General features: G+C 47.3%; 5 protein-coding genes and 1 pseudogene across 8 annotated transcripts; 2 read left to right on the top strand and 4 right to left on the bottom strand.

Annotated features, from left to right (window-relative positions):
- Nucleotides 1-14,253: 14,253 nt before the first annotated feature.
- TPX2 (TPX2 microtubule nucleation factor) lies at nt 14,254-70,019 on the bottom strand. The gene is made up of 18 exons (XM_054724424.1): nt 69,981-70,019; nt 68,204-68,297; nt 52,817-52,916; nt 48,264-48,356; nt 43,604-43,730; nt 39,660-39,788; nt 38,677-38,805; nt 36,442-36,563; nt 35,136-35,287; nt 33,920-34,091; nt 31,639-31,780; nt 30,791-31,007; nt 22,635-22,727; nt 20,581-20,757; nt 19,868-20,014; nt 17,715-17,826; nt 16,867-17,048; nt 14,254-14,688 (listed from the first exon to the last, which is right to left on the bottom strand). The coding sequence occupies exons 3-18, from the start codon at nt 52,905-52,907 to the stop codon at nt 14,578-14,580; spliced, it is 2,196 nt and encodes a 731-aa protein (XP_054580399.1). The 5' UTR covers nt 52,908-52,916; nt 68,204-68,297; nt 69,981-70,019; the 3' UTR covers nt 14,254-14,577.
- An 11,666-nt stretch (nt 70,020-81,685) lies between these two features.
- Nucleotides 81,686-132,086, top strand: BCL2L1 (BCL2 like 1). Of its 2 annotated transcripts, none has more exons than XM_028144635.2 (3): nt 81,686-81,866; nt 83,229-83,922; nt 130,413-132,086. In XM_028144635.2, the coding sequence occupies exons 2-3, from the start codon at nt 83,359-83,361 to the stop codon at nt 130,548-130,550; spliced, it is 702 nt and encodes a 233-aa protein (XP_028000436.1). In that variant the 5' UTR covers nt 81,686-81,866; nt 83,229-83,358; the 3' UTR covers nt 130,551-132,086. The 2 variants fall into 2 exon arrangements, with proteins under 2 accessions (XP_028000436.1, XP_008139190.1); XM_008140968.3 differs by lacking the exon at nt 81,686-81,866 and adding an exon at nt 82,110-82,971.
- Nucleotides 132,087-146,493: 14,407 nt separating this feature from the next.
- LOC103285584 (cytochrome c oxidase subunit 4 isoform 2, mitochondrial) lies at nt 146,494-153,273 on the bottom strand. The gene is made up of 6 exons (XM_008140971.3): nt 153,236-153,273; nt 153,054-153,084; nt 151,980-152,061; nt 150,099-150,263; nt 149,153-149,284; nt 146,494-146,748 (listed from the first exon to the last, which is right to left on the bottom strand). Exons 3-6 carry the CDS (start codon nt 152,059-152,061, stop codon nt 146,612-146,614), a joined length of 516 nt encoding a protein of 171 aa, XP_008139193.2. The 5' UTR covers nt 153,054-153,084; nt 153,236-153,273; the 3' UTR covers nt 146,494-146,611.
- An 18,204-nt stretch (nt 153,274-171,477) lies between these two features.
- ID1 (inhibitor of DNA binding 1) lies at nt 171,478-172,686 on the bottom strand. Its single transcript, XM_028144642.2, has 2 exons — nt 172,187-172,686; nt 171,478-171,933 (listed from the first exon to the last, which is right to left on the bottom strand). Exons 1-2 carry the CDS (start codon nt 172,598-172,600, stop codon nt 171,892-171,894), a joined length of 456 nt encoding a protein of 151 aa, XP_028000443.1. The 5' UTR covers nt 172,601-172,686; the 3' UTR covers nt 171,478-171,891.
- A 26,032-nt stretch (nt 172,687-198,718) lies between these two features.
- On the bottom strand, nt 198,719-237,683 carry HM13 (histocompatibility minor 13). Of its 3 annotated transcripts, none has more exons than XM_008140973.3 (13): nt 237,393-237,683; nt 227,514-227,612; nt 222,319-222,401; nt 216,642-216,730; nt 214,532-214,617; nt 214,330-214,455; nt 213,562-213,619; nt 210,598-210,681; nt 208,386-208,422; nt 206,378-206,480; nt 201,826-201,911; nt 200,021-200,167; nt 198,719-199,146 (listed from the first exon to the last, which is right to left on the bottom strand). In XM_008140973.3, the coding sequence occupies exons 1-13, from the start codon at nt 237,618-237,620 to the stop codon at nt 199,047-199,049; spliced, it is 1,326 nt and encodes a 441-aa protein (XP_008139195.1). In that variant the 5' UTR covers nt 237,621-237,683; the 3' UTR covers nt 198,719-199,046. The 3 variants fall into 3 exon arrangements, 2 of the variants coding, with proteins under 2 accessions (XP_008139195.1, XP_008139196.1); XR_003617303.2 differs by having other exon boundaries at nt 199,083-199,146; nt 199,965-200,167; XM_008140974.3 differs by lacking the exon at nt 200,021-200,167 and having other exon boundaries at nt 237,393-237,682.
- Nucleotides 232,771-235,385, top strand: LOC103285783 (28S ribosomal protein S15, mitochondrial-like; annotated as a pseudogene).
- Nucleotides 237,684-238,485: the final 802 nt, after the last annotated feature.

Raw genomic sequence — 238,485 nt, 5'->3', positions numbered from 1 at the left:
AATCGAGCCCACAACCCTGGGCATGTGCCCTGACTGGTCATGTGCCATGACCTCCTGGTTCATAGATCAACACTTAACCACTGAGCCACGCCGGCCGAACTGAGTGAATATTTTTTTAAGTGAGAAAATGCTGAGGAGGTTGGTACTGGCTAGAAAAAAAAAAAACAGAGTTGGAGCTCCTTCCTCATTCTTGACAACTTCTGCTCTTCCTGGCCCTCCCCTCCTCCATTTCTCTCCTCAAGGTCTGGTTGACAGACAGCCTGCCTCTTCTAGAAAGAAAAAATAATAACTGATCCTGTCTAGTACTTGCCACATGTGTCAGGCCTTGTTCTTGGTGCTCTTGTGTTGATTCACTCATGTGATCTTCAGAACAATCCAATGAGGTAGGTACAACTCCAGATGGGTAAACTGAGGCACGGAGAAGTTAAATAATTTACTCAAAGTCATCCAGTTTGTAAGGGACTGAGCTGGGACTTGAACCCAGGCTCTCTAAAGGGAAGGGAGCTCCCTTTTTTTTTTTTTTTTTGAGTGCATACTATTATTAACTTTATCCATATTGTCTTAAAACATCATCTTTTTAAAAAATATATGTTTTTATTGATTCCAGAGAGAGGAAGGGAGAGGGAGAGAGAGATAGAAACATCAAAGATTAGAGAGAATCATTGATCAGCTGCCTCCTGCATGCTCCCTACTGGGGATTGAACCCACAACCTAGGCATGTGTCCTGACAGGGAATCAAACCATGACCTCCTGGTTCATGGGTTGATGCTCAACCATTGAGCCACACCGATCGGGCTTTTTTTTTTTTCCCCCTCACCTGAGGAGTGAGGATATTTTTCCAATGATTTTTAGAGAGAGAGGAGAGACATCGATGTGAAAAACACATCAATTGGTTGCCTCCCGAATGTACCCCAACCGGAGGCGGGAATCAAACCTGCAACCCAGTCATGTGCCCTTGACCGGGAATTGAACCTGTGACCCTCCAGTGTGCAGGCCAACACTCTAACCACTGAACCATGCTGGCCAGGGCTTAAAACATCATCTGACAACTCTGTGGGAAGCTTTCATCTTATTTTCTAGGTGAAGACAGGGAGGATCAAAAGATTGAGTGACTTGCCATGGCCAGTGTGGTTCAGTTGGTTGGGCGTCATCCAGTGCACCACAGGGTTGCCTGTCTGATTCCTGGTCAGGGCACATGCCTGGGTCGCAGGCTCGATCTCCAGTAGGGTGTGAACAGGAGGCAGCTGACTGACATTATGCTCTCACCTCTCTCATGTAGATGTTTCTCTCTCTCTCCTGCTCCCTCTCTAAAAATCAATAAAAATATAATACATATATTTTTTAATTGAGTAACTTGCACAAAGTCACTCCACAAGTACGGGGAGTCCAGACAGAAATGTCCTTCTTCACAACCCAAAGTTCTCTTTCTTCCATAAAATTTCCCTGCCTGTGCTCACCCCACTGTCCCCGCTGGGGTCTCAGCATTCTGGAGGTTGAAATGCTTCCTGTCTGCACCTACTATTGGGAGCCCCTGGCCCCCCATTTGGTTGTCCCTGTAGCAGATTCTGGTTTAGCTTGAAATGCTGGACCTCCCTCCTCTGGCCTCCTTCAACTCCAGGTTGATCCCACTATGAACACTGGGAGCCCTAGAGGGCAGGGGCTGTGTGATGCTCACATGTGTCCTCAGCACAAGGCGTACTTGCCCATCAGTGTTTGAGGAGACTAGCAAGGGTCTGGACTGGGTATGGGAATTGCTCTACCATGATGGCCCTTGCTGACATCCTCTTGTTATTAGTGTGGTTGTCAATACGGCTCACTTATTGAGTGCCCACCAAGGGCCAGGCCTGACTCTGCCGAAGGCTTCCCTCCAGCTCATTGGATCCTCACAAGGGACTCCAGGGGCCAAATGTTAGACCATTTCAATGGTGCAGAAACTGATGCTAAGAAAGGGTAAGAGGCTTGTCTCTATTGAGTAGCTTCAAATTTCTCAGATTCAAATCCAGAGCCGCCTCCTGATGAAACCAAAATCCAGGCTTAGACAACATAAGGGGCTTAACTTGCTACCTTTGTCACGGTTGTGATTCCCAAATAATAAATAGCACTTACTGAACCCTTATGTAAACAGGCCAGACCTTGGATAAGTAACTTCATGAGTGTCCTCAATTCAGCTTACAATCTCCGTAGTTAGGAGCTCTGTCAGCCAAGCTGAGACTAACAGGCGTGGGCAAAGGCTTTTGCTTGTCTCCTCATCTGTAGGAGGAACATCTTCCTCACGGGGGGAGGGATATAGGAACAGGGCCTGGGTACATAGTACATGCATCATAAATGTTATTTCAACCCATTTCAAAGATGTGAAGGAAAACTGAGTCACTGGGTCTGAACCACCTAATCCAAGGCTCAGCTCATTACCACTCTGCCTGTGGCCTCTCTCCCGGGGTGGCTGGGACCGTTTAGCGAGCACAGATATTGAAATGCTAGGCACTGTCGGCCTAGAGAAGGTCAATGGGGGACGGAGGGAACATATGTCCCCGCCCCCCAACCCAGGCCTATTGTCTGTGTCCATGGGTCATGCATATATGCATACAAGTTCTTTGGTTGATCTCTTCCCACCCATCCACCTCCCCCGCCTTCCCTCTGAGGTTCCACAGTCTGTTCCATGCTTCTGTGTCTCTGGATCTACTTTGTTCATCAGTGTATTTTGTGGGGTCTCCATAATGATGTGGACATCCCAGGTGGAGGGCTCAGCTGTCCCTGCAGGCTCCTCCGTGGTCCCTTCCAGCTGGGATGAAACTGGCCTGGTTCCGGATCCACAGGATTGCAGCTTGCTGGCCGCCCAGGCTGAGCTCAGCTTGGCCAGCTGCTCCTGGGAGTCCCTGAGCTTCTTCTCAGCTCTCCCTTGGAGGCACGGGGGTGGGGCATGGGGAAACCCCCTCCACCAGCTGGGGGCTGCCAGAGCCCCTGCCCACCCTTAAGAAGGGGCTCTCCCACCCTGCGCCAGCTGTACAGCCACCCTCTTTGCTTCTACAGGGGCAGGGCAGGAAGTGGGGCAATGCCAGAACCAATTAAACCTGCCAGGGGAATTAAGGTCAGCAGGATGCAATTATGCCTGTTGGATTTACCCAGGCCAGAGGGAAGTTATCTCCAGCCAGAGTTCACGGCTCCTTAGGCCTCTTGCCCTGGATGGCTCTGCACTCCAGAAGCCTGGGCTCCCAGTCTCGCCCATTTCTGGGAGATTTCCTTGGGAGTGGAGGGGTTAACTCCAGCCGGGCACTGCTTCCCTGGCTCTTAGGATGAAATTAATCCAGCCAAGATGCTTTTAAAAGGACCTGCTCAGAGGAGACATTTCCCAGCCTCACCCTCTCCCGGCTCGGCTGTGATGGAAAATCTAGGGAGTTGAGCAATGACCTTCTGACTCTAAAGGGAGCAGCCAAGTCCCCTCACAACTTTCCTCTGGTCCTGGAATGGGAGCCGCTGAGGGATGTTTTCTCCTGCCCTCACCCACCTCGGGCCCCAGGCCCGGGGCTGTGGCACAGCTCTCAGGCCTCTGGGAAAGCCCTGGGGCAGACTGCTGTCCTTAGAGCAGTATACGCGAGATCGATGGGCACTCGGTATGGCCAACTGGACACAGATTTATCTGGAAGCTCAAATGATGTGCTGTTCCACCCTGGAACTGTAGAGTTTTATTGCAAAGATAACTTACTGGCAAGGACTAAACTGGTTATTCTGGGGACAGAGAGATGGAGTTGGGGAAAAGAAGAATAGCCACTCAGGGCCTTTTAGGTGAAAACAGATTGTAAAATCATTCATGAATTTTGGATCCTTTTTGTTAAAAATATTTATAGAGAAAATGTCTGGAGGAATAGAAATATACATATGAACAGGTGTGGAGTATGGACAATTTTTACTCTTGGTCTGAATTTTGCAAATTTTTTTGAAGTGACCATTTGTAATTGAGATTAATAAATAATTCAAAACATATCAATATGGACTCAGATTCCTACAATTCAAGGCAGAAAATGGTAGGAGCTACACATGAAATATAAAACACTGTGGGGTTTCAGAGGAGTCTTTAGGACGATGGTCAGGGATGCTCTCAGCCCAAGGCATGGCTAGTGCAGGCTTTCGCAGTGCCCGGGCCCCCAGCATTCCGGGTGGTTTCATAAACACCCAGTGTGAGAAGCCCCGCGCAGAGGGCCAGCTCTGAGGGCACGCCTGATAGCGCCCCACTGTGCAGCCCGTGGGGACTCCAGAGCACATCTCCCTCTCGAGCCCTCTGGGCTGTGCTTCTCAAGCTGGACGCTGAAAAACACATTTGTGCGCGAGTGAAGATGACTATGTCACCCATTTGGAAGTCCCAGGGCCTGACATTCAATAGGTGCTCCGAAAATGCTGACAAATAAATGCTCCTGCTTTGGTAGGGCCCTGGGACCACGGCACCAAGACCAGCCCTCCTCCATTCTTTCTCCCTCTCCCCTATCTCAGCCCAACTCTGCAGCATAAACAGCAAAGCCAAAAATAGCCATCTAATGACGTCAGAAAAACAAGGTCATCTGAAAACTGCCCGTGGCCACTGGACACCTCCCTATAGGATCAAGTAGCAGGAGGGTACCCCAGACTGGCGCAGCTGTTCCAAGAACAGGAAACGTCCCAGGACCAGACTTGGAAGCACCACCTCAGGAAGGCAGGCCTGGTGGGGGCGGGGGACAAACATGTGAGAGTAGAAGCAGGATCCAAGAGCAGAGGAGAGACCTGGGAGTTGAGTGTAATTCAACTTTATCTGCACCAGAAGTCCCCCCGGTCACACAATCCCAGGAAATGTCTCAAAAAGCAGGGAATGCGCGTTCTGCCCTGCTGCACAGGCCGGCTTCCCCGCCCACCACGGTGCTATTTATAAAACTTCAGGTCCGTTTGCTAAACTAAGTTGCCCTAAGAACCAGGGGGTTTGTGGCAAGCTCTGAGTGACAGCTGGGAGGGAGGGCCCCGTGTGGGATGTTGGGGGCGTCCACGTGAGGGATGAGGATGAGGAGTGGGCTGGGCGAAACGCCTCCCGCCTGCAGACACTTGGCACTTTGACCACCTTGGCTGTCACCTAGGCCCCCTGAGGCTTGTGACTTAGTTGACTGACAGCTACCACATCCCCGACAGGAATGGTCTGAGATGCCCGCTGTGTGAAAGTGCGGAGAGGACCTGCCTCCCAGCCCCTGGGAAGCTTAGCTGGAGGTTCCCGAAGCAAGGTCGAGAGTTCAGTGCAGGCCCCAGACCAATCTGCAACCTTCACAAGACAACTGCTCCCAAGTCCAGAGTCGCCAGTCCAGGAGGGTGGCAAAAACAATCTCTTCTTCACCCAGGGGTCTTGGATCAAGAGTCACTCAATTCTAAAAACAGCCAGGAGGCCCTAGCTGGTTTGGTTCAGTGGATAGAGCATCAGCCTGAGGACTGAAGGGTCCTGGGTTTGTAACCGGTCAAGAGCACATGCCTGGGTTGCGGGTTCCATCTCCAGTGGGGGGCCTGCAGGAGGCAGCTAATCAATGATTCTCTCTCATCATTGATGTTTCTCTCTCTCTCCCCCTCTCCCTTCCTCTCTGAAACCAATAAAATTATATTTTTAAAAGATAAAGTGAATAAAAAGAGCCAGGAGAATGCCAGCTCCCTGCTCCCTTTGCTGGCTGTTAAGGAGCAGCTGCTGGCCCGGTTCTGTTAGGTTGTTACCTTCTGGCAAACCCTGGTGAGAATGACCACTCCCTACAGGTGGCTCTGCTTGAGGGAGGCAATGGATGTGGTGGAAAGGACACTTGTGGACAGAGAGACCTGGATCCGAATTCTGACTCTGCCACTTACTAGCACGGTGAACTTTCGGAAAGTAACTTAAACTCTGAGCCTCCATTTATTTGTCATATAACTTATTGGGAGGACATATGAAAAAGCATTTTTCACTCCATCTTCATTCTGGTCATAAAATACTGGTTAAGGAGATAAATACCTGTCCAACGAACTCAGCAGCTCTCCTGTTAAGGTGGCAGACGGCACAAAGCCGACTCCCAGGGAGCTCTGGGCAGGAGGGGTGTTCCTGCCTCCAGATTGGCTCGTTTGGTCTGGACACGGAGGGTCACGGGAGAGAATGGCCGCTGGCTCCCTGCCCAGAGACCTCTGAGCTGGGAGACCTGCAGGTCCCTCTCCCGACACAGTGGTCCTCAAACTTGGGCATGCATCCGTCCCCTGGATGGCTTGCTAAAACACATTGCTGCCACAGTGTCTGACTGAGGGGTCTGGAGCGGGGCTAGAGAATTTGCACTTCTAGTCCCGGTTATGTTATCTGCTGGTCCCCAGACCACACTCTGAGGACCACTGTCCCAGACCAACTTGCTGAGCTTCCAGCCTGGCAATCCCTACCCATTTTCATGAGGCCTCTGGGTAGGGAGGAGGGTTTGGGTACTTGTGTGAGGAAAACACAAACCCTCAGACCCCACTATTAGTACAGCTGATGTTCAAAGAGAGGGAGATGCACAAAAACAAAAAACTGTTAGTGAACGGGGGTGGGTAGTGGCAGCTACTCCCAAATTCTAACTAATTGCTCTGTGCTGCTTCCTCTATTCAATTTCTATTCTGCAGTAACAAATTGCGAGAGAAAAAGGCTAATGAGCAAATAAGACCAGCGAGCTTACAGTGTAGACACCAACCTCCAGCCATTAAGAATGAGATTTCTACAAACTCAGTTCAAATCCCTTGCCTTTCTGAATGCTTGCATAAACTCCCAGTAGACTCCTCCCTGAGAAATCTCCCAGCTCCTTTCACTGGCTGTTAACTAGCAGCTGCTGGCCCTGTCCTGGTAGGTTGCTAGTTTTAGTCAACAGCAGGGGCTTCTGGCAACCCCTAGTGACACATACCCACTAACAATTAGTACTGAAAATATGACTGAGTCACACTGGCCAACAGGGATGAATATGTGCCCAGTGTGACAGTCATCATTGCTGCCCAGAGTACATTTGAGTCACGTTAATGCTGGGAGAGCCTTTGTCACGTTCACAGCTGGAGAAAAGGTCCTTTCTAGACACATCACTATAACTTCTCAGAAGAGGAAATTGAGGCCTAGAGAATTCAAACGACATGTTCAAGGTCACAAAGCCAGAAACCACTCCCAATCCCCAATAGGGCTCATCTGTGTTCCTCCTGATCCCTGTGACATTTGTCCCAAAACAACCTAAGTCCCTCTGACCAAGGGCAGTGTTAAAACTGAACTGTGGTGGAGACAGAAGAGCAGCCAGGCAAGGCATCAGTTTGAGGGATGTCCTTAAACCACCTACCACAACAGAACCACTTCGGGATAACTTCACATCTTGAAATGCCAAGGATGGGAGGGACTTCATGCAGTAGTCTGCAAGAATTCAATGAGCATTCATTCTGTGCAGTCTTTAACCAGTTCCCAGGTCAAGAGAAACATCAGAAAATGTGTGTATGTCAGGGGACATTATTCAGGGATTAGTCCCCTGGAGTGATCTGGGATAGATTTCCGTTTCCAGAACAACCCTTGGAAAGTCCTCAACAAGATAACAAACAGGTCTCCAACATACTTCACTGAAGTTCAAATGAAAATCCAGGGGCAGGAGAGTTTGCTAGAGGTGCCCTCTCACAGTGACTGAGCAACTGGTTATAGAAAAATATAAACATGAAAGTAGGGCTGGTGTAGTGAAAACAAATTGCCTAGAAAAAAAATTCTGAAGATATTCAAGCTGAAAAGAGCCCTATTAATCTTTCTAGTTCCATCTCCTCATTTGACAGATGTGGAAACTGGTCCAGAAAAGGGAAGTGGCCTGTTAAACGTCACCTAGCATGTCAGGGACAGCAGTGAGAGGACATCCTTGCTCCTATTCTTCCCCAATAGAGTTAAGACAAGGGCGTCCTTTCAAATCCGACCTGAAGGCTTAGAGACAACAATCCACTGTGTCTGAAGATGTAGCGCTCCAAGACTTTAAAATAACATAACTAGCTAGAGTCCTCTCCAGAAAGGCTTTGCTAAATGCCAATAAACTTTTTCACTGGGCGTGAGTGCCAGTAACACAGATCACACCAGCTGAAAGGAGCTTCCCATTTTGCAAACGGGTATGCCAGAATAACGTCACTAACTATGCTTTTGGGAGGGGCTTAATATGTCCTTTTAATATTTTAATTACAAAGATTGACTAATGGTTTGAAACAGTCACTTCAAGTTGAAACAGACATGATACATTAGAGGGAAGCAAATCAAGACAAATCTGTCCTATAAATCAAGTCTAGAAAAATCCTTTGCAAAACAAGCATTTTCAACAAAGAAAAGCAAAGACAAAACAATGGAGCAGTGTGCTGTGGTTAACATTGGTATTTACAAAGTGTGTGTTAATATAGGAAAAATATTTGAGTCATTACTATGCTAAATAAAAAAAGTAGAATACAAAATATATATACAGAAAAACCCTATAATGTAGAAAAACAGACAAAAGTTTTACACAAGAGAAAAAGAGATTATACAAAGTAATACCAGTGTTCAAGGTGGGTGATGGGACCATGGATTTTTCTTCTTTCCTCTTATTACCAGGTATATTCCAAATTGTATATAACTAACAATAAAAAGTGTACATAACAATGCTGTGAGATTTTTGCATAGAGCAAATTTAAAGTCACCTTCTAGCGACGTCGTGGGTTTTCTGAGAGACTGTGTACACAAATGCCCACCAGTGAAAGTCTGTCAGTGCTGTCCAGACTGCTTTTCATATTACAATTTACGACCACTCACTATTTAGTATCTTGACCAACTGCAAACTATGTCTCCCACCCTTGACCTGAGAAAATACCACCGGTGCCAAAACAAGCTGGGCAACGGCACTTGGCTGCGGTTCTTAGCACATTCACATACCTGCCTGGGCGGTTCTGGGATACCAATCCCATAACTACATGGGTCTCAGCAGATCAGACAGGCCCAGTTTTTATTTCCTTTTTAATAAAAGTTTAAGGAGCCGAAACCGGTTTGGCTCAGTGGATAGAGCGTCGGCCTGCAGAATGAAGGGTCCCGGGTTCAATTCCGGTCAAGCGCATGTACCTTGGTTGCGGGCACATCCCCAGTAGGGGTGTGCAGGAGGCAGCTGGTCAATGTTTCTCTCTCATCGATGTTTCTAGATCTCTATCCCTCTCCCTTCCTCTCTGTAAAAAATCAATAAAATATATTTTTAAAAAATAGTTTAAGGAAAAGGGAGAGGGCAATTGATACCTTCATGTTAGACTTAGTCTGGTAAAATAGTTCCTAAATAAAACCTAGTATTTGCCTAAGCTTTTTACCCCTGCTACCCCTGCCCCTCCAACGATGATTTCTGGGAATGAAATGCCTGCATTTGTCAAGCCTTTTCAGGAAGCTGACACCTTCCACACATAAAAGCCATGCTTGGGCCTGAGCCCAGCCTCCTATTCTCTTGCATGAGAACAGCAAATATCATCAGACAGTTCCATGTCGGTAAACTTCACTACAGCACTGGAAGAGTGGGTATGCAAGAAAGCAGATGCAATAAGGAAAGTGTAGGGTTTTATCCCCAGGCTTCTTTTTTGCAGCAACTACACTGGCTTGAGTTGGATAACAAATTGTCCTGGAATTCTTGGCGACAGAGCAAACATGTCAGCTCCCTGGTTACGCCTTCGTCACTGCTCAAAGTACCACACACTTTAACCTCCCTGCTCTTTCCATAGGCCTGGGCTTGTCCCGTATCCAGGAAACTTTATATGTTGTCTAAACTGAGCATCCCAGCAGGCTGCAGGGCAGATGGCAGCTCAGGATTCCGAATGTTGACCAATTCCTACCTGGATCCACACCACCAAGCTGCCTGTGCAGAAATAGGAGCCCAGCCTCGTGGCCAATGGCTTTTTTAACTGCTACTGTCAGCAATGAGGAACCTTCTCCAGCAGACAAGATTCGGAAGGGAACTGAGAGGAAAGCAAAGTCAAGATTTACCTAAAGGGATACACAGGTTTGACCAAATACGCAAGCCAATAAGCCCCCAAGGCTCAGCTAAGCCAGAAGCTAAAAAAGACCAGGTGTTGCTGACCTGCCCCCCAGTCCATGGGACCTCAGGTCACTAGCCAAGGACATCATGTAGAGGAACTAGACCCCACTCCAGATCTGTTTCCATGTCACTAGATTCTCATTAGAGGCTTCTTACTTCAGTCAGGGAGCAAGCCAGCACTTGCCCAAAGTAGCAGCTGAACCGCACCATTCAATGTAGAGCATATGAAAAGAGTGAGGTCAGAGTGTAGAGTATGACACTTTGTCTAAAAATAAAAGTTAGAGACAGGAATCCGCACATGCAGAAGCCATCTCCGCGAGGGAACACACCTGGCGGCGCTAATCCGGGGAGGGAGCAGCTGGAGGAGAAAGTGGGAAACTACCTGGGTAGCTTTTGAATTTTGAACCATGTGAATGCATAACCTTTCAAAGAACAAACTAAAATAAAAATGTAGGATGCTATAATCATATTGTTATAAAAAGAAAAATGCCCTACAAATCTGTGTGAGCATAAAGAGCTTTCTGGAAGATACACAATTGTCAAATATGTGTTACCTCCGAGGAATGGGAATAGGGGGAGGAGATGTTCATGTCTTAATATAATCATTATTGTTTTATTTCCAAAGGCAGTATTACTTTTGTAATTTTTACTTTAAAAATAAAAAAGAGCCCGCCTGGCATGGCTCAATGACTGAGCAGTCAACCCAGGAACCAGGAGGTCATGGGTCAATTCCTAGTCAGGGCACATTCCCGGGTTGTGCGTGTAGGAGCAGCCAACCAATGGTTCTCTCTCATCATTAATGTTTCAATCTCTCTCCCTCAGTTCCTCTCTAAAATCAATAAAAATATGTTTTTTTAAAAAAAGAACTGCAACCTCACCCTGGCCAGGGAGCTCTATTGGATAGAGCATCATCCCAATTCGCCAAGTCAGGGTTCGATCCCTAGTCAGGGCATATATAAGAATCAACCAAGGGAAGAGTGGAATAACAAATCAATGTCTCTCTCTCTCTCTCTCTCTCAAATCAATAAAAAAAACAATTTTAAAAAACCCTGCAACCTCACCCCCAATAAGAATCTCCCTCAGCATTTATTTCTTCTGTCTCTCATGGCTCAATCACATCTTATCTGGTGTTACAATTCCTCGTGTACAGGTCTCATCTCTGTTAAATGATGGAGCAACTGAGACTGCAGCCTGCCTACCACTCAAACTCCACTTTCCAGGGACAAACTCTGTGGAAATTAACCAGTAAGAACTAAAATAGCAGTCAAGATGGCAACTAAGCAATTACACAAGAGCAAACGATAAACCAAAGAGGGAACAATAATCTCCTGAGTGTGTGAAACTTAGCACAGGACCATTAGCAATGGGAAACTATGACCAAGTCAAACAACATGGAAAACAGAGTTCGTCCCAGAAATTGTGGGAATTCCAACAATGCATAGGTGCTAGTAACTTCGCAAAATTGTCAAGTGAAGTGTGACACCAGATTTCTCAGAAATCAGTAAATTCCTATCAGAGGACATGATCTTGGTTTAGAAATATTGCAGTGACTTCGGAGTGTTGAGAGGCTCCTTCTAAGACATGGCCTGAAGGGATGAAGAACCTGAATTTTTCTGTAAAATAAAAGTGGAGACTTTGTATCCATATGAGAGAAATGAGCATTACCTTCTGTTTGAGCTATTTTTGGACGGAATCTAGGAAGAACTTCAGGCTGTGACTAAACTTCCAATGGACTCACCAACAAAGAGTAACACCCCCTCGACCCAGGAGTTTTCTCAGATGCCTGGCGAAGGATACTCAGCTGGTACTCAAGCTGTCTCAGAGGAATTAACACAGAACCTTAGTAACTTGACTCTCAACCCTAGTACCGAATTCCCTTCCCTTCCACCAAAACATTCACCCCAACAGCAGGACATAGGAAACAACTCGAAGGCGTCAGGACTGGGGCTGAATCAGGCATGCTTTACACGAGACGTGGAGCGAGGACAGTGGCAAGTGTTCAGAAAGAAATGAAGGAGATGAGAAAAGGCTTCGATTAAAGATGATAAGAAGGATGGATGCTATTAAATATCGCACCTTGTATCTGAATAAACCAGGATTTAAATGTGGCTGTAGTCATTGCCTATTACATCCAGGTCCTCTTGATTGTATTATTGACAATTATGGCATGGAGCCATTTTAGATATACACCTTATTATTGTACTTATTGGAGTTGTAACATATTTTGATGTCTTATATCAATTTTTAGTAGCAAATGTGTATATAGGGCATCTTTAGTAAACTTGAGGCATATCTGAGAAGAAAAAAAAAGTGGAAAGTTTCAGGGAAAATGGAAGACTGTACTAGAAAAATGAATGTCATGTGAGGTAGTTCAGAGAGGACTCAATACTAGACAGGCAGTGCTAAGGAGAAAAGAGAGTCACTGGAAAATTGAGAAACTCTGGGAAACAAGAGGCAATGGATATCTGTGTCTCAATTTCAAGCTATTTGTTTGCTTCTAAAACACATTCCACTCTGACACAGGTGTTTCTGGAGGAGGTAATCCAGAATGAGGTAAATGGGATAAAAGGATCCCACAGGCCCATAATTCTCAATAATGCTCTTCCCCAAACCCTCAACTTGAGGGCCAGATTTATTCTCCATGAAACAACCAAAAACAAGAAATGGACAACAACAAAAATGATACCAGATGGGAATATATGAAGGATAGTGAACTGTTAGAAAGGAAAGGCTGGTATAGGTAGGTAGAAAAGCTCCATAGGACAGAGAGGGGATCAAGAGATGAACAGAAGTTAAAAACCAAAGCAAGAGGTGACTAGAAAAAATAATAATAATAAAGCCCCCAGAAAATCCACGAGATACAAGGACTGGGTAGAATTGGATTTCTCAGGGCACAAGGGACAGAGAACTCTGTTTGGGGCTGATACTTGCGTGTCCTCCTTAACTCCCCTTTCTCTTACTCTCCAGGTCCAATCTGTTAGCAAGTCTTATCAGTTACAGCTTCAAAATCCACTCAGAATCCAACCATTTCTCACCACCTCCTCTGCTACCATGCAAGGCCGGGGGCCACTATCAGCTCTCGCCTAGACTATATCAAGAACCTCAACTTTCCTGTTTCCTTCTCACATGCCCCCACTCCCCGCCCTAATCTATCCTCCACACAGCAGTCAGTCAGGGAAACATTTCTCACCTGACAGAACAGTTACTTGCTTATTATCCGTCTCCCCTCGAAAAAAGGTAAGCTCCATGAAGGCAAGGTCTTCTATTTTTGGTCACTGCTATATTTCTAGAGACTAGCACAATGCCAAGTTATATATAGTTGGTACCAAATTAATATTGTTAAATGAACTACATAAGTAGTTATGGAACTGTATACCATATACGTCTAAGTGAATAAAGGAACCATATTTTGCATCAGTTTGTGGGCCTGCAAATCATATCTTGCTGAATCTACAATGGTTTGTACACAATGCTCACTGAATGAATAAACGAAAGGAATATAGGTTTAATATGGTACTTAGGACTGGCCTAGACAGATATGATTCGTATAGAGCAGAGTTCATAAATAATGTCAAGACTAAAAGAAAATGTACTATTTAACATGGACCTAGCAAATACTGTGCCAGCTACAAGAAATACAGAGATGACTACGGTATTTTAGATGCCGGTGTCTCTACTAGTTTATAAACAAGTACAAGTAACTCAGTGGTGCAATTGCTGCACTAGAGACACACACAAGAAACATTTGGGAGGCACTAAAACAAAGATCATCCTTATCTAAGGAGGTCAGATGATCAAGGAAGGATTTATTTAAAAAACTTTACTTGAGCTGACACTTATAAGGAACCAGGGAGGGAAAGGGAAAGACAAACGTATTTCTTCCAGTCCAGGTTACTGAAGAACTTAAAACAGGGCTGCACGGCATCGCCATTCTCATCAGCACCAATAAGGGAAGAATGTGCCTTAGCAGCAGCTCTGCCCAAAGCTTGCTGATGCTGCTGTGAGGCTCCCAGCAGTGCACACCGTCTGCTTCCTTGTCGTGCAGTTAATAAGGCTTTCCCCTCGTAGCAAAGCGCTCAACTTGGAATTCATTTTGTGCAGAGAAGAGGAATCTGATATACTGACTGTTCCTCACTGAAGCCATGACTCAAATCCTATCTCAGTAATTAACTATCTTTATTTTCTGACATAAAATAGAAAAGGAAAAAAAGGGGGGGGGAGGAGAAATGGGCAATGGAAATTACATAGTGCTGATATAAAGACTTTAAATTCTAGTCCAAGTTAAAACCCATTTTAAAGGTCAACTGATGGTCCAAAGGAAATAACTACATGGAGTCTGATCGAGATATATGAGTTGAGTCTCATTATTAGCCTCAATAATGCACAATAACAATTCTCAACAAAATTAGAGTCCACACTTGTTAGGTATGCTCTGTTGGCACGGGTAGGTAAAAGTCTGAAGAAATGCGTCCTCTCCATACCACTGTGACAAAGAAAGCTTTGACGGAAAAAGCAGCTCCTGTTCCCAGGTGGTGTCTGCAGCCCACAGTTGAGTTCAGCAATGGAATCTAGTGGAGAACTTGGGAGATACAGGCACAGTCAGAGGCTGGTCACTTGACTTTATCTCCACACCCTGGTATTTGCGTATTGGGTTTGCCTTGTGCACCTGCAAAGTAAGGAAAATAAAGTCATCACTGATACTGTTGTTAGAAAACTACACTGTAGTTGTTTGTTTTGTTTTTCTTAAGAAAATGTTTGTACAGTCTTACAGATCCCAGTCACTAATCCAAGGCAGGGGAGGCAGGGAGGCAAACACAGTACAATGGAAAAGCACATGAGCTTTGGAGCCCAGGTAGGTTTCTATTCATGTCTTGCTACATCCCTCAGCTTACACTAAAGAATGGCAAACCTATCTCCAGTTTGAGTGTTTATTACTAGGATGTGATGGGCAGTACGCAATTGTAGCAGAGAAGAGATACATGTTAAGAATTGGCTAAAGTACAGCCTTAAGCTTACTGAGTCCTAATATTCACTAAAAGCATAGACAAAAACAGACAAAAAACAGTAACTAGGAAGGGCTGCTGAAAGAATGCCTGGTCCCGTTATCCTTTGGGCAGTCTACAACAATCATGTCAAACTCAAAGGCTAACACAGGCCAAATAAACAAGGTTTAAGTTTATGTGGGCCGCAAAAAACAAAAGCTTCAATTTTCAGAGAAACGTAGGTTTATTTCGATAGAGACATGCTGAATACAAAGGGCTGAAATAAATGAGTAATTGTTAACATAAAGTAATAGAATGTTTTAATAAAAATTAATACTTTTCCTTGAACATTAACTTACCAGACACTGAATAACTGCACAAATTAATAAGCGTAACGCAAATAAACCTATTTTTCTTCTTCTCCGAAAGAGAAATATTTCCTGTTGCACACACCAAACAAGTCACTACAGGACTAATGACGTGGCCATTGGCTGCTAAAATATTCGCTGCTAGTATTAGTGGAGAGAAATGGTGCGCCTGCGCGTAAGGCGCGTAAGGGAAATTAATGCAACACAGTTATAGTAATCAGTCATTAGCAAACACTGTAGTTCGTTATTAATAATTATGTATAACAGGATATTGTAAAAATTAAGTCATGAAGTTTTTATTAAAATGTTTCTTATATACCGTTATATTGGCTGGGCCACAAAAATATTCGTTGTGGGCCGAGAGTTTGACATGCTTCGTCTACAATCAATCCTACATCAAGCCAGATTAATAGAGAGTTAACTAGCACTGACAGAACTGTGCTATCAGCCTACACTGAGATTCGCTGTAAGAAACAGTTCCATGATGGGGACAAACATAAGCGGAAGGTAACAAGTGTTGAAGAGAAAAATCAGAGCCTGAGGATGAAAAAAAGGTTGGTTTTGTGAGTATATCTGGAGTGGGGAATGTATTGTTTTCTTCATTCAATCAGAAAATGGTAGCTTGAATTTTGCCGAGAAGCTAGTCCCCTTAATAGTTTGTGCTTAGACCCTTTCTGCAGCCACAGTCACCTCTGCCAACCACTGTACCAGCTGTTGGCTTAGCACTTTTAGACAAAACCTCAACAACTTATGTATGTCCATAGTCATTTTTATTAACTGTATGAAGCTTCATCTAAAACTGTCTTCTTCCTCACTGATGCAGTTAATGTGGCTTGCTGCCCTCCTAGTGAAAGGGTTCTTAATGTGAATTAAGCTTTCTTTTTGGATAACTAATATTTAAATTATTATGTTAGTGTTAGCACAGAAGTTCATGTGAACTGATATGCACTATAACTCCAAGGAATTTGAGTCAAGTGTTAAAAGGAAAAGGAAAATACAGTTACTGCCCAATTCTCATGTCCTTCCCTAATTATGTATTTTTGTCTAATTGTAAAATACATTGGTTCTCTTAAGGCTTAAAAAATAATAAAAATAAGTTAATGATCACTGTGAACAGTTATGCCATGACTTCCTCCTTATGAAGACCCCTGGAAGAAACTGTCTGAGTGCAATACTAAGGATAAATGTATTATTTTAACAACTATCTTGCTTTTATCGCATGAACATTGTGAGTTATGTAACTGACAGGTTGGTTCCTAAAAAGGACCAAAATTATGACTCAAACTTAGCAGATACATGGATCACAATGTACAGATCTTAAGCCTCATTCACATCTCCACTTTGTCACCACCCTTGATTTGTGTGGTTTCCTGCTTCCCCTGTCTTTGATGTGTCCTTGTTGCCACCTTAGGTCCTTTCTGAAACAAGACAAGATACAGAGAAAACAAAACAGAGACAATCATGGGTTAGTCAACACTCCTGCTGCCCAGTTACCAGTTCTTTCCGTAGCCTGGCCAGCTCCTCCTTCTGCTGCTCTTCCTCCTGCTGCCTGACTTCCTCCAACTTCTGGACTTTCTGGGCTTCTACCTCAGCCATTTTCTTCTCCATCTCTTGCCGCTCTTTGGCTCTCTTCTCAGTGGCCAGCTGAAAAGGTTCTTGAACTAGTGAAAGGCTCTCTGAGTACAGAAACAGAGAGAATATTGGTACTCAAGCAGGACTTGCATAAACCTGAACCCCATAGAGCCAGCAAGAGGCACAGACATGCATGTCAATAGAACGGCTGAGAGCTAAGGAAGCCTTACTGAAAATTGGAGTCTTAGAAGTTTTAAGACATGGAAGGGCCCCTGAAAATCAACTAATTAGGAGAAAAGCAAGACCCAAATAGGTGAAGTAGCTTGCTTAAAACCACATTGTGATTTTAAGACAGATAGATGTAGAAGAACCCCAATTTTCTGACAACCTACCCAGTGCTTAAGGAAGCAAATGTTTTATATCTAAGGCTTGCTTCAGGGTGAACTCCAGAAAGAGGTCCTGGCTATCCCTCCCTCACTTACTGGTATTTTTAAGGTGGACAAAGCCTATAACTATTACTGAAATGCCAGCTGCCTCTGCCCAGGATCTCGCTCTATGAATCTGGCCCCAACATATTCTGAAACTCAACATAGCTGCTGGGTTCAAAAAAGGCAAAAGACTGGGTCAAGGAGAGAAAAAACTAGATCCTCTACAGGCAAATGCTTCTGGTTGCCACAGCATTATACGGACACAACTGAGTCCCAGGCATTCCCCCTGGGAAGTCTGACAATGTTGTCCCAATCCCCCAGGAGTACATATAACAACACTACCAGTCATGGATTTTTTCTCTTTCTTGGGAACAAAGGGCTCCTGGAAGATGACGGTGTTTGGACGAGCCTTGAAGCAAGTTGCTTCTTTCTGTTGTTTCAGTTCTTCTTCCAGCTGTTAGAAAGAAAGCCTGTCAGACAACTTGCCATGACTACCACCTCCATGACCCAAGTACTAGTGTTTCTAACTGTCTCATCAATAAAGACAGCAGATGATTTCATCTATAATGAGTAGATCAGACTGACAACACCTAAATCCACTGAGAATTAGAAAGTATCTTTATGATACAAGTGACCCTCGAAAAACATGGAGATTAGGGCACCAACACTCCACACAGTTGAAAATCCTCATGTAACTTTTGACTCCACTTACTATAATAGCCTACTCTTGACTGGAAACCTTACTAATAACACAAATAGTCAATTAAAACATATTTTGTATGTTATATGTACTAAATACTGTATTCTTACAATAAATTAAGCTAGAGAAAAAGTTATTAAGAAAATAAGGAAGAGAAAATACATTCACAGTACTTATTGACAAAATCCACGCATAAGTGGACCTGTGCAGTTCAAATTAATGTTGTTCAAGGATCAATTATAATTTTAAGACCTTATCTTAACACCTACCCCCAAAATAGACACTATATACCCCCAGATGTGATCATCTGTATTCTCCCTCCCAAGCCCCCTGAAAAACAAAACAAAAACCTAACCAGAGTTTAATCAAGCCTCTTAATATATCTACTCATCAGCAGGAAATACAGGAGACAGAGGAACATATTAAGCAACACCATAGAATGCAATGACCAAAATCCAGATTATGGAAAACCTATAGGACACATAATCCAGTTTACTCAACAAATAAAATGCAAGTAGACAAGCCTATAGATTAAAAGAGATTTGGATTTATTAAACAAATGTAATATGTGGACCTTATTTGGATCTTGATTTGAGCGATTCAACTGTTTAAAAAAAATTATGAGAGATATGGTGATATATAAATGCTGACTACCTTTCACTATTAAGGAATTATTGTTAATGTTTTACTACAATAATAATATTGTGATTATATTTTTTTAATCCTTATATTTTAAAGATACACACTGAAGTATTTTGGACGAAATGAGATGAGGATTTGCTTCAAAGTAACCCTGTGTAGGTAGCAGTATCCAGTGTAGAGATAAGTAGATAGAAGCATAGATAAAGTAAGATTTTCTATGTTTTGATCACTATAGAACCAGGTTACAGGTTAATGAAAGTTCATTATACTATTCTATTTTGTATATGACTGAAAAACTTGAAAAAAATTTTATTATGGAAAATAACCCCACAGACATTCTGTGTCACAGCCCTTGAAAGAGGGATTCACTAGTACTTTCAAAGCAACAGTCTCAATTTTTCCTAGAAAACAACAAGAGGCCTACGCTTGCTCAGTCAGGTTAGCAGTCACATTTCTCGGGTTTCAAGAAGGGTGACTTCCTATAAAAAGTTAGCCCAGAGCTCCTTTTGGACAGAGTGTAAGATAAGTGACAATATAAAAATACCAACAGGGGTTCAGGAAAAATTTTTTCCCAGATAGGGCAGAATTAGATTCCAATTAAACCAGCCCACAACCAATTAATTGTTTTTAACTACCTGTCATCTATAAAGAGCAAAGAGCACACTATGCTGACAAAAGAGCATACCATACTGAGAAGCTATTCTCACTATTCTATTTCTTATCAAAGCACCAACAGAAACGAGTGAACATGTAAACAAGTCTAATATATAAAGAAACTCCAGATGCAAAGAAAGCCTATCAGTTCTCACATTCCCCAGATGAGCACTTAGAGCCAGGATCAGCAAACTTCAGCCAGCTTACAACCTCTTTGAGCTAAGAATGGTTTTTACAATTTTAAAAAGTTAACACACACACACAACACACACACACACACACACACACACACTATATGACAGATCATATACAGCCTACAAAACCTAAAATATGTATTTATAATTTTTTTTTAATAGAACAAGTTTGCTGACCCGATTTAGAGCAGAGACTCTGAAATAATCCAGTGTGCTAGTTCTGAGATGAATTTCAATGTCATGGGCCTACCCATTCTAACAAACCAACAATCATTTACATACCAGCTGCTCTCCCAATCCCTCACCTGGTGCTTCCAAGTCTGTGCCTTTAAAGCACCTCTTTTGTCAGTCTCCAAGCAGAAAGGCTCAGTCTGGGTTACACTCTTCACCTTCTTCTCTGGCAGGTTAACAGTGTCAAAATCAGGCAAAAGATGTGCCTTGAACTTGGGCACCTGATATAAAAGAAAACATAAGATTTAAGATAAGGCCTTTCTAGCCAGAAAGCAATAGCTACACCAGAATATTTGGATGAATCTAAATCTAAAAAAGAGGAAAGGGCCCTAGCCGGTTTGGCTCAGTGGACAGAGCATCAGCCTGCGGGATGAAGGGTCCCGGGTTCGATTCTGGTCAAGGGCACATGCCCAGGTTGTGGGCTCGATCCCCAGGGGGTGTGCAGGAGGCAGCTAATCAATGATTCTCTCTCATAATTGATGTTTCCATCTCTCTCTCCTTCTTCCTGAAATCAATTAAAACATTTTTTTTAAAAAAAAGAGTAATGGAACCCAGGTTTTCCTCCCAATACTGGTATTGCCTGCAATGGCAACATAATCATGGACAAGTCACTTAACACCCTTGATCCAGAAAGGTCATTAAAATTACTTGCCCTTTTTATGTTTCATAAGGTTGTCATAAAGAGATCAAAGGAAGTAAGTGATTTTTATAAAAGTGCAACATAAAAGGTTATCTTTGAGGGATCAAAGAATTGTGTTAAGCTACTTACAGAAATGAAAACACCTACCTCCATTTTCTGCAGTTCTTTTATTTTCCTCTCCTTCTGTAACTGACGTTCTTTGTCTCGAGAATCAAATGAGAAAGGGCATATTTCCACAGTCTTTGCCTCTGGGATTTGGGGCTTAAAAGGTACCCCCAAATGTGCCCGAGGTTGAGTTCTTCTTATCACTACCGGCTCCTCTTCCTACAAGAAAAAACGCAGTTTAGAAACAAGACTGCTCACTCTTCCCTCCTCAGAATGGAGAGTCAGAAGACATTATATGACAGAAGTCATTACTTAAGGCAAATCACTCAATCTCTTAGGTGTCTTAGTTTCCTGGGTGGCAAAAGTTACCTACCAACTCACTGGGGTGAGACCAATGTAAAAGTATTATAAAGGTCTAACATAATTACTCTTAAAGATCTAAAGTCTTCCAGAGGAAGGTTGTAACAGATAAATGAGATCAATCAGTGGGAATAAAATGAAGAACAGAAGAAAGGTACACACACCTTGGCCTCCTCTTTGACCCAACCTCCATCTAGACTCCACTAAAACATGTGACTGGGAGTTAATGGGTCGTCAAACCCGGAATAGGACCAAGTTGTTTGGGTTCAAGCTGGTAACGTGAGATTACTGTGTATTTTAGTTTCAAATGAACCCACATAAAATTGCTTATGCTTAAGATCTGCTATAAAATTACCCCAACTCTGGATATTTATGGATAAAACTAGAGGCCCGGTGCATGAGATTCATGCACGGGTGTGAGTGTGTGTGTGTGTGTGTGTGTGTGTGTGTGTGTGTCCGTCCCTCAGCCCAGCCTGCGCCCTCTTGCAGTCCGGGACCCCTCGGGGGATGTCCGCTTGCCAGCTTAAGCCAGCAGTCAGACATCCTTCTCACAGTCTGGGGCTCACGCCTGAGACCCCTCGCTCCTTACTGCCTGCCTGCAGCAGAGGCGGAAGAGGCTCCCACCACTGCCACTGCATTCACCAGGCGTGAGCCCGGCTTCTGGCTGAGGGGTACGTCCCCTGTGGGAGTGCACTGACCACCAGGGGGCAGCTCCTGCATTGAGCATCTGTCCCCTGGTGGTCAGTGCGTGTCATAGCAACTGGTCGTTCCACCGTTCAGTCAATTTGCATAGTAGGCTTTTATTATATAGGAGGATGGAGATGTAACAAGGCACTAGCTTGGTCAATGACAGTTTATGTATTCCAGTTTCATGATCCATCATCACAGAGTCACGTTTGCAACCCTTGGATTAATGGAGATAGGACAGGGTGAATGTTAACAGCCTGGTGTTTCTCTTCCTTTCTATACCCCAATCCCTAGGCCTGGTGTGAATTTTAAAGTCCCTCAATGCCCTGACAGGGTAACTCAGTAGGTTAGAGCATCGGTCCCAATACACCAAGGTTGCAGGTTCACTCTCCAGTCAGGGCACATACAAAAAGCAACCAATGAATGCATAAATAAGTGGAACAATCAATGTCTCTCTCTTAAAATAAATAAGTAACATTTTAAAAAGTCCCTCAGTTGCCGAAACAGGTTTGGCTCAGTGGATAGAGCATTGGTCTGTGGACTGAAAGGTCCCAGGTTCGATTCCAGTCAAGGGCATGTACATTGGTTGCGGGCACATCCCCGGTGGGGGGTGTGCAGGAGGCAGCTGGTCGATGTATCTCTCTCATCGATGTTTCTAGCTCTCTATCCCTCTCCCTTTCTCTCTGTGAAAAATCAATAAAATATATTAAAAAAAAAAAAGTCCCTCAGTGAATGGTGACAACTCAGGCAAAATAGAGGACAAGGATCAGCAACTTTTAATCCACGTTACAATGGTAGGCTAATTTTCAATGTTATACAAACAGACAGGCCTCCAATAAGTTGCAAAGAATTACCACTGCAAGCCAGAAGATTAATGCCAATTACTTTGCTCTAGGAGGAGCAAAAGAGATGATCAAATGTTTATGCCCACTGCTGAAGATAACTCCGGACAAGAGTGACTGCCTTTGAGTTCCAGTAAGCTTTAAGAAAGAGTAATGCTTAGATCGATTATGCAGAAGGAAGAAGAAATCCCCATCCCAGGGAATCACCTCATCGTTGATGGGCATTCGGATTCTGTTCTTTAATGCAAACGCCGGTGATTTGGGGACAGTGATTGGAAGTAGTTTCTTTTCTGGAACACCCTGGAAGGAGTAAACAACTCAATTAGACATCCTAGGACAATCTCCACTAGTTAAGATTAAATCCTTATCTTAAAGGGAAGTTCACAAAACCAGGAATCAAAAAAAAGCTAGTGTTTCAGTATGTCGTTATTTACCCATCTAAGACAAAGGCATACCAGATCTGCAGTAGCACTCCAAAGGTGGAATATCACAATAGAAGAGAGGCAAATACTAAGGACTTAGTTTGAGTTGTATATTCAGTAAAAACAGAATTCATCAAAATCTTATATTTGAATTTATGAAAAATACTACTGATAACAGAAAACAAACTAATGCCAATGTTCTGATGTTTCTCTTCTTTTCTATACCCCAATCCCTCAAAAACAATTTTTTTTAAATGTTCATTTCATAAGCACTTAAACTCTATCACAAATCTGGCAATTAATACTAACTACAAAATGTTAGCTCTTGGGCTGCTGTTTTGAATGAAGTGTATAACCAGATCAATTTTTAAAAATCCTCTCTCACATGCTAATGTTGCCCATCAGCTCTCTACTCTGCCTCCTCTCTAAACTCTTCACCACCTTACCACAGGCCACATCATCAATTGCCTATAACATTCACCAGCTTTCTAAAAGGCTTTTCAGCTCTCATCTCATTCCTCCAATCCATCCTCTGTATATAGTCAGAATTATTTTTCAAAACACATCTGATATATTACTTCCTGACTTAAAATTCTTTAATGGCTCCCTCTTACTGTTTACCTACAACAGTATAACAAATGCCTTGGCATGAAGTACAAGGTGCTTCATAATCTGATACCCTGCCTGACTCTCCAGTCTTCTCTCTCGACCCTCCTTGCATGAATGAACTACTGGCAACTGCCAAAATTAACACTGGTTTTCAACTCAATGCCTTTTCTCGTGCACTCTCTCTCAGCTGCTTTGAAGTACTTAACCCTTCTTTTCAAGCCTCCACAGAAGCATCTCTTCTTTATAAAGCCTTTCAATAGATCCTCAAACTCCCAGAACCTACAGAAATGCTGCCTCTCTCCCTGTGTCCAGTTCTATCACAGTACATACAGAACTTCATTGCACTTGTTTATTTAGATGTTCATCTGCTTGTGTGAGCCTATGAGTGCCCCATGAGTGGGGACTTGCATTTCATCAATCCCTAACCTTGGCAAGTATAAAGCCAAACATTCAGCAAATGTTTGTTGGATGAATATAGTAAGAATAACAGGATTTATACCTTGGACTCAAATTTCTATCTTGAGAGACTTCTCCTTACTCCCAACAATGCTGCAACTGCTCAAAACATCTTTGGAATATCTTTCTTGAGTGGCTTTCAAAGCCAATTTTGGGACCAAGCAAGGCAGTAACTCAATCTGTACTTTTAATTAAACAAAACTGTTTCCAGGCCTATTAATGTGGACTACTCTGAAGTTCTAGTTCCAAATGACTTTAGACCAGCTTCTAAAAGCAAATTAATCTTTGAAATATGAAGATTTGCCATCCCTGAAGAGATCCAAAAGACTGTGCCACAGGATTTAAGACAAGTGGCTTTTCCAAAATGTTTTGCACAATATCAATCATTGGAAAAAATGTATACCCTCCTATGGTGACCACTATAAAGGGAATACTCATTCTGGTGTGAAAGTTCTTATGTTTCCTAAATAAAGCCAAGATCTCAAGCATAGTGAAATCCAATATAGCAGAATTTGTCATCTGAGTGACAAAAGTCCATGAAATGGGATTTTCAAATAATGCTTACCTTAAAACAACAAAATCTGTTGTTGTACAACATCCTAGACAAGTGGACACCAGCCTCTTGCCTAAACACACCCATGGCATGTGGAAATAAGAACACTGAACAAGGAGCCAGAAATCTGTATTCACCCAACTCTGATTCCAATTGCTATAACCTTAGGTGCATCACATAGCCTTCAGACCTCAGATTATTTGTTTTCTTTTCATTAAACAAAGTATTGGAAATAAATATCTGAGGACTCATTTCGTTCTAAAATAATGCCTCTTTTCCTATTTTTTTCCCTCTCTCTAAATCCACCCAACAGAGACATATGCATTTTAAAAGAAAAGCAATGGAGACCCTCGCTGGGTAGCTCAATTGGTTAGAGCGTCATCCCTGTGTGTCAAGGTTGCTGGTCAGCACACATACAAGAATCAACAAATGAATGCATAAGTAAGTGGAACAATAAATCAATGTCTCTCTCTCTTTACCCCCCTTTTTCCCTCCCTCCCTTCCTTTCTCTCTAAAATAAATTTTTAAAAAAATTTTTTAAGAAAAGCAATGGAAACCTCTAACAAGTCAGCCATGAAAAAGATGTTTACCAATGGGATCAATCCTCATAATTAGTTTGGAGAGAGGGAAAGGTGATTTATGAAAATCAACTTTGCAGCAACCATCCACCCACACCCCATTCTTCACTGCAATCAAAGCCAACTGGGGGCTCAGTCAGAAACTAAGAAAAGAAAACTGGGTTTTTAGAAACAAAAAAGGCTTCTTGTTTTGCCATTTTACGTTTTTTTAGTTATAAATTCCTTAAGGGCAGGGATATTGCCAATTGCATTCTCCAAGGAACCTACAAGAAGTAATTGTCCAATGAACACAAGGTTGATTAATTTGTTTATATGTCAATCTGCTCTACCAGCCAGACTGAAAGCTTTCAGGACCAGGGCTGTTTCACATTCCATCTCTGAATTCCCAGTGTCTACCACAGGCTAGAAACACAGGCGAGAGCATTTCAGCTTGTACTGTCCCTCACTCAGTTATCCAATATTGGAGTGCCTATGCTGTGATGCTAGGTTCTAGGGATACAGAAGTGAACAGTGCAGATATTCATGGCCCCTGCTCTCAGGGAACTCACATTCTAGTGGGAGAAAGAGAATGAAAAAGTAATAAATCAATTATTTCCAGGTTTTCACAAGTGCTATAAAGAAATATAGCAGAAATACAGCTAAAGTATAATGGGGGTAAGCATGTCTCTGTAAGGCAGGATATGCCCCCAAGTCCCCTGGGACAAGATCTCAGGCCTGTCCCAGAGCAGTTAGGAAATTACTGTGAAGCAATGTTATTTCAGGGATAAGAGGGGGTAGGGGTGAAATCGTGCTGGTCTCCCCAAGTCATCCCTAAAATATCACTGCTAAAATTACTCACTGGTCTCACTGACACCATATCCACCTCTGTGGTGCCCCAGCTCTCCCACTAGATGTCGGCAACAAGTTCCCATTTCACACCCTGGAGCTCAAGGCTTTCATCACTCCACCTCTCTCCCAAGAGCCGTTATTTCATCTCTGCCTCATGGCCCACTGCTGCCCAAGCCCGCTGTCTCCTTGCCACCTATCAACCACAGGTGGGAGAGCCTGAGAAACACCAGAAGGAGACAGAGAAAGCAGCTTAAGCACCCAGAGGACATGAATGGGGAACAATGGTGGCAGACAGACAAGATGCATTTGGGCTCTGGAAGGCAGGCTCTTCCGTGCTATTATAAAAGTCCAAGACTAGAATTAAGAGACCTAATCTCAGTTCTGCCAACAACTTTCAAAAATGGGCAAGCCACATTCCTCTTCCAGAGCTTCCCTTTCTAAAAAAACAAAGAAGAGTGAAAGAGAATACATCTAACGTCTCCTATGCTTTGCTTCTCTAAAAACCATCAGTTGAAGTGAAATCACTGGAAATTTGGGAGAGCTGAAAATAGCTAGCATCAAACTCAAAAACTGTGTTTGCCAAAATTCACAATGATAACAGCATTGTGGGATAGGATGATAGTGCTTACCAAGCCCAGCCGGAGTGGTTCAGTGGTTGAGCAGTTGACCTATGAACCAGGAGGTCACAGTTCAATTCCTGGTAAAGGTACATGCCCAGGTTGTGGGCTCGATCCCCAATAGGGGGCGTGCAGGAGGCAGCCAATCAATGATTCTCTCTCTCATCATTGATGTTTCTATCTCTCCCTCTCCCTTCCTCTCTGAAATCAATAAAAAAACATATTTTTTAAAAAGATGACAGTTCAAATTCTGATTCTGCATACGAGACACCTCTGAGTGTCTCTTTCCTCATCCGAAAAATAGGTATAAAAATGGAACCTACCTCTTAAGAGTTATAATAAGATAATCTACATAAAACACTCAGAAAAAAAAAATCACCACTCGGTACAATGTATGCATGCAATAAAACAGTTATTACTATTAACAATGTGACTGCTTTAGTGTGTCAGACACTAAATTCTTCACTGGGCTCTCTCTAATCTTTACTGCACCTAACAAATAAAAAGCTCCAGGGGTGGGGCCCAGGAATCTGTTTACGTAATAAGATCCCCAGAGGATTCTGAGAACCAGCTGGATTTGGCAAACACTTCCCTGCAGCATAGCACTTCAATTCAGTTGCATACTTGTTTAACCTAGTGCTTTGCTGATTTGTTTATCCAGAATTCTCAACAAGGCATACCTGGTACAACACTACTCTAAGATCTCAACTAACTCCTAATGAACTCTAGTCACCCTTCTCCAATTAACACTTCTCCCGAGTTATTTCCAAAGCACAACAAACTGCCAAGCCAATATCTTAAATCAATGTTTCTGAAAGTGGAGTTCAGGTATGACTGGTGATATGGAAGAGGATGTTAGATGGGATAGTCTTTTTAATAATTACATATTTTCTTAAGAACCTTCTATTTTATTCAAGAACTAGAGGCCCGGTTCACGGATCTGTGTACCAGTGGGGTCCCTCAGCCTGGCCTGCGCCCTCTCCCAATCCAGGACCCCTCGGGGGATGTCAGACTGCCGAAACCAGCAGTCCTACATCACCCCCCCCCTGCCCCCAGGGATGTAGTAAGGCGCAAAGCGGCAGGCAGCGGGGGAGGAGCCTGAGCCCAGGCCAGCTGCTCCAGCTCATCCTGCCCCCCCCCCCCCCCCGGCCTCCTCCCTCCCCCACTCTCCCCACCCCCCACCAACCTTCCCCTGCTAGGTAGCACTGCTGCAAAGGAGGCTCGCACCCGCCACCGCTGCACTCGCCCGCCACAGCTGCACTCGCCATCCATGAGCCCGGCTTCTGGCACCCATCAGTCAGCTGAGCAGTGCTCCCACTGTGGGAACACACTGACCACCAGGGGGCCGCTCCTGCATTGAGCATCTGCCCCCTGGTGGTCAGTGTGCGTTACAATGACCAGCGGTCCTCCGTTCGCTTAGGGTTTTATATATATAGATGCTCCAAGCGTATGGACCTTGGAACCATACTACCTAGATTCATATCCTAGCTCTAGCAATAACTAGTTTGTTATCTAGGGCAAGTTATTTAACCTCTATATTTCCTAACCATAAAATGGATGGATAATACTACCAATAACGTATACCACCTACAGTTATTATAAGAATTAAGTTTATAAAGAGTCTAGAATAAAACATGGCACATAATAAGCTGTATATAAGTAGTAGCAACTATTGCTATTTATGGCAAAAAGTACTGGTTTTCCATTTACATGATGATTTAAATGTTTCCTTTAAAATCACTTTAAAAATGAGTTGATTTTAAGAATATATCAAGTCAACACTGGTGTATGAGATACAAGGATATAGCAAAAATTGAAAGGGTGGTATGTGAATTAAATTTTAAAAAAAATAAAAAACTTGTAGCAGGGGGGAAAGCCAGGTGCTTGGGAGATGTTATTAAAAGCAAAGTGCCAAATGAATGTTATAGAAGCCTTGAGAAAGTCATTTTCTTCTCTGGGCTTCAGTTTTCTAGTGTGTGAATGAAAACACTGAGCGAGCCCATCTGGCGCTAAGATTCTGAAGTCTGCATAGAAGTCTGCATTTCCCCTGCTCTATTCAGAACACTGTTTGCTCAGCAGTTAATGACCACGGTGGCACAGCTCTTACAGACTAGTCCTTGAGTTGGAAGATTTTCTTTAAAGTTTGTGAAACACTGCTGGTGGGAATGCAGACTGGTGTAGCCATTATGGAAAACAGTATGGAGTTTCCTCAAAAAGTTAAATATGGAACTTCCATTTGACCCAGTGATCCCACTTCTAGGAATATATCCTAAGAAACCCGAAACACTAATCAGAAAAAATGTGTGCACCCCTATGTTCATAGCAGCACAATTTACAATAGCTAAGATCTGGAAACAGTCCAAGTGCCCATCAGTAGATGGGTGGATAAAAAAACTGTGGTAGATTTATACCATGGAATACTATGCAGCAGAAAAAAGAAAGGAAGGAAGGAAGGAAGGAAGGAAGGAAGGAAGGGAGGGAGGGAGGGAGGGAGGGAGGGAGGGAGGGAGGGAGGGAGGAAGGGAGGAAGGAAGGAAGGAAGGAAGGAAGGAAGGAAGGAAGGAAGGAAGGAAGGAAGGAAGGAAGGAAGGAAAATCTCTTACTCTTTGAGACAGCATGGAGGGACCTGGAGAGTATCATGCTAAGTGAAATAAGCCAGTCGGAGAAAGACAAGTATCACATGATTTCACTCATATGTGGAATCTAAGTAACAAAATAAACTGATGAATGGAGTGGATCCAGAGACATGGTAGCATGGAACAGAGTGTGGAATCTCAGAGGGAAGGCGGGGGGAGGGTGGGAGGTAATCAACCAAAGACCTTGCATACATATATGCATAACTCATGAACACAGACAATAGGGTGGTGAAGGCTGGGGGCCAGGGTGGGGCAGGCTGGAGAGGGTCAATGAGGGGAAAAAGGGACATATGTAATACTTTCAACAATAAAGAATTATTTTAAAGTAAAATAAAATAAAGTTTGTGTAACAGAGTTTGACATTATAATAAATGTGAATCATACCAAAAAAAAAAAAGGAAAAAGAAAATAAATAACAACCACTATGAATAGAAAAGAGGTCTCATACAGAAAGTTCTCAACTGAAAGACATCGCATAAGAAGAGGGGAAGAACCATTTCTAAGCATTATCATGCTTTTTAAAGCCTGGAAAATATAACTTCAAATTGCTTCTGACTTAGTACTAAGGAAACAGAATAAACAAAAGTTGAAGGTAATATACACTGGTGAACAGTTTCATTTGAAACCATGGTGATGCTAAAGGGTAAACAAGAAAGAGGACCGGGGAACAATGTTCTTAGTATCTGAACATAAGTAGATCCAAACCAAGGGAAGAGGGTGCTTCCTCATCTGCATGGAAATTCATCTAAAACCATCTTTGCACTTAAGCCGGTGCTGAACTCCATTACTTATTCTTGGACTGTGGCATCTCTTCCCCACCATCAAAATAAAAGTAACCCACTTTTCACATCTAGTTTCTAGTTGCTCCTCTTAATATACAGACTTCCTTTTTCCAGCTTAACTGACCCACTGTTTCCAGTAGCTGTCCCGTTTTCCACCTTCAGGCTTTTTTTGTCACTCCCACTGCCTGGAATGCCTCGTGAGTTGATTTGCATTTCTACAAGTACAAATTCTACCTTGTAATGGAGAAGCAATATAATGACAGTTTAGGATCATGGACTCTGGAGCCAAAGTGCCTGAATTATTATCCTTGCTCCACCATTTATTAACTAAGTGTCCTAGGAATGCTACTTAACCTCTCTGCGCCTCAACTGCCTTAACTAAAACTGGAGATAATTAGACTAAACCACCTGGAGGGGCCATGGTCAACATGAATGGCTTAATATATGAAAAGGGCTTAGGGCAGTGCCTGGCACATACTGAGAGTGTCAGCTATTACAACAGTGACATGACAACATGATGAGGATGACTATTACTCCATATTGTCAAGGATGAAGTCAAATGCTTCCTCCTCCCAAAATCATTCCCTGTACCTTTTACCTGGGAGAAATCATTATCTCCTTTGAATTCCTATAATTCTTCTAACTGCCATCTCTCTTTGAACACTTCTATCTCGTTTTATATTACTTAAACATATGTTGTCTCCCTTATTGGACTTGAAGTTTCCTGAGAACAAAATCCACCTCTGATATGTCTCTTTATCACCTACAACTCCTAACATGATGCCCTGATCATAGTATATATTCAAATATGTATAAGTGGGTGGATATGTGGTCCATAAGCAGGACAATTTTGTCAGCATGCAGGGCCTCAACCATTCTTACCACAACATCTTCCAAGATCTTAGTCGGGCAAGGTCTGGAATGAAATTCAAAGTGTTCATCCTCTGATTTCTTCTTTGACTCGCGCTCCTGGATTCTTTTCTCAATTTCTAAATCAAAGCCAATAGGCTGAGTGGGTGGCTTCACAGGTGGTTTCTTGGGCAAGATGGGCCCACCTTCAAGAATTCTGGGATCAAGTTCCCTTGCTTTGAATTTATATCTGTAAGGTGAGAATTTAAATGCCATCCCCCCAAAAATTTTAATAATTAAAAAAAATACATAAACAACCAAGTAGGCCAAACAGAAAAACAATAATCATTAAGCTTAGCCATCATGCAGAGCAAAATTTCTCTCCATAGCCATTATTTCTACCTCTAGAGCAAAGAATAAGAAAATCCTAACATTCCCACCACTTTAATGATTGGGGTTTCTCTTCACAGGGGAAGCTCCCCCTTCTCAAAAGAAGTACAAAAAGAAATGGGAAGAGGATATAGGAGACAAACTCCAGTGCTAACCACATTAAGTTCCAGTTTCCTCCCTTGAACAATCCCTTGGGCAGCCATGAAAGAGTAGGATCTACCTAAACTAACCCCAGAGGACACTCCCTAATTGGAATCTTAAGTTCTCCCACCCCAACCTCTGCATTAGCTTTTTACCAGTTTACACTCCAGGACATCTCCATATTCCCACTTTCAAGACTGTCATAGAGGCAGGGACACAGCCTACAGAGCTGATAACTCAAGTGCCGTAAATTCCCATGGCATGAAAAATAGCAACTGTCCCCTTATAGAACTGAAAAGAGAGTAGGCAGTTTCTTAAACTCTTCCTCAAACACTGCCAGTGGTACTTACTGTTGCAGTTTCTCGAGCTCCTCGGCCTCCAGATCCGCTGCACTTTTGCAGGTCACAGGCCTTGTGCGCTGTTTGGTTTGCAACACAGGAGTCTGTGGTTCTGTGACAATCTTGGCCACAGTAGATTTGGTGGGTAACAGAGCTGTAAACCGAGATCAGAGACATTCATCTGGCTCCCCAAGACCCCATTTACCTGTAGGTGCTAACTCATCTTGGCAGCCCAGATTCAGCTCAGTTCACATCAGTCAACCTGACAAATATGCAGTCCCTTCTTCCCTATCACTCTTTACTGAGGGGTATGATGACGGTAGCCTTTTGTTAAACTCTACTATTATCTTCTGAATTTAAAAACCACCCATGTCTGCCGAAACCGGTTTGGCTCAGTGGAGAGAGCGTCGGCCTGCGGACTGGAAGGTCCCAGGTTCGATTCTGGTCAAGGGCATATACCTTGGTTGCAGGCACATCCCCAGTAGGGGGTGTGCAGGAGGCAGCTGGTCGATGTTTCTCTCTCATCGATGTTTCTAGCTCTCTATCCCTCTCCCTTCCTCCCTGTAAAAATCAATAAAATATATTAAAAAAAACAACAACAACAAAAAAAACACCCATGTCTGATGAATTCCTTATCACTGCACAGGCCTATACTGCCTTTCTATCGGCAATGCCAACTATTTTGTTTATTAATGACAAGTAAGATTTTTACTTATTCCAGCTTTTAAAATAAGGCCTTTCTAAAGACCAAGTAATAATTCCCAATTTTATAAGCTCCCTATAAGCATCTATATCAAAGTATCAAGACTACCTGGGACAGAAAGTTAAATGAACAAAGTAAAAAAAACTATGTCAAAGCATCAATATTAAGACCATCGCCCAATGTTCCCCCAATAAATTCAATAAAAATAAAAAGACAAAAACAAAAAACAAAAAAAAGACCATTACTACTCATAGAAAATACTGATTTGCTGAGTCAGGGGCAACCATGTCAGTTTTATTATGTAAAATGAGTTCTCTAATTTATATCTTATCACATAAGATAAGAAGGTAGAAACCAAATCTATTTCTTTTATAAAGAAGCCAGCCTTCAAGTATATAAATAACAATTATATAGCTATCACTGTAAAAAGTTTTAAATAAAAATTACTTTCTGTAATTTGTCTGAGTTTATAAGAGCAGGAGATATCTGAGTCTGAGATTATAAGAGCAGGAGATATCAGAGTCTAAAAGTCATATATTATTTGAAAAGTCATGTTTAATATTTAAATTTCCATTAGGATAAAAAAAGATATTTTATTATTTTCATTAATATAAAATTTGACAAATAAACAGTATTAAGCTTGTCTGGCTACCTGACATAGCACTAAACAATGCCTACATAAGGGCAGAAAAAACTGAGACCTTCAAAGGCAAAATGACCAGATTCTGCTTTATCCATAATGTTAGCCTTATACGCTGGACAACTATTTTATACCACTATTTTTCAAACATTTTTACCTTCCTTCTTATAGTAATTATTTTCATAAAAAATAGAAACTATTAGAATTCTATCAAATGAGAATTCACCACCAAATCTACTAGTATACACCCACCAGCATTTGCACTCATTCTTCTCACTCTTCCATCCTCCTTTCAAAGAATGAGAGCTATGATAAGTATTCCTCCTCTACCTGCCTGTGCAGGGATTTAACTATTGATTATCTTCTTTTTCTCCTCTATTTTCAACTTCTTTCTCTGCCAGGAACTTCTTAGCATGCTGGCACACTCTACCTATCTCCCACATCTTTTAACTCTGACATCTCCTTTCACTTTCATAGCACTTACAATAATTTGTGATGAACTATTTGTTCATCTCTCTCACCGAATTAGAACTTGATGTTGAGTAGCACCAAGTCCATTTTGTTCACTTCTATACCCTCAACACACAACAAAGTACTTGGTTTGTAGTAGTAAAAGAAACTTGTTGAATCACTGAAGAAAAAGCACACAACAACCTTGAATGAATAAATAAATGCACCATGACACTTAGATATATAGCAAAAATATCTTTGCTTCCCCTTGGCCCATTACTGACCAGAAGGATCAAGGTGATTGATAGGTATAAATGAAGAGACAGCTCTGGGTAGTTAGAGGAAATGCTCAACAATAAATTAGTTGTCTGCATATAGGTACATACCATACTTTAGTTCAAACATTAGGATATCAACTAAAGGCAAATTTGTGTCTAAGATTCAGCAAAAGGAATTCTAGGGGAGACTCCAGCCAGCTATGATATCGGTAAGAAACTTACTAATATCATCCTTCTTGCTCCTCAAGTGATATCTGTTAGGGGTTCCTTTATAGAAGGCTTGGACCTGCTGTGCAATAGGTACATATGTAGAAGCTGTTTCATCAAATTTTCTTTTCTTTCCTTGGGACAGGTTGAAAGGCTTTATAATGGTGCACCCCTTAGTCACTCGGGCCTGTAAAGAAAGAAGTTGTTCCCCAAATGAAACGTTGGAGAAGCTCAGATGTACCACAAGTCACACATTCAGCAGAGAATCAAAAGGAAAAGAGCTTATGTAAAACCAGGATTATTACTCTTAAGTCTGTCAGTCTTTGAGCACGGATTATAACTTAATTACTCTTAAGTCTATTCCCATCTTTGGAAAAAAAAAAAAAGGAAGAAATAATCTAGCACTTAGCAAATTGTTTTACAATAGTATATAAAGTGATTTTTTACAAGTATATTAATGTTTTAAAGCAATCAAGAGCAAATCTTCTTAGGATAAGAATGAACCAAAAAAGCTTAAAAGGTTCTCTATCCCTAATCCATTTTTTAAAAAATTGATTAGGACTCTGGGAGTGATCAGGTCAGGTGTGTAAAAGTCTGAATCAGACTCTTATACACCCTTCCCAAAAACTGAGTGAAGAAGCCTACTCCTTGGAACACTGATTTTGATTAAATTGGTCTCTGACTGAAAACAACACTTTTCCAGAACCTACATCTCAAAGAAAGAACACACCCAGGGTTTAAGACTGAAAGACTGACTTTAACAAATGATAATGATGATTGAAATTGCAAGTAGAGATTCTTAGTACTAGAATTTTTATTTAGGATTGTTACTGTTTTTGTTAGTGCTCCAGTAACAAAACTGCATAGGATTTGAGTGGTCACCGCAAAGCCATTTTCCCCATAAATGATAATCATATTTTGTACACAGCTTTGCAAACAAGACTTTTTCAAGAATTTTGTAACAGCACAAGCTGTATCAAGCCTGTGCTTATGATTTGCCACCCATAATCCTATGTGTTTTGTGTATATTCTCAATTCAGTTTGCACAGCAACTTAGCAAGATGGTTCCCAGAGAGAGAGTAATTTATCCAAGATCACAGAGCTAACAGGAGGCAAAGTGAGAATTTAGATCTTAATTCAATTATATTATTGTAAGTGGTGACCACAAATATTACAGCTGAAATCCTCACTAAATTAGTAAGAGGAATATTCACTTAGTCCATCAACTTACAGGAGATGGAGGATGCTTTCGCAGTTCTGATGTAAAGTTCACTTCCTTATACTCCTCCTGGTTCTTAGGATGTTGTTTGATTCGCTCATCTGTGCGAAAGTGGAAGTTGACTGATTTGGTTACCTGGCTCACTGTTTTTTTCACAGGTTGTCCTGAATGAGGAGCAGAGCAAAACACTCAGGTTACACTAAGAACAGAGAACATGAGTAAATCTCCCTTTATCCAGTCTTTTTGGTCTTTCTATTGCCATGGATCTAACTTTGTTCATTGTTTACATATAACCCAATATTTGAAACAGTCCTAAGGACACTAATATATGTGCCTTATTCATTGAGTTGAGTACTGTTGGAGCTGAGGCCCTTTGGTCAGAGGCCAACAGTTAAAGAGGTAGGACAGGGAGAAAAATCCCATCTCCCAGGTGTGGCCATAGGTCTGAAGACAATGAGTAGCTGGAATATTATTGATAGGCAAAGCTCCCAATTGACTTTAAAATCACACTTAACTAGCCCTGCCGGTGTGGTCCAGTGGTTGAGCAGCTACCTATGCACCACAAAGTCACTGGTTGATTCCTGGTCAGGGCACATGCCCAGGCTACAAGCTTGATCTGAGGTGGGGGCCATGCAGAAGGCAGCCAATCAATGTTTCTCTCTCATCAATGTTCCCCTCTCTCTCTAAAAATCAATAAAAATATATTTTTTTAAAAAGGCACACTTAACTAAACATCTCTAAGAAGGAAACACTATAAACTCCAGGAGTGCTTCCTTCAACCAGTAAGCAGGGCTTTATAGTTTCAACTCCACCAATAACCATGCAAGAGCAAAGCAGAGCTCTGATCCTTCAGTTCCCTCAGTCATACTTTTCCTCCATAGCCACAACTGAATTCATTCCGCTTCCTCTTCCTCTACCAAGGATAAAATGGGAAAACAACTGGCCTGCCCAATTGCTTTATCTCCTGTCTTAATCCTAGTCCTTCTTTTTCTACTTATAAATAAAAAGAATTAGGAGGAAAAAGGAGGGAGAAATCAATTCTACTTGAAGAAATTAAGGAAGTCCTCATGGGAAAAGGTCTCAAAAGATGGGTGTGACTTCTAGTTAGAGAAGAAACATTTCGCTCTAAGAAAGGGTCAATGTATGTAAAATGTTCTAGGGAATGATCATTGGAATGGACCAGCCTTCTAAATAAACATTATTTTATGCCAACTACTGACTAAGAAAGACTCTTTTGCTATAGAGACTTAAAAAAAACCCTACCAAGAATATGAGAAGCACCCCCTCGTAAATCAGACTTAACCAAAGCCAAGCTGACCTGCTCCAGCAAGAGCAAATTTCTTGAATTCTTCATTCTTTTTCCGCATCTCCATCACCTCCTGCTGCATTTTCAAGCTCTTCTCCAACTCTTGCTCCTCAGTACTTTTTAGAAGTTTCTGTCTAAAGGGCAAATCAATAAAGGAGATAAGAGAGGAGAAAGAGGCTCAATGGTTCAAAATAATCTAAAGGCATTATATAGATTAGATTTTAAACCTGTGATACAATAGATTTTAAACCTGTGATACAATCACCCAAACAAAAAACTTGATTAGATCACCTATGGAAAAAATAATCCAGATGCACAATTTATACCTAAATACTGAACAAATTTTCAAAAAATAGCTAAAACAGACAAGATGTTCCAAAAGATCCACAAATTGGACTATGTCCTGATTAGCTTTCTACCACCAGAAAGGCTAAAATTAAAATGCCACTAGAATGGGAAAAATCTTTGCAACAAATATGGCCAAAGGTTAATAATATATACAGAACATATACTGTGTGAGAGAACAGACTTAGGAGTAAAGCCAAAGAGTTCAAATCTCAGCCCTGTCATTTCATTTTCTGCCTATGTGATCCTGAGAAAATGACTTTAACCTGAGTCTGAGGTGTCTCCACCGTAAAATGAGGAATATACTCATCTTCACAGAATGTTTGTGACTATTAAATAAGATAATGTTTCTGAGTACCTGACACATAGTAAACATTCCAGTTAGAGTAGCCATTCTTAGTAACAAACAGAAAAGGAAACAGAAAATTCACCCAAGAGGAAATATGGAAAAGATGTTACAATAATAGTAATATAATGTTGTCAGCAATCAGGTAAATACAAATTAAAATAATTAAATGCCACCAACAATATAGCAATTAAATGTGGAACATTTTTTATTGATATTTTAGAGAGAGCAGGGAGGGAAAGAAAGAGAAAGAGAGCACGAGAGAAATATCAATGTGTGAGAGAAGCATCGATCTGTTGCCTCCCACCCTCACCCTGATGACGGGGTTCACCTTAACCGGAATCGAACAGGCACCTTTTGGTACACGGGACAACACTCAACCAACTGAGCTGCACAGGGCAGGGCAGGAACTTTTTTTTTTTTAATATATTTTTTATTGATTAAATAAAAAAGAGAGGAAGGGAGAGGGAGAGAGAGATAGAAATATCAATGATGAGAGAAAATCATTGATCGGCTGCCTCCTGCACACTTCCTCCTACTGAGGATTGAGCCCGCAACCCGGACATGTGCCCTTGACCGGAATCGAACCTGGGAGCTCTCACTCCGCAGGCCAATGGTCTATCCATTAAGCCAAACTGGCTAGGGTGGCAGGAACATTTTTTAAAGTAAAAACATTCAATGCAGCCGAAACCGGTTTGGCTCAGTGGATAGAGCGTCGGCCTGCGGACTCAAGGGTCCCAGGTTCGATTCCGGTCAAGGGCATGTACTTTGGTTGCGGGCACATCCCCAGTAGGGGGTGTGCAAGAGGCAGCTGATCAATGTTTCTCTCTCATCGATGTTTCTAACTCTCTATCCCTCTCTCTTCCTCTCTGTAAAAAATCAATAAAATATATAAAAAAAAACTAAAAAAAAACATTCAATGCAGATGAGACAAGGAAATAATAATATTTAAAACTGATGGCACTGTAAATTTATATCTTCTTTTCTAAAATAAAATTGGCAATATATATTAATACCCATAAAACTAGTAATTGAGATTACGCTAAAGAAAAAGCTCTGCCTATAAAGATGTTCACTACTTATAATAAAAAATTAGAAACTGCATTTTCAACAGAAAATGTTTAAATATAATGAGAATATTAACAATCTACCAAAAGAGGATAAATGTAAAGATTTTATAGTAGTACAGAAAAGTAAATAAATAAAAGTCTCATGGTGAGTGAATAAAGCAAAGCCAAAGGTTGTTTATATACTGATTGGGAAAATATGTATTTTACTTGAATAAAACCAGGAGGGAGCTTGGCGAAATAAAAACATTCAAGTTGGATAGTAAGAACCTTTACTTTTTCCTTTTATATTTCTTTTAATTTGCTTTAATAATATATTTTTCCCAATGTTTAAGACTTGAGTGCTCACCCGGTTATAAAACAATTCACCTCACCATGGTTATAGCCTCAGGAGTTTCCCAAGCTCTACGTACAACAAATAGACTGGAGATGTACCCATTTGCAGTTTTCCTCTATTGACTCAGTTTTAAATTTAGGAAAGAAGCATACCTTACAGGTGGTATACAAGGCATAGTACGTCTGTCCTTGGCTTTCTCTGGGGAAGACTCATTCTTTCCAGAAGTATCTTGACGAGGAGCAATGCCATCTTCCTCTTCTTCTGACTTCTTTTGATTAGAACTTGAGTTCAAAAGAACAAAAAATATCCTCTTAATTCCCTAAATTATACCCTGCTCTAGCCTCCTCCCCAAATCTATCGCATGACTTTAATTTTCACTCTGAGACAACAAGCATACTTCAACCACAAGATTCTTCTACTAGTAGGTAACTAGTGGTTATCAGATCATCTCTAACAGGTAAACTTTAGGAATACTAATAGAAGTCAAGGTAAGAGTTGTCTAGTGAAGCTTCAAGAGGATAAGAGGGATTCCAACTGTTCATCATCAAATGCACAAATGCCAGACAGCTGGTGGCCTTCCCAATATCTATTCCATTTTCTTTTTTATTAACAGAACTCCAAGTTTGTTTGGGGCAACAATGGGAAAAGGCAAAAGTATTATACTTGCATCAATAGTCTCTACTGCAACTAGGAGGGATCCATGACACAATTGGGCAACTAAGATAATAACAAGAGTTTCTGGAAAATATTTTACTTTTGTGATACGGTGGTGCTGCCCCTCCTCCTTTGCCTCCTTCTTCTCTTGACACCTGGAGACATAGCAGCTATCTTGTGGGAACGAGGCAACAAACACAAGGAAGAAGCTAAGAAACAGAGCAGCCATCTTGAGGAGCAGCAAGAAAGAAAAGCTGACTCACAGAGATGATGCCCTAGCATCGTTCAACCACTGAACCAAAGCCAACAGCAAACTTCTGAGAAACAAATAAGTAACTAGTCTGTAAACCACTCTAGCTGAACAGGTAAAATGCATTCCTAACTGATAAAAATAAGAACACCATATATTCTGCTTACTATTAACCTCAGGAGCAAACAGAGGTAAAACCTATGCCAACTGTCAAAAGCTGTGGCTACTTACACTTTCATTCTTTTGGAGGGTGGAGTTTCACTGACGATTACAGGAGTAGCACATCTCTTGGCTTTCGTTTTCACATGGTGTTTTTCTTTCTGTGCCAAAGCTTTCTGAGCAGAGAGTCTAACAGATCTTCTATGGTAGAGGAATTGACAAAAATTTATCTGAAATTAATATATCTCCTACAGATATGTAAATGTTCTTCAGAAATGTGAAAGTATGTCAAACTACAAAGGGCTATAAAAAGTTTAGTGGTATTATTTCAACTCTAAACGTCTAATCTCTTGTTTTACTGATAGTTTTCAAAATTTCATCATAAATATTAGTATTTAAATGCATTGGTACTTGTAAATTAGACCTCAATAAAGCTGATATTTTTTTAAGGCACTGGCAATCACCTAGCAGAATTCCTTCTTTCATAAGTGAGAAAAGTAAAAAAAAAAAAAAAAAAAAAAAAATGCCAGGCTTATTATGCATTTTCATAACGCAGTATCATTTACAAAGTACATATTATCTCATTTGGATCTTTCTTACAATTAGCTTCCTTATTCTCAATAAACTAAGGTTTTGAATAGCTGAGGGTACATGCCCCTAAGAAAAAAAAAATTTCAGGCAGATCTTCTGACAGAAGATATCTTCTATCATACCATCATTTCCAAAAAGCATTCTAGAATTCAGTCAGGATGAGGAACCATTTTTGTAATCATATACACATACAAAACAGAAAAGCCAAGCCACTAACAGCTTCTTGGATTCTGAAGGAATCTATAGGACACTGGGTCTCTTTTCCATAGACCTACTTCACAATCTAAACATGGAACAGAAACCACTGAATCAACCAATAGCAATCTCTTCAGCCTGTGATATATACATATCTGGTTGAGATTTCATAGAATTCTTTGATTAAAATGGGCTTCTTTACCAGAGAAGATTAGTATAAGCTCGTGATATCCTCAAAAGTGATATCCTTATGCCAGCATAAGGCTTTGCAAAAGGTAATTTCATTATTTCTGAGCAATAATATTATAAATACTCTACCATTCTTCTTGAGATATTCTAGGTGACACCAAAGTATAAAGCAATTAATAGTCCTGCAATTTAAACTCTGCAGGGGTGGTTAATTATTAGATGGTGAAAGCTCTGAGATTGCTAGTAAAGATTGCAGATTAATCTACCCACCCATCCATTCATTCATTCATCAAGTATTTATTGACCTTCTGCTCCAGCCAGACACTGTTAAGGACTAGAGATAAATTATAGTTGCCCTTAAAAAGTTTATTTACAATGGGGTGTAAAAAAAAAAAAAAATTCTGTCAAATAGCCATAAAAATAAATCTAAAATTGCAACTCGTGTTCGTGGTGCAAACAGCAACGGCTTTGGAAACCAAACTGATCAGTTTGAATCCTGGCTCTGAAATAAAGTTACCATAGTCAAATAACTTAGTAACCTCTGAACCATTATCACAAATGAAACATATTACCTACATCTCATAAATGTTACAAAGATTAAATGAAGTAACATAAAGAGTCTAATAAAGTATAGCACACCTAGTAGATGCTCTGTCCAGGAAACTATTCTTTGAACATCATTAATATAACCACCACTTTTGGAGAGAAACCAAGATGGCGGCATAGGTAAAACTTCAAAACTACAACTAAAAGACAAAACGGACATCATCCAGAACCACAGGAAGGCTGGCTGAGTGGAAATTCTACAACTAGAAGGGAAGAGAAAAGCACACTGAGACTCAGAGGAGGTACGGAAGTAAAATGCGGAGGTATGGAGGCGCGCATGAGGACAAGGGCTGGCAACTGAGGAAGCAGTTGTCTTTTTCAATCGGGAGGGAGACACAAGCTCCCGACTGCTCTGAACTCCAGTTCCAGGCAAGACTCTGGGGACCCAGACTCATACAGGGGACACTGGACTGTCTGGCATCGGGCCGGAACTCAAGGGCGACTTTCTCTCAGAGGTGCTTGCAGCGATTACTGTGGGACACTGAGATCCGGGGGCCTCTTAGGGCTGTTTGCTCCGCCCTGTTGACTCCCTGAGACCCCGCCCCACCCAATTTAGAACTCCACCCCAGCTGTGCGAAGAGGCTTTTACATATGAATGGCCTGGCCCTTTGCAATCTAAAATTACCTAACAAACTGCAGCTGTGTCAGAGAGCCCCAGAACTTCCAAGGCTCCACAGCAGCTTGCATTGCTTCACAGCTGGGCCTCATCTGGGCACCTCCAAACCCCAGACAAAGAAGAGGAATCTGCAGATCTCTCCATAGTTCCTTCTGGGTGGCCTCAGGAAGAACTAAATTTGCACCTCCTTGGAGATCCAAGAGCCAGTGTACCCAGTGGTCAGAGTGGGACCATTCAGATTACAACTCCTCAGATCCATAAGGGACACATTCAGGGGGCAGACTCAGTGAGCACCAAAGCCCCACTGAAGCAAGTCCTGCCCCATAAGGGTGTCTCCAGCACAGAAGTTCTCCCATCATAGACACAACTGATCTTCACAGTCAACTGGCCTGGAGGTCAATTCCTCCCAGTGATACCAACAACAATCTAGGCTTAACTACAACAAGACTGTGCACACAGCCCACAAAGGGGTGCACCAAGAGTGTCCACCACAGGTAATTGGGGAGGCTGAGCCACTGGGCCCTATAAGACACCTAGCAAACAAAGCCACTCTATCAACACAGGAAGCAGCCAAAATGCGGAGACAAAGAAACACATCACAAATGAAAGAAATGGAGGAAAGCAAACGGCTGGATATAGAGTTCAAAACAACTGTTATAAGGTTTTTCAAGAATTTTCTAGAAATCGCTGATAAATTAAGTGAGTCCCTCGAGGATATGAAAAAGGACCAACTAGAAATTAAGCATACACTGACTGAAATAAAGAATAATATATAGAGATCCAACAGCAGACCAGAGGATCGCAAGAACCAAGTCAAAGATTTGAAATATGAAGAAACAAAAAACACCCAACCAGAAAAGCAAAAAGAAAAAAAGAATCCAAAAATATGAAGATAGTGTAAGAAGCCTCTGGGACAACTTCAAGCATACCAACATTCAAATTATGGGGGTGCCAGAAGAAGAGAGAGAGCAAGATACTGAAAACCTATTTGAAGAAATAATGACAGAAAACTTCCCCTATCTGGTGAAAAAATAGACTTACAAGTCCACGAAGCGCACAGAACCCCAAACAAAAGGAATCCAAAGAGGACCACACCAAGACACATCATAATTAAAATGCCAAGAGCAAAAGACAAAGAGAGAATATTAAAAGCAGCAAGAGAAAAACAGTTAGTTATCTACAAGGGAGCACCCATACAATTGTCAGCTGATTTCTCAGCAGAAACGAAGCAGGCCGGAAGGGAGTGGCAAGAAATATTCAAAGTGATGAATAGCAAGAACCTACAACCAAGATTACTTTACCCAGCAAAGCTATCATTCAGAATTGAAGGTCAGATAAAGAGCTTCATAGATAAGAAAAAGCTAAAGGAGTTCATCACCGCCAAACCAGTATTATATGAAATGCTAAAGGGTATTCTGTAAGAAGAGGAAGGAGAAAAAAAAGGTAAAGATAAAAATTATGAACAACAAATACATATCTATCAACAAGTGAATCTAAAAATCAAGTGAATAAAAAATCTGATGAACAGAATAAACTGGTGAATATAATAGAATCAGGGGCATAGAAAGGGAGTGGACTGACAATTCTCAGGGGGAAATGGGTGTGGGGGGTGCAGGAAGAGACTGGACAAAAATTGTACACCTATGGATGAGGATAGTCGGGGGGGGGGGGGCGGGGGCGGTAAGGGCAGAGGGTGGGGTGGGAACTGGGTAGAGGGGAGCTATGGGGGGGGGGGAAAGAGGAACAACTGTAATAATCTGAACAATAAAGATTTTTAAAAAATATATAACCACCACTTTTGACCCTGAAACAATCTTACCTCTGAGGCAGAGATGGAGTATTTCTTGAGGTGGTTCCCTTGACTTCCAGGGCAGAACGAGCATTTGAGGGAATGGACTGTTGCACCAGATTTTCTTTTTCTGACTCTTTGTAGTAAGTGTTGTCAACTGCAAGAGAGTAAAAACTAGTCAGCACTCAGCCCTGGTCAGCGTGGCTCAGCTGGTTGGAGCATCCTCCTGTACGCCAAAAGGTGGCAGGTTTGATTTCCCGTCAAGGCACATACCCAGGTTGTGGGTTCAATCCCCAGTCTGGTTGGGGCACATGCGAGAAACAACCAAGCGATATTTCTCTCTGACATGGATGTTTATGTTTCTCTCTATCTATCTCTCTCTCTCTCTCTCTCTCTCTCTCTCTCCCTTCCTGTTTCTAAAAAAATAAGTTAAGCCCTAACCGGTTTGGTTCAGTGGACAGAGCATCGGCCTGCAGACTGAAAGGTCCCAGGTTCGATTCTGGTCAAGGGCATGTACCTTGGTTGCGGGCACATCCCCAGTAGGAGATGTGCAGGAGGCAGCTGATCGATGTTTCTCTCTCATCGATGTTTCTAACTCTCTATCCCTCTTCCTTCCTCTGTAAAAAATCAATAAAATATATTTTTTTTAAAATAAGTTAAAACAAAACTAGTCAGTACTCAAATCTCAAGAAAATAAGTTAAAAATAAGATATACACAGTGGGGCAAAAGTAGGTTTACAGTTGTTCATATGGAAAACAATACAATAATTAATAATACAAGAATAAACTGTGTTTTGGGTACTCACAACTATAAACCCACTTTTCGCCCCAACATGTATATATATGATTTAAAACAGAATTCTGGATTAAAAATTTTGTGTGTGACCCTAGCCAGTTTGGCTTAGTGGATGGAGCATCGGCCTGTGGACTGAAGGGTCCGGGTTCAATTCCGGTCAAGGGCACATGCCCAGGTTGCAGGCTCAATCCCCAGTAGGGGGCGTGCAGGAGGCAGCCAATCAATGATTCTCTCTCATCATTGATGTTTCTATCTCTCTCTCTCCCTTCCTCTCTGAAATCAATAAAACTATATATTTTTTTTAATTTTGTGTGTGGATACATATAGCCCTCCTAAGCAATGGAACTTTTAGTTCTAGTGAAATGTTCCAAAGAAGACCAATTTATAAAGCTACTTTGGTTGAAGCAAAAATAAAGTATCCAGGGTCCTGCCTATTTGCTAACCTTAGGCACCATCTCAGAAAAAAATCCCAAACACATCCTCATGACATCTTATTTATTTTTATTTTTTGTTAATTCCACCCAAAGATATTTTTCCCATTAATTTTTTTAGAGTGGAAGGAAGGATGAAGGGACCCCCTGCCAGCCTGGTCGCCCCACGCAACCTGCTATTCAGTCATTTGGTCGACCCTCACTAACCCCCCTGCAAGCCTGGTCACCCCCACGCAGCCTGCAGTTCAGTCGTTTGGTTGTCCCTCACTAAGCCCCCTGCCGGCCTGGTCGTAGGCAACCATTTTGTGAGGGTGTGATGGTCAATTTGCATATTACCTCTTTATTGTATAGGAGGATACTAGAGGCCTGGTGCACGAATTCGTGCACCAGTGGGGTCCCTTGGCCTGGCCTGCGGAAATCAGACCACAACTGGCTCTCCAACATCCCCCAAGGGATCCTGAACTGCAAGAAGGCACAGGCCAGACAAAGGGACCCCACCAGTGCACTAATACATGCACCAAGCCTCTAGCATGCATATAAGATCTTTGGTTAATCTCTTCCAGCCCCCCTCCTGCCCCCTTCCCTCTGAGATTCAGTCTGTTCTATGTTTCCATGCCTGTGCATTGAGCATCTGCCCCCTGGTGGTCATTGCGCGTCACAGCTACCGGCTGGTCAGCTGGTCAGCCAGTCGCTGTCGCCTAGACTTTTATATATATATAGACTAGAGGCCCGGTGCACGAAATTCGTGCACGGGGGCAGGGGTGTGTGTCACTCAGCCCAACCTACACCCTCTCCAATCTGGGACCCCTCAACGGATGTCCGACTGCCCATTTAGGCCCGATCCCACTGGGATTGGGCCTAAACAGGCAGTCGGATATCCCTCTCACAATACAGGACTGCTGGCTCCCAACTGCTCACCTGCCTGCCTTCCTGATTGCCCCTAACCGCTTCAGCCTGCCAGCCTGATCACCCCCTAACCACTCCAATGCCAGCCTGATTGATGTCTAACTGCTCCCCTGCCAGCCTGTTTGCCCCCAACTTCCCTCCTCTGCCGGCCTGGTCACCCCTAACTGCCCTCCCCTGCAGGCTTGATCGCCTCCAACTGCCCTCCCTTGCAGGCCTGGTGCCTCCCAACTGCCCTCCCCTGCTAGCCATCTTGTGGTGGCCATCTTGTATCCACATGGGGGCAGGATCTTTGACCAAATGGGGGCATCCATATTGTGTGTTGGAATGATGGTCAATCTGCATATTACTCTTTTATTAGATAAGATAGAGGCCTGGCGCATGGGTGGGGGCCAGCTGGTTTGCCCTGAAGGGTGTCCCGGATCAGGGTGGGAGTTCCCTTGGGGCGTGGGGCGGCCTGAGCGAGGGGCCTGTGGTGGTTTGCAGGCCAGCCACGCCCCCTGGCATCCCAAGTGGAGGCCCTGGTATCTGGAATTTATTTACCTTCTACAACTGAAACTTTGTAGCCTGGAGTGGAGCCAAGCCTCCTGTTCGCTCCGTGGCCGGCAGCAGTTTCTGTTGGGGTTTGTGTATATCTTCTATAATTGAAACTTTGTAGCCTTACGTGGAGGCTTGAGCCGGCCAGGGTGTGCGGAAAGCAGGGGGCAACCCTAGCTTCCTGCTCTTTCCAGCTCCGTGGCTGCCGCCATTTCTGTTTGGATTTGTTTACCTTCTATAATTGAAACTTTGTAGCCTTGAGTGGAGGCTTAGGCCTGCAACAGCACGTGGAAAGCTTGGCTTCCTTTGTTACCAGGGAAACCCAAGCCTCCCTCCTGTGGCTGTATCCATCTTGGTTGGGTTTATTTGCATACTCGCTCTGATTGGCTGGTGGGCGCGGCTTGTGCATGTAGCAGAGTGATGGTTATTTTGCATATTACTCTTTTATTAGGTAGGAGAGGCACCTAATAAAAAGTGCCTATCCTACCTAATAAGTGCCTGATTTCTTAAAAAGTCACTTTGGAGCAAAAATGGTAGATACTTTTTTTGTAAAACAATGAAAATTCTACCCTTTTTTGTCTGTCAGATTGGCAAAAAATATACTTTTTAGTGTGTTGCAGAATTTTAGTAATTAGTTTATGTGTGCCATGAGATAAAAAAGGTGGAAAATTGCTGCACTAAAGCAGTACTTAGGGGGAAATTTATAGCAGTAAACACAGTAAAAAAGAAAAAAGATCTCAAATCAATGACTTCAGTTGCCACCTTAAGAAACTTAAAAAAAAAAAGCCCACCCCATGTGGCTCAGTGGATGAGCATCAATCTATAAACCAGGTGGTCACGGTTTGATTCTGGGTCAGGGCTGCATCCCCAGTAGGAGGCATGCAGGAGGTAGCCGATCAATGATAATCTCTCATCACTTATGTTTTTATCCCTTTACTTTCCTCTCTGAAATCAGTTTGTGGTTTTTTTTAATAAAACAAAAAGCATAGTGAGTCCAAAGTAAGTAGAAGAAAAATATTAAAGATCAGAATGGAAATCTATAAATTAGAAAACAGAAAAATAGAAAAAAAAATCAATGACAAATTGACTGTAGTGATGGTTGCACACTACTCTATGAACATACTATAAAAAAATGACACAGCCCAGCTCAGTGTTTGAGTGTCAACCTAAGAACCTAGAGGTCACTGTTCGATTCCAGGTCAGGGCACATGGCTGCATTGCGGGCTTGATCGCCAGTGTGAGGCGTGCAGGAGGCAGTCAATCAATGATCCTCTCTCATCATTGATGTTTCTATCTCTCTCCCTCTTCCTTCCTCTCTGAAATCAATAAAATATTTTTTTAAAAAAAAAAACAGGAAATGTACACTTTAAGTAGGTGAATTCTGTGTTTGAATTATATCTAATATAGCTATAACTTCAAAAAGAGGTCATTTTCAAGGATTTGACTTTTTTTTTTTTTTTTAAGTTTAAACGTGAGCACAAGACTTTATTGTGAATTGAGGGGAATTAATACAGCCTCCAGGATGTAAAGGGTGGGCAGGCTCTAAAGCACTGTCCACGGATTTGTGACCTCTTAAAGGATGCCTCTTTTGTTCTGATCAAATAGACTATATTCTACAGATTTAGTAACCACCAGTTTAAATGTCAATCATCTTTTAAAATCAGACAACTCAAAGAATTCTTGTATAATATAGAGCAGTACATTTTTCTCTCCTACTGGTTTATTTACCAGCCAGATCCATATGTTACATTAAATACTATCATAAAAAGAAGATAGTTATACCTGGCAATCAAATTCTAGTTGGACAAAAAAAATTCTATGTTAGCTTAAGTTCCAAGACATTATTTTTTTAAAAGTGTAGCACATCATTAATTTCACATTCACCATGAAATAAATTATCCCATTTCACCAAAAATAAACCAAGGGATATACAGCATTTAGGTAATTCCTCCAGAACCCTCAGGCTCCTAATACAATGTACCACCATTCTGCAAAGGAGCTTTTTTCTAATATTTTCTCTTACCTGGTCTCAAAGGTGTCACAATAGCTTGTGGAGGATTTGCTTTTCTCATAGGAGTCATGTCAGGAAACCTATTCTCCAAATTGGCCTTCTCTTCTGTGAAATGATAAGAATGTCATTATCTACACAAGCAAAATAAGTCAGTGCCATGCACTTAAAATGGGGCCTAAAGCCTCCAACCAGTACACTTCTAACTCATTTGACAAGTACAAGCAAAATTCTAGTGAGTAAAAAAAAAAATGAGTACACATTATACGTCAGAGATAGAGACTGGGAAAACTATCACTAAAACACTGGCAACAGTGAACAATGTATTTTAGAAAAGAAGTACAGACTACACTGTGAACAGCTCCTTGTCTTTGCTTGATTCACAGTTAGGACCATACAAGCATGAACTGGGCTTATCTACCACCTAAATACATCATGTTCCTTCTAAAGAAAACTGTAGCCACCAAGCTCTGCAGGGTTTACAAGGGACTTCTCATAGTCTGAGTTGAGGTTATTCCTCACTAGGGTCGTGAGAGGGGAGTATGAGGTATGTGAGAAAGGAAGAGCACTAGGCTTTATGCAGTAATTTTGTCTTATGTTCTGCTGTGCCTAAAGTCAGCACAAAGCAATGAAACGCCTGTTCTACCCCAGCCTACTGACAGAAGTATCAAGGTTGTGGTGAGAATGCCCTAGCCAGTTTGGCTGAGTGGAGAGAGCGCCGGCCTGCAGACTGAAGGGTCCCAGGTTCGATTCCAGTCAAGGGCACATGCCCAGGTTGTGGACTTGATCCCCAGGAGGGGGTGTGCAGGAAGCAGCCAATCAATGATTCTCTCTTATTATTGATGTTTCTATTTCTCTCTCCCTTTCCCTTTCTCTCTGAACTCAATAAAAGTATATTTTAAAAATAATTTTTAAAAAAGATTGTGGTGAGCCCCAGCAAAAAACATGGTGCATGTAAACTGATTGCAACTGTGTAAGAAGATGTGATTACTTGGAGGAAACTAGAAAGCAATATATTAGAACTAAGGTTTTGAAAAAAACAGTGGGATTAATAATTTTCTTTCCAACTAACCTATATAATAAAAGGCTAATATGCAAATCGACCAAACAGCAGAATGACCGGTCGCTATGATGCGCACTGACCACCAGGGGGCAGATGCTCAACACAGGAGCTGCCCCTGGTGGTCAATGCGCTCCCACAGGGGGAGCACAGCAGAGGTGGCGGGAGCCTTTCCCACCTCCATGGCAGCGCTAAGAATGTCCAACTGACGGCTTAGGACATCCCCCGAGGGCTCCCGGACTGCAAGAGGGTGCAGGCCAGGCTGAGGGACCCCCCCACCCCCCGCGAGTGCACAAATTTCGTGCACTGAGCCTCTAGTATGTAATAGTATTGTTATACTAGTATTTCCTTTTTCTGATTTAAAGAGAAACTGTGAAAAAGAGATAACAGACAACCCAACCATTTCCTCAGAATTTCCATAGAGCAAGGGCATGGAAAGACCCCTGTTGGTCAGTTGGCGCTCTTGTCTATCTTTCTTCCCATACCACTTCCAAGAAACCTCTCCTCTTGGGATCTGGATTAGACACCATTAAAGTCCTTTCCCAGGAGAATGGCTTATGCCCTTACATTTGGACTCTGCATTATCAGTGCTAAGTACAGCTTCAATGGACTCATTTTCCTATCAATATTGATTTCTCTTAACAAGGAGTAAAAAGGACATGCGAAAGAATAAAATGAAGGGGCCCCAGCAACTACTACCCTGACATAGTCTCATATATTACTCCAAAGTAATATAAAAATATAATCATCCTTGCCCTAACCCCGTGGTCAGCAAACTGCGGCTCACAAGCCACATGCGGCTCTTTGGCCCCTTGAGTGTGGCTCTTCCACAAAATACCACGGACTGGGCGAGTCTATTTTGAAGAAGTGGCGTTAGAAGTTTAAGTTTAAAAAATTTGGCTCTCAAAAGAAATTTCAATCATTGTACTGTTGATATTTGACTCTGTTGACTAATGAGTTTGCCAACCACTGCCCTAACCGGTTTGGCTCAGTGGATAGAGCATCGGCCTGCGGACTCAAGGGTCCCAGGTTTTTTTTTGTTTTTGTTTTTTTTTAATTTCTTTATTGATTAAGGTGTCACATATTTGTCCTCATCCCCCCATTCCCATCCCACACCCCTCCCCACGGATGCCCCAACCCCCTGTTGAACGTAACCGTTGGATAGGCTCATATGCATGCACACAAGTCCTTTGGTTGATCTCTCCCCCCTCCTCCCAACCTCCCCTATCCTCCCTCTGAGGCCCGATAGTCCGATCGATGCCTCCTTGTTTCTGGTTCTGTTCTTGTTCCTCAGTCTATGTTGTTCATCATTTCCCCTAGATGAGCAAGATCATATGTCACTAGATATATACTTATAAGAACTGAATGTGAGACGAGCAATAATAGTTATGCTGACAGGCAAATTAATCAGTCTGTAGTGAGTTTCTTTCTGGACCAACAGTTCCTTTGAGACCCAATTTCAATGTCCACCAGTTCCTTATGTGTACATGTCAGCACTGACCCCTCAGCTCTGGATGGTGGACAAATGGTGGTAACGAAGGTCCGACTCCCTCTGGTTTGGTCTCAGCCGGACCCAGGGGCACGGCTTCACCTGGACTAAGGGGAACGTGGCCTCACCCCGACCCAAGGGGCGCGTGGCCTAACCCGGGCACGGGACCCAGCCTCACCCGGATGGATCCAGGGGCACACGGCCTCACCCGGACCCAGGATCCGGCTTCACCCGTACCCAGGGGCGCAAGGCCTCACCTGGACCCAGGGGCACATGGCCTCACCCGGGCCCAGGGACCCAGCCTCATCCGGGTCCAGTGGCGCGTGGTCTCACCCGGACCCAGGGGCGCGTGGCCTCACCCAGGCCCAGGGGCGCAAGGCCTCACCAGGGCCCAGGGACCCAGCCACACCCGGGTCCAGGGGCGTGTGGCCTCTCCCAGACCCAGGGGCGCGTGGCCTCACCAGGACCTAGGTGCGCGAGGCCTCACCCGGATCCAGGGACACATGGCCTCACCCGGACCCAGGGGCGCGTGGCCTCTCCCAGACCCAGGGGCGCGTGGCCTCACCCGGACCTGGGACCCAGCCTCACCCGGATCCAGGGACACATGGCCTCACCTGGACCCGGGGGCGCGCGGCCTCTCCCAGACCCACGGGCGCGTGACCTCACCCGGACCTAGGTGCGCGAGGCCTCACCTGGATCCAGGGAAGGGTCCCAGGTTTGATTCCGGTCAAGGGCATGTACCTTGGTTGCGGGCACATCCCCAGTGGGGAGTGTGCAGGAGGCAGCTGATCAATGTTTCTCTTTCATCAATGTTTCTACCTCTCTATCCCTCTCCCTTCATCTCTGTAGAAATCAATAAAGTATGTTTTAAAAAAAATATATATATATATATATATATAAAACCATCCTTATTTATTATTGGCCTGGTTCAGGGTTTGTGCCACATCACATGACCCAACATCAGGCAATCTTATCTCTGTTTAGGGACTGGGTTCTGAGTAGCATAATCCTTCCCATTTAAAAACAAATTGGGGAGGGTTAGCAAGAGGGAGACGAATCTATACTAATAAAATGGTAATATGCTAATTAGGCTGGGAGACCTCCTGGGAGACCTTCCAGACGTCATTCCGGACAAAGCCATGGTGGCAGGGCCGAGACAGAGGCAGTTAGGGTGATCAGGCCAGGAGGGGAGGGCGTTTGGAGGTGATCAGGCCAGCAGTGGTGGGCTGGCGGGGGTGGGGGGGTAGTTGGGGGCGAGCAGGCTGGCGGGGGATGGGGCAGTTAGGAGCAAGCAGGCCGGCAGGCAGAGTGGTTAGGGGTGATCAGGCAGGCGGGCAGGCAGGTGAGCGGTTAGGAGCCAGTGGTCCCAGATTGAGAGTGGGATGTCTGACTGCTGGTTTAGGCCGGATCCCAGGGATCGAGCCTAAACCAGCAGTCGGACATCCCCCGAGGGGTCCCAGATTGGCGAGGGTGCAGGCCGGGCTGAGGAACACTCCCCGACACACCGTGCACGGCTAGTATAGTTATAAAAAGGCTCCTTGTGATGTTACAAATGTTCAGTATGTTGACTGTGGTGGCAGATCCACGAACCTACACAAGTGATAAAATTGCATAAAACTTAATACACATAAACAAAAGTGAGTATAAGTGAAATGGGAAATCTGAGCAAGATTGTGGATTGTATCAATGTCAATATCCTAGTTGTAATATTATACTCTATGCCCAGTGACAAGTAGAGCAAATTTTCACGTGGCTGCCATCACTATAGACATGGTTTTGAGTCCTAGAGTTTCACTCAACTTAGCTTCATCATATTTTAAGAAAATATGGATTTCTGGATTTTCCCATATATCCCTAAGTTTAAATTATTTGTCATTCTTAACCGCAAAATAACGTTGTCTTATACTGATAGTTCATTCCCAAAATACTGGGCACTTCAATTATCCCCTTCTTTTTTTAAGATCCTCGGAACAAAGCAAGCCACTAACCCTTAAAATGGCAGAGAAAGCAGACACTTACCAAACCAAGAATCTATGTTTTGGGGTTCTTCCTCCTCAGTCAAAGATGTAAAATTGATGAAGTCCGTGGGAGCATCATAGGAATAAGACATTGTCCCCACCTTGGCACAGAAGAGCAGGTTTTTCCAATATTAGTGTCACTTTTCTCAACAGGTCAACTTTTAAGTAAAGAAAATTTCAAAAACTTGACTGCATATGTCTTATTTTTCAAATCAAATCAAGTTATTTTTGGTAACTTGAAAATACTCCTTAAGGTAAATATAGTAGAATTAGAAAATGGCCAAGTTTGAGTACCTACAACATGCCATCCACTGGGCTAGTTGTTTTACATTCATTATTTTATTTTCCCCTCAATCTACCGTCTTCTCACCCAATTTACTCTCTCTGCCCTGAATAACCCAATCCAATTTTCTCTCTCTCTCTGTCCCACACAACCCAATTTCTGAAATGCACACATTAAATTTCATACCTACTAACCAAAATCTTCATCATTCAAAGTCCAATTCAATTCTCTACAAATTATTTCTCAATTTCTACCCATTGTACATAATTGTTGCTTCTCCAACGCTATAGTGCTTTGTTTACCATCCAATTTTATATTAATAACCTACACAAATGTCTCTCCAAGTAGACTATAAGTTCCTGACGACAAGGATGGATTTTACTCATTTGTGTATGCCTCATCCATCAAGGTGCTTAGAACAGTATCTTATACATCAGGGGTCCTCAAACTTTTTAAACAGGGGGCCAGTTCACTGTCCCTCAGACCGTTGGAGGGCCAGACTATAGTTTAAAAAAAACTATGAACAAATTCCTATGCACACTGCACATATCTTATTTTGAAGTAAAAAAACAAAACGGCAAAAACACCCGCATGTGGCCCGCAGGCAATAGTTTGAGGACGCCTGTTATATATAGTAAGAGCTCAATACAGTTTTGCCACGTTTAGGTTTTCTTTCCTTATTTTCATAAAAATATTGTTCCTGGGCATGAAGAAAAAGACTTAAAAATATATAAGCCTTAGCCAGGTGGTTTCAGGTGGTTGAAGCGTCATCCAATAAAAGGTTGCAGGTTCAATTCCTGGTCAGGGCATATACCTAGGTTGCCGGTTCGATCCCCAGTCAGGGCCTGTACAAGAGGCAACAGATTGATGTTTGTTTCCCTCTCCCAGTGATGTTTCTCTGTCTCTCTCCCTTCCTCCCTAAAATCAATAAACAAATCCTCGAGTGGGGATTTAAAAACATATAGGAGATTAAAAATGGTGGTGGAGTAAGTAACACTGACACACTCCCAGGACCAAACTGAAATTACAACTAAAATAGCATCTGGGATCTAAACACCAAGCTGGGCCCCCAGCAGAGAGCACCAAAACTGAGAAAGGTGCTGGCATAACATCTGGCTGTGAAAAGCAGCAGGGCTGTTGTCTGCCAGGGACAGATGGCTGGAAATGTAGGCACTCTCTTAAAAGGCCAACGCAACAATTCACCTTGGGCTCTGGCTGAGGGAAGGCAGAGTAGACTGGAGCTGTGTGAGCAGAAGCCAGGGTTCACCCTGGGTTCCTGTGCTGAGTCATTCCCTCACACTGTGAAGGACATCTTTTCTGGGCAGACCTTTGCTATCCAGGCGGTTTTTGCCTGGAGGGGTGGCAGTTGCCCCATCCTATTGGAAAACCCCCTACCCCACCCTATGGAGTTTCTGAGGTCATTAAGAGACTGAGATCAGCAATTAGCCTCCAGGCAGAATCAATTGCCCCACTATGTTGGAAAACCTCTCACCCCACCTGTGGATGATTTCCTGAGGCTACCGAAGACTGAGGACTGAATCCAATCAGTCTGCAGGCAGAGGAAGGTTTCTGGAGGCTTTGAGTCTTTGCCTGATCTAATTAATCAGAAATATTATTTAACACTGTCCTGCACTAGAGACTGGGAGGGCTAGCAGATCTACCTAATACACAGTCACAAACCCAAACCAGCAGCCAAAATGGGGAGACAAAAAAAAAAAACAACAAGCCTGAAATGAAAGAACAATAAAATTCTCCAAAAGAAGAGCTAAATGAAATGGAGATAATAAATTTATCAGACATAGAGTTCAGAATAATGATGGCAAAGATGCTCAACAGCATGAGAAAAGATAACTCTGAAGAATGACACAGCACAGTGGTCGGCAAACTGCGGCTCGCCGTTTGCCGACCACTGACATAGCACTAATAAACAACACAGATGTATTAGGGAAAGTTGAGGATTGGATTACTGAATTAGAAGACAGGGTAGAAAAAAAAAATCACTCAATCAGAGAACCAAAAAGAAAAAAAAATTTAAAAACAGGAGGACACAGCTTAAGGGAGCTATGGGACAACATGAAATGTAATAAGTGTGCCCAAGAAGAAAGTGAGCAAGGGATAGAGGACATGTTTGAAGAAATAATGGCAGACTTCCCTAACCTCATGAAGAAAAAAGTCACTCAAGTACAGGAGACACAGAGAGTCCCAAGCAAAAAGTACCCAAAAGGGCTCACGCCCAGACACATCATAATTAAAATGCCAAAAATTAATAACAAAGAGAGAATCTTAAAGGCAGCAAGAGAAAAACAATTTGTTACCTACAAAGGAGCTCCCATAAGGCTGTCAACTAATTTCTCATCAGAAACTCTACAGGCCAGAAGGGAATGGCATGAAATATTCAAGGTTATGAAAAGGATAGATGGTAAAATAGTTTCCCAGACAAAAAAAGGCTAAAGGAGTTTTCACAACCAAACCAGCACTGCAAGAAATGCTAAAGAGACTACAGTAATGAGAAGAATACAGAGAGAAACATAGGCATACAGAATGAAAATAGCAATAAATAAGTACCTATAATAATCTTAAAAGTAAATAGATTAAATGCTCCAATCAAAAAACAGGGTAGCTGAATGAAAACAAAAACATGACCCAATTATATGCTGTCTACAAGAGACTCACCTTAGAACAAAAGATTCACATAGGATGAGAGTAAAGGGATGAAAAAAAAGATTTTCCATGCAAATGAAAATGGAAAAAAAAAAAGCTGGGGTAGCAATACTCATATCTGACAAAGTAGACTTCAAAATGACAGCCATCATGCTGAAGGGAGAGCGGGCTGGAGGGGGTCAATGGGAGAAAAAGGAGGACATATGTAATACTTTCTACAATAAAGAATTATTTTTAAAAAAGAAGGCCATCATAAGAGACAACAAAGATCACTACATAATACTAAAGGGATCACTCCAACAAGAGGATATAACCCTGGTAAACATATGTACACCCAATATAGGAGCACCTAAATATATAAAAAATCATCTAGAGGACTTTAAGGAAAAGATCAACAACAATATAGTCATAGTAGGGGAATTAAACACCCCACTGACTTCACTGGATAGATCTTCCAGACAAAAAAATTAACAAGAAAACGGGGACTCTAAATGACACACTGGATCAGAGGAGTTTAATTAACATTTATAGAACATTTCACCCCAAAGCTGCAGAATATACATTCTTCTCAAGTGCAATGGGTCATTCACAAAGATAGACCACATGTTAAGACATAAAACAAGTCTCTACAAGTTCAAGAAGATTGAAATCATATCAAGCATCTTCTCAGATCACAATGGAAATTAGAAATCAACCAATCAGAAAGAATGTATGCACCCCTATGTTCATAGCTGCACAATTTTCAATAGCTAAGATCTGAAAACAGCCCAAGTGCCCATCAGTAAACAAGTAGAAAAAAAAAGCTGTGGTACATTTATGCCATGGAATACTACGCAGCAGTAAAAAAAAGAAGAATCTCTTACCCTTTGAGACAGCATGGAAGGACCTAGAGAGTATTGTGCTAAGCAAAATAAGCCAGAGAAAGACAAGTATCACATGCTCTCACTCATATGTGGAATCTAACAAAATAAACTGATGAACAGAGTAGATCCAGGAACATGGAAGCATGGAACAGAGTACAGAATCTCAGAGGAAAGGCGGGGCAGAGTGGGTGGGTAGAGATCAACCAAAGAACTTGCATGAATATACGCATAACCCATGGACCCAGACAATGGGGTAGTGAAGGGCTGAGGTGGAAGGTAGGAAGGGCTGGAGGGGGTCAATGGGGGGAAAAAGGAGACGTATGTAATATATGTATGTAAAGATTTTTTTTTGGGGGGTGGGGGTTGTTAATCCTTACCCAAGGATATTTTTCCATTGATTTTTAGGGAGAGTGGAAGAGAGAGGGGAAGACAGAGAGAAACATCAATGTAAGAAAAACACATCGATTGGTTGCCTCCTGTACCTGCCCTGACCAGGGTCTGGGCAGGGAAGGAGCCTGCAACCAATCAAACCCCGGACCCTTTGGTCTGCAGGCCGATGCTTTATTCACTGAACCTAACTGGATAGGGCTCAACAATAAAGATTTTTTTTTTTAATAAAAATTAGAACACAAAAAAAGCTTTTTTTTAAAAAAATCTAAAATGCAGAACTATTCCAGCTTCTCTCTGCTCTCACATACATATATATTTACTTTTAAAAATGAGATCAGCTCGGCCGGCTGGCATGACTCAGTGGTTGAGCATCAACCTATGAACCAGGAGGTCACAATTGGATCCCCGGTCAGGGCACATACCCAGGTTGCAGGCTCAATCCCAGGTGTGGGGGATGCAGGAGGCAACCAACCGGTCAATGATTCTCATCATTGATGCTTCTAGCTCTCTCTCCCACTCCTTTCCTCTCTGAAATCAATAAAAATATATTTTAAAAAATAAATAAAAGTAAAAATGGGATCATTGACATTTTGCATGTTCACAGACATATTTTCCATGTCAATAAATATTGATATATAATCAAATGATGGCTATACCATAACTTACTTATTCCTTATTTTTAGGCTTTTCCCAGTATTTTCACTTTAAAGATAGTACTATATCCTTGGAACTAAATTTCTGTACACATCCATAATTGCTCCCTTAAGATAAATGCTTAAAAATGGAATTGCTGCCTTTTGCTACATACTGTGAAATGTTCCTCAGAAGTAATACCCACTTACATTATCAGAGAGGTGTGCTGGTTCCCCAAACTGTCACCTTTCTCTATATTATACCACTATAGGTATACTCTGAGAGAAATCATAAGATTAGTTACACCCAATTTCACTGCTGCTCAGTGGTTTGGTCAGCATTTCATTAGTTTCTCTCAGTGGCCTGGGATAATTCAGAAGGTACTTCAGTGCCTCAGAAACATTTGTTCTGACACATTTGGTTTATATGTTGACATCAATCCATACAGTAGAAAACTTCATCTTCCCATGGTCTCGTATGAACTCAGATCTCCACAGATAACCTTTATAATAATTGCCTCAGTTGAAGGACTTAGTTTAGAAACATGATATTTTTTAATTGGGAGGCATCTTAGACAACAATAACTAAGATCTGGAACCAGCCCAAGTGCCCATCAGTAGACAAGTGGATAAAAAAGCTGTTAATAAAACTTTTGCAGTTTATAGATAAGAATTAACTGATGCAAAAAGGGGTTCTTCCAAATCACCCAACAATTAATACTAATGATCATGTTAAAAATAGTTACCAAAGGTGCATATACATGCCAGGTGCCATTAAGTACTAAATATGTACTATTCCTAATATTCTCAACAATCTGTAAAGTAGCAATTATTATCCCCGTCCCAGAAGAGGAAGCTGAAGGTAAAAGAGATTAAATGACTTGCCCAATAGCGCAGTTATGTAAAGCAGATTTAGATCTACAACTGAGGTCCCTGACTTCACTAAAATGTTCTTTCCATATCATTCTTCCCTCTCACCCTGTGAATTAGAGAAGCATGTTAATGTAATTAAGGTTTATATTTTTATAGAAAGTAGTACTATATTTATTTCTAAGTAGATCCATTCTCCATAGTTTTTTTTTTTTTTTGCCCTAAATAGATTCTTCATTACCCCCATTCTAACTTTTTCACTCTCACTTATTTCTACTTTCAGTATTCAATTTAACTCAATAAGCTATTTCTTAGTAAGTAGTTCTTAAGATGTGGGTTTTGGTGATATCGAAGCTCCTTTCTCAAAAATATACAACAAAAAAAAATAGATCTAGTCTCAAACACAAAGGAATTTAAAAATCTAGACAGTAGCTGAAGTCCCATACTCTCAATAAATAAGGCAGTACACAATATTTAAATTATATAGCATGAACTATAAATATAAAGAGAATTAGAGATTAACATAACCTAAGCCATTGTTAAGTATTTTTAACTGAACATCATCAAAACAGTAGGGAGCACAATATAATGGAAGTCACCTAGACCAGCGGTCACCAACCGGTTGTCCGTGGACCACTGGTGGTCTGTGAGGTCCAAAAGGTTGGCGACCGCTGGTTTAAGGAAACCTTTGGAGCAGCGGTCGCCAACCGAAGGTCCACGGACCACTGGTAGTCCGGAAGGTCCGAAAGGTTGGCGACCGCTGACCTAGACTGCCACCTTCCGAGCTTGGAGTAGCCATGGGACAGTTCTGGCCAATGAGAAAAAAGTCAGAATCTGCTGACAGATTCATAAGAAAACTCTTATTTTTTCTGATACAGCTACAGCCCCTGGTCCTGCCCTTTTCTTTCACCCTCCTCCTTGCCTTCAAAGCAGATATAAATGGTTAGAGCTATAACACTCATCTTGTACACATGAGTGGATGGCTAAGAGTATAACTGACATTGGCTCTGATATCACTGAGCTACTGATCTTTGATGATTAAATATCAGCAACTGCCCAACCAGTGTGGCTCAGTGGTTGAGCAATGACCTATGAGCCAGGAGGTCACAGTTCGATTCCTGGTCAGGGCACATGCCCAGGTTGGGGCTCGATCCCCAGCGGGGCGTGTGCAGGAGGTGGCCAGTAAATGATTCTTTCATCATTGGATGTTTGTGTTGTTTTTTTTCTTTCTTCTTAAATATATTTTATTGATTTTTTACAGAGAGGAAGGGAGAGGGATAGAGAGTTAGAAACATCAATGAGAGAGAAATAGCGATCAGCTGCCTCCTGCACACCCCCTACTGGGGATGTGCCCGCAACCAAGGTACATGCCCTTGACTGGAATCGAACCTGGGACCCTTGAGTCCGCAGGCTGACGCTCTATCCACTGAGCCAAACCAGTCAGGGCCATTGGATGTTTCTATCTCTTTCTCCCACTCCCTTCCTCTCAGACAGTAATATGTTTTTATATAAGCCATTAGAATTACACTTTATGTCACAGACAGACAAAAGTAATACCAAGTAACATACAAGTCCAGAAATTTAGCCATCTTTGGCATTTACTAGATGTATATGGCCAATGGGCAACTCATCTACCTTTCTGCCTACCTACTTCCCATAAACAAATGAAAAGATATTTCCAGTGCTATGAAATATATTACCATAACATTATCATTGCCTTTGACCTACTGATAACTTTCTTCTCTTTGATTTCTATTCAAAGGACCCTTATTGAAAGATTCCCCAGTGACTGACAGTGGTTAAAATTCCCCTTCTACAAGGAGAAAGTTTTCCTGTTCTTGTGAACAAACATGCTGAAGACATGGGAAAATGTTGGATTCCCATGATCTTAATGCCTAACCCAGGTCACTGGGAACACTTCCCAGGCAGGAATGTAATGAAGACAACTCAAGTTGGGGGAGGGAAGAGGCAGGAATGTAATTTTGCAGCAACCCCACTTACCCTCCTAAAAACCATGATTCCACTAAAGCATGCTGCTGAAAACCACCTGGAAAGTATTTAAGTTTAACCCCTAACACCCCTTTTTCTTTTTTTACTTATGGAGCTACACTGCTAACCTCTTTGGAGGGCAATTTGCATTTTTCTTTTTGAAAGATCTTGCCAAACATAAAAATTTATCTTACAGGTATGTATTTATGCATATATGTAAGTATAAGAATATTCAGTATAGAATTGTGCATAAAAGCCAAAAAACTGAAAACTCAAAAGTCCACCAATAAGAGATTTGTTGTATAGCCGAAACCGGTTTGGCTCAGTGGATAGAGCGTCGGCCTGCGGACTCAAGGGTCCCGGGTTCGATTCCGGTCAAGGGCATGTACCTTGGTTGCGGGCACATCCCCAGTAGGAGGTGTGCAGGAGGCAGCTGATCGATGTTTCTCTCTCATCGATGTTTCTAACTCTATCCCTCTCTCTTCCTCTCTGTAAAAAATCAATAAAATATATTTTTTTAAAAAAAGAGATTTGTTGTACAAACTATGGCACAAACGTATATATTAGGTAACTTTATATGTGATTATATGTGCAGAATAAGCTCCAAGAGCTATTGAATGAGAAAAGCAAAATGCAGAAATGCATGCCCCCGTTCATGTCAAAAAGAGAGAAAAGGGTAATATATACTCATTTATACCTTTGTACATTCACAGATTGTTGTGGAAGGAGACTCAAAAATGTTAACAGTACTATTTGGGTCTGGGAAGAGAGCTGGGAGTTCGGGGTCAGGAGAAGACTTTCTATTATATGAACTTTTATACTCTCTGAATAGGTTTTATTATATAAATGCATACCTTTTCAATTTAAAAAACTAGTTAAGCAGTATTTATCTCCCCCTAAATCTATGTTTCTAGGGTTTTCAGGAATTTTTATTAAGCATTCTTAAATCCAGCAGTAACTGTTAAAACTCTTGATTTTTTGAAATAATGCTTCCCATTTACGTGGTCTTTAAATTGGCTACTAACTTTCACATATACAAATGTTACATATTCTCTTTCTTTAGCAATGTTTCTGTAAAAAGTTAAATTGGTCCTGGACATTTACTTAATAAAAAGATATGCAAACTTGAAAACAGCTAAAAATAACAATAGCTATTAATTACTGAGTACTTATGACATGCCAGGCACTGCTGGCAGTGTTTTACATTAAGTCACCAAATCCTCACAATTACCCTATGAAGTAGGTACTGCTATTACCTTCATTTTACGGAAGTGGAAACTGAGGCAAAGATATTTACTACTTATTCATGGTCACAGAACAACTAAGAAGTAGTAGAACCATAATTTGAATCCAGACAAGCTCTAAAGGGTATGTCTTTATCTACTGCACCACCCACTACCTTTCATATTTATTTTAAAATAGATATTTGTATAGATCAATATCAAATGTCAAGGAGCAAGAGACAAAACCATTTATAAGTAATAATATATTTCAAATACTGCTGTCTACTACAGGCCAAGCACCTTATCAGGCACTTCATATAAGTCATCTCATTTAAATGAATTAACAATATAGAAAGTACATATCATCATCATCATCATCATCATCTTACAAATAAGGAAACTGGCTCAGAGAAGTTAAGCTACTACAATTACCAACCAGTGTAGCAGTGTTGAGTTTTAAGACCAGGTCCACAGGATTCCAAAATCTGGAATTATTATAACATGCAAGGTTTTCCTATAAATAATTCTTCAAAAATAAGGTAGTCTTTAACAAAATATTAGCAAACCAAATCCAGCAGTACATTAAAAAGATCAGATATCATAATCAAGTGGGATTTATTCCAGGGATGCAAGGTTGGTACACTATCCACAAATCGATTAATATGATAGACCACATAAACAAAATGAAGAATTAAAACCAAATGATCCTATCAATAGATGCAAAATTGATAAAATCCAACATCCATTTATGATAAAAAATCTCAGCAAAGTGAGAATAGAGGAAACATACCTCAAAGTAAAAAAGGCCATATATGATAAACCCACAGCCAACATCTCTTTCCCTTCCTCCCTTCCTCTCTGAAATCAATAAAATATTTTTACTCAATCAGCAAAAACTACAAGAGTTTCCCTCAAAATTGGAACCAAGACAGGAATGTCTGCTTTCACTATTCTTATTCAACACAGTACCAAAGTCCTAGCCACAGCAATCATACAAGAAGAGATAAAAGTCATCCAAACTGGAAAGGAAGAAGTAAAACTGTCATTATTTACAGATGACATGATACTGTGTACAGAGAGCCCTAAAGATTCCACACAAAAACTACTAGAACTGATAAATGAATTCAGTAAAGTAGCAGAATACAAAATAAATATCTAGAAACCAGTTGCTTTTTTTTTTTTTAATCTTCACCCAAGGATATATTTTTCCATTGATTTTCAGCGAGAGTGGAAGGGAGGGGGGAGAGGAAGAGGAAGAGAGAGAGAGAGAGAAAGAGATGACAGAGACATATCGATTGGTTGCCTCCTGCACTCACCCCAACCAGGGCCGGAGAATCGAACATGCAACCCAGGTACATGCTCTTGACCATGAATGGAACTCAACACCCTTCAATGCATAGGCTGATACTCTAATCACTGGGCAATGCCAGCCAGGGCAATCAGTTGCATTTTTATATACCAATAATGAAATATCAGAAAGGAAAACTAAGAAAACAATCCTATTCATAATTGCTTCAAAACAAAATAAAATACCATACCTAGGAATAAATTTAACAGAGGAGGTAAAAGATCTATACTCAGAAAATTATAAGACACTGAAGAATTAACATAATTAAAATGTCCATACTAAGCAATCTACAGGATCAACACAATTCCTATCAAGATACCAACAGCATATTTTACAAAACCAGAATATTCCAAAATTTCATATGGAACCACAAAAGAACAATTTTTAGAAAGAAGAAAAAAGATGGAGGTATCATGCTACCAAATATCAAACTATACAAGAACTTAGTAATTAAAACAGCATGATACTGGCATAAAAACACACATATAGATCAATGGAACAGAATAGGGTGCCCAAAAATAAACCCACATCTTTATAGTCAATTAATATTTGACAAAGGAGGCAAAAGCATACAATGGGCTAAAGAGAGTCTATTCAATAAATGGTGCTGGGAAAACTGGACAGATAGATGCAAAAAAATGAAACTAGACCACCTTCTTATACTATACACAAGAATAAACTCAAAATAGATTAAAGACTCAAATGTTAGACTCAAAACCATAAAAATCCTAGAAGACAACACAGGCAGTAAAATTTCAGACATTTCGTGTAACAATATTTTTTCTGATATATCTCCTTGGGCAACTGAAACAAAAGAAAAAATAAACAAATGGGACTACATCAAACTAAAAAGGTTTTGCACAGCAAAGGAAACCATCAACAAAATGAAAAGACAATCCACTGAATGAGAGAACATATTCTGTTCTGATAAGGACTTAATATACCAAATTTACAAAGAACTTATAAACCTCAACACCAAAAAACAAACCAACCACAATCCAATTTAAACAGGGGCAAAGGGCCCAGCTGATGTGGTTCAGTGGTTGAGCGTCAACCCATGAACCAGGAGGTCACAGTTCCATTCCCTGTCAGGACACATGCTAGGGTTGTGGGCTTGATCCCCAGTAGGGGGTGTGCAGGAAGCAGCCAAACTTTATTTGGGTGAAATTTTAAAAGAAAATGCACATTCATTGAGAAGTCTGACTCTCCTCAATAAAGGGTAATACACTACTCCAGCCATGAAGACAGAAGAGAAGCAGTCCAGAGATGGAAGACGCTGACGTCGCCTTGCCATACTAGCAGTTAGCAGCTGTGCATCACTGCAGGTTGCCCAGGACCAAACCAGAGAGAGTCGGACCTGCATTACCACCATTTGTCCACCACCCAGAACTGTAATGTCAGTGCTGACATGTACACATAAGGAACTGTTGGACACTGAAATTGGGTCTCAAAAGAACTGTTGGCCCAGAAAGAAACTCACTACAGACTGATTCATTTGCCTGTCACCATAACCATTATTGCTTGTCTCATTTTTGGTTTTTATAAGTGTATTTCTAATAGCACATGATCTCACTCATCTAGGGGAAATAATGAACAACATAGACTGATGAACAAGAACAGACCCAGAAACAAGGAGGCATCGATCGGACTGTCGGGCCTCAAAGGGAGGGTAGGGGAAGGTGGGGGTAGGGGGGAGAGATCAACCAAAGGACTTGTGTGCATGCATATGAGCATAACCAGTGGTTAAGGACAACAGGGGGGTGGGGGCATGTGTGGGGAGGGGTGTGGGATGGGAATGGGGGATGAGGACAAATATGTGATACCTTAATCAATAAAGAAATTAAATAAATAAATAAATAAATAAATAAATAAATAAATAAATAAATAAAGGGTGATAGCACAAGTACATGAACAAAGCCAAAAGTAACTAAGGGTTATGCCAGTTTCACCGCACTGCGCCTCCTATAAATAATAAATATTAGAATGTAAAACCTTCAAAAATTGAAGAGCACAAAGCCTAGAGGGAAATGGAACAGGCCAGGGCTAAAGCCAACTGTTTAAATGAGAGAGCCTCAGACATGGTGGGAACTGGATGCCTTCCTGTGCCCCTTAATCAAGATTGAATTTCTGTCAACACTTCTCACTGGGGGGAAGGGCACATGCGTCAACCGCATTCCCCCAAACAAATTAAGCTGCCAAGCAAAAGAATCAGCATCACATTTCAAAATTATCTAAATCCACCATAGCTTCAGACTCCTGCAAACTTAGGAACATTATAAGTGAAAAAAATAGCTCTTTCTTACCAATAACTCATACAATCGAGAAAAAAGCCTCTCCGGTATGTTATGAACTAGTTTCCTTTTAAAAACTGCCTACTGCCCTAGCTGGTTTGGCTCAGTGGATAGAGCATCAGCCTGTGGACTGAAGGGTTCCAAGTTCGATTCCGGTCAAGGGCACATGCCCGGGTTGCGGGCTCAATTGCCAGTGGGGGGCATGCAGGGGGCAGCCGATCAATGATTCTCTCATCACTGATGTTTCTATCTTTCTCTTTCTCTCTCCCTCTCCCTTTCTCTCTGAAATCAATAAAAATATTTTTAAAAATAAATAAATAAAGCCGAAACCGGTTTGGCTCGGTGGATAGAGCGTCGGCCTTCGGACTGAAGGGTCCCGGGTTCGATTCCGGTCAAGGTCATGTACCTTGGTTGCGGGCACATCCCCAGTAGGAGGTGTGCAGGAGGCAGCTGATCGATGTTTCTCTCTCATCGATGTTTCTAACTCTCTATCCCTCTCCCTTCCTCTCTGTAGAAAACCAATAAAATATATTTAAAAAAATAAATTAATTAAAACTGCCTACTAAGTGCCATCCATCATATCATATACATTATTTTTGTTTCCAAAAAACAAAGACTAAAAGGATATACATAATTCCCTCCCTTAAGAAACTCACAGTTGAGTGGAGAATACAATTATAACACAGTGTGATCCTTGCTATAATAGGGGATAAAGCAAGGGCAACTAAGGATAAACTACAGAAGTGCAGAGAAGCATTAACAGAGTAAAGAAGAACCAGAGCCCAGCCGGTATGGCTCAATGGTTGAGCGTCGACCTATGAATCAGGAGGTCACGGCTCGATCCCCAGTGTGGAGCATGCAGAAGGCAACGGATCAATTATTCTGTCTCATCAATGATGTTTCTCTCCTTCCCTCTCCCTTCCTCTCTGAAATCAATAAAAATATATATTTTTTTAAAAAAAGAAGAAGGGTCAGAGCTAGCTTCCTGGTGGAAGTAATACCTAAAAAATACAGTTCTACCAGGTAAAGATGAATGTCGAGTTTTTCTAGTGGAAGAGATAAATGGAAAGAGGAAACAAATGGGGGGGGGGGGGGGAGCGGGACATACAATTGAGGAAAACTGCAAAAGAAGCAATGCTACCTTTTTCCAGTCATCTGATATTAACCTCTATTACCTCCCGTCTACCTTTCTTCACTCTAAACCAAAAATAACTAGTCTTGACAAGCTCTATAAATCAAAAGGTGCAGGTTCAGAAGTGAGAGGAAGGAAGTGTCAAAAGGGTGCATTCTAAGCAAGGCTGAAATAGTGAGCTGGCAGCTCCTAAGTAAAACAAACACTTCGGTGTGATAGATGTTCTCAATTGAGAACCTCAATATCCAGCTTTCCAGCTGTGTCTTGCCTATTTCTATTGCAGAAAAAATCATGAGTTAAACAAAAGGAAATATCAAAGAGTAAACAGAGTAACTCAAGACTTCATTTGAGTGTAGTTAGTCAAGATGGTCCCATCCCAGGCAGTGCCATTTCCCCAGGGACACCCTCTCCTTCTTTCACAAGGGATAATATATCCTATTACATACCACAAGTTAAATAGAGTTCAGTTATTTTCATCTTACCCAGGGAGAAAACACCTACATTTTTTTTGTACATAAGAGATCAGCAGGTGTCAGTAAATGGCAACATAATCCAGCGTGCAATTTTAATTGTTAATATAAGTCACAAACTAAGTCGGAAGGAAGTTAATGGACTTTGTGTTTCCACATTTATGTTTGCTAATTTCTGTGTTGAAATTGGATCTGTTTACAGAAACAGATCTATGAAGCTTCCAAAATTGGGTCAATTTAAAATCCAATGGCAATCCCTCACTGTCCAAGCACTCTGAAGTCAGCACAGGACACAGGGACACTTGTTCTAATTCATCACTGCCCAGAAACCTCAAACAAATGTTTTTCTATCATTTGTCTCCCAAACTTGTGTTTCAGATCACTCTCTTTGAAGAATTACACTCAGGACTGCTTTATTTATCCATAGATTCTATAAACCATAATCCACTCTTATATGGATAGAATTCAATGCCATTTACCTCTAGGCCAAATAATGACACAAATCTTTGTAAAATGTTAGTGTTCTGATATTCCAAGAGTAAGAAGCTGAAAGAGTTTGTAAGGATTGACAGTGGGACTGCAGGTTGTAATCCTCATAAATTCTCAATCACTCCATCTTGTAGAGAGTTATAACCTTCAAAAGGTTTGGGAAGCAGAACCTAAAAAAGTGATCATCTATGAGGTGACAGGGAGTGAGGTCGACAGTGATAGGGTCAGAAGATTTTTAAATACTATAAATCTTTTTACATTATTTGGATTTTTGCACAATGCAAATGTATTACATATTTTTAAAATATAAATTTGTGCCTTTATGAATATATACTGTCACTGGGTATGTGAATTAGCATAATTTTCCTATGAGGCAATTTGGTGTTATGTGCCAAAGGAATAACACATAACCATTAAATATGTTCTACAAAATTTTAATGGCATGAAAAAATGTTCATAACCTATTGGGGGGTGGGGGAATAAAGGTTTTCAGTGAATAATTTTTTAAAACCAAATATAGGCACAAAAAACACTGGAAAGAAATCTATCAAAATGTTAGCCACAGTTTATGAGATGGGACAATGGGTTATATTGTTTTCTTTTGCTTTCCCAATATTAAATAAATTTTCTTCCAAAACATGTTATTTTATAAAGATACATTAAATTTACTTAAATACTTTTGAAGCTAATATATTAATGCTCCCCTTATTTTTTTTTTAATGTAATTCACTGTGGACACAACCGTACCTGTGGTTTAATCTGTAAGTCCAATCAAAGTTGCAATATACTTTCACCTCTCTTCTGATATCTTGAAGTCTAGCAAGTACTTCTTATCAAGAACCTGAGAGAGAAATAATTATAATAAAGAAAAAGAAACAAGAACCTGGGAGAAGCAGAAAGATGAAGAAACAGGTTCAAGTTCTCTGTAGTAAAAAAAAGATTAACAGAACAGGAAGGAGCTCTAAGATCAAGGATATCCACACAGATCTATTCATAAATTTGCTCCCTGTCATCAATTCTGCTTCCTACCTTTACCCATGACAAAGAAAATTAAGTCTGTCAAGGGGCACTTGAATCTCTCCTCCTTTATTCCCCAGCAATTCAAAAAGAATTAGGGAAGAGACCCAGAAAAGGCTGGAGAAAACAATATATGGAGGATATAGAACAACTCTGGACTTCTCTGGGTTCCTACACAAGAAATGAAGGGCCTTCCCACGTAATCCCCTTTCCTGCAGAAGCTTAATTGCAACTGTAGAGTAAATTAACTTTCAGGTTAGAATAAAGACTTACGCATAAGGCTGGCCAAAGTGACTCTACTTTATTTATATAATTTGAAAGTTTAAACAAATTTACCAACCTAATCGATTAAGTCCACTTTTTCATACCTGCAATTTTATAGTCAATTTAGACAATGCCCATCTGCCTATTCAGTTCAATAGATATTAAGTGGGTGATTTCTATGCACCAAGACTGTTCTAGTTCCTGTCTCACAAACTTTGCTTATCAAGAGCCAGTTTATGTCCCACCTGCTTCACAAAGCCACCCTTGTCCATTTTTAAGCTTCATTGATCTCCCTCACCTCTAAATTGCCAGGGCACTTACAATACAAAACAGTACAGCACTCAGATGCTGTCCTGTCCTAAGCAGGACTGATTTGGGGGGAAATCCTTGGTACTTAATTACGAAAACGGAATGTGATAAAAAGAAACCGTATTATCAAGAAAAAGGGGGCAAACCAATCCTATGATATTATAGCCTGGTTCACACTTCTTTCCTCTCCTACCTATAAATGTCCTAGGTTAGGACAAGAAATTAGAAAGGCAATAATACCTAGTTTTTAGATCCAAAGGGGAGGGCTGGGCAAATATAGATAGAACAGAAGTGATTTAAAATCCCAAATAGAAACACAACTCCAAGTGGAATTAAACTCTCCCTCAAGTATGTTCTCACACCACCTCAATTATCTGGTTTTGAAATGTAGTTGTCTGTGACCACAACTATTTTCCTCCACCAAAAGCCACCCTTCTTGAGAGCGGGGCTACTGTTTCACCCATTTCTCTAAGTTTGTCTGGATTGTGGGCCTCAGTTTCCTCCTCTACAAGGTGGAGCAAAGAATAGCACTTACTTCTATGGCTTGATGTGGAAATTAAATGAGAAAGCGCAGTGCTTAGCTCAGTAAACGCTTATTTCACATATGTAATAACAATAGTTACCAGTACTACTAGCAAATCCTTCTTCCCCTATTTCTCACGGTCAGTCTCCATCTCTACTTCCAGATACAGCCCACTAGACTCAGCCCAGACAGACTTACCGGAAAAATTCTGTAAGGAAGAGAAGGGTGGCCGGAAGACCGGCTCCCCACTCCCGCCCCTGCCTGGACGGCGCCCCACAACAAAAGCCTCCAGAAGCCCGGGCCTAGCAACGCAGACCGAACTGGGGGCTTGGAGGCAACCTCCAGCCGTTCGAAAGTCAGGAAAAGGCACCCCCGTGCCCCAGCTGCTTCCCTTTTCTCCCTAAGGCTCACCTCTTCTCAGCTGTAACGGCGAAGCGCCCGCAAGAACCGCCGCGGGATTTATTCAATGCCGTTGAAAATTTGAACCCAGGCTCTCCAGCCGAATGCACCAATCAGACTGCCGGAACTTGGCAATCCCAGCCTCCCGATTGGTCCTACCAATCGCTTGATGCCGGAAGTCAGGATAAAGGAAGAGCAACCACCTGCCCGGAAGGCTCCTGGGAAATGTAGTCTCAGGAGATTTCGTGAGCCCATTGGAACAGCTCTAATAAGGATTTACTACGAAGCCCAGAATGCTCGGCTCCAAACTCTTTGGGGAAGGTGGTACCAACTGAAAAGACGGGGAGTCGATTTAGGTAACAAAACAGCACCCATCCTGGACCTCCCCAAAACTTTTACGGAAGGAAATGATAATTTTATTATTCTCCTTGTAATTGTGCATTGTGCCTGATATTCGTAGGAATTCACTTCATTTTAATATAGAATCCCCTGCCTGCAACATAGACTCGCCCTCAGCTTCTCTGCCAATGAAGGAGACCCTCAAATTCTTAATACAGTCCACGCCCTGATATTACTGGTTTAGACAGCGGTTTGTGGGGTTCCTCGTTTTTCAGTTTTAATTCCAACTACATCTCGAGTGTTGTTATCCTTGTATTGTAGGAAAAAACACAAAAACTCAAAGAACTTGAGTACACTTGTCTAATCACGTAATAAGTGGAGGAGATAGGATTTGAATTAAAAACGTCTGGCCCTACTGGTGTGGCTCACTTGGTTACACGTCTCTGTTTCTCTCTCCCTCTCCCTTCCTCTCTCTAAAAAATCTATTTAAAGAGAGAACCCAGCGCTGCCAGCGTGTATCAGTTGTTGAGTGTCCACTTATGAACCAGTAGGTGAGGGTTCGATTCTGGATTCCGGTCAGGGACCTGCCGGGGTTGCCTGCTCCATCCCCAGTGTGGGGCGCAGGAGGCAGCCGATCAATGATTCTCTCTCATCATTGATGTTTCTATCTCTCTCTTCCTCTCCCTTCCTCTCTGGAATATATATTGCAGATTCCATCCCCATCCAGCTGGTGCTGGAGGCCACCAATGGATTTATCTCTCTCACACCAATGTTTCTCTCTCTCCCCCCCCCCCTCCTCCCTCCCTCCCTTACACTCTCTAAAAAATCAATGGAAAAAATATCCTCGGGTGAGGATAAACAAAAATAAACAAGAACAACAAATCCAGATGAGTATAAAAGATCTAGTTTCTCCAAAAAAATAAACTGCAAGGTTTTTTGTTTGTTTCAATTTGGTTTGTTTTTGTTTTTTTAGTACTTATTATATTTAGAGATACATATAGAAATGGAAAGGATAAAATGACTCTTGAATTTACTTCAAAATAATTGGGAGTGCCCTAGCCGGATTGGCTTAGTGGATAGTGTTGACCCGACAACTGAAGGGCCTCAGGTTCAATTCTGGTCAAGGGCACATACCTCAGTGGCAGGCTCAACCCCCAACCCCAGTTGGAGGCAACCAATGGAAGTATGTCTTTCTCTCAAACTCCTCCTCCTCCTCCTCTTCTCTCTCTCTCTCTCTCTCTCTCTCTCTCAAAAATTAATGGAAAAATATCCTCAGGTGAGGATTAATAATAGCTGAAAGTATGTAGGGGAGGAAAGTAGGTGGGAATATAAATGAAACAAGATTAGCCACAAATTGATAATTGTTGAACCTGAGTGACATATACACATACTCATATACAGATATGTGTTTGAAATTTTCCACAAAAATCTTTTATATATATATATATATATATATATATATATATATAATACTATATTTAATTGATTTCAGAGAGGAAGGAAGAGAGAGATAGAAACATCAATGATGATAGAAAATCATGGATCAGCTGCCTCCTGCACGCCCCCTACTGGGGATAAAGCCCACAACCTGGGCATATGCCCTGACCGGGAATCGAACTGTGACCTCTTGGTTCATAGGTTGACACTCAACCACTGAGCCACACTGGTCCAGCTTGCAAAAGTTTTTTTTCTTTTTTTTTTTTTTTTATATACAAAAGTTGTTGTTTTTTTAAGTAGGGGATTGCCATTAGAGAAATTTGTTAATCAGTAGAAGAATTTAAGAGTATAGAAAAGACCCATAGCCGAAACCGGTTTGGCTCAGTGGATAGAGCCTCGGCCTGCGGACTGAAAGGTCCCAGGTTCGATTCCGGTTAAGGGTATGTACCTTGGTTGCGGGCACATCCCCAGTGGGGGTTGTGCAAGAGGCAGCTGATCGATGTTTCTCTATCATCGATGTTTCTAACTCTCTATCCCTCTCTCTTCCTCTCTGTAAAAAATCAATAAAATATATTAAAAAAAAAAAAAAGAAAAGACCCATATATATCAGAATTTATTAAATGCTGCGTAGAATTGAAATCAGAGACAAACAAATAATGGAGCTGGGACATTTGCTTTTCATTTGGGGAAAATATTATGTTAGATTTTTATTCTGTACCAGTTACAAAAACAAATTTCAAATGAATTAGAACCCTAAGGATATTTAAAAATTAAAATTTTTACAGTTTAAAAGAATATTTTGATGGCATTAGGGTAGGAAAATCTTAAGTAAGGCATAGGGAAAAAATTAAGACAAAAGAAAAGACCAACCAAACCAAAATTTTAAAATTCTGTTTGACAAAAGAAAAACAAACAAACAAGACTAGGGGAGGAACACTTCCAACACATGTAACAAAGGATTAGAACCCAGAGTGCGAACAAACAAAAAGTCTCCTTTGAATCTCCTGAGACAAGAATCAAAACAAAATTGAATAGGAAAAATTTTGGAAAAATAGCCAATTCTTAGAAGAAGGAACAAAACTGGCCATTAAAGACAGGAAAAGGTGCTTGGCCTCACGAGTATGGGAAGTTTAAACAAAGAGGTACCATTTTTCACCCATCAGATTGACCAGAGTTTAAAGTGGGAAGGTATCAAGGATTTGAAAGGTAACTCAGCAGGTGGGAGAATGGATGGGTTCCCCTTCTCTGGAGGGAAACTTGACAACATCTATTAAAAAGACAAAACATGTATGCCCTGTGACCTAGGATTTCTATTTCTAGGTTTAGTTCCAAGAGACATACTTATCCACTTTCACACAGAGGCACAGTCACTCCAGCAATTGAGGGCCTACCCTGGGTCAGTCCCTGTGCTAAGTGTGGGGATGCAGCAGTGAAAAGACAGAAAAATCAATCACTGACCTGAGGGAACTCAGGTGAAGAAGACAGATCCTAAATAAGGTAAATAAATAAATGATATAGTCTTGGGAGGTGATAAATGCAAAGTCATTTGCTCCCAGGCCCTGAAGGGTGGATAACAATAAGAGAAGGAAGGAGGGACTGATCAGGCAAAGGGAGGACAGGGTCTGCTTGGGCTGTAACTGCCACTTTTAGCAAATATCACCGGACCTCTAGAACCACAGAGAAGCCAGGCCTGGGATGAGGGTGGAGGCAGAGATAGCTTGCTCTGTATTAGGTGAGAGGTCATCAGACCTGTGTTGTCTCCAGGGCCTACTAGGCAGAAGGTGCTCAGTGATGCAATGAGTGAGTGAATGAGGCAATGCCAGGAGGCCAGGATGTGAGCAAGAACTTCCAAGTCCTTCCAAATTAACAAGAGGTAAGCCTGGAGAAAGGGATTCCTCTTTTGTCATTGCTTCTGCATCAATTACATTCTAGGCTGAGTCTCAAGTTCCCATTCTTCGTGAATGGGAGACTTCAAGGTCTGAAATCACCAAAGCAGAATTTTAGAGCTGAAGGAACCATAGACACATCTGGTCCACCCTATCCACAATTTCAGCCATGACTGTGTTGGCATTATCTCTGTAAAAGAGTTTTGTAATTTTCATAGGGCAGGGCAGGGACATTTGGGCAAAAACCTGAAGAAGATGAATGAGTGAGTCATGCAGATAACTGAAGGGAGAGTGTTCCAGGCACAGGACACAGCAAGTGCAAAGGCAGGAGCATAGCAGGCATGTTTTAGAAGTGAACAGGGAGAAGACGATCAGGAGATGAAACCAGAGATATTCTGGAGCAGGATGCAGACCATCTAGGGCCTAGATTCTAGGCCATTATAAGGACTTAATTTTTACTCTGAATGAAGTGGGAGTCCTGGGAGGGTTTCGAGCATTGATTTACTCTCTGTCTGCTTTTAATGAAATAACTCTAGTTGCTGTAGTGAAAACAGAAGGAAGGGGAACAAGATTGGAAATAGGGAAATCAATTAGTAGCCTGTTGCATTGTAGTTGTGAGAAATTGGAAACCACCTAAATGTCCATACACAGGGGGTTATTTCAATAACCTGACTATAGAATGGAATACTTAGCTAAGCATCTGTTCAAAAAGAGTTCCATAGATCTGGACTAACAAGGAGTTTTCTTTAAGATACATTTTTGAGTTAAAAAACAAATTACTGCCCTAACTGGTTTGGCTCAGAGCATCAGCTTGCGGACTGAAGGGTCCCGGGTTCGATTTCAGTCAAGGGCACATGCCCAGGTTGCGGGCTCAATCCGCAGTATGGGGTGTGCAGGAGGCAGCCGATCAATGATTCTCTCTCATCATTGATGTTTCTATCTCTCTCCCTCTCCCTTCCTCTCTGAAATCAATAAAAAAATTAAAATAAAAAACAAGTTAATGATTGATATAAATCAGCAATTTTCAACCTTCTTCATCTCATGGCATGCAGAAACTAATTACTAAAATTCTGTGGCACACCAAAAAAATATATTTTTTGCCAAAAAAAAAAATAGGTACAATTTTGATTTATTCACACACTGGATGACTATTGTTGTGTTGGCTGTTGTCATTTTTTTTAATTTAATAAATCTTTATTGTTCAGATTATTACAATAGTTTCTCCTCCCCCCCCCCCCAATAGCTCCACTCCAACCGGTTCCCACCCCACCCTCTGCCCTTACCTCCCCGCCACTGTCCTCATCCATAGGTGTACAATTTTTGTCCAGTCTCTTCCTGCACCCCCCATACCCCTTTCCCCCTGAGAATTATCAGTCCACTCCCTTTCTATGCCCCTGATTCTATTATATTCACCAGTTTATTCTGTCCCTCAGATTTTTAATTCACTTGATTTTTGGGTTCACTTGTTGATAGGTATGTATTTGTTGTTCATAATTTTTATCTTTACTTTATATATAATACTGGTTTGGCGGTGATGAACTCCTTTAGCTTTTTCTTATCTGTGAAGCTCTTTACCTGACCTTCCATTCTGAATGATAACTTTGCTGGGTAGAGTAATCTTGGTTGTAGATTCTTTCTATTCATCACTTTGAATATTTCTTGCCACTCCCATCTGGCCTGCATAGTTTCTGTTGAGAAATCAGCTGACAATTGTATGGGTGCTCCCTTGTAGGTAATTAACTGTTTTTCTCTTGCTGCTTTTAATATTCTCTTTTTGTCTTTTGCTCTTGGCATTTTAATTATGATGTGTCTTGGTGTGGTCCTCTTTGGATTCCTTTTGTTTGGGGTTCTGTGCGCTTCCTGGACTTGTAAGTCTATTTCTTTCACCAAGTGGGGGAAGTTTTCTGTCATTATTTCTTCAAATAGGTTTTCAGTATCTTGCTCTCTGTCTTCTTCTGGCACCCCAATAATTCTGATATTGGTATGCTTGAAGTTGTCCCAGAGGCTCCTTACACTATCTTCATATTTTTGGATTCTTTTTGCTTTTTGCTTTTCTGGTTGAGTGTTTTTTGCTTCTTTGAATTTCAAATCTTTGACTTGATTCTTGCATTCCTCTAGTCTGCTGTTGGGTCTCTGTATAATATTTTTTATTTGAGTCAGTGTATGTTTAATTTCTAGTTGGTCCTTTTTCATATCCTCGAGGGTCTCACTAAATTTATTGGCCTTTTCTAGGAAATTCTTGAAAAACCTTATAACTATGGTTTTGAACTCTATATCCAGACGTTTGTTTTCCTCCATTTCCTTCGTTTCTGATCTGTTACTTTGTCTCCCCATTTTCACTGCTTCCCTGAGTTGGTAGGGTAGCTTTGTGTGGTAGGTGTCCTATATGGCCCAGTGGGTCAGCCTCCCCAGTCACCTGAGGTGGACACTCTTGGTGCACCCCTTTGTGGTCTGTGTGTACAGCCTTGTTGTAGTTAAGTCTTGATTGTTGTTGGTATCACTGGGAGGAATTGACCTCCAGGCCAATTGGCTATGTGTATCAGCTGTGTCTACGCCGGGAGACCTGTGCTGGAGACAGCCTTATAGGACCAGACTTGCAAAATTGCAAAAGCCTCTGTGCTCAGCTTGGATGGGGCGGAGTCTCAGAACTGAGCAGACAGTCTTGGCTTCCCATCAGCCCTGCCCTTGTGTGCGCGCGCCTCCAGACCTCTGCCTTCCGCAGCTCCCCTGAGTTTCCGCCTGACAGTCCAGATTCCCCCAGGCTTGCCCGGAAATGGGGTTCAGTGCAGTCGGAACTGGGGTTCAGTGCAGTCAGGAGCTTCCGACTCCCTTTCGATAGCGAGAGCTAGCAGCAACCTCAGCAGTCAGTCCTCTCTGTGTGTTCTCATGTGCGTGTGTGCATGCGCGCATGCACTCGCTTGAGCCTCCAGACCCCTACCTGCCATGGCTTCCCCAAGTCTCCAAGTCTCCGTGTGCCTTTCTCTCTACCTGACAGTCCAGACTCCCCCCATGTGAGCCTGGGTTCACGGGGTTTCGCCCGGAACTGGGGTTCAGTGCAGTCAGAACTGGGGTTCAGTGCAGTTGGGGGCTTCCTTCCCTCTCCTGCCAGAGAAAGCCAGCCAGGCACTCAGCCGCCCTTCCTCTCTGCGCATGTGTCTCCATACCTCAGTCCTTTGCACCTCCTCTGAGTCTCAGTGTGCTTTTCTCTTCCCTTCTAGTTGTAGAATTTCCATTCAGCCAGCTTTCCTGTGGTTCTGGGTGATGTCCGTTCTGTCTTTTAGTTGTAGTTTTGAAATTGTTGTGCGAGGCAGCAGTTTAGGTGTTTACCTATGCCGCCATCTTGGTTTCTCCTCTGTTGTCATTTTTTTATTTGACAATCTTAGGGAAAAGAGGTCAGTGTCCCTGACTAAATAGTTAAGTATTGTCTTAAAAATTCTTGTGACACACCAGTTGAAAATTGCTGATATAAATGCAGTGTGAAACCATTATGTTTTTTAAAAATATGCAAAACAATGCTCCACTTTTCCCATTGGTCCATGTAAGTAATAACATCTGGCACTTATTATATGCCAGGCACTGTTTGAAGTACTTTACTCATATTAATTCATTCCATATTCACAATAACCCTAGGGTAGAAAATGTTATTCCCATTTTATAGTTGGAGTAAATTGAAGCCCAGAAAGGGCAGACAACATCTCCATAGTCACACACTGTATGTGACACAGCCAGGATCTGAACCCAAGAAAGCCAGCTGTAGAGACCAAACCCCAGTTTTGCTCAGTGGATAGAGCATCAGCCTGTGTACTGAAGGGTCCTGGGTTCAATTCTGGTCAAGGTCACATGCCCGGGTTGCAGGCTTGATCCCCAGTAGAGGGTGTGCAGGAGGCAGCAGATCAGTTATTCTCTCTTCATCACTGATGTTTCTATCTCTCCCTCTCCCTTCCTCTCTGAAATAAATAAAAATATATTAAAAAATAAAAAAAGCAGAGCTCTGGCCAGTATGGCTAAATGGTTTTGATTTGCAGTCAAGGGCTCATACCTGGATTGCAAGATTGCAAGTTTGATCCTCAGCCCTGGTAGGGGCTTGTGCAGGAGGCAACCAATCAACGTATCTCTCTCACATCAATGTTTTCCTATCTCTCCCCAACCCCCACCCCTTTCAAAAAAAAGCAGATTATGTCCTACCCCAGTTTAAAGCCTTCCCATGGAACATAATAGAAAGTTCTGAAATTGATCCAAATAAACTTTGGAATGTATTATAAGGCAGACATTTCAAATGATTGGGAAAATATGGTAATATTAGTATAACAGGGTAGCTATTTGCAAAAAAAATTTGGATGCTGGCCTCACACCATACACCAAAGTGAATTTATGGTGGAACAAGGATTTAAATGTAAAATATAAAAACTAGAAGAAAACAGAATTATTTTTATAATATCGAACTAGAGAAGGTCTTTCTAAGAATGATACAGAGCCTGAAAGCCACAAAGGAAAAAACCAATAAATTAAAATACACATAAAATAAAAAATTTCTCCTTGGTAATCTATATATAAAACCCTAATATGCAAATAGACTGAACGGTGGAACAACCAAACAACCAGTCACTATGACCTGCACTGACCACCAGGGGGCACACGCATAACATGGCAGGCATCGGCAGCAGGCGGCAGAGCGTGGAACATTGCTGAATGGTGAAGCAGGTGAGTGGGGGTGCCAGACCAAGGTGGGGCACCAGCTGTCATTGGGATGAGCCTCTGGTAGTTACTGAAAATTCTTTGCTCCCGTGGGCTGTGGTCCTGCTGGGCACTCACACCTGCTACAGGTGCCAGCCCTGCTTGCACCCACTGCTGGTGCCATCAGCGGGGGCGAGTGGCAGCTGCCAGCCCCAATCGCCCCTGAGGGCTTCTCCACCTCCCCCTGCTCCTGGGGGGTTATGGAGGCAGCAGCCACCACTCACCCACGCTGCTGGCGCCAGCCCCAATTGCTCCACGCTGTCAGCAGGTGTGAGCAGGGCAGGCGCCATCAGTGCGTGGGAATGGCGGTGGCAGGAGCAGGGCTGCCAGCAGATAGGGGACCGGGGCCAGGGCCATGGTAGGAGGGGCCGGGCGGGGGCATGGAGGATGGGCCAAGACACGCCCCTGTGCCCACCGCAGCCTCACAGCCCACAGTTCCTTTCAAGGTGCACGAATTCATGCACTGGGCCCCTAGTAAATAATAAATTAGAAAAATATTTACAACTTATATGTAGAAAGGATAAAAATTTCTATAAATCAACAAGAAAAAAAGTTCAACAGAAAGACCAACTGAAGAAAGGGCAAATGGAATGAACAAAGAATTCACCAGAACAAGACCCCCTAAAAAAAGACTCATAAATATGAGTCAATTTCACTCTTACTAAAAAGAAATAAAAAATAAAAGCGTGTCTAGGTTTTTATCTTTTTTAAAATATATTTTTATTGATTTCAGAGAAGAAGGAAGAGGGAGAGAGAGATAGAAACATCAATGATGAGAGAGAATCATTGATCGGCTGCCTCCTGCACACCCTCTACTGGAGATCAAGCCTGCAACCTGGGCATGTGCCCTTGACTGGAATTGAACCAGGGACCTTTCAGTCTGCAGGCCGACGCTCTATCCACTGAACCAAACCGGCTAGGGCAGTTTTTAATCTATCTTATTGGCAAGGATAAAAAGGTTTCATAACACATTGTGAGGAAATCGGCACATTCATTGATGGTAGGACAAACTGGTACCACTGCTGTGGAGACCGTCTTGCCAATATCGATTAAAACAAAGCAAAAACAAATCCATATACTCATTTGCTGATAATTCCATTTCCAGGAATTTACCTAACAGATAAACTCCCACATATGCAAAATAACAAATGGACAAGTTATAACATTATTTGGGAAGAAAGAGATTGGAAACTACCTAAGTGTTCCCAAATAGGGGATTGAGTAAGTAAATTATGATATCTTTATAAAGTTGTTAACTTTAAAAAATTGAGGCAGATCCAAAATGTAGAACTCAGTGAAAAAAGCAAGATGTGGAAGTATTTTTGTAAAACATTTATACATATAAACTAGAGGCCCAGTGCATGAAATTTGTGCACGGGGGGGAGGGGGGGGGGGTTCCCTCAGCCCAGCCTGCACCCTCTCACAATCCTGGACCGCTGGCTCCTAATTGCTCACCTGCCTGCCTGCCTGGTCGCCCCTAACTGCCCGCCCCCCTGCCAGCCTGATCACCCCTAACTGCCCCTCCCCCGCTGGCCTGGTTGCCCCCAACTGCCCCCCTCTGCCAGCCTGGTTGCCCCTAACTACCCCCCGCCCCCGCCAACCTGGTCACCCCCAACTGCCCCCCTTGCTGGCCTAGTCACCTCTCACTGCCTTCCCCTGCCAGCCTAATCGCCCCCAACTGACCCACCCGTCGGCCTAGTCGCCTCTTACTGCCCCCCCCCCGTTGGCCTGGTCGCCCCCAACTGCCCCCCTCTGCTGGCCTTGTCGCCCCTAAGTGCCCCCCCCGGCTGGCCTGGTCACCTGCAACTGCCCCCCTCTGCCAGCCTGGTTGCCCCATGCAGCCTGCTTGTTTAGTCATTTGGTCATCCCTCACTAACCCCCCTGCTGGCCTGGTCATGGGCAGCCATCTTGTGAGGGTCTTAGGGTCAATTTGCATATTACCTCTTTATTATATAGGATTTGCTTGTGAATTTTGCTTGCTGAAAGACTACAGAGATAAGAGTGAACCTCTATAAGGGGAACTGGGGATTGGAAAGTAGGGTGAGAAGAGGACTTACTTTTTAATCTATGCTTTTTTTTTTTTTATTTTATTGATTTTTTACAGAGAGGAAGAGAGAGGGATAGAGAGTTAGAAACATTGATGAGAGAGAAACATCGATCAGCTGCCTCTTGCACACCCCCTACTGGGGATGTGCCCGCAACCAAGGTACATGCCCTTGACCGGAATCGAACCTGGGACCCTTGAGTCCGCAGGCCGACGCTCTATCCACTGAGCCAAACCGGTTTCGGCTAATCTATGCTTTTTGGTATATTTTTAACATTCCATTTTCCTGTATACCTAATTTTTAATCAATTAAATTTACACTAGAGGACATCCCTAGTCACCCTACATAAACAGTTGTTGAATAAATGCTTCTCTCCCTCACTGGGCAGTGCTTACATTCTTGAACACCCAGTCTAAGGTAGCAACTCTCCCTTCACCCTCTTTATTACAATACCCTGATTTACTTTCTTCCTAGCCCTAGTCACTATTTGAAATTACCTTGTTTGTACATTTTCTTAGTTGTTTACTGTCTCTATCTAAAGGGTTTAAAAGGTCAGGGACGTGTCTTGTCTTGTTCCCAATTTTGTCTTTAGCAACCCAAACAATACTACATTTGATGAATGAATTCATGCAGCATATACTCTGGACCATACACTGTTCTACGGACTTTACAAATAATAACTCTTATTTGCTATTTTTATTTATTAATTAGAGAGACAGAGAGAGAGAGAGAGAACACATCGATTTATCGTTCCACTAACTTATGCATTCATTGATTGATCCTTGAATGTGCTCTGACCTTTCAGCCAACTCCCAACCTTGGTGCATCAGGACGACGATCTAACCAACTAAACTACCGGTGTGTGTGTGTGTGGGGGGGGGGGGGACGGAGACAGGGCAAATATCAATTATTTTAATCCTCACAGTAACTCAGTGATGGAGGTTGATTTTCACCCATTTTACAGTTAAGAAAATTGAGGCACAGGGTTGTTGAGTAACTTGACTAACTGGAGTTGGAATCCTAAACACAATGTTCTTAGCCACACGAAATGCTTTTTCGATATATAAGCTGACAGATGAAAATGACTGTCTAAATGAATGAACGAATGGAAATATGAATGTAAACGTTGGTTTTTTTTCCCCCGTCCTTGGTTCCCGAGATCTACGGCAAGGGGGCGCTCTCTTCCAGACGCCAGTCCTCAAGGCGTGCACTCCCTTTGCATCTCGGGCTCGCGCACGCGCTGCCGCGGCACCGGAAGTGACTGAGCTTGCAAGTTCTCCCGGTCTCTTCAGGGGAAACTGAGGCCGGCTCGTTCGGAAGAGACAGAGGGAGCCATCAGCCAGGTAGGCCGGCCCGGGTCAGCGGCGCGGAACTCGGCCGCCAGGAGCCCTCGCATCTGGAAACGACCTGGCCGACGAAGGGGGAATGTGGCCCCCCACGGCTCGCGGGGCTCACAGGTGAGAGCACCGCCTCCCCTGTGTGTGGCAGGCGCTGCGCCCAATGGGAGCCCTCGCCGTCCCGCTTCCGTGCCGACTGGGCTCTCTGATTGGTTATAGGGGCGGGCCGCCGGGGACGAGACCCCTTCTCCCAGAAAGGTCTAGGGGGCGCCCCTGAGGGAGAGCGGTTGCCTAGCAACTGGGCGGTGGCCCCGCGGGTACCCGGCCCCGGGCGCGGGAGGAGCCGCGAGGCCGCAGCCCACCCACCTCGGCTCCGGAGAGGTGCAGCCCCCAGCCCCCAAGCCCTCCCGGGGGCGCCAGGAAGCCGCCGGGAGCCGGGCTCCGGGAAAACGTGGTCTCCGCTGTAGGGTCTTCGAGCAGGCCTCGGCCCTTCTCCCTGACCGGAGAGGCCCGGCGCCTCACCCTCACCCTCACCCGGTCTTTGTGCGGGGCGCCGGCGGCCATTGTGTCCGTGCGGGAAATGGAGGACCCGGCAATCCCCTACCGCCACCGCCGCCGCCGCGTCCAGGGCCTTTGGGGAATTCAGAGAATACCAGCGGCGTTTCTGGGGGGTCCCCGGCCTTCAGCCTCCCGGAAAGGCCCGGGGATGGCGTTTCCGAAGTCAGACCTCAGATGCGAGGCAGTTTTCCCTTTCCTCTGCCCCTCATCGAAACCTTGAGCCCCATTGAGAAGTCCTCTCGGGGTTTCGGAAGCCTCACCCGGGGTCGGTACTTAAATAGAAACAACAACAACAAAAACCCCTGCAGCCTACACCGGCCACCTTTGGGAGAATTCTCCTGGCTCCCGGTAGGAGGCAGAGAGCGAAGGAGCGTGCTCGAGCGAGGGGGCTGGACTGCCGGTGGCAGGAGGCCGCCCTCATTCTGGGCGATGGAGGAGGAAGCAAGCGAGGCGGCCGGTTCCTGAGCTTCGTAATTCCTGTGTCGCCCTCTGGACACGCAGCCGGCAGGGTCGCAGGATCCCTCCGGCCGCAGCTGGGTTTTTGCCAGCCGCCCGTGAGGCCGGTTGCGTTACCGGCATCCGGGCAGCCACCTCCTCTCCGGACCTATGGTACAAAAGATCGTCCGGGGACTGCACCTGCCTGCCTTTGCCTGAGACGTATTTGAATGTAGGTGGAGCGGGGGGTGGGGATGGGGGGCCGACAGCTTCGGGGAAAAGGAGGTGGCCGGGGTGGGGGGGAAAAAAAAAGGCCGGTGTGATGGTTCAGAGACTACTGGTGCTTTCAATTTGACTTGAAGTCTTCGAGAAGCTAGTCTCAGACCTTCCCAAGAACCACAAAGAAACCAGTTCTGGTATCTGGAGGTGGAATGCGATGTTGTAGGTTAAATGGCTTGCATATTAATTTATTTTTTTTTTCCCCTGAAGCTCTTTCTCTCCCTTCAGAACCTTATCTTGGCTTTGGATCTCAGAAGGCAACCACTAACTAGAGACCAGACTCAGTGAGTGAGCAGGTGTTTTGGACAATGGACTGGTGGAGCCCATCCCTGTTATAAAAATGTCTCAGAGCAACCGGGAACTGGTGGTTGACTTTCTCTCCTACAAGCTGTCCCAGAAAGGATACAGCTGGAGTCAGTTCAGTGATGTGGAAGAGAACAGAACTGAGGCCCCAGAAGGGACTGAAGCAGAGGTGGAGACCCCCAGTGCCATCAATGGCAACCCATCCTGGCACCTGGTGGACAGCCCTGCGGTGAATGGAGCCACTGGCCACAGCAGTAGCTTGGATGCCCGGGAGGTGATTCCCATGGCAGCGGTGAAGCAAGCGCTGAGGGAGGCGGGCGATGAGTTTGAACTGAGGTACCGGCGGGCGTTCAGTGACCTGACATCCCAGCTCCACATCACCCCAGGGACAGCATATCAGAGCTTTGAGCAAGTAGTGAATGAACTCTTCCGGGATGGGGTGAACTGGGGTCGCATTGTGGCCTTTTTCTCGTTCGGTGGGGCACTGTGCGTGGAAAGTGTGGACAAGGAGATGCAGGTATTGGTGAGTCGGATTGCAACTTGGATGGCCACTTACCTGAATGACCACCTAGAGCCTTGGATCCAGGAGAACGGAGGCTGGGTAAGGACCACGCCCCTTGTATGTCCCTTTTCCTTGGCCTCTGCTCAGAGAGATCTCATCAGCCTTTCCCCATATCTCTTCCTGTTGTGCTGGATGGTTACTGGACATGTTGTTAAGGAGACATGAACTGGCCTCTGTACTGCAAAAGGTTATCAGTTCTAAAAAACAGATGACCTAGTTCTTGAAGGACCAGGCATTTTTCATCCTGGTCACCCTCATGACCCCACTCTTTCATACCTGTGTTCCAGTTTCTCGGTGGAGGAAATCATAGCCTATTCATTTGAGAGTGGGAAGTTAGTCCAGTGTTCCCCTCACCCTGACATAATGGCTCACCACCCAAAGGGGTGATGAGTTTAAGGCCTAGAGAAGATAGTGAGTATCAGTGACCCGTAAGCCCCTCCATTCTTACCTCCCTCAGGGATGTCAGTCTGTTCTGGGCTTCCCTCCCCCACATCAAATTTCTTTTATTTTAAAGTTTGCATACCTGATATTCTCTCAGAAAAAGGCAAGGCCAGGCAGAGTTCCCATTGGCTTGGATGGCTGAGGATTGCCTGATTTTAGGGCAGTGGCCAGTTGTGTTTGTGCTGCACCCCTGTGTTCCTTTGCTCTAAAGTGTGCAACTTTCTACATGGTTGGCCTGTTTCCTGAGCTCTTGCTGTGTCACACATTAAGCCTGAACTTTGTACTTCACTACCTAGGTCGGTTGGGGAGCTCCAGCTGTTCTGCCTATTGCTTTCCGGCCAGGGCCCTGGGGCCTCTTCACCGAGCACTGTTTGCTGGCAAAGCAAGAACTGAGTCTGTGGGGCTTATGGGACTTCAAGATTCAGTGACTGACTTCAGAATCAAACTGACATGGGTGTGAGCCCCAGCACTGTCACTTAACTAGCTATGAGACAATGGACAGATCAGTTTACCTTGAGCTTCAGTTTCTCCCACTAAAAAAATGTGGCAAGCCCGCCTTGCCTTGCAGGGTATTGTAATCTTGGAGCTAACATGAGCACAGTGACTGACGCCAACATGTTTGCTGTAGTAGTTGGGACCAGGAGGCATGCCTCATTGCTTTCCCAGGAGAGAGAATTCTTTTGCTTGTCACCAAGTCAGGATGAGACAGTGGTGAGAGATTCTGTATCAGTGGTCATTGTAGGCAATTTTTGCTATTCTACAGTGACCTCAGTCATATTTTCTTGCTATCTCCCTGCCTAGGGGAGGTGAAGGCTTATGAGAGGTATTCTGACCCTTCAGAATACCCCTAAAATTGAGCAGGCTGTGCAAAATAAGTCATCTATTGAAGAGACTAAGATGGAAGGGGCCATGCACCATGGACTCAGGAATGTCAAGAATGCAATTATCCATAGGCTGGGCCTAGGGCGTGGCAGGCACTTCAGTTTACGAATGAGCAGAGACCTCTGAGTTTGCTCTGGAACCCCACCCCCTCTTATTTCCCATTTCTTAGCAACTTCATCAGCTCTTCCCACTGGACACTTGTACAAGGCAAAGGGATAAGTCAGTGAGGTCAGGTGATTGGGTGGACTTGGGGGAGGTAAAGGAGGGCTCTCTTGAGCTAAGGCTGACCAGACTTGAAAGCCATTCTGTAAATGAACTGCCTGGGGGGATAAATGATTAAATAGTTCCTGTTGGTTTGTTCAATGACCTCTCATTCCCTCCTGCTTTGATTCTCTTTGGGGGCAAATATTTGTTCAGCTGATTACAGGAGGGACAGGATTCCAAAGCTTCATTCAGACACACCCTCTAAGGCATCTCTAGGTAGACTTGGGCCATTTGGCCTACTTTGCATGACTGTTGTCTTTGGCCAGTGGTCCTAATAACAGGTAGGTTGTTGCCAGCTATTAACAAAAGGCAATCTGGGAGAGTTGCCTGGTCTACCAGCCAGCCTCTGCAGAGGGCTATCTGGGCCAGAGATGCCAGTCCTCAGTGTTGCATGTGAAAAGAGGTTTTAGACACAGCAGCACTGGGCAAGTTCATTAGACAGCCACTGGATTGAAATTCCATTTTCTCTCACTGCTCAAGAATTATCAGAGCCCGTTGGACAACATACCATATACTTCTTCCTCTTGGTGAACAGAGGGGATGTGTGCAGACGAGCCAGTTATGTCAGAACTATTTCTGGGCATGCATTTTCCCTGAGGCCATAAGGTATTGACTCGGGATCTTTTTTTTTTTTTTAATTTTATTGATTTTAGAGAGGAAGGGAGAGGGAAAGAGAGATAGAAACCTCAATGATGATAAAGAATCATTGATCAGCTGCCTCCTGGGAATTGAGCCCACAACTCAGGCATGTGCCCTTGACCGGAATCGAACCCAGGACCCTTCAGTTCGTAGGTTGATGCTCTATCCACTGAGCCAAACTGGCTAGAGTGACTCAGGATGTTTTGGGTAGAAGGTACCTGCCCACTTTCCTCTCAGGTACCATTTGGTTTGAGCTGCACCGACTGGCTGCTACAGTGGCATCTCGTAACCTTCCAGGAGGATGTGGCTGGGGGGGATCCATGAGAATAGGAGTTATGGGTTGTTTTATCCTTGGGTATTCTCTAAATTTAACATCCCTACAGAAAAAGGAAAGGAAATGAGCCTTTATGGAGTATATCTTATGTTCAAGGCATTGTCTTAGGTCTTTTACTTATGCAGCTATAATTTATTGAGCATCTACTATGAAACATACACTGTTTTAGATGCTGGCCATAAGCCAGACATGGTACCTTTCCTCATGGAAATGACATGCTATTTTATATATTCCACACAATAACCTTTAAGGTAGGTAGGTTTATTCCCAGTTTACCTGTGAAGCTAAGTGACTGGCCCCAGGTGTCCCACAGCCAGTTAAGTGACTGAATGAGAAGTTACACATAGGTTGGCCTGATTCCAAAGTCTAAAACTCTTTCCATCCATATCAGGTTCTCCAAGGAATAATAAAGTGACTAGCACAGAAAGCCAGATGCTGTTGGGCTGAGTAAAACATGCCTGTGGAGGTGCTCACTCTGCTCTGTGATCTTGGCATTGTTTAGGGAGCTGCGGGAAGAACAGTGCCTTTATTGGCAGTAGCAGGTTCCCAAAGGCAAGTATGTAGACTCAGATTCTTGCACTGGTAAACTCAAGTGGGTATCAGGAGTTTGCCCAGTCAGAGTGGGCTTCCTGTTAATTTGTTCATTGTTAAGACCCTCTCAGGCCCTACAAATAGATAAGAATTGTGCATGTGGGAAGAAGGGCCTGCTCCGGGAATGTCTACTTAATTGTGGGGGATGCTCCAAGGACTGGAATTCCAGACTCATAGCCACACCACTGCTTGCTTGCTTAGGGTCACCTTGCAAGATGCGGAACCTGTTTGTCTCTTGTTCACCCATCTCTCCCTGTAAAATGGAATAATGATAGCCACCGACCATAGCTTGACTCTAGTAAAGGATCTAGAACAAAGGGCCTTCCTGGGCCTTAATTGTAGGGTGGGAGCACCCCTTTGGAATAGACTACCTGCCTCAGAAGACTGAATACTCTACCTGCCTCAGAAGACTGAACTTTGCCCCCAGAATTTCTGAGGAAACAAAGTCAGCCTCTGAGATGTTCACCCAAAATGGTATATGTAATGTGACCTTCCCTAGAGGGACAGAGTGTTTCTGGGGCTTTCCAGTGGGAATGTGGACAGTTATGGTGTGAGGACCCTGGTGGGCTAAGACATTTTGGGATTGTTGTCCCTGGGAAACCCCATAGCTAGATGGAAACACTATTGTTGAGAGCAGTGAAGTGTGTGGGGGAGAATACATAATTTGGTCTTTTCCCGTCTGCATGGCTCTGTGGTCGTCTACTTTCTGTATGTTTCTTCTTGCCTGGTCTGGCTTCTTCTGTATAGATGTCTGCTCAGACACCTCAGCGACCTTTGCAGATCTCAGCAGCTGTTGCAGCTCTGTGGTTTTGGGGAAACCCCATTAGAAACCCCAAACGTGGAAATTTTTAGTAATCTCATTCAGGTCCCAAAGTGAGATAGAAGTGTTTCAGGGGCTCCCCCTCAAAGCACCCAGTTCTTCTGGATGTACATTTGAGGTTGCTGTTAAAACTCTGTCACCATCACAGGGTTTTCTAGACTTCCTAGCACAAATTTCCCCACTAGCCCTATGGAAATTAAAAAGGTATAACCTCTGGTATAAAAATACCCAGGTATTTTTTCAGGGAGCCCCAACGGAACCCAGAGGGTTTTCTCGACTTTTGTGGGGGCCGTCACCCCGTCGCCTGATTTGTTTGGGCTACAGGAAGAAGCAGTTGTTAGCTGTCTCTTCCCAAACAGGTCCTGTCCTGAGGCCAGTGGGCTTGAGTGTCCTCTTCTGTGCCCAGCAGCCTTGGCTTTCCCAGCCCCTCAGCCTTTCTTTATGGCTTTCTTTCAGTAACTGTGGTTTGGGGGTTTTTTGGGTTTAGCATGGTTAGTTTAGGAGTAATTCCCGGTGAGCTGCTCTTCTACAGCAACATAATCTCCTACTACATTAATTAGCAGGGTCTTGTCCCTAGCCCCAACCTCCAACCTAATTCCATGGGGTCTTCCCTAAGGACTCCATCTCTTTCCTTTGAAGAAGTCACTCTGCTCCTGGATCTGCTTTTTTTCTGTTCCTCCAGCCGCAGTCTGCCTTCCCCATTCTCAGTTGGCAGACTTGAGTCGCACAATCCCACTGGGTCTTTTTGTTTAGCCTGGGGAAGAGAAGACCCAGGAGAATATGATCACCAGTTTCAAATATCTGAAGGAAGAGGGGCTAAGCCTTTTTTTAAATCAGTGTAGTACCCAGCAGAACTTGCATTAATGAGAGGAAAATAACAGTGGTAGAATTTAAATTAGTGTAAAGAAGACATTTCTAAAACGTACCATATCTCTATTAGGTTTAGAAGCTTCTTGAGTGTCCTAGTCAATACTTGGTTTTCCATACTTATTTCCTCAGCATTGCACAGAGGTCTTAGGCTGAAAGAGATGCCCACTAAATTTCTGAAGAAACAGATATATATTAAACCAGAATAATAGTAATGGAAACTGCCCTTTACCTGATCATTTATTCATCGATTCAAACAGTATTTATCAAACTCCTACTGTATGCCAGGCTGTCCTAGGTACCAGAGGTACAGCATTAAATAAAACAAATTTTCTGTCCTTGTGGAGCTCATATTCAAGTGGGGAGAGACAGATAATAAACATGTAATTACATATATGTGTGTGTGTGTGTGTGTGTGTGTGTGTGTGTGTGTATCATATATTAGGTGTTAGTAAGTGCTAGGAAGAAAATAAAACAGGTTGAGGCATAGGGCATACCTAGCAAGGGAGGTGGGGCTGCAATTTTAAGAGTGGTCAGGGAAGGCATCACCAAAAGTTAGTATTTGAGCCAAGACCTGAAGAAGATGAAGTAGTGGACGATGTGGGTACCTGCATAAAGAGTGTTCTAAGGAGAGAAAATGGGCTCAGGAGTGTGTATGTTTGGCACGTTCAAGGTTAAGCAAGAAGGTCAATGCAGCTAGAGAAGAAACAGAGGGACGGTGGTAAGAGGTAACAGTGGAGAGTGGTTGAGATTGAGGGGGGAGAGGTAGTCAGAGGTCAGATCACATGGGACATTACAGGCTTTGATGAGGACTTAGTTTTGGTTAAATGAGAGAGGCCAGGAGGTTTGGAGCAGCGGTGAAATGATCTGAATTCTTCAAGGGTGGCCACTGGGAGCCCAGTGAAGAGGCTGGTGCACCTGTCAGGTGAAAAAAAATAGTGGCTTGGATCAGGAGGTAGAGGTGGAAGTGGTGAAAAGGGACTAAAATATAAGACCAGGCTTACACATAGCGTATTGATGGGTCCACATTTTTCAACCACTTAGAGATCACAGAATGAGGACTAAAGGAGTTAGATGTTCTTCAGGGATCATTCTCTCCAATTGTGGTATCCTGAATCATCCTCCTCCATTGCTACAATATTTCTGTCTGAATAACTGTCACATGTCTGGATGCACCCACACCTAGCTGTGTGACCTTGTGCTAGCTCCTTGAATTTCTTGATCCTTGGGACAAATAATACCTGCCTCAAAAGACCTAATGAGGTGTGCCTAAGATGCATAGATCCTAGCACATGTTGCGTGTCCTAGTCAATACTTGGTTCTTTGCCACAGAACTCATGTCAGAATCTTCAGTATCCAGCCTCCTTTTTTTGGATGCAATAGTGACCCTCAGGGCAGACATGCCTTACCAGTGTTCCTGTCAGAACAGGAGCACCATAGGGTTCCTGTGCCATGTAGTACAAGCCCTGGTCTAGAGTCAGGATCCCAATTGTGCTCTCAATCTGCTCCAACTCCCTATCTCACCTTGGCCAAGTCACTTCAGCCCCAAGTGTAGGGGCTTTGTCTCATTTTTATCCTCATCTGTAAGATGGAGGGTTGAAGTAGATAGTCTAGGAATCCTGGTTCTCACTGGCCTTAGGCCTGTGGCAGATTCCTCCGGTATTATATTTCACGTTAGTTATGTTTTAGGATGGCTCTTTTCTGTTAGAAGCTGCAGTGCTTTAACTGCAAAAATTAACTAATCTCAGTATCAATGTAGGGAAATTTATCACTGACCCCACACTAATAATACTCCAGATTTATGTAGCACTTTACTGCTTAGCACTTTCATATCCACCTTGTCTTTTTGATGTTCATGGCCACCCAGGGTGGTGAGCCAGAGGGAAATCTGGCTGAGAAAGATGATGCAGCTTGCCCGGAAGTTACATCAGGAGGAAGATGCAGGGTTGGGCCTTTCAAATCAGGACTTGACCACTTACTTGCTACGTGACCTTGAGCAAGTCTTTTAACTTGTAAATGGCTATAATAGTGCCTTTTTCTGAAGATGCAGTGAGTTAGTTCAAGTCTTAAGGCTGTCAGAGTAGTGACTGTTAGGATCAGCCAGCGGCAAACAGCAGCTGCATCCTAGGGCTTCCTCAGTCACATCATCTGGCTTCCCATTTACTACATATTGATTTTTGCAAATAATTTTTTTTGTGGAAAGAAACTACCTTTGGAACCGTTGCTACTTGGTTTCATCCCTGATGAGACTCTCAGGGCAAGCTGGAGCCTTACAGCTAGCTCTAAGCTACACGGCTTTTTGGGCAGACTCCAGAGCTCCCCTCGGAACTAGAGGTTTTTCTCTTGCTCTTCAGGAAATGCCATTGCCATGACTTCCATGGACTGCTTCCTGTCCCAACCCAGCAGCCAGATTCCTGCTGGCGAGAGTATGGAAACTGGAAAGTAATGTCCCTAAAGGCTCCCCCCCTCCACAAACTACTTTTTTTGGATGTGTCCCTCCCTTTCCTCTTGTCAGTTACTTTCTTTGCTTCCTCCCCTTCACCCTTCACCCAGCTTCTCTCTCCAGCCTCTGATCATTCTTTAAAGATTTAGAAAATGCATTTCTACTTAGTACTATCAGACCTTTCTCCCAGCCCCACACTGGGGGATTGGTCAGAACTCCTGGGTTCTCTCCTTGGCTCCTTCACTCAGTAGCAGTTCCAATCTTGGACTTCCCCTAGAGGGACATTTAGCCTGTCACTTGCAGTGGCTCATGTCATCCATTAACCCTGAGTTCCCCCAGGTGCCCCCCTCCCCCCCAACCCCCGCACATGATGGAGACTCCTAAGAGAGATCTTAGAGGTTTGTCACATATAAATCTTGCCTCTTGGAGATTGATGACAGAGGGTAGAGTGAAGTGGAGCCTGCCCCCCTCCCCTGCCCCACTCCACCCCGCTCCCCAGCACCTTTCAGGAAGCTAGGTTGAAAACCTTGTTGGACAATCATCTGAGGCTGGGGGATATAGCTTGGGAGGGGATTGGAACACACTCAACTATGCCTCAGATCCTTTGTTCTGCTCTTGAAAGGGAAACATTGCCCTCCCTCCTCCCTGGCCACACACACGTGCCTTTGTTCCCCTGAGTCAGGCGGCTGGGAACACAGTGTCCCTTCCAAGGAGCCTGACTTGCCTCCCCAGAGGCTGGCCTCCTGGTCAGTGGGACAGGGATTTTTTGCTCAGGAGCCTCCAGCCTCAGGTCCTTTCCATAGAAGCTTTTCTCTCAGAGGTTAAGAACTTGCCCAGAAACGCTTCCTGGGAACTTCTCAAAGTATTCCATGGGATGTCTATGCCCAAGTCTCTCCTCCTTATTCTGCTTGGTGATTAATATTATTGTTAACATCACTATTAATAGCACCTAACATTTATCAAGTGCTTACTCTATGCCAAGCATTGTTCAAGTGCTTTACATGTATTAATTTATTCCATTCGAAAGACAACACCCTGCAGTTGGTGCTATTATTATCCCCATTTACAAATGAGGAAACTGAGGTACAGACAGGTTAAGCAGCTTATGCAAGGTAGCACAGTTAGTAAGTGGCAAAGCCTGGGAGGATAGCCTCCAAGCTCCCACTTTTAAACACTGTACTGTGCCCCCTACCCGCACTGTACCAGTGTCAAGATGATCATTGACATTTATCCGGGGCTCACTGTGTGGCAGGCCTTTACCAACAACATCTCTGTGTTATTATCTCAAAATCTTATCATAGGACAGATTTGGAAGGACTCAGTTAGCAGGAGGCAGAGTCTGTCTTTGAAACCAATTCTGTCTTACTCCAAAGCCTATATTATCTCTAATTCTTAAAAAGCCAACAAGGTAGGTGGCGTTATCTTCATTTTATGGTTGTGAAAACTGAGGCTTAGTGAACAGTGACATGTTCAGGGCCTCATAGGCTAGTACCAGGAGGACCTGGGATTCAAACTCCAGGTGTTTGACTTCATACTTTACTGCCTTATTGTTTGGTGATAATTGCTTTTTATGTGCATGATAATACCTTATAAGTTACCAGACTTCTTTGTATACACCATTTTACAGTGAGGTAGGTTAGGTGGTCAGTCCCAGTTCAGGGAGGAAACTAAGGCACGGGTTTGTTCCACAGTAAATGGCAGAGCCAGATTTAGAATCCGAGTTCTCATTTGTAAGGCAGGTAGGTATTATCGATGTTGCCTGCTTCCCCTAAGGCTAGTTAATTGCTCAGAAATGTCTTCAGAGTTTTTCATTTGTTAAATCAGCCAATACTGATGAATGCTTTACATGTGCTGAATGCTAGGGACACTGTGGATTCTGCAGTGAGCAGCATGCCTCAATGGTATGTTTTTATGCCCCACACCTTGGGCCTGGCTGGTGTTCTTCTGTCATCACACTGTATACATTACCGATTTTAGTTCCCGGACATGTCAGGCAAGGTTTATTCTAGTTAGTGTGTATTGATCACCTTCATCACACCCATAGATAAAACTCAACTCCGATTTGAAACTTAGCTTGATTTCTTGCTGGTGGCGTAACACCAGGCAAATCAGCTTCAAGTTTTCATTCATAAATCTTAGTAATACCAACCTACCAGAGTAAGCGAGGCTTAAGCCAGAAAGTGAAACACAAAAGTGTTTTTTAGTAATAATAACAGTCTATGTTGACTGCTGGCTCTGTGCCAGGTGCTATGTTTATGCCCTTGACATAATCATCTTGTTTGATCCTCACAACTGTTCTAATGTGAAGATGGAGAATCCAGAGCTTCAAGAGGCTCTGTAATGTGTCCACAGTAACACACCTTGTACATCTTGTACTGAGATATATCTGGTGCTAAAGCCACTGCGTCAAAGCTTTTTTGCAGGCCCAGACTGGCTTATTTCATTTTGAATATTTGGCACAGAGCCTGGGGTTGGGCAAGGACTCAGCCAGGTCTCAATGAACATGAAGGGTTGTTGTTATTAGATGCAGGTTAGGCTACAAAAAATGTCTCTGTCTCTGTCTCTAAGGAAGCAAACTCATTTGGAGCAGTAGTAGTAGACCCAAAACACTCGATGAATGGTTCCAGGCAAACTGTGCCAAATCTGTGGTGTGGACTCCAAAGCAGAAGAGGACAGACCCACTGGCTGCGTCCTACAGGTGCCCTGGACCCCTGCCAAACCAACCCGTTTCCACCATAAGCTACTCAGCTGATGACTCGGCCTAGAGGCCTCCACCCTCAGTCTGCATCATCAGTGTGCACCCTCTCCCTCGCCAACTGCATCACCAACCCAGACCCTCTTCTGTGCCAGTTGTGGAATGTCAGAAAGGGGAAAGGTCACTAGGGACTTGAATACTAGTTTTCTCAGCAGTGTGGCTTTGTGTAATTCACACTGAGTCCTCAGTTTCCTCATCTATAAGATGAAGATAATAGCAATAATCTCTTTCTCATAGGCTGCTGTGTTCTTCTGCCTAGATTGCTCCTCCCCTAGCTCTAATTAAGGCTGTGTTCTTATCATTTAGGACTCAACTCAAACATCACCTCTTCAGAGGCTACCCATGTTTACATGTCTGCTGTCTATTGCCTCCAGTAAAACCTGAACTCCCTGAGTGTAGGGGCTTTGTCTCATTTTTACCCTCATCCCCAGCAATTAGCAGAGTGCTTGACATATAGGAGACACTCAACACGTATTTGTTGAATGAGTGAGTGAGTGACTCTGTAGCCCACCTAGCACAGTGCCTGACATATAGTATAGTAAACTCAGCAATGTAAGGCATCATTATTATCTGTTAAGAAGATGGGCTATGAAGACTTTCATTAGGTGAAAAGAATGTGGCGCCGAAACCGGTTTGGCTCAGTGGATAGAGCGTCGGCCTGTGAACTGAAAGGTCCCAGGTTCGATTCCGGTCAAGGGCATGTACCTTGGTTGCGGGCACATCCCCAGTAGGAGGTGTGCAGGAGGCAGCTGATCGATGTTTCTAACTCTCTATCCCTCTCCCTTCCTCTCTGTAAAAAATCAATAAAATACATTTTAAAAAAGAAATGTGGCAAGGGTGGGCTCAATAGGTAAGAACCACCCAGACAGATCTGGAATGTGGATTGTGTATGAAGCATTTGGGAGACCGTGAGGAGACAGACTGGCTGAAAAGGGTGTAGATTGTCAGTACACCTGGTCATGAAAAAGGGAGCAGTGACTGATGGAGGCCTCTGGGAAGAGGGATGGGGATGGTTGATGGTAGAGGTGTGTCCAGTGGGGAGAGGCCCATCACCAGAGGGATGCAACTAGGTCTCCAGTAACCCCTGGGAAAGAGAATCCCTTGCCAGCCGGGGCTCAGCAGACAGAAGCACCTGCGACCTGCAGATCAGGTAGGCTGCCCTGGTTGTTATTTTGGGGCTCTGGGCCAGGTGCAGATTCAAAAGCTTGATTGAAGCCTTTTGGCAATTCTGGTCTCAGCCGGGTAAACATCACCTGTCTCTTGCCACCTGTGGCAACAATGCCAGGAAGGTACCCTGGGCGGCCCAAAGGGGGCCAGCTTTCTTGTTGTCCTAATAGAGCAAGAAATAGCCCCCAAGAGAGGCCACTCCTTCCCATGGCTCCCTTCTGAAGAGTTCAGGTGGCAATAAGATGCCTCCTGCCCAACAGCAACCTCCCCCCTTCTGGGGTTTTGGCCTGTGGAAGTCTGGGGCGGGGCATTGGGAGCCGTTGACAGCTGGGCCCAGCTGGGGGGAGGGGTCCACTTGGGAGCAGGTGCAGATTTCGGGGAGGGTGGGGCCTGAAGGGAAGTAGGGATCTTGGTAGGCCGAAAAATTTCCCTCCCCAACCCCCAGCCACAGCTGGCTTCTTCAGGAACCTGATGACCTAGTTACAATGCTTAGAAATTGTTAGCTTAGCTTGCAGTTCAGGGTTGTGCCAGTCTCTCCTTTCTGAGGCTACTTGAGTCCAAAAGGTGCCCTGACATTCCCCCAAAGGGGTTCCATGTGAAGGACATGCACCATATCACATGTATAGGCTTCTTGCCCAAGAGAGTAAAGAACCAATCAGGCTTCTTCCCTAGTATGCTCCCCCACCCCATCCCAGGGAGGAAAGACTATTCTGCAACAGCCTCCCTTCTGTCTCCCTCAGAGCTTGGTAGATGGCAACTAGAGGTCACAAACTTCTTCCCTGGGCGTTCAGCAGAATGGGTGACACTCCTATTGCCCTAGGGATAGCTTGAGCATACCTAACAATTTCCACCTTACCTTCTCGTCTCAGTGGAGTGAGGAAGAATCGGTTGGGGGATCTGGAGGCACCAGCCCTCCAGGCAGCAGCTGCTCCTGGTATTCCTGATGCCTACCTCTCCATTGTCTCCCTGGGAGAAAGCCATCACTGTTAAGATGTAGGCTGGCATATAATAATTACTACTCAGTATGGCCCTACTATTACTGTTTTTTATCATATTGCCTTCACAGTTGATCAAGTTGCTGTCATTGCTATTAGAGCTACTTTTTAAGAGCAAACTGGCCAGGTAGGCTCAGCTGATTAGAGTATCAACCAGATACCATAAGGTTGTGGGTTAAATCCCCAGTCAGGGCAAATGCAAAAATCAACCAATGAGTGCATAAATATGTGGAACAACAAACCAATTTCCCCCCCTCTCTCTCTGATTCAAATAAGTAAATAATTTTTTTAAAAAAGCAAACTTTTAGGCTGATAAAGTATGTGGATTATCTTTTGAACTAAGAGCTTGGAGATCTTAAGATTCCTGAAGCTCAGGACAGACTCAACCTTCTCCACAAGGTCCCCAAGTCATGTTTTGTACACTGTAGCGTTTGGCCAATGTTGCAGAGTAGCCATTTGGCAATGGGGCAGCATATTTCCTTTTATCTTTGCCAAGTACCTTCAATAAACAGGGAACTCTTCCTCTGCTTTATCCACTGCTATATCTCTAGATCCTGCCACAGAACCTGGAATATAGCAAGTGCTCAATCATATTTGTTGACTGAGTGGATTGAGTATTTAAAGTGTGTAGGAGCATGCTTAGCACACAGTAGGTGCTTGGCATGTGTTTGATTAAACAAGGTGTTTTGGGGACTCTGGAGTTTTTCCAGGATGGCCCCAGTCCTTGTTTACTGTGTGGCCCTAAGGCTCTTGCCCCAGCTCTGCCTGTTGCCTCATCTGTTGAAGAAAGATAACACCCGACTTGCCTCCCTTATGAGTGAGCTGTGAAGCCCAAGGAGATGATAGATGAAAAAGCACTTTGAGAACTATAAATGTTTGGTCTTACTGCTGCTCCTTGACTGAGATCATAGCCATAGCTCTGTCATTCATTCATTCATTCATTCAACCAACAAGCCTTTTTTTTTTTTTAACCCTCACCCAAGGATATTTTTCCATTGATTTTTTGAGAGAGTGGAAGAGAGAGGGAAAGACAGAGAGAAATATTGATATGAGAGAAACAATCAATTGGTTGCTTCCTGTACATACCCTGACCAGGGCCCGGGCTGGGAGGAGCCTGCAACTGAGGTACATGCCCTTGACTGGAATCAAACCCAGGACCCTTTGGTCTGCAGGCCAATGCTCTATCCACGGAGCCAAACCGGCGAGGGCCAACAAGCATTTTTTGAGTGGAAGTAATATCCTAGCTCTCTCACTTATCTGGCTTCATGAGTTTGGACAAGTAACTTTACTTCTCTAAGCCTGGACATCTATGAATGGGAAATAATATTTATTTCACAGGATTGTTGGAAGAAAGACTAAGCAAGGTGCTCTGAGCTTACTGAGGATGGAAACTCTCACTTACTGTTATCAGCTATCAGTAAGCCTAGCACTTGGTGGCTAAGTGTTTAGTGACTGAGTGAACCAACATTCATAGCGATGAATGGTGTGTGCACAGTGCCTGATGTAGAGTAAAAGCTTACAAATGTTGGGTCTTTCCTCTCCTCCCACTATGAAGTTTGGTCATTCATTGATTCAGCCATCAGTTGCCTTCTGTGGGCAGATTACCAGGCAAGGCCAGGCTTCTGAGTGTGACTCAAATGGTAAGTAGAAATGAGCATTGATTTCTAACCCCTGGATGTTCTTATCCATCTAGGGCATACCGCTGAGTGAGAGGCTGACCTGGCCAGGATCAGTGCTGCTTGAACATAAACCGGAGGCACAGCGGGCCTCACCCTGCGCTTACCTCTGATTCAGAACAGGAACACCCACCCCTTGTTCTACCTGCTCTCAGTTTGCTACTCAGGGAGAAGATTTTCTCTTTGCTCAAAGTACCCACATTCATATGGAACCCTATGGGTTACTATATCAAGGAAGTCCCCAGGGAATCACTCAGAAAAGGCTCTTTGGGGTAGGGTCCAGGGAGGGGGCCCAAGTCTAAGACTTGGGGTCTCCTGGGACTAGGTCAAGCAGCAGGTGCAGGTATGAGGCTGGTGGCTAAGTAATGAAACTGAGAGATATGTAGGGCCAGACAAGAAGTCAGCCCTGAGGAAACAACCTGCCTATCCATGCAGCTGTCTGGCACCTGGGGGCAGTTTCTAGTCTGATTTACTTGGTTGTGGTTCCAAATTAGTACTCCAAATCTCAGTGACGGGCAGCCATGGAACTCCCGGCAAAGCCTGTGGTTGGCACCCAGGTCAGTATGCTTACTACGTTTGAACTCTTCTCAGACTGTCAGGGTAAAAGAGGCCTTTCCTCTGGGCTTCACAGCACCTACTATTGGAAGATCTTCAGGAGTAATGGAGTAATAACCACATCTCCCTTTATGGGGGCCCCTGTACCATGCTGGAGACTTTTTTAAGAGAATGGGATCATTTCATTATTGGAATTATGGGCTCTGAAGTCAGAGCTGAGTTTGAATCTAGGCTCCATCATGTAGCAGCTGTTTGATTATGGCACATCCCTGTCCCTTTCTGAGCCTCAGTTCCCCTATCTGAAAAAATGGAGGTAATAATACCTGTCTCATAGGGTTTTTGTAAGGATGAAGTAAGATCATATATGTCAAGCTTAGCGCAGATGTTATAGTAATTTTAATAATAGCTAGTGTTTATTGAGCACTTACACGTAAGTGTTTCATATGTGTTAATTCATTGAATTCTCAAAATAGTACCATTGAGGTAGGTACTCCTATTATTATCATTTTACAGAGGAGAATAGTGAGGGGTAAGGAAGTTATCCAAAGATGCACAGCTAGTAAATGGTGAAGTTGTGATTTGGGAGAAAAAGATAACCAACCTAAAATAGAAAAGAGGGAGGTAAATAAACAACAAATTTATAATTTAAAAAAAAAGTTGTGATTTGAACCCAGGCAGTCTGGGCTCCAACGCCCACATATTCTACCTCAGGATAAGGAGGGCCTTGTAGATGTTGTTGCTGTTACTCTGGTATCCAGCATTGTCACTGCCTGTGGTTTTTGGTCTGTCTGCTGAATTCTGAGCTCAGTGAAGTCAATAAACCCATCTTAATCAGCTTGCATCCCCAGAGACTAACATAGTACGCATAGTACTCATTAATATTTGCTTAATGGCTGAGAATGTTCCCTCTCTTCATTAATCAATCAGTAGCTCTTTATCGACCATTTCCTATAGGCTAGATTTGAGCTAAATCCTGGGAGGAATGCAAAGTACAACTCTGTCTCTGTAACCGGAAGATTGGGTGTGTTTGTGGAGGGGAAGGGAGGGCATTCCAGAGCACTGTGTCATTGGCAGAAACTTCCACACTGGAGGCAGAGACAATACAGGTGGCTTAGGGATGTTTTCCAAACTGGGATTCCCACCCCTCCCTGATTGGGCCACTCCCTCCATCACTTGCAGAACGAGGTGACTCACATTCCCTAATCCTGCCCAGAGCAGAAACTACTCCTTGGCTCCCTCTCGTGAAGAGGCTGCATCATCTTTCTTGCTCTGGCACCCAGTTCCAGGGAGTGTAGATTGACAGAGAAAAAGAAGTTTGGAGTGGGGAAAGAATCTTTAAAAATCACTTCTACTCCAATACTGCAGCCAAAGTGATCTTTTAAAAACCAAGTTCAGAACTTATCACAACTTGCTTACTATCCTCCACCCACTTGGAATAAAACCCAGAGTTCTTACCAAAGCCTCTCAGGCCTGCATGATCTGATACTGGCAGCCTCTTCATCCTCTAGCCCTCTACCCTGCCATTTCTGCCCTCAAGCCTCGGGGATCTCCTGCAGTTTCTGGTTCCTGGCACACTTGTCCCTGCCTGAGGGACTTTGTAGTTGCTGTTCCTCTGCCAGGAATGCTCTGCCCTTGGTGTTTGCCTTGTTGGTTCTTTTAGTTGACTTAGCTCACAGGTCACTTCCTCTAAGAGGTTCTCTTTGGCCTTTGGTCTGAAGTAGCTGCACTTCTAAATCACTCTCTAGTCTTTAACCTTCTTGTATTTTTGTCATAGCACTAACTATGTCTAAAATTTTCTTTTTGTTTAATTGGTTTTTGTTTGTCTCTTCTAATAGGATATACACTCCATGATATTAACGACTTTAGTTTGTTCATCATTTCATCTTTAATGCCTAGAACTGTTCCTTGCAGATAGTAAACATTCAGTGAATGATTTTGAAATGAATGAATGAACAAATGAACAAACCTAAGACATTGTTTTCATTTACACATGAGAAAATTGAGGCCCAGAGAAGAGATGCTAATAAGAATTGACAGTGTTTTTTTTACCTTATATTTGAATGCCAAGCACTATACTGAATGCTTTACATGTATTATTTTTGTCATTTGTCTTTAATTGTTATAGAGTCATTTGGAAAATAATTTTTTGTACACCATTGTAACATTTTAAAGAAAACTGGACCAACTGTTATTTTTTATTGGAACCTCACTCTGTTTACAAAGAGTTGGAGGCAACTTAGAAAAGTTCCAGAATGATAGAATAAACCAAAGTATAGAACCGAAAGGATAAAATATCTAGGGAGAGTCAAGTGAAAGGAGAGTATGGTAAGGGGACAGGAACCAGAACTAAGATTAGTTTACAAAAATGGATACCACACAAATCCCTTTGAACTGAGCAAAGTCTTTCTACTATTCTTTATGATTGATAACTAAATTATGCCCAGATTCTTGAAAATGATGGTTTCTCAAAAACCCAGTCACACACATGACCTGGGGATTGTCCCAGGCTGCATGTGATAGTGCCAGATTTGTTGGCTCCCTTACTGCCTCATCAGCTGGGCTCCTGGACTGAGACAGTATGATCTCCTCTTCCTCCTTGTCTACCAAAGGGAGGGGCCAGTCCAGCAGGGAGGCGCCTGGCCCTCTCTCCAAACCTCTCTGAACCCAGCCAACTTTTTTCAAGAGGGCCTTTTCCCCTGAAGATTTATTAACGGAGAGATCACTATTGAAGATCCAGTTCTGCGCTCAAGACACTTCCAATTGAATTAGAAAAGATAATACACATAAAAAGAGATTTTGTGAAAGGTAACAATAAATGCTAAATGCCAAATAAGAGAAGTATTTAATAGAAGAGGTGAGATTTGTGCTGGGACTTAATCACAGAGACAGGGTTAAGAGGGGCCGGTGCTCCCCGCAAGCTGGGGGAGGGGAGGTCTGCAAGAGCTAAGATGTGCAGGCTGGGATGGACTCTCAAAAAGAAACCCATAAGCAGTGGCAGGTCAATATGAGGCATGGGTGGAAGGGTCTCTCTTATTAGATAATAAAACCAGAAAAGTCAGCTGGAGCAGATTTGTGGGAGCCTCGAATGCCAGGGAAAGATTCCAAGGCCTTCCTTGGGAGTCCTGGTATCCCAATAGATGAGTCATTGCCAGGTATGGATGCCCATCCTGGCCACCTGTCGGTCCACTGGTTCCCAGATAGCAGTGCCAGCACCTGAAATGGGAGCCAGGACCTTGAACTGACAGTGAGCAGAGGAGTAAGTATGGGGGCCATTGTCAGTTTAGCCTTTGGCCATCCCATGTGCATTCATTTGGTGATTTAGCAGATGTTTATTGAGCACCAGCTACAGTTGATCCTTGAACAATGCAGGGGATTAGGGCTCTGACCTCCTTGCAGTAGAAAATCCATGTATAGCTTAAGTTGGCCCTCCATGTACATGGATTCCCAACTGCTGATTGAATATACTACATGCCAGGTCCTGTGCTAAGTGTCAGGGTTGTTGTAAAGAATAAGACAGTTAAGGACACTACTTTCATAGAACTCTTATATTACTGGGGGAGACAGCTAGCCTGAGAAACAAACAAATAAGACGGTTTCAGATAGAAGGTTAAATGATGTAAAGAAAATGAAACAGTGATGGAGTGTCTAGGGAAGCAACTTTATACAGGGAGGTCAAGGAACGCCTCTCTGAGGAGATGACATTTGACCTGAGAGTAGATTAATGAGAAAGAGCCAGCCTGGGAAGATTTGAAGCAAAGATTTTACAAACAGAAAAGCAAGGCAAGACTGAACTTGGCTCATCTGAGCTTTGGACCCACACAGATACTCAACTGATGCTCGTGGGCCCGGTCTGGGCCTTTGTGTCCCTTTGTGTTACGGATGAAGATGATCTTGCACACCTCCCTCACAGAGATCCAAAGGGAATAATGGTGACTATCATTTCATCTAGAGTACCTGACATATCCCATGTCAGGCACTCTATATGAATTTTCTCATTTAATTCTCCCACATGGTCTATATGGTAAGATGTTTGTTGGCCCCAGTTTCTTTTCCAATGAGGAAACAGGTTCAGAGAGATGAAGTTCCATGCCCAGGGTCCATGGTGGAATTTGGATTCAGACCCCAATTGGTCTGGCTCCAAACCTAGGCTTTTTCCACAGCTCCGCCCTCGGAATAAATGAAGCATTGTTAGCTCAGGACGGGCAGAAAGCTACTTAGCAAAAGGAGAGTTGGGAACACATTTTGGAATGTGAGTCTTAAAGGACACCTACAGTCCTCCCAACTGAGGGCTTTTTGCTTGTCTGCAGGAGGATACTCCAGAGCCTGGGATTACTGTTGGCCTTTGCCAGAGGCATGTTTGGACTTAGCCAGCTGAGTATCCCCGTTTCCTGCTTTTACCATCTCAGCTGCTGGTCAGGAGGTTTGGGAAGGTGACATCATCTAGCTGAATCAGCTGCTGCTTCTAGACACATTAACGGGAACTGAAAGTCATTGCCCCTTCCTTCCCACTCTGCACATCGCTTTGGAACAAGGCTGGGGTGCGGGTATTTCACCTCTCCACAGGGTCTTGGTTGGAACAGTGCTTCTGCTCTTAAAGAGCTAGAAGGTGCATTTTCCTGGAGAAAGCTGTCCTTAAGACTTGAGGAATTGGTGGGTTCACAGGAGGGCCCCCATCCCTCTCCTCCACCTCAGCGAGAACTCCTGATCCTTCTGATCTCATTTGCCTTAAGTTCAAGGCTCAGGGCCAACACTGTAGAATGGGCAAACAAAATGTTATTTGTGGACTTTGCTGTTAAGGCATTTAAAGTCTGGTCAGGAGGACAAAAAGATTTCAGAGCAGAGCAGCCACCACACTATGATCTAGTGAATATCCCCGTTGACCCAATGACTAAAAAGAAAAGAAGAAAAAAAAAAGTGAAATACGCCCTAGTTGGTTTGGCTCTGTGGATAGAGCGTCGGACTGCGGACTGAAGGGTCCCAGGTTCGATTTTGGTCAAGGGCACATGCTCAGATTGTGGGCTCAATCCCCAGTTGGGGGCGTGCAGGAGGCAGCTGGTCAATGATTCTTATCATTGATGTTTCTATCTCTCTCTCCCTCTCCCTTCCTCTCTGAAATCAATAAAAATAGGTTTTTTTAAGAAGTGAAATACATTAAAAAAGAAAATCAAAAGAAAGTAATAAAAAGATGGCTCAGTGCCAGGTGAGTAGGACAGCAGACAGCTTATTTTCTCTGTGATTTTGCTTCTCTCAGCTCCACTGTTCATGTGAAGAATGGATATTATCAGGGTATGTGGCTCCTTAGGTTATTGGAATATTACACATTATATAAAGCATTCAGCAGTGTGCCCAGCACCCACGGGACACAGTGAATGGTGGCCCTGTAGATAGGTTCTCAAAAGAGGGGACAGCCCATTGGGGAAGGTTGGGGAAGGCTTCCTGGAAAAGGTGAACTTGGACCTGGGTTTTGGAGCCTAGATGGGCCATGGATGGATGCTGGCTGGAGTGTGAAGAGGACAGACTTTGGATGCTGACATTCTGCTGTGTAATCTTTGATAAATGACTTTACTGCTCAGAGCCTCACAGGTTTTCTTCTCTGTAAAGTGTGGCTATTGCTAGAACCCACCTCACAGGACTGTTGAGGGAGTTATTGAGGTGCAATATTGACAATGGAAACTGCTGAGTAAAGTCCTCAGTATGTACCATTGCTGTTTCTTATTTGTCAGGGAACTGGCCCAGTCCTTGCCCCCTTCAAATTCACATAGCAACCAGTGATCCTTCTAAAATAGAAGTCAGAGCCTGTCATTCTTCAGTTCAGAACCCTCCAGTGACTCTTTATTCATGAGAATAAAACCAAAGTGAATACAATGCAGGGACAGGCGGAGGACAGTTCCCTAAAAATTAGTGCCCTGGGCTCATTTCTTCTCAGAAGCAGCCCTGTTCCAGCTCCATGTCCGTGTGTGTGCGCGCGTGTGTGCGTGTGTGTGCGTGCGCGCATGTATGCAAGCACAAGTGGATGACTCAGTGGTGATGGCATATGTATACACCCAGGACAGTTCATAATAGTAAAGGACATTGACTACACTGCCTTGCAGCTACCGAAGGTCATGAGGGCTGTGAAAGCCAAGACAGATCTTCTTCCCCTTTGAATCTGAGTCATTTCCTGAGAGAGATGTTGGTCATTCATTCATTTGTTCATTAACAAATATTTATTGAATGCCTGCCATGTGTTAGGCACTGAGCTATAGGTTGGGCATACAGTGTGAACAAACCAAAGTCCCTGTTTTCACTATGCAAGCAAGGGCGGAGCCAAGAGACAAGAAGCTGGGCCTGTGATGGTTTGTATGAGGGTGGAGGTGTGGTAGAAGTAGTGAGCAGTGATCAGAACTTCGATATAATTTGAAGGTCAGGCCAACTGGATTTGCTGATGATTGCATAAGGGGTGTGAGATAGAAAAAAAGAGAGGAGTCCAGATTTTTGGCTTGAACAACTGGAAGGAACTTGCTGCCATTTAATGAGAAGGGGAAGATGTTATGGCCAGTCATGGTTTCCTGAGAGGGCTGTGAAGTCGACTGTCTGCATTCAGGTCTGTTTGACTTTGTGTAAGATTTTAACTTTATCAAGCCTCAGTTTACTCAAATGTAAATCTACTGTCTAGACTATAGGAGTTGGGTGCTGAAAACTAAATGGGGATAATTTGTGTGAAGGACTTAGGATGTAGTGCCAAGCATATAGTAAAAAAGAGTTAGCTCTGATCATTATTGTGGAAAACAGGGAATCCCATGACCAAGCAGGCAGCAAGTCCCACCCCCACCTCAACCACTCCCTCAAGGATCCCACCCTCCAAGATGCAGCTCAGACACCATCTGTCCAGCAGAGAAAAGCCACAGGGAGACAGCTTTTGGGGGACATTAAATAGATGAGCTCTTCCCAGGAAACCTAATCTCATTCTCAGCAGGTGCTAATCCCAGCAGCCTCCCTTGGTATCTGAGCCCAGCCCACCCAGTTCCTTCCCCACCCCCACCCGGAGTCCCAGACCCTCTTCCCCTTCTCACCAGCTCCAAGCTGCCACTAGGACACTTCCTTACCAGATGGAGGGGTTCCGACAGGAGGAGGCCATCATCCATCTGACTGGGCCCAGTCCCTCATATGTATCAGGTCACCGAGGGCTTCAGGTGCCACCTGTCTATAGCCTCCTTCCCTCCCCCCCTCCCCCAGGTGCCAGTTCCTGGGCGTGGTGCTTGATCCTGGCGGATCCTGGCTGAAGCCAGCTGGAGCCAGGGACTCCCACTGTGCCCCAGCTGCCGCCTGCCCTCCCACCCACAGGCAGAGGAACAAGCTTAACCCTTTGGACACCATACAGGTAGCCAGAGTTTGTGGTTGCATTTCTAGCTCCTGAGTATTGCACTGTTCTAGCACACTTAAAAAAAATTTATCATATATACCATAGGGAATATCTAATGCATATGTAAAGTTTCAAAAATAGGAAAAGGATCACCTGTAAATTCAATACCCAGTTTAAAAAACATCAAACATTTATGAATACCTTAGAGCCCCCTGTGTGTCCCTCTCCAAACACAGCCACCCCTACCTATTCTCCTGAGATTCGTGTTTATCATTTCTTTGCCTTTTTCAAAAAATAGTTTTGCGCTTTAGCTGGTTTGGCTCAGTGGATAGAGCTAGGCCTGCAGACTGCACGGTCCTCCATTCGATTCCAGTTAAGGACACATGCCCGGGTTGTGGGCTCAATCCCCAGTAGGGGCTTTCAGGAGGCAGCCGATCAGTGATTCTCTCTCATCATTGATGTTTCTATCTCTATCTCTCCCTTCCTCTCTGAAATAAATTTAAAAAATAAATTTAAAAAAATAGTTTTGCTACATCCATATATTCATTCTGCATGCTTTTAAACTTCATTAAGTATTATACTTCGTGTATACATTTCAGTTTGCTTTTTTCATTCAACATTGTGAGATCCATTGATGCTTTGTGTACACCTGTAGTTCGTTCATTTTCATATCCCTTTGTATGATGTGTCTCAAGTTGTGTATCCATTCTACTGTCAGTGGTTATTTGGGTCCTTCCCCTGTTTTCGCTACTTCAAACAATGTGGTTTTGAACATTTTGCTGGTGTCTCCTGCACATGCACATGTTTAAGAGTTTCTCCAGGGCAGTGGTTTCAAAGACTTTAGCTACCCATTAGAATTACCCAGAGGGCATGTTAAACCACACTTTGCTGGGCTCCACCCCCCATGGTGTTAGATTCTGTATGTCTGGGATGAGGCCCTGAGAGTTTGCATTTATAGAGAGTTCCCAGGTGATGCTGTTGCAGGTCCTGTGACCACACTTTGAGAGTCATTGCTGTAAGGTATATACCCAGGAGTCACACATTGCGTGATGGAAGGTAATGCTTGATTGTTTTTCTTTTTTTCTTTTTATTGTTTTTCTATGTGTTTTTAAGAATATATGCTGCCACCAGCAGCACATGAGTTTTCATTGCTTTATATCTTTAATACTTGATATGGTCACACTTTAAATTTTTTATAGAGCTGGTGGATGTGAGATGGTATCTTGTTGTTTTGGTTTTGCATTTCTCAAGAGTACAAGTGGGATTGAGAATCTTTTCTTACACCTATTGACCATTCATGTTTCCTCTTTCGTAAAATACCTGTTCAAGTCATTACTCTGTTTTCTTTTGATTTTGATTTTCTTAAGGATTTGTAGGAATTCTTTATGTATTCTGAATACTAATCTTTTGTCTACACATGTTACAAATATAGGCTCTCAGTTTGTAGTTTGTCTTTGAAAGATGAAACAGAGGGCCGGAGCCATGGGATACCAGGACACAGGCTTTATTGGCGATCACCCTGCCGGCCGCCTTCCAGAGGGAGAGAGAGAGAGAGAGAGAGCGTGCCGGGGTGAGAGTGCCTTTTAAGGGGAGGAAAAGAGGGGACGGGGCTTAGGGCACTCAGCACATGCTGATTGGTGGTTTCATGTAAGGTACATGGTTAGGGGCCTAGGGAATTAGGAATCGGGGGCTTAGGGTATATGGCAGGTGCTGATTGGTGGTTCAATGTACAGTCCATATAAGGTGTTCAGGAATGTCCGGCTGCAGGTGGAGTTTACGTCATACTCTGTCCATCAGTTGGGGGAAGGGAGGATCTATCATTCCAGGCTTTTGCTAATATTAAAAAATATTGAGAGACCGGGCAGGGTCAGGGGATGAAGGTCCGTCTTCCATAGCTACTTCCTGCTGAGAGGGGGCGTCGTTAGGGGCGTCTACCCGGGGTCTCAAGGATTCTGGTGTCAGGTTCTGAATTCAGTGCCAGATGGATCTCTCCCACCTTCTGGTTGGCGAACGCTTGCATTCTGTTCTGCAAAAGACTAGAAAACAGTGCATGAGAAAGGGGGCTAAAGAGCAAAATTAAAGGAATAGACACCATTTGGCCTAATGATGGGAGGCTGGACGAGGAGTGCAGCAGCATAATTTCCCCAAGAGACTGGTTGGTGAAGTCTTGAGAGCGAAGTCTTGTTAAGTCACTTGGGAGGTAAAAGCTTGTCCTGAGGCTGCCACAGCGTCACTTGTCTGGTTTTGCCGCTTTTCTGGGCCTGGAGCTGAAATACAACTGAGACCTAGATGTTATTTTTAGGGGGGAAAAGAGTAGGGGTCTCAGTTACCTCACTATGAAAGGGGAGAATAGGTTACCCTGGGGGTGAGGTTCTTGCTTTCCCAGTTTTGCCCCTTGCTGGGCATTCACATGTTTCTTGTAGGTCCTGAGACAGGGTTTCAAAGTAGGTAGAGTAGTGGTTAAGCTCCCTGTGGCAGTTCCAACTCCTTCTGTGATGCTGAGGGTTATGAGGAGAGGGATGATCTGGACTGCCCTTTTGTGTCAGATATGATGGGTTATGGGACAGGTAAAGACTGATTATTGGGGCTGCATCTACATTGGGTGAGAGATAGATGAAAGTACAGGTTCCTGTCCAGCTGATGGGGAGACAGATATATGTGTTTTCCTCACAGAGGAAGAAAAATCCCTATCATGGAGACAAGCTGAAAGGTGTAGTGAGAAGAGGTGGACTAAAGGGTATGAGATTCCTTTTTCTAGTTCCACACTCCAAGCTGAGAGAGTAGTCACCATGGCGCTACCAATAAGGGGTGACAGATGAGTGGTTGAGATTGTGTTGCAGTGAAAGTGGGAGGGAAAGGGACGGAAAGGAGTAGTGGAAGCCAGGGACCTGGATGGTTGGATAAGAGGTTAGACACTGAATATTCTGGTTTAGCTTAAGAAGTATCCAGCAACCTTGTCCTGCCAGGCTTGGAGACTGAAGCCTCACTTTCTTGCTCAGAGTAACTTCTTTCTTTCTTTTTATCTTTCTTTCTCTTCTCCATCTCATCACATGCACAACCTTCACAAAAACCTTCACAATTTCAAATTAGCCTTCAAACCTTCCTTCTATGTCCTTCAAAAATGCATAACCATGCCTCAGACCTTCTATTAAGTATTTCTAAACATGTCTAGCAATCAATGTTTCAGTATTGTATGCTATTTTAAAATATTTAGAAAAGGCAGGGGGAGGAGGGAGCAGGCCCTGCAGCCCGTTTTCAGGCTAGCCAGGCCTCTAGCCGCTTGAGTCCCAAATGGCCACATTCTTCCTACAGATAATGATCATAGAGGAGATAAGGAGATAAGGCGTTTACAGTCCCAGGAATGGCTTGGCCTTTTGGGGTAAGAGAGTGAAACTGAGGTAGGTGACTGTGGTTTGGGACAACTGGGTTTTATGAGGGGATGCATGGTAGCCCTGGCTGGGCACCAAGGTAGAATGAGAAAAGAGTGAATGGGGGAATTTAGTAAGATGCAATGTAGACATGAGGTGGCTAATGGCTGTGAGACTGATCTGTCAACCCCCATAATAGAGACTGAGGAGTGGACGAGGGTCCCAGTGAATTCGGAGAGGGCAGAATAAGTGGCCCCAGTGTCAATTAAGAAGGAGATCGGCTTACCTGCCACCACAGTCGTTACCCGAGGCTCTGTCCTGGTGATGGAAGTCGGTGGGGCCCTGTCAGGGCCTGGGCAGCTTCTTTGGTGGCCAGTCCCAGGAGGTCTGGGAGCTCCAAACCGGATCCAGAGGGTGGCCATGCTGGACTGGCTGAGGCCAGACCCGGAGGAGCCAGACTACAGTCTGATTTCCAGTGGCCTTCCTTCCGCACCTTGGGCAGGGCCCAGGCGGGGGTCTCGGGTTTGAGCAGGACTTGGCTCAGTGTCCTTCCTTGCTGCATTAGAAGCATGGGCCCGGAGGAGGCTTAGCCCTTGACTTACCCGCAGTTGGAGGACCGGCACTTGGTTTGGGGTTCGTGAGAGTGGTGGGTAGGAGCTGGAAGGCCTCCTAATGGGCCTCCGCCTTGGCCTGATCTCGCCTTTGATTTTGGATTTGGGTCTCCTTGTCTCTATTATTCAAGACCTTAAAGGTTAGGTTAATGAGGTCTTTTTGAGGGGTTTGTGGACCTGCAGTTGCGGCATATGTCGGGGAGTAAAGGTGGTCAGGTCAGTGGAAAAAGAAACCTGAGATGCCTCTCAATCTGTGAGGCTGGACATAGAGAATGGGACGTGGACTCAAAGAGTGTGCCCTCAGTTCCTGCTGCCTTCCTCAGGGGTAGAGTGGATGCGAGAGTAGAAGAAGCTGTTGAGGAAGGAGGTCTTTGGGCCTGAGAATGAGTGTTAGATGGAAAGGCTGTTTTGGAGCTCAGGTTCTCAGGATTTGGGCTCAGGGACTGGGGAGAAGGCGGCTGCTGGTTCAGAGGGTCTGAAGAGAAAGAGTCTAGACGTTTTTCAATTTGAGAAAGGTCAGAGAGTGAGAAAGGAAATGGCCAGCCACCTGTGAATTTGTTTGCTGGAGGCCACGGGAGCAGAGATAAGGCGGAGAGCACAGGGAAAGAAGGCGGGGGGGGGGGGGGGGGGGGGGGGGTAGAATTCTCAGAGGTAGAAATGCCCCATCCTGCCTCCCAAAATGAGGGCGGGACCAGGAGGGGCTTTGCATGGAGACTCAGGAAGCGAACACCCTGAGGGAGAGGAAAGGCCTGTAAATGCAGCCGCTGCCGCTGGTCAGTGGGCAGGACCAGTGAGTGTAAAGGGAAAAAAAAAGTTAAACGTACTCCGGAGTCCTCCAAGGACTCCTGCACTCCACTCCAGCAGCGTTGACCTGGGAAAAAGAGTGCTTAGTCAGAGAGGGACAGGTTTAGGATTGTAAGGAGGTGGCGAGATTGAGACACGTGGAGAGAAACGATCCTCTGGGTTGAAAGAGTCAGAAGACAGAGAAAGGGGTTTGAGAGGACAAAGAGGACTTCCAGAGGAGGGTCTGATGGGTGGAACCTGAATAAAGCAAGTGGGGAGAGCGGGAGGGTGGGTGGGGAGGGGAAAGCCTGTTCGTAGGAATCTCAAATGCTTCCCAATCCAGCGGCAAAAATTATCTAGATCTCGGAGGATATTGGAATTTTCAGGCCACTGAGAGACATTGTCGAGTTTATATTGTGGCCAGGTAGAGCTTCTTTGAAGTTACGAGAGGGTTTGGATTGAGGGGTTCCCTTGACCGGAGGGAAAGGCCACCGAGAAGTTGGGGAAGGAATAAGAAGCGTCCTTCTTTTCCCTCTGCCAACCTGTAGAAAAAAGGACAGGAGAAGGTTGCAAGGTCGTCACCCTGAACCTTTCCCGTGGAGTAGAGCAGAGTTTTCCCGGCCAGGTACCTGGGCTTTCGTAGAAAGTAGAACGTAGAACGTAAAACGTAGAACGTAGAACGTAGAACGTAGAACGTAGAACGTAGAACGTAGAATGTAGAGCCGGGTACGGGAAACTCTGAGGCCTTTCCAGGTCAAGGGAACCGGGAGTGTGGGGTGTTGGGAAAATCCCTGAAGCCTACCGGTTAGAAGGAAGCGACGAGATTCCCACGTGTCCTGGTACGGCAGGGTTTGAGGAGTGTTCTGAGCAGGCCAGTCGACTCAGAACCATGCCGCCGAGCAGAGCCAGAGCAGGAATCAGAAGCTCGGGGCTAGGTTCGAGGATAGTCCATGCTCACCCAGGTTCAGCACCATGATGAAAGATGAAACAGAGGGCCGGAGACCATGGGATACCAGGACACAGGCTTTATTGGCGATCACCCTGCCGGCCGCCTTCCAGAGGGGAAAGGGAAGAGAGAGAGAGAGAGAGCGTGCCGGGGTGAGAGTGCCTTTTAAGGGGAGGAAAAGAGGGGACGGGGCTTAGGGCACTCAGCACATGCTGATTGGTGGTTTCATGTAAGGTACATGGTTAGGGGCCTAGGGAATTAGGAATCGGGGGCTTAGGGTATATGGCAGGTGCTGATTGGTGGTTCAATGTACAGTCCATATAAGGTGTTCAGGAATGTCCGGCTGCAGGTGGAGTTTACGTCATACTCTGTCCATCAGTTGGGGGAAGGGAGGATCTATCAGTCTTTTCCTTTTTTATATAGTAGTGTCTTTTGATGACTAGAATTTCTTAATTTTAATGTAGTTGAGTCTTATCTTCTATGATTCACACCTTTTATATTTTGTTGAAGAAATCCTTTCTTAACCTGTGATCCTAAATACATTTGTTTATATTTTCTTCTAAAAGTTTTAGAGTTTTGTCTTTAACATTTAAGTTTTTAATAGATCTGGAATTGACTCTCATGTTACCTTAGTATTTTTCTTGGTGGAATAAAAGTTATTTCAGTAGGTTTTAAATGTCTACACATCTGAATTATTTATAAGTTGAGTTGTACCTAGAGCTTATTATATACACCACATTAATATTTCATATTGAACAAAGGTGCCCTCTTTGGGAAAGTGTTATGATCACATTTAAAACCCTTCCAAGATTTCTGTTGGATTTTTCAAATTTTAGGATAATGATATAATAGTTATGTGTATTTTTTTCCTCTTTAAGATTCCATATATATATTATTGACTTCAGAGAGGAAGAAAGAGGGAGAGAGAAACACATCAATGATGAGAGAGAACATTTATTGGCTGCCTCCTGCATGCCCCCCACTAGGGATCAAGCCCACAACCCAGACATGTGCCCTTGACTGGAATCGAACCTGGGTCCCTTAGATCTGCAGGCCGACATCCTATCCACTGAGCCAAATTGGCTAGGTGGCATAGATGGGATTTAAACCCAGGTTTGAAGCCTCTAGCACCTATGCTCTTAAAGAGCAGTCTTGAGACTGCTTCTCAAGAGAAATAACATATGGACTTAGAGTCTAACACAGATGAGAAATCAGGCTCTCTGAGAATAACTGGCCAAAAGAACACACATCCAGAAAGCTATGGAGTGTAGTCTTCAGGGGGGGAAACCTACATGTGTCTGATCTGAGGCCTATGATCTATACGAAGTTACCTCTTTTCCTTCCATGGAGTTTCCAAATCTAATTAGGATTCCATCAAGAGAACTTTCTCCATCCAGAACTCCAGTTGCTATAGAGAGCCATAAGTCACTGGTTCTTGGTATTCATCTATTGGCATCAGAGGGCCCATAGACATAACCCATCTATGATTAATATACTAATGACAATATAGTTGCTGCTATTGTTTGAGTCCTACCATGTGGAAGATGCTGTAAGGTGCACTGTGCTATATTTTTTAACCCTCACAATAATCCTGCTTGGGAAACATTATTGTCCTGATTAGAAAACTGAGAGTATAACAAGTTAAATAATAGTTCCAAGGTCAAATTCTAATAAGGATAGAATCCAAATCTGTTAGACTCAGAAGCCCTTATTCACTCACTCTGGTTCCATGGGTTTTCCTGGGCTTTCTCTCTCTCTTCTACTTTTTTTAAAAATATGTTTTTATTGATTTCACTGAGAGGAAGGGAGAGGGCGAGAGAGATAGAAACATCAGTAATGAGGGAGAATCATCCATCAGCTGCCTCTTGCACACCCCTTATTGGGGATTGAGCCTGCAACCCCAGCATTGCCCTGATCCAGAATAGAACTATGACCTGCTGGTTCATGGGTCAGTGCTCAACCACTGAGCCACACTGGCCAGGCTTCTATTTTTTTCTTTTGTGAGTCTAGCTTCTCCAGAGTGTGAATCTGGCTTCTCTACCTCACATTGACTACTTTAAAGGAGAGGACCTGTAGCTTCCATTTGCTCCATATCCTCCACCCCAGTAATTTGCACAGAGGAGCCAGAGTGGGCTGCTACATGACGCCTGAGGCTTGGCGGGTGATCATTGGTGGTGACCCTCACTGATACTGCCTCAGAAAGGCCCCATCTCCCAATCAGATAACAGGTTCTCTTTGAACACTTGTCAGGTGTTTACACTCCAGTGGGAGAGAAGTATAAAGTACAGGCTTAGCACAGCAACTTAGATCATGAGACTGCAAGTATTAAAGTAAATGAAAAGACTACAGGGGTTGGAAGCGTTCAGAGAAGAGAGGAAGCATGACAATTATAATAGCAAACATTTTTTGAGAACTATAGGATCGGTCAGTCTTATGCCCTTTTTATAAATGTGGACCCTGAGATTCAGAGTTTACATGATCAGCCCAGGGTTGCACAGCAGATAAGTGTCAGAGTTAGGACTCTGAACCCCCCTCCATAACTTCTCAAGGGAGAGCACTCTGGGCTCTGTGTTGGGTGGCTGGAAGCTCTACGTAAAGAGTCTAGAAGGATAGATCAGATATGGTCAAGAAGGGAGAGGCTGAGATGTTGTAGGACAGTGGTCGGCAAACTCATTAGTCAACAGAGCCAAATATCAACAGTACAACGATTGAAATTTCTTTTGAGAGCCAAATTTTTAAAACTTAAACTTCTTCTAACGCCACTTCTTCAAAATAGACTCACCCAGGCCGTGGTATTTTGTGGAAGAGCCACACTCAAGGGGCCAAAGAGCTGCATGTGGCTCGCGTGCCGCAGTTTGCTGACCACGGTTGTAAGACAAAAGTCTAAGAAGTGGAGCCATAATATCCCTAAGGTATTACAACTTGTGCTTTCTGTTCTCCTTTCAGATGAGGGGAAAAACAGGCTTAGGCCACTAAGTCATAGCACATGATTGTTAACTAAGGTTTGTCCCGTGCTTCTTTGTGTCCATACATTATTTCATTTAGCCTCCGACTATGCTAGGAGGTAGAGGAGGTCATCCCCTTACCATGGACGGAACTGAGGTCTTTTGATTTTAAGTCTCATCCATGCTCTCTTCACATTTCTATAGTGGGAGAGCACTGGTTTTGCAATCAGACACACCTGGGTTTGAACCCCACCTCCTCCATCTCTGTAAGATCTTAAGGTGTGCAAGTTGGGTGATTCCAGGTAAAGAACAGGACTTTTGAGAGGCAAGTATATGCTAAGGAGAGGACAGCATAAGGGAGGCATAATAATGTCAAATTTCTAGGTTTGAAGAAAGTGAGGTGCCCCCAGGGTGAAGTGACTTGCCCAACCGGCAGCACTGGGATTAGAACTTGGGTCTCTGGTCTCCCAAGAGAGCTTACTAGTTTTTCTTACACAGCATTGCTCCCTGAGAGGGCATGGGGTAAAAGCCTAGGGATCGATCAGTGCACTTTCTAGCTAGAGAGAGGGCCTTAGAGATCCATCATCTAGTCCATCCTCCATTCTTGACATATGAGAAAAGTGAGGCCCAGGATGCTTAATTTACATGTCCACTACCAGATGGAGCTACCACAGAGTACGAGTCTTTTTACACTACCAGGCAAAACTTCCAAATTACCTTTTTTCTATGCAAATCTAAATCCTCACTCCAAATGCCAGTAATAGAATAGAACAACTAGTTTGGGGAAATTTTCCCCCCAAATCTAATCTCATTCATTCTCTCTTTCCTCTCTCTCTCTCTCTCTCTCTCTCTCTCTCTCTCTCTCTCTCATTTCTTAGTAAGGATGATATACTAGAAGTGAGTGGGGCTTCAGTGGAAGGTCTTGGTAGAAAAAAGATAAAAATTTGATAGTCTCTAAAATCTAGGGAGGTCCTCAAAGACAGGAAAGTATAGGCCAGCCCCTCGCCTATTCCAGCTAGCTCAGCACTTGTCCTCCCCTCTCACAATAGGCCTTCAGAAGGCCCAGCTTTCCCTTGGCAGCTGTATCTGGTGAACAACAACGGAAATCCCTGGTATTTTTCTTTGCATGCAACCAACCATGGAGATTTAGGTTAGACATTATTGGCCTGGCAGTTACAACAGCTCTAGCTTTACCTCCTGCACCTGCAGCCATGTTTGCTGAGCCTCATGGGGATGGGAAAAGGATGTTCCCCTCCAAACGGATAGAATTTTCAAGAGTCCATGTAGGCAGGGCTAGCTGGGACTTAGGAGTGTGCTAGAAGAGGTCATCTATAGTGTGGGGACTAAGAGGGTGGCTCTGTCTCTTTCCCTCTTAATGTCTGATTCAGCTCAGCTTAGAGTCATCATCACCGTTGGAGCTGATTGGAAAGGTCCCATCCTCCCCCTTGGCTCAGCTGTGCCCCCAGACCTGCACCTGAACCCCAACGCCTGTCTGGTGTTTACGGGATTGATGCTACCACCCTTTTGGACCCTTTGGGACCTAATCTGTTTTCATTTCTGATCTCAGCTGTCTGGTCTCCATGGGCCTCACCTACAGGTTTCTGTGTGCCTGTCCCCTACGATGCAGCCCCATGAGGCTCTTCCAGCCTAGCACACTCCTCTTTGGCCTTTGTTCTTTTCAGCAGAGCTGCCAGTTCTGTGCCTGGCCCAGGCGAGAGCTTTCCTGGCCCTTCAGACAAGCTCTGTTGGTTCAGCCTAGCTGCATTCGTCCCTCTGTCTGCACCCCCCAGTGGGCAGGGCTGTGGTTCTAAGGCACAAAAGGGGGGGTGCCTGTGTGGCTGCTCTAGACTGACCTCCAATTGGCTGGCTATTCTGTTCTGAGCTTTCCCCTGCCCCAGGGCTCACTGACCTCCTTTGTAAAGGACCAATAAATATATGGGACCAAGATTGGTTTGTGAACCACTGGTCTTCAAGATAATGTATAGTTGATATGCAAATGGACATATTTTTATTTTATTAGTCAATGTTTTTATTTATGTTGATTTTCATCAGTGGCAAATGATACTGGTTTTCTACTTATGGTAGTAATATAAGTTTCCTTTTCATTTTATGTATTTATTTAACAAATACTCAGTGTCTACTCTATGCCAAGCACTATTCTAGCCACTAGGGATATCTGTCTTCATGGAGATTACATTCTAAAAAGACTGAGAATGATGGTGGGGGTGGAGGGTGACTAGGCAGCTCTTGGTATTTGTTTTTTCTTTTCCTTTAAAAATTTTTTGTTACTTATTGATTTTAGAGAAAGGGAGGAAGGAAGAGAGAGAGAAAAAACACACATTGATTTATTGTTCCACTTAATTATGCATTCATTGGTTGATTCTTTAAAAAAAAATTTTAATCCTCACTAGAGGATAGATATGTTTTTTATTGATTTTTTTTATTTTTTTTTAAAGAGAGAGAGGAAGGGAGAGAAAGAGAAACATCATTGTGAGAGATAAACATTGATTGGTTGCTTCTTGTACATGCCCCATAACCTAGGTATGTGCCCTGATCGGGAATGGAACCCACAACCTTTTTTGTGTACAGGACAATGCTCCGACTAACTGAGCCATCCAGGCAGGGCCATTGGTTGATTCTTGTATGTGCCCTGTCCTGGGATCAAACCCGAAACCTTGGTGTATCGGGACGATACTCTAATCCACTGAGCTACCGGGCCAGGGCAAGTATTTTTTTTTTAAATAAAGAGTGAAAGGGAGAGTCTTCTCTGAGGAGGAGTCATGGGTGGAGAGATCTGCATAACCTGAGGGAGTAAACCATGTAACAGTCTGTGGTAAGAACATTCCAGACCCTTCGGAACAGGTACAGAGACCCCCAAGGTGAGAAAGGTGTACTTGGCATGTTTGAGGAAGAGCAGAGGAGATGTGTGGCTAGAACAGAGTGAGCAGAGGAGAAAGTGGTAGAAGGTGAAGATTTGTGTGAGCCAAGGAGAGATACTCTGAGTGAGATGGGAAGGCAGTGGAGTGTTTTGACCAGACAGGATCTGATTGCTTTTAGAAGGACCCTTTTTGGCTGCTATTTGGTGAAGAACCATAGCAGGAGGTAAAAAGCTGGGAGATCAATAAGGAAGCTATTACAATTTAGGCAGAAAATGATGTTGACTTGGACCAAATGATGGTGATAAAGATGATTAGAAGTGGTAGATTCTGGATCAGTTTTTAATAGAGATCCAATGGAATTTGCTGACATTTCAAAGCTAGAGCAGTTTTAAGGATGACTTCAAGGTGTTCCAGGCTTTAGCACCTAGAATGATGAAACTGCTACCATTTACTAAAAAGGGTAAAGATACAGAAAGAAAAGTTTGGGGGGAGGGGGAGTTAAGAATTTTCAGTACATTTATTTACATTTTTTAAAGGTGGGTCAATTGAGCCCTGGTCAGTGTGGCTCATTTGGTTGAGCATCGTCCCACGCACCGCAAGATAGCTGCCCGGATTGGGGATCGGTCCCCAGTCGGGGTGCGTATAGCAGGGAACCAATCGATATTTCTCTCTTGGATCAATGTTTCTCTCTCTCTCCCCTCCCCCTCTCTCTCGTGAGTCAATTTTTTAAAAAAACATTTTAAAAAAGTGGGTTAATTGGTAGAAAAAATGTTAATAATAATAGTGATACATGAATAAGGCCATCACAGTGATGGCTGAAATTGTGGGTAGGATGGACTAGATGAGTCTGTTCTCCCTTCCAGCTTTAAAATCGGCTTTGGTTATTTCAGACCTTGTAGTCTCCTATTCATGAAGAATGGGAACTTGAGACTCAGCCTAGAATGTAATAGATGGAAAAGGAATGACAGGAAAGGAATCCCTTGCTCCAGGCTTACCTCTTGTTAATTTGGAAGGACTTGGAAGTTCTTGCTCACATCCTGGCCTCCTGGCATTGCCTCATTCACTCACTCACTGCGTCACTGAGCACCTTCTGCCTAGTAGGCCCTGGAGACAACACTGTTCTGATGTCCCCTCATTCCTAATAGAGAGCAAGCTATCTCTGCCTCCACCCTCATCCCAGGCCTGGCTTCTTCATGGTCCTGCACGTACCTGGAGCTCCAGTGATGTTTGCTAAAAGTGGGCAGTCATAGCCCAGGCAGACCCTGCCCTCCCTTTGTCTCTATCCAGCCCCTCCCTTCTTTTCCTATTGTCATTTACCCTTTGGGCCTGGGAGCAATTGGCTTTGCCTCAATGAGAGTGGAAATGGTTTTGTCTTACTTCATTCCATAGGGTTCTCATAGTTATCAAGCTGGGGGAAAATGCTCAAAGGCTCTTCCTCAGCTTTTTGTAAATGAGAAACAGAAGGCCAGCGAGACAAGCAGCTCCCACAGTCCACATCCCATCAGCACAGTTCTACTTTTTTTTTTTTTTTAATATATATTTTATTGATTTTTTACAGAGAGGAAGGGAGAGGGATAGAGAGTTAGAAACATCCATCAGCTGCCTCCTGCACACTTCCTACTTGGTATGTGCCCGCAACCAAGGTACATGCCCTTGACCAGAATCGAATCTGGGACCCTTGAGTCCGCAGGCCGACGCTCTATCCATTGAGCCAAACCCGTTAGGGCAGCACAGTTCTACTTTTAAAAATAAATTCTGAGTCTGCCTGCTTCTCACCAGCTTCCCTGTCACTATCCTGGCTAAGCCACCATCATATTTCTCCTGGATGACTGATCAGCTCTTCACCAGACCTTTTACTTCCACCTTTGCCCCTGGAGGTCTCCACCCAGCAGCCAGAGAGATCCTGTTAAAGTCAGGACCAGCTGATGTGTCTCAGTGGTTGAGCGAGCATTGGCCTATGAACCAGGAGATCATGATTCAATTCCCAGTCAGGGCACATGACCAAGTTGCCGGGCTCGATCACCGGTAGGGGGCATGTAGGAGGCAGCCAATCAATGATTCTTCTCTCTCATCATTGATGTTTCTGTCTCTCTCTCTCCTCCCTGCCTTTTTGAAATCAATAAAGATGTATTTTTTTTTTTTTTTAAAAGTCAGATTATGACCCTCCACTGCTCAAAACCCTGCAGTGTTCCCTTGTCACTCAAAGGACAAGCCCAAGGCCTTAAATGGCCTTCAGGCCCTGCACAATCTGGCCTTCAACTATTGCCAGACCCCATTACCCCTGATTCACTCGGCCTCAGCTACCGTACACTGGTGTCTTTTCCGTTCCTAGAACACCTCAAGTATATACCTACCTCAGGACCTTTGCACTTGCTATTCCCTCTGCCTTTCCTCAGATCCTTACAGTGCCTTTTTCCTTACTTCATTCAGGGCTCTGATTAAATGTTACCTCCTCAAGAAGCTTTCCCTGACCATGGGTTCTAATCCTGCCCTCTTCCATATTTCTCTCTAACCTCTTTTCTCGTTTATTTTTCCTTTATTGCCATCTGACACATTTATTGCCTGTCTTTTCCATTAAATTGTAAACTCATGCAGGTAAGAATTTTCATCTGACTTAGTCACTGCTTTATCCGTAGCACTTAGCATAGTGCCTGGCATTTAGTGGGCACTTAATAATAAAGATTTATGGAGTGAATGAGAGTTCAGAGCTTAAGCAGGGCAGCTTGTGTGGTCCTTCCTGCAACCCCACAAGTCAACCCACAAAGGGGTTATGGTCTGCCTTAGAAAACAAAGCTAACAGCTCTACCAAAGCTACTTGGCATCACTTTTATTTCCAAGATAATGACCAGGTAGTGAGAGGGACCTTCTCTGCAAGGACTGGTGGCCTTGCAAGGGCTGGATTGGGGGTTGGGAGCAGCATAGAGCAGCCATCAGCACATCTCTCCCGTTCCCAACCCTCAGGGATCCAGGGGGCATATCTCTTCCCTGTCCTCAAAGTAATTTGACTTCCAGGGCTCAAGAGTAGCCGAACCTCAGTAATTAGTGGGCGGTGGGTGGGTGAAATGGGGAAGCCAAGAGGAGTTTAGTAACATCCTCCTGTGTCTATCCTATTGCACTGGCTAAATTTAATGTGCTTTGGAGTCACACACCCTTACTCAGTAACCAGTGATCTCGGGCAAAGTTTTATCACCTCTCTAATCTTAGTTTTCTCATTGGTAAAATGGGGACAACTTTTCTCATGAGATTTTGAGAATCAAGCAGGGGCTTAGTAAATATTAGCTGTTACTTTTTTATTTGTAGCTACAAATAATGAGATACACCAGTGGTGCCAACTCATTTTTAGCTATTAAAAAAAACACCAGCTAACATTTATTGAGTACTTTCCATGAACCATTTAATTCTTGCTGCCAAGCCTGTGGAGTACAGTATTCCTGCTTATAGACAGGACACCGGGCTTAAAGAGGTAGAGTTTTGCCTCAAGTCCCACAAGTAGGCAGTCACAGTGCTGAGGTCCGAACCAACACTGTCAGACTCCAGGGGTCAGGAGGCCTTTTCGGGGAGTCTCATCAGCTTTTCTGGATCTCAGTTCACCTCTCTGTGAACCACAGATTATGACACATGATTTCTGGGTCTCCTGGTGGTCATGATGGTGGTGGTCATCTGAAGTTTCTTGGTGCTCTGGGTGTTGACTGTGAATAACAAACCTCCAGGTGGCCCCTGGCTCCACATCACCCGCTGCAGAAGAGTACTTCAGCTCTCCTGGCACCATCTCAGGCATCTTGCTGTTCTAAACCTTAAGGGGGCTGGTGGACCGGGGTGGAGATGAATTGAGGAAAAGGATAGAAGGGACGGAAATGTAGGAAATGAAGCCCCATAGGAACCTTCAGCTGAGCTCTTGGTTCCCCGGATGTGTGTGAGCTCTCACTTGTACAGGGGGAGGGAAGGGTGGTGCACGGATTTGCTCCCACTCCCTTCTGTTTGGAATTCCAAACATTTCCAATCAGATAAAGGTGGCTGAAAATACCATGGACTTGTCTGGACTAGTTGGAGGCGGTGCTGGGGTGAGGAGGTTGAGGCCACAGGGACAGAGACCGGCAAGGTCTGGCCCATCTGAGAAACTTGTCCAGGGTCACATGTACCCATTGCTCTTTTCCCTTAGAATCCTGCACGTTTCAGGGCAAGGCTCAGCGGAGGTGGAGGAGGATCAGACTCTTTTGTGGCAACAAGTCCTACTACTCCAAAATGTCACCTCTCACCTTCCACACTAATTACTTCATCTTTTAGATACCCCTGAGAGAGAACCCAGGTGTCACTCATTCATCTGTGTGTGTGTGTGTGTGTGTTACTTTTATCCGCCTCACATTGGAGCACTAGTAGGAGCCCTTTGAGATGATCCCCTTCACTTTACAGATAGCAAAAGTCTTGGGCTTTCCGAGCATCCCAAGCAAGTCAGTGGTAGAACTGGGACCTGAAACCTGCATCTGCTGACTCTCAGCCCGGTGCTGTTTTCTTTATAGCATGCAACATTGGGCAGGAAGGAGGGAGTGGCTGCTTTAGACTATGGAATATAGTACTTGGAAGCATAAATCCCAGAATGAAGCAGTTTTAGGGAAGGGGTTGGCCCCAGAAACCAAGTCTCTGTTCTTTGTAGGTTGCTACCACAGTCCCTCCTGTCTTTTGCCTCAACACAATGCAAAAGATGCCTTTTCCACAACCTTCCAATAGTGTTCTGTCCCTCTTCCTGAGCCTGGGAGAACTTGGTGTCTGGGGAGTCCTGGGCACCCTATCCAATCAATCACCTGGTGTCTCAGCACCTCCTTCTACTTTTGCCAGACAATGATGGGGATGGAGAGAAAGAGAAGATTGGCCTTTCTTCCCTTCCCTCCTCACTGTCTGCCAGTCAGCCGCACTCATTCGTACCTTCTCTGGGCCCAGCACCGACTGGGCTAGGCTGGGGGAACAGAGCTCATGGTAAAAAATGAGCAACTCAACAAACGGGTGAGAGAGCTCAAGAAGACTGGGAGACAGAGAGCAGGAGGCCTCCTTGAAGAAGTGACCTGTAGGTTAAGACCTAAGAGATGAGTATGAGAGAGCTAGGCAGAGGGACCAGCATGGACAAAGGTCCTGAGGCTGAACAGAACATGGCATGTGAGCAATGAAGCAGCCTGGCCTAGACAAAGCTGAGGAAACCTGGCAGGGTCTTGCAGACCATGGAGAAGGCTCTAAGACTCAAATTGAGCCGCAGTGACATAGCTACCATTTACTCAAAATCTACCATGTGCTGTGCGGTTCTAAGAGCTTTACATGTTTTGAATCCTCACAGTGTTTTTGTGAAATAAGTACAATGGGGATTTTTAATCCCCATTTTACAAATGAGAACCACAACTAAACACCTTCGTCTATTTTGGGTACCTGCCCACTCTTTGCTCTGGCAATCCAGCTTGGTAGAGAAATAGAACTTAATTTGTCACCTGTCTTGGTTTCACCCAATAGTGCTGCCATTTTACAAATGAGGAAACTGATACTCAGAGAGGAGCAGAACCTGGTCTAGGGCCCAGAACAAGGCCACCAAAGTTTCCTCTGTCAGCTTGTGTTGCCTTCTTGGGCAGCCCCTGGGACAGAGTTGGACAAGAGCAACAGAGGAGAGAGGAGCCGAACTAAGGCCCAGACAATGGAGGCGGGGAGTGGGGAGGAATAGAGGGAAAGAAGCAAGGATTTCCAGTAGAGCTGACAAAAGGAAAAGTTTTCCAATAGATCTGTCCAAAAATTAAATGTTCTATAGGGAGGGAAGGAGCCCCTTATGACAAGTGTGTAAGCAGAGAATGCACTAGAGAGGATTGTGAACTCCCACAGATATGGGCCATCTGGAGTGAAGTAGACCCCCACCATGTGACCTGGGTGCTCCACCTTTCTGAGCCCCATCTGGGCAGTGACGACGTTAGGGGTGAGCTTGCGCATCCCATGGAAAGTGGATGGGTATGTTGTTAGGTCACTTTGGAGTCTCTGTGTGTCAAGGGTGTGCCTTGGTCCTTCTCACCCTAGATACTGGGAGAAGAGTGAAAGGCTGTGGTCATCCATCTGCTCATGGAGGAACAGGGAGTCACCAGGGTGAGAGGAAAGAGAGTTGAGATGAGGCAGGCCTTGGAATTCCAGGGAATTGATGCATATGAGCATGCAGCAGCCAGTCAGGAGCCACTAAGTGCTTAGGCTCTGGATCCAGACTCCCTGGATTCAAATCCCAACTCTGCCATTCGTGAACTATATGACCATGGGAGGATCACTTGAACTCTGAGCCTGATTCCTCATCTGTAACATGGAGAGTATTTTTTAAAATAAATTTTTATTGATTTCAGAGAGAGGAAGGGAGAGGTAGATAGAAACATCAATGATGAGACAAAACCATGGATCGGCTGCCTCCTGTACGCCCCCTACTGGGGATCAAGCTCACAACCCAGGCATGTGCCCTTGACTGGAATCGAACCTGGGACCCTTCAGTCTGCAGGCCGACGCTCTATCCACTGAGCCAAACCGGCTCGGGCAACATGGAGAGTATTAGTAGCACTTTCTTCAGGGGGTTATTGTGAGGATTAAGTGCATTTGTATACACAATGAAGCTCTTAGTACCAGGGTAAGTGCTCAGTAAATATCAGCCATCACTCCCAGGAAAGGATATTGTGAGCCCCTAAATGAGCATCTGTGCCCCCAGTAAATGCTTTTCTGAATTATCTCTGCCTCCAAGGCTAGCACCCTGTTTCTGAGCTGAGGAAGGAGGTGGAGAGCCCACGCTCACACTGCTGGGCCAGATAGCTTTCTCAATTCCCCAGCTGAGGTGTTATCTCCTCCCGGCACAACCACTTCCTTTTCTGAGAAATGAGCACATCTGTCAGGCTTAGCTTCTTAGAACTAATGGGGAGGAGGAGGAGGGAGAGAAGAGGCTGGCAGCTGACAGGGCAGAGTTGGAGAAAGATTAAAACAAAGTTTGCCGTGTGGATGCCTTCAAATATCCCCTAAAGCCCAGATGGCTTGGGCCCTGTATGACACCCTCTTCAGCCAGTAATACCAAGGTCACCTTGTTTTACCAAGTGCCTTCATCCCCTGATCTTACCACTGCTGCCTGTGGGTGGGGTCAAAGCAGGAGAAACTGAGGCTCAGAAGTAGAGAGACTTGCTATGTCACCCACAGCTGGGCTGGCTAGAGTGAAGTGTCAGGCCAGCAGTTTGGCCACCCATCTCTTTGCCCCTGCCCCACTAAGCCGCCCCTCTGAGTTGCCCACATCCAGGCCCATGTCCCCTGGGAAAGTCAGGGGAAGTGGATTTCAACCACAAACCTCACTTCTTTCCACTCTCCGCCTGCAACACCCTGCCAAGAGAGTGATAAAGCCTCTCCATTTGCCCCACCCACCCTTCCTGCCATCTCCTAGGGACCTCCTAACAAGGCCTCCTTGGTCTACTCAGCAGGCATTTATCAACCTCTCTCCCAGGGACACTGAGGCTGGGAGCAGAGAGTGACTGCGAGTGACTCAGCCTGCCCATGCAGGGCTTTGCGAGGCCAGGGCAAGATACAGTGCTGGTGTCCCTGGCACTTTCTCTGGGCTCTGAGGAGCCCGCTCCTCTCCTCCACCTACTTCTTTCCTGAAATAACCACACAGGAAGGAAGCAGGGGGCCTGGGTCACCCTAGAGGAAGGAAGGGCTCGTCTGGCACAGGCACTTGTTCCCCACTGAAGCCAGGACGGAAGGGTTTCACTTTCCCTCCTGGTCTTCGTCACATCCTTTTCCTGTGGTACCCAGTTCCCCCTCAGCTGGCAGGGGCCAGAGCTCATTCATTCAGCTAGTGGCCTCAGGCCACCTTCCCCTTCCTAGAGGGCCTCAGGACTATAGCCCTGGCCCAGAAAGGGGGGTTTGCTGCTGCACGTGCTGGGCTTGAAACTGGCTTTCCCATTTACTCACTTTGCGCAGGTCTCAGTGTCTCTGAGCCTCAGTTTGCCTGGGTTTAGAAAGAGGACCTCCTTCAGTCACAGAAATATATGCACCTGGCCCACAATGCGCCCTCAAGAATTATTGTCCTTTTGAAAGTGGACAGAGAGATGTACAAGGTTAGAAGCAAAGACACTGGAGCCAGACTATTGGTGTAGGCAACCCAGCCAGGTCACCAGATTCATTTAGAATGGCACCTGCTGTGTTCTAGGCACAGTACCAGGTTCTAGAGACTCCAGTGACAAAACCACACACTGTCTGGTGGGGGAAACGGGACAAAAAAATAATCAAGTGGCCATGATTGTACATGTAATCAGGGATATGGCCCAGTCAGGGTAAATTGCTTTAGCTCAGTGACTGGCACAGGTAAAGCATTTAAATGTGTAGTAAAGGGTAGCCACCATAACAGCAGTTATTGTTTTATTGTTATTTGACAAGTGAGGACACTAGGAGCTAGGGAGGTGAAGTAACCTGCTTAGTCATACTGCTAGGAAGAAGCGTGGAAACATGGGAGGTGAGAGAGGAGAAGAATGGGATTGGAGAGCTGATCAGCTTCAAGCAGGGACTGTATTGTTGCCCTGATAGGGTAGGTACATCCTTGTGCCAGCCTTTTTCCTGGCTTCTCCAGGGTTGCAGGTGGATTGCATTATTCAGTTGGCTGCTTCTGGGCAGAGATCTAGCTGACGTTAGTCATGACGGTTTGGATAGGCCCCTGGCTTCAGACATGGATCAGACTTGATTCCTGCTATACTGAGGCACCGTGACTGATGGGAGAGACTGACACACAGATAGAGGGCCTAGGGATGCCCTGCCTTTCCTTCCTGCCTCAGGGCCTTTGCACTTGCTTCTCTGGAACATGCTCTTTTTACCTGAGATTATTGATCCTTGGCCACCTCCACCTCATCATTCAGATCTCAGCTCAAACCTCACTTCTCCAGAAAGATCTCTGAGCATTCCACCACCTATATCAGTCCCCCAGGCATTGTCACCTCCCCATAACTTACTGTGTTCAAAACCCAATCACCTCTAAAATTGTCTTGTTTCTTATCTTCTCTGCTTCCTACTATGACGGTGTTTCTCAACTTTTTTTTTTTTTTTTCGTTATTACCACCCCCAAGGAGTCTTTTTAGACATTTTTGTCCTAATTGCCCTCCCATTACATTTGAATGCCACAGCTGTCCTGTGTATCTCTATAGGTATGCGCCGTTGTACTGCAGAGAGCCACAAACCACTGTAATACCCAGGAATTTTTCATTTTGTTCCATTGGAGTTGATATCACCCCAGTTGAGCATGCAGAGACTACAACACAAGCTCCGGGAAAGCAGGATCCTTGTTTGTATTGCTCACTCTGTGTCTCCAGAGCCGAGCTTGGTGCATGGAAGGTGTTTGGTAAATATTTATGGTGTGAATGAAGGTCCATAAACCCTGGAAGCACAAAAAAGACATTTGTCCCAGAGTTGGAGAAGGGACTGGTAGGGAAGGATTCTAGGAAGACAGGACTCCAACGTGGGGTTGGTAACTGAGGAAGAGAGGTGCAAGAAGGGTGGCCAGTTAGAGGGACGCCGTGTGGGCAGAGGCACAGGGGTAGGAAGCGCTCTGGAGCGTGTGGGGTAGGCCCAGTCCTCGTGTGTGGCCAGGACTGTGGGAGTCAGGGCCTTGAAAGTGAGCCCAGCCTTGACTTCTGTGGACCCCGGTTCTTGTCTCACCATTCTGAAGGGCCCCAATGCCAAGTTGGGAGACCCCAATTTCTATCCAAGTTCTACCACAAACTGGCTGTGTGACACTAGAATGGGCAGGTGTGTTGGCCTTACTGACTTGTGGGGTCTGCCTGGCTAGTCGCCCATGATTCTCCCATGGGGGTCATTAGCCACTGCCTCTCCCCCGTGGCCCTGAAAACTCCCACGTGGATTCCTGTGGTAGCAGTCACAGCTGCAAAGAGACACTTCCTCCATTTGCTGTAACCCACGCTGAGGATGCAGACAGTCTCTCAGGCCTGGGTCTCCTAAAGCCTCTGTGACATCAGAGACGTCCCTGCAACTCACCCTTACCTCTCACCTCTCTGCCCACCATGCCAGCTCTGGCTAAAACCAGTGGGAGCCATTGAGGAGCAGTGGGGGCTTATCTCTGCTTTTCCAGACTGGGCTGCTTTGCAATCCTGTTTATTTATCCAGAGCAGCCGCCCGCTGAGAAAATGGCTGTGTTTGTTTCCAAGTGTGTCGTGTGAACCATGGGCTAAATATACCCACGCCACTGCCTCCCGGCACCCGCCCTGGAACAGCACGCCCCATTCTGCCGGTGCTCTGTCTACAAAAGCAATTCGCAGAATCCACAGCCTTGGAAATCCTGCTCCCCCCTCCCCAAGAGAAGGCGCTCCTTGAAGTGGAGATGAAGTGTTGTTCTGGCCAGGAATGCGCTCCTGGGGGCTGGGCAGGTCAGAGCCTTGTTCTTGACGGCACCAAATGAGAATGTTCCCTCCACCCTGGAATGGCTGTTCCTGGACAGTGAGTGCTTTGTGCCTTTGCAGGGACAGAGCCTGTTTACTCCAGCCCAGCCCCAGAGCCGAAAACGTCCTGTGGCTGCCAGCCCTCTACTTCAGGAAAGTTCCCACTGAGGGAGCCAGGCCTCTCCCACTTTGGCTACAACCCCAATCCCTGGCTGCTTATGGGACATTTGGCCCCTTGGGATAACCATGGCCTTCTGGCCATGGCCTCACTTCTCCCATGCCTCCCCCACAGCCCAGGACTCCCCCCATCATAGGTCTATCCTTTTTGTGAATTCACCTGGGCCTACTTTGCTTCAGATCAGAAAAATTAGAACTCCTATAAGAAATTTTCTTGCCAGCAAAAATGGAGGCTAGCCAGGATGAAGATGCATATCCACATCAGCCATGCCTGGCAGCAACAAGGCCAAGAGTTAAGAGGCTGGCTGCTGCCGCTGCTATACCTTCTCCCCAGGCCCAAGACACCTCCACCCCACCCCACCCCACATCCTTTTAAACGGAACCCATTCAGCACAGGACAGGGCCTCCCCAAATGCCCCGCACGGGAAGGTAGCAGCGCTCCCTGCAGTCCTGAGCTCTGATCCTGGCTTTGCCACCTAGCAAGGCCTTCCCTATTGTAAACCTCAGTTGTCTCATCTGTGAAATAAGTTTCAAATCGCTAGTCTGGGAATTACGATGAAGGTGCAATGAGATAATAGTGCCTGGCACTTAGTAGACATGCAGTATTTTTGCTCTACTCATGTATTTATCGACTACCAACTATGTGCTAGATAGTGTTCTGGGTGTATAGAAACAAGACAAAATCTCTGCCTCATCAAGCCACATCTAGTGCAGGAGATAAACAAAAACAAAGTGTAGAATCTGGTTATGAAAAGTGCTGAGAAGAAAAATAAAGCAAGGTAAGGCGCTAGATAGGAGAGATGGGGTGAATACCATGTTAGACACGGTGGCCAGGGAAGGCCTCTGAGGAGGTGACATTTGAGCAGAGTCAGGAGTGCCGTGAGGAAGTGAGGCAGGTGATGCTCTCGGGTCAAGTGCTCCAGGCAGCAAGAGCCGCGAGCTCCTGAGCTCAGCTGCTACTCCGGAACCGCAAGGAGGCTGTGCTACGTGTGGAGTGTGCGGTGGGGAGGGGCCCTGCTAAACCCTGCTGATTGTGATAAGGACTTAATTCCAGGTACGATTTGAAGTCTTGGGAAGGTTAACAGCTTGTAGAGATGTGGTCTGAATGGGGCTTTTCCCAGCAGAAGGGTAAGCTTTCTGGTAAGGGCTGTGGCTTATGTGTCATTGCTACCTTCCTAATGACTGAATAAATGTTGAGGATTCTTTGAGTCCAGTTGGCAGCTCAGTGTACATGGCACTTGCTAGGATACCAGGGATAGGAACAGACATGACAATGGCTTTCTGAGTGCAGAGAGAAGCTGTTAGAGGACTTTAAGCACAGGCGTACTATGATCTATGTTGTTAAAAATCTTTGCGTGGAACATGGACTGATCGGAGTTACCAAGACCAGCGGTGGGGCCAGTCAGCATCAGAGAGAGCAGACCGGCTGGGTGGGACGTGGGCCCGTTGGAGGTGGCAGCCCTGTCTGAGGAGCAGACACCACTCAGTTCGTTGGGACCAGGTGGGAATGTGGCCCAAGGGGTGAGCTCTTGGTGGAGGCAGGAACACTGGCTCTGGAACCAGCCGGTAATTCATTTCATTCCCTCCCTAGACCCACACAGTGCATTGATTTCTAGGTGCCAAACACTAGGCTTGGGTTTTGGTTCCACCACTGACAAAGCTGGGTGACCTGATCAAGTCTCTCCGCCCTCAAAGGCCAATTTCCTGGTCTGTAAATGGGGAGGGACGGCCTGCCTTTTTGTTCTACTCATGTATTTATCAGCCACCAACTATGCGCTGGATGCATTGTTGGGAGGATTAAAGGACAAATGGGGTGGGAAGCTTCTCGTTAAAGGGTACTCTTAAGATTCCCTTTCCCTGCCCCACAGGCCGGCTCCACCCTAGGCTGGGTAATTTAACCCGAAGCCCCTCCCTCCCATATCATGTGCTTCCCTCCTGACTGGCTTCAGGGCCCAGAGTTGTTGCTCACCTCCTCCTGGAGGCAGAGTCATACCCCCTCTGGGGTGGGGAACAGGGCTGGAGCTCATAGACCATCCCAGGCGTGTGTGGTTGTCTCTGTGCTGCCCTGCTCAGCCTTCCTGGGCAGAGGAAGAGGGAGCCTCTGGTAAAGCCCAGACATCCTCTGCCAGGAATCCCTCTGGGAATTCACCTTCCCTTTTCTCTCCCTCCCTCTCTCCATCACAGCAGTGGGAAGCATATGGCTCCACCCTGCCCTCAGACTCTACTCCAGCTTCTCTGGGGCTTGCAGATCACACGTGGTCCAGCACCCTGCACCCTCATCTCTCCTATCCCTTCCTTCTGCACTCTGCTCCAGCAATTGGCCTCCAGTCATTTCCTGCCCATCTCTTTCCCACCTCAGGTTCTAGAGTACCATTTCCTGGCTGTCTGACCTGGAACAAAGCTCTTTTCCTACTTCACACCCACTTTCTCAGCAATAAAATGGGTCGGTCATTTCCAACGGGAGGTCAAGAAGGAGGGCAGTTCTTAACCCTTTATCAGGCCCAGAGCGGGCAAGGATGACAGCAGTTTTTCATATTAAGGCCATCGCATGAAGATGGCCTCCTTCTACCCACCCACATTACTGTTTAAGGAGTCCAATAGCACCTTTCCTTCTCTTCTCTCTCCCTGCAGGACACTTTTGTGGAACTCTACGGGAACAATGCAGCAGCTGAGAGCCGGAAGGGCCAGGAACGCTTCAATCGCTGGTTCCTGACGGGCATGACTGTGGCTGGCGTGGTTCTGCTGGGCTCACTCTTCAGTCGGAAATGACCAGACACTGACCACCCACTCACCCCCCACACCTGTCCTTCCCCCACCACATCCCTCCTTTCAGCCACCATTGCCACCAGGAGAACCACTACATACAGCCCATGGCCACCCTACACATCACAGGGTTGGGCCTAGATCTGGTCCCCCACAATTAGTTTTCTAGAATTTACTATGCTTCTGTGAGAGCTGCCTTCCCCCACACCTCAGTTCTCCTGGCCTCAAAACCCACAAAGTTTCCCCAGCATCTGCCCCATGGAAGCTGGCAGGCACGTGGGAGTTCATGGCTGACGGCTGGAAGGGCCCTACCTGATCGGTGGAACCTCCTTATCCCTTAGCCTCCCCTAGAATGCTTTCCTGCCAGGGAGCTAGAAAGTTTTCTGACCCTTTTTCCTAGAAAGACTAGATTGCCTTCGTTTTCATGTTTGTGGCCTCAGAATTGATCATTTCTTATCCCCACCCCACCCTCTAGGACCTGGGCTCCCCTTTCGTTCATTCCTACCCTCCAGTGGCCACTTAGGGGCCAATTCTGACTAATTAGGGATTCAGGCTGCTTGGGATAAAGAAACAAGGACCAGGACCCCCTCCCCAACTCTGGCCTGACCAAAGTCTCCCCCTCCCACCCCAGCCCCAATGTCCTCTAGAGGTGTCTGGCTAGAGGCCAGCCTAACCCAGGAGGAGGGGGCTGTAGCTGCAGGAAGCACCCCATACCAAAGCCTGGGTGTCCCTCGCAGTTTAGCACTACCCCAGCTCCCCTTCCCTTGCCCTCCCCTGGCTCCCATGACCATGACTGCGGGACCAACTGCGCCCAAGACAGGTGCCCCAGAGCTGTTTATGGCCTCAGCTGCCTCACTTCCTGCAAGGAGATCAGCCTTGTGGCATCTTTGCTTTGGATTGCTGCCCATGGGGTTCAGGGGCCTCGGCCCAGAGCTGAAGGGGAGCTACAGGCAGTAGCTATGGGAGCCCTAGGGTCTTCCCTACCTCAGGCAGGAAGGGCAGGAAGGAGAGCCTGGTGTGCAGGGTGGAAGTAGGGCTGCCTGGAGGGGCCAGTCCTGCCTGGCCAAACAGATTTGTGCTCCACCCGCATTCAGCCTAGGCAGCCGGGCTGCCAGGTCAGAATGGCCTGGCCAGGAGCCCTTCAGGCCTCCCTCTCTCCCCTGCTCGACCCATAGTCTGTCTCATCCCTGGGGGTCCTGGCCTAGCAGCCCTGCCCCCACCCCCAGGCTCTCTGCTGTACATATTCGAGACTAGTTTTTATTCCTTGTGCAGATGATATACTATTTTTGTTAAGCGTGTCTGTATTTATGTGTGAGGAGCTGCTGGCTTGCTGTGCGTGTGCACGTGGAGAGCTGGTGCCCAGAGATTGAACAGCCTGATGCTCCCTCCCTGCCCTGGTCCGAGGAAGCCAACCGGGGGTCCTGGCTCCTGAGGGGCACCTATCCCTCCCCCAACCCCCACCCCACACTTGTTCCAGCTCTTTGAAATAGTGTGTGAAGGTGAAAGTGGAGTAATAAATCGTGTTGATCATTGAACAAAAGGGCCTGGGCTCTTGTGTTTTCTGGGATGGGAAAGAAGGGACTGCTTGCCTGACAGGCCGGAGGAGAGCTGGGTACTGGTGCTGGTGTGCTGCCCTCAGGGGAGGACCCCATTGGACAAGCCGCTTTCTCCCCCGGGCCTGAGTTTCTCCACCTGTATATTGATGCTTGCTGTGTGCTGGGCACTGGGTTGTATGTGAACAGGACGGGCAGTTCCTGCCCCCAGGAGTTGACATTATAGTGGGAGCAACAGTCAGGTCGCCACAGGCAGTCTTAGACACTGGGGACTCTGTAGTGAACAAAGTCCTTGCCTTTATGGGGCTTTCCTTCTAGTCAGGGAGACAGACACAAATATAAAGACAGCTGTTGCAGAGGTGGAAATGACCATGAGGAAGCATGGCCAGGCGGACCTAGTGGGGAAGGAGATAAGAAGGGGTCAGACTTGAGGTAACATATTAAAGGTAGATATCACAAGATCAGCTGTTTTAGAGATAGCTCTAGAGCGTGAGGAATCAAGGGTGATTTTGAGTTTTTGAAATAATGGTGCCATGACAGTTACATGTTTGAGGCCAGTACTACCCAAGAGGCTCATAATGACTGGTTAAACAGCATTTCATAGGGGCCTGAGCATATCTGGGAGTCAGGAAGTCAGGCTCCCTAGGGGTGACCTAGAGGCCGAGGCCTGAAGACCATACAGGTTAACTAAGAGGGGGAGGGGAGCAGGGGCGAGTGGCCCTGATGAAGCAGCAAATGCCCAGATTGAACCGTTTCTTCGAGCTGAAGGAAAGTTGGTGTGTCGAGTTGAGAAGTGGGGAGAGGGGACTGAACTTGATCCTGAGTGCAGCCAGAGACAGTTGTTAGGGAATGACATGCCCCGTAGGGCCCCCAAAGCGCTCTCTGGCTGCTGTGGGAAGAAAGTTCTGGAGGAGGAGCAGAGTCGAAAAGAAGACGTGGTTTGGTTAACGCTCCAGTTCTGAGGATAGGCCAGGTGTGTATCTTGGGTCACCATTCCTGGTCTTTGGGCAAGTTACCAACCGCTATACCCCAACTTTCCCCTCTATGAAATGGTATGATTGATGGCAGTACTCCTCTTAGGCGATGGTGGTCAAGATTGAATGGGATAACCCCAACAGGGGACTGGATGTTGAAGGGGGCTGCAGTGATGACCCCGCTAATAGGCGGACTCCCCAGGAGGAGGGAGGAGGTGCACCTTATGAAATTCCACGTGGCTGAGACCCGAGATCGGGTCGGGGAGAGGTCTGGGAAAGCAGGCCGGCGCTCCAGCCTCAGGCGCTCCGACCCACCCGCTTACAGGAGCGGGCTTGATTGCCCCCTGGTGGCCGGGGAATGCGACCTGAAAGCCACTCCTTCCCCAAGAGGAGGCCTCCCTGCAGGCCTGTCTCCTGCCTGGCCAGCTTTCTCTGGTGTCAGTCCTTCCTGCTCACAAGAAGGACGTCTGCACTTCCAACCCATGGATTCTGAATTCAGAGCTTCTCCCGGAGCTCAGGATCACCATTCTTAGTTCAAGCCTCCAGCTTCCCACCCACCTCTACGTATAGGAAGTGTCCCTGGCCCTTAACCTAGCCACTCAAGCCCCCTCCCCAGATTCTTGATATCCTTCCAGAAAATCTTTTCTCACACAGGCAAATACATACAGTAGATATCAATACAGTTTGGTTTTTTTTTAACACAAGAGGTAACAGACTGTGCCTTGCTTTTTTTTTTTTTAATCCTCACCTGAGAATATTTTTCCATTGATTTTTAGAGAGAGTGGGAAAGGGAAAGACAGAGAAATATTGATGTGAGAGAAACAAATAGATTGGCCGCCTCCTGCACGAGTCCTGACCGAGGTACATGCCCTTGACCGGAATTGAACCAGGGACTCTTCAGTCCACAGGCCGATGCTCTATCAACTGAGCCAAACCAGCTAGGGCTATAAATGTGTTTTTTTTTTTTTAATTTACATTTTATTGATTTTTTATAGAGAGGAAGGGAGAGGGATAGAGACTTAGAAACATCCATCAGCTGCCTCCTGCACACACCCCACTGGGGATGTGCCCGCAACCAAGGTACATGCCCTTGACCTGAATCGAACCTGGGACCCTTCAGTCCGCAGGCCAACACTATCCACTGAGCCAGACCGGTCAAGGCTATAAATGGTTTTTTAAAATATCTTTTAGCAAGGCAAGGGTTGAAAGTTAACTTTGACTTATCTGCATGCTTCAGAATTCTATAAAAGTTTAAAATAATGATTGTATGCATTTCTGTGCAATTTTAAAAAATTAACAAATCATGCAGAAAAATCAGGTCTTATATCATGATCAAATTCATTACATAATGTCCTGCTCTGCATTTTTCTCTCTCCACCACCACAGCCTTTGTCACAAGGCACAAATAAAAAGAACTTTATCTTAATATAAAGAAGATAGAAATTAACTCATATGATCTCTATAAATTTGTCTTCTTTGATTTTTAATAACTATCCATGCACTAATGTTAGAATTTTGGGCATATGGAGTATCAATTCCCTCCTTAATTATTTAAACCATTCCATTTCAGTAGGTTCACACATGAATACGTAGCTTGAATAATTCCATGAGAAAGAGCCTTATGAATTCTTATGAAATTTAAATGGTCTTACTATAAAGTCAATCTTAAATTTTGGGGAAGCCATTATTAAAACACTAAAGTACTGAAGGCAGGGGTGGGAGGGAAGAAATCAACCAAAGAACTTGTATGCATATATGCATAACCCATGGACACAGACAATAGGGTAGTGAAGACCTGGGGCAGGGACAGGGTCGGGCTAGAAGGGGTCAATGGGGGAAAAAGAGGGACATTTGTAATACTTTCAATAATAAAGATTTAATTAAAAAAAAAAACCAAACCACTAAGGTATTGAGAAAATGGACATAAAGTAAGAAAAAAGTCTTCTGAAAATAAAATAAAGAAAGAATATAAATATAATGTAGTGGTCTAGGAAAAAACTGTGCGCTGACCTATTATATTGTAAAAATAATAACAATAAATAAAAATAATGTCAAGGCCCTTATTGGCAAACCATGTATTGCTGGGAACCAATTCCAGCATGTCATAATTACAAGAGTTTCATCAAAAGGTTGATGAGACTTGGGGGGCTCAACAAGGGCTGAGCCACATATGTAATTACCTGTTGGAACGGCTGGAAAGGCACTTCCCCCAAACCTGAATAGGATTGCTTGCTGCCAGACAGTTCAGGGCATCTTAATCTACATGTTATTGCCTCCTGTTGGCCAAACACCTGAATAGCTGTAGGCTATTCCCCAATCTGACAATGCTTCTGTAAGCCCTACCCTTTGAAGTGTATTATCTCCACCTTGCCTTAGGACAATTTGTGTTAATAAAAAGCACTGGGTCCTGAGTCAAGGGGGAGTCTTTAGCTCCTTTAGCTGAAGCTCCTCTGACCCCCAATGCCTTTCAAAACTATCTTTCGTCTTTGGACTCCTTATTGAGTCTACGCGCAGCTTCTTTCTCCAGATTGCTGGAACCCTTTGTAATGCTGGGACAAGAACCCCGGCAATGTATGTGGTGGAAGATCCCACTGCAGCTGCTTGGCCAACCCTTTTAGGCACATCAATCTCGCCTAGGCTTTGTGCTAAGCCCCCTAGGCCCCTGGAAAACAAACTCCTCCAGTGGCTCCATGGACTTTGTGGAGGGTGTGTGGCCTTCCCAGGGGAGTGGCCATGTGCTCTGCGGCTGACCACTGCAGTAGATGTCCAGGAGGGAAGAGCCCAACCTTGGTGGCGCTCAGCTCCTCTTGGTAGAGCAGCTGGGGACAGAGGAGCAACAGGCAAGTATAGGGGTTAGAACAAGACTCTGCAACTAGACTGCCTGGGGTAGCTGAGTACCCTTGGACAAGTGGGGTTTTTTCCTGCCTCAGAGATCCCAGACTTGGAGCTGAAGAAACTGGAGCTGGCTGTCCAAAAAGCAAATGGGCACAGAAAAGAAAAAACAGCCCCAACAAAAGCCCATTCTCTGTAGGCAAAGGATTAGGAAAGGAACAACCTAGCAAGACAGAAATGTTTAGACAATAACAGCTCTACTTCAGCCAAGTACCACGGAAAAAACTATGGCCCCATCCACATCAGCAAAGGCCAAGTGGGGAGCCTAGATTTCCAGCCTCATGGGTCAAAGTATTCAACTGTCCCATCAATGTAGGGTGTTGTGAGAGAAGGCCAAAGCTTTCATCTCTGCTGGCCATTAATGAGTCCTACCCTGCCACAACCCCTCCCCACAATGTCAGTAGAAACCACATTGGGAGCCTGGAATTCCACCCCTACCTGGCAATACAAAAGTGGATAAAGAAACATAAAGGAAGACAAGATTTCTACGTTTCACTCAAATTAGGAAACTGATGACACCAGTAGACTGTGATAAGTTATATATATATATGTAATATAACAGCTACAGCAACCACTACAAAAGCTATACAGAGACACTAGGAAAAAAACACTATTGCCTGGGTCGGTGTGGCTCAGTTGGTTGGACATAGTTCCATGCACCAAAGGGTTGTTGGTTCTATTCCTAGTCAGGGCATTTGACTGGGTTGCCAGCTCGATCCCTGGTGGGGTGCATGCAGGAAGCAGCCGATCGATGTTTCATTCTCACATTGATGTTTCTCTCTCTCCCTCTCTTCTTCTCTCTCTACAAATCCATTTTTAAATCTTTATTTTAAAAAAATCACACTATAGATCATTTGAATTCTAAAAAATAAATATCAAATAATCCTCAGGAAGGCAGAAAAAAAGAAAGACAGTGAAATGAATAACAGAGAGAACACACAGAAAACAAACCAAAAAAATCGGGAGCCCAGCCAGTGTGGCTCAGTGGTTGAACCAGGAGGTCAAGGTTCAATTCCCAGTCAGGACACATGCCCGGGTTGCAGGCTCAGTCTCCAGTGTGGGGTGTGCAGGAGGCAGCTGATCAATGATTCTCTCTCATCATTGATGTTTATATTTCTCTCTCCCTCTTCCTTCCTCTCTGAAATCAATAAAAATATATATTTTTTTGAAAATTGGGAGATATGTCTTAACTTATCAATAATTATATTAAATATAGTGGTATAAATATGTGTATTAAAAGACAAATATTGGTAGAGTGATTTTTTAAAACTAACTATATGCCATCTATAAGAAACTTAATTTAAATATATAGGCAGATTGAAAGAAAAAAGATAAGAAAAGATATATCATGCAATCACCAATCAAAGGAAAGCAGCAAAAACTGATGAAACTAAAAAGAGAAACAGGCAAATCTACAATTAACACTCCTTTCTCAACACTTAATAGGAAAGTTAGACAGAAAAATCACCAACAATATAGAACTCAAAACACCATCAACAAACAGGATCCAATTAACATTTATCAAACACTCAACACATTCTTTCCAAATGCCCACTAAGTGTATATCAAGATGGATCATATTCTGGGCTGTAAAAGAAAACTCAATAAATTTAAAAAGGATTTAAATCATACAAAGTATGTTCTCTGATCACAATGGAATCAAACTAGAAATTAATAACAGAAAGATAACGGAAAAATCTCCAAACACTAGGAAACTAAACAACACATTTCTAAATAATTCATGGGTCAAAAGGAAGTCCTAAGGGAAATTTTTAAAAATGCATTGAATTGAATAAAATTAGAATACAACATATCAAATATTGTGGGACATGGTTAAAGCGTGCTGAGAGGGAAATTTATGCAAGAAATGTGTACATCACAAAAGAATAAAAGCCTTAAAACAATAGCATAAGCTTCCACCTCAAGACCTATGGAGGGGCGGGGAGGGGGTGGGCGGGGGGAAAGCAAAGCAAAGTAAACTCAAAGCAAGCAGAAGGAAGACATTTGTAAAGATAAGAACAGGCCAAAACCGGTTTGGCTCAGTGGATAGAGCCTCGGCCTGTGGACTGAAAGGTCCCAGGTTCGATTCCGGTCAAGGGCATGTACCTTGGTTGCGGGCACATCCCCGGTAGGGGGTGTGCAGGAGGCAGCTGGTCGATGTTTCTCTCATCGATGTTTCTAGCTCTCTGTATCTCTCATCGATGTTTCTAGCTCTCTGTATCTCTCCCTTCCTCTCTGTAAAAAATCAATAAAATATATTTTAAAAAAAAAAGAAAAAGAAAAAGATAAGAACAGAAATCAGTGAAATTTGGAGACATATGAAGTAATAAAGAACTCTGATTAAGGTAACTGCATAGGTAACTATAAAAGGAGTATTACTGTATTTTCAGCTTGTAACTCTTTATTCCCTACATGATTTAAAATACAAATGCTTAAAAAATGTTACAAACCTGCCAGGCTGGCATGGTTCAATGGTCGAGCATTGACCTATGAACCAGGAGGTCACAGTTCAATTCCCAGTCAGGGCATATGACCAGGTTGTGGCCTCAATCCCTAGTGTGGAGTGTGCAGGAGGCAGCTGATCAATGTTTCTTTCTCATCATTGATGTTTCTATCTCTCTGTCCCTCTTTTTCATCTCTAAAATCAATAAAAGATATTTTTTAAAATATATTGTATTGAATTTTTTACAGAGAGGAAGAGAAGGATAGAGAGCTAGAAACATCGATGATAGAGAAACATCGATCAGCTGCCTCTTGCACACCCCCCACTGGGATGTGCCCGCAACCAAGGTACATGCCCTTGACCGGAATCGAACCTAGGACCTTTCAGTCCGCAGGCTGACGCTCTATCCACTGAGCCAAACCGGTTTCGGCAATAAAAGATATTTTTTAAAAAATTTTAAATCTATGTTAATGGGCACACAATGTATGAAGATATAATTTGTGACAAAGATAATACAAAGAGGGAGGTATGAAGCTGTATAGCAGTTTTTGTATATTACTGAAGCTAAATTGGCATAAATTCAAACTAGATCGTTATAAATTTCAGGTGTTAACTGTAATCCCCATGGTGACTATTAAGAAAATATCTTTAAAGTATGCACAAAAGAAGTGAGAAGAAATAGCAGACTTAAGCAATAGAAACCAATTAGACCTGACAGACAGATATAGACTGTCTACCACCAGCAGCAGAATACACATTGTCTAGTGCATATGAAATTTTCTCCAGCATAGACTGTATGGTAGACTACAAAACAAGTCTCGATAAATTTAAAAGATTGAAATCATGTAATGTATCTTCTTTATCACCATGGAATAAAGCTAGAAATCAATGACAAAGGGAAACTGGGAAATTCACAAATATGTAGAAATTGAACAACACACTGTTAAATAACCAATTAGTCAATGAAGAAATCACAAAGGAAATTAGAAAATTCTTAGAGACAAATGAAAACACAGCATACCAAAACTTATGGGATTCAGTAAAAGCAGTGCTCAGAGGGAAATTTTTAGCAGTAAATACAACGTAGATGGATCAATTACTTGAAAGACACAAGCTACCATATTCACCCAATGTGAAATAAATAGATAATTTAAATAGCCTTTCAACAATTAAGGAAATTGAATTTGTAATTTAAAAACTCTCACCCAGCCCTGGCCAGTTTGGCTCAGTGGATAGAGCGTCGGCCTGCGGACTCGGGGGTCCCAGGTTCGGTTCCGGTCAAGGGCATGTACGGGCACATCCCCAGTAGGGGGTGTGCAAGAGGCAGCTGATCGATGTTTCTCTCTCATCGATATTTCTAACTCTCTATCCCTCTCCCTTCCTCTCTGTAAAAAATCAATTAAAAGCAAAAAACAAAAAAAACTCTCACCCAAAACACTCTCCAGCCCCAGATTATTTCACTGGGGAATTTAACACTATTTCTACCCAATCTCTCCCAGAAAATAGAAGAGGAAGAAAGGGAATTACCCTAATATCAAAACTAGACAAAGCTTCAGACAAGCCAACTGCAATCTTTAGATCCTCATTCCAAGCAAATTCAAATAAATGAAACTTTTATGAGGCAATTAGGGAAATTTGTAAACTGACTGGATATTTGATATTAAGGAAAGATTAAGACTTTTTGTGTATATTAATAATATTTTGTTTATATGTATTTAAATAGTCCTTATTATTTAGAGACAATATTTATAGATGAAATTATTGACACCTGGGATTTATTTAAATAATTCAGGGGTGGGGGTAGAAAAATGAGTGGGCCATGAGCAGATAATTGTGGACACTGGGGAGAAACATAGAGGTTTGTTAAACAATTCTTTTCTGTATATTTGAACTGTTTATTTAAAAAATTTAGGTCATTTGGTTTTTGTTTGTTTGTTAGTGTTTTTTCTGTAATTTCCCTGATCATGACTTTTGCTCATTTTCTACTGCATTCCTGGTATATTATATATATATATATATATATATATATATATATATATATATATATACACACACACACACACACACACACACACACACATATACATTTCAGAGAGCAAGGGAGAGGGGAAGAGAGAGAAACATCAATGATTAGAGAGAATCATTGATTGGCTGCCTCCTGCACCCCCCACAATGGGGATTGAGCCCGAAACCAGGGCATGAGTCCTGACCAGGAATCAAACCATGACCTCCTGGTTCAAAGGTCAACGCTCAACCATTGAGCCATGCCCACCGGGCTGCATTCCTGTGTTGTTGTTTTTTCTTACTGATTTGTCAGATGGGGTTTGTTGTTTTTTATAAACATATTAGAGAAATCAACCCTTTATCTCTCATACATATAAATACCTTTGAGTTCCTCATTTGTCTTTGGAATTTCTTCCTCTTGTTTTTACAGAAAATTCTAATATTCAAGATATTTTGACCCAAATGTTTTGACCTCATAGATGTGTTTACCAAAAGACTATTTTGACTGGGTTTTGAACCCAGTAATTTTTATCAGAATTACACTGTTCTAATACATCAAGACAGATTTTTCTCGAGCAAGCTGCATGAAGACAATTTCTTTGATCAGTTATTTTATGGCAAAGTTAAAATCTTTCTAAGGTTTCCTATTTTAAATTTAATCTTACCAAGTAACTTTTTCATGACAATCACATGGTTTCATGGAGTAAGTGCCACCAGGACTATCTCATTCTTTCCTCAGTCATTTTAGTTCACAGCTGGTTTCACCAGTTTCCTGCCATTGTGCGTTGTCTACGCTGTTCATTATCTTCAATTGGTCCAATTGTTTTCAGGCCACATTTGATTATCTAAATGTCAAATTTTTATTCTGTTTGAATTTTAGTCCATTTCCAATTTAACATGGTCAGTTTTAGTTTCTGCCAACTTGATTTTGGGTTGGTTATTTCTGTTCCTCTGTGGTAGGTTGTAGTCTTTGCTCATCATTCTGCCTTCCTCCCCACACTCTCCATTTGCACTTGGATGGAGGACATTTTTTTGCCCATCGATGTTGGGCTTGCCTGTGGGTGGCAGCCTATGTTTTCCAAAGATGACTGCAATGCTTCCATGTCACAAGCATCTCGCATCTTATATTGTGACCTGGATGTTTTCCCATCCAGTGGGGAGGTCTCTGTGCTCTCCCGCTTGCACCTGAGTGGAACTCTGTGAGTGCCTTGACCAACAGAGTTTAGCAGAAGTGACGCTACTGTGTCTTCTAAGGCTAGGTCATAAAAAATGCAATACACTGCCCTCTTGCTCTCTTGGAACCAACCCACCCCGCTTTGAGGGAGCCCAACTAGCCCGCTCAGAAAGACCACCTGAGGATGCTACAAAGGTGTTCTGGTTGACAGCCCCAAATGAGGTCCCAGCTGACAGCCAGCATCAACCTCCAGAAGATTGTGGCCACAGCCTTTGAGCGTTTCCAGCTGAGGCTCCAGACATTTTAGAGCAGAAGCAAGCAGTTCCCATCATGCTTTGCCTGAATTCCTGACTTACAGAATTGGTAGGCATAATGTAATGGTTGTTTTATGCCTGTCGTTTTGGGGTGGTTTGTATCAACAGTCACGGAACACCATGACACTTGCTTTGGCCAGTAGAATGTGGTGCTGGTTCTGTGTGCTAGTTCTGAGGCTGAGCTTTAAGAGATTCAGTCACCCTAGCCGGTTTGGCTCAGTGGATAGAGTGTCGGCCTGTGGACTGAAAGGTCCCGGGTTCGATTCCGGTTAAGGGCACATGCCCAGGTTGCAGGCTCAACCCCCAATAGGGGGAATGCAGAAGGAAGCCAATCAATGATTCTCTCTCATCATTGATGATTCTATCTCTCTCTTTCTCTCCTTTCCTTTCTGAAATCATTAAAAAATTTTTTAAAAAGAGCATCATGTGTCCCCACTGTCTCTCTGCCCCCTCAGGAGTCTCTGACTCCTACCATGAGAAGAACATGCCCTGGATGGCTGCCGGTCCCAGAACAAAGAAACGAATGGAATAATCCTCAACCCAACTGTTACGGGCTGAAATGTGGCTCCTACAAATTCATGTGTTGACGTCCTAATCCCTAATCCTTCAGAATGTGACACTATTTGAAGATAGGACCTTTAAAGAGGTGATGAGCCGAACCGGTTTGGCTCAGTGGATAGAGCATCGGCCTGCGGACTGAAGGGTCCCAGGTTCGATTCCGGTCAGGGGCATGTGCATTGGTTGCGGGCACGTCCCCGGTGGGGGGTGTGCAGGAGGCAGCTGGTCGATGTTTCTCTCTCATCGATGTTTCTAGCTCTCTATCCCTCTCCCTTCCTCTCTGTAAAAAATCAATAAAATAAATTTAAAAAATAATAATAAATAAATAAATAAATAAAGAGGTAATGAAGTTAAAATGAGGTCATTAGGGAAGGTCCTAGCCCACTCTGATGGGTGTCCTTGTAAGAAGAGGAAATCTGGATCCAGCGAGACACCAGCGATACGCACACACAGAGGAAAGACCATGTGAGGAGCAAGCCAGGGAGAGAAGTATCAGAAGAAACCAACCTTGCCAACACTTGATCTTAGACTTCTAACCTCCAGAATTGTGAGAAAATATATTTCTGTTGTTTAAGCCACCGAATCTGTGGTATTTGTTATGGCAGCCCGAGCACACAAAAATACCAATCCACAGACTGGAACTAAACCTGCAGATCCCAGCAGAGCCTCCGCCAACCCACACCACAGGCCCATGAAAGATAAACAGAAATGCTCAAAGTTGTAAACCACCAAGCTTTGGGGTTGTTTGTTACACAACATTATTGGGGGGCGGGGGCGGGGAATTGACTTAGTACAACATCTAATTTTGCCCTGGGCCAATTTTGACTATTTTCTTTGTTACTCGAAACATGATTCCTTGGCAATTTATTAATCTAAACAAATTTTACTGCCTGCGTATTTCAACATTTTAAGTTATGTCAAAACTGCTCCTGCTGCTAGCAAAGCATCAGGGTCTGGGTCAAAACATACTACCGGGCATTTTCCTAGTTCTTACCTCATTAGCTTCCGACTGGCTGTCCCCCCCAACAGGCTAGGAAACCTGGAGGTCGAGGCTCCTGTGTGCTTCCTATTTGGGTCCCCAGCATCTCTTGTGCTAAGATAGTGACTAACAAATGAATCCCTCATGCCAGTTAGAGCCTAGGACCAAGGCAGCTGCCTCTCTCAGATAAAAATTAAATGGTTGTCCAAGGCTCCCCATATTCTGGCCTCAACCTACTCCCCTAGCTCCACTCTTCCCCGCTTTCTCCGAACTTGTCCCTTCAGTTGGGACAGCAGAAACCCCAAGGCCCTGTATGAGTCTCCTACTTTCCTATCTCCCCTTGTCCACCTCTACCTTCCCCTCTGACAGCCTTTTGGCTCCCTTTATTTCCTCTATCACGCATGGTCCTCACTACCACAGGGCTTTTGCACATGCTTTTTTTTTCTGACTCGAATGCTGTTCCACCACCTATTTCATCTAGCTTATACCCAGTCATTTTTCATATCTCAGGTCTGAGGACACTTCCTCAGGGAAGCCCTCCCTGACTGCTCTAGATTGAGTCAAGTTCCCCCAGCCCCTGTTGGTAAGTCCAAGCACCTTTTTTTTTTTTTTTTTAACACTTATTTGTGCTATACTTTATTAGGGTGACTGTCTGATTAATGCTGAGTCCCCATTGCAGACTTTCAGATGCATGAGGACTAGAATAAGGTCTCATTCACTCTGTCCCCAGAGCCTGGTACACAGTGGATGCACTATAAGTATTTGTTGGCTGAATGAATACAGGGTGGGCAAAAGTAGGTTTGCAGTTGTGAATATGTGAAACAGAGTTTATTCTTGTAATATTATTTATTAATTATTGTGTTATTTTCCATATGAACAACTGTAAGCCTACTTTTGCCCCACTGTGTATTGTTGTCACAACTGCTCTGCTAAATCCCTCCATTGGCATCTAGGGTGTCCGTGGAGGTGTGCTGCTCAGATTTCTCTCCAAGAGAACCTGCAGGTTCTGCTGCAGCCTTCCTGCTGAGGCCACGTCCCCCTGGGCTGCTCCCAGCCAAGGACTGAGCACAGTGGGGGCCTAAGGATTTTGCCCAACAAAAGACTCCTCTAATGGGCCTTTCGTCCCTCTGGGTCTCCCCATTGGCCATGACTTTCTTAGATTTGCTGTTCCAGTTGTCAATTTATTGCCCCTCAACTCCAAATCCACCCTTTAGCCCAGCCGGGTGTAGCTCAGCGATTGAGCGTCGAACCAGGAACCAAGAGGTCACCGGTTCGATTCCCTGACAGGGCATATGCCTGGGTTGCAGGCTCGATCCCCAGTTGCGGGGCATGCAGGAGGCAGCCAATCAATGATTCTCTCTCATCATTGATGTTTCTATCTCTCTCTCCCTCTCCCTTCCTCTCTGAAATCAATAAAAATATATTTTAAAAAATTAAAAATAAAAACAAAAAAATAAATTCACCCTTTAGTGCCTGCTCTAGGATAACGAACTCTGAGCATTGCCTTCTTTACAGGGAGATGCTAAACTCTGCCAGCGGAGGGTGCTGGAGGGGACATTTCTGGAGGAAAGGCTGGGCTGGGCTTTCTGGTTCTGGGGTGTGTGTGTGTGTGTTCCTGCTCCTGCCGTGTGGTTGGTCAGCAGTGTGTGAGGACATCTGGTGGTGATCTGCCGCAGCCATGAGCCCAGTCTATCAGCCACCTTGCAGGCCCGCCCCCCTCCCCCCGGCCTGGGGACCATCTTCTTGCCGCCCTCCTAACTCACGTAGATACCACACACTCCTGGCCTCACATCTACAAAGGTGCCCAAATTCCCCCGCCCACCAGCCTCAGCGCCCTTGGGCCTCTGAGGACTTCTAACTGTCCTTGCCCAGTGACCATGGACCAGCTGTGGCCTAGCCAACCCAGCTCAATTCTCTGCCAGCTGGTAGGCTTCAACCACACCTTCTCCAATGAGGTCTGAACCCCAGTTTGGGAAGGCACCCCCCTTCCAAATCTGTCCTTCCTTGGGCATGCTCCCTAGGATACTCTTTAAAGTTATCTTTATATCTTTATAGCTATTGTCTTGTGTAAACTTAATAATCCTTTAAACAGCCTCTATTACATTACTGTCTCCTGGTTGGACTTAGATGCAGTGCACAGAAGTCCAAGGCATTTCCTACCCAATCCTCCTTCCTCCCCTCCCTCCTTCCACAGCGGTCAGGCCTGCATCACAGTCTAAAGGGTCTCACCACTCACCACCCCCTCCTTCTCCCTGTCTGCTTTATCCTTCACCTGGGGGAACCCCCAACAAATCTCCAACATCTTTTCATTCTTTCTTGGCATTTGCTTCTCAGAGGATGCAGACGGATACAACTTCCCATCGCACTTAGAATCAACTCCATGAGGCTTTTATAATCTGCTTTCTGCCCCAAGGCCAGCCCTCTCCCCCAACACACACCTCCCTGCTGCTCTCCAAGTCATTCTACTCCAGTCACCGTGGGTGGCCTCCTTGAAGTTCCACACACACACAAACCAGAATCCCACCTCAGTCTTTGCTCTTGCTGCTCTGTCTTTGATACAAGGCTTGTTTCCTCATTTCATTCAGACCTTCATGCACAATCCCCAATCGCCCTTTAACTCTCCCTCTATCCTGCTTTGTTTTGTTTATTTATAGCACTTAAAACCAGGTCACCGACTATGTGTTATACTTACTTTTCTGTCTCCCCCTGTAAAGAAACGTCTCCTCCACTGAGGCCAGAGACGGTCTACTGCTGCATCCCCAAGGCCTGGGTTAGCAAGCACCTGGCACACAGTAGGTACTCAAGTATGTGTTACTTGACTGAATAAAGGAGTGTCCTTGCCTTTGCTGGAGCCATTCCCTCCACCTGGAATGCTTCCCCTCTCCTGCCTGCTTTCCTAACCCCTGTAAGACTCAGCCCAGCCTCTATTCCGGGAAGCCCTCCCTGGTGAGCTGGGCTCTGAGCCCCTGGAGAGTGCTTGTTCTTGCCCCTGGGCTACTGCACTGCCTGATTTTAGGTGTAATGTAGGCTTTGTGGCCGACAAAGACTGACGTGGAGATTAAGGCAGAAGAGAACAGGCCAGCTTTATTGGGGTGACAGAGAGGGGAGGGAGTGCTCCACAGGCTCCGGGCCAGGCAAGCGCTGCCGGGGAGTAGCCTGGGATGTGGGATGCAGTGTCACTTCTTCCACTCCTTCTTCTCATAGTCCCACCGGGAGGCCAGGCCTTGCACAGGGTTGCCCTTCATATCCAGGATGCGCTGGAGCTGCTTGGCCTTCCACTCATCCGTCAAGGTGATGGGCTTCTCCGGGAACACTGCAGGAAGGCATGGGGTAGGGACAGGGCCGCCCTCTCCCTCTGAGCCAAGGTCCCAGTGACAGGGTTAGGGTGCCCTGCATGGAGGAGCTCCCTCCACCCTGTCCGTCTCCCCATTAGACTTCCTAAGCTGCACTCCACAGACTTCTGTGTTCTGATCCCAACTCTGCCTTCGATTCGCTGTGGGAACTGGGTCAAGGTCCTTCCCCTTCTGAGCCTCAGTTTCTTCGCCTGCTGTGTGGCCCAATGGTAATTAGGAGCGCTGGTTTCAAATCCTAGATCTACCACTCTCTTGCTGTGTGGCTTTGAACAAGTCACTTTATCTCTCGGAGCCTCAGTTTCCTTACCTGTCAAAACCAGGTCCTATCCACTAGGGTTGTGGGGATTAAACGAGTTACTATTTATAAAACGATTTGCATAATGTGGGACAGGTATTAAGCCCCTAATACATGGTAGCTATTCTAACCGTAATTACTCAGTTTGCTCCCACTTATTGGGAGGAGTCCAGGAGGAGATAGTTTCTTTTACTTCCTGAAGGGGGTTGGGAGTAGGGGGTAGGTTAGAGACATTCACTTTAAAAACCAGGGGAGGCCCCGCCGGGTAGGTTGGTTGGTTGGACATCATCCTTATCAGAACAAAAAGGTTGTGGGTTCGATCCCTGGGAGGCAGGGATCTATGGGAGGCAGCTGATCGATGTTTCTCTCTCTCCCCCCCACCCTCTCTAAAATCAACAAAAACATATCCTCAAGTGAGGATTTAAAAAGAAATCTGGTGAGGACAATACCTGACCCAAAGGCTGAAGCACCCGTGGGGCATTTTAGGTGCCTTCACGTGTGGAGCAGGGAAGGGCTGGGACCACAGCGTCCAACACCACGCAAGTCTTACTGCACTTCCTGATCCGTCTGCCCCTGAGGCTGACTCAGCCTGCCTGCCTGCCATCCCTGGTCCTTTATATCCCAGTGGGTGGGCAAGAAAGAAAAAATGTTAATGGGCACCTTTAAGTACCAAACAGTGAGCTAGATTAGAGTTTTTCCAAAGGCTCTCTCATTTCATTCTTACGCAAGCAAGGTAGGAACGCCCGTCACACTTTTACAATGGAATCAAGGTGAGGCCACTAGAGGCCAGCTGACTGCAGCTCTTCTTCAACATCCTCTCCCTTCTTCCCGAGCAGTGCTGCTTCTCAACCCTGAGTGAGCATCACTCACCTGGAGGGCCGTGGAAACGCTGATGCTGGGCTCCACCGTCAGTGTCTGACTCAGTAGATCCAGAGTGGGGCTGGAAATTTGTATTTCTAAGTTCCCACGTGAAGCTATTGGTCCAGGAACCACACTTTGAGAATCACCCTCTTATAGCAATAAATGGTCAGCTGGGTACATGACAGCCCAGCTAAAGACTACATTTCCCAGTTTTCCTTGTGGCTAGATATGGTCAGATGATCGTTTCTAGCGAATAGAATGCGAGCAGAAGTGGTGTGTGCAACTTCTGCACCTTAAGAATGGGTGCCTCCTCCCTCCCCCTCTTCTTTACTGGGATGTAGGCTGATGGCTGGAGCAGGAGTAGCCATCGTGTAGGTCAAGAAGAAAGCGACATGTGAAGGACGGCAGAGCAACAAGGCGCCAGAAGCCTGACACTGTGAAGTCCCCGTAGCTCCCATGGCCTTTTTGCGAGACGGGAACCAAACCTTCACTTTGTTTAAGCTCGAGTATGTTGGGGACTCTGCCACAGCAGCTGAAACAATGTACTGAAAAATTCACGTTTGCCCGGCCAGCACGGCTCAGCGCTTGGGCATCAACCTATGAACCAGGAGGTCACGGTTCAATTCCCTGTCAGGGCATATGCCCCTGTTGCGGGCTCAATCCCCAGTGGGGGCGGGGGAGGGGAGTGCAGAAAGCAGCCGATCAATGATTCTTTCTCATCATTGATGTATCTATAGTCCTTCCTTTCTGAAATCAATAAAAATATATTTTAAAAAACAAGAAAAATTCATGCTTAATAACAGCCAGCTGGGATGTGCCTTCCTCTGGATGGCCCTCCAGGATTCCTTCTCTCTCTCCTTTGGGTTCTCACAGACCCTTGAACACACCTCACCCTAGCCACGTTTCCAGTGTTACAGTAAGGATATCACTCATAACTACAGCTGGCCTACAGCTCTTTCTCATTCCAACCTCACAAGAGCCCTGAGGTGTGGGCACTATTATTCCCATTTTACAGATGGGGCAATTGAGGCCCAGAGAGGCAGAGTCCCTACATTCCCACTCAGACAGCTGTGCTCTGCCCTTCACCCTCCACCTCTCTGGGGGACTTTTCAAAATCTTGAGATGAGCTCTCTGATAAGAACTTGGCTGGTGGCTGTGGCCACAGGGCACGGCCCAGGGCAGCAGCCAGGTGAGATGCTGCCACTCACCGTAGACCCGCTGCCACCAAATAAGCAGAGCCGTGAATCCACAGAAGAAGAAGACACCGCCCATCACTGTCTTCCACTCGTTGGAGCGACGATTCATCTCCGCGAAGGTCTCATGGAACTGCAGCCGGTACACTGGGAGCAGGTAAGGGGTGGGGGAGGGCCTCAGGTGCGGCCACCCAAGGGCCCCAAGCCGACTCTAGGTCTGGGGATCTCCAGCCTCCCCCTCCCTGCAGCAGATGCTGTCCATTCAGCAAATTCTTATCAAGCATCTAGAGTATGCAAAGCAGGGCCAGGAACTGGTAGCCCAGGGCACTTCTGGTGGCCATAACTTGGGGTCACACATCCCCCCTGCCCCTCAAGGTCAGGCGCCTGCTCCCCCATCCACCTCACCTGCCTCTCTCTGCTCTGTCCCCTCACACCACTCAGTGATGCCAGAACCCTCCATGCTCTCCTGCTCCCATATCTTTCCCCATGCTGTTCCCACTACCTAGCAGCACCCTCCTCCTCACCATTCAGGGCCAGCGGGAATGTGCCTTCCTCTGGGCTCCATCTCTCTCTCTCTCTCTCTCTCTCTCTCTCTCTCTCTCTCTCTCTCGTGCTCACAAACACGTGACCACATCTCGCCTAGCCACGCACCCTGCATTACAGCTATCGGGGTTGGTGTCAGTTCCCCCACTGGACGGGGAGCACTCTGATGGCGGGAACCAGCTGGGCGATTCACTCCTGTGTCCCCAGCATCCTCTGGCATCAGGCTATGCACAGTAATTGAGTGAATATCAAGAATGAACAGATGAATGAAATTCTCCCCTTGGTATGCGTTCAGGTGCGTGGGGGTTTCTGGCTGTTATGGGTGGGGGCTCGCCCATACCACTGCTCCCTGATGGGCCCTTCTTTGCAAAGCCACCGCCAGCCCGCTCTCCCCAGCCAGTCCCACCCTGAGACCTACAGGCCACCTTCTCGGCATGGCTCAGCTGGGTCCAGCTGCCCTTCTCCTTCTCCTTCAGGGCCCGCTGCTCGGCGCTGAGCTCTGTGCAGAAGGGCTCGTCCGGCATGGGGTAGGAGCGCTGGGCATGGTAGTTGGTGTAGGGGGTCATCTTCCCCTTGCCGTGGGCTGTGGGTACAAGGAAGGAGCTGAGTTCAGGCTGCCCCTGGGACATTCCAGCACTAACCAAAATATTAATAGAGAGGGTTGGCCCTAGCTGGTTTGGCTCTGTGGATAGAGTGTCGGCCTGCGGACTCAAGGGTCCCAGGTTCGATTCCGGTCAAGGGCATGTGCCTTGGTTGCGGACACATCCCCAGTAGGAGGTGTGCAGGAGGCAGCTGATTGGTGTTTCTCTCTCATCGATGTTTCTGACTCTCTATTCCTCTCCCTTCCTTTCTGTAAAAAAATCAATAATATATATATTTTTAAAAATAGAGAGGGTTGCATTTATTGAGCACTTACTGTGTGCCAGGAGCCATTCTAAGGCCTTCAGGTAAGTTGACTCATTTACTCCGCATCACTCTGAGCCAGGTGATGCTGTTAACTCCATTTTACAGATGAAGAAACTGAGCAGCTAAAGTTCACAGAACCAGAAGGACCAGGGCCAGGGCTGCGATTCAGCCCCCCTGGCTTCCAATCCTGTGTTCTCTGGGAGGAGCCGAGGTAAAGAGGGCAAGTCGGGCAGAGGCAATGGTGAGCAAAGGCTCATGAAGGGAACCTGAGGTGACAGGTGTGAAAGTGCTCTGCAAACTGTAAAACAATATCCATGTGCCTTTACTTGTTTATTTATTTAATAATCAATTTTTATTGATTTCAGAGAGGAAGGGAGAGAGAGGTAGAAACATCCATGATGAGAGGGAATCATTGATCAGCTGCCTCCTGCAGGCCCCCTCCTGGGGATCAAGCCTGCAACCTGGGCATGTGCCCCTGACTGGAATCAAACCCGGGACCCTTCAGTCCTCAGACCGACACTCTATATACCTTTAATAGGGATCAGGGGCACGGCTTTGGAGTCAGTTGGGTTTGAAACTCAGTGCCTCCCCAGCCCAGTTCCAACCAGCCCTTTACCTCACTGTGCTTCACTGTACTGGCACACAGTAGGTGCGCCGTAAATTGTACTGATAAACAGAGAGGTTGGTTTACTGCTGGCCTCCATTCCTGGATGCCCTCTCTGATGGCTAAGTCCTCAAGGGCTCCACTCAAGTGTCCAGAAAAAAGGCTGGGCACTCGGAGAGTCTCAACAAAGCTTCTACTTACCGTCACCAGAGAGGCCCACAGGACGGCATTGGTACCACCTTGGTGCCAGGAGAGCCTGGGAACTGCTTTGAGCAGGAGTCTGGCTCTTTGAATATCTAGGCCTCTGGGCCACGGATTGTTCATCTGAGAAATGGAGATAACAGCACAGCCTCCACCTCACGTGGTTGTTGGGAAGTCTAGATGTGTTAATCTGTATAAAATATTTATCATAGCTAGGGGTACATAGTAAGGGCTCAATAAATGTTATTTATTTATAAATAAGTAAAATCAGAAAGGCCCTCTGCTAGCTGGCTGCAGTCTCTCCTGCTGTAGGCATCTTCAGACTGGCACTGACAGCCGGTCTGCCAAGGAGGCCCCAGGTTCTGTCAGCGCCTCCACCTCAGGACACAAAGGCCTCAGGGCCTCAAGTTTAGGGGTCAGGCCCTGAGGAAGCTTGGGATGCAGGAGCTCCATTTCCTGGACCCAGGAGTGGGATTGTGGGAAATGGTTCTGGGTAGACCCAGCATGGAAGGGACAGAGCAGCCTGCAGACAGCACTCCTGCCCCTTGCCTTGGAGTTAGGCAAGGGAGGAGGGTGTCCAGGTCTTACCAGTGTCTCCTGCGTTGTGTATCCCTCGAATTCCAAGTCCTCGCTTCTTTGGCACCAACCTCCGGGCAGCTCTGAAGAACATCTGGGGGGTGTATGTGAATGAGCCCACACATTGCCCTCTGACCCTACCCCTTAGGGCCTAGGCAGAGAAACCATTTTCACAGGGGTGTGTGTGGGGGTGGGGGGAGAGCTTCTAGGATTTCAACGTCTCCCTCAGGCCCCCGGCCCTTCTAATTTTGTCTGGTATCCCCATGGGGGTAAATAGGGGTCCAAGACATTTCGATCTTCCCCCGACCCCCGCCCCGGACCTCAATTCCCCATCTGAGAAGTGGGAGGAGGCTTAATTCTTAAGGCAGGGTCTCAATAGTTTGGGGCTGGGGGCCTGGGTCCTACTTCCTGCCCCAGCTCAGCCTGGCCAGGTTGTTTGCCCCCCAGAAGAGATGGGGTGGGAGTCCAGGTAGGGAGGAAGCGGGTCCGGGGCTACCTCTCTTCCCTCAGGCCATCTGCCACCATCTCTGCCAGACAGCCTGCCCCCCCTTTCCCTCCCTAATTGGCTGCCTACGTGCGGGAGAGCCTGCTCTGCTGGATCCAGTGGAGGAGGGGGACAGGATGAGCCCAACCCCCCATGGGGTGGGGAGTCTCGGGGACTGACATTCCATGGGGGTGGGGAGGGACTTTAGAGGAGGACAAGGACCGAAATGGGTCAGAGAGAGGGAAAGGAGCACACATCTGGAGAGGGTAATGGGGCATTCACTTCTGAAAAGAGAAAGAGCCTCCCACATTTGGGAGGGGGCACCCAATAATTATGAAGGAGTATACCATGTGTGGTAAGTGGGAGAGGGCCCCCCATTTGGGAAGGAAGGGCTCCCCATCAGTGTTAAGTGGGTGGGAGAGCCCCACCTATGGGGAAAGGGAAGGAGTAGTCTGCATTTGGGGAAAGACATGGCACCCCGTATGCGAACAAAGGATAATTGCCCAGGAACCCCCTCCCCCTCTTCCATGGCAGGGACCACATGGAGGAGTCCAAGTCACATTCCCCACTCTCCCGAAGCCAGGGCTCTCCCAACCACTTACCTCCCAGCTCTGCTGCAGGAGAGACCCAGGTCTGCGGAGCGAGTAATGGAGAATGAGCTGCAGAGGGACTGGAGCTCAGACGCCCTCCCCTGGGCCCGCCCCAAGCCTTTCCCAAGGCCGCCCGCCCCTGCTCCTGCGTGGGAACGTCCTGCCCCAGAGGGGCGTGGGAGCGCCCAGCTCACCTCCCAGAGGGCTCCGGAGCCGCAGCCTGGGGAGAGGGACTGCAGAGTGTCTCCCGCCTACGGGAGTCCTGCCTCTAGATCCCAAGCTGACTGCACCCCAGGGAACAGCTGGCGGTGTGTCCTGGCTGACCCAGCCTCCAGTTGGGTAGTTCCAAGAGCTGGATCTCCCTGCCTCCGCACCTTTGTTCATTGCTGTTCCTTCCACCCGGATGCTCTCTTAGGGCCTTTGCAGACCCAAGTCAAACGCCAGCTTTCCAACCCAGACCCAATGCCTCCTCTCCAGGAAGCCCACAATTTTCTGGAATCTGGAAGCTGGCCTGTGGTGTACTATTTCACTTCCACACCCCCATCCCCAATGAGAGGTGGAAAAAAGCCTCCCTGTGGGGTTCAAATCATAGCTGTGGCCTTCAACATGTGGCCTAACCTCTCCAAGTGCCTGTTTTCTTTTCTAAAAAAAGGATTTAATGACAGTTTCTACCTCACATGGCTGTTGTAAAGATTAAGTCAATAGAAAAGCATCAGATACATTTATTCAAGAACTAGAGGCCCGGTGCATGAAATTTGTGCACTGGGAGGGGGTCCCTCAGCCCGGCCTGTGCCCGCTCACAGTCCAGGACCCCTCGCTCCTTACCGCCCGCCTGCTCGCTGCTCCTTAATGCTTGACTCGCTCCTTGCTTAGCACTGCTGCGGAGGCGGGAGAGGCTCCCATCACTGCCACTGCGCTCACCAGCCCTGAGCCTGGCTTCTGGCTGAGCGGTGCTCCTCCTGTGGGAGCGCACTGACCACCAGGGGGCAGCTCCTGCATTGAGCGTCTGCCCCCTGGTGGTCAGTGCGCATCATAGCGCCCGGTTGTTCTGGTCCTTCTGCCTTAAGGGTCACTTAGGCTTTGATTATATAGATTATTTATTAAAACCTATTACAGCTGGCACTTATTATCTATTGTCTACCAGTTTAAGAAAGAGAGCCAAACAAAACCAAACACAATCTCTACCCTTATAGGGCTTACAATCCAGTTCCAAGCAGAGAAAAAGGCTTGTGCAAGGGCCCAAGAGCAGAAAAACACAGGTGTGTTCAAAGAACAGAGAAAGGCGATCTTGGCCAGCATGTAATGGGCAAAGGGGAGAGTTGGGGTGGGGTTGGACCACAAAGCAGGGCCTCAGAGACCATGGTATGGATCTTAGATTTTATTTTATAAAGAAGAATGGTCACCCTAGCTGGTTTGGCTCGGTGGATAGAGCACCAGCCTGCAGACTGAAGGGTCCCAGGTTTGATTCCAGCCAAGGGCACATGCCCAGGTTTCCGGCTCGATCCCCAGTAGGGGGCGTGCAAGAGGCAGCCAATCCAATCCATGATTCTCTCTCATTGTTGATGTGTCTGTCTCTCTCCCTCTCCCTTTCTCTCTGAAATCAATAAAAATATATTTTAGAAAAAGAGGAAGGAGAAGGAAGGTCACCAAAGGTAAGTAGGGGAGTGATACGGTTAAATGGAACAGAGCATGAGTTAAATAAGTGTGTTCTGGGGTTGTTAGAATACTGATGGTGGACTAAAGCTGTGGTCACTGCTGTGACCTGGGACCAGAGGTCTCTAGGTCTCCCAGCTCTGGGCCCATGAGGTGTGCCCACTGCTCACCTGTAGCCCAGTGAGGCCATAAGGACACACTCCAGCCAATGTCTGGAGGTAGGAGCTTCCTTAGTCCCCAGGGGGCAGATAAGCCTACAAGAACAGGGACTCCGGAAGGTGATAGAGAAACCCTAGAGTGGGCAGGATGGATGAATCTCCATCCTGGACTTCAGCAGTAACAGACACAAAGCTGTCAGAGGCAGTGAGGGAATTGCCTGAACCTCCAAAAGACTCCCCAGCTCCTGGGACCAGCCTTCCTTACTCCTGGGAGCTGCTCCTCCCCTGCTGCAGGACTAAGGGAATTACAGATTTGAGAGACACCCAAGAAGACCACCCACCTGGCCTCTTGGATGCTGACTAGTGTCCTGAAGAGTGCAAGGGCAGACCCTTCTTCAGGCAACCTGGGGAGAGCTCGCCTGGAGTCAAAGTTTTCCAAGGACAGGTGGTGCTGGTTGCACTGGAGTGAGTGGCTCTACTGCTGCCGAGCTGAGCTGGTGGCCAAATGGGCTGTAGTTCCCCCATCCCTCAGAGGGCCTCCCAAGGGAAGGCATTTGGGGATGGAGACCCTCTGTTCCGCCCCGCCCTCTCCCACCCTCGCCTCTCTGGGAACTTCCGGCTGTCCAGACTGAAGATGTGGGGCGACGCTGTGATAAGGGACATCTGTTGGGGAAGCTGGCCCCAGGGCTGAGGGGGATGGGATGGAGGCAGGCCTGGTGGCTCAAGGTTGATATAGGGTAGAACAACCGCCTGTGAGGCAATGTGGAGCCGTTTCTGGAGGTCCTGAACCTGGGAATTGTCAGTCTCCTATAAGGCAGGTCTCTCGGGAGTTCTGGGGCCAGTAACAGGAGTCTTCCCCCCACCCGAAATCTTGTTGGGCACAGAGGGGAGGGAGCTCTGATTGGGGCATTACAGGCCACGCACCGCTAAGGCTGGGATTGCGTAAATGTGGATGCAGACTGACATGGCGGAAAAAGAAGGGACAGTGTGTTAGAGGAATCTGCCCCTCTCCCACTGGCCCTGCGGTGTGACCCTCCAGCTCTGACTCACTTGATCAGATCCTAGATTCTGCCCATAAAGACCTTGGCCACGGCCTCAGCATCCAGCCGGTAGGACCCGCTTCTCCACCCCCCTCCTCGGGCCCCATCGCCCAGAGGGGATACTGAGAAAGACCTAGACGTCCTGCAGGACCCGAAAGGAGAGGTGATGAACAGAGTGGCCGCTCTGGAGCCCCGAGAGCCGGGTGAATTTGGGACCTCCTGTCTGAGCCGGGCCGATACGTGAGGGGCGGGGCCAGAGATGACGGGTTGTCAATCTGGGATAGAGGGGCGGGGAAAGGTGGGAGTGGGCGAGGCTTACCCTTGGGGCGGGGACTGCCGTGTAAGAGCGGGACCGGGGTACAGCCGGGAAACCCGGCGCGAAAGGGGTGGGGCCAGCCGGGTGGAGGGCGGGGCTGGTGGGCAGGAGGCGTGGTCAGGCCCGGGCGTGGGGCCCACCCGCTCACTCGCCGGGACTCCGGCGGACGCGCGGATTCGGCCGGAGCACTGAAGCCCGCGGGGCCACGGGCAGGACCCGCACCAGGGTGCGCAGGCAGCAGCGCAGGCTCAGAGGACTTCGAGCGAAGACCCGTAGCTCCAGGGGCCAGTTCAGAAAGCGCTTCTGCAACTGTGGACAGGCGGGCGGGTCAGAACCAAACGCCGAACCGGGGACAATCTCTAACGGCGGGGTCCCCGGCCCTGGGGACGACCCGGTAGCTGGATCAGGGGCAGGTGGACGCCTTGGGCTGACTATCGCTGGGACCGGACTGGACCCGGGGGCCTGGAAGGTAGAAACCTCCTTCGGGCAGGTCTGATCTCTCTGCATCGATCCGGCCCCAGGACAGACGCCCTCGGAGGAGGGGAGGCTGTGGTGGCCGCCCGGGCAGCAACGGCGACCTTCCCTCACCTGGGGCACGAAAGGCGCGAAGCTCGGGTGTTCAGCCAGAAGGGGAATCCCTGGCAGAGCTGTAAGGACCTTGTTTCGGTCCGAGCCCTCGGCTGTCATTCAGGACTCCTTAGCCCCGCCCCCAAGGCGTCCCTGGTCCCACCCACAAGAGGCCTTTGTTCGAGGTCCTGACACCTGCCCGGTCCCGCGTCTCCTCCTTCCTTTCCCGGCCTCGAGGTCCCAGCATCCTTCCGGCCCCTCGGACAGTCGCTGTGTCCCCTTCCCGCTGGGCTCCATCTAGCGGTCCAGCGCCCCGCCGTCTCCGCCCTGCCCTGTCCTGTCAGCTATCCCGGCCCCGCCCGACCGCTGGCCTCGCCCCTTCCCTGCAGGTTCCTCCTCTATCGCTCAGCCCGGTCCGCCCCTGGCCCTGTCAGTCAATCGGGCCCCGTCTTCACAGCCTCGCTAAACCTTCCCTCTGGTCCCGCCCCGCACGGCGACCGCCGGTCTCCCCCTCACTGTGGTCCAGGCGGGGCTCCAGCTCCCAGATCCCGCGCAGCCGCGCCCACCTCGTCAGTCACTCAGTCCCCGCTGGGCAGCGCGGCGCGGCCCGCACGCTCTGACCCCGGGGAGGGGGCGGAGGGGGGGGGGGGCTTGGAGCTGCCCGGCGGGTACCCGAACTCTCCGCGAGTGGGGAGAAGGGCTGTGAGAGTGAGGGGTTCGTGGGAACTCGAGGGATGCCGAAGCTGGGCCCCGGGAGGCCCACGTCTGGGATTCTATTCCCAGCTCTAGCCTCTGGTTTCAATCCATGGCCTTGGTTTCCCTGCCTCTGTTGTGCCGATCCAATGCTCTGCTCCCATCGGCAGCAACAGCTCTAGGGAACAGTCCGACTTGGCAAAGGGCTGAAGCCGTGGGATCCCGGGAGTTGGGGGGGTGCAGGGGGTCAAATCAGTTCTGGGGTAGGCACTGGCCCTTTCAGGTAACGCTGTGGGGCTAACCTGGAACGGTCTGCTTCAGGTCTTCCAGGACTTTCTGTAGTGGCAGGGGAGGTGTGAGGGACCCTGGGCAAGCCCCTAGCCGGGGGCCTTCTCTTCTCTAGGACACAACTGGGGCTGTATCCCCCTGATGTGGCCCAGGAAACTTATCAGTAACTGTGGCCTCAACAATACCCCAATTCCACATGCTCTTCTTATAATGTGACCTTCACACTCCCGTGACCCCACTCCTTGAAACTTCGCTGGGGAGAAAATAAATCTAGACTGATTAGGACATGCTGAAAGGGATGCTATGTGACCTCCAAAGCTAGGTCATAAAAATGCAATATAGTCTCTTGGGACATTCTTAGAACCATGCCGAGAGGAAGCCAAATTAGCCCACATGGAGAGAACATCCGGAGAGGTCATACGTACATGTTTTGTCTGGCTACTAGCCCAGCTGAGGTGCCAGCCTCAACCTCGAGACATGTACATCTCCAGATGACCCCAGCCACTGGCCACTCAAGTCCCCCTCAGCCACCAAGTCTTCCCAGCTGAGGACCCAGACACTGTGGAGCAGAGACAAGTCATCCCTGCTGTGCCCTTTCTGAATTCCTGACCCACAGAATCCTCAGCATCAGGTAGCTGTTTTTTTATTTTATTTTTTTTTTATTTTTTTATTTTATTGATTTTTTACGGAGAGGAAGAGAGAGGGATAGAGAGTTAGAAACATCGATGAAAGAGAAACATCGATCAGCTGCCTCTTGCACACCCCCTACTGGGGTTGTGCCCGCAACTAAGGTACATGCCCTTGACCGGAATCGAACCTGGGACCCTTGAGTCCGCAGGCCGACGCTCTATCCACTGAGCCAAACCGGTTTCGGCAGGTAGCTGTTTTTATTTATTTCAGAAAGAGGAAGGGAGAGGGAGAGAGAGAGAGAAACATCGATGAGAGAGAAACATCAACATTGATTGGCTGCCTCAGACCCCACCATTGACCTTTAAATTTCAGCTCAGCCGGGGTGGGCAGCTCAGTTGGTCAGAGCATCATCCTGATATGCCAAGGTTGCGGGTTCAGTCCCCAGTCAGGGCACATACAAGAATCAATTAATGAATGCATAAATAAGTGGAACAACAAATCAATGTTTCTCTTTCTCCCTTCCTGTCTGTAAAATCAACAAACAAATAAACACCTCACAAATTTCAGCTCAAATATGATCTCCTCAGAGATTCTTTACCTGACCCCTATGGAAAGTGCTCTCCCTAATCAGTCTAGATTTATTTTCTTCTCAGCACTTTTCATTTTCCAAAATTACACTCATGGACATTCGCAGCCTTCTTGGCCTGAGTGCTCTACATTCCAAGACTAGTCACTCAGATTCCCTCCACTTCCAGGCTGGGATGAAGTGGGATCTGGTTGTGCCATGGACTGAATGTCTGTGTTCCCTCAAAACTGGTGTGTTGATCCTCATCTCCTCGTGATGGTATTAGGAGTTGGGGCCTTTGGAAGGTGCTTAGGTCATGAGTGTGCAGCCCTCACGAGTGGGATGAGGACCCTTATAAAAGAGACCTCAGAGAGTTCCCTCATCCCTCCTGCCATGTGAGGTTCCAATGAGAAGATGGCTGTCTACGAACCAGGAAGATATGGAATCTTCCAGCACCTTGATTTTGAACTTCCAGATGCTAGAACTTCAAAAAACGAAACAAAAAAACCACAACTGACTTTTATATATTGACCTTCTATTCTAAGACCCTGCTGAATTCATTTATTAGTTTGCTAGCCCTTTGCACTCGCTTGCTTTTTTCTCGATTCCTTTATTCTAATGCTAACCGTGTGGAGTCACACTTGACATCCGAGTGCAAAAGGTTAAGGCTGTTGTGAGAGAGTGCCACAGCCTGGAAGTTAGAAGTCCAAAATCCAGGAGTCTGCAGGTTTGGTTCCTCCCGGGGCTGCGAGGAAAGGATCTATTCCAGGCTTCTCTCCTTGGCTTATAAATGGCTGCCTTCTCCCTATGTCTCTTAACATGGTCTTCCCTCTATGAATGTTTGTGCCCAAGTTTTCCCCCCTTTTATAAGGAAACCAGTCAGACTGATGTTTTCAAAGAATGAGCTTTTGGTTTCATTGTTTTTCTGTGTCCATATCATTGACTTCTGCTCTTTATTTCATTCTACTTGGTTTGGGCTTAATTTGTTTTTGCTTTTGCTTGTTTCTGAAGGTAGAAGCTTATATTATTGATTTGAAACATTTCTTCTTTTCCAATAAGCATTTAATTGTATAAAATGCACTCTTAGCTCTGTTTAAGCTGCATCTCACCATTTTGATGTGTTGTATTTTCATTTTAATTCTGTTCAAAATGTTTTCTAATTTCTCTTGAGACTTCTTCTTTGACCCATGGGTTATTTAGAAGTGTTCTTTAGTTTCCAAATATTTGGGGTTTTTCCAGATATCTTTCAGTTCTTTTTTTTTTAATATATATATACTTTATTGATTTTCTACAGAGAGGAAGGGAGAAGGATAGAGAGTTAGAAACATCAATCAGCTGCCCCCTGCACACCTCCACAGGGGATGTGCCCGCAACCAAGGTTAATACCCTTGACCGGAATCGAACCTGGGACACCCCAGTCTGCAGGCCGAAGCTCTATCCACTGAGCCAAACCAGCCAGGGCTATGTTTCAGTTCTTTTTTAAAAAAATACATTTTATTGATTTTTTCACAGAGAGGAAGGGAGAGGGATAGAGAGCTAGAAACATCGATGAGAGATAAACATCGACCAGCTGCCTCCTGCACATCCCTCCACCGGGGATGTGCCCGCAACCAATGTACATGCTCTTGACCGGAATCAAACCTGGGACCCCTCAGTCCGCAGACCGTCGCTCCATCCACTGAGCCAAACCGGTTTCAGCTATCTTTCAGTTCTTGATATCTAATCCCATTATGATCAGAAAACATACTTTATATAACTTAAATTTTCAACATTTGTTCATGAGTTGGTCTATTTGGTGAATGTTCCATGTGCACTTGAAAAGAATGTGTTCTGTGCTGCTGTTAGAGTTTTCTGTAAATGTCTATTAGGACAAGTTGATTGACAGTGCTATTCAGGTCTTCCATATTCTTGCTGAGTTTTTCATTACTGAAAATGGAGTGTTGACATTTACACGTATAATTCTGACTTTATTTATCCTTTCAGATCTATCAGATTTTGCTTTTTATATTTAGGAGCCTTGTTTATAAGCAATATGAACAAGATTGTGATGTCTTCTTGGTGAATTAACCCTTTAATCATTATATAATGTCCTTTATCCCTGGTTATTTTTCTTATTCTGAATTCTACTTAGCCCATTATTATTAATAAAGCCACTCTAACTTTTTAAAAAAATTAGTGGTTCCATGGTGTATCTTTGTCCACACTTCTTTCAATCTATCTATCCTATATAATAATCCTATATAATAAAGAGGTGATATGCAAATTGACCATCACACCCTCACAAGATGGCTGCCTACAACCAAGCTGGCAGGGGGTTTAGTGAAGGACGACCAAACGACTGAACAAGCAGGCTGTGTGAGGTGACCAGGCCGCCGGGAGGGGCTGTGAGAGGTGACCAGGCCGGCGGGGGAGGGGGCAGTTTGGGGTGACCAGGCCAGCAGGGGGGGAAGTTGGGGACGATTAGGCTGACAGGGGGGGCAGTGAGGTGCAACTAGGCCAGCAGGGGGGGGCAGTTAGGGGCGACCAGGAAGGCAGGCAGGTGAGCGATTAGGAGCCAGTGGTCCAGGATTGTGAGAGGGATGTCTGACTGCCGGTTTAGGCCCAATCCATAAACCGGCAGTCGGACATCCCCCAAGGGGTCCCTGATTGGAGAGGGTGCAGGCTGGGCTGAGGGGACCCCACCCCCGTGCACAAATTTCGTGCACTGGGCCTCTAGTATAATTATATTTAAAGGAGCTTCATATAGGCAGAATATCATTGTGTTTTTACTGTTTTTACTCTAATACTACAATTATTGGCTTTTATTGATGCATTTATGTAATAACAGTACATTTATGTAGTTATTGATTAGAGCAAATTTAGGTCTACTGTTTATTATTCTTTTAAATTATCCCCTCTCCTTTCCTGCCTTCCTTTAGGTTATTTGATTATTCTTAGTATTCAATTTGAACTTATTTATTGGCTTTTTTGTCTATATATCTTTGTATTAATTTTCTCTAGGGTCTGTGGTTTCCTTAGGGATTATAATATACATGCTTAACTTTTTACAATCTATTTAGTGTTAATAATTTACCACTTACAGGTAAAATATAGAAGCTTTGCAACCATACAGATGCTTTTACCTTCTCCCCTCTATGTTCTGGTTGCCATATTTATTACATCTACATTCATTGAAATACCCCAGGGAAATGTTATGATTTTTCTTTCTTTTTTTTTTCTTTTTTTGATTTTTGCTTTCAAGACATATGTATTTTACAGATTGAGGCCATCCAGCAAATTTGTAAGATCTGAGTTATTACAGTTCTTTTAAAATGTTCTTCTAGTCACTTGGCTCTTTCCCCGCCCTCCCCCCCACCTTAATATAACTCAGTATTGTTGTTTTTTTAAAAAAGTCACTTTACTAAGGTAAAATTGACATACAAAAAGCAGTAAATATTTACTGCATCTGTCTTGATGCGTTTGTAAATACTAAGTATACACTCATGAGACCCTTACCACAATCAAGGTCATAACTTTATTCATCACCTGCAAAAGTTTTCTCCCACCATCCTGCTTTCAAGATTGATTTTCCTTTTGTGGTAAGAGTACTTAACATAAGGTCTACCCTCGCAGCAAGTTTTGTAAGTATAAAATACAATATTATCTCTAGGCCTCTGTTGTACAGTCAATCTCCAGAATTTATTTGTCTTATATTACTGAGACTTTGTACCTTTTGACCAACACCTTCCCATTTTTTAAAAATATATATTTTATTGATTTTTTACAGAGAGGAAGGGAGAGGGACAGAGTTAGAAACATCGATGATAGAGAAACATCAATCATCTGCCTCCTGCACACTCCCCACTGGGGATGTGCCCGCAACCAAGGTACATACCCCTGACTGGAATCGAACCTGGGACCCTTCAGTCTGCAGGCCGACGCTCTATCCACTGAGCCAAACCGGTTAGGGCAACACCTTCCCATTTTTAAAAAATATTTTTTTAATTGATTTTAGAGAGGAAAGAAGGAAGAGAGAGAGAGAGAGAGAGAGAGAGAGAGAGAGAGAGACATCAACGATGAGAGAGAATCATCGATTGGCTGCCTCCTGCAAGCCCCCTAATGGGGATCGAGCCTGCAACCTGGGCATGTGCCCTTGACCGGAATTGAACCCAGGACCCTTCAGTCTGCAGGCTGACGCTCTATCCATTGAGCCAAACCAGCTAGGGCAACACCTTCCCATTTTATTGGTTCTTTTTAAAAAAATAGTTTCCATTTATCTTCTCAGAATGTCTATTTTTCCATTCATTTGCAAAGCATTTACCTTCCCCTCCTGGAGGATGGATGTAGTAACTGCTTTGAAGTCTTTGACAATTCCAACATCTAGGTCTTTTCGTGGCTGGCACCTATGGATTTTTCTTTGAGAATTGGTTGAAGATTCCTTATTGAGTAACTTTGCATTGTATCCTGGACATTTTAAATGTTTATTTTATTTATTTTTTATTTCAGAGAGGAAGGGAGAGGGGAGAGAGAGATAGAAACATCCAGTGATGAGAGAGAATCATTGATCAGCTGCTTCCTGCACTCCCCTCACTGGGGATCGAGCTAGCAACCCGGGCATGTGCCCTTGACCGAAATCAAGCCCACCACCCTTCAGTCCGCAGGCTGACGCTCTATCCACTGAGCCAAACCAGCTAGGGCTGTATCCTGGACATTTTAAATATTATCTTGTGAGATTCTGGGTACTGTTAAAAGCCTCTGTAGATTTTTTTTTTTTTTAAGCCGGCAAAACTGGTTAGGTTCAGACTCCATGTTTTATGTCACCTGCTGTGGGCATTTCATTTTCAAAGCTTTGCTCCTCTGTTTGGGTCTGCCTGGTGCTGGGGTTGGTCTGGGACTGAGTCAGTGGTTCATATGGTGGTTCAGCGCTTTTCAAAGCTTTTGCCAACCTTCTTGCGTGTGTTCCACCCAAGCACAGCTTGGGATGAGCCCAGGACTTGGGTTGGTTCCTATACAGACTTAGAGGGTTCCCTTTATCCACTCTCCCCTTCCCGGGATTTTCTCTACATTCTCTGACTCCCCGGGGCCCCTTTTTCTGGTCCTCTGGTCAGAAATATGACCTTTTCTCAGAGTTTTACCCACCAGCACTGGGCCTGCCTCAGGGCAAAGCATCAAGAGAAAAGAGAGAAAAAAGACGGTTTGGAGGACTCCCACACTATCCGCACTACATGAGCCCCTTTCCGTGCTCTCTTGTCTAGAGGGTGGTTTTCTCGAACCTTTTCTCTCAACGGGATTGGAAACTGCAGCACAGACGGGCCTCCGGGGGCAAGGCTGAGATGAAGGTTAAATAAAATAACAGGATTCTCTTCACACTCTCCGAGTCATAGGGGCCCTTTTTCTTGGTTTCCTGGCCGGAGTGTTAGGCTTTTCTATCAGAGTTTCACCTGCGCAGTTTCCTGATTCAGGGTCAAAGCAAGAAGATACAGAAGAAAGTTTACCAGGAAGCTCCCCACTGTTACACTGGTTGTTTTTCAAATTTTGACTTTTCATACCAATCTGCTCTCTATCATCTACTTTCCAGAGTTTTTTCCTTAAGTAGTTGCTTTTTGTATTTCTACTTAGTCCAGAATTCTAAAGCCAGCCTCCAAGACTGTTTTAAAGCTAAAATCGTCTTGCTAATTCTCAAATGGAAAGGAAATATGTCCTCATTCCCCACCCCCAAGATTACTTTCCAGGAGGCCAAGGCTGAGGGACTCTGGACAAGTCACTTAACATCTCTGGGTTTTCCTTTGCTTATCTCTATAATGAGTGTGTTGGGTTAAGTAAGGGATCCTCCCCTGCTCCCCCTCCCCCCCCCCCGGCCCCGCCACACACACACACCCAGTTCGGACTCCTCAGTGTGGCTCAGTGGTTGAGGGTTAACCTATGAACCAGGAGGTCGAGGTTCGATTCCTGATTCCCAGTTAGGGCACTTGCCGGGGTTATAGGCTCAGTCCCCAGTAAGGGGTGTGCAGGAGGCAGTTGATCAATGATTCTCTCTCACCACTGATGTTTCTATCTTTCTCCCTTTCCCTTCCTCTCTGAAATCAACTAAAAAAAAAAAAAAAAGACTCCAGTTCAACCTAGTAACATTTAAATTGTACATACCTGATGCAGCCATCACATTCCTTCTCACACACATTCACCAAGAAACATGTATGACATTCAGAGCAGCACTGTTGAAAATAGCAAAAACCATAAAACAACCCAAAGGTCCATCCACAGGAGGTTGGGTAAATAAATTAAATTGCCGAATACTATATGGCAGTGGAAACGAGTGAACTAAGGCTACACACCTCAATATAGATGCTTTTCATGTAATTCATGTTGCATGAGAAAAGCAAGTGACAGAAAATTATATACAATATTATTCTACTTATGTAAAAGGCAAAACCAGGTAAAATTAAGCAATAATGTACTTAAGGGTGCCTACTGGTACATATGTGGAAAAAATTAAAAAAGAACATGTTATTGATTGACACAAAGTTGAATAGTGGGGAAGTCTAGCAAGGACTTCCAGAGGGGCTCATGGGGCTTCAAAAGAACTAATATTCTACTTCTTAAGCTGGGTGGCTGGTGCTTAAATGTCCATTTTATTATTACCTTTAAATTTTATACATTAGGAATAGCTATATATATATATATATATATGTATATATATATATATATATTTCACAAGTTGAACAAAATATTCAAGAATTTGCCCAAGCCCTGACCAGTTTGGCTCAGTGGATAGAGCGTCGGCCTGCGGACTCAAGGGTCCCAGGTTCGATTCCGGTCAAGGGCATGTACCTTGGTTGCGGGCACATACCCAGTGGGGAGTGTGTAGGAGGCAGCTGATGCATGTTTCTCTCTCATCGATGTTTCTGACTCTGTATCACTCTCCCTTCCTCTCTGTAAAAAAAACAATAAAATATATTTTTAAAAAAAAAAAAGAATTTGCCCAAGATCTCCTCCTCTTATGGAAGAGGCCATGAGTTCTCAGAGGGGGGCTGTCACACCGCAAGGAAGAAGAGGATGAGAGAGTGGGGGAAAGAGCAGTTAAGGCCCTGACCAGAGCAAGGCTGAGGGTGGATATTTCTGAATTCGTCGCCTGCTGTGTACATGAACACAAACATTCACATACCTGACAGAAAATACTCTTCCAATGTGCGCATAGATATGGGTGCGGTTCCCAAATATTCCGCTAGAGTGCGCCAAGGCACCAGTTTTCGTCGTCTACAGGAACCAGGCCTCATTTCTCACCTGCGCTAGCGCACTTCCGGATCTCCCCAGCAGGGGGCGCCAGTGGCCGAAGAAAGACCAGAGTGGGCGTGGTGCCTACATTCGCTAGTGCACTCATGAACTCGGCGGCCGCGCACTGGTCCACCCAGTTCTCCCCGCCGCTCAAAGATGGGGTTCTCGAGCTAAGGAAAGGCACAGCATCCGTAGACGTGACTCTGCGGCGCCTCCTGCAGCTTTGCCTTCAAGCTTGGATCTTGCTGTGCCCCCTCTGTATATAAAGTAAAGCATCTAGGTTTTTGGAGCCTAGATATATGTATCTAGGCATAGCATTTTGCAAATTTTACATGAACACACACCAATAAACCATAAACACATTGCTAGGGCTCTTTCCAGATGAGAGGATCTGAAGTTTAAGCTTCAGTAATTTCAGGTAAATCCACCTCTGATCATACACATGCATATTTTTTTGCTGTCTGTCTTCTGCTAGAATGTAAGTTCCAAGAAGGCAAGATTTTTATCTAAACTGTTAGCTCCTGCAGTCTCCTTGGTTCCTAACACTAGGAAGCTTTGCAACTATTTGTTGAAGGAACCACTTGAAGCTGGTACAGTTTTCCAGGTAGATATGACAATGGCCTGGCCTGGGGCTTGATGAGTGGATGGCATCAGAATGATGTCACAGAAACCTCAAAGCAGTGACTGTGACACCCATTTTAAGGCTGAGAATGCAGAGAGCCAGGGCAGTGCAGCATGTGACCAATCGGAAGGGACACAGGGCCTAGAACCTAAATCTGCCATCCTTTGCCCCCTCTTGGCCCCAGCCACCGCCCTCCCACCACCCCATCCCCCTATCCCTGTCCCCAGCCACCCCTTGCACAAGGCCCTGATGCAACCCTCTACCGGCCCTGGGTGCCCCTCTTGTGAGCAGCTCTGGGAAAAAGATTTTGCAAGAGCTGGGGCAGGAAGCTCCAGCCAGGGCGGTCCTGGGAAGATAAGGGCGCCCCCGCCCCTCGCGCGCCTCCAGGCCTTCTGGTTTCCTCTCTTCCCTTCCTTTCCCTTTCCCGGAAAGAGGCGCCCAGACCTGGCCTGCCTGTGACTCACCGCCTTTCCCTCTGGCAGCCAGACTGGGATCCCAGGCCCTCCTGTCGCCGGACAGACTTGCTGTGTGTGACACTGGGCAGTGAGACCTCTCTCGCCAGCAGTTTCTGGAACTCAGTAAGAACAGCTGGCATGAAGACAGGGTCTACCTCTGAGCCTCAGTCTCAGGAGGCAAAGTGTGGGGGGCTCCTGGAGAATCCCCCCTCTCATTAAGCCAATTTTGAGGTCTGGGTGACTCAGATTGGCAAGTGTAAGGTTGGGGGGGGGGTAGGCATCCAGAGGTCAGGGCCTGGTGGTCTCTCAGCCTCTAGGGCAAAAGCAGACATGTCCACAGTTTGGTTGGTCTCTACCTGGTCCAAGACCTGTGCCCAGCTGTGTGACCTGTCCTCCCAGAACCAGGTCACGCAGGACCTGCCCCAGGACCTCCTGGAGAGTGAGAGCCTGGGCCATTTCCATCTTTTAAGGCTCTAGTAAGCTTTTTGAAATTGAGAAATACCAAATCAAACAGTGGATTGCAAAAATTGTGGTCTGTATTGTGTCTTGGCTTTCCCAGTTGATGCATTTAAAACAAAAAATATATATATATAATGACCAGGTATGATTTCAATTGGGAAATACGATGAAAAAGGCTAAACTGGATGTCCTGAGGGAACATGAAGCCTCTCATAGGCCTGGATTGGACCAGCCTGATTTCTGGAAAAGCCCTCCAAGTCAGTGAGGGCCCCAGGACGGCCTTGGGTGGGTCACTTCACCTCTCTGATGTCTCCCTGTTTTCATCTGAAAGTAGGACTAGCAATGGGTCCACACACCTGACAGGGCTGATAAGACAAAACCCCCTTAGGAAAGACTCGAACCATTTTACACCCGCATCCACTAAGGTCCATCCCAGTGCTGAACTTGAATACACAGCGGTCCAACGGACCCTGGAGGCTGAGGTTCCGAGCCCATTTCCCAGGTGAGATAACGGAGGCCCGTACAGGTGACGTGAGGAGCGTTCAGGGCTCAGCAGAGGCGTGGTCTACCGGCCTTGCTACTGAAATACTAGCCTATTGTGATGGCTGTTGTTGCTGTGATTATTAAAATGAGTACAGAACAACACTGCCCCCATACAGCTGCGAGGATTAAATAAATCAATTTTTAAAAGGAGCTTAGTAGTCCTAGCTGGTTTGGCTCAGTGTATAAAGCGTCGGCGGCAGACAGAAGGGTCCCGGGTTCGATTCCAGTCAAGGGCACATGCCGGGTTTGGGGCTCCGTCCCCAGGAGGGGGGGCCTGTAGGCGGCAGCAATGATTCTCTCTCATCATTGATGTGTGTGTGTCTCTCTCTCTCCCTCCCCCTTCCTCTCTGAAATCAATAAAAATATTTATTTTGGCGGAAACTGGTTTGGCTCAGTGGATAGAGCGTCGGCCTGCGGACTCAAGGGTCCCGGGGTTCGATTCCGGTCAAGGGCATGTACCTTGGTTGCGGGCACATCCCCAGTAGGGGGTGTGCAGGAGGCAGCTGATCGATGTTTCTAACTCTCTATCCCTCTCTCTTCCTCTCTGTAAAAAATCAATAAAATATTAAAAAAAAATTTATTTTGTAAAAAGAGCTTAGTATAGTACCTGGCACATCATACGTGCTCTGTGTTTGTTAAAACAAAAAAAAAGAGAAACCTTCAGGTCTTGGGCCCACTGCCCTAGGGAGGCGAAGTCCAATGTTGGAGAAACTTTGTCTCGGTGATTCTCGCCGCGCCCCATCAGGAGGGATTAAGGAGTTAATGATTTCCCAAGCAGGGGCTGAAAGGAGCGCTCTCTCTCTCTCTCTCTCTCTGTGTCTGTGTCTCTCTCTCTCTCTCTCTCACTCACACACACACACACACACACACAGTCACACACACACACACACACACAGTCACACACACACCCAGGAGGCCTCTGTCCCCCTCGCACCCTCCCCCTGCGGAGCCGGGAGCCTCTTATGCAAGCCGCCGGCGCCCGCCCGTTCCCAGGCCGGGCTGCAGCTGCGGGCGGAGGGGCAGGGCGGGGGCGGCGCTGTTTGTCTAGCGTGGCCGTGCCAAAGGCGGCGGGCCCCAGACAGCCAGGCGCCTCCGTACACCTGGGGATGCTCAGGTTAAATAGCTCCGCATTCCTCGGGCCCAGCTGATGGAAACGCTCCCAGGCCGCCGCGGAGCCGGCCTCCAGATGGGCTGGGCCCGGGCCAAAGGGGAAAAGAGGGAAACGTGGAAGCCAGAGTGTGCCTGCGCGGTGGGGGCGTGGGGGGGGGGGCGGGCCCCCGCCGCAGCCCCGTGCTCCCCTGGATCCAGGCCCTGCCGGGTAGGAGTGCACGCGGGGGACACGCCCCCGCCCCGGTGGGTGGGCTTGCAGGCGGGGGGGGGGGGGGGCGCCCACACACGGGAGGGAGTGGGTGCGCACGTGCACCTCTGAGGACGCTCCAAGGACACCAGGCGACAATTAGTAATAATTTATAACTAGCAGACACTGCGGGCTAAGTGCTCTACCTCATTTTTTTCTCTACAATTTTATGAAGTTAATGCTGTAAAACAGCAGCGGGGTGGGGAGTGGATGGGGCGCAGCAAAGGACTTAATTTACCTCCAATTACTGTGTCCTTTGATAAAGTTCCTGAGGTGCTTGGGGAAGGGGTGGTACCTGGCTTTTTTAATTTGTCAATCACAGTTGATACAATATTAGTTTCAGGTGTACAACATGGTGATTAGACAAGGGGTGGCACCTGCCTTCATGTTAGTGCTCACGAGACGATCAGCTTTTATTTATTTGGTGTTCGTCCCCTCTGAACCTCCATTTCTGTTGTAAACCTGGGGTCAGAACCCTGCTTTTAGCCCCCACAAGAAATGCTCTAGGTACAGGGTTGAGCTTAGAGCAGGCTCATGGTCGTAGGTGCTATTTCTTTCACTCCGTTTTCATTTACTAACACAGTGTATTAACAGCCTTTAGCTTCTCTGGGACGAGTGTTTTGCCCCTTTGAGGACTCGGTTTCTCCCTGTGGAACACATGGGAGCTGACCTGGTGGGGATATGGCCTTTGTGTCCCCCGGGCCTAACAATTCCAGGGAAGTTGGCACTTGAACTTTTCAGGAAGGGTTTGCCTGAAGACAGCAGCCCCCGCCTCCACCCCAGACCAGCAGAGACCCAGGAATGCCAGCCCATCTACAGAACAATTACACACTTAGGAACCCAGTGTGGTCCTGCAGCCCCCAGACACACAAACTCATCCATCACGCCAGACCCATGCAGAGATGCCCACCATGCACTTAGGCAGAACACACAAGCCCCAACAGCTGGAGGTTGCACACTTATCTGCAGAACACACGTGCTCACATTTGCCCTTCTGCACACACCCCAGGCCTGCACACCAACAGGGGACCCAGCCCCACCGTGGAACTACTAGTTCATGCATGTCACACACTCTTATGCGCTCCCCCGTGACTACAAACCCCACACACGTGTCCAGGCTGATAGGCCCTTGCCAATGACACCTTTTTCCTGCTCAGGAGCTGGGGACTGACTCACCCACTCCTCAGAGCCCACACAGGAGCCCTAGGGGAGAGAGGAGGCTCCTGTGAACGGCTGGCACAGCCAGGCCAGGGTGAGGGGGCCGGCTCCGGACCCAGAGCAGGTGGCCCTGCAGCTGTGCCGAGGCTGGCCCTGCCAACTTGCTCACCCACTTGGACAAGCCTCGAGCCCCCGGGGCAGCCTGCTGGGACCCAAGGTTAGGCGGCCCATTGGGGCGGCACCTCCTACTGGGGAATGGAGCAATGGAAGTCCTGCCTCAGACAAGCTGGGGCTCTGGGTAAGTCCCTTTCCTCTGGATCTCACTTCCTCCATCGTGGCAAATGTGCAGGTGGGCCTAGTGACCTGATTCTCCAACTTCAATACTTCTCAACCCAGAGGGGGCCTGGGCAGGTTGATCTGCATTATAACAACCTCCCCAGGTGACCCCGCCTTGAGAAAGCCTAGAGTATTTAACTTTATGACAACAGGGAACAGGAAAATGACCAGAGATGGGGGAAAGAATACTTTGAAGACACCGGAAACACAGTTCAGGTCGGTGAAAGGGACAGTCCAGATGTGGCCTTCCAGTCCCCCACCTCCCAGCGCCAGCTGCACAAGGGTCAGGGGCCACCCCCCCACCCCGGCCCCTCCCCTCAATCCAAGAACACTGCAACTTTACCATCATCATCTAAAGTATTTGTTTAATAACAACAGAAAAAAAAAAAAAAACCCACAGAACTATTGTAAAACAATATTCTCAGTCGGTGATCATTGTAATATACAATACAAAGCAATAATTTCCTCAGAAATCTGAGAAGCACCAAACGTGACCATTTTTTAAAATGTCTGCTTTTCAAAAAATAGAAACACACGGGGGGAAACTCCCCCAAGTCTCTGGTGGCTGATGGGTGTGGAGGGAAGGTCGGCCCGTCCTGTCCGTCCCCCATCCCTGGGCTGGATCCACAGGAGCCCGAAGGCCGCTGATGGCGATCCGTCTTGCTCCTGCCCAGCTGCGGCAGGCGCTCGGGAGGGCCGGAGCGCTCATTCCTCTCGCCCCCTGGAGGGCTGGGGTCGGCGGGGTCTGCAGCACGCGCTTCAGCGACACAAGATGCGGTCGTCCGCCGGGACACACGCCGCCTGCGAAACGGAGAGAGGAGAGGTGAGACGGGCGGGCCGGAGGGGTCGGGGCTGCAAGCCGCCCCTTCCCCGGGAGACACGAGGAAGGAGCGCTTCTTCCTAGGTCCTCGGGAGCCCTCACGTAGCCAGGGACCCGAAAGGATAGGGTCGACGTAGGGTCCAGTCCCCCCTCCCTCCCTCCCTCCCTCCCCGGGACTCAGTTTCCCCATCTGTAGAAAGAAAACGACCTCGTGTGCCAACTTGGACCCCTCACCTCGGCAGCCAGGGCGCTGATCTCGCCGTTGAGGGTGCTGAGCGGAGCCCGAGCGGGCAGCCCCCGGGCCCCGGGGGTCCCGCCTTGAGATTCCGAGTTCAGCTCTAACTCCAGGTCCCAGATGTAGTCGATGACGTGCTGGAGGATCTCCACCCTGCTCACCTTGCGGTTCTGGGGCAGGGTGGGCACCAGCTCCTTGAGGCGCGAGTAGCAGCCGTTCATGTCGTACAGCAGCACGTTGACCTGCTGCTCGTCCAGCAGGGCGGGCAGGCGCGCGCCGGGGCCGCCGGCGCAGCGGGAGATGGCCACGCTCTGCTCGGACAGGCAGCGCACCACCTCGCCCGCCGCCTTGCCGGCCTTCAGGGCGCAGCTGGGGCCCGCGGCAGCCGCGGCGTTGCCACTGGCGACCTTCATGATCCTGGCGTCGGGGTAAGAGAGGAGGCGGGGGCTGCGCGGGCAGAAGGAGACTGGGGCGCTGAGGAGACGGCTGGAGAAGGCACGCTCCGAGCCCCGCAGCCGGTTCCTTATAAAGACGCCGCGTCCCCGCCCCGAGGGGCGGGCGCAGACGTTCAAAAGCAGCCAATGAGAGGCCTGGAGGTGTGGCCTCGAGCGCCCCCTGGGCCCCGCCTCCCGCTCTACTATTGCACTCTGGAGGGCGTGGAAAGGGGACCCCGAACCTCAAGAAGAGAGAGGGTGGGAAGGCTCGGGACAGGGTGGCTAGTGGAGGCGAGGGCTACCTGGGAACCTCGGGGAGGAGGCAAGGAGGCCACATCGATATTGCCGGTAACAAAAAGGCCAAGAATCCGTGTTCCCGGGTTCGTTTTCTCACCTCTCCAGCTCCATTTTACAGATGAGAGAAACTGAGGCCTGGATGAAGCAGCGGCTGGCTCTGGGTCGCCCAGAGAGCCTGGGCTTCTGGATCCTATTGGAAGACGACCTCTGGGACCCTGATCTCCCGAATATCTGGTCCGAAATTAAAGCGGGCCCTCCTTTTAACACTCTGAACTGGGGCCGTCTCTCTTTCCCAGTTGCCAGGGAATGTGGTTCATGTCCTGGGACCAGGGGGACTTACCCAGGCCCCTCGGGTGGGAGCACTTAATTTGGGAAAGTCTTCCCCTAGGACTGGGGGCTGGGCCTCTGGGACCTGAACTAGATAGATGGCTCCCAGAGTGGGCACGCTGCATCCTAATTCTACTCGGAATTTGCAACCCCCTGCGAAAATTCCCTACATCTGCATCAACTAATGATTTTAAAATTTTTCTCCCTTTTTCGGATGTTTCCCCCCCCAAAAAAAAGATTTCGGATCAGGTTCTCCCACAGCGCGGCAGCTGCAGAGCTCGAGTCCCCCCGCTCCTCCCTCCCTCCCCCCGCCGGGCTTCCCGGGCTGGTCTGTGTCAGCGTCTGAACAAGAGGCTCAGACCGTTAGACGCCAGGCCCGTGACGTCACCCATTCATAAAACCTGGACGGGCTGTCAGGCTGGCGCCGCGCGGGCGGTCGCCATGGAGACGGCAAACCCGGCTCCCCGCGCTACTCGGGGCCCCGCCAGTCACCTGCGGACCTCCGGCAGGAGGCCTGGGAATGTGCTCCGCACGGGCGCGGTCGCCGGGCAAGGGTCACCTTACCTCCCCGCCCCACACCTGGAATCTCCCCACCAGGCCCACAGCTTGGGCCGCTTGGGAGGTTTCTTCACCGCCTCCTCCCCATCTCCCGTTCCCCTTACTGCCTGGGGAAAGGGGCCCGAGTTCCGATTCCAACTCTGCGGCTGGGTGAATTGAGTGGTGTCTCAGGCCCTCTGAGCCATACTATCTGCCTGGTATTTTGATGATAATCACACAGGTGACGATTTATTGCGTTCTTACTTCCTGCCAGGCAGGCACTGTGTGAAGAGTTTGCCTTTATCATCTTCTGTAATCCTTGCTACAACTCCAAAGAGAGGAGCTGTTTGGTTTCTTTATACAAAGGAGGAAACTGAGGCTCAAAAAGCCTCCCAGGAGCCACACCGTTGTAATGGCTGCATTATTAATAACAAGGGCACTTCATTGTAATGCAGTCCCTTCCAGTCTGCCTCCAGAGCCCTAGATAGGCCAGAGCTGTGGAAACTGCATAGCTACCCAAAGCCACACAGCGCTAGGAGGGCTAAAATTCATCGCGCATACAGGAGAGTAGTATTATCCACCCCGCGTCCCCCAACAATGAATTCACTGGGAGTCAGCAGGTTTCCTTTTTCTACAGAAGTTTGGAGAAGGGGGTCAATAAACCAGCCCACCTCCTCCACAGAGGAAACCAGGAAAACTGATCAAGGAGACCAGCTTCAAAGGAGAGACATCATCAATTAATTAGCTGGACTCCCCATCCTCTTATGACACCCCGCAAGCTCTCCCAACTCCCTAGGCTTGTTTTGCAATCCTCTAATGATTGGAGAGAACATTTTGCTGTGCAGAAGAATTGCTAAAGAATTGCAAGGACAAGGACCAACGAGAGAGGAAATTAGAATATTAATTCACTATTGAGTGGTTATTAATTGATCTAGCAATTCTTTTTGCTGGTATCCATTCCAGACACACACACACACACACACACACAACACACACACACAAACACACACACACACACGCACAAAGATGTCTGCTCAGCCCTGGCTGGTGTGGCTCAGTTGGCTGGGCATCATCTGTGCACCAGGAGGTTGCCGGTTGGATTCCGGGTCAAGGGCATGTGCCCGGGTTGTGGACTCGATCCCTGATAGGGCGAGTGCTGGAGGCAGCTGATCCATGTTGCACTCTCACTTCCATGCTTTTCTCTCCCTCTCAGTGCCTCTCTCTCTAAAAATCAATAAACTATTGTTTTTTTTAAAAAAGAATGAGACATTCCTTTAAAAAAACGTCTTCCCAAAGATGTTCGTTGAGGTGCTATTTATAAGGGGGGGGAGTTAAAATAACCTAAATGTCCAGCAACAGTGGTATTATATAAGGATGAATGGACCCTCAGTGCTGTGGACTGGCCCTGCAGCAGGGGAAGTTTGGTTCTGAGAGATAACTAGATGCTGTTGGTAGAGGAAGCAAGAGTTAGATAGACTGGGGGTTAAGGTAGGACCGCTTGTGAAAAAGCAAACATACTGCGCCTAAGTACATGTGTATCTGGAAATGAATTTAAAATGAGAGGAAATTATGCTGTGGAAAATTTCAAACACAATACTGTGTGCTTTCTCTCAGATGAAGTTCTAAAACAACTAATGTATGATGAAAGAAATCAGAATGGGGGTTGCCTCTGGGAGTGGAGGGTGGGAGTGGCCAGGCAAGGGGTGTGAGGGAACTTTCTGGAGTAATGGGAATGTTCCCTATCATGATGAGGTGTGCATTACACAGTGTAAGAATTAGTCAAAACACATTGAATTACATACCGTAGTTTTGTGAATTTCACTGTATTTCAGTAGCACCTCAATAAAAAATGTTAGAAAGGGAAAAAAAAAGGATACCGTATTTTCTGGCGTATAAGACGACTGGGCGTATAGAAGATTTTCCTGGGTTAAAAAGTCGTCTTATACGCCGGAAAATACGGTAAATACTAATTACTAATGTTACCACTGTGAAGAGGAGTGAGGGGAAGGAGAACAATGTGAAATTAGGATTTCACTTTTATCTTCACATAGGTATATGATTTTTTTTTCTTAAGCAGTCTTATTGAAGTACTAGAGGCCTGGTGCATGAAATTTGTGCACGGGGTGGGGGAAGGTGCCTTCAGCCTGGCCTGCACCCTCTCGCAATTCGGGACCCCCCTGCGGAATCGGGCCTAAACCAGAGTTGGACATCCCTCTCACAATCTGGGATGGCTGGCTCCTAACCGCTCACCTGCCTTCCTGACTGATCGCCCCTAACCTCTCTGCCTGCCTGCCTGATCGCCCATAACTACTCGCCTGCCTGCCTGACTGCCCCTAACTGCTCACCTGCCTGCCTGATCGTCCCTAACCACTCTGCCTGCCTGCCTGATTGCCCCTAACCACCTCTGCCTTGGCCCCCACCACGGCAGCTTCATTGGGGAGGACATCCGGAATGACGTCTGAAAGGTCATTAGGCTATCTGGTCTAATTAGCATATTACTCTTTTATTATTATAGATAATTGACATACACAAAGTGTATATATTTGAAGTGTATGACTTCATAAGTTTCTCTCTCTCTCTTACTCATGAACCATTGCCACAATCAAGACAATTAACATATACTTAATCAACCCTAGAAGTTTTCTTTTACCCTTCGTAATTCCTCCCCACTCTTCCACTCAGTGTCCAGGTAACTGGATATCTGTTTTATTCTATAGTTTGCATGTTCTAGAACTTTATATAAATGAAGTACAGTATATATACAAGTATATACATACATAATGTATATACAGTGCATACTCTTTATTGTATCTTTCTCAGCCTACTTTTTTTTTCTTAACTCAGCATAATTATTTTGAGATTCATTCATGTTCATTCATTTTATTGCTTAGTAGTAGTGTATGGGTATACCACAATTTGCTTATCCATTTACTTTGATAGACATCTAGGTTGTTTATAGTTTTTGGTTAGTACAAATAAAGCTGCTTTGAACAATTGTATACATGTGTTTATATGAATCTGTGCTTTCATTTCTCTTAGGCAAACAGTAGTGGAATGATTGGGTCACATAGTAGGTATTTATTTAATTTAATAAGAAACTATTCAAATGTTTTCCCAAGAGGGTGTGTCAGCAGTGTGGAGAGCCTAGGTCCTCCACGTCCTCTCTAATGGCTGATGTGGTCAGTTTTTTTCACCAATTCTAATAGATGTGTGTAGTATCTCGCTGTGGTTTTTTTTTTTTAAATATATATTTTTATTGATATTTTACAGAAAGGAAGGGAGAAGGATAGAGAGTTAGAAACATTAATGAGAGAGAAACATCAATCAGCTGCCTCCTGCACACCTCCCACCGGGGATGTGCCCGCAACCAAGGCACATGCCCTTGACTGGAATCAAACCTGGGACCTTTCAGTCTGCAGGCCGACACTCTATCCACTGAGCCAAACCGGCTAGGGCTCTCGCTGTGGTTTTAATTTGTATTTTATTTTTTAATTTTTATTTTTTTTTAATTTTTATTTTTTTTTTAAATATATTTTATTGATTTTTTACAGAGAGGAAGAGAGAGGGATAGAGAGCTAGAAACATCGATGAGAGAGAAACATCGATCAGCTGCCTCCTGCACACCTCCTACTGGGGATGTGCCCGCAACCAAGGTACATGCCCTTGACCGGAATCGAACCTGGGACCTTTCAGTCCGCAGGCCGACGCTCTATCCACTGAGCCAAACCGGTTAGGGCTAATTTTTATTTTTATTGACTTTTAGAGAGAGAGGATGGGAGAGGGAGACAGAGTGAAATATCGATTGGCTGCCTCCTACACGCCCCCTTCTGGGGATGGAGCCTGCAACCTGGGCATGTGCCCTGACGGGGAGTTGACTTGGCAGCCTTTCAGTGCACGGGATGAAGCCCAGCCAACTGAGCCACACTGGCCAAGGCTTTAATTCGTATTTTCTGAATGACTAAAAATGCTCATCATCTTTGTATGTGCTTATATGTCATCCATATATCTTCCCTGGCAAAGTGTCATTCATTCTTTGCTCATTAAAAAATTAGTTTTAGATAATTGTAGATTCACGTGAAGTCATAAGAAATACTAGAGAAACCCCTTATATCCTTTACCCAGTTTCCCTAATGGAAGCATCCTGCATAAATATAGTGCAATATTACAAGAAGATTTCACATGAAATTCAGATTTCACCTGACTGGCATGCATCCATTTGTATGTGTATTTAGTTCTATGCAGTTTTATCACGTGTAGACTCCTGTGAGCACCACCAGAGTGAAGACACAGAACAGCTCCATCACAAGGATCCCTCGTGCTACCCTTTAATCTTTTGTCCATTTCTTTTCATTTGGTTGGTTGTTTTCTTATTATTGAGTTTGAGAGTTCTCTATGTTTTGAATACAAATTATTTATCAGATATATGAGTTACAAAGATTTTCTCCAGTGTGTCTCATCGTTTATCTTCTTACTGGCGTCTTTCGACGAGCAAAAGTTTTAAATTTTGATGAAGTCCAATTTATCAATTTTTAATATTATGAATCATGCTTTTCTTGTCATATCTAAGAAATCTCTACCTAATCCAAGATCACAAAGATTTTCTCCTATATTTTCCAGAAGTTTTATAGCTTAGGGTTTTTATAGTTTTAGGTCTCTGATCCAATATACATAGGTATTTCTTGAATACATTTCTTAAACAGAAGTGTATTCGTGAAATATTTTGTATAATAAGAGCCAACTTTAAATGTTTAGTATATCTCCCTCTGGCCTGACTGATGGTTGGGATGAGGTGACACAAGTAGGAGAGAGGGTCAAGGAACAACTAGGACCCCCCAAATAACATTCGTGCGCATCCACCTCCTGCCAGGTCCTGTGCTAACTACGTCAAGACTATATTATGGCCTGGCCAGTGTGGCTCAGTGGTTGAGCACTGACTTTTGAACCAGAAGGTCCCGGTTCAACTCCGGGTCCGGGCACATGCCTGGGTTGCAGGTTTGATTCCCAGTAGGGAGCGTGCAGGAGGCAGTCGATCAATGATTCTCTCTCATCATTGATGTTTCTCTCTCTCTCTCTCTCTAATAATCAGTTGGGAAAATATCCTCGGGTGAGGATTAACAACAACAACAACAAAATAAAAATAAATAAACATACTTTATTAAAAAGAAGGATTCATTGAGATTAGGGTCCCAAAGCTCCTGTGACGGTCTTGAATGTAGTAGGTGCTCACTAAACAGTAGATAGGAATAGTGTCTGTTCCATTTCAGGCCAGGCCCCCAGAACCCGATATGGTTTGCAGTTTTACTTCTGGGTGTTTTTTTTTAGCGAGCCATGTGAGATGAGCTTTCAGACCCCATGAAATTTTCCCTTCACCGTGTTCCCCTCAAACTTTCCAAGTGAAATAACGACACCCCCTATACACATACCCATCCTAGGTCTGTGGGGGGAAAAAGGCTTCATTTCATTCCAGAAAATGTTCAGTACTTCCAGACATGATTTTTATCTCTTACATTTTTAAGGCCTGACAAAGAATTTAAACAAAGACTGTCTATTTATCTTGTTGCCAAATAGGCATTTTTCTGGCCCTCGCTTGGGCAGTGTGAACTGAGTGAGCATTTGCCTCACAGTCCCACCATCCCTCTTTTGGTGGCCAGGAAGTTTAGAGGTCTCTTTATTTTTATTTGATTATTATTTTTTAAAATATATTTTATCGATTTTTTACAGAGAGGAAGAGAGAGAGGGATAGAGAGTTAGAAACATCGATGAGAGAGAAACATCGATCAGCTGCCTCCTGCACACTCCCCACTGGGTATGTGCCCGCAACCAAGGTACATGCCCTTGACGGGAATCGAACCTGGGACCCTTCAGTCCGCAGGCCGACGCTCTATCCACTGAGCCAAACCGGTCAGGGCTATTTTTATTTTTTAAAATATACTTTTATTGATTTCAGAGAGAAAGGGAGAGGGGAGAGAGAGAGAGAAACATCAATGATGAGAGTCATTGGTCAGCTGCCTCCTGCGCGCCCCCTCCTGGGGATCAAGCCTGCAACCCTGGCATGTGCCCTTGACCAGAATGGAACCTGGGACCCTTCAGTCTACAGGCCGATGCTCTATCCACTGAGCCAAACCGGCTAGGGCTGGAGGACTCTTTAAATGGTCCTAAACCAGGATTCAAGCTAGGAGTCTCTTGGGAGGCCCTTGATACACACCTGGCACCATCTGATTTCCACAGCTGCTCCCTGACGCTGGGAGCAGCTGTATTATTATAACGCACCATTTCACAGATGGGAATACTGGGGCCCAGAGAGAAAAAAGGACCAGCCCTTGACACCTTCAAATCCTGGCTCTATCATCGACAAGCTGTACCTCAGTTTCCTCATCTGTAAACTGGAGTTAATGTTCATTGTTCTTTGTAGACCGGTTATGAGATCACATAAGCTATGCCAAGAGGTAACGGCAGCACCTGGTGATGAATGGACATGTCTTTTCATGATTTCTCTGTCACCACATCACCTTTTCGGCCTTTACGAGTAAGACCTCTCCTCTGGCCTCCAGGACTCAAGGCAAAGGCTCCCATGTTCTAAGTGCTCACTCTGTATCAGGCAGAGCTCCAAGTATTAATCTACGACTGGCAGTAATAGGTATGTTCCTTTTACAGTTGAGGCCACGGAGGCCCAGAGAAGTTGAGTGACTTGCTTCAGATCACACAGCTGGGATGTGGCATTGAACCCAGGCGGTCTGTCTCCCGAGGCAGTGGCTGTGTGGGGCTGAAGGCTTGTGTGCATGTGTGTCTACACTGCGGAGTACATCCTTGTGGATGCGTGTTCATGTCCAGCATGTTCCCCACTGCCCCTCCCGGGAGTCTTGGCCTTGCAGGCTCCAGGGCGGGCCTGCCCTGTGCCACGTGACCCGTTCTGGCTGCTCTGGCCCTGGCCCGGCAGCTGCTCCCCAGATGTGCCCACAGCGCGGTCTTCCAGCCGCCAGGCCGGCGCCTCTGGGCTGGGACTGCCGGAGCTGCGGGGGAGAGACCTTTGGCTCTGGCTGTTCCCACCCCCCCTTCCCGGCTCCTTGTAACAGGAGACCACAAGCGCCCCCTCCACACTCTACCCCAGAAGTCTGCGCTCAGCCAACACCGCCTCTCTGCCCATCACACTGAGAATAAAAGCCAAACCCCTCCCCAGCCTGCAGCCTCTGTCCACCACCGCCAGCCACATCTCCTGCCCTGCCTTTCCCTCACCAGCCATGTGGCCTCCTTTCCTAAACTAGCTGGGTCCTACCTCAGGGCCTTTGCCTTTGCTGTGCCCTCTGCACACTCATCCCAGAGCTTTACAAGGCTTCTCATTCTTCAAGTCTCAGGTCAAATGTCACCTCCTCAGAGGTCTTCTTAGAACCTCCTTTGGCTATTTATTCACTTTCTTTCACATTCCCCTGGTCTTAATTATTTATAGAATTTATTACCATCTGAAAAGATGTTTGTTTCCTTGGAGAGTGTCCAATCCTCCTCCATCCCCATGCCTGTCCCAGGCTCCAGGAGGGCAGGAACCACGGCTCCTTTGGCCGCTGCTGTGTCCCCGGAGCTGAGCACAGGGCCTGGCCCAGCGCGGGTGAAGGACTTGCTCGAGCACTCAGAGATGGCAGCAGGGTAGATAGTTTTGTGCCCTTCCAGGGGCCTCGTTTTCTAACCCCCAGCCCAGCAGAAGCCTGTATATGGGCACTTGAGGGGTGTGGAGGCTTCAAACTCTCTGTCCTTAAGCTGTGAGACCTCTGCCAAGTCTCTTATCCATTCTGGACCTCAGTTTCCCCATCTGTAAAATGGGGATGGTCACTGGTCCTCCATCTTAAGGGTTTTTTGATGGGCTCTTGGGTCATTTCAGGGAGTGTAGGGGGGTCCAGGCTTGGGTCCATCTTTTGCCTCTCATGCTGTTTTCCAAAGAAGGCCCAGAACAATGGACAGGGAGGCGGGAGCTGCAGTGTGGACCCCTCCCAGGGTTCCCTGCAGAGAGAGGGTGTGGGGCCTCAGTAAGGGCCACTGCTGCCCTGGGCCTCAGGGGCCAAGGGGAAGGGCAGAGTAAGGGCCCAGGGGGCCTCCTTCTTAGGTCACTCAGCACAGGCCAAACTTGAAAGTACCACACACACACACACACACACACACACACACACACACACGGACACAAATGCACACACCTACACAGCCAACACAGCATATACATGTCAACTGATAACTGATGCATCTGCCAGCAACTTTAATACCCACACCCAGCAAAGCAGCTGTCCAAATGCACAGCACAGCAATACACCATGACATACAACCCACACTGACATCCAGGTACACAACCCCGCCCCAAACGTGCACAACCAACACAACAACCAAAATACAGAGACCAAGGAGGCAACACATCAAAACACCGAATTGTCTCTCCTAACAGAACCACACACACTAAAGCTACAACAATCAACACAACACAGAGATACAGTGCAATACACTGTAGTACACTTTTACTGAACATAACACTTACACCCATATCAGTGCTGCTCACACAAAGATGAGACACACGTGCCCACATCCTTAGAGAAAACAACCAAATACAAACCAGCTTCCCCTATGCAACCAACACCCACCTTCACCAGCTCTAAGACTGCCTCCTACCACCTCTCAGTCTTTTTTTTTATATGCATTTTATTTTTATTTTTATTTTTACAGAGAGGAAGGAAGAGGGATAGTTAGAAACATGGATGAGAGAGAAACATCGACCAGCTGCCTCCTGCACACCCCCTACTGGGGATGTGCCCGCAACCAAGGTACATGCCCTTGACCTGAATCAAACCTGGGACCCTTCAGTCCGCAGGCCGACGCTCTATCCACTGAGCCAAACCAGTCTGGGCTCAAAGTCTTTTTATATATAGAAATCACTCCACAACACACACAATTCAGAATCCTGTATAAGCCCCAAGGGCTCACAACTACTCAACCACACCCATCCAGACCCCAGGAGCTCATGCCCAGAAATGCGGGCCTGAGCCCCGCCCAGGGCAGAGGTACAGGAGTTGGTCTGACTCTGGCAGCCCCAGAGGCTGATGCCACCAGCCAGGAAATCCCAAATCAGGGTGCTCTTCAGGGCCCAACAGAGAGCACCCCCATGCTGCAAGGTCCATGACAGGGAAGGAGGGAGACTAGGCAAGAGGCCTCCTGAGGGGGTTTCCATGGTTTCCTCACATGCCCACTGGAGGTGGACAGGAGGCTCCTGAGGCCCCGCCCCTGCCTCCTGCCTGGTGCCCCATCCAGCCCTCCCTTGACTCACCTGCCTCCCTTACACCTGGCTCCCCCTTCTGCCCTGGGGCCCGGAAAGGGGAACCAGCTGAGGGCTCATCTCTCAGGGCCTGCCCAGCTCCCTGCCCAGGAGCATGGAGCAGGCCCCACCCTCTTTGCTCACCCCAACCCTAAGTACTCTGTCACCAGGGGTGGCACCTCTAGCTGCACCCTTGCCTCAGGTCACAGGTGTGGCTGCACTCCTCAAATACTATGACTCATGACACACTCTTAAGTCTTTTAAAAAGTCTTACATTTTCTGCTGATGCAAACGCAGGGCTGATCTAGTGAGAGGAAGTTGACAACTGAGAAACACTCAGTGAAGAAAGGGGTCTCTTTCCTAGAAGTCAGGAGAGCGAGGTTTCTCAGAGAGCCAACGAGCCCCGGGTTCTCGTCCGGTCCCCCGCTTCAGAGCCGTGTGAGCGTAAGTCACTCCATGTCCTCGTGTCTCAGTTTCCCCACCTGTGAAAGTGGGGAGTGGTGGAGTTCCCATCTCTGTGAGGACGCAACGAGTTAAGTCACGTAGAGAGCTTAGGACAGTGCCCAGCGGAGTCAGTATTCAATAGACACCTCCAGCAATTATTACTATTCTTCTGGTGACTGGCCGTTCCACCTCTCCTAAAGGTAACCCCTGTAAAATAATCGGATGCATGCTCCACCACTGAATTTCAGAACTTTGGAATCTTTAAAGGCCAGCTATTCACCCCGTAAACAATTAGTGCACCCCCACTTTGTACTAGGCACAGCGGTGACGGAACAAGAGGCGAGGCAGCCGTTATCCGCTGGAAGTAACCAAATGGGAATAGACAAACACCACTGGTCAGGGGGTTAGTCCCTGGAGACTCACTGCGGTCTGTGGGTTGCGGTCATCCCAAGGGGGCACGTTTTAGGAATCGGAGAGAGAAGCCCCTTACTCTGAGTCGATGCAATGCGCCTCCTAGGAACATGCTCGGTAGCACCTCCGTGTTCCCCACAGCGTGCTCAGTGGCCCTGCAAACAAGGTTGTTGCCCAAGGAGATCCCTGTTACTAGGAAAGGCCATCACCCCCAGGTCCCCAGCGCTGTGGCCGAGAAGCGCGGGGATTGTGCGAGGCAGGGGTGGCCGGAGAGACCCTGTCCGCTAAGGGAGGGTCAGGAGGCCTTCCTGCAGGAGGAGGCGCTCCCAGCCGAGATGAAGAAGCAGTGAGGAAGGGTGAGGCGGCGCTCCTGAGGCCCAGCACTGCGCATCTGGATGCGCCAAGGACACAACGGCCACGTCGCACGAAAAGGACTTCACAGCCTGCGAGTATACAACGTGGCGGGGCTGTGGGAAAATCAGCCGCCGCTGGTGAGTGTGCAAACTGGCATGATCACCCGGGAGCTGGCTCAGTGTGGCGATACCGAGGAAAAGTGAACGCTGGATCACCCTGTGACCCCGCAATCCGCTCCCGCGGTCAGACCCTGGAGGTTCTGCGGGCAAGAGCACCTGGCTGTGCCTGCAGCAGCAGCGACCGTCGGAAACCACCGACGTGCCCGACAGCGGGACAGGGAGATACACCGACAGGAGGGACAGCCGGTGTCAGGAATGAGCTAGACCTGGGCACATGCAAGAACAGGGAACACAGAATCGTTTTTTAAAGTGCAAATTTGAAAACACACGAAGATGCTAACACATTTATGTGTAGTAAACGTGTAAGAAAACATGGGCTGGGAGGACACACGCCCAGGTGGGGGTGCATGAGCAGCAGGTAGTCTTGGAGCGAAGGCGGGGGCACCGAGACAGAAGGCCGGCCCCATCGGAAACGGGTTCTTCTTCGGAGGAAAGCCGGGAGAGGAGCGGCCACAGCAAACTGCCTGTGGCGGGTAGGTCTGGGTGGTGCGAATATGGGATTAGGAATACAAAACATTGTATTTTTAAAAATCATTTTAATGTTGCAAAATAAAAAAATCAGGTTAGCAACGAGAAAGGGGCATTTCCAGGCGAAGGCCGAGCGAAATTACAGGTCTGCGGGCCAGAGATCAGGGGTGCGCAGGGGCCTCGCGGCGGCGGGTGCTGGAGGCCGAGGTGGGGCGGGAGGCGGCAGGGGGGTGGGGGGGGGGCGCCCTGGGGAAAGAGTGGGAGTTGTGTGGGGGTGGGGGTGGGGGTATAGGGCCCCCTGCGCCAGGGCAGCCTGGGTCCTGTCTGTGGGCCCAGCGGGTGGGGAGAGGCCCCGCACCCCGGGCTTTGTTCGGGGCGCGCACCCATCTGAAAGGCATTCCTGGGCACGGTGTCCCGCCCCTTGGGGACGCCCGGCGGCTGGACCCGCTGCGCCGGACAGATGGGCGGCCCCGGTTTCCCGCGCCCGGCCCGTGGGAACCGAGCCCGGCGGGCGGGGGCGAGGGCGCCGGGAACCGCCCCCGGGGAGCGGCGCACAGATGGGGCGGAGGCCGCGGGCGGCGGCAGATGGGTGCGAGGCCGGCCTGGGGCCGGGCGACAAAGGCTGGGGCAGATGTTCGCGGCCAGATGTTCGCTGGGTGGGGGGAGCCTGGGAAAAACCGGCTTGCTCTCCAGCCGCCGCCCTCCCCCGACGGCCGCTGGGGGCGGGCCGCGAGAAGGTGCGGCTGGCGGGCCACGGCCGGGACTCGGGCAGCGGGGGACAGGGTCTAGCTGGTGGGAGCATTCCACCGCGTGCCGTTCCACCACCCACACCCCAGCCCCCCCCCCCCATTCCTGCTGGGAGGTACCAGAAAGACAGGGAGAGCACCTTCCGGCGCGAGAGCCTCCTCCCCGCTGTGAGCACCCTCTGTCCCCTCCTCCCCCTGTGAGCACCCCCCTATCTCCTCCTCCCCCTGTGAGCACCCCCTGCCTCCTCCTCCCCCTGTGAGCACCCCCCTATCTCCTCCTACCCCTGTGAGCACCCCCTGCCTCCTCCTCCCCCCTGTGAGCACCCCCTGCCTCCTCCTCCCCCTGTGAGCACCCCCCTATCTCCTCCTCCCCCTGTGAGCACCCCCAGCCTCCTCCTACCCTCTGTGAGCACCCCCTATCTCCTCCTCCCCCTGTGAGCACCCCCTGCCTCCTCCTCCCCCTCTGAGCACCCCCTGCCCCCTCCTCCCCCTGTGAGCACCCCCTGCCCCCTCCTCCCCCTGTGAGCACCCCCTGCCTCCTCCTCCCCCTGTGAGCACCCCCTGCCCCCTCCTCCCCCTGTGAGCACCCCCTGCCCCCTCCGACATCAGCGCGGAGCCCAGCGCGTGCGGGTGTCAGCACACACCCGCGTCTGCATCCCCACCGCCACCACCTGCAGCATCACAGCAGCGATGGCGATGCTGGCTGACACTGGTTAGGCACCTGGCGGGGCTTTAAGTCTCCTCGTTTCTCGCTCACGGCCGCCCTGTGCGGAGGTAGAAGGAGCTCTCCCTGTCACTCCCGACTGAGGAACACGGAGCAGCGGAGGCCCAAGGACACGGGACTCCTCCATGGTCACAGCAGAGCTAGGTGTGGGGCCAGGACCTCCAAGCCCTGGTTTCCATGTCCTCCCGCAGCTGCCTGTGTACCGAGGGCTTCTCACACCGTCCTCCTTCGTGCAGTCAACCAGTACTCTCTCCTCGGGTGGTAAACACTGGGCAAACAGGAGTCAGGAAAGGAGGGGTAGGGAAGGTTAGCGTGGGGGTGGGTTGTAATCTTTTTATTTTTTAAAATACATTTTTACTGATTTCAGAGAGGAAGGGAGAGGGAGAGAGAAAGTCAACGATGAGAGAGGATCATTGATCGGCTGGCTCCTGCACGCCCCCCACCGGGGATGGAGCCCGCAACCCAGGCTTGTGCCCTGACTGGGGATCACACCTGACCTCCTGCTTCAGAGGGTCCAGGCCCAACCACTGACCCGGCGGCCTGGGCTGTAATCTTAAGTGGGTCTGAGGGCAGGTCAGCAAAGGCCTCTCTGAGAAGGTGACGTTTCCGTAAAGAAGTTGCGCTCTCACTTCCTCCAGCTACTGCGGGAAGAGGTCTTAGGGCAGAAGTGTGTCTGGTGTGTTCAAGAGGCCAGCGTGGCTTCAGCTGGGTGAACCAGGAGTAGGGGGCTAGGAAGTGAGGTCAGGGCGATGTGGGTGGGGGAAGGGCGTCACCAGGCCACAGAGAGGCCTTCGGCTCTTCCTCTGGGTGAGGCAGGAGCCCGGGAGGGTTCTGGCAGCGGGGACTCAGGGCCTGACCCTCAAGGTCATTCTCCCCCCTGTATGGGAGACACGGCCCTGCCAGCGTGGGCCTCGTGTCTCTCCATTTGTAGAACGACAGCAGTTCACTTAGACCAGAGTTTCTTAACTTGGAGGCTCCTGGGCGGGTCTCAAATTTGGGTGATTGGATGCATTTTTGGAGGGGGGGGTGGGAGAGGACCAACAGCGTCTAACGCGTTGCCACAGGGGCCTGGGAGGAACATAGGATGTGTTCACAGCAGCCTCCTCCCTCCCCCTCGTTACACTCACCAGTTAGAAACAACCTAAATGTTCATCCAAAGCAGAATGGCTCCATCAACCAAATAAACCACACGGCCCTGGGAAATCCTGAGATGGCACTTCCACTTTCAGAAATTTATACTAAAGATACACTCAAACGCATGAAGTGGTGCCAGCTGGGAAAAGCCTGTGTGTCCTTCACGTGGGGACTGGTTGCAGGGAGGCCGTTTTCTCCGTATGACAGAATACACGCAGCCAAGAAAGAGAACAAGGACGCTCCCTGCCACCCGGGTCTGCTAAGGTCTCCGCGGTACATTGTTAAGCGGGGAAAAAAGCAAAACAAAACAAGTTGCGGGTGGTATACCTAGGCTGCCATCACTTGTGTTTAAAACAGGAGAAACAGAAAAGAAAAAAGCTCAGACACGCATTTGCTTGTATCTAAACAAACACTGGCCACCGGCCGCCTCTGAGGGGGACAAGCGAAAGGCCTGTGCAGTTTAAATTTGGTTCCAGGAGCTTGTGTCACCTATTCAAAAGAGAAATTGAATTGGAACGAAAAGGAGAGAGGTCTGGACCCATAAAAGGTTAAGGGAGAGTGCGATGCCCCTGGGGCTTCCCCCCGCGCTGAGACCATGTGATTTCAGGAGTGGGGGGAACTCGCCGGGGTACATGATGGGGCCTGAGAACTGCTCACCCTCTTTGCCCCCTGGCAGAGGGAGCGGGCTTGGACGTGTGAGCACCCTGTCCCTGGGCGGGGAGCTCAGAGGCAAGAGCATTTCTAGAATTTACTTTTTTTCTTCTTAACAGCTTTGAGATTCTTATTATATTGAGATATAATTCATATGTCATACAATCCACCCATTTAAGTATACCATTCACCCAAACAATGAGTTGTGCAATCATTACTACAATTAATTTTTGAACATTTTCATCACCCCCCCCCCCCCCCAAAAAAAAGCCCACACCTATTAGTAGTCTCTATAGACTTCCCTATTCTGGACATTTCATGTAAGTGGAATCATATAAAATATAGTTTTCTGTGACTGGCTTCTTTCAGGTAATCTAATGTGTTCAAGGTGTCTCTAAAACATACTTGTTAAATGCCCAGGACCCCAGCAAGCTGTAGTAGGGGTTACCTGTGGGGTGGGGGTGTGGGATCAGGTAGAGGATTCAGATGGATGTTGTATGTAGGATTTGCTTTTTTGTAAAAATATATTCCTTGTATTAAAGCTGTGTAAAGTGACAACACATTCATCACAGAGCATTTGGAAATATAGAAGGGTTCTAAGCAAAATTTAAATACTCCTTAATTTTACCCCTATACCCATAAATGCATAGAGAAAGCCTCCATTTAAATATTTAAGGTGGGGGCTGGATTTGAACAAGGTGCAGGAGAGGAAACTTATACACTGGGGAGCAGCAGTGGTGGGGTGGGGGAGCCTGTGATTCCCATGATTCCATTTAAAGAAGCAATGACCTGCCCAGCCTGTGTTGCTCAGTGGTTGAGCCTCGAACCTTGCACCTAGAGATAGCCAGTTCGATTTCCGCTCAGGGAACATGCCTGGGTTTCAGGCTCGATCCCCAGTAGGGGGCAGTGCAGGAGGCAGCGATTGATGTTTCTATTTCTCTCTCCCTCTCCCTTCCTCTCTCTGAAATCAGTAAAAATATATTTTTAAGAAATAAAGCAGCAGTGACCCGCTTTCTGTCACTTGCTGTAATTGGTAAATATCCCTCTTCCCAGACACCTGCCGTGAACGCCTCCGTCTGCCTCTTCCCCAGCCCCTGTGACTTACCACAGGTGGAACTGTGTCTTATTAGGGGAGCATTTTGGTTCCTGGAGGCTATAAACCAATAGGAAAACAATCCCAGCTTCACTCAGTGAGAGTCAGCATGTGGTCAAAGTTTGAAGTCAGCCAGGCACAAGTCCTGGCAAACAGTAGGTGCCTTGGGCCGCAGTGTCTCCTTCTGCAAATGGGGTCCTAGCAGCGCCACCCTCGGGGTGTGGTGGGGACACACTGTGACGATGATGCAACGTGCTGCACCCTATCTGGTCCAGCATGAAACGGTGATGATGACTGACAGCTTATCATCGAGCTCACTCTCCAGGTGTCTGCAGAGAGCCTGTCACCACCATTCCCTGTGGCATTCTCCCAGCCACACTGCGACTCGGGGACCATCACCTCCATCTCGCAGATGAGGAAACGGAGGGTGCCGACTGCTGGGGATGGTTGGGGAGTCCAGGACAAGGGCGCTCTAACCGTCTGACTCCCAGGATCAGGGTGCAAGTGGGGCTGGGGGCTGGGCGGAAGGAGCTCTTCTCCCCCCTCCCTCCCTTCCCTGGGAAAATCCAACAGGTGGTGGGGCTGAGGCTCTGGGGGCCATTGTGCGCTGGCCTGGGAGGGTCGGAGGGCTCAGTGTGTGTCTGGGAGAAGATGGATGCCTTCATTACCATGTGAATCCTGGGAAACTGCCGCTGGGGCTGGGTGGTGGGTGGGCGTGGGCTGCAGGGGCGGGGGGGCTCCGTGTTCTCAGGCCTGGACCACACAGCGCCTGGGATGGGGGTCCCGTGGAATCCTGAGGGACCCATTAAGAAAAACCAGATAATGGGATTTCCCCTCTTGTTTAATTTCTTATTTTAGTTCATCTCCATCCTTTGGGGCTCAAAAGAGACACAGATTGAAAACAAAAAGATTTTTTTCAAGGAAGAAAAACCCTTTCCCCCCCTCTCAGTTGCAACTTTCCCACCGATTGCTCTGAACATTTGGGCCTGAACAGTTAAAGTCCCGGCTTTTCCCAGCCTGCACACTAATCAGCATCTCCATGGGGCATTTCCCAGCGCCATTTACTGAATGGCTTTTTCATTCGTGTAAAATATGTCCCAGGTAAATCCAGGGTGATTAGCAAATAGTTGCTGAAGTTGCTGAGCAAGTTGGGGGAAAACAGGTTTTAGACTTAAAACACAAAATTGTTATCAATTTAGTGGAGGAGAAAGGACTGGCCAGTGTTTACAAAGGAGGCAGGCGGCAGAAAGAGAATAAGAGTAATCTGAGTAACAGCCATAACCAGTAACTAGGTACCCCCATTTTACAGATGAGAAACTGAGGCTTCCAGTTAGTTGGCTAAGGCCACACAGGGAGAATGGCCGAGTTATAACTTCACACCCTGTTTCTCTAACTCTGGAGTCTGCGCTCTATCTGGAGTTTCCCCATGACGCCAGAGAGCAGAGACGCAGGGAGACCCACGGAGACACCGGGACTGGGGAGTGACCAGTGACCGGGCAGAGGGGAGTATGGACCACAGAACGAGACCCGGGACACAGACTCACACACACATACACGTGGGCAGAAAGTCGAACAGCACACATTCACCCGCTCATATAAGCAAAGCCTTTCCAGACTCAAACACTGCCACACCGGATCTCCCTCTCACACACACACCAGCGCAGGCACTCGCTCACAAATGTTCTCACAAACACACACTCTTAACGTATCAAGATAGATCCGGACACGTGAGCACACGTTCGCAAACACAGCCAGGGAGAAACGCGTTGACGACACTCTCCCACGTAAGATTTCAAGACTCTCACACTTACCCATACACTTGCACTTACACATTCTCACACACACACTCAGAACTGCGCAGAGAGCCTCTCATGCAGAGAGGACCCGGGTCATTCCAGGCCCCTCCCAGCAACTCCACACCTTGGCAGCTGGCTTTCCAACCTGGGCCCCTGGGTTGTCTCTGCCATCTGTGGCACGTGCGTCCAAGTGCTTTCAGCTCCCCTCCCCCACTCCAGGGCCCCAGCTGGACCCCCGAGTGGCCTGAGAGCAGGTGGGCAGCCAGCCCTTAGCAGCCAAGTGGGGCAGGGGTGGGTGTGTGCCTGCCGGGGACAGGCACGTGGAGGCCTGGAATGCAGCACCAGTGGCCTCAGTCTTATCTGGGTCTTCTCCCCCACCCCCTCAGGGCTGGCGCCAGGCGGGCACAGTGTTCTGCCATCACAGCTTTGAGGAGGGCAGGGCAAAGAGGGGAGGAAGGAAGGGCCCTCGGTAGACCCTGGCGGGCCTCATCGGCACGCAGAGGTCTGCCTTCTCCTGCAGATGGGCTGGTTGGTGTCCTTTCAGATGACAAAGCGGCTGGCTGCTATCTGGGTATTACAGGAGAGGACAACTGACCAAAATGGGAAGCGGAAGGTTGTTGGACTGTGAAAGCAAAATCGATATAAAATAATATGCACCATGGATGTGATTTGCATTAAAAAAAAATGCATGGTTGGTGTAAAAGAAAATCTGAAATCTATGTAAAATTGTTAACAGCAGTAATCTCTGGGTGGCAGGAATTTGCTGTTTTAGTTCCCTCCCCTTTTTTAAACACACATTCTAATTTTCTACAAGGCACAGATGTAGTTCCTGGATGATACGAAGTTTTTCTAGCCCTGGCAAGGTGGCGCATTGTCCTGTGCACCTCAAGTTGCGGGGTCCATTCCCAGTCAGTCCGGGCACATGTCTAGGATCCTTTGGGAGGCAACAGATGTTACTCTCTCTCTCTCTCTCTCTCTGCCCACCCTCCGCCCTTCCTCTCTCTCTAAAATCAATAAAGACATATCCTCAGGCGAGGATTTAAAAAATTAAAGTTTGTATAAATGAATATGTAATGCCATGAAAAATGACAAAGGGGGTGGTGGCCTCCTGTGAGCCCAGCGCCTGGGAAGGCTCTCGCTTGCTGTGTGGACAGGTCCCCTCTCTGTGTCCTTACTCCTTCATCTGAGTAATGGAGACTCATGGGGAGCGATGTGAGTCTGAAGGATGCAACGCATGCAAACACTTGAACTAGTGCTTGGCACATAGTAAATGCTCCGTAATGGTGGCTGCTGCTCCTCGTTGTACAGGTTGGACACCTCCCGCGTCCCTGCAGGGACGGGTCTGCACTGTGCAGTTCACATTCATGGAGGTCGGCGTTTGCGCGTGGGTGCCTCATGCACACTGAAGTCTGCATGTTGCGTGAGGCAGATTGCACTTGCGTGGGGCATCAGGCACAAATGTGTGCAAACAGGACCGCGGGCACTTGGCTCGGAGAACAGCACTCTGGGTGGGGGCAATCTGGTCCTGTTTTCTACCCAGCACTCTCATCTCCCTGGTTCCCGTCAGCTCAAAGCAGCTGGGAACTTAGGCTTCTTCCTGGCACCTGACCAGACCCAGGGACCTTGAGGGATCGTAGGACATTTTAAAGTTGTCAGTGGTATGGGTTAAACAGCCTCCAAAGAAGAGGAAATCAGTGAGTAGAATTGGGGCACCTGGGTTTGTGGCCCTGTCCTGCTGAGGGACGTCTGGGCCCATGCTCTGGCCAGCTCGAGTCCTCAGTCTCTCTTGTCCATCCACCCCCATGGTCCTTGCCCTTTTATCACTCAGAGCATCACCATCAGTGGCCTGGAGCCCCATCCCTGGCTTCCTGGTCTTCTCCATTTCTTTCTTTCCTTTTAAAAAACCAGTTTTTACTGATTTTAGAGAGAGAGAAAGGGAGAGGGAGAGAGAGAAACATTGATCAGTTGCTTCTCACATGCACCCTGACAGGGACCAAACTTGCAACCTGGGCATTTGACCAGTAATCAAACCAGTGACCTTTTGGTGCGCGGGATGACACTCCACCAGCTGAGCCACACTGGCCAAGGCTGGTCTTTCCCATTTCTAATGCTTAGAAAGGGCTGGTCAGAGTCCTTCCGTGGCTCCCCACGGCCTCCAGGATCAAACCCAAGTTCCTTGCTTTGCCGTGTGGGGTCTGCTCACCTTTCCTCATCTCTTACTCTTCACTCTGCTGGTCTCTTCCCTCAGCAGACTGCGAGCCCTGCTGGCAGCAATGATGAAGCGTAAATGATGAACCCTGGCTGGTGTGGCTCAGTGGATAGAGCCTCGGCCTGCGGACTGAGGGTCCTGGGTTCGATTCTGACCAAGGGCACATGCCTGGGTTGCAGGCTCGATCCCAAGTAGAGGGCATGCAGGAGGCAGCCAATCAATTATTCTTTCTCGTCATTGATGTTTCTATCTCTCTCTCCCTCTCCCTTCCTCTCTGAAATCAATAAAAATATATTTTAAAAAGCTGAAACCGGTTTGGCTCAGTGGATGGAGCGTCGGTCTGCAGACTGAGGGGTCCCGGGTTCGATTCCGGTCAAGGGCGTGTACATTGGTTGCGGGCATATCCCCGGTGGGGGGTGTGCAGGAGGCAGCTGGTCGATGTTTCTCTCTCATCGATGTTTCTGGCTTTCTGTCCCTCTCCCTTCCTCTCTGTAAAAAATCAATAAAATATATTTTAAAAAATATATATATTTTTAAAAAAAGTAAATGAGAGAGGTGAACTTCTCCTCCTCACTCCTCTATATTTGATTGGGAGTCCAGCAAATTTGCATTCAGATCTCATCTTTGCCATTTCCAAGCTCTTTGTGACACTGGGCAGGTTTCAGCCCCTCTGAGTTTTACTAGGTGTACTGGTTAATAATGCGGATTTTTTTCAATAGATGGAGTTACGCATATGTTGATATATATGCGATTTGATATGTATGCTATTTTGTTGTATTGCTCCTTCAGATTACCACTTGTTCCGATCGATGGCACACACACTTTCTGAGCAGCACTTCAAAACGTACAAAGAAGGGGAAAATTGGGTCTCTGAATGGTCTGCCTCAAAACAAGAAAAGTTCTATTGGGACGGTATCCACAAATTACCTGAAAGATGGGGGAAATGTGTAGCTAGCATGGACATTACTTTGAATAAAGCACTTTGATGTTTCTCTTGAAATTATCGTGTTTTCTTTGATTACAAAATCCACATTACTGTTAATAATGTGGATTAATTATTAACCGGTTAATAGTGTGGATTAACTATTAACCAGTTAGTAATACAGATTTTGTAATCCAAAGAAAACATGATAATTTCAAGAGAAACATCATCGACAGTCACAATTCGATGCAAAAAAGCCTTTCTTTCGTGCCGTTGAAGCAACATTTTACTGATGACTTTTAGGTTTTCCATTTGTCTTTCGTTCAGTTGATGTGGCACCCATTTTCCTTCCTTTAAAATCTTTCCCATTGCTTGTAAATGATCAGAAATTGTTTGCTGGGCAACGTTTAATCTTTCTGCAAGTTGTTTTTCAGTTTGACACACATCTTCATCCAATGCCTGTAATTGTCTTCAAACTTTTTCGGTTGACCTGTACGTTCTTTGTCCTTCACATCAAATTCATCACTTTTAAAGCGTTTAAACCAGCGTTCACAAGTATCTTGAGATGGAGCATGTTCACCATAAGCTTTCCAAAGTATATGACAATTTTCAGCAGCACTGTTCTTCAAAATAAAGCAATGAATTAAAACTTCCCGCAAATGGTCTTTTTTTGGCACGAAATTTGACATTTTTAAGTATAAAAATATCTAGGATATTAACACCTTCAGAAAATTTGACATATGAAGTTTTGAAGCTTGTTGCCAATACAACAAAATAGCATACTTATCAAATCGCATATATATCAATATATGTATAACTCCATCTATTGAAAAAAAATCCGCATTATTAACTGGTACACCTAGTAGATGCCTCCTTTGCTAGATGGAGGTAAGTTAATATTTCTTTTTGCTAGAGGTGGATTCATTTTTATTTTCAACTGTATTTGTTTTTAAAAAATATGTTCACTTGGCTCAGAACTCTAGTGATATATACAAAAGATTACACATACAGCAAAAATTTCTTCCCAAGACGCCCAGTTCCTTTGAGTCTTTCTTAGCCTCACATCTTTTACACATCTTGTACACGCTTCCATAAATGTCATCTATCGAGGACCTATACTATATGTGCTCTCCATGGATACGTCACTCGGTGCTCACAGCCACCCATCAGGTAGATGAGGAAGTTGAGGCTCAGAGACGGGAAGCCACTTGCCCGAAGTCACACCCTGGTAAGCAGTAGACCCAAGACAACGTGAGCGTGTCCATTTATGAAGCGCCTACTATGTGCCAGGTCTCCAGGACTGTCCCAGACTTGGGACATTCAGCAAATCCTTCAGCTGATAATGAGTGCCCTCCCTCATCCTTTGGGCACTCGGCTGGAGACAGCTCATCGCGGGAGCCATTTTCTGGGTAAGAAAACCAAGAAACAGAAGGGGAAAGACCGCTCTGAAGTCACAGAATGATAATCAGCCCGTTTCACCGGTGGGAAACGGGCACAGAGAGGGCAGTGACGGGCCCAAGGAAACCCAGCCGGTAGCGGCAGAGCCAGATCGAAAAGCTCACACGGCTCCCCGGCGGGTTTCTGCGAGTGGCCGTGGCCCCGCCCCCTCGAGGGGCGTGACCAAACCTGGCCCCGCCCCCGCCCCTCCGGCCGCGTGCCAGGCAGCCCGGGCCGCGTTTCCTGCCGGCACCGCTGGGCGGGCGGCCGGCCCATCTGGCGGCCCCACGGGGCGGCGCGGGGAGGCGGCCCAGACTCGCTGGAGCCAGGCGCGGGCCGGCCCCCCTGCCCGCCTGCGGAGCCCAGGTGTGGCCGCGGCGGGGGAGGGGGTGTGCCTTCCTTCCCGCTCGGCCCTTCCTGACGCACCCGGGCAGGATGCAGCCGCTCCCGCCCCTCCTCGGCCTCCGCCTCCCACAGCCCGGCCTGGAATCGTGGAGGGAATCCGAGCTCTGGGAGAGCGGGTGTCCACCCCGTGTGAGACCCCGGTCAAGTCTGGCCCCTTCTGCGGGGAACTCAGTTTTCTCACTTGTGCAAGGACAGTTGGGCTCTGACCTCCTGGGCTCTGGCCTCGCCCCTGAGGAACCCCAAACAGGATTGTGGGCGCTGGGGGCAGCTCTTCTGTCTTAGGGGTTGACATTATCCATTTATTCACCCATTCCAAGTCTGTCTCCCATCACAACTCCGCCCCACGCTGGCGCTGGGCCCGGGCTCCCTGCTGTGCCCAGCTCACACCTGGTGCCGAGGCTGGAAGGACAGCTCAGGGCTTGACCTCCCTAAGGTGGAGCCTGGAAGGGAGGTTCTCCTCCATTTCACGGCCGAGGAAACAGGACCGAGTGGGCAGGCCCCTTCCGGTCCCATCGTGGCAGCCAGCCCTTCTGTCGGAATCGGACTTCCTTCTCCGATGTGCCCCCAAGATTGGAACCCAGAACCCAGTATCCTGTCAAACAGCACCTCTGGTGAACATCAGTCGTGGTGTTGGAAGCCAGGCACCCTGGGTTCAAGTCCCCCCTGGGAGCTCCATGTCTCGGCCTCAGCTCCTGTATCTGTGAAAACGGTGGCGCCTGCCTCACAGGGCTGCTGTAACAACGTATTTCTGAAATACACAGCATGATGCTAGACGCAGGGCAAACAGGAGGAGCGGGCGCTGGGGCTCCGCAGGGCTGGTCTTCCCCCTCGCAGACTCCTCCTGTCTCCTGCAGTTAAAGGAGGCTGAGGCCACGGAGAGGGAGACCTAGCAAACCAGGGCAGAACGTGGGGGTTTCCGAGCAATTTCCCAAGAATCCACCCCCATCCTGGGGTGAGGCTGGAGCCAGGCCTATCCAGGGCCCCGCCCAGACACCCACCCCTGCTTCTCGGCGTGCAGGCCCAATCTGTGCCCAGCCTGGTGCCATTTTTCCACGGGACTCTGGCGGTGGCAGTCCACATCTGGAGTCTAGACTCAGAGGCTCTGCGGGCCGGGCCTACCGCCCAGGCTGGGCCACCGCTGCCCGCTGTTTGCTCAGCTGAAGCTGGTTAATTGGAATTAGAGTGGCCTCTGCGGTGCCGGCTGGCCGGGCGGGCCCTGGATGGCCGCTGCCGAGGTCTGTGGAACATCTGGCCCGGCCAGGACGGTCATTAGGTGGCGGGCGCCCGGCGCCACTGCCACCTCAGCCTCCGCCGGGGGCCGGTGGTGACTCAATGAGGCCTTTGTGGGCCCTGGGCCGCAGAGCCAACCGCACTGTGTGCCTGGGCTGCCTGCCCCGTATGCCGCCCTCAGAGGGGCCTTGTTCCAGGACCACACGGCCTTCCCTCCGGAGGCGGCTGGAGTCGGAAGAGATCCGAGAAGCCCCTGAAAGGGACCCCCTGGCCAGGAGAAGCCTTTGAGATTTCCTACCCTGGCTCCTCTTTCCATAGAATCCTCGGCCCCCGAGAAGCTGGATAGATGGCTCAGAGGTGCCGAGCGGACCAGCCAGTGACCCAGGCCCAGGAGGAGAGGAGCTGCACCGTCCTTAGGAACTTCGGAGGACTGTCTCAGTCCACTGGGCACCCCCTCTCATCTCAGGTTCTCTGTGACCCCACTCCAGGCAGGTGGGTGAGGCTGTGCCCACTCCTCACCTGGTCCCCTGGGGCTTTTCCTGCAGGCCATGGAAAAACCGTGTTCCGTTCCTGGGAGCTGCAGCTCTTGTGCCTAGATGCCCTCTTAGGCACTGGGCCCAGCCCCTCCCCATGTTTCTCTAATGGCTCTGGCCCTTGTGTTGTGACCAGCATTGCTGTGGGGAAGGGGGTCGCTCCTAGATTCAGGATCCTTCTGGTCTTGCAGGAGTAATTTTGGGAAGAACCCCAGGAACGACAGCGCTGGGGCCGTGATCTCCAGGACATGAGTCCAGGTGCTCTCCAGATGAAGCCAGGGGTGCTGGTTCTTGCCTGGCCGGCATGCTCAGTGGTTGAGCGTCAACCTATGAACCAGGAGGTCATGGTTCGATTCCTGGTCAGAGCACATGCCTGGGTTGTGGGCTCGACCTCCAGTGTGGGGCGTGCAGAAGGCAGCCAATCAATGATTCTCATCACTGATGTTTCTCTCTCCCTTTCTGAAATAAATAAAAATATATTTAAAAAGAATTAAAAAAACAACTCTTCCCTGGGGACCAGGAGCCCCTGCCCATTTCTCTGCTTTACAGATACTGGTCCCTTTGCTGAGTGAGGTCAGCCTTTTGGTACCAACCCCTCCACTTCCCTTGATGGGGTGAGTGGTAGGTGCAACATCCAGCACCTGCCTATCCTGCTTGCTGCCCCCTAGTGTTGTGAGGACAGTGGTGAGGAAAACTGGATGGCTAGGGGAAGGAGGGCTCGTGGGCACCCTCTGCTGGCCACATGGCATCCTTGGGGTTCGGAGCCAGGCACTGGGTAGGCATCCGGGATGGGACAGAGAGGCCCAGAGGTCAAGGCACCCCCCAGGTTGCGACAGTCCAATCCCCAAGAAGGGCTTCCAGGTCAGTTTCTGGGGGGAGAGAGCGAGCCAGCAGACCCACTGTAAGATGCTAGGAGCGCAGCGGTCTGCCTGGGCAGCGGGATGAGTTTTTAATGTGAGGCAAAGTCAGTTCATAATACAAAAATCTAAAAACCAGACCCATTTTCCCGCCTGGCACCTGGGGCAGAGGGGCGCTGGGGCTTCCTTTGCCTGCAGGTGACAGGGAGGGGCAGAGGAAGGCCAGAGGAGGGGAAGAGGGAGCCGGGCACCGAGGCGTCACTGCAGGATCCGGCTGCCCCGCCCTCCGTGGGGCTGCCAGGCCTGCGGCACCCTCTGGCTGTGCGCGCCTGCGCCGGTCCGTCCCCGCCCGCCTGATGCAGCCCTCAGAGGGTCAGGCACCAGCACATCATTTCTCCTTCTTCTCCAGCCCCTCTGATGCTGAGGCCTCTGCTCCCTCTTTGGATTCTGTCACGGCTGCTGGATCCTTAGGATTTGACTCTTCATAACTGACAAAAAGCAAAACAATAAAAAGAAGACATTTAGAGGCGAGGGAAAGAACCTGTGCCCCGCCATCCCCCCATCCCAGGAAAACCCGGGGCTCACGAGCAGTGCCAGCCCTCTACCCACTGCCCAGTGCGTGGCCCGCCCGCTCTGTGCCCTTCCCAGACAGGCGGCTCTGCTTCCCAGCGCCCGGTGGTGCCAAGGGCAGTGGCAAATGGAGGAGTGGTTGCGCTTGGGCTTGTGTGAACCAACTTTAAGCTTCTTGAACCTTCTGCTGGAGACGGTGGGGGAACAAAGGGGCAGCCAGGATGCGGCTCTGGGAGATGGCTGACTCCCAGGCCACATGGCAGAAGTCAAAGAACTCAGCCCCAGGGGTGCGAGTGGGCAGAGGGCTGCTCTACTGGCAAGTGGCAAGGCACCGCTCTCGAAGGCGGACACCCTGGCTTAACTCTTACTATGGGCTCCACTTATTGAGCAACTGAGTTCATGCCAAGGACAATGCCCACATTTCCTCACTAGATCACCCCGAGGCAGGAATATGCCCACTTACCGATGAAGAAAGAGGCTTTGAAAGGAGAAAGTGACTTGCCCAAGATTATATATGTACAGCGAGTAGTAACAGTGTCTACTACTGTATGACAGAGGTGTTGACACCCACTCTCTCAAGAGCCCCGTATTCTTGGTGAGGACACCGAGGTTCGGGCTGCCCGGTTCCCTGGCCCCACAGCTGGGTGCAGGGACTGCCTGATGGTTGTGGAGGAGCAACCTTTTCCCCTGGCAATGCTCCCTACCCCACTCACTGGGGCCGGGGTATGTGCCCTACCTTGGGCCCTGGGGCAGTGGGGGGAAGCGGGCAGGTGGGCACCCGCTGGGCATTACATGGCGCTGGGATTCTGCGGGCGCCGGCGGTGAGGGCCAGCTAGCTTCTGCTGCATGGAGTCGGCCAGACTGGCTGGGGAGCCCGAGATGGTGGGGAAGTGGGTGAGCCTCGGGGTATGAGGCAGGATTTCCGCTGAGGACTCGTAGCTGTGAGAGACAGACAGAGACAGAAAGGAGAGATGGCGAGGAAAAGACTAAAGGAGGACAGAGCCTTCTCTTCCAGGAGCAGCGAGCAGAACTGCCTTACTTTTACCTCTCTCTGCACGTTGAGCTTCTCTGGACAGAAGCCGGTGTTACTTGGAGAACAAAAAAGAAAAGATGTACGGATACAAGGGGGTACTAGACATCTATGGGCTGTTGGAAGCATTCCTCTGATATGCTGCCGGGTGAAAAATCAAGATGCAGATGCTCCGAGAATGCCACCGTCTGTGCAGGAACATGCACCCGCACCTGCTCTGAGGTGCAAGGGTGTCTCTGAGTGTAGACACTGACAGAGCTGGCCTGTGGGTGTCTGGGCGTTGAGGGTGTTGTCCCTCTCTGTTATGGAATTTTGTTAGCTGTTTGAAAGTAAATATATGAATGAAAAAAGGGGGGCATAACAATAAAGGGAAAAGTAAAACAAAGGATAAGGTGGAGAATTAGGGAGAGGTGGACAGAAAGAGGAGAGAGAGACCCCCTCAGGGCTGGGGGTGGGAAGGGGGGGCTGAAAGCCTCTGTGGCGGAACTTTTAGGGAAACCAAGTATCAATGAGTGAGGGGACCCCCTCTGTTCTAGCTGGGGTGTTCAGAGCTTGACTCCATGAGGATACAGTAGGACTGGGACCAGAGAGGTTACCCCAATGGGTGGGTGGGGTTTAGATTGGACAGGAGCCAGAAGATGAGGGCAGGTGTTCAGCTCAGAGATCAGGTCCCACCTCTGCCCCCAAAGCGCCCCTAGATCTGTTCCCAAGTTCACCTGCAGTCTTGTCTCAAGAGTCCATAGACTTTACCAGGCCAAGAGATAAGGGCAGGCAGGCTGGAGCCTGAGGCTTCTAGGCAGGGCAGGCACGGGGGAGGGGTGAGTCACAGGCTCCCTTGGAGGCAGCCAGGTGCACGGGGAAGGCCCTGGCGGGCGCTCGAGGGACAACTTAGAGGCCAGGCAGGTGGAGCTGGGTGGAAGGCCCGAGTGGGCAGCTGGCAGCTATTTCTGGGTCCCTGGCAGGCGGGGTCAGTGGTGCTGAGGAGCAGACACCTGTGGGAGTCACGCAGGCCTTGGGGTGTGGGTGGGGCTGTGCATGGGCGTGGCTGGTGTGCAGATGGGACTGAGACAGAGAACCCCAGCTAGCTGTGGGTTACAGCTATAGGGGCGGCTGAACGAGGACTGACACTTGACTTCTAATCTGGGGCACTTGCCACCACACTGGAGCCTCCCTAATACTCTCTGTGGAGACTGAGGCCAGGGGAGGGGAAGGACATGCCTAGTCACAGGGTGGCACAGCACAGGTGGCACGGCACAGCCCGTGGGAACTCAGGACTCCTGACAGTGAGGCAGCCTGGGGGAGAAATTCTACACCAGCCAGTCCCTTCTCAGGAGCAGCTGGCCTTTGGCTGTGGGAGCTGTCTGGAGAGGCCCAAGGCCTTGCCCTCTCCTGGCTCCGGCCCACAGAAAGGCTCTTGCGGTGCCCACAGGCCAGGCACCCACCTGCTGGTGGAAAGGGCGAGGGGTGGGGCTGGTGGTGGGAACAATGCTCCCCTGGAGACATGTACAAACAGCTCCACTGGCTGCCTGCAGGTGCACCTGTGCAAACGTCTGCTCCCTGCCCTTACCTGAACATCTCTGTCACTTCTCCCTTAGCCAGTGCCACCAGGACGGGAAAGCCGATGCAGGCGGGGACCAAGTACAGGAGGGCAGGCTGCAAGAGGACACAGGCTGTGAGGCAATGCTGGGCGGGATACCTTCTCAGGGCCACGCACCCTTTCCTGGGCAGGACAGGGACAGCTACTGCCCAGGTTCAGAGCCAGTCAGTGTCTGGGCCTGAATCCGGGCTCCTGGACCGGGGTTGCTCCTCCCTAGGAGGGAAGGCAAGAAACCCAAAGAAACTCAAGTTTGCAGGGCTTTAAGGGTGCCCAGGAGTCTGGCTGGCAGCATCCCAATCACCTAGGACTTTAGGTCAAACATGTAACCTCTTGGTTGGTCCTATTTCCAGAGACCCTCCTTCCCTAGGGTTAATTAAATTAAGTTAAATATTTAATTAATAAAATTAAACAACCAAATAGTATATTGAATTAATATGTATAATTAAATCCTCACTTGAGGATATGTTTTTATTGATTTTAGAGAGAGAGAGAAAGAAACATCGATGTGAGAGAGAAACATTGCTCGGTTGCCTCCTGTATGCACCCTGCCTGGGAATCGAACCCACAATCCTTCGGTGCAGGGATAATGTCCCAACCACCTGAGCCACTGGCCAGGGCCTGGGAGTTTGCGTTTTGGGCACATGCTCCAGGAGATGCTGCTTCAGTAACAAGATGATGATGACGACACAGCTGCTGTGGGTGAGCCCTTGCTGTGGCCTGTACTGAGGTCACCCAGAGAGTCGCTGGCTCTGCCAGGATTCACACCCTGGTAGTCTGGGCCCGAAGCCTGTGCTGAGACTCCAGGTGAACCTGGGTTTGGAGGACGGCCATTATTCTAAGAACCCTTGTTCATGGAACACCTTCTGTGCACACTGAGCTCAGGCCTCCCAGTCCATCTCCTCCTTCCCTATGAGTGTCCTCCTGGGCATAGAAGGCTGATGCTTTGGGAGGAGAGGGGGGCAGTCTAGGCCTCAGAGGTCTAAACAGTAAACGGGGACTGAGTATCGGGCATACTAGACTCTAAAGCCATTCTTTTCCCTGCAGCATCTGAAAGTTGGATGTCACTCTACTGTCCAACCCCCACAGCCCCCTGTGCTCCCTTCTTCCTTCTCCACCGTCGCCTGCCCTGTCCTGCTCCGGCCACACTGGCCTCATTTCAGTCCTCACATCACCTTCAGCCTCAGGACCTCTGTGTGTATAGTTGCTGCTCTTCCCCCTTTGCCTAGATCTCTCCTCCTTCAGCGCTCAGCTCAGCTGTTACCTCCATGGGGAAGCCTTCACTCGCGTGGTCAGATCCTCTTGTTGGACACGCTCAGGGACCCCTGGAATTCTCCACAGTTGCCTGCTCATGGCTGGACCCCTGGCACCCAGAAGAGGGCCTGGCAAATACTAAGCAAATAGTCTTCCTGGACGCTCACAGTCAGGAGGATGCTTGGAGATGGCTGAGTGAGGGGACATCCTTCCTAAAGCTGAGCCAGCCCCTGACCAGAGAACAGGGCTCCACAGCCTGTGAGTCTGACCTGCAGATCATTTTTGGGCAACCTTCCTGGGTGGGCTGTGAACCACACACACTTCACAATTATATTATCCTTGAATCCAGTAACACCATAAATATTAGGATCTGAGTTTTATAGACGATGCTACTGAGGTTCAGACGGAGGTAATGACTTGCCCAAGTTAACACGGGGGGTCTATAAGTGGTTGAGCTTGGATTTGAACCTGGGAAGCTGAGCTTCTCCCACTGCATCAGGTCTCTGCTATGAGCTAGGCTTTGGGCCAAGAGCAATAGAAATCACAACAACAAAGGTCTACACCAGAACTTGTGAGGCAGCTCAAGCAGTACTCAGAGCCGATGGGAGTGGCTCCTTTGGGAGACAGGGAGTTCGAGATTATCAGGAGGTCACAAGTGTACTGTGTTCTTTCCTCTCAAGGCATCAGGGAACCTCTCCAGACAAAGCCAGTGCTGAAGAGGCTAGGGTGTACAAGCAGCTCAGGGCGGTGAGCAGGGGTTAGGACTCCTGGCTTTTCATCCAGCTTGGCTTTGGATGCTAAACCACGCCCCTCTCTCTCTGAACAATGAGGTCACTGATCATCTCCAAGGGCCTTTCTAGAAGGCGTCTAGACCCCTGGCTTAGTGTGGCTTTTTGGTAGAGGTTCAGTGGGTTGAAGACTGCTTAGGCAGAGGACACCCCTACCTAAGGAACCGCTGGCACTGGGACTGCCTGTGTCTGGGAGAGAGAGAGAGACCTCACAGAAAGGCCCCTTATGTCCTGGATCCCTTTCTCAAGATTTTTAGGGAGATGCCCACATGGATGACTGGGGAGAATGGCTGGGCTGCTGCTGGGGAGTAATACAGGCCTGGGCCTAGGGGACAAAAGTCCAGGGTTCCAGCTGGGGCCCAGCTTGACTTGCTGTGTGACCCAGGAAAGGCTCCTTTTCTGTCTGGGCTACAGTGTCTCCCACAAAGAGAAGACCATTCTCCTGCCTCTGCTTAGCTGTGAGAGCTCCCAATGGAATCCTCTAGCCAAGGCAGAAGGCAAGCCTGCCACCTGGTGGCCGCTGGCGGAATAGCTCTGGGCTTGGAATCTAAGGTCTGAGAGCGGGAGAAGAGATGTCCAAGCTCCTTCCCCAGTCCAGGTTCAATCACTCTCTGCAACCTCCTTGCCAAGTGTAGGTCACTCTCAGCTTGCACAGACCCAAGGCTGTTTAGAACAGAAGAGAATGAGAGATGGCTCCGCACTGGTTCTTGGTTTCTTCACCTATGGGGTAGAGGACCTTAGCCCTTGTGTAAAATAATACTAGTATCTACTTCATGCATACTGTAGATACGCAAATACTATAACAACTAAACAAGTGAATGAGCGAAAGGGTTTAGGAGTGCCTGGCACAGAGGAACTGCTCAACAAACAGTTCTTGGCTGGTGCCCAGGAGGGTCAGGGAGGTGGGGACCAGCAACAATGACAGCTAATACTACATGGGCCAGGGATGATTCTGAGCACGTTACTTATATTAACTCATTTAACTTCAAGCAACTCCAAGGCGGCTACTACTATTTACCCTCATTTTCTGTTTTTATCCATCTACTAGTGGCCAGGTGCACGAAATTCGTACACATTAAAAGGGAATTAATTAGAGGAAATATTTTAATATTGCTATTTGCCCTTTCTCTATAATAGAAGTGTCAGAGAGGAAAGAAAATTAGTAAAATGTATATGAAAATCTTCCTCCTGTCAGAGTCTGGGGCACACCATGGGACCCAGAGTCAAGTCCCCACCCACCCGCATGCATGCGTCTAAATCGCGCGAGATCCAGACCTGGCTGGCCCCACCCCTGTCAAGCCCCACTGGGCAGGGGGCGCGACCTGAGGTCCCCCAGCCTGGCACCGGGGCAGGGAGCCCACCTTGAGGTCCCCCATCAAGCCCTACTGGGCAGGGGGTGCAGCCTGAGGTTCCCCGGCCTGGCATTGGGGTGGGGTGTGTGGCCTGAGGTCCTCTGTCAAGCCCCGCTGGGCTGGGGGGCATAGCCTCAGGTCCCTGCTGATCACTCGTTACAGGAACCTCACCTCCGCGGTGGGTGCAGCCATCTTGTGATGGCGTGAGGGTTAATTTGCATATCACTTCTTTATTATATAGGAGGATGAGGAAAATCAAGAAGAAGTTCAGCAACCTGCCAGAGTCCCACAATTGCAGACAGTAGGGTCTAGATCCCCATCAGGGCTCCCTTAGCTTCTTTCCACACTGCCCTTCCCAGAGCTGGGGGCTCAGAGCCTGGGCTTGGTTTCCCCGTGACACAGGTTTGAATCTCAGCTCCACCACATACCTTCTGCCGGGCACCTGAACTCGTTTCATCTGTTCACAACGACCCTCATGAAGTTCGAGCAGAGCCTGGCCCACAGAAGTGCTCTCATTTCCAGTAAAGAGCACTGTCTGCTTGCTTTGCCTTCCGTCTCCCCCTCTTCAGGTCACACTGACAATGGCTCCAGCCCCCACCCCACCCTGGTTCACTCTGTGGCAACTCAGTACCCATTTTGGTGGGACAAGGAGGCAGAGCCTGGCCAGGCTTGGGGAGTGAGGGAGGGGACCCCCAATACCCTATCACTCATCTGGCAGGGCGGGCTCTGGGCTGACACACCCAACACATACCCCAACTCCATTCTCTGTCTCCCCCCACTGAGGCTGAGGAGTCACCCCCCCTCTCAGACTCCCTGCAGCTGGGGCCACGTGACATGGATCTGGCCCAGGAGTGTGGGCAAGTCTGCTGGGAAGGTTCTGGGGAAGGTGTCGCCCTTCTGATGAAGGCAAACAGGCATGGCTGGTACTGTTTCCTCCTCCTCGCCACTAACGTGTGTGCTGCCTGAAGCAGAGGCCTCATCTTGCAAGAACCATGAGTGAAAGGCGGAGAATCAGACATGCTTGCTCTGACAGCAACGGGTAACGCTCACCTCTGGATACGACAAATACCCCCTATGACGGCCCCGTTACCTGCGTGAAGCATTCCCGATACTGAGGCCGGCCCTGCTCACCTGGGCGTGCTTAAAGATGTGCATGATGAAGATGGTGAGGCCCAGGCCGAAGATATAGGCCGCAAAGCTGGTGTAGAAGTAGGTGTGGGTGTTCTTCTTCAAGCTTCGGGAAAGGATGGGAGGAAGAGGGAGTGTTAGATGCAGCATCCCTTTAAAACAGGAGCTGGGAAGACCCTGGAGGCGTTGGGGTGGCTGAGAGCTCTGGGCTGGGATTGTCCAGAAGTGGGTGCACCTCTGGAACTGCTCCAGCTGTGTCTTTGGACAAGCCACTTTCCTTCTCCCAACCTCAGTTTACTCATCTGCAAAATGGGGATCTATCTACCACAATCTATCTCCCTGATGGTTGTGAATATCAAATGCTATAATCTAGGACAGTGGCTTAAGATTCTAGCCGGCACAAAATCACCTGGAAACCTGGTAAAAAAACACACAAAACACCACAAGAGTTCTAGGTCAAATTACCAAGGAGTCTGAGCTAATAGGTCTGGGGCAAGGTCCTGGAATCTGCATTTTGGAAAAACCCAGGGGAATCTGATACAGGTGGACCATGCTTTTAGAGAAACTGTAAAACTATTTTAAGTGCAGTGCACATAATAATTCAGTTCCCTGTTGTGAATAATAGATGGTGACTGCATAGATAAAATGCCAGCGACTTCCTGGAGGTGATTCATCCAAGATCAGCTTCAGAACAGCTGAATCACAAGCAGCCTGGCATTGCCATGACAGGACTTTCCTTTCCAATGCCAGCTTGCGACCTCTGCGTGTCACTAGCACTTGGGACAATGCCTGGTAACATCTGTGAAACGAACGAGAACTTCTGACCCCCTTCTCTCCTTGCCTTGGCTGCTTCTAAGCCTTGAGCTGCAAGTACACTGAGAGCCACTCTGTTTGGAGGCCTGGGGAGCAACTGACTCCCTGTGGGAATGTTGCACAAATTCTGGAACCAGCTCTAAAGGGCTTGCTTATCCTGAAGTCCAGGCGAGGAGATCTGAGGTTACTGGCAGCTGAATGTGTGTCTCCAGCAAAGAGTCCAGGGACTTTTGTGGGTTTCTCTTTATGTCACCTCTGAACAGCCAAGAGTAGCTGGCTGACACAGACGTGCCTCAACTTACAAACTGGCCAGGTCCTTTCCAAAGGCTGGCTGTAAGTCTGTGTCCGTGAGGTCCAGAGCGGCACCACACCAACAGCCCAGATGTATGCGAGTGGGGAAGTGAAGTTTCACATGCAAACTGGATTTCAGGGATGCTGGTACTGAGTTTCTCATGACCACCGTTAACACAATTATTGCCTTTGCAATGACCAGGCATGAGGAAATGAAGAAAAGTTCATAAACCACCTCAAAATTACGGGCACACACTGCAAGCTCCCCACTGGGGTGACTGAATGCCACCTGCTGGCGGCAGGTCCAGCTGGCCGGGTGCGTTATTAACTCAAGCGCGACCTTCCCTGTGTTTTAACTGGTGACTCAAGCGGGCCCCTATCTCCCCCTTGTGCTCACTTTCTACAATGGACTGAAAAAAGTCTGAGAAGGTGAGGGTGGGGACAGCCGGAGCAGCTGGGCCATGGCGACCTGCCCCAGGCTGATAAGAAACGGGAGGGCTGACTGCAGCTGGATCTTCCTGGGAGCTCCCGAGGTCAGACTGCGCCCAGCGCTCTCCAGATCTGCGGTACTGAGGCAGAAACTTGTTTACCACTAACATAAGGATGAAGAACCTTAGCTCAAAAAGGTCAGGCCACTTGCCAAGGTCACAGTGGGAGAAAGCACAATGGATTTAAATCCTCTGGCCTGTGATTCTTAACTTTTTTTTTTTTTTGTCACAGGCTCTTTGAACACTTAGAACCTCAAAATGCAAAAGGCAGATAAAATCAGAATTACTCTGGCTGCTGGGGGGATGGAGGGTCCCCTGAAGTCCCTTCTCTGGGCTCCTGGAAGGTGATGGAGAAGCCCCCGCTAGGGGAAGGCCCCTCACTCACGGAGCCGGATGGTTAGGGGTCCTAAGAAGCTTACCTGATGTCAAAACGCAGCAGCAAGGCAATGAAGATTCCTGTTGGGAGGAAGCCCGGGTTAGACAGCGGCAGGGAAGCCAGCACCCCAGAGCTGGAGCCCTCTGTCTTGGCCAGGGAGGAACGAACACACAACTGGGTCCCCGGCCTGGTGTTCCCAGCCACGGAGCGATCACTGGGACCCAGGGAGTGGCCAATACGTCAACTGCCAGCAGAAATTCTGCTTCCCTGCCATCAGGCCACTCAGACCCACGAGAAGGCCCCAGGACCTGCTTTGGCTGGGACCACACTGATCTGGCTCCTCTACCCAATGCTGATCGAGGGCTGCTAGTACCAGGCACCACAGGCAATAGAAGGGCAAGCAAAACCACCGCACCCCGAGTTCAGCCAAGGGGGCACGGGGTACACACTCTGCTCGCACAGAACCAGAGCCGATGTGAGATTAGAGCAGTGAGAGGGCGCTTCCTGCCCCAGGGGAGGTATATCAAGATGAGACCCAGGCTCGGGGAAGGGTGCGGGAGGGAGAGTTCTTTGAGGAAGTGACATTTGCCAGGGAGAGGAACAACATGAGCAAAGAGCCTGAGGAAAGAAGGCTCAGGGATGTGGTAGAGGTCAAGGACAGCCAGTAAGGCTGCAGCCCAGAACAGGAGATGCAGGGGACAGACCAGCCATGCAGGGCCCACGGGGCATGAGGAGTTGGGTCTCTATCCTGAGTAAGGGAGCACACTGGAAGAGTTCCAAGTGGGAGAACAACTAAGCATATTTAGAAAAAGACCGTGCTCACAGGCTGCAGGGAGAAAGAGTGGATAAGCAGATCATGAGGAGGCTCTGTGGGAACTCAGCAGAGGATGGTTAACTCTGTCCACCCACTGAGCTTCTTCTATTTGTACTTTAAAACCCAGCCCAGACACCCTTAAGTCCCAGGACACACGGTCCACCTCTGTATGTTGAACACACACCACACCAGTCTGTGTGTCTCCCTGACTGGTCTTTGGGCTCATTCAGGGCAAGGGCTGAATCTCATTTAGTTGAGAGCAAACTCTCAGGAACCAAAACATTCTTTGCTGATCAGAAGCACCGACTGACAACATACTTCATTTTAAAGAGGGAAATGAGTTAGTCCCCACTGTAGACTGTGTGAGTAGGGAGTTGGTGGGTAGAAAGCAAACAAATGCTGCCTTTCTGTAAGCAAAGTGGGGAACTCAGTGCCCCCTGGCGGCGGAATTCTGCAACTGCTGCAACTGTTCCCCAACTGACCCAGGGGTCAGAGCTTTGCCAAGAGCTTCCACCATTCCTAAAGCATCTGGTCCTCAAAACAATCCAGCGACCTGTTCTTTGAAGAATATCACCGGGCTCTGTGAGGGTACAACCACCTTCCATTCACTGTGACTGCTGAAAGACAGGTGTCTGTGGGCACACACAGAAATGCAGCCATGTCCCTCCCGTGCAGGCCGCAAGCCCAGATTACAACCAACACGGACACTGGGGAAGGCCGTGTGGGGGCCTGTGACAGGCCATGCTGCAGTGACCCGAGTGCTTTACGGACTCGATTTTCTAAGGGAGCTGCCTCGTCCTGGGAGGACACCTCCCTGCCTAACAGCACTGCACGTTATGGAAACACTTGGGTTTAAGACCATGATCAGCTGCCTCCCACACGTGCCCCGGCCAGGGATCAAACCTGCAACCTAGGTACGTGTCGTTGACCAGGAATCGAACCCTCGACCCTTCAGTGAGTGGGCTCTAACCACTTAGCCACACAGGCAGTTCTGCCTGGAGCCCTCCCAGCACTGGGAGCAGAGGGCCAAGGGGACTGTGGCGGTCCCAGCACCTCTTTAACACTTGCAGACATTGGTGAGGGGAGTGTAATGTGTGGGTGTGAAGGGTCAGGTTCTTTCACCACTGTCGTGAAATGTGCCTTTTCAGTGTACTTCAGTCAGTCTGTCATACACGTTTATTTTTGTAGTTCCTAGTAACATCTGTTCACCAAGCCGAAGCTCAGCGAGGACGCTCTTGGCATTGCTGTCCCCCCAGTGCCCAGCCCAGGCCTGGCACCTGACTGGTGCTCCATCATGTGTGTCGAGGTGGATTCCTTCACCAAGCCCGGGGCTGAGCCAGGGGTGGGAGGTGGGTCACCTTCCTCCTCTTTCCCACTGGGGAAGGCTGTTTCACAGTATTCCTCCTTGGTCCAGGGAACCCTCCCCACCCCCGCCTGGTACCTGGGATGACGATGTCGCCGAGTCCTAGCATGGCGAAGTTGTCCGCCTCGAGGCCCTTCTCCAGCAGATCCTGGGGGAACACCACTGTAGGGGAGGCAGGGAGGCGAGGAGTTGGTGCTGGCCCACCTCTGCTGTAGGAAACTCACACCTGCACTCTGGGTGGGGTGGGGGCGGGGACGAGAGGATGCTGACAGGCTGATGGGCAATGTCTTCCTTCATCTGAGACCACAGCTGGTCAGAGCAGGGAAGACTCCAGGATCACCTGGGTCAAAGGCTTAATGCCCCCATGGAGTTACACAGCAATGGAAGCCTTGGTTAAATGGGACTGACCCTCAGACAAGGAGGTAAGAGCCCACAGTGCTGAGGTGTGACAGGGTTCCCCTCTCACTACGACAGGGCGAGGGCAGACGGGTGTCTGTTCGAAAGCAGGGAGCCTGGCTCTCGGCTCTTACTGTACCTGCTGAGGGAGAAAAGGTCACACATCCACACATTCCGTGCTGAAAGCCTCCCACTCAGAAATCCCTCTATGGGCTTTTTTGGATAAATACAGATTGAGAGAAATGCCCCCCTCCCCCCCATGTCCAGTTATGGCTAGAGGCGCTGTAACTGGATTTTAGCCTCAGGGCCTTGAGAGCAGAGCCGTTAGGTGTGAGCTTCAGGGTCAGAATCTTGGCTCTGATGTGTGACTTTGAACAGGTTACCTAACGGCTCTCTGCCTTAGTTTTCTCACCTGTGAAATGGGCGTGACAACAGAACTGAGCCCATAGGGTTGTGGTGAGACTGAGATGATTGGCACTTTGTTAACTGCTACCTCATGCCTTCTTTACGAACCCAGTCAGGTTTTGGGTGGAGCAGCCTTTCCAGGCGATGCATCAAGTGTGCTGTGGCGAAGACGATCAGGACAATCCTGGTCCTTGAATTCCCGACTTCCCTTGCTGCTGGGGGTGGTCAAGTGCCCCAGCTCTGGGCAGTGATCCATAGGCAGAGGCACGCTGGGGGCTGTGGGTAAGCTTGTGCTCCCCTAATAAATGTATAGACGCCCTTCCTCCCTGCGGACTTCCTCCTGCTTTGAATGCAGCTACGATGATTTACAGATTTCCCCATTCACCCTTAGTCCTGGTACCATTCAGTTCTGAGTGGCAGATGTGGAAACCAGGGCCCAGAGAGAAGTCTCTTTCCTAAGGTCTCTCAGCCAGCAGGTGTCAGATCTGGGATTCAAGTCCAGGCAGCCTGACTTCAGCACACGTGCAGGCAACCCGTGTGCGATACTGCCTGAGCGCCACTCCCAGCAGGGGAGGAGCCGGCCTTCCCCCAGCCAGAAAGCCAGACTCTCAGCACCAGAGACCAAACAGGACAGTCGTACCCCTGTTCGACGGTCACATTTTCCCCGCTGAGCAGTGTCCAAGTCCCTGGCAGGATATCCTTGCTTTCCCCAAATCTGGCCTCTTTCCTGCTGCTCCCCTAACTCATCCCCCCCTCCCAGGGCCCTCCATGCAGTCTGTCTCCAGCCCTTTGCTGAAGCTGTGCTCATCTACCTTTCGAATGCCCACTCTGCCCCTGCGTGCTTGGTAAAGGCACATTCCTCCTTCATGACGCAGGCAATCTTTTCCCGACACTTTGGCTGGTTCATCCATCAAAGCACGTGGGGAACTGTCCTCACCCACACCCTTGGTTCTGGGAGGCTGCTAACTAAAATACCCCCAGGAGGGCAGCGGCCCAGGCCTGTCCACCGGACCCTCCATCTTCCCAGCAGGAGTGCCTGGCTCAGGGGCCAGGGCAGGCTCCATACATTTACTCAAGCTAAAGCTGGGTAACGGGTTTTCCCCGGGTCCCTGAGCTGGGACCAGGGCATGTAGGAGCAGCGTGTGGCCATGATTCCTCCTCTGGCTCACGCAGAGGTCCTGTCTGCAGTAGCGGAGAATGAGACCGTGGGAAAGACAGTTCGTAACTGACTCTCTGAGGCCGACGTCACTCTGACTGCCGAGCCAATGCTTCCCATGGAGCCCACTCCGTGTTCGCGCCTTCCCCACGGGACCCCCCCTTCACCCTGCTGTCATGGCTGGTGCAGCAGCTTCCAGTGTGGGTCTCCTGATCCCCGGAGGTGACTCTTGAGTAGTCTGAGGCTTAAACTCTAAGCTAATCATGCTTTCTCTTGTCCCCCTTGCTGATGACGGGTTTGGATTTGGGCCGGTGACCCAGTTCTGGCCAGTGAAATAGAAGGGAAACTGCAGGGAAGATATGGGGAAAACATTCCTCTCTGATGAAAGAGAGACAAAACTCCCCCTTTCTGTCCCTGCACATGGCTGAGTGAGGAATCCACACTGGGAACTGTGGCAGCCACCTTGGGACCAGGAAGGGATGAGCGTAAGGGACAGGCGGGCATGCTGAGAATGATGGGTGGGAGGAATGCAGTCACCTTGGCTCTTGGCGACTCCACCGGGGTCATTAACCCAACCCCGAGACGCTCTACCACTGGGCTTGCCATAGTGCGCATTAACAAAATGTTCACATTGCTTAAAGATGCTTGCAGCTGGATTTTCTAATATTTATAAATGATGGGTACATGAAGAACACGGCCAGGCAGTGTGAGACACATGGGAGATGGTGCCCAATTGCGGCACTAAAGGGATCAGTGAGGAGCTGCAGGTCTCTGGAATGCCCATGTGTGCCCGCCACAGGTGCGTGAGACCCCCCCTCTATGCTTACTTCCATGCCAGCCCACCCCACAGCACACTGCACGGTGACCAAGTGGCTAGAGGCCGGGCTTGGGCAGAGGTGGCTGGGTGAGATCACGGCCAGGTGAACCATGGAGACAAGGAAAGGAGGCTGGAGACGCAGGAGAGCTTGGAGGGAGACCAGGTGTGTGGGGAGAGCTAACGGACCGGAATGACCGGAACAGGGACCACAGGGGAAGGGCCACTAGGGTGGGGGCAAAGGGACTCCCCACGTGGGGTGGTCACTTACATTTTATTGGTGCTTCAAAGGACCTGGCCACTGTCACCATGACATTGGTGCCAAACACCTGGAAGGACAAGAAAGGAGTCTAGAAGGGTATGCGGGCGGGAGGGACAGAATGGCTGACCTCAGGCGCCTCAATGTCCTGCTGAGATCTGCAGGGAGAGGAAAGGGAGCTGGGAGGGGCTCCAGCAGATGCGAAGTTGAGTAGGTGGCCCCCGAAACTGGTCCTGGGGACACTTCATGGGGCTCCTGGTTCTGGGCAATTCAAAGGTGTCAGAAAAGAGCCTCTGACGTCCCTGACCAGGCACCCTGTTTGCCCGGGGCTCTGCCCTTCCAAGAGATGCCCCTGCAGCATCACCCACTTAAGAGAAGAGGCTGCCTGAGGCTGGAGAGAGGGCACCGGCATCAGGCTGCCCACGACCCCACAGCAGTGCCTCTCGGAGTCAGTGTGGCAGGTCTCGGCCCAGGGCTGTGTGCAGCCAGAGCCTTCAGTCAACAGCAGCCTCTGCTTCACAGATCAGTGCCCGTGCCAGGCCCGTGAATCAGCACTAACCACCCCTGCCAGGGCCACCCTGAGAAAGAGACGAGGAGGGCTGCAGGCACCGGGCACAGGGTGGGCTCTCAGCCTGGGGGGACCTGCTCTCTCCTCTGTCATGGATGAAGGCAACGGAGCCCAGAGGGACCTTCTCTGAGGCCTTGACTTCCAGGCCACGGCTGCTGCCCTCCGTCAGATGACCGCTGCCCAGGGGGAAAGGGGAGCAGGGAGAGCCTTACCCAGAAGATGTCGTAGACGAAGAGGCCGCCCAGCAGGATGCAGCCGGTGCTGACGTTGTTCAGGTGCAGGAGCTCCACCCCGTTGAGGGAGAAGGCCAAGCCGAAGAGGTTGTTGGCAATCCAGTGCTGGGGGAAGGTGGGAGTGAGACCTGTTCGTGCGCCCCTCGCCCCGCCCCATCCAGCGCTGCCTCTGGCTACTTACTTTCCTCAGCAGGTACCAGACGCCAACGATGCTGCTCAGGCCCAGGCACACCAGGTCCTTGGTGTCAAACTCATAATTGATGATCTCTGGGCAGAGAGGCCGGGTAAGTCCACTCCCCGGGGGCGGGGCTGCCCCTCCCACCTGTCAGCCCCTGGACGGAGGAGGGCATGGCTGTGGGCACTGTCAGAGGCTCAAGGGAGCCTCCCCCAGTCTCTCCATTTTCCTAGAGGAGGGAATGGAGGCTCAGAGAGAACACAGGCCAGGCCTGGTGCGGGGTCAATGGGAGGTGGCTGGAAGCACAGGTTCTACATTGTAGGTGGGTGACCCTGGGGGAGGCCGTTCCCTTTCTGAGCTTCAGTTTTCTTATCTGTAAAATGAGGATCACGTCACCTCCCTGATAGGCTGCTGTGGGGAGCAAGTGAGATGGCCCTTACGAAGCTCCCCGCACGGTGCCTGGCACACAGTGGGAGGCCGATCAATACCAGCTGCCAGCAAGGCCAGGTCCCAGTTCTTTCAGGAACCTCTCTATTTTGCCGCCAAAGGAATGAGGAAGGTTGCTGGCAGCCCTACGTCACTAGGAGAGGAGGAAGAGAGGAAGAGATGGCGCCTGGAGAAAAAGCAAGGGCGAGTCCCTGGGTCGGCTCCTGTGGGGAACCCTGTGGCAGAGACAGTCTCCATCACTTCAAGTTTCCTAACAAGGAAGCCCAGGGCCACCGAGCACAGCCACTGTTGGAGATTTCAGCGGGGAGGAGGCTGCTGCTGGGCCCCAGTTTCCGCTTTCCTCTGTGGTGACAGCACCCTGATGATTTTCATCTGGACACCAGGCCAACCAGCTCTTGGCCACAGTTCCCAGCTTCCCCTGCTGCTAAATGGGACTGTGACACAGCTGCCTCTCCTTCCGTCTGGTGGGACCGGGGAGGGACGGTGCACCATCGGAGACCCAAGGGTCACGGCACGAGGCAGAGCAAGAGACAGACAGCGCCTGGGACCCTGAAGATTCTGTGTGCAAGCTTAGCCTTTCTTTCTTCTTTTTTTTAAATCAACAGATGCACTAGGGATGCAAAGAAGTCACATAAAATTGCTGTTCTTTAGAAACAAGATAGAATGTGCTAGGCTCCAGTAGGAGAGTGCGACATTCACAAACTCAGACTTTTACATGTGAGACACCTTCCATTTGGTCAAGCCATTGTAATCCTGTTACAACATTCGAACCCACAACCTAACGAATCCCCAAAACCCAGGCTTTCCCCAATTCCTTGCAGTTTTTACTTTCTTTTTAAAAAATGTTTTTATTTACTTATTTATTTTTAATAGAGAGAGGAAAGGAGAGGGAGAGAAAGACAGAAACATCAATTCGTAGGCTCTGGTTGCCTCCCACCTGTTCCCTGACAGGAGATCAAACCCGCAACCTGGCTATGTGCCTGACGAGGAATCCAACTGGCGGCCCTGCGGTCATGGCATGACAATCAATCAACCAGCCACTCTGGCCAGGGCATAGTTTTCACCTTTTAAAAAGCCCTGGAGCCCTGGACAACAGTGTGGCTCGGTTGGTTGAGCGCCGTCCCATGCACCAAAAGGTGATGGGCTCAATTCCTGGTCAGGGCACAAGCTCAGGTTTTGGGTTTGACTCTGGCCGGGGCACGTGGGAGGCAACCAATTGATGTTTTTCTCTCTGTCTCCTTTCCTTTCTCTCTTAAAAAAAAAAAAAAAAGTCATGGAACCTCCCTTTCAAATCTTAGGTAGGAAAGTAATCATACTAAAAATAGCTACAACAGACAACTTTTACTGAGTGCTTACTACAGCCAGGCAGCGTGCTGAATGCTTCCCACTCATCTCCTACTTGCGTCCTAACAACATACCTAAGTGGGAGGTAATAGATCATCACTTTTATTTTACCGATAAACAAACAAACAAACCCCCAACAAAAACACCCAAGGCTCAGAGAGGTAAAGGCGCTCACCCAGAGTGCCCCAAGCAGGCAGTGGCAGAGCTGGGCTGTGAACCCAGGCAGTGTGACCCAGGGCCCACCTTCTCCATCACTCGCTCTATCCAAGAGCCCCAACATCGGAGAGACGAAGGGGAGTGGAGGAGGAAAGCGGGCAGCACTGACCTTCCTTGTTCTCCCCAGAGCCCTGCGTGAAGAGCAGCTGGTACTGTCGATTTGGGAAGTTGGCTGGAAAAAACTTACTCATGAAGGGGCTGGAAGAAAAGACAAAGCAGATTAGCAAACAGAGCCCCCGTGGGCAACCACCCCAATAAAGCCCCCATTCACAGCTGTGATCCCCAGCAGCCTCACAGCTGTCCTGACAGGCAGGTGTTATTGTGCCCATTTTACACATTTGGAGCCAGAGGCTCTCAGAGGGTAAGTGACTGCCCAGAGTCACACAGGGAGTCAGTCTCTGAGCTGAGATGTGAACCCTGGGCTCTGGTGCTTCCAGACTGCCTCTAGGCTGTCACCCAAGAAACACAAAGCAGCAGACTTGCATGGAAAATGCAGTTTTAAGGAGAGTAACGGATCCCAAAGTCTGGTCCACGCACCGTCTGTATGAGTCCCTCGTCAAGAATGCATATTCCTGAACTCCTTTTCCGACCTACTAAGTTAGATGACCTGATGGTCATCCCACTCCCTTGACTTGTGAGGCCTGAGACTTTTATGAACTCGTTGGACTTGATCAGCCGGACAAATCCCAGCCCCATGGGTGGCAATTCCCTCACGTTAACCCAGCATGGGCTTGGCCTCTTCTCTTGTAATCCAGCATACTCTGCTTCCTGGCCGGGCAGGGAACAGACGTTCTTTTCTGGATCACCCACAGAGCAAGATCAGCTGGCATATTAGGCCTCTTGGTGCAGCCTGGGGTGGCCCCAGGCTTGGGTGGCCCAGCCCTGAAGCCTAATCTGCCACACACCAGCTGTGTGGCCCTGGGCGAGCCACGTGAGCGGCTCATCTCCTCAGCTGTGTGTGGGGATGCTACCATTTGTCTCAGGTGTTGCTGTGAAGATAGGAGAGAGGGCAGGGAGAAGCTAGGCCAGCAGTGCATCCACAGCTGGAATGTAAGAACTGTGAGTTTCCCTCATCATTGGAGCTTGTCTAGACCCTGAGCTCGAAAGCATTTGGCAATGCCAGATAGACTGACACACTAACGAGGTGGGCAAATCCAGAACGGTGCTCCCAATGGCAGGTAAATGGAGGCAGGCCAAGAGGCAACTAGGGCACAGTGGTAAAGGCAGGGGAAAGGGAGCCCTCTTTCTAAGACCCTGGGGCTTGGAGAAAGATGTGGCATTAAGAAGGATCTCTGGCCCTGACCGGTTTGGCTCAATGGATAGAGCATCGGCCTTCGGACTGAAGGGTCCCAGGTTCAATTCCAGTCAGGGGCATGTACCTTGGTTGCGGGCACATCCCCAGTGGGGGGGTGTGCAAGAGGCAGCTGATCGATGTTTCTCTCTCATCGATGTTTCTAACTCTCTATCCCTCTCCCCTCCTCTCTGTAAAAAAAAAAAAGAATGATCTCTGGGCTCAGTTTCCCCACTTGTCAAACAGCCAATCCCTCCCAGTCTGCAAGGCTGTGGCATGAGATGTGGCAGGCCCCAGGATGGAATCGGGAGTGGGCTTCCACAGCAGGCTCTGAGGAGGTGGAGGCGGAAGCTGGGATGAGTGAGGATGATTCAGCTCAGTTTGCTGAATCACTTTTGGGAAAGTCTAAAGCCAGAATGTATGTGTGGAGGCAGAGAGAAGGCCCAAGGAACTAAGCCCTTCACTCCAGTCTGGCCTCTTCCTTAGAAGCTTGATGCTTGCCTTCTCAACCAGCAATTAAGAACATGGACTCTGGAGGCAGACTTCCTGGGTTCAAATCCCAGCTCTGCCACTTATTAACCTTGGGCAAGTTACTTAATTGCTCTGTGCAACAGTTTCCTCACTTGGAACACTACAATATCTTCCTGATAGTCGCCTGGTACCAGGAGGCTGCTGGCAAATGCTTGCTTGAAGGCCTCCAAACGCAGACTATTGTTTGAGGCAGATTTTTTTCTGGTCCTCGATGGCTCACATCAAAGCTAAAGGTCACTGCTTCCTGCAGGGAAACCACATCCTGCTGCCCTCTCCCCTGGGGGTGGAAAGAGAAACTGGTGACATGGCCTCCTGTTCCTAGAGTGGCAACGTTTGGCTGACTCCTTTTCTCCTCTAAAGGTGAGCTGGGTGGGGATGAACTCACAGGTGATACAAATAAGTCGAGCTTCCTTGGCAGAGAGGATTTGGCATGGGCTCGAGTCTCAGTGATGGTGCAAGGTAAAGGCAGGCTGCAGGCCCTGCCTTCCCCCAAACCCTAACCTGCGGTTTCTTCCCACAGAGGCCTGAGGTGGGCCAGGAAATGGTGGTGGAGATGGAAGGAATCTCACAAGCCTGGGCTGACAAGGCTCAGGCTCAGGTCTTACAGCCTTTCAGTAGGTCTCCTCTGCCAATCCCAAGACCGACCCCCTCTTTAAGCTCTCTCTTCCCCCTTTCATTCATCCCAGTTTCTGATCCATATCACATTTTTCAGAGAACAGCTTTGGCCCTATATGGTGAGAACACCTCTTCTGCCCATGGCTATCCATTGTTATTTTATTATTATTATTATTTTTGCCTGGCCAGTGTTACTCTGTGGTTGAGTGTCGACCCATGAACCAGGAAGGAGGTCATGGTTCAATTCTTGGTCAGTGCACATGTCCAGGTTTCAGATTCGACCCCCAGTAGGGGGTGTGCAGAAGGCAGCTGATGGATGATTCTCTCTAATCACTGATGTTTCTATCTCTCTCCCTCTCTCTGAAATAAAAAAACCACACGTCTTTAAAAAATTAAAAAAAAATTGATTTTAGAGAGAGAGGAAGGAAAGAGAAAAATATCGAGTTGTCGTTCCACCCATCCTTGCATTCCCTGGCTGACTCCTGCATGCGCCCCGATCGGGGATCAAACCCGCAACCCTGGCACATCAGGACGATGCTTCAATCAACTGAGCCACCTGGCCAGGGCTTCATTGTTTTTATAAATTCTAATCTTCCCAGGTCATACTTTGTGCTCTAAATTTTATCAAGAAAAGGATTCTTCTTTATATACTGATTGATTTTAGAGAGATGAAGGGAGAGGGATAGAGACAGAAACACTGATGCGAGAGAAACATCGATAGGCTGCCTCCTGCAAACCTCCCACTGAGGATTGAGCGTGCAACCCGGGCATGTGCCTGACCAGGAATCCAACCACGACCTCCTGGTTAATGGGCTAAGACTCAACCACTGGACCACACTGGCCGGGCAAGAAAATGGTTCTTCTGATAATTTTTAGTCACTCACAAATTTTACCATGTGTCGTTTTAGCTGCTGTTGGTTCTATTTTCTGTTGATAATTTTTTATCAGTAAAAATTATGAATTCGTTAAAAGGCAGATGGATAACTGTTTCTTAAGATAATGCAGGACTAATTTGGGACCATGCTCCTCAGTTATTGTTCCAAAGGGAAAAAATGTCATTGTAAAAATGATACAGGTTCAAAATATTCTGTTTGGGCAGTTGGATGGAGCGCTCTTGCAGGTTATTGAAACAAAAGTGAAATAATCAATGCCGCAGCACATGGCCTACCAGTGGCTTTCAAAATATATTGTGTTCTTTCACTCTGTGATGGTGGTTGGGCTGTGGGTTTCAAGCTATTCAAAGACGCAGGGGTGGGATGGGTGAGAACTGGAACTGGAATGGGGTTTGGAGTGGGTAAGATGCTAATCAGGATGGGCCCCAGTGTCTGGAAGTGACTTCCTAGATCCCACCCCACCCATGGTCTACCAGGAAGGGAGAGTCTGTCTTTGAGGAAGAATAATTGGGTTTGCCACTATCTTGCTAGGGTCAAATTACAGAGGTGCTTTGATTCTGTAGGATGGGGGCTGGAGTGGAATCCTCCCCAGGTGCCTAGACAAGATTTTGTGGGTGGAGGTAGGTGTAGCTGAACAACACTGAACTCAGTTAAAAGACCAGAGTTCAAGCCCCTGCCAGTGTGGCTCAGTTGGAGGAGCATTGTCCTGTGCACCGAAAGGTCGCTGGTTCGATTCCCTGCCAGGGCACATACCCAGGTTTCAGGTTCCATCCCGGTTGGGGTGTGTGTGGGAGGCAACCAATTTTTCTTACATTGGTGTTTCTCTCTCTCCCTCTCCCTTCCTCTCTCTAAAATCAATGAAAAAAAAGAAAAAAAAAGAAAATAAAAGAAAAAGACCAGAGTTCAAGTCCCAGCTATGATCTTGGGCTGGCAGCTCACTCATGGTGGGCTTGGCACTGTGCTCTAGGCATGTTACAGATTTGTAACATGCTAGATCTGTCCCACGCCCCTACCAGGAGATACCTGGAGGATCTCCATTTTATAGGTGAAAAAGCTGGTGCTCAGAGAGCTGGAGTAGCTTACACAAATCATGGAGCCTGCAGAGCCAGGCCATCTGCCTCTTGAGCTCACACTCTTGACTAACACTGTTCTGCTAACAACGTGCCTAGAGGAATGAGGCCAAGCTCACCTTGGCTTTTAATGTCCTTGTGAGCAGATCCTTCTCCTTTTTTCTAGATTCTCTCCGACTGCTCTGGGAAGATTCTGACTACCCCCTCACCATGCACAGACCTTGCAGCTCCTGGCCTCTCCCTCCTTCACACCTCTGCCAGGTTTCCTACCTTCCAAGCTGAGTTCAAGTTGCTTTCTTTCCTTTTGGAAACTTTCCCTGGTCAGCTGCCCACCTCATGGTCTATCAGTGGTTCTCAGCCTGAGACACTACCACTTCCAGGGGCCAGATGGAAACAGGTGGGGATGCTCTCGTGGTTGGGCTGGGGGCACACTCCCATTTGGTCAGAGGGCGAGGACTGCCAAGTGTTTACAATGCACAGAGAACTGGCATGTCCCAAATGCCAGCAGCAGCGCCCCCTGCGGATCACTGTCCAGGCCCTTCATCACCAGTGACCTGACACCAGCGTGCGGCAATCTAAGCAGGTGACAGTGGGAAGAGGCTGGGCTCTGGGGCCACACAGACCTGGCTTTGGATCCTGGCTCTGCTGCTTATCAGCTGTGGGATCTTAGCAAATTTGTTAACCTCTGTGCGCTTCAGTTTCCAAATTAACACAGGATTAAAAGCAAAAGCTAACCTTATAAGGTTTTCTGGCAGGTTAGCGCAATAATAATAATAAGATTTAGCAGTTGTTGAGCACAGTAAGTGCTCAGTAACAGATCCTGTGATAAAAGCTTTCCACACGACCCACGAGGAAGGGTACTATTATTTCCCTACACATTCAGGTGAGGAAATGGAGGCCAGAGAGATTAAGTAACTTGCCCAAAGTCACAGGGATATTAAGTGGCAGAGTCTGGATTCAAAGCCAGGCAGTCAAATTCCAGAGCCTGCACGCCTACCTTCTCACTCACCGCCCTCCCTCATGAAATAAGATCACGTGCGAGGCGCCTTGCATAGTGCCTGGCGCAGCGGGCTCTAACAGCTGGCAGGGACACTGCTATTACCCGGCTCAGGACTGTGACAAGTAACATGACATCACTGCTCACAAATGCTACTTTCCCAGCAACCGGGGACACTCTCATCACTCCCGGTAAGGAAACTGTGGCCCAGAGAGGTTAGGATGCTTGTCCTAGGTCTCCCACGGGGTCACACGGGGAGAGATTCCCTTGGGTCTCTCAGCCAGGATTCAAACCTGGCTCTGAATGATGCCAAAGGTCAAGTTCTCATCCAGGAGCCTGCACTGGCTCCTGAAAAAGACGCTCCAAAGGCTGCAGAGATGCCTTCTGACCTGATGGTGTGGGACAGGGCCAGGATTCCAAGCACGAAGAAATACATGGACAGCAAGAGGTTGATGTACTCCTGGGAGAATATCTGAGGCGGAAATACAAAGAGAAACAGAAAGTCAGGGCTGCCGGCGGCTGGCAGGAAACCGGAGTCCGCACTTCTCTTCTGAAGGCTGGTCACACCCCTCTGGAGCTGGGGCACGGCATCGGGGAGAATCTGACAGCGTGGGGGACCTTTCAGTTTCCGTGGCCATGGGGGAAAAAGAGAGGACCACCAGATGCACCTCCAACGGAGCCTGTGGGTTTGCATTTGGTGGCCCCATTACCTGGAGACAGGCAACATTAGGGTTGTGGTCTAGAGTCCTGCAGAGGAATCGTGGGGGAGGGAATCTGAGGTTCAGAGTCCCAAGAAGGCCATCTGGACCTAAGGAGGTACCCTCCAGCTTCCTTCTCCACGGTCCTGAGACGCTCGTATGAGTCACCTGCGCCCTGCCCCACTCTCCCCATCACACCCTTTGGACAGCTCCTCCATGGTGATGCCCGAGTCATGGCAGCCAGCGCTGACAGCTGCTTCTTGGTCTTACGGTGTCAGTGACCCTGAGAAGCTTCTCTCTCTCAGTGCTCCAAAGCCAACGGTCACATGCTGCTCATTCTAGACTTTGGGAAGGCTCTGCCATGTCCTGCCCCATTCACAGCATCGTCTTCTGAATTTATTAGGAAGGTCTCTACCTGGGAGGCAATAATGTGCTGTCGTGTGGGCCACAGGGACACTGGGCTCTCCCAAGCGGGGCTGTTCTGGAATCTGTTGAAACCTGCCCATCTGATCATGTTGCTCCCTGCTTACAGCCTCTCAGCAGCAGCTTCCCTTTGCTCTCACAGCTCAAGGCCTCCATCCTCACCGTGGCCTCAGGCCTTCATGGTGACCACTGAAGACTGCTCTGCTGCAGCCCACACCACGCCTGCTCTTGCTCTACATGCTGCCTGGATGATCTCCTCCTTTCACCTAGGCCAGTGGTTGGCAAACCCATTAGTCAACAGAGCCAAATATCAACAGTACAATGATTGAAATTTCTTTGAGAGCCAAATTTTTTAAACTTAAACTTCTTCTAACGCCACTTCTTCAAAATAGACTCGCCCAGGCCGTGGTATTTTGTGGAAGAGCCACACTCAAGGGGCCAAAGAGCCGCATGTGGCCGTGAGCCGCAGTTTGCCAACCACGGACCTAGGCCAAAACTACCCACCGTTCTGCTCTCAGCTCAGAGCAGCTTTCCTTGACATGGCGAGGAAATTCCTCATTAATCCAGCTCATGTTTACTGCCTCCTGCGTGCAGGGCATCATGCTAACCACTGGGATGCAGCGAGGAATAAGGCAGAAAAGTACCTGCCTCATGGAGTTCATGTGCCAGTGAGGGAGAAAGAATCTCAAAAGAAACCCATGTGCACTATAACGTCAGGTGGTGCTGGGAGCCAAGAAGAAAAGCTAGCAGGGCAAGCAGATGGAGAGAGAAGTGGGGAGAGCTGGTATTTAGACAGGTGGCCAGGGAAAGCCCCCCTAACAGGACAACACTCACTTCTTTTGGGATAGAACCCTTAATGAAGGGAACAGCTGTGAGGATATTTGGGGGAAGAGCATTTGAGGTAGAAGGAAGGGTGAGGGCAAAGGTCCTGAGGTGGGTACATGCTTATGTGTGCAGGGAATAGTGAGGGCCCGAGTGTGGAGCTGAGAGAGCAAGGGGAGATTGTCAGGGGATGAGGCTGGAAGGCAGGAGGGAGACACACTCTGCAGGGCTGTGGAAAGGCTGTGGATTCATCCGGGTGAGACAGGCTGGAGTTGGAGGGCTATGGTGTGAGGGCCTGGGAGGGTCCCTCTGCTGCCGTGGGGAAGACAGTCTAGAGCGTGAAAGTGGAAGCAGAGCCCGTGAGGAGGGCACTGCATTATCCCGCGGGGGGAGGAAGGTCCTGGGCTGGATGGAGGGAAGGGAGCAGCAGTGGTCAGATGCAGATCTGTTCTGGAACTGCAGGTGCAGGCTGTGCCGAGGGGCTGGCTATGAGGCTGAGAAGCAGGGAGCAAGACGGCTCCCGGGGGTTTTGGCTGAGTGGCGATGTGTTTGGAGGTGCTGCTGTCTAACATGGAGGGTCTGGGCAGGAGCAGGGGTTCACTCCAGGATGGTTCTGTGCTTCCCTGGTGCTACAGGCCTTGTCTTCACAGACCTGTCCTGTTCCCAGGACTCACCTCCCATTTACCTATGCGATCACGTCTGAGTGTCTGTCTCCACCGCTTGGCAAGAAACTCCTCGAGGGCAGGGATGGGTTGAAGGTTTTTCTCACTCTGGTGTCCCCAGCACCTAGCACAGGGCCTGGTGTGTAGCAGGCGCTCTATCGATGTTTATAGATTGAGTGGATGGATGGGCGAATCAGTGCCCTACATTGTGAACACTATGAGAAACAGATCTATGAACAGAGACACGTGGATTGTGTTCTACTTGACGATGTGGTGTACCTCTCACACTGAAATATATGCTTTCAATGGAGGCCCTTGGGAAAATGTCTCTCTGGCTGCACCTTTGAGCTGCTGGTTGGCCTGTCTGTGTGGACTAGGAATTGTGCACCAAGTCTCGCTTTCTTTGTGCGCTGGCTGCCAGAAAGTTTAATTGTCATGAGCTGCCTCAAAGCAATCAGTTTTGGATGAGATGGGATCAAGTAAATTTTATGATTTGAGAAATGTTATAAACTCCAGTGCCCCACTCAGGAGAGGAGGAAAGGGGCAGAGAGACAGCCCCTGTTAAACAGACCAACAACCAGCTGGCGGTCTGGAGCTCGGGAGGAGGCTGGGGGCCGTGTGTCCAGGCAGCCGCCTTTCAGAAATGTCGACGTGGCCGCGGAGACGTGGGGAAGAGGTGTACTGTGCCCGTGGCCGTGGGGAAGAGGTGTACTGTGCCCTCTGGCACCAGGCCGGCTGGGCTTGCCTGCCAGGGGAGGAAGACAGGCCCAGCAAGGAGCAACGTGCAAGGAGCAAGGGCATCCAGCGCCTTAAGTAAAAATGCGCATGCCTCTGCTGCCAGAAACCCTTCCTGGGAATCTGCCTAAGGAAGGAATCCTAAGTGCTAAAAACGTTAGAAGGTCTTGAGGCAAGTCCCTGGATGTGTATTCCTGGCACTTAGCACAACAGAGACCTGAGAAATGATCTGCTAAAAGCAAAGTCAGAGGCAATGGGCTAAATGTACACAGAGCCCCAGAGAGATCTCAAAGGTACAGGGGAAAGCAAAAGGAAACAGAGGGAGATGTCCTGCACAACTCTATCTATGGAAACTAGACCCTCATCAATACACACTGATGCACCAACACCATGTATTTCACAAGGAGACACACATCTAAGGACACAAATCAAGCCATTAGAGCAGGTACCTCTGGCAGAAAGAGAAATGGAGGTGGGAAATGGAGGTGGGCACCAGGGGTACAGGGGGGTGGGGGTGGGGCGGACAAAGAGGGGGACCTGGCATGGATTGATGCTGTTGTGCTGTGAACCAAAGCATTTGATAAATGCTTCACCTGAGGTCCAGGAAAAAAAGAAAGAAAAAACACACAAAAAAAAAACAAATACAAAAATGGATGAATACCTATTGTTACTTGATTCACTCTTATGTATTGGTAAGAGTAAAAATCCAAATGTTTTTTTCTGTTTAAAGTGAGGGGGATGATACAAGTCATCCATGGCGGATAGGCTTGGGGGGAGATATTCTAAAACCCTTAAAAAGAGTAGTTCTGATCCAACAATGCCGGAGCAATGGACCAGGAAACAGGCTTTAGCAATTCCATTTTACTGGTAAAAACAAAGACTCTGGCTGCGACCCAGTGCAGGTGAGGGTACAGGGAAGCCAGCACGCTTGGGACTGTGGGAGGGCATGTAAACATGGCACAACCTCTTTGGGTGGATGTGGCACTATCTGTCCAAATTACAAACAGAGATGCTATTTGACCTGGTAACCCTACTGCAGACACCCTTGTCAATACACGCACGTGCCACGATACGTGCCCGAAGGTGTTCCCGGCGCTGCAGGGATGCCCCAGCACTCAGCGCGCCTCAGGACACACCCACAAAACAGATCCACAAGCAGCTGTTACAAAGAATGAGGCAGATTTAACTGTCTTGATACAAAAATATCTCCATGATAAAAATCGTATTAGGTTTGAAACGTATTTGTTTTTAAATTTTAACATAAATATAGAGCTATACAATCTTTTATGTAAAGATTCATAAGAAACTATATTGAGGAGAGGATTATGGCTCATTTACACCTTCTCTGAGATTGAAAGAGGTTTTTAACCATAGACATGGTATTTTGAAATTGTAAGTTAAAGGTTGTCCTTGAGGAATTTTCACTGATCAGGCAAAAAGTGCTTGTGATGTACTATTAAAAAATATGCTTATCAGAAGCCTGAAAGGAGACAGGCTAAAATGTCAAAAGGGATTACATTTGTGTATTTCTCTTGGTATTTTCCCCTCCTTTTCTTAAGTTTTCTATTTATATTACTTTTTTTTATATTACTTTTATAATTAGAAAATAAGTTATGTTATATTAAACATAGTTTAAGGAGAGTTTGCAGTAACATGAGGAAATGCTTACGATGTTATTAATGGGAAGTGAAAAAAGCAGCTACGAGACTGAATACACCACATGGTCACAGTTACGGCCAAACCATGCACGGGAGAAACAGCGGAAGGACACACCTCAAAAGGGACTCTGTGAGTGTCTCTGGAAGAGGGGTTTTGGATGACTGATGTTTTTCCCTTTTTACTTTTCTGTGTTTTCCAGGTTTTCAACACTGAGCCTGTGTAACTTTTATTAGGAAAATAAACCTCGATAAATTAAAAAAAAAAAAAAAGCAATTAGTAAGGTAGAGGTATGTCTGAGACACAAGCTATACCCCATCCCAACATAAAGAGCACCATGAAACCAAACGGGTATCATGCACAAAACCCCAGAAAGCTTCACGCAGAAAGGAAGTCAAGATTGGTGGGAAACAGTCCCAAAGGATATGTGGCTGTCTCTGGGAAGTGGCTCTAGGGGAGAATTTTAAGGATTTTTTCCTGCTCTTCATTTTCTACAACGAACATGCATGTCTCCTGGGATGGAAAAAATAAAACAAAAGGAAATCAAGTTACTGAAATCAAATGGCACAACAGGTGGCAAAGACTTACTTTGAAGAAGAGGTAGAGCCCCAAGAGCGTGCAGCTGGCGATGATGGGGAAGCGGGCGGCGTCCCGGCTGGTGATGGTCTCGGGCATGTCGGAGGCATTCTAGAGGAGAGAACGAAGGCGCCCACTGAGCGGGGTGTGTTCTGGCCTCCTAGGGCGGGACGCTGGTGAGGAGCTGATGCCCCAGGAGCTCATGAACCTCCCTCCCCCTCCCGCCCCCGCTCAATCAGGTGCTGCAGGAGCCCCGTGTTTTCTTAACTCCAGGCTCTGTTAAGGCTGTTCCCCCTGCCAGGGCTGCTGCCCAGCCACTCTGGGGCAAGATGCTCGGGTGCCACTATTTTGCTATTGAGGAAATCTGGACCCTGACAGGGAAGGCCCAGGGAGGACCCGTGCAACATGTAGCTTCTCTGGGGAGAAGATCTAGGCAGAGGCAGCCACTGGGAACGTAATAACTGAAAAACAACAAGAACAAAAACCAAAAACCTTGGGAACTGGTGACAACAGAGTTGTCCTAGAACGCATGAGAACGATTTCCAATTTTCTTATGGCTTAGCTAAGAGGTAAATAGGATTCATCTCTTATCCTGCAGGTAGTGAACACTGAGTGGAAATAAACCAACAACCAACAAAACGGACAATGGGAAGGCACCAACAGTGAGAAGAATCTTTTTTTTTTTTTTTTTTTGTGGTAATCCTCACTGGAGGATATTTTCCCATTGATTATTCTTAGAGAGAATGAATGGAAGGGAGGGGGATAGCCAGAGAGAAACATCGATGTGAGAGAGACATAGATTGGTTGCTTCCTGCTCGAGCTCTGAGTGGGGCAGGAGCCTGCAACCAAGGTATGTGCCCTTGACCGAATGGAACCCAGGACTCTTCAGTCCGCGAGCTGACGCCCTATGCACTGAGCCAAACCGGCCAGGGTGAGAAGCCAATCTTGACAACACTTAAAACTTAAGAAATTTGGGAAAACCGAATCTGGTAAGAGTAAAAGCCGCAACTAAACTTACAATGGCAGATGCCGTAGTTGGCAAGAATGTGATCTGGGTAAAGAGCTGACAGAGGATAAATGTTTACATGAAAAAGAACTGAATGCAATAAAAATAATTTCAGTATTATAAATATGGAAAAATTGGAAATGGAGTAATAGTGCAACACAGGAATTAAATAGCTCTGTAGAATTCATACCAAAAGACTCTCTAATGAAAACTCATCAATAGTAGAATATTAAAAACACAAAGTGAGAAGCGTTCGGAATCACGATGCTCTCCATGCCCTCTGCTAGGCAAAACCCCCAGTCTTCAAGGAGCCAGCGAGTGTCCCTGCCATGAAGCTTCTCCAGATTCCCCCACTGGGGTAAGCCTGCTTCACAACTGCAACTCTCACTGCACTTTATGCCTAATTCTATTTTATATCATAGCGACGGAAGGTCCTAGCAACACCAGATTAGACTTCTGCTCATGCCAAAGAGAAGTTCTCTCCACAAGAGCCACACTCATCAGGGTGCCTGAGATTCCACCATCACGTCCATCCTGTGACTAAGGCACCAGCATCCCTAAGAGAAGGGATCATGTTCAGCTGCAGTCTCATTAATATTTTGGCTCACAGCTGCCTCTTAAAAACCAACAGGAGAGCCCTGGCCGGTTGGGCTCAGTGGATAGAGTGTTGGCCTGGGGACTGAAGGATCCCAGGTTCGATTCCGGTCAAGGGCATGTACCTTGGTTGCGGGCACATCCCCAGTAGGGGGTGTGCAGGAGGCAGTTGATCGATGCTTCTCTTTCATCGATGTTTCTAACTCTCTCCCTCTCCCTTCCTCTCTGTAAAAAAATCAATAAAATATATTAAAAAAAACAAACAAACCCCAACAGGACAAAACAAGCTGAGGGGGAAGCTGCCTGGAGAGGTATCTGGCCCAGGGAGGCCCTCACGCATCACGGTGGAAGGTTTCAGAAGGCGAAGGAGATCGGGGCATAGAGCAGGAAGGCCATGAAATGATCACTAGGAGATGGAGGGGTGCTGAACTGGGACGCTTACATGTCACTCATTTGTGTACAAACTGGTCCTCTGGGGGAGGGCCACTGGGCAGGTTTGTCAAATTGTAACCTGCACATGCTCAAGATACAAAGAGAAGATCCACAGATCAGGAACTACAAATGGTTCTTAATCACAGGAAAGATGTTCATCTTTACTCTTTTGGTTTTTTTTTAAATCCTCACCTGAGGATATTTTTCCATTGATTTTTAAAGAGAGAGGGAAAGACAGAGAGAAACATCAATGTGAGAGAAACACATTGATCGGTTGCCTCCTGCATGAGCCCTGATCAGGGCCCGGGCTGGGGAGGAGCCTGCAACTTAGATATGAGCCCTTGACCGGAATCTAACCTGGGACCTTTCAGTCCTCTGAGCCAAACTGGTGAGGGCCATCTCCACTCTTAATAAGAGAAGCTCAAATTACAGTACACTGAGAGTCCAGTTTTCATCATCAGAATGGCAAAATCCACGTTTGATAATACACTGAGTTGGTGAGGCTATGGGGAAAACGGGCTGACCCACACTACTGACAGGTCTTCCCGTAGAGAGCACACTGGCCAATAGCTGCCAAAAGCACAAATGCACATACCCTTTGACCAAGCAATTCCACTTCTGGGAATTTCCCCCACAGTTATAATTCATACATGTGCAAAATGATGCATATGAAGTATAGCCAAGGTATTCATTGCTCTCTTAATGGCTTGCTGGGTGACTGAGACAAATCACTTACCCATCTGTCAAACTTACTTCTAAAAGGGGCAAGGGGCTTAAACCAAATGAGATATGGGATGTGTCATCTGGCAAACTGTAAAGTGCTGTGAACATGAGGAGCTGCGATCACCAGGGAGGCCCCCTTCACCCAACCCCACACAGGCATGGCTGGGAGCCCAGGCACAGGGCTAGAAGGAAGAAGCCTCCCTCTGGAGCCCCCAGAGGCAGCTCTGTGGGAGTCACTCTCTGGCAGCCTTGCTGGGAGGTGGGAGGGGCGGGGGGAGGGAGGGTGAGCAACACTGGCACTGAGAGGCAGGGTTATCGTCCCTCCCTCTTCCCTCTCGGCCCTTGGTTTCTGCTTTTGGCAGGGGTGTGCTTGGGGACTTGGCCAAGTTCCTCACCCGCTCTGTGTACCTCCACAAATTGATTCCTGTGTAGCAGTAGTGTGAGCACACACTCAAAAAAACAACCCCCCACCCCCCCAAACTAGCTCCTGACCTCAGAGTTCACAGGCAAGTCGGCCAAGACCTTGGCAGCAAACAGAATATCACCATACACGGTGACACGTGACAAAATAAGACACGTATACGGGTCTGATCCATGGCACGCATGCCAAATAGTTGAGAGGGCTCTGATGTCAGAAAGCCCAGTCTGCTTCCTGCTCTGCCTCCCCAGCTGTGGGACCTTGGGAGTTACTCTCTCAGAGCCTCAACTTCCTCAGCTGTAGTATGACTTGTCAGGAGACTAGGATTTTTGCACTGGAAGTATTCAGTGCTGAGCCTTGAGCATGTCACTCAAGCTGTCTAAACGCTTTGTAGTATTATATACAAGGGGATCGTGAGAAAGCAAACAGGACACTACTTCTGCATGGAAGTAGGGGCGTATCAGAAGTGGTTGGAGCAGATGCCACTTAAGCAAGACCTTGAAGGCCAAGCACACTGGTGTGAAAGTATCCAGGGGACTCTGGCTTCGCCTACCCACGTTAGGGCTCATTTCCACATATTCCTTTCATTTCAGCCCAGTATCCTGGGCGGGAAGAGGCTTAATATTATTTGATGACAAACCAAGGTTGAACAGATGCTCCACCATACAAAGGAATTAGGTCTCCTCCGTGGGTGACTGTTATAAATAACCCATGCCGTAACGCTGAGTCAGAATGGGAGACTTGAAATTCGACTGACAGTGACAGTAATAAGGATAACATTTACTGAGAGCTTTCTAGGGGCCAAGCACTGTTCTGGGCATTTTACATGACTTCATCCTCACAAAATCCCTACAAAGCAGGTACGCTTAGTAGCTCCATTTTACAGATGAGGAAACTGAGGCTCAGAGAGGTGAAATGACTTGCTTTGAGGTCATAGAGCTGGCGAGCAGCAGAGCCAGGATTCACACTGGGGCCATCTGGTTCCAGAGCCCAAACTCTTGGCTATTACTCCCTAGGTACCCTCTACCTTTCCTATCTAGAAATTTCTGCTGGAAAGTTGTGACAAGATGCTCAGGGAGCCTGAGACCTTTCTGAGGAACAGATGCTGGCAACAGAACAGTTAAACCTCATAGTTACAAAAACACTAAATGTTGTTAGAATTCTCTCCTAATTCAATTTGGATTTTTTTAGACCAGACACTCCTGTACGAATGCAATAGCTCCTGACACATGAAACATTAGAGTGGGGGGAACGCTGACACAAGTAGCAGACATAATTTTAGTTTCCAGTGACATTCTGGATGCTCCGTTATCAGGGCGGAAGCAAGAGCAGCGAGGAAAGACAGATGCCCGGCTTCCAGCCATTGGTTCAGCTCAGGCTCTGGGATACAGCTGCCAGCCAGGCCCTAGAGACGCTCTGGAACTCGTGGACCCTTCTGTGACTCTGCCGCTCCAGCTGGAGACCGAGGGTCTTCTCTCCTCGTTACAACGTCCACTCACCCACCCTGCTGCAATTCTGCTTCCTCAGCATTTCCTGAACTAACCCCTCACCCCAATCCTTTGCCTCCAGCCACCTCACCAGCCGCTTTCCTTTCTCCCTCCTGCCTATGACTGCCCTGCCAGGAGCGCTTTCTGAAGCTTAGACCTGACTGTATCACATACCTGCGCAAACATCTCCGGCTAACGGACCCTTGGCAGTCATTACACAGGAATCCAGGATATTGGTGGCAGGAGTCTAAACTGGTATAACCCCTCTGGTGGATAATTTGGTAAACTTAAAACACTTTGCCTTTGACCCGGCAAATCCATTTCAAGGAATTTATCCTACAAATACACTGGCAAGTGTGAAATGACTGTACGAGAATGATTCCAGCCTGGCTTGTAACAGCAAAGAACCCACACAACCTCAATGAACCGCGGAGGACTCTGTCAGGGTTCTCACACTTCAACACACACCAGACCCACCAGGGGGGCTGGTGAAAGCAGACTGCTGGGCCCACCTGAGTTTCTCATTCTGGATTTGCATTTCTCAGCCCATGTCACCGGTCTGCACTGCAAAGGCCACAGCGCAGCTGCCCGCTGGGGGCAGAAGCCACCATGCTGAGGGCGGCGTGGAGGGTGCCCGTTCCATTCTGCCCCAGGCCCCAGCCCTTGGGCTGCTGGGTGGAGGGTGCGCCTGACTTCCATCTGACCCGGGGTCCTCCCCTCACCTCCCCAAGGTCTTGGCTGCCAGCCGCCTGCGGATATGCCATCTAGAAACTAGTCTGGCCCAGCCAAGACGACCTGCCCCTTCCACGCTGCTCAGATTACCAGAACGTCCTGGAATTGAGAAGGCTGATGTCGAGAAAAGATTCTTGTCTTTGGAAAAGGTGAACCGGAAGGAGAAGCTAAAAATCAAGCAACAACAAAAATCACACACACACAAAAGTCAAGCAAGAGCGACTGATGGACAAGGTTGTGGCAAACCCTGAGGACACCAGCTCCCTGGAGGCCCGAAGCGTTGCCTTGCCTGTCAGGATCCGCAATTATGAAGAACACATGTAGAAACACTGAAGGGACACAGCCCACAAGCGCTATCTGCTGATGAGCATTGCTCAGAGGAAAAAGATGCTCAAAAACCTCCCCAAGACCACCTACTACGTCTCTGAGAAGATGTGCAAGGAGCTGGGGATCGAGTACACCTTTCCCCCCTGTACTGCCGAAAAGCCCACTGCAGCTGGGTGACCAAGAAGGCTCTGTGCAGTTGGGTTTACCAGGAGGTTTAAAAGCTGAAGAAGCAACCAAGGGCTTTAAAAGCAGCAGCAGCCCGGAAACAAGGCCAGAGGAACCCAAAAAGCTCTTCCAGAGTCCATCAAGGAAAACCAATAAATTTTGTTCGAGTTATAAAAGAATTTGCATTTCTCACAGATTCTCAGGTGATGCTGAGTCACGCTTTTGGCGTGCAGGCAGGACCACCATTCCATAGGTACCGATACATTTGTCACCAACATATATTTAATGGAAAAAAGAAAGGTGCAAAAAAGTGCATATATAATAAAATATGACAGTTATAGCAAAAGTGGGGAAAAGCATGTTTATTTGTAAAGGCACAGACTCTCCTGGAAACAGGTAACAGGTCTGCCTCTGGGGAGGGAATGTGGGCCACTGGCTATGCACCCCTCTGCTCTTCTGGAATTCTATACCATGGGCGTGCATTACCCACCCTCCTTGCCGCAGGACAATGAGGTAGATCCATGCGTACTGACATAGGAAAACGACCGAGACATTGTTAAAGAAGACACACACACACACACACACACACACAATTAAGTTGCAGAGCATTATGCCCTATAAATCCTAATTTTTAGAAAAATAAATTTACATATGGATATACACATGGGCACACACATGTCTGTATAAACACAGAAAAAGTTCTGGAAGGTTTACACACCAAACAGCCAACTGGGTTACTTCCAAGGAGTGGTACTGAGAAGCCCTTTCCTTTCATTTCCACATGGTTTGAATTTTCCCCCCAAGAGCTACTGTGTAGTAACTAGGAAGATTAACTGTTGCATTGTCTTCAGGATTCAGTACCTCAGAAAGCCTGTAGGCTCCCTAAGCATCTTCTTGTCCCCTATCCAAGCCCCTGCACCGGGCTCACGTCACACTACTCCCCGTCTCCCCTGTGGTCCCAGGCCCCCCTCTCTTCCTGTTCCTCCTGCTGAACGCTTACCCTCCACACACAGACAACTGCTGTCAATTCTAGAGGCACATCAGCATTCCGTTTAGTTGGCTGGTCGCACATCTGTTTCTCTTTGGTGACTGCGCACTGTGAGGGCAGGGCTTGGCCTTCTCTGTTCTGGCACCACTGGTACCCAGCCCAGGGCCTTGCAGAGAGGAGCCCAGTCCAGTTGGCTGAGGGGCTCCTCGGAGTTACAGGCTAAGCGTTTTTGAAGGAATCTGCTGTGCAGCTATGGCTGGGCCTGGGATCTGCTCTTTTCTGGGAACGCAGGTCTCTAACAGGAATGGGCACCCATGCCTACTTCTTCCTAACACCCTCCTGGATGCCCCACTCTCTTCTCCTCCTCATTTCATTAATTTGCCCTGCCTGCTATGGACAAGTTGGTCTCAGGGAGAATTCTGTCCTCACATGGCCTCTCTCAGCTGGCTTTGGGGTTTAACACTGATGGGAAATCAAAACTCTTGAGCCCCCATATTGACTTTCCTCTCTTCCTGCCAAATGACGGGGGAAGCATGACTCAGGGCAGAAAAAGGAAGTCATTTGGCCAGTCCTTTCTCTCGGCCAAAATGCCACTTGTGTATCATTTAGGGGCACCTACGTGGGATTCTATATTTAGGGGCACCTGTGTATCAAGGAGAGGGCCCCAGAAGAGGACTAGCAGCACCCGGTTCTGTCACTATTTGGCAGAGTGATCTTGAGAAGCCATTTCTTTGATCCTCAGCTTCTTTCTCTGTACAATGGGATAATAAACTTGGCCTTGCTCACCATACTCAGTTGCGGGGAGAATAATAGAGGGTGAAGGCCTGGTAAACATTAGAATATCCTAGCGGTGGGAGGCTACTAAGTCAGGATCAGGCCCTTTACAACTTCATGCACCGTCTTCCAACCCCTGCTGTCCCGCAGGAGATGCTGGGGGGAGGTATTTGAGGCGACAGTGGATCTAAAGCTCTCTTCTATCCGGACCCTCTGCTCCAGCCACACCATCTTCTAAACTGCTTCGCACCCCTACTTACCTGGATTCCTCATTCCTAGAATGTCTTCTCAGCACAAAACCGCCCTGCCCTGCCCCACGTGTGCCCAGCCCTTCTCCTTAAACCCTGAGCTCTACCTGTAGTGCAGTCACAGAGCTAGGTATTCCTCCCTTGTCCAGACACCTGAGCTCCCCGGTGACAGGGCTCAGAACCACTCATCTCGGCAGCATCCCCACACCCTAGACCAGTGATGGGCAACCTTTGGAGCTTGGTGTGTCAGACTTCGCCAAAAAACTGAGCATAACTCGGGTAGTGTGTCACTTTGAGGAAAAAACATTATTTCGCAAATGTTTCATCCTCGGCATGCGGCCGCCTCAGCGGCCGCGTGTCAGTGCTGACACGCGCGTGTCACAGGTTCACCATCACTGCCCTAGACAATGGTGGAAGTTCAGGAAATTCTGTTGCCTGGAAGGTGTTTCCGGAAGAGATGAGTGACCCCTATGCAGAGAAGCTGCCAAGAATGACTCAGTTTTGGGAGCCGCTCAGATAAACTGCCCAGCGTACACATGCTGCCCCTCACCGCCTCGGTCCTGGTCTCTTTCAGAACTTCTCCCTGCACCAAAGTGTCTGCCAGAAGGTATTGTTGGGGGGTGGGGGGGTGGGGGTGGGAGCTGAAGGCCACCTGAACTCTGCTTCAAAGGTAAATGGGGCCAACCTTCCTGCCTATTCCCCTCGGCATCTGACCAGAGAGAACCGGCAGCTGAGTCCTTGCATTTTGGGGAAGAAAGGTGGCAGGCTTCATTCACCACAGCTCAAGCTGGGTGATGTTTCCAGAAGGCGGGTATGAGCGGTTTCAAAAGCGGCAGTTGCTTTGTGGGCCTCTTGGGGTAAGGCAGCTTCCGCTTAGGTTCCACTTCAGGTTTGGGTGGGGAGGAGCAGCGGGAGCTGCAGAGCGGGAGGCTGGGGAGGAGGGCGCTGGGTGCCAGGATATGAGAAGCCATTGGTACGGTGGGCTAGAGAGGGCTTAATTTAGGGAAGGGTGGGGGCGGGAAGAGGAGAGGTGGAAGGTGCTGGGTTCTCGTTGGTATCCAAGGGGACAGGTGCTGAGGAAAGCCAGGGATGTGGTCTGGCCAGTCTCACCCGGGTGCCAACAGCAGCGCAGTTACTCAGCAGGTAGGCCATTTGGTGGAGGGACTGTCTTGGGTGCACAAAGAGAAAGGCTACTTTGAGGGAGGGTCTAGGCTCAGGTAAGACAAGGTTAGCTGGCTGTCAGGGAGACGAAACCAGTCAAATAAGGTGTCTACACCTGGTTAAACAGGGAGGCACCAAGTTGCCAGGTACTGAGGGGCTGGCCGACTGAAATTGGTTCCAGAAAGTGATGTGAAAAACTGTAAGCTGGGGCTATACTCCTAGGTCTTTAAAATAATAATAATAACACTAATTATTATTATGATATATTTTTTGAGGCAGGGACAAGGGCCTGATCTGGAGATTCTGGGAGAGCACACTACAAGCCACGGATTCCAGGTGGACAGGTGTCCGAGTCCAGGGCTGGGCCTGGATGCCAGACAATGCCCTGGGATGGGGTGTGGCAGGGCTCCTGACAGGGGGATGACACGAGACTGTACCACTCACGAGTCCTCAGGACCAGCGCCCCACCAGGGACAGGGCGGGGTGATGCGGAGCCGGGATGGGGTGACTGTCTCAGGTGGGAAGAACAGCCGGAGCAGAGGCTGGGCTGGGTCTAGTCGGCTCAGAACAATTAGGACCGGAATCAGAGTGAGGGTCGGCTGACGGCGCTAGCACCCAGGCCCTATGCGGGGAAGGGCCAGTAGCCGGATCGCGGGTCGGGGCCCCGAGGTTGCAGCGCCCAAGGCCATGGCGGGAGGTGGGCCAGGGGTGGGGAGAGGTGGGGATCAGGCGCAGGGAAAGGAGGTGTCTGTCTCTTCTACGGCGGGCGGGGCGGGCCCATGTCAGCCGCCTCCCAGGTCGGGGTGGAAAGCACCCGGTTTTGCCGCCGACCCTACCTTGCCGCGGGCGCAGCGCACGGAGCGCAGGGCGCCGAAGAAGATGGGCAGCAGCGCCATGAGCAGGAGGCTGCCGTAGGCCAGCGCGATGCCCTCGGGCGTGGAGGGCGGCCGTGCGGTGCCGTTGGCCGGGCTGCCAGCCTCGGCGCTGGCGTTATGCGGGTCACTGAGGGCTGAGTCCATAACGAAGCTGCGCTCCGGGTCCGATTCCAGTTCCGGCCGCTGCATCAGGAGATGGGCACTGCGGGGAAAGCCACGTTCCCCTAAAGAAACAGGAAGTGACGTGCCTCCCGCGCCGTCAGGGCCGCGCACGCGTGCACGTCTCTCCGCCCGAGCGCCCTCTAGCGGGGGCGGAGGGCCCGGCGGCCGGTTGCTAAGCAACTTGCTAGACGCGGTCAAGAAAGGATCACTAGACCCCTGTGGTGGGCATCCACCCTGAGAGAGACCAGGGTATCCTATTCTCAGTCTCAGTGGACTTCCTCAGTCGACCAGACTGTCCCAAAGATCCTAATCTTCATAACTAAAAATTTATTTACTCACTCATGCATTCACCCAATAGTCCATTGTTCCTTCGCTCCTTAAATATCTGAATATCCCATTATGTGCCAGGCACTGTCGTAGGCTCTGAGGACACAGAAGGAATAATGTTAGGGGAAAAAATAGAATATTGGGGACTAGCTATAGTTATAAGAATTATTAATCTTGCTCTGTTAACCGTGATGGCTTTGTTCTGATTAAAGAAAAGACGTTCTAACCTGACTGGGAGTTGTATGCCCCCGGGACCTGGGAGTCAACTTTAGACCTGGCAGTCAACCTTGGACCTGGGAACCAACTTGGAATGTGGTCCCTTCTCATTCAAGAACTACCTAATATCTTGGAAGGATTAATGACCTTGTTGCCCAAACAATGGGGTCCCACCCCAGCCCAAATTGCATACTTCCCCACGCGTGTAATCCCTACTTCCCCATGTAATCTTTGCCCTTCTACCCAATATAAGCAGCTGGCTTATGGAAGGTTGCAGAGCAGATTTTTGTGGATGACCTGCTGCTCTCCCATACTGCCGGCAGTATCGGAATAAACATTCATATATGAT

The sequence above is a fragment of the Eptesicus fuscus genome, chromosome 12, assembly GCF_027574615.1.
Source record: "Eptesicus fuscus isolate TK198812 chromosome 12, DD_ASM_mEF_20220401, whole genome shotgun sequence".
Classification (NCBI taxonomy): domain Eukaryota; kingdom Metazoa; phylum Chordata; class Mammalia; order Chiroptera; family Vespertilionidae; genus Eptesicus; species Eptesicus fuscus.
The sequence above is the reverse complement of the archived record's forward strand: the minus strand, read 5'-3'. Positions and strand labels throughout refer to the sequence as shown.

Excerpts from the sequence above, each read along its gene's own strand:
- TPX2 (XM_054724424.1), bottom strand. The coding sequence starts at position 52,907 with ATGTCTTATTCCTATGATGCTCCCACGGACTTCATCAATTTTACATCT. Across the intron at positions 48,357-52,816 it reads AAACATAGATTCTTGGTTTG|AAGAGAAGGCCAATTTGGAG; the intron begins GTAAGTGTCTGC and ends ATCATTTCACAG. Across the intron at positions 36,564-38,676 it reads CCTTGTATACCACCTGTAAG|ACAGAAACTTCTAAAAAGTA; the intron begins GTATGCTTCTTT and ends TTTGCCCTTTAG.
- BCL2L1 (XM_028144635.2), top strand. The coding sequence starts at position 83,359 with ATGTCTCAGAGCAACCGGGAACTGGTGGTTGACTTTCTCTCCTACAAG. Across the intron at positions 83,923-130,412 it reads TCCAGGAGAACGGAGGCTGG|GACACTTTTGTGGAACTCTA; the intron begins GTAAGGACCACG and ends CTCTCCCTGCAG.
- LOC103285584 (XM_008140971.3), bottom strand. The coding sequence starts at position 152,061 with ATGTTCTTCAGAGCTGCCCGGAGGTTGGTGCCAAAGAAGCGAGGACTT. Across the intron at positions 150,264-151,979 it reads ACACAACGCAGGAGACACTG|CCCACGGCAAGGGGAAGATG; the intron begins GTAAGACCTGGA and ends TTGTACCCACAG. Across the intron at positions 146,749-149,152 it reads TTGGTGGCAGCGGGTCTACG|TGTTCCCGGAGAAGCCCATC; the intron begins GTGAGTGGCAGC and ends GCCTTCCTGCAG.
- ID1 (XM_028144642.2), bottom strand. The coding sequence starts at position 172,600 with ATGAAGGTCGCCAGTGGCAACGCCGCGGCTGCCGCGGGCCCCAGCTGC. Across the intron at positions 171,934-172,186 it reads TCAGCGCCCTGGCTGCCGAG|GCGGCGTGTGTCCCGGCGGA; the intron begins GTGAGGGGTCCA and ends TCCGTTTCGCAG.
- HM13 (XM_008140973.3), bottom strand. The coding sequence starts at position 237,620 with ATGCAGCGGCCGGAACTGGAATCGGACCCGGAGCGCAGCTTCGTTATG. Across the intron at positions 222,402-227,513 it reads GGCTCTACCTCTTCTTCAAA|ATATTCTCCCAGGAGTACAT; the intron begins GTAAGTCTTTGC and ends TTTCCGCCTCAG. Across the intron at positions 214,456-214,531 it reads TCTGGTACCTGCTGAGGAAA|CACTGGATTGCCAACAACCT; the intron begins GTAAGTAGCCAG and ends ACCTTCCCCCAG.